Here is a 288,358-nt window from a genome sequence, read left to right as displayed (position 1 = left end):
TTCCTTCAAAATAGTCAAATGGAACAAGTTAATCATACAGAATATTAAGAGTAGTTAATAGTATTTCGTAGCATAATATGAACTCATTTATAAAAGCTTTTTCTTCATATTAGCATTTTATAAGTTTAAATTCGGGTAGTACCTACCCGTTAAGTTCATACTTAGTAGCTAATATACAATTCAACTACTACAATTCTATATGAAAAACTGATTATAATAATATTTCGCGTTCAAACTTTTACACAATATTTTACAAACTTACAATATCGCTTATTTTACATATAGCATGAAATATAGCACACAATAAATTTGATACAAGATGGTTGTGAAGATAATTCTAGCTAGTACACAAGTCGTTCAGCAAAGGCAATAAAGACACGTAATTCATACGTCCAGAAACAAGTCATGCATTCTGGTTTTACTAGGATTACTTCCCATCCTTGGTCTTGTGGAACATAACCGTTATGGCCGTTGATAAGACATCGTGTTGTAACGTCGTCAAAGGGACGAGGGTTACGTAATGTCCAACAGTCCCGTAACAATCTAAAAACCTCATTTCTTACCCCAATTACCAACTCCGTCACTTGTGGGAACGTTTTGTTTAATAGTTGTAGCCCGATGTTCTTGTTCTCACTTTGGTGAGAAGCGAACATTACTAATCCGTAAGCATAACATGCTTCTTTTTGTTGCGTGTTAGCCGCTTTTTCTAAATCACGAAGTCCAATATTCGGATATATTGAGTCAAAATAATTTCTTAACCCATTACGTAAAATAGCATTTGGGTTCCCCGCAATATATGCGTCAAAGTAAACACATCGTAACTTATGGATTTCCCAATGTGATATCCCCCATCTTTCGAACGAAAGCCTTTTATAAACCAAGGCATTCTTGGAACGTTCTTCGAATGTCTTACAAACTGATCTCGCCTTAAATAGTTGTGCCGAAGAAATCTGACCGACTCTAGACAAGATTTCATCAATCATGTCTCCGGGTAGGTCTCTTAAAATATTGGGTTGTCTATCCATTTTGTGTTTTTATACTGTAAAATAGGCAAGAGTTAGATTCATAAAAAAAATACTTATTAATACAAGCAATTTTTACATATATCATAAAGCATAAGCACACTATATTACATATATTACACCACACGAATACAACTATCTTATTCCGACTCGCTTGTTTCTTCTTCTTCGGTTTTGGTTCGTTTTGCCAAGTTTCTAGGGATATATGATGTTCCCCTAATACGAGCCGTAATTTTCCACAATGGTTTAGAAAAACCCGGTGGTTTAGAGGTTCCCCGGTCATTGTTACAACTTAAGGACTTCGGGGGTTGACGATACATATAAAGTTCATCGGGGTTGGAATTAGATTTCTCTATTTTTATGCCCTTTCCCTTATTATTTTCTTTTACCTTTTTAAATTCAGTTGGGGTAATTTCTATAACATCATCGAAATTCTCGTCGGAATCCGATTCATCGGAGAATTGGTAATCCTCCCAATATTTTGCTTCCTTGGCGGAAACACTATTGACCATAATTAACCTTGGTCGGTTGGTTGAGAATTCTCTTTTACTTAACCGTTTTATTATTTCCCCCACCGGTTCTATTTCTTCTTCCGGTTCCGATTCTTCTTCCTGTTCCGATTCTTCTTCCGGTTCCGACTCTTCTTCCGGTTCCTCTTCGGGAACTTGTGAATCAGTCCACGAATCATTCCAATTTACATTTGACTCTTCATTATTATTAGGTGAGTCAATAGGAATTGTTCTAGAGGTAGACATCTATCACATAATATCAAACACATTAAGAGATTAATATATCACATAATATTCATATGTTAAAAATATATAGTTTCCAACAAAAATGTTAAGCAATCATTTTTAAAGAAAACTTGGTCGAAGTCCAGACTCACTAATGCATCCTAACAAACTCGATAAGACACACTAATGCAAATTTTCTGGTTCTCTAAGACCAACGCTCGGATACCAACTGAAATGTCCCGTTCTTATTGATTAAAAACGTTCCATATTAATTGATTTCGTTGCGAGGTTTTGACCTCTATATGAGACGTTTTTCAAAGACTGCATTCATTTTAAAACAAACCATAACCTTTATTTCATCAATAAAGGTTTAAAAAGCTTTACGTAGATTATCAAATAATGATAATCTAAAATATCCTGTTTACACACGACATTTACATAATGGTTTACAATACAAATATGTTACAACAAAATAAGTTTTTTGAATGCAGTTTTTACACAATATCATACAAGCATGGACTCCAAATCTCGTCCTTATTTAAGTATGCGACAGCGGAAGCTCTTAATAATCACCTGATAATAAACATGCTTAAAACGTCAACAAAAATGTTGGTGAGTTATAGGTTTAACCTATATATATCAAATCATAATAATAGACCACAAGATTTCATATTTCAATACACATCCCATACATAGAGATAAAAATCATTCATATGGTGAACACCTGGTAACCGACATTAACAAGATGCATATATAAGAATATCCCCATCATTCCGGGACACCCTTCGGATATGATATAAATTTCGAAGTACTAAAGCATCCGGTACTTTGGATGGGGTTTGTTAGGCCCAATAGATCTATCTTTAGGATTGGCGTCAATTTGGGTGTCTGTTCCATAATTCTTAGATTACCAGACTTAATAAAAAGGGGCATATTCGATTTTGATAATTCAACCATAGAATGTAGTTTCACGTACTTGTGTCTATTTTGTAAATCATTTATAAAACCTGCATGTATTCTCATCCCAAAAATATTAGATTTTAAAAGTGGGACTATAACTCACTTTCACAGATTTTTACTTCGTCGGGAAGTAAGACTTGGCCACTGGTTGATTCACGAACCTATAACAATATATACATATATATCAAAGTATGTTCAAAATATATTTACAACACTTTTAATATATTTTGATGTTTTAAGTTTATTAAGTCAGCTGTCCTCGTTAGTAACCTACAACTAGTTGTCCACAGTTAGATGTACAGAAATAAATCGATAAATATTATCTTGAATCAATCCACGACCCAGTGTATACGTATCTCAGTATTGATCACAACTCAAACTATATATATTTTGGAATCAACCTCAACCCTGTATAGCTAACTCCAACATTCACATATAGAGTGTCTATGGTTGTTCCGAAATATATATAGATGTGTCGACATGATAGGTCGAAACATTGTATACGTGTCTATGGTATCTCAAGATTACATAATATACAATACAAGTTGATTAAGTTATGGTTGGAATAGATTTGTTACCAATTTTCACGTAGCTAAAATGAGAAAAATTATACAATCTTGTTTTACCCATAACTTCTTCATTTTAAATCCGTTTTGAGTGAATCAAATTGCTATGGTTTCATATTGAACTCTATTTTATGAATCTAAACAGAAAAAGTATAGGTTTATAGTCGGAAAAATAAGTTACAAGTTATTTTTGTAAAGGTAGTCATTTCAGTCGAAAGAACGACGTCTAGATGACCATTTTAGAAAACATATTTCCACTTTGAGTTTAACCATAATTTTTGGATATAGTTTCATGTTCATAATAAAAAACATTTTCTCAGAATAACAACTTTTAAATCAAAGTTTATCATAGTTTTTAATTAACTAACCCAAAACAGCCCGCGGTGTTACTAAGACGGCGTAAATCCGGTTTTACGGTGTTTTTTGTGTCTCCAGGTTTTAAATAATTAAGTTAGCATATCATATAGATATAGAACATGTGTTTAGTTGATTTTAAAAGTCAAGTTAGAAGGATTAACTTTTGTTTGCGAACAAGTTTAGAATTAACTAAACTATGTTCTAGTGATTACAAGTTTAAACCTTCGAATAAGATAGCTTTATATGTATGAATCGAATGATGTTATGAACATCATTACTAACTTAAGTTCCTTGGATAAACCTAATGGAAAATAGAAAAATGGATCTAGCTTCAACGGATCCTTGGATGGCTCGAAGTTCTTGAAGCAGAATCATGACACGAAAACAAGTTCAAGTAAGATCATCACTTGAAATAAGATTGTTATAGTTATAGAAATTGAACCAAAGTTTGAATATGATTATTACCTTGTATTAGAATGATAACCTACTGTAAGAAACAAAGATTTCTTGAGGTTGGATGATCACCTTACAAGACTGGAAGTGAGCTAGCAAACTTGAAAGTATTCTTGATTTTATGTAACTAGAACTTGTAGAATATATGAAGAACACTTAGAACTTAAAGATAGAACTTGAGAGAGATCAATTAGATGAATAAAATTGAAGAATGAAAGTGTTTGTAGGTGTTTTTGGTCATTGGTGTATGGATTAGATATAAAGGATATGTAATTTTGTTTTCATGTAAATAAGTCATGAATGATTATTCATATTTTTGTAATTTTATGAGATATTTTATGCTAGTTGCCAAATGATGGTTCCCACATGTGTTAGGTGACTCACATGGGCTGCTAAGAGCTGATCATTGGAGTGTATATACCAATAGTACATACATCTAAAAGCTGTGTATTGTACGAGTACGAATACGGGTGCATACGAGTAGAATTGTTGATGAAACTGAACGAGGATGTAATTGTAAGCATTTTTGTTAAGTAGAAGTATTTTGATAAGTGTATTGAAGTCTTTCAAAAGTGTATAAATACATATTAAAACACTACATGTATATACATTTTAACTGAGTCGTTAAGTCATCGTTAGTCGTTACATGTAAGTGTTGTTTTGAAACCTTTAGGTTAACGATCTTGTTAAATGTTGTTAACCCAATGTTTATAATATCAAATGAGATTTTAAATTATTATATTATCATGATATTATCATGTATGAATATCTCTTAATATAATATATATACATTAAATGTCTTTACAACGATAATCGTTACATATATGTCTCGTTTAAAAATCATTAAATTAGTAGTCTTGTTTTTACATATGTAGTTCATTGTTAATATACTTAATGATATGTTTACTTATCATAGTATCATGTTAACTATATATATATATCCATATATATGTCATCATATAGTTTTTGCAAGTTTTAACGTTTCGTGAATCACCGGTCAACTTGGGTGGTCAATTGTCTATATGAAACATATTTCAATTAATCAAGTCTTAACAAGTTTGATTGCTTAACATGTTGGAAACATTTAATCATGTAAATATCAATATCAATTAATATATATAAACATGGAAAAGTTCGGGTCACTACAGTACTGAAATGTCCCGTTCTAATTGATTAAAAACGTTCCATATTAATTGATTTCGTTGCGAGGTTTTGACCTCTATATGAGACGTTTTTCAAAGACTGCATTCATTTTAAAACAAACCATAACCTTTATTTCATCAATAAAGGTTTAAAAAGCTTTACGTAGATTATCAAATAATGATAATCTAAAATATCCTGTTTACACACGACCATTACATAATGGTTTACAATACAAATATGTTACAACAAAATAAGTTTCTTGAATGCAGTTTTTACACAATATCATACAAGCATGGACTCCAAATCTCGTCCTTATTTAAGTATGCGACAGCGGAAGCTCTTAATAATCACCTGAGAATAAACATGCTTAAAACGTCAACAAAAATGTTGGTGAGTTATAGGTGTAACCTATATATATCAAATCATAATAATAGACCACAAGATTTCATATTTCAATACACATCCCATACATAGAGATAAAAATCATTCATATGGTGAACACCTGGTAACCGACATTAACAAGATGCATATATAAGAATATCCCCATCATTCCGGGACACCCTTCGGATATGATATAAATTTCGAAGTACTAAAGCATCCGGTACTTTGGATGGGGTTTGTTAGGCCCAATAGATCTATCTTTAGGATTCACGTCAATTAGGGTGTCTGTTCCCTAATTCTTAGATTACCAGACTTAATAAAAAGGGGCATATTCGATTTTGATAATTCAACCATAGAATGTAGTTTCACGTACTTGTATCTATTTTGTAAATCATTTATAAAACCTGCATGTATTCTCATCCCAAAAATATTAGATTTTAAAAGTGGGACTATAACTCACTTTCACAGATTTTTACTTCGTCGGGAAGTAAGACTTGGCCACTGGTTGATTCACGAACCTATAACAATATATACATATATATCAAAGTATGTTCAAAATATATTTACAACACTTTTAATATATTTTGATGTTTTAAGTTTATTAAGTCAGCTGTCCTCGTTAGTAACCTACAACTAGTTGTCCACAGTTAGATGTACAGAAATAAATCGATAAATATTATCTTGAATCAATCCACGACCCAGTGTATACGTATCTCAGTATTGATCACAACTCAAACTATATATATTTTGGAATCAACCTCAACCCTGTATAGCTAACTCCAACATTCACATATAGAGTGTCTATGGTTGTTCCGAAATATATATAGATGTGTCGACATGATAGGTCTAAACATTGTATACGTGTCTATTGTATCTCAAGATTACATAATATACAATACAAGTTGATTAAGTTATGGTTGGAATAGATTTGTTACCAATTTTCACGTAGCTAAAATGAAAAAAATTATCCAATCTTGTTTTACCCATAACTTCTTCATTTTAAATCCGTTTTGAGTGAATCAAATTGCTATGGTTTCATATTGAACTCTATTTTATGAATCTAAACAGAAAAAGTATAGGTTTATAGTCGGAAAAATAAGTTACAAGTTATTTTTGTAAAGGTAGTCATTTCAGTCGAAAGAACGACGTCTAGATGACCATTTTAGAAAACATACTTCTACTTTGAGTTTAACCATAATTTTTGGATATAGTTTCATGTTCATAATAAAAATCATTTTCTCAGAATAACAACTTTTAAATCAAAGTTTATCATAGTTTTTAATTAACTAACCCAAAACAGCCCGCGGTGTTACTAAGACGGCGTAAATCCGGTTTTACGGTGTTTTTTGTGTCTCCAGGTTTTAAATCATTAAGTTAGCATATCATATAGATATAGAACATGTGTTTAGTTGATTTTAAAAGTCAAGTTAGAAGGATTAACTTTTGTTTGCGAACAAGTTTAGAATTAACTAAACTATGTTCTAGTGATTACAAGTTTAAACCTTCGAATAAGATAGCTTTATATGTATGAATCGAATGATGTTATGAACATCATTACTACCTTAAGTTCGTTGGATAAACCTACTGGAAAAGAGAAAAATGGATCTAGCTTCAACGGATCCTTGGATGGCTCGAAGTTCTTGAAGCAGAATCATGACACGAAAACAAGTTCAAGTAAGATCATCACTTGAAATAAGATTGTTATAGTTATAGAAATTGAACCAAAGTTTGAATATGATTATTACCTTGTATTAGAATGATAACCTACTATAAGAAACAAAGATTTCTTGAGGTTGGATGATCACCTTACAAGATTGGAAGTGAGCTAGCAAACTTGAAAGTATTCTTGATTTTATGTAACTAGAACTTGTAGAATATATGAAGAACACTTAGAACTTAAAGATAGAACTTGAGAGAGATCAATTAGATGAAGAAAATTGAAGAATGAAAGTGTTTGTAGGTGTTTTTGGTCGTTGGTGTATGGATTAGATATAAAGGATATGTAATTTTGTTTTCATGTAAATAAGTCATGAATGATTACTCATATTTTTGTAATTTTATGAGATATTTCATGCTAGTTGCCAAATGATGGTTCCCACATGTGTTAGGTGACTCACATGGGCTGCTAAGAGCTGATCATTGGAGTGTATATACCAATAGTACATACATCTAAAAGCTGTGTATTGTACGAGTACGAATACGGGTGCATACGAGTAGAATTGTTGATGAAACTGAACGAGGATGTAATTGTAAGCATTTTTGTTAACTAGAAGTATTTTGATAAGTGTATTGAAGTCTTTCAAAAGTGTATAAATACATATTAAAACACTACATGTATATACATTTTAACTGAGTCGTTAAGTCATCGTTAGTCGTTACATGTAAGTGTTGTTTTGAAACCTTTAGGTTAATGATCTTGTTAAATGTTGTTAACCCAATGTTTATAATATCAAATGAGATTTTAAATTATTATATTATCATGATATTATCATGTATGAATATCTCTTAATATGATATATATACATTAAATGTCTTTACAACGATAATCGTTACATATATGTCTCGTTTAAAAATCATTAAGTTAGTAGTCTTGTTTTTACATATGTAGTTCATTGTTAATATACTTAATGATATGTTTACTTATCATAGTATCATGTTAACTATATATATATCCATATATATGTCATCATATAGTTTTTACAAGTTTTAACGTTTCGTGAATCACCGGTCAACTTGGGTGGTCAATTGTCTATATGAAACATATTTCAATTAATCAAGTCTTAACAAGTTTGATTGCTTAACATGTTGGAAACATTTAATCATGTAAATATCAATATCAATTAATATATATAAACATGGAAAAGTTCGGGTCACTACAGTACCTACCCGTTAAATAAATTTCATCCCGAAATTTTAAGCTGTTGAAGGTGTTGACGAATCTTCTGGAAAAAGATGCGGGTATTTCTTCTTCATCTGATCTTCACACTCCCAGGTAAACTCGGGTCCTCTACGAGCATTCTATTGAACCTTAATAATTGGTATCTTGTTTTGCTTAAGTCTTTTAACCTCACGATCCATTATTTCGACGGGTTCTTCGATGAATTGAAGTTTTTCGTTGATTTGGATTTCATCTAACGGAATAGTGAGATCTTCTTTAGCAAAACATTTCTTCAAATTCGAGACATGAAAAGTGTTATGTACAGCCGCGAGTTGTTGAGGTAACTCAAATCGGTAAGCTACTGGTCCGACACGATCAATAATCTTGAATGGTCCAATATACCTTGGATTTAATTTCCCTCGTTTACCAAATCGAATAACGCCTTTCCAAGGTGCAACTTTAAGCATGACCATCTCTCCAATTTCAAATTCTATATCTTTTCTTTTAATGTCAGCGTAGCTCTTTTGTCGACTTTGGGCGGTTTTCAACCGTTGTTGAATTTGGATGATCTTCTCGGTAGTTTCTTGTATAATCTCCGGACCCGTAATCTGTCTATCCCCCACTTCACTCCAACAAATCGGAGACCTGTACTTTCTACCATAAAGTGCTTCAAACGGCGCCATCTCAATGCTTGAATGGTAGCTGTTGTTGTAGGAAAATTCTGCTAACGGTAGATGTCGATCCCAACTGTTTCCGAAATCAATAACACATGCTCGTAGCATGTCTTCAAGCGTTTGTATCGTCCTTTCGCTCTGCCCATCAGTTTGTGGATGATAGGCAGTACTCATGTCTAGACGAGTTCCTAATGCTTGCTGTAATGTCTGCCAGAATCTTGAAATAAATCTACCATCCCTATCAGAGATAATAGAGATTGGTATTCCATGTCTGGAGACGACTTCCTTCAAATACAGTCGTGCTAACTTCTCCATCTTGTCATCTTCTCTTATTGGCAGGAAGTGTGCTGATTTGGTGAGACGATCAACTATTACCCAAATAGTATCAAAACCACTTGCAGTCCTTGGCAATTTAGTGATGAAATCCATGGTAATGTTTTCCCATTTCCATTCCGGGATTTTGGGTTGTTGAAGTAGACCTGATGGTTTCTGATGCTCAGCTTTGACCTTAGAACACGTCAAACATTCTCCTACGTATTTAGCAACATCGGCTTTCATACCCGGCCACCAAAAATGTTTCTTGAGATCCTTGTACATCTTCCCCGTTCCAGGATGTATTGAGTATCTGGTTTTATGAGCTTCTCTAAGTACCATTTCTCTCATATCTCCAAATTTTGGTACCCAAATCCTTTCAGCCCTATACCGGGTTCCGTCTTCCCGAATATTAAGATGCTTCTCCGATCCTTTGGGTATTTCATCCTTTAAATTTCCCTCTTTTAAAACTCCTTGTTGCGCCTCCTTTATTTGAGTAGTAAGGTTATTATGAATCATTATATTCATAGATTTTACTCGAATGGGTTCTCTGTCCTTCCTGCTCAAGGCATCGGCTACCACATTTGCCTTCCCCGGGTGGTAACGAATCTCAAAGTCGTAATCATTTAATAATTCAATCCACCTACGCTGCCTCATATTCAGTTGTTTCTGATTAAATATGTGTTGAAGACTTTTGTGGTCGGTATATATAATACTTTTGACCCCATATAAGTAGTGCCTCCAAGTCTTTAATGCAAAAACAACCGCGCCTAATTCCAAATCATGGGTCGTATAATTTTGTTCGTGAATCTTCAATTGTCTAGACGCATAAGCAATCACCTTCGTTCGTTGCATTAATACACAACCGAGACCTTGCTTTGATGCGTCACAAAAAATCACAAAATCATCATTTCCTTCAGGCAATGACAATATAGGTGCCGTAGTTAGCTTTTTCTTCAATAACTGAAACGCTTTCTCTTGTTCATCATTCCATTCAAATTTCTTCCCTTTATACGTTAATGAAGTCAAGGGTTTTGCTATTCTGGAAAAGTCTTGGATGAACCTTCTGTAGTAACCAGCTAGTCCTAAAAACTGGCGTATGTGTTTCGGAGTTTTCGGGGTTTCCCACTTTTCAACAGTTTCTATCTTTGCCGGATCCACCTTAATACCTTCTTTGTTCACTATGTGACCGAGGAATTGAACTTCTTCCAACCAAAATGCACACTTTGAAAACTTAGCGTACAATTCTTCCTTCCTCAATACTTCTAACACCTTTCTCAAATGTTCACCGTGTTCTTGGTCATTCTTTGAGTAAATAAGTATGTCATCAATGAAAACAATGACAAACTTGTCAAGGTATGGTCCACACACTCGGTTCATAAGGTCCATGAACACAGCTGGTGCATTAGTTAAACCAAACGACATGACCATAAACTCGTAATGACCGTAACGTGTTCTGAAAGCAGTCTTTGGAATATCATCTTCTTTCACCCGCATTTGATGATACCCGGAACGTAAGTCAATCTTTGAATAAACATACGAGCCTTGTAGTTGATCAAATAAGTCGTCGATTCTCGGTAGTGGGTAGCGGTTCTTGATGGTAAGTTTGTTCAACTCTCGGTAGTCGATACACAACCTGAATGTACCATCTTTCTTCTTGACAAACAAAACAGGAGCTCCCCACGGTGATGTGCTTGGTCGAATGAAACCACGCTCTAAAAGTTCTTGTAATTGGCTTTGCAGTTCTTTCATCTCGCTGGGTGCGAGTCTGTAAGGAGCACGAGCTATTGGTGCAGCTCCTGGTACAAGATCTATTTGAAATTCAACGGATCGATGTGGGGGTAATCCCGGTAATTCTTTCGGAAATACATCGGGAAATTCTTTTGCAATGGGAACATCATTGATGCTCTTTTCTTCAGTTTGTACTTTCTCGACGTGTGCTAGAACAGCATAGCAACCTTTTCTTATTAGTTTTTGTGCCTTCAAATTACTAATAAGATGTAGCTTCGTGTTGCCCTTTTCTCCGTACACCATTAAGGGTTTTTCTTTTTCTCGTATAATGCGAATTGCATTTTTGTAACAAACGATCTCTGCTTTCACTTCTTTTAACCAGTCCATACCGATTATCACATCAAAACTCCCTAACTCTACTGGTATCAAATCAATCTTAAATGTTTCACTAACCAGTTTAATTTCTCAATTCCGACATATATTATCTGCTGAAATTAATTTACCATTTGCTAATTCGAGTAAAAATTTACTATCCAAAGGCGTCAATGGACAACTTAATTTAGCACAAAAATCTCTACTCATATAGCTTCTATCCGCACCCGAATCAAATAAAACGTAAGCAGATTTATTGTCAATAAGAAACGTACCCGTAACAAGCTCCGGGTCTTCATGTGCCTCTGCCGCATTAATATTGAAAACTCTTTCGCGGCCTTGTCCATTCGTGTTCTCCTGGTTCAGGCAATTTCTAATAATGTGGCCCGGTTTTCCACATTTATAACAAACTACATTGGCATAACTTGCTCCGACACCACTTGCTCCGCCATTACTCGTTCCGACACCATTTGTTCCTTTCGTTCTATTAACCCCTGGTCCGTAGACCTCACACTTCACCGCGCTATGACCATTTCTTTTACACTTGTTGCAAAATTTGGTGCAGAACCCCGAGTGATACTTTTCACACCTTTGGCATAGCTGCTTCTGATTGTTGTTGCTGTTGCGGTTATTATTGTTGTTGGGATGATTGTTGTAGTTGCTGTTGTTGTTGTTGTTGTTGTTGTTGTTGTTGTTGTTGTTGTTGTTGTTGTTGTTGTTGTTGTTGTTGTTGTTGTTGTTGTTGTTATTGTTGTTGTTGTTGTTGTTGTTGTTGTTGTTGTTGTTGTTGTTGTTGGGTCGTTTGTTGTAGTTGCGATTGATGTTGCGATTGTTGGGATAATTGTTGCGATTATTGTTGTAATTGCTGTTGTTGTTGTATTGGTGATTCTTATCACCGTTTTCCTCCCACTTTCTTTTGACTTGCTTCACATTGGCCTCTTCAGCAGTCTGTTCTTTAATTCTTTCTTCAATCTGGTTCACTAGTTTGTGAGCCATTCTACATGCCTGTTGTATGGAGGTGGGCTCGTGTGAACTTATATCTTCTTGGATTCTTTCCGGTAATCCTTTCACAAACGCGTCGATCTTCTCTTCCTCATCTTCGAATGCTCCCGGACACAATAGGCACAATTCTTTGAATCGTCTTTCGTACGTGGTAATATCAAATCCTTGGGTTCGTAACCCTCTAAGTTCTGTCTTGAGCTTATTGACCTCGATTCTGGGACGGTATTTCTCGTTCATCAAGTGCTTGAATGCTGACCACGGTAGTGCGTACGCATCGTCTTGTCCCACTTACTCTAGATAGGTATTCCACCATGTTAACGCAGAACCTGTAAAGGTATGCGTAGCGTACTTCACTTTGTCCTCTTCAGTACACTTACTTATGGCAAACACCGATTCGACCTTCTCGGTCCACCGTTTCAATCCGATCGGTCCTTCGGTTCCATCAAATTCCAAAGGTTTGCAGGCAGTGAATTCTTTGTAGGTGCATCCTACACGATTTCCTGTACTACTAGATCCAAGGTTATTGTTGGTATGTAGCGCAGCCTGTACTGCGGCTATGTTTGAAGCTAGAAAAGTACGGAATTCCTCTTCATTCATATTCACGGTGTGTCGAGTAGTCGGTGCCATTTCCTTCAAAATAGTCAAATGGAACAAGTTAATCATACAGAATATTAAGAGTAGTTAATAGTATTTCGTAGCATAATATGAACTCATTTATAAAAGCTTTTTCTTCATATTAGCGTTTTATAAGTTTCAATTCGGGTAGTACCTACCCGTTAAGTTCATACTTAGTAGCTAATATACAATTCAACTACTACAATTCTATATGAAAAACTGATTATAATAATATTTCGCGTTCAAACTTTTACACAATATTTTACAAACTTACAATACCGCTTATTTTACATATAGCATGAAATATAGCACACAATAAATTTGATACAAGATGGTTGTGAAGATAATTCTAGCTAGTACACAAGTCGTTCAGCAAAGGCAATAAAGACACGTAATTCATACGTCCAGAAACAAGTCATGCATTCTGGTTTTACTAGGATTACTTCCCATCCTTGGTCTTGTGGAACATAACCGTTATGGCCGTTGATAAGACATCGTGTTGTAACGTCATCAAAGGGACGAGGGTTACGTAATGTCCAACAGTCCCGTAACAATCTAAAAACCTCATTTCTTACCCCAATTACTGACTCCGTCACTTGTGGGAACGTTTTGTTTAATAGTTGTAGCCCGATGTTCTTGTTCTCACTTTGGTGAGAAGCGAACATTACTAATCCGTAAGCATAACATGCTTCTTTATGTTGCATGTTAGCCGCTTTTTCTAAATCACGAAGTCCAATATTCGGATATATTGAGTCAAAATAATTTCTTAACCCATTGCGTAAAATAGCATTTGGGTTCCCCGCAATATATGCGTCAAAGTAAACACATCGTAACTTATGGATTTCCCAATGTGATATCCCCCATCTTTCGAACGAAAGCCTTTTATAAACCAAGGCATTCTTGGAACGTTCTTCGAATGTCTTACAAACTGATCTCGCCTTAAATAGTTGTGCCGAAGAATTCTGACCGAATCTAGACAAGATTTCATCAATCATGTCTCCGGGTAGGTCTCTTAAAATATTGGGTTGTCTATCCATTTTGTGTTTTTATACTGTAAAATAGACAAGAGTTATATTCATAAAAAAAAAATACTTATTAATACAAGCAATTTTTACATATATCATAAAGCATAAGCACACTATATTACATATATTACACCACACGAATACAACTATCTTATTCCGACTCGCTTGTTTCTTCTTCTTCGGTTTTGGTTCGTTTTGCCAAGTTTCTAGGGATATATGATGTTCCCCTAATACGAGCCGTAATTTTCCACATTGGTTTAGAAAAACCCGGTGGTTTAGAGATTCCCGGGTCATTGTTACAACTTAAGGACTTCGGGGGTTGACGATACATATAAAGTTCATCGGGGTTGGAATTAGATTTCTCTATTTTTATGCCCTTTCCCTTATTATTTTCTTTTGCCTTTTTAAATTCAGTTGGGGTAATTTCTATAACATCATCGAAATTCTCGTCGGAATCCGATTCATCGGAGAATTGGTAATCCTCCCAATATTTTGCTTCCTTGGCGGAAACACTATTGACCATAATTAACCTTGGTCGGTTGATTGAGGATTCTCTTTTACTTAACCGTTTTATTATTTCCCCCACCGGTTCCGATTCTTCTTCCGGTTCCGATTCTTCTTCCGGTTCCGATTCTTCTTCCGGTTCCGACTCTTCTTCCGGTTCCTCTTCGGGAACTTGTGAATCAGTCCACGAATCATTCCAATTTACATTTGACTCTTCATTATTATTAGGTGAGTCAATGGGACTTGTTCTAGAGGTAGACATCTATCACATAATATCAAACACATTAAGAGATTAATATATCACATAATATTCATATGTTAAAAATATATAGTTTCCAACAAAAATGTTAAGCAATCATTTTTAAAGAAAACATGGTCGAAGTCCAGACTCACTAATGCATCATAACAAACTCGATAAGACACACTAATGCAAATTTTCTGGTTGTCTAAGACCAACGCTCGGATACCAACTGAAATGTCCCGTTCTTATTGATTAAAAATGTTCCATATTAATTGATTTCGTTGCGAGGTTTTGACCTCTATATGAGACGTTTTTCAAAGACTGCATTCATTTTAAAACAAACCATAACCTTTATTTCATCAATAAAGGTTTAAAAAGCTTTACGTAGATTATCAAATAATGATAATCTAAAATATCCTGTTTACACACGACCATTACATAATGGTTTACAATACAAATATGTTACAACAAAATAAGTTTCTTGAATGCAGTTTTTACACAATATCATACAAGCATGGACTCCAAATCTCGTCCTTATTTAAGTATGCGACAGCGGAAGCTCTTAATAATCACCTGAGAATAAACATGCTTAAAACGTCAACAAAAATGTTGGTGAGTTATAGGTTTAACCTATATATATCAAATCATAATAATAGACCACAAGATTTCATATTTCAATACACATCCCATACATAGAGATAAAAATCATTCATATGGTGAACACCTGGTAACCGACATTAACAAGATGCATATATAAGAATATCCCCATCATTCCGGGACACCCTTCGGATATGATATAAATTTCGAAGTACTAAAGCATCTGGTACTTTGGATGGGGTTTGTTAGGCCCAATAGATCTATATTTAGGATTCGCGTCAATTAGGGTGTCTGTTCCCTAATTCTTAGATTACCAGACTTAATAAAAAGGGGCATATTCGATTTTGATAATTCAACCATAGAATGTAGTTTCACGTACTTGTGTCTATTTTGTAAATCATTTATAAAACCTGCATGTATTCTCATCCCAAAAATATTAGATTTTAAAAGTGGGACTATAACTCACTTTCACAGATTTTTACTTCGTCGGGAAGTAAGACTTGGCCACTGGTTGATTCACGAACCTATAACAATATATACATATATATCAAAGTATGTTCAAAATATATTTACAACACTTTTAATATATTTTGATGTTTTAAGTTTATTAAGTCAGCTGTCCTCGTTAGTAACCTACAACTAGTTGTCCACAGTTAGATGTACAGAAATAAATCGATAAATATTATCTTGAATCAATCCACGACCCAGTGTATACGTATCTCAGTATTGATCACAACTCAAACTATATATATTTTGGAATCAACCTCAACCCTGTATAGCTAACTCCAACATTCACATATAGAGTGTCTATGGTTGTTCCGAAATATATATAGATGTGTCGACATGATAGGTCGAAACATTGTATACGTGTCTATGGTATCTCAAGATTACATAATATACAATACAAGTTGATTAAGTTATGGTTGGAATAGATTTGTTACCAATTTTCACGTAGCTAAAATGAGAAAAATTATCCAATCTTGTTTTACCCATAACTTCTTCATTTTAAATCCGTTTTGAGTGAATCAAATTGCTATGGTTTCATATTGAACTCTATTTTATGAATATAAACAGAAAAAGTATATGTTTATTGTTGGAAAAATAAGTTACAAGTTATTTTTGTAAAGGTAGTCATTTCAGTCGAAAGAACGACGTCTAGATGACCATTTTAGAAAACATACTTCCACTTTGAGTTTAACCATAATTTTTGGATATAGTTTCATGTTCATAATAAAAATCATTTTCTCAGAATAACAACTTTTAAATCAAAGTTTATCATAGTTTTTAATTAACTAACCCAAAACAGCCCGCGGTGTTACTAAGACGGCGTAAATCCGGTTTTACGGTGTTTTTTGTGTCTCTAGGTTTTAAATCATTAAGTTAGCATATCATATAGATATAGAACATGTGTTTAGTTGATTTTAAAAGTCAAGTTAGAAGGATTAACTTTTGTTTGCGAACAAGTTTAGAATTAACTAAACTATGTTCTAGTGATTACAAGTTTAAACCTTCGAATAAGATAGCTTTATATGTATGAATCGAATGATGTTATGAACATCATTACTACCTTAAGTTCCTTGGATAAACCTACTGGAAAAGAGAAAAATGGATCTAGCTTCAACGGATCCTTGGATGGCTCGAAGTTCTTGAAGCAGAATCATGACACGAAAACAAGTTCAAGTAAGATCATCACTTGAAATAAGATTGTTATAGTTATAGAAATTGAACCAAAGTTTGAATATGATTATTACCTTGTATTAGAATGATAACCTACTGTAAGAAACAAAGATTTCTTGAGGTTGGATGATCACCTTACAAGACTGGAAGTGAGCTAGCAAACTTGAAAGTATTCTTGATTTTATGTAACTAGAACTTGTAGAATATATGAAGAACACTTAGAACTTAAAGATAGAACTTGAGAGAGATCAATTAGATGAAGAAAATTGAAGAATGAAAGTATTTGTAGGTGTTTTTGGTCGTTGGTGTATGGATTAGATATAAAGGATATGTAATTTTGTTTTCATGTAAATAAGTCATGAATGATTACTCATATTTTTGTAATTTTATGAGATATTTCATGCTAGTTGCCAAATGATGGTTCTAACATGTGTTAGGTGACTCACATGGGCTGCTAAGAGCTGATCATTGGAGTGTATATACCAATAGTACATACATCTAAAAGCTGTGTATTGTATGAGTACGAATACGGGTGCATACGAGTAGAATTGTTGATGAAACTGAACGAGGATGTAATTGTAAGCATTTTTGTTAAGTAGAAGTATTTTGATAATTGTATTGAAGTCTTTCAAAAGTGTATAAATACATATTAAAACACTACATGTATATACATTTTAACTGAGTCGTTAAGTCATCGTTAGTCGTTACATGTAAGTGTTGTTTTGAAACCTTTAGGTTAACGATCTTGTTAAATGTTGTTAACCCAATGTTTATAATATCAAATGAGATTTTAAATTATTATATTATCATGATATTATCATGTATGAATATCTCTTAATATAATATATATACATTAAATGTCTTTACAACGATAATCGTTACATATATGTCTCGTTTAAAAATCATTAAGTTAGTAGTCTTGTTTTTACATATGTAGTTCATTGTTAATATACTTAATGATATGTTTACTTATCATAGTATCATGTTAACTATATATATATATATCCATATATATGTCATCATATAGTTTTTACAAGTTTTAACGTTTCGTGAATCACCGGTCAACTTGGGTGGTCAATTGTCTATATGAAACATATTTCAATTAATCAAGTCTTAACAAGTTTGATTGCTTAACATGTTGGAAAAATTTAATCATGTAAATATCAATATCAATTAATATATATAAACATGGAAAAGTTCGGGTCACTACACCAACCGGGCTAGTCACTCTAGTATCGTAAACGGTTGCATAGTACTTCATTTTTACTACACTTGGTACAGTGTAGGGAGATTTTATAATAAAGGGAATATGCCACATTAATGGTTAAGTATGGTTACCGAAGCGCTCAACAACTTATATAATACTTTTATACACTTGTGAGTGTACATATATTTATAACTATGAAATCTTGTGGTCTATATTTATATCGATGATAAACCTATATATCTCACCAACCTTTGTGTTGACTGTTTACGCATGTTTATTCTCAGGTCCTTAAGAAAGTCTTCCGCTGTTGCATTATCTGAGCAAGTTGTGCTTGGAGCCTCATACTTTTATTTAAATAAAGTGTTGCATTCAATAAAACCTTTATCATGTATTATATTCGACTGTTACGTCACGTGTGTAGTATTTGGAAACCGATGTATTTTGGGGATTATTTCTTAAATAATCGCCCACTTGTTTAAAACATGCATTATGTATAATAATGGTGTGCTTTTTATGAAACGAATGCAATATTTTTCTAAAACGTATCATATAGAGGTCAAATACCTCGCTATGGGACCAATGAATAACGTACTGCGTTTATAGTAATATGGACGGGTCGTTTCAGTTGGTATCAGAGCGGTGATCTTAGCGAACCATGTCTTGCATTAGTGTGTCTAACGGATAGTTATTAAGATGCATTATGAAATGTCCCGTTCTTATTGATTAAAAACGTTCCATATTAATTGATTTCGTTGCGAGGTTTTGACCTCTATATGAGACGTTTTTCAAAGACTGCATTCATTTTAAAACAAACCATAACCTTTATTTCATCAATAAAGGTTTAAAAAGCTTTACGTAGATTATCAAATAATGATAATATAAAATATCCTGTTTACACACGACCATTACATAATGGTTTACAATACAAATATGTTACAACAAAATAAGTTTCTTGAATGCTGTTTTTACACAATATCATACAAGCATGGACTCCAAATCTCGTCCTTATTTAAGTATGCGACAGCGGAAGCTCTTAATAATCACCTGAGAATAAACATGCTTAAAAACGTCAACAAAAATGTTGGTGAGTTATAGGTTTAACCTATATATATCAAATCATAATAATAGACCACAAGATTTCATATTTCAATACACATCCCATACATAGAGATAAAAGTCATTCATATGGTGAACACCTGGTAACCGACATTAACAAGATGCATATATAAGAATATCCCCATCATTTCGGGACACCCTTCGGATATGATATAAATTTCGAAGTACTAAAGCATCCGGTACTTTGGATGGGGCTTGTTGGGCCCGATAGATCTATCTTTAGGATTCGCGTCAATTAGGGTGTCTGTTCCCTAATTCTTAGATTACCAGACTTAATAAAAAGGGGCATATTCGATTTCGATAATTCAACCATAGAAAGTAGTTTCACGTACTTGTGTCTATTTTGTAAATCATTTATAAAACCTGCATGTATTCTCATCCCAAAAATATTAGATTTTAAAAGTGGGACTATAACTCACTTTCACAGATTTTTACTTCGTCGGGAAGTAAGACTTGGCCACTGGTTGATTCACGAACCTATAACAATATATACATATATATCAAAGTATGTTCAAAATATATTTACAACACTTTTAATATATTTTGATGTTTTAAGTTTATTAAGTCAGCTGTCCTCGTTAGTAACCTACAACTAGTTGTCCACAATTAGATGTACAGAAATAAATCGATAAATATTATCTTGAATCAATTCACGACCCAGTGTATACGTATCTCAGTATTGATCACAACTCAAACTATATATATTTTGGAATCAACCTCAACCCTGTATAGCTAACTCCAACATTCACATATAGAGTGTCTATGGTTGTTCCGAAATATATATAGATGTGTCGACATGATAGGTCGAAACATTGTATACATGTCTATGGTATCTCAAGATTACATAATATACAATACAAGTTGATTAAGTTATGGTTGGAATAGATTTGTTACCAATTTTCACGTAGCTAAAATGAGAAAAATTATCCAATCTTGTTTTACCCATAACTTCTTCATTTTAAATCCGTTTTGAGTGAATCAAATTGCTATGGTTTCATATTGAACTCTATTTTATGAATCTAAACAGAAAAAGTATAGGTTTATAGTCGGAAAAATAAGTTACAGGTCGTTTTTGTAAAGGTAGTCATTTCAGTCGAAAGAACGACGTCTAGATGACCATTTTAGAAAACATACTTCCACTTTGAGTTTAACCATAATTTTTGGATATAGTTTCATGTTCATAATAAAAATCATTTTCTCAGAATAACAACTTTTAAATCAAAGTTTATCATAGTTTTTAATTAACTAACCCAAAACAGCCCGCGGTGTTACTACGACGGCGTAAATCCGGTTTTACGGTGTTTTTCGTGTTTCCAGGTTTTAAATCATTAAGTTAGCATATAATATAGATATAGAACATTTGTTTAGTTGATTTTAAAAGTCAAGTTAGAAGGATTAACTTTTGTTTGCGAACAAGTTTAGAATTAACTAAACTATGTTCTAGTGATTACAAGTTTAAACCTTCGAATAAGATAGCTTTATATGTATGAATCGAATGATGTTATGAACATCATTACTACCTTAAGTTCCTTGGATAAACCTACTGGAAAATAGAAAAATGGATCTAGCTTCAACGGATCCTTGGATGGCTCGAAGTTCTTGAAGCAGAATCATGACACGAAAACAAGTTCAAGTAAGATCATCACTTGAAATAAGATTGTTATAGTTATAGAAATTGAACCAAAGTTTGAATATGATTATTACCTTGTATTAGAATGATAACCTACTGTAAGAAACAAAGATTTCTTGAGGTTGGATGATCACCTTACAAGATTGGAAGTGAGCTAGCAAACTTGAAAGTATTCTTGATTTTATGTAACTAGAACTTGTAAAATATATGAAGAACACTTAGAACTTGAAGATAGAACTTGAGAGAGATCAATTAGATGAAGAAAATTGAAGAATGAAAGTGTTTGTAGGTGTTTTTGGTCGTTGGTGTATGGATTAGATATAAAGGATATGTAATTTTGTTTTCATGTAAATAAGTCATGAATGATTACTCATATTTTTGTAATTTTATGAGATATTTCATGCTAGTTGCCAAATGATGGTTCCCACATGTGTTAGGTGACTCACATGGGCTGCTAAGAGCTGATCATTAGAATTTATATACCAATAGTACATACATCTAAAAGCTGTGTATTGTACGAGTACGAATACGGGTGCATACGAGTAGAATTGTTGATGAAACTGAACGAGGATGTAATTGTAAGCATTTTTGTTAAGTAGAAGTATTTTTATAAGTGTCTTGAAGTCTTTAAAAAGTGTATGAATACATATTAAAACACTACATGTATATACATTTTAACTGAGTTGTTAAGTCATCGTTAGTCGTTACATGTAAATGTTGTTTTGAAACCTTTAGGTTAACGATCTTGTTGAATGTTGTTAACCCATTGTTTATTATAACAAATGAGATGTTAAATTATTATATTATCATGATATTATGATATATAATATATCTTAGTATGATGTATATACAGTTAAATGTCGTTACAACGATAATCGTTACATATATGTCTCGTTTCGAAATCATTAAGTTAGTAGTCTTATTTTTACATATGTATTTAATTGTTAATACACTTAATAATATATTTACTTATCATTTAACATAATTAACCAAGTGTATCAATATCTTAATATGATTCATATGTACCTAGTAAGAGGTTGTTATAACGATAATCGTTATATATATCGTTTTCGAGTTTCTTAAATTAATAGTCTCATTTTTATGTATATAACTCATTGTTAAAATACCTAATGAGATACATACTTATAATAAAAACATGTTAACTTTATATGTAACCATATATATGTCATCGTATAGTTTTTACAAGTTTTAACGTTCGTGAATCACCGGTCAACTTGGGTGGTCAATTGTCTATATGAAACATATTTCAATTAATCAAGTCTTAACAAGTTTGATTGCTTAACATGTTGGAAACATTTAATCATGTAAATATCAATCTCAATTAATATATATAAACATGGAAAAGTTCGGGTCACTACAGTACCTACCCGTTAAATAAATTTCGTCCCGAAATTTTAAGCTGTTGAAGGTGTTGACGAATCTTCTGGAAATAGATGCGGGTATTTCTTCTTCATCTGATCTTCACCCTCCCAGGTGAACTCGGGTCCTCTACGAGCATTCCATCGAACCTTAACAATTGGTATCTTGTTTTGCTTAAGTCTTTTAACCTCACGATCCATTATTTCGACGGGTTCTTCGATGAATTGAAGTTTTTCGTTGATTTGGATTTCATCTAACGGAATAGTGAGATCTTCTTTAGCAAAACATTTCTTCAAATTCGAGACGTGGAAAGTGTTATGTACAGCCGCGAGTTGTTGAGGTAAATCAAGTCGGTAAGCTACTGGTCCGACACGATCAATAATCTTGAATGGTCCAATATACCTTGGATTTAATTTCCCTCGTTTACCAAATCGAACAACGCCTTTCCAAGGTGCAACTTTAAGCATGACCATCTCTCCAATTTCAAATTCTATATCTTTTCTTTTAATGTCAGCGTAGCTCTTTTGTCGACTTTGGGCAGTTTTCAACCGTTGTTGAATTTGGATGATCTTCTCGGTAGTTTCTTGTATAATCTCCGGACCCGTAATCTGTCTATCCCCCACTTCACTCCAACAAATCGGAGACCTGCACTTTCTACGATAAAGTGCTTCAAACATCGCCATCTCAATGCTTGAATGGTAGCTGTTGTTGTAGGAAAATTCTGCTAACGGTAGATGTCGATCCCAACTGTTTCCGAAATCAATAACACATGCTCGTAGCATGTCTTCAAGCGTTTGTATCGTCCTTTCGCTCTGCCCATCAGTTTGTGGATGATAGGCAGTACTCATGTCTAGACGAGTTCCTAATGCTTGCTGTAATGTCTGCCAGAATCTTGAAATAAATCTGCCATCCCTATCAGAGATAATAGAGATTGGTATTCCATGTCTGGAGACGATTTCCTTCAAATACAGTCGTGCTAACTTCTCCATCTTGTCATCTTCTCTTATTGGCAGGAAGTGTGCTGATTTGGTGAGACGATCAACTATTACCCAAATAGTATCAAAACCACTTGCAGTCCTTGGCAATTTAGTGATGAAATCCATGGTAATGTTTTCCCATTTCCATTCCGGGATTTCGGGTTGTTGAAGTAGACCTGATGGTTTCTGATGCTCAGCTTTGACCTTAGAACACGTCAAACATTCTCCTACGTATTTAGCAACATCGGCTTTCATACCCGGCCACCAAAAATGTTTCTTGAGATCCTTGTACATCTTCCCCGTTCCAGGATGTATTGAGTATCTGGTTTTATGAGCTTCTCTAAGTACCATTTCTCTCATATTTCCAAATTTTGGTACCCAAATCCTTTCAGCCCTATACCGGGTTCCGTCTTCCTGAATATTAAGATGCTTCTCCGATCCTTTGGGTATTTCATCCTTTAAATTTCCCTCTTTTAAAACTCCTTGTTGCGCCTCCTTTATTTGAGTAGTAAGGTTATTATGAATCATTATATTCATAGATTTTACTCGAATGGGTTCTCTGTCCTTCCTGCTCAAGGCATCGGCTACTACATTTGCCTTCCCCGGGTGGTAACGAATCTCAAAGTCGTAATCATTCAACAATTCAATCCACCTACGCTGCATCATATTCAGTTGTTTCTGATTAAATATGTGTTGAAGACTTTTGTGGTCGGTATATATAATACTTTTGACCCCATATAAGTAGTGCCTCCAAGTCTTTAATGCAAAAACAACCGCTCCTAATTCCAAATCATGCATCGTATAATTTTGTTCGTGAATCTTCAATTGTCTAGACGCATAAGCAATCACCTTCGTTCGTTGCATTAATATACAACCGAGACCTTGCTTTGATGCATCACAATAAATCACAAAATCATCATTCCCTTCAGGCAATGACAATATAGGTGCCGTAGTTAGCTTTTTCTTCAATAACTGAAACGCTTTCTCTTGTTCATCATTCCATTCAAATTTCTTCCCTTTATGCGTTAATGCAGTCAAGGGTTTTGCTATTCTGGAAAAGTCTTGGATGAACCTTCTGTAGTAACCAGCTAGTCCTAAAAACTGGCGTATGTGTTTCGGAGTTTTCGGGGTTTCCCACTTTTCAACAGTTTCTATCTTTGCCGGATCCACCTTAATACCTTCTTTGTTCACTATGTGACCGAGGAATTGAACTTCTTCCAACCAAAATGCACACTTTGAAAACTTAGCGTACAATTCTTCCTTCCTCAATACTTCTAACACCTTTCTCAAATGTTCACCGTGTTCTTGGTCATTCTTTGAGTAAATAAGTATGTCATCAATGAAAACAATGACAAACTTGTCAAGGTATGGTCCACACACTCGGTTCATAAGATCCATGAACACAGCTGGTTCATTAGTTAAACCAAACGGCATGACCATAAACTCGTAATGACCGTAACGTGTTCTGAAAGCAGTCTTTGGAATATCATCTTCTTTCACCCGCATTTGATGATACCCGGAACGTAAGTCAATCTTTGAATAAACAGACGAGCCTTGTAGTTGATCAAATAAGTCGTCGATTCTCGGTAGTGGGTAGCGGTTCTTGATGGTAAGTTTGTTCAACTCTCGGTAGTCGATACACAACCTGAATGTACCATCTTTCTTCTTGACAAACAAAACATGAGCTCCCCACGGTGATGTGCTTGGTCGAATGAAACCACGCTCTAAAAGTTTTTGTAATTGGCTTTGCAGTTCTTTCATCTCGCTGGGTGCGAGTCTGTAAGGAGCACGAGCTATTGGTGCAGCTCCTGGTACAAGATCTATTTGAAATTCAACAGATCGATGTGGGGGTAATCCCGGTAATTCTTTCGGAAATACATCGGGAAATTCTTTTGCAATGGGAACATCATTGATGCTCTTTTCTTCAGTTTGTACTTTCTTGACGTGTGCTAGAACAGCATAGCAACCTTTTCTTATTAGTTTTTGTGCCTTCAAATTACTAATAAGATGTAGCTTCGTGTTGCCCTTTTCTCCATACACCATTAAGGGTTTTCCTTTTTCTCGTATAATGCGAATTGCATTTTTGTAACAGACGATCTCTGCTTTCACTTCTTTCAACCAGTCCATACCGATTATCACATCAAAACTCCCTAACTCTACTGGTATCAAATCAATCTTAAATCTTTCGCTAACCAGTTTAATTTCTCGATTCCGACATATATTATCTGCTGAAATTAATTTACCATTTGCTAATTCGAGTAAAAATTTACTATCCAAAGGCGTCAATGGACAACTTAATTTAGCACAAAAATCTCTACTCATATAGCTTCTATCCGCACCCGAATCAAATAAAACGTAAGCAGATTTATTGTCAATAAGAAACGTACCCGTAACAAGCTCTGGGTCTTCCTGTGCATCTGCCGCATTAATATTGAAAACTCTTCCGCGGCTTTGTCCATTCGTGTTCTCCTGGTTCGGGCAATTTCTAATAATGTGGCCCGGTTTTCCACATTTATAACAAACTACATTGGCATAACTTGCTCCGACACTACTTGCTCCGCCATTACTCGTTCCGACACCATTTGTTCCTTTCGTTCTATTAACCCCTGGTCCGTAGACCTCACACTTCGCCGCGCTATGACCATTTCTTTTACACTTGTTGCAAAATTTGGTGCAGAACCCCGAGTGATACTTTTCACACCTTTGGCATAGCTGCTTCTGATTGTTGTTGTTGTTGCAGTTATTATTGTTGTTGGGATGATTGTTGTAGTTGCTATTGTTGTTGTTGTTGTTGTTGTTGTTGTTGTTGGGCCGTTTGTTGTAGTTGCGATTGATGTTGCGATTGTTGGGATAATTGTTGCGATTATTGTTGTAATTGCTATTGTTGTTGTATTGGTGATTCTTATCACCGTTTTCCTCCCACTTTCTTTTCACTTGCTTCACATTGGCCTCTTCAGCAGTCTGTTCTTTAATTCTTTCTTCAATCTGGTTCACTAGTTTGTGAGCCATTCTACATGCCTGTTGTATGGAGGCGGGCTCGTGTGAACTTATATCTTCTTGGATTCTTTCCGGTAATCCTTTCACAAATGCGTCGATCTTCTCTTCCTCATCTTCGAATGCTCCCGGACACAATAGGCACAATTCTGTGAATCGTCTTTCGTACGTGGTAATATCAAATCCTTGGGTTCGTAACCCTCTAAGTTCTGTCTTGAGCTTATTGACCTCGGTTCTGGGACGGTACTTCTCGTTCATCAAGTGCTTGAATGCTGACCACGGTAGTGCGTACGCATCGTCTTGTCCCACTTGCTCTAGATAGGTATTCCACCATGTTAACGCAGAACCTGTGAAGGTATGCGTAGCGTACTTCACTTTGTCCTCTTCAGTACACTTACTTATGGCAAACACCGATTCGACCTTCTCGGTCCACCGTTTCAATCCGATCGGTCCTTCGGTTCCATCAAATTCCAAAGGTTTGCAGGCAGTGAATTCTTTATAAGTGCATCCTACACGATTTCCTGTACTGCTAGATCCAAGGTTATTGTTGGTATGTAGCGCAGCCTGTACTGCGGCTATGTTTGAAGCTAGAAAAGTACGGAATTCCTCTTCATTCATATTCACGGTGTGTCGAGTAGTCGGTGCCATTTCCTTTAAAATAGTCAAATGGAACAAGTTAATCATACAGAATATTAAGAGTAGTTAATAGTATTTCGTAGCATAATATGAACTCATTTATAAAAGCTTTTTCTTCATATTAGCGTTTTATAAGTTTAAATTCGGGTAGTACCTACCCGTTAAGTTCATACTTAGTAGCTAATATACAATTCAACTACTACAATTCTATATGAAAAACTGATTATAATAATATTTCGCGTTCAAACTTTTATACAATATTTTTCAAACTTACAATACCGCTTATTTTACATAAAGCATGAAATATAGCACACAATAACTTTGATACAAGATAGTCGTGAAGATAATTCTAGCTAGTACACAAGTCGTTCAGTAAAGGCAATAAAGACACGTAATTCATACGTCCAGAAACAAGTCATGCATTCTGGTTTTACTAGGATTACTTCCCATCCTTGGTCTTGTGGAACATAACCGTTATGGCCGTTGATAAGACAGCGTGTTGTAACGTTGTCAAAGGGACGAGGGTTACGTAATGTCCAACAGTCCCGTAACAATCTAAAAACCTCATTTCTTACCCCAATTACCGACTCCGTCACTTGTGGAAACGTTTTGTTTAATAGTTGTAGCCCGATGTTCTTGTTCTCACTTTGGTGAGAAGCGAACATTACTAATCCGTAAGCATAACATGCTTCTTTATGTTGCATGTTAGCCGCTTTTTCTAAATCACGAAGTCCAATATTCGGATATATTGAGTCAAAATAATTTCTTAACCCGTTGCGTAAAATAGCATTTGGGTTCCCCGCAATATATGCGTCAAAGTAAACACATCGTAACTTATGGGTTTCCCAATGTGATATCCCCCATCTTTCAAACGAAAGTCTCTTATAAACCAAGACATTCTTGGAACGTTCTTCGAATGTCTTACAAACTGATCTCGCCTTAAATAGTTGTGCTGAGGAATTCTGACCGACTCTAGACAAGATTTCATCAATCATGTCTCCGGGTAGGTCTCTTAAAATATTGGGTTGTCTATCCATTTTGTGTTTTTATACTGTAAAATAGACAAGAGTTAGATTCATAAAAAAAATACTTATTAATACAAGCAATTTTTACATATATCATAAAGCATAAGCACACTATATTACATATATTACACCACACGAATACAACTATCTTATTCTGACTCGCTCGTTTCTTCTTATTCGGTTTTGGTTCGTTTTGCCAAGTTTCTAGGGATATATGATGTTCCCCTAATACGAGCCGTCGTTGTCCACATTGGTTTAGAAAAACCTGGTGGTTTAGAGGTTCCCGGGTAATTGTTACAACTTAAGGACTTCGGGGGTTGACGATACATATAAAGTTCATCGGGGCTGGAATTAGATTTCTCTATTTTTATGCCCTTTCCCTTATTATTTTTTTTTTGCCTTTTTAAATTCAGTTGGGGTAATTTCTATAACATCATCGGAATTCTCGTCGGAATCCGATTCATCGGAGAATTGGTAATCCTCCCAATATTTTGCTTCCTTTGCGGAAACACCATTGACCATAATTAACCTTGGTCGGTTGGTTGAGGATTCTCTTTTACTTAACCGTTTTATTATTTCCCCCACCGGTTCTATTTCTTCTTCCGGTTCCGATTCTTCTTCCGGTTCCGATTCTTCTTCCGGTTCCGACTCTTCTTCCGGTTCTTCTTCGGGAACTTGTGAATCAGTCCACGAATCATTCCAATTTACATTTGACTCTTCATTATTATTAGGTGAGTCAATGGGACTTGTTCTAGAGGTAGACATCTATCACATAATATCAAACACGTTAAGAGATTAATATATCACATAATATTCATATGTTAAAAATATATAGTTTCCAACAAAAATGTTAAGCAATCATTTTTAAAGAAAACACGGTCGAAGTCCAGACTCACTAATGCATCCTAACAAACTCGATAAGACACACTAATGAAAATTTTCTGGTTCTCTAAGACCAACGCTCGGATACCAACTGAAATGTCCCGTTCTTATTGATTAAAAACGTTCCATATTAATTGATTTCGTTGCGAGGTTTTGACCTCTATATGAGACGTTTTTCAAAGACTGCATTCATTTTAAAACAAACCATAACCTTTATTTCATCAATAAAGGTTTAAAAAGCTTTACGTAGATTATCAAATAATGATAATATAAAATATCCTGTTTACACACGACCATTACATAATGGTTTACAATACAAATATGTTACAACAAAATAAGTTTCTTGAATGCAGTTTTTACACAATATCATACAAACATGGACTCCAAATCTCGTCCTTATTTAAGTATGCGACAGCAGAAGCTCTTAATAATCACCTGAGAATAAACATGCTTAAAAACGTCAACAAAAATGTTGGTGAGTTATAGGTTTAACCTATATATATCAAATCATAATAATAGACCACAAGATTTCATATTTCAATACACATCCCATACATAGAGATAAAAGTCATTCATATGGTGAACACCTGGTAACCGACATTAACAAGATGCATATATAAGAATATCCCCATCATTCCGGGACATCCTTCGGATATGATATAAATTTCGAAGTACTAAAGCATCCGGTACTTTGGATGGGGCTTGTTGGGCCCGATAGATCTATCTTTAGGATTCGCGTCAATTAGGGTGTCTGTTCCCTAATTCTTAGATTACCAGACTTAATAAAAAGGGGCATATTCGATTTCGATAATTCAACCATAGAATGTAGTTTCACGTACTTGTGTCTATTTTGTAAATCATTTATAAAACCTGCATGTATTCTCATCCCAAAAATATTAGATTTTAAAAGTGGGACTATAACTCACTTTCACAGATTTTTACTTCGTCGGGAAGTAAGACTTGGCCACTGGTTGATTCACGAACCTATAACAATATATACATATATATCAAAGTATGTTCAAAATATATTTACAACACTTTTAATATATTTTGATGTTTTAAGTTTATTAAGTTAGCTGTCCTCGTTAGTAACCTACAACTAGTTGTCCACAATTAGATGTACAGAAATAAATCGATAAATATTATCTTGAATCAATCCACGACCCAGTGTATACGTATCTCAGTATTGATCACAACTCAAACTATATATATTTTGGAATCAACCTCAACCCTGTATAGCTAACTCCAACATTCACATATAGAGTGTCTATGGTTGTTCCGAAATATATATAGATGTGTCGACATGATAGGTCGAAACATTGTATACATGTCTATGGTATCTCAAGATTACATAATATACAATACAAGTTGATTAAGTTATGGTTGGAATAGATTTGTTACCAATTTTCACGTAGCTAAAATGAGAAAAATTATCCAATCTTGTTTTACCCATAACTTCTTCATTTTAAATCCGTTTTGAGTGAATCAAATTGCTATGGTTTCATATTGAACTCTATTTTATGAATCTAAACAGAAAAAGTATAGGTTTATGGTCGGAAAAATAAGTTACAGGTCGTTTTTGTAAAGGTAGTCATTTCAGTCGAAAGAACGACGTCTAGATGACCATTTTAGAAAACATACTTCCACTTTGAGTTTAACCATAATTTTTGAATATAGTTTCATGTTCATAATAAAAATTATTTTCTCAGAATAACAACTTTTAAATCAAAGTTTATCATAGTTTTTAATTAACTAACCCAAAACAGCCCGCGGTGTTACTACGACGGCGTAAATCCGGTTTTACGGTGTTTTTCGTGTTTCCAGGTTTTAAATCATTAAGTTAGCATATAATATAGATATAGAACATTTGTTTAGTTGATTTTAAAAGTCAAGTTAGAAGGATTAACTTTTGTTTGTGAACAAGTTTAGAATTAACTAAACTATGTTCTAGTGATTACAAGTTTAAACCTTCGAATAAGATAGCTTTATATGTATGAATCGAATGATGTTATGAACATCATTACTACCTTAAGTTCCTTGGATAAACCTACTGGAAAAGAGAAAAATGGATCTAGCTTCAACGGATCCTTGGATGGCTCGAAGTTCTTGAAGCAGAATCATGACACGAAAACAAGTTCAAGTAAGATCATCACTTGAAATAAGATTGTTATAGTTATAGAAATTGAACCAAAGTTTGAATATGATTATTACCTTGTATTAGAATGATAACCTACTATAAGAAACAAAGATTTCTTGAGGTTGGATGATCACCTTACAAGATTGGAAGTGAGCTAGCAAACTTGAAAGTATTCTTGATTTTATGTAACTAGAACTTGTAAAATATATGAAGAACACTTACAACTTGAAGATAGAACTTGAGAGAGATCAATTAGATGAAGAAAATTGAAGAATGAAAGTGTTTTTAGGTGTTTTTGGTCATTGGTGTATGGATTAGATATAAAGGATATGTAATTTTGTTTTCGTGTAAATAAGTCATGAATGATTACTCATATTTTTGTAATTTTATGAGATATTTCATGCTAGTTGCCAAATGATGGTTCCCACATGTGTTAGATGACTCACATGGGCTGCTAAGAGCTGATCATTAGAGTGTATATACCAATAGTACATACATCTAAAAGCTGTGTATTGTACGAGTACGAATACGGGTGCATACGAGTAGAATTGTTGATGAAACTGAACGAGGATGTAATTGTAAGCATTTTTGTTAAGTAGAAGTATTTTTATAAGTGTCTTGAAGTCTTTAAAAAGTGTATGAATACATATTAAAACACTACATGTATATACATTTTAACTGAGTTGTTAAGTCATCGTTAGTCGTTACATGTAAATGTTGTTTTGAAACCTTTAGGTTAACGATCTTGTTGAATGTTGTTAACCCATTGTTTATTATAACAAATGAGATGTTAAATTTTTATATTATCATGATATTATGATATATAATATATCTTAGTATGATGTATATACAGTTAAATGTCGTTACAACGATAATCGTTACATATATGTCTCGTTTCGAAATCATTAAGTTAGTAGTCTTATTTTTACATATGTATTTCATTGTTAATACACTTAATAATATATTTACTTATCATTTAACATAATTAACCAAGTGTATCAATATCTTAATATGATTCATATGTACCTAGTAAGACGTTGTTATAACGATAATCGTTATATATATCGTTTTCGAGTTTCTTAAATTAATAGTCTCATTTTTATGTATATAACTCATTGTTAAAATACCTAATGAGATACATACTTATAATAAAAACATGTTAACTATATATGTAACCATATATATGTCATCGTATAGTTTTTACAAGTTTTAACGTTCGTGAATCACCGGTCAACTTGGGTGGTCAATTGTCTATATGAAACATATTTCAATTAATCAAGTCTTAACAAGTTTGATTGCTTAACATGTTGGAAACATTTAATCATGTAAATATCAATCTCAATTAATATATATAAACATGGAAAAGTTCGGGTCACTACACATTAGTGAGTCTGGACTTCGACCTTAACTGCATGTCAAAAGTTTTGCTTATCATTTCTAGTCGGAAATCATCTGCTTATCACCCTTAGAAAATTACATGCTTATCATTCTTAGTCTAGACACATCTTACTGCATTGATTGCATAAATAGTGTATAGACAAAGTTCATATTTTAGCGTATATGCTAATTCATATCTTAGCGTATCTGTTACTGTAAACTTTGCCTAACATATTTCGTAAATTCCTCCGTAATCTATGAAATCTTTTGCTCTCTCTCTCTCTCTCTATATATATATATATATATATATATATATATATATATATATATATATATATATATATATATATATATATATATATATATATATATATATATATATATATATATATAATAGAATACCATCCGATAGCCGGAAATCATTTCATATCGCAAAATCCTTTATTCAATCGTACGAAATGGAACTCTCCACTAGTTCAAGTCCCTCGAATTCCGATATGGAATTTCACTCGAGCTCCGAAAGCAGTGTGACCGGAATGGATCAACCAATTAGCCATCATCTATTTTGGATGAATTGGGGATGGGTTCGTAGTCTACTTAATCATTGGAGCCAAGAAGAAGGTGATCCCTTCCATCCACCACATTGCCCTCTTGGTGAAGAACATGAGGCACTTACCGGCGAACCCGTTCGTAACACCATTTTCTCTCTCCTTTCCAGGATATGCCGCAACGAGTATAATATTACTAATATTATTGAGGCTATCCGACCTTTACTCCGTATCTTGCATGGTGAATTATTTAGTTAAAAAAAAATTTACTGTCATGAAAAGCAAAACTTCATTAGTAAGTGCATCCTACATCATTTCATTCCATTTATAAAGCTCTTGACCTCTCTTTTTATTCAAGAAACTTTAAACATCTTCTTTCACAAAACAAAACAAAACAAATTCTCATCATCTATACTCACATCAAACCACTACCAGCACCAGCACCAGCATTACCAACAACATCACAAGCCTCAACATCGTAAGCCGCATTACGAGCATCAACATCATACGCACCGTAGGCACTGAGGAATACCAACAATAATGAGTGATGAAGTATTAATTCATTATTTCATTTACGTTGAAGAAATATTCCGCGGCGATTATGTAATCTCTAAAGTTTTAGGGATTATTTATTTCTAGTTCCAACTGTAAACCAAATGAGATTAATATAATATTAACTCATTAAATCCGTATTACATCTGAAGAAAATATACATACATATATTTTCATAAAGACTGTAATAAAAATTCTTTTGTACAAAATATTACTTGTGAAATTTTATTTTAACGAGTAGGTAATACCCGAGAAATACTTAAGTTCACATTAATATGTTACACCGTACATTTTCAATGATGTTTCGACAATCGTTAATTATACTCTCTCCTTTCATAGCAATATACATCATTTCACAAAATTCAATACAACCATTTTCCATACCAATTCAATTACATATTCTGATTTTGACAGATCAAAATCCAAGTCAAGATTTAAGAAGTGCAATCAATCTTAAATTCCTACATCCTTCAAAATCATACTTTAAATTCAAACTATACTAGAACATCACTTTCATTCACAGAAATCATAAAGATATTCGTATCATTCAAGATTCACGATGAATTCATTATACGTATATTGACGATGACAACCTGCGTCTAAACCCTTCAAAATTCTTGAAAACATCTCAACTAAGGGACAATCGAGAGAATGAACCAATCACACGATACATACGAAGAATATATGCATATAGATATGCATTCGGAGGACACTTGAACCTAAGCAAAGGTTCAACACGTATCCGTGTCAGATCCTTTATCATTATTATTACCCAAAATAACTTCACAATCCCTTTTCAAAATATCGAATTTTATCACAGCTCCAAAAAGACAACTTCGACTTTTCATCCGGAGTAGCCTTATTATAACCTTGATATATACGTTGTCTTTTCGCCATCGTTATTGGGGAACCTTTTATATTCCACCACATTAGTAGTAAGCTTACCAGTAACTTTATTGCTCTTTGACTTAAATCTCTCTGAAAGATCACTATAAAACCTTGTGATGTACCCATCTACATCTTGTAACAATAATTGTCATACCAATTATCGGGAACCATCAATCATCAATCTCAAATCTCGCAGCATTTTCACTTCAATTATATGTATACATATAATGTGTAACTCCTGGAAATTTTGATCTTCAATTCTGAATTTCTGAAAAGCACCCAGTCTACGAATCAATACCCTGAATTTTGAAAAAGTTAAATGAAGCAGCAGAAACTGTAGACAACTGTAACAGTCAAAAGTTTGATGATACAGAATAGTGTGTTGGCAAAGCTCAGAAAAAGAGAAGATTTGGAATTGAAAAACGGATTGAGCAAACCATGAAGGAGGCTGTGGACAAATCACAAAGACTAAAACTACCTTCAAAGAATCCAAATGATTCAGTGTCTGCTGAAGTCTTTAACGAATACCTTGCTCCTTACTCTCAACTCTTGCTGACAATATTCTTCATCATCCTCTGATCTTAGATATTCTAAGATATCATCATATCTTTCATTATAAATATCTTCGATGTTTTCGAAGATATATTCATAACTATTGTTATCCGAAATCATTTACCTCTTCGCGCTATCTGTGTTACATCATAAAAGAAACTATTTTAGTTTCTAAATTCTGAAACCTTCGAGTTTAAAATATGAATGTTTTTGAAGTAGTGTTGGGAACTGAAGCATGAGTTAGTATAATGACACTTGATCAACGTGATTATATTACAGTAAGTCATGATGAGTTTCTAAATGGAATGTGATGATTCACAGATCATAACGTCATCATGTGCCATGTTACACGACTCTTGCATTCTATTTAACCTCTAAAAAAATATCAAGAAAATATTTTCTTGATGATTCGGTCTTTTCCGGATATTCTGGTAATTTGATAAATCAAATCGTGCTACTACCTTTCCTTTCTACTTTGTATATTATGATAATTCGAAACTCCATACCTACGAATTCTGGACCATTACTTGCGAAAAGAAAATAAAAGCATGAAGCTCCGAAATAGAAAGGGGGTATAAATCGCAGCAAACAGAAAAGACCATTAACCGGAGATGTCAATGATTATGGAAAAATAGGAGCATGGACTCCGAAAAATAAGGAAAGATATAAGGCCCGACGACAATACATAAATTACAAACCGTGTATATCAATATGTATTGCAACGAAAAGACACGGGAGAACTAAAAATACTATAAAAATCAAGAGTATAGTAGAAGTGAATAGATTCTTCTGGCGGCAGATGAAAAAGAAGAATGACAGATATAAATGTTACGAGTATATCAAGGATTAGAATCGGATGGAGCATATTGACGAATGTTTTGGAAGTATGAATTAAGGAATGAAGTATAGAGATATGGAAATAAGGAAACGAAGGGGTTGTTAATTTATAGTGATATATCAGACATAGCAATCGAGGCAGATTACGCACCTAATCGAAGAAAATTCTAATTTCCTTAATTACCGAAGAATCAAATCTTATTAAGATTACAAATATTTTCTTTCATCCGATAATCAACCGTGATGACGTCAAAAGTTAAGAGGAATCTTTACTTTCCTCATTTCACTATTTTGCGATAGCTTCACTCATACACTTCACATAATCGAATTGTTTTATCCATATTACTCACTGATGATAAAACTCTAAATTTTCAACTTATATTCGTCATAATAACATTCTTATTTTTAGTCATGACAACCTCGATCAAATTTCGGGACGAAATTTCTTTAACGGGTAGGTACTGTGACGACCCGAAAATTTCCGACCAAATTTAAACTTAATCTTTGTATAATTAATGTTTCCGACACGATAAGCGAAGTCTATAAAGCTGAATCCCAATATATATATATATATATATATATATATATATATATATATATATATATATATATATATATATATATATATTTTTTTTTTTCTTTTTTGAACTACTTTCATATATTCAATATTGTAATAACCCCGACTTTTCCATGATTATATATTATATGAGATTAATATTTACATGATTAAATGCTTCCAACATGATAAGCAATCAAACTTGAAAAGACTTGATTAATTGAAACGGATTTTATGCAAACGTTTGACCACCCTGTTTGTCCGATGATTCACGAACGTTAAAACTTGTAAAAACGACATGATATATATATATATATATATATATATATATATATATATATATATATATATATATATATATATATATATATATATATATATATATATTTAAAATGATATAATGATAAGTAAGTATCTCATTAAGTATATTAACAAAGTATTATATATATATTTTCATACTACTAATTTAAAGAGTTTTCGAACAATGTATATGTTAATATTTAAACGACGTAATTAACTTATGTTAAAATGTATTTACATACAATGTATTACGAGTGTAAATACATTCTTACAAGTATTGAATACACTTTATGATTTACAAATACATATAAAGGATAGCTATACTTGTATTTCCGTTCATTTTTCTCAAGAAATCTACTCGCATTCATACGACATTTTTACCCGTACTATACACAGCTTCTAGAAGTATTTACTATTGGTATATACCAATAGAAATATGCAATTATTGATGTATTATGTCATGCATGACCTAATGGTTTTTAACTTATATTAGATATTTTTCACAAAATGATAAATTACAACTAGTATATAAAGACACCATTTTTGATCAAATTTTTATCATTCCATTTTCTAATTTTTACTTCAAGTTTACTTACACATACTTACTCTCTTTAGTTCTAGTATCCTTTTCTTTATTCTTCATCTATTTCTAGCAAGTTCAAGCTTAAAAATCAAGGTATTAACCATGCCTAAAATCTTGTTCAATTCATATGTTTATAGCTATCTATATAAGAGTTTATAAACTAAAACATAGTTTAGTTGATTCTAAACTTGTTTGAAAAACTAATCTAATCTTTCTAACTTAACTCTAATAACACTTATTTATATGTATTATTATGTTATATTAAATTAATATAAGAACTTATAACTTTTACATATGAAGAACACCTTGAAACTTAACATATATCGTTTAATCTCCATTCGGTAAAGAGCGGGCTGTTTTGGGTTGGGAATTAAAAACCTATTTTAGGCTTTGATTTCGATGATAAGACTTTGGAAATATGTTAATATATGTAAATAAGACTTCCAGTATTTTTTTCACGATTTTAGACAGAGTGGAAGTATTTTATCAAAAATCATATATTGGGTGGATGCGGGGATTTTTACAAATCTGTCCACCGACACAAAAAGAGAGTAAAGCTCTAAAAATTACTACTTGGGCTGAACTTTTTGAATTGGTTTTGTAAAATTTACTTCTTAAGAAATCCATAGAAATTTGATTCACTTTAAACGGAGTTGTAATGAATATTTGGCGAGCAAAACAAAATCTGCTAAAATTAACGTTGTATGGACAAAATTTATATTATAAAAACCATATTAACCATATCCTTGTTAACTTTTCCTATATCCTATATATATTTGGACATGTTATCAGTAGTATAACAAAATATTATAATCTTAGTTAATTCCGAGATTGTATATATATATAATAATCTTGGTACATTCCATGACAATAAGTATACAATACGTTTTGATAAATCCTAAGACAATACGTACACAATACGTCTTAGTTAATTCTAAGACAATATGTATACAATACGTCTCTGGGTTGATGCAAAGACAATACGTATACAATACGTCGTGGGGTAATTCTAAGATTATATATATATATACACCGATTATTGGACTGTTGGACTTTTCGGAATATTTTGGACTATAACAAAGGAGTACTAACAATGGACTACTAAAATAAAATGTTAAAAATTATTATATAAGTATTCTATGAACTTGCTTTATTTTATTCATATGTCGTATTATTATATGAATCGTTATTATTGTTATAGGTTCGTGAATCCAAGGACGACGGTCATATTTTTAATAAGTTGAAAACTTATTATTAATATACTTTTACTACTGTGAGTATATAGTCCCATTTTTAAACTCTACAAATATTTTGAGATGAGAATACATGCATTTTATGTTTTACACCATAGACACAAGTAATTAAAATATATTCTACGTTGAGTTGTATCACTTTACATATCTTCCCTAATAGCTTGGTAACTAATATTTACATGTTGTAAGAACATGTATACGCGAATCCTATTGATAGATCTATCGGGTTTGACAACCCCAACCGGGTTAGTCGCTATAGTATCGTAAACGGTTGCATAGTACTTTGTTTTTACTACACTTGGTACAGTGTAGGGAGATTTTATAATAAAGGGAATATGCTACATTAATGGTTAAGTATGATTACCGAAGCGCTCAACAACTTATAGAATACTTTTATACACTTGTGAGTGTACATATATTTATAACTATGAAATCTTGTGGTCTATATTTATATCGATGATAAACCTATATATCTCACCAACCTTTGTGTTGACTGTTTACGCATGTTTATTCTCAGATCCTTAAGAAAGTCTTCCGATGTTGCATTATCTGAGCAAGTTGTGCTTGGAGTCTCATACTTTTATTTAAATAAAGTGTTGCATTCAATAAAACCTTTGTCATGTATTATATTCGACTATTACGTCACGTGTGTAGTATTTGGAAACCGATGTATTTTGGGGATTATTTCTTAAATAATCGCCCACTTGTTTAAAACATGCATTATGTATAATAATGGTGTGCTTTTTATGAAACGAATGCAATATTTTTCTAAAACGTATCATATAGAGGTCAAATACCTCGCTATGGGACCAATGAATAACGTACTGCGTTTATAGTAATATGGACGGGTCGTTTCATGAAGATTATGAAAACCATGATCTTGATGAAGATGATGAAAACCATGGTCCTGATCAAGATAATGAATCTCTTGGAACTGATGAAGATGAGGAGAACTGATGTGGTTGCATGATATACATCTTTTATCCTCTAAATTTATATATGATTCAAACACTACAAATAAGCACACACAACTAACGAGCACTTAGAACCCGATTATTATAGCACTTCAATGTAAGTATTCTTATCAAGTTCGTCCCAAGATTGCGGTGTAAGTCGAATATTTGAAACTATTAATTGTCCTAGAGTTTGTTTGATTTGGAGGGGGGGGGGGGTGATTGATTTTGATTAACAACTAAAACTTGCACAATTAAACAAATTTAAACTTAACAAATAAACTAGTAGCAAGTAACAAGTAACGAAGTATTAAAAACTTAAATCAAATTAACTAAGTAGTGTTCACTTATCTAATCCTCTCTATGCTTGGATTGCCCCGTTTTACCCAAATTGATATCACACTAGTTGTTGAACTATTAAATGTTTAACATTACTACCAAGCCTTAATCAAATAACACTCCGCGAATTCACATAAGCATTGCATTCTAAGATCAAGTTAAGCATGATTGGTTATTGAGATTATGCTTGGGTTGAAATCACTTAAAACCCTCCAACTATCGAAATCACTTAAGATAACCGGCACTACTATGTTGACTAAATGCCAATTGAAAACTAACCTAGATTAAGAACATAATCACTTGAAATTCTTAATCTAGTTGTCTAGATCACTCAAGGTGTTAAAGCACACATTGATTCACTTCTCAAATCACTAAGAGAGCTACTCAACATATGTAATCAAAGTAAAGCCCAAAACAAATGCATAGCAATGGATCTTTAGCTAACATAATAACACTTGATCATGTAATTCATTCAAACAACATTATTCAATTGATTTTAGGGTAAACACTTGCATTAGAGATTCATAGATAAGCAAACACAAGAGATTTAGCCAATCATGGCTAAGACTACACTAATAATAAGCATAGAAGCATAAACAAACGTCATCTTAAAGTTATTACAAGCAATATATTCAAAATATGTAAAGAAAAGTAGAGATTACAAACCAAAATACAAAAGATGAAGATCTAGAGTCAATCTATGATGAATCTTGAGCTAGCTTCCTTGAATCCACCTTCAAACACTAATGGATGATGAAATTAGGGTTTTGTAGGTGAAATTCGGACTTAGAATAGCTGCTCCCCAAAGACACACATGAAAAATGACCTAAGCTTGTTCCTTTTATAGTGCTGAAAATCTGGACTGAAACAGCAACAGGAGTGCCGCTTTTGGAGTAGGAGCAAAGCTTTTGGCTTCAGAAAGGAGTGGCGCTTTTGACTTAGGAGCACCGCTTTTGGCTTCTTCAGGGGCGGCACTTTTGTCTGAGGAGCGCCGCTTTTGGCTGGATAGGATCGGCGCTTTTGGCGATAGGAACGACGCTTCTGGCCACTGGTGGAAAATGGAACTAAAACATGCATAAGAACGTCGCTTTTGGAATAGGTGCGGCGTTGCTCCACAGGAGCGGCGCTCTTAGTTGTGTAGCGGCGCTTTTGATGCTGAATTCTACACTTGCCATTTCCTTTGCCACTTTTGATCAAGATTTGGTCAAATTTACACTAAATCAAGTCCTTAGCCCCCAAATTGCCATTTAGCTTATAAGCACACCAAATAGGCTCCATAATCATCGAAAACCGAACAAAGTGAGGGAGATATCGCGAGATAAAACATGTATAAATATAGTGATATCAATAATCATGGTACTGATAATGTGGATGAAAATGAGAAGGACATCGATATTTTAAACATTGAACCTTTTAAAAATGTTGAAACTCTTGATGAATTTGTTAATGATGTGGATATGTTATTAGTAGTATGAAGATGTATGTATTTGACCTTAGTTTGAATGTAATGAACATGAATGTTATTATGTTATTGGAATGAAATCTTAGTATGGTATGTATTTAACTTCTGTTTATAATAGCAGCAATCTAAACTTGAAGTGTGTTATTATGTATTGCACTTTTGTTAACATGGTGATATCGGCCAAAAATTCACGTTTTTACCCCCGATATTACGCCTTAAATCTATAAAAGTTCCAAACTTTATCATAAAAATAATCACTTTGTCAGTTGATTTTGTAGATTAAGTAATTACAAAGGCGATGCAAAAAGAATCAAGTAACACGGAGCTAAAATGAAGAATCTAGAGCAAAAACGGTGAAAGACAAGAAATCAAATTACGATCCAGTGATTTCAGTTGACAAGGTAAGCCAAAAGGCCTGCCAAATGGGCTGCCAAATGGCTTCCCTGTATGGCAAACGGCCTGCCACACGGTCAGCACAAACGGGCACAGCAAATGGTTGATTTGATCAAACGGGCACAGAAAACGGCTTGCCAAACGGCCTGCCAAACGGCCTGCCAGCCGTTTGCTGGCAAAATCCAAGTCTATTTAAAGGGCTCTTTTCATCCATTTCAACACACAGTCAATTTACAATTCATTTTATATTTTCAAGTTTTTAGTTAGTTTTTAGTAGTAGCTAGCTTAGCTTTTATTTTCCAGAGGATATCCTGGCGAGTCCCTGCGATCTTTGGCAGATTTCTTCAGCCTTTTCAGGTTTTTATCCGAAACACTTGTCTTTTGTATTAAACATGTATTCTTACCTTTTATGTTTAATAATGCATTCCGCTATTACCATGTTAGCTTAATTAATCTGTATGTTGCCATGATAGAAGTTTGGGTTAGCGTAATTATGTTAATTTAGTATGGTTACTGTCGTAATGATGAACTAGTGAGTCTGATAGATTTGTATGCTAGCATTTTAAGGATTGACCAACCTAGGTTGTGATCAGGACTTGTCCACCTATATGAACTTAGCTACTTCATAGGATTAAGACCCCTGGTTATACTGTATTTGAAGATTCTATGAACTCGGTGTGGCCGGAGTTCCTGAGAGGCATATAATGCGCTTTTAGGACACGAAACTTAGGAATTGAGACATGAATGACCTAGTATGCCTATTGACTGTTCCAAAGAGACCTCTTAGGAGCTGTTAAGATCTAGTTAGTGCCTTTACTGTATGACCCAAGCCTATTGCATGTTCTTGTTTGATTGTTGCCCTAGGGCTAAGGCATATCAACTGTCTAGGTATCTATTAGGTTTATATCTGCTTTACTTTCAGTATATCAACTGTAATGCTGTATAATGTTTGATTTGATATGATCTCATTAGTATGATGAAATGGTTGTTAGTTTTCATTTAAAGTTTTGCCAACTTAAACCGACGGACTCTCTGTAACGACCCGACTTTTTCGACTTACTTTTGTGCTTGTTACTTTCACGAAACTGCGTATTTGTGCGTACTTTGTTGGTTTATATTCCGGGATATTATTTCATGTTAATTACTTTCGTTAATACCATACAACGTGCTATTAAGTACTTAGTTACTTAACTTGATCCCCGAATGCTTTTATGACCGTTAGTGACACTTGACGTTTAGAACGAGCTATATGTTTTGGTACACGTTTAACTTTTGTCGTAATTGGAATATTACGACTACGTAATACTAATTGTTATTTCCTAATAATAATTACTTGGGTTTTTGGTTGCTTAATTACGCTTAGTAATTTACTTATGCTCACTAGTTAGTCTTGTTGGACTTTCTACCTTGTTGGACTTTAGCCTACCCTACTCTAGCTAATGGACCATTTAATTAGTCCAATTTTAAATGGATTATGACCCATTAAGATGTAGGACAAAAACTCATTTATAAGAGCCAACATGCTAGCATTTTTTTTAACCATTATCACAAATGTTGCATGAGATCCTAACAATAAGCACCACCTTTAGACCACCACTAAGCAAAAAGCAAAAAAGGTGTCCCCTTGTCCCCTCCAAACCCCATGACCACCACCACCCATCACCATTATAAATACCAAGCTATTCTCATCCATTTTACACTTGATCTCATTCTCATTTTACACACACTTACTCTCTAATTTTCTCTCTAGTCTTTCTCACTCTAAACATTGTAAGTTTTGAATTTTCTTCTTCTTCTTCTTCTTCTCTAAATCATGACATCATCATCATCTTTATAAGATCAAGCTTGTTAGCTTTTTGATCTTGTTATATCTTGTAGATTCAAACTTTGATTTGAATCCTTCAAGAACATTAAAGATTCAAGCTTTCTAGCTTTGAATCTGCATTACTTTGATGGATCTAAGCTTTATAGCTTAAGATCACTTTATTTTTGTTAATATATCAAAACTTGTGTTTATGATCTTCATGAAACTTGAAGATCTAGCTTCATGCTTTAAAGATCTTCAAGAACATTCAAGATTCAAGCTTTCTAGCTTTGAATCTTCATTACTTTTGTTGGATCTAAGTTTTCTAACTTATGATCTTTTTTATTTTGATAAAAGATCAAAACTTGTGTTTATGATCTTCATGGAACTTGAAGATCTAGCCTTTTGCTTTGACGATCTTCAAGAACATAAAAGATTCAAGCTTTCTAGCTTTGAAATCTCATAACTTTTGATAAAAGGATCCAAGCTCTCTAGCTTAGGGTTCCATTACATTGTTTGATCAAATTTATGTTCTTACTTGTTTGATTGAATGAAAGTTTGTAGCTTTAGTTGTAGATAGAACTTGTATTTGTGTTAAGACTAAGAACATGATGTATCCTTGGTTCATCATCCTTCTAAAACTCTTAAGTGAGTTGTATTCTTGCTTAGTCTTGACATTATGTGTTGATGGTCGAAACTTGGTCAAAGTGATGCTAAAACATCAAAGAGTTGTACACTTGAAGCTTACACGCATCAAGGATGAGAACCGTGATGAGTATCAAGCACCAAGAAACCCACCGGAGCACTTGTTTGCTGTTTTTCGGGGTCTGATCAGACTCCTAAGACTTCTTCAATTTTCAGATAGTTCATTTCATGTAGATGACTTTTCGTTTAGGACTCGCCTAAATCCGATATACGGTTTAGGATTTATAGCCTTCCGAAAATCACTACGCCTTTGTAACGACGTGCTGAAAATTTTGACCTACTCGCGCTTGAACCATCACCACAGTCAAACGATATAGATTTAGGATATGAAAATTGGATAGTGGTTAGAGGACTCACATACGGAGCCTTGGCCACTGACCACACGTCTTTTCGATTTGTATAGAGGTCGTAGCAGCTGTCCGAAGTCAGCCTTTTGTTTCGATCTCTATTCTTGTTGAAAACTTACTTTAGCTTTTACGAATGATGATGATGATGATAATTAAGACTTAATTTATTCACTTTTAAACTTTTGGAGACAATATACTGACTTAGTGACCTTTGACTTAGGTTGACGACCTTTCGGACCGACTTACTACTTGCATACTTTTCATATCAACTTTTACTGCTTATTCACTGTGAATTATAGCTTCCCTTTTTACCGTAACTATTTTTGGGACTGAGAATACATGTGCTTTTTATGTTTTACATACTAGAAACGAGTACTTAAACTTTATATATGTGTGGGCGACATAACGGCACAAAGATTCCCCTTAGCTCGGTAAAGTTTAGTCATTGGTTTATGAACCGGTGAACGCGAATCTTAGATATGGATCCATAGGGTTTGACATCCCCACTCGGGCTAGTCGCGCTAGCATTCAATAGGTGTTTAATACTTCGTAAATAGGAGGTAATATTACGTTAAGTTAGTTACCGGGTGCCCACGGATAAGCATATACTTTTCATAATGTTTTGAATACGAAATCTCGTGGTCTACATTACATTACTGATTACAAACAAACTTTAGCTCACCCACATTCCTGTTGACCTTTTAAGTGTGTATTTCTCAGGTGCTTAGATGTTGTTGCTTTCGCTGTTAGACTTGCTGTCTTGGTGTTATAGACTTGCTGTTACAGACTCGCTGTGTTAGACTTCCGCTACATTACTTAGAGATGTCTCAATCATGGAACTTTTATTTTGCATTCGCAACTTATGTTATTTTAAATAATGGCTTTGTAACAACCTTTGTGTCACGTTATCTTTTGTAAAATGTTATCCTTTCATGAATGCAAAACTTGTTTTAAAACAGCATATAGTATTATACCGTGTAATGGACCTGTTGTTGATGATCCGTCATGATGGTTTTATACGGGGCGTCATACTCCCTCCGTTTGTGATTAGTGTTCAATCAACACGGCACGTCGTTATTCAGTTAACCAAACTGATAACGAGGGTTAGGATTAGAGCTTAACTCAATGGTAAACCTAGTACTTTACTGAGGATAACCTCCAAGGTATAGTTACCTTTCAATTATACAACCAAGTGACATACTTTTCACTACTCAACGAGAACTCCGAGAGTCTAGAGATAAGTAGGTATGTGTAATTGACTCATCCAACCAGATCTACACCATTGCAAACATAGCCTTAACATGAGCATAATTACCTTTCCCTAACCCAAATCTAATATCTTGGTCAACATTTCCCTGATCTGCATACTCCTGATATCCTTCCACTTTATTTACTTTTCTGCAATTAGGACCATTAGCTTAAACCAACTACTATCCTTTATCTAGGTAATTTAAATAAAATACAATTATCCACTTGATCTTCAATTCGTTAATCCATTCAAAAATACGACCCTAGGTTAACTTACACCTTCTACACCTTAGAAAGTAAAAGTAAATCGCCCCGCACAATATAAATAAACAAAACCACTATATGCTACCTTGATCAACTGAATCTGACGTCCTGCGGCATAACGACACCGCACGAATAAAATCGTTCGTTTCGGCCTTATCTTTGTAGTAATACTCATGGTAATGAACCTAAATGTTATATGAGTTACAATTCTGTTAGTAGCTGCAAGATAGTTTAATACATTAAAATGACTCTACAAAAAGTTGATTCAAAAGAAGGATTCATTACACAAAGTTTCTTCAAAATATACACTCAAAACCTACCATCTACTTAACAACCATTTACAATCAATACCTACCATCATTTTAATTATAATAAACGACAAAATCAGCAGTAGTTCATCTTCCTTACAACGATCTGGACTTTAAATCATAAATCCATAAATCATAAGAACGATCAATAAGCACACCAAGACTTTCACTTCGAACTTCAATTTTGTAACATCTGCTTCCAATCGTTGTTTCTCTAAATTTTAGTAAAAAAAATTAAATTCTTATACCATTGATTAGAAAGCTTAGGATTAACCCATCTGAAGTAATTGCATCATAGTTCTTGCCTGTAATTAGGGTAACTCTTGAATTGACGTGCAGGGTTACGTGATGTCCATGTTGTCCACAACCCTGATTCATCTCCACACCTATATGCTTCTGTTCGATAATTTTCCATTTAGGATTTTGAACGAAAAGGATGAACTTGGGGATTAGGGTTTTGAATGAACGATAAGATAATATTGGGGATTTAAGGTTTACTTCAGGTACTGATGCATATAAATAGAGGGATTACTACATATGCAAACCTAGTAGACTTAAATGAATAACATGGAATTAAAATAAGTACACGATGGTAATTTTTACCTCGATTCGATCGTTTTTTCAAATCATAAACCCTTAAGGGCAAACGAAAAAGTCATATTCCCTTTATCTGAAAAAGTGGCTTTTATGTTTCCTTTTTGGGCAGTTTCCCCTTAAATTTATCACCTTCAACATCTGGTGCATCCCTCTTGAACAATTCCTCTTCGTATCGGTTTCTGAAATCTTCCAACTCAACTTCTAAAGTTTTAATTTCCTTGTCATTTCCAAAAACTAGATCATTAGCTTTATCTACTTCTTCCATATTATACTCTACATGCTCGCCCATCATTCGTAAATATTGAGATGAACCACTGCTTTCTCTTTTTCAGCCTTGTGATCATGGTCATTGCTTCATCTGCAGCTACTGAATATGCGTTTCTTTTTTATTCTAATTCCTTTTGTAATAATTGCAAACATTCTTGATAATAGTTAACTTGTCATCTTAGCTTCTCCAAATCACTTTTATCCTCAATTTTACACACACCACTTGATCATGCAGATTCAAATAACAACCCTCAAATTTTCATGCTTGAAATGACTATTTTACCCTTAGGGTTTCTGCATGCTTATTAAATATAGTAATTATTAAGTTATTACTATACTTAAACGTTGACTAAATATTTATTTTTGGGAAACACATTATGTTAACTAAAGTTTATATTATTTATATAATTAACTTCTGTTAATATTAACAAGTATTAAAATTATTGTGACACATTTATAAAATATAAAACTATATGTAACTAATAATAAATCAAATGATAAAATTTTAATAATTAATTTAATTAATTAATTAAAAATTGAAATTAATACGGTAATAATTATTATTTAAAAATCAGTTATATTAAATTAATAATAAAATGATAATAATTTTTATTATTCTAGAATATTCTAAATTTTATCCATCATTTTGTTTAAAATAAGATTTGTTATTTAAATTCTATCAAAATCATTTAAAGATAAGATTTCTTATTTAAAGGTAAGATTTGTTATTTAAATTCTATCAAAATCATTTAAAGATAAGATTTCTTATTTAAAGATAAGATTTGATATTTTAATTTGAAAAGTAATTTTTATTTGAATTTAACCAAAATAAAGACCAAATACATTTCTTGTTTTCCAATTTCAAATCCTATCTATTTTTTTTTAAATTTTCGGCATTATCTTAATTATTATTATTATAATTATTATTTGTTAACTTCTTTTTCAAGAAAATTTCCTCTATTAATACCAAACTCAAATTCATTATTTTTCAAAAATTCTTGGAAACTCTCTCAAGCTCTAAAAATATTTTGAGGTAATTTTTTTTTAATTTTTTTTATGGTTTATATATTTCATTAAATCCATAAATACGAATTAAATTTATAAAAAAATATTATATTAGTTAAGAACTTTTCTTAATTAATTTTACTGATCAAAAATAATTTTTATAATTATTATATACGAATTTTGATGCGGGTGAGCTGGGCAATGTAACTAGCACCACAACTAATACGAGCTCAAATGATGTTACACCCGAGTCTGGTCAAGCAATGGTTGTGTTACCATCTCTTTCGTATCACCTAAGTGTTTTTGGAGCTGGTTCAAGAGGCTTAGGGGTTACCCTAATTCAGTCCTTAAACTGAAGTAGTTATGTTTTCATGAATAAAGTTTTTGATAGTTGAAGGCAAGCCAGCAACGAAGAAGAACTAGCTAGCCGGACCAGCAAATGCACTTTAGTTCAACCAGCAAATGTCCTTAGTTCAACCAGCAAAGTTTTACTCAGCCGATAAAGCTAGTTCAACCAGCAAGACGAACTTCAGTACAACCAGCAAGATGAACTCTAGTACAACCAGCACGCGACACTTTTTTCATTCTAAAAGGCCAGCTTGCTGATACGATTCAAAGTTTACTTATGCTTTTCAATAAACCGGTCAGGTCATGTACTTAACACGTGCGTGGCTGTTCTAGTAGAATGTTAGCTGTCCAAGGAAGATTCTCATCTATCATTGGATGCTTTTTATCATGGGAGGAGCACTACCAAATGGCAGGGTTCCGCAGATTATGTCCTTTATTCTTATTGGCTAGTTTGTAATTGTTTGTCCTTTTTGTCTCCTTTTCTTTTTTATGTTTTTGTCTTATCTAGAATGTAGATGTGATGCTTCTCCTATAAATAAAGAGCTCTTGTAATTGTAAAACTCGATTGATGATTAAATGGAAAGTTTGATAGAGCTTATCTATTTACAAAATCTCCGTGTCTTTATAAATCTTTGATTCCGGTGGCTAAGAGTGGTTTCTTTATCAGTGTTTATGGTGTTACTTTATCAAACATTGTGGTGAAATCCAAATCTTCATATCTGATATTATAGTTGTGGTGGAATCTTTATCAGCTGTAGTTGAAGATTTGGAGTGTTTCTAGATCTCTAATTGTGGTGGTATCTTTATCAATTAAGGGTTTAGATTCTTTATCCTTTGTGTTCTTATTTCAGAGTTTTATACTCTGTTTGGGGGCTGTTAATGTTACAAATTGGTATATATATATATATATATATATATATATATATATATATATATATATATATATATATATATATATATATATATATATATATATATATATATATATATATATATATATAAAGCTTGTTCTAAATTGCATTTTTAAAAGTCATAATTACGCATCAAAGTGGTATCAGAGCTTAGGTTGCTCAATCGAAGCTTTCTTATCAATTTTATTGTTGTTTCAGTTCATACTTTGTTTTGAGCTGAAAAGCTTATTTCCAGATCTGATATGAAATGGCTGAGATTCCTAGAAATATGACTCTTGAAGAAGCTCACAATCTTAGAAGATATAGAGCTATTGAAGCTCTACAACATCAGATGGAAAGAATGGTTAATTTGTTGGAAGATGGTGTTCCAAGAAGGAATAGAACCAGATCTGAAAATGGAGATACAACTATTGTGTCTTCTAGTAATGAATTTGAAGATGGTAGCCATGGATCTACTGATGGATTTCATTCTTCTTTACAAAGAAGAAGAAGAAGAAGAAGAAGAAGAAGAAGAAGAAGAAGAAGAAGAAGGCATAGAAAAAGAGCTGATGATTTGAAAGATATCATGATAGATCCACCTGATTTTGAAGGATCCTCTAATCCAAAAGATTACTATGAATGGGTTTAGACCATGGATAGAATTATGGAGGTTAAAGGCTATGATGATAAAAAGGCCTTTAAAGTTGCTGTAATCAGATTAAAGAAGTATGCTTCAATGTGATATGATAATCTGAAAAAGGAAAGGCAATATAAAGGAAAGAAGACCATCAAGACCTGATCCAAATTAAAAGAGTGTATGTGGAAAAGATTTGTTCCTCAAGCTTACAAACAAGATCTGTATATACAAATGAATACACTCAAGCAAGGCAACATGAATGTTGTTGATTACATTAGAGAGTTCGAGCAGCTCAAAATTCATACTAATGTCAAAGAAGCTGAAGAACACACTATAGCAAGATTCGTTGGAGGTTTAAATGCTTCTATTGCTGATCAAGTTGAAATGCAGCCTCTATGGACTTTTGAGAGTGCTTGCAAACTGGCTATTCAAGTGGAGAAACAAGCAAAGAAGAAATATAATTTTAAGTATTATTCCAAACCAGCAATGCTGCCTATGAAGGGTCAATCCTCAATGCTGCCTAAGCATAACGAAGCAGTATCCAAAGTCATTAAAGGTAAAGAGCAGGTTGTAGCTGGTCTTAAAGATGATAGAAGGAAATGCTTCAAGTGCCATGGATTTGGGCATTTTCAAGCTCAATGTCTTAACCAACGTGCTCTTACATTAAAGGAGATTGAAGATTTGGAAGGGGGTTTTGAAACTGAACCAGCATATGATGTGTAGTGACCCGAACTTTTCCATGTTTATATATATTAATTGAGATTGATGTTTACATGATTAAATGTTTCCAACATGTTAAGCAATCAAACTTGTTAAGACTTGATTAATTGAAATAGGTTTCATATAGACAATTGACCACCCAAGTTGACCGGTGATTCACGAACGTTAAAACTTGTAAAAAAAACTATATGATGACATATATATGGTTATATATATAGTTAACATGATATTATGATAAGTAAACATATCATTAATTATATTAACAATGAACTACATATGTAAAAACAAGACTACTAACTTAATGATTTTGAAACGAGACATATATGTAACGTTTATCGTTGTAACGACATTTAATGTATATATATCATATTAAGAGATATTCGTACATCATAATATCATGATAATATAATAATTTAAAATCTCTTTTGATATTATAAACATTGGGTTAACAACATTTAACAAGATCGTTAACCTAAAGGTTTCAAAACAACACTTACATGTAACGACTAACGATGACTTAACGACTCAGTTAAAATGTATATACATGTAGTGTTTTAATATGTATTTATACACTTTTGAAAGACTTCAATACACTTATCAAAATACTTCTACTTAACAAAAATACTTACAATTACATTCTCGTTCAGTTTCATCAACAATTCTACTCGTATGCACCCGTATTCGTACTCGTACAATACACAGCTTTTAGATGCATGTACTATTGGTATATACACTCCAATGATCAGCTCTTAGCAGCCCATGTGAGTCACCTAACACATGTGGGAACCATCATTTGGCAACTAGCATGAAATATCTCATAAGATTACAAAAATATGAGTAATCATTCATGACTTATTTACATGAAAACAAAATTACATATCCTTTATATCTAATCCATACACCAACGACCAAAAACACCTACAAACACTTTCATTCTTCAATTTTCTTCATCTAATTGAACTCTCTCAAGTTCTATCTTCAAGTTCTAAGTGTTCTTCATAAATTCCAAAAGTTCTAGTTTCATAAAATCAAGAATACTTTCAAGTTTGCTAGCTCACTTCCAATCTTGTAAGGTGATCATCCAACCTCAAGAAATCTTTGTTTCTTACAGTAGGTTATCATTCTAATACAAGGTAATAATCATATTCAAACTTTGGTTCAATTTCTATAACTATAACAATCTTATTTCAAGTGATGATCTTACTTGAACTTGTTTTCGTGTCATGATTTTGCTTCAAGAACTTTGAGCCATCCAAGGATCCATTGAAGCTAGATCCATTTTTCTCTTTTCCAGTAGGTTCATCCAAGGAACTTAAGGTAGTAATGATGTTCATAACATCATTCGATTCATACATATAAAGCTATCTTATTCGAAGGTTTAAACTTGTAATCACTAGAACATAGTTTAGTTAATTCTAAACTTGTTCGCAAACAAAAGTTAATCCTTCTAACTTGACTTTTAAAATCAACTAAACACATGTTCTATATCTATATGATATGCTAACTTAATGATTTAAAACCTGGAAACACGAAAAACACCGTAAAACCGGATTTACGCCGTCGTAGTAACACCGCGGGCTGTTTTGGGTTAGTTAATTAAAAACTATGAAAAACTTTGATTTAAAAGTTGTTATTCTGAGAAAATGATTTTTATTATGAACATGAAACTATATCCAAAAATTATGGTTAAACTCAAAGTGGAAGTATGTTTTCTAAAATGGTCATCTAGACGTCGTTCTTTCGACTGAAATGACTACCTTTACAAAAACGAATTGTAACTTATTTTTCCGACTAGAAACCTATACTTTTTTTGTTTAGATTCATAAAATAGAGTTCAATATGAAACCATAGCAATTTGATTCACTCAAAACGGATTTAAAATGAAGAAGTTATGGGTAAAACAAGATTGGATAATTTTTCTCATTTTAGCTACGTGAAAATTGGTAACAAATCTATTCCAACCATAACTTAATCAACTTGTATTATATATTATGTAATCTTGAGATACCATAGACACGTATACAATGTTTCGACCTATCATGTCGACACATCTATATATATTTCGGAACAACCATAGACACTCTATATGTGAATGTTGGAGTTAGCTATACAGGGTTGAGGTTGATTCCAAAATATATATAGTTTGAGTTGTGATCAATACTGAGATACGTATACACTGGGTCGTGGATTGATTCAAGATAATATTTATCGATTTATTTCTGTACATCTAACTGTGGACAACTAGTTGTAGGTTACTAACGAGGACAGCTGACTTAATAAACTTAAAACATCAAAATATATTAAAAGTGTTGTAAATATATTTTGAACATACTTTGATATATATGTATATATTGTTATAGGTTCGTGAATCAACCAGTGGCCAAGTCTTACTTCCCGACGAAGTAAAAATCTGTGAAAGTGAGTTATAGTCCCACTTTTAAAATCTAATATTTTTGGGATGAGAATACATGCAGGTTTTATAAATGATTTACAAAATAGACACAAGTACGTGAAACTACATTCTATGGTTGAATTATCGAAATCGAATATGCCCCTTTTTATTAAGTCTGGTAATCTAAGAATTAGGGAACATACACCCTAATTGACGCGAATCCTAAAGATAGATCTATTGGGCCTAACAAACCCCATCCAAAGTACCGGATGCTTTAGTACTTCGAAATTATATCATATCCGAAGGGTGTCCTGGAATGATGGGGATATTCTTATATATGCATCTTGTTATTGTCGGTTACCAGGTGTTCACCATATGAATGATTTTTATCTCTATGTATGGGATGTGTATTGAAATATGAAATCTTGTGGTCTATTATTATGATTTGATATATATAGGTTAAACCTATAACTCACCAACATTTTTGTTGACATTTTAAGCATGTTTATTCTCAGGTGATTATTAAGAGCTTCCGCTGTCGCATACTTAAATTAGGACGAGATTTGGAGTCCATGCTTGTATGATATTGTGTAAAAACTGCATTCAAGAAACTTATTTTGTTGTAACATATTTGTATTGTAAACCATTATGTAATGGTCGTGTGAAAACAGGATATTTTAGATTATCATTATTTGATAATCTACGTAAAGCTTTTTAAACCTTTATTGATGAAATAAAGGTTATGGTTTGTTTTAAAATGAATGCAGTCTTTGAAAAACGTCTCATATAGAGGTCAAAACCTCGCAACGAAATCAATTAATATGGAACGTTTTTAATCAATAAGAACGGGACATTTCAGTTGGTATCAGAGCGTTGGTCTTAGAGAACCAGAAAATTTGCATTAGTGTGTCTTATCGAGTTTGTTAGGATGCATTAGTGAGTCTGGACTTCGACCGTGTTTTCTTTAAAAATGATTGCTTAACATTTTTGTTGAAAACTATATATTTTTAACATATGAATATTATGTTATATATTAATCTCTTAACGTGTTTGATATTATGTGATAGATGTCTACCTCTAGAACAAGTCCCATTGACTCACCTAATAATAATGAAGAGTCAAATGTAAATTGGAATGATTTGTGGACTGATTCACAAGTTCCCGAAGAGGAACCGGAAGAAGAGTCGGAACCGGAAGAAGAATCGGAACCGGAAGAAGAATCGGAACCGGATGAAGAAATAGAACCGGTGGGGGAAATAATAAAACGGTTAAGTAAAAGAAAATCCTCAACCAACCGACCAAAGTTAATTATGGTCAATGGTGTTTCCGCCAAGGAAGCAAAATATTGGGAGGATTACCAATTCTCCGATGAATCGGATTTCGACGAGAATTCCGATGATGTTATAGAAATTACCCCAACTGAATTTAAAAAGGCAAAAGAAAATAATAAGGGAAAGGGCATAAAAATAGAGAAATCTAATTCCAACCCCGATGAACTTTATATGTATCGTCAACCCCCGAAGTCCTTAAGTTGTAACAATGACCCGGGAACCTCTAAACCACCAGGTTTTTCTAAACCAATGTGGACAACGACGGCTCGTATTAGGGGAACATCATATATCCCTAGAAACTTGGCAAAACGAACCAAAACCGAAGAAGAAGAAACGAGCGAGTCGGAATAAGATAGTTGTATTCGTGTGGTGTAATATATGGAATATAGTGTTCTTATGCTTTATGATATATGTAAAAATTGCTTGTATTAATAAGTATTTTTTTTATGAATCTAACTCTTGTCTATTTTACAGTTTAAAAACACAAAATGGATAGACAACCCAATATTTTAAGAGACCTACCCGGAGACATGATTGATGAAATCTTGTCTAGAGTCGGCCAGAATTCTTCGGCACAACTATTTAAGGAGATCAGTTTGTAAGACATTCGAAGAACGTTCCAAGAATGTCTTGGTTTATAAGAGACTTTCGTTTGAAAGATGGGGGATATCACATTGGGAAACCCATAAGTTACGATGTGTTTACTTTGACGCATATATTGCGGGGAACCCAAATGCTATTTTACGCAACGGGTTAAGAAATTATTTTGACTCAATATATTCGAATATTGGACTTCGTGATTTAGAAAAAGCGGCTAACATGCAACATAAAGAAGCATGTTATGCTTACGGATTAGTAATGTTCGCTTCTCACCAAAGTGAGAACAAGAACATCGGGCTACAACTATTAAACAAAACGTTTCCACAAGTGACGGAGTCGGTAATTGGGGTAAGAAATGAGGTTTTTAGATTATTACGGGACTGTTGGACATTACGTAACCCTCGTCCCTTTGATGACGTTACAACACGCTGTCTTATCAATGGCCATAACGGTTATGTTGCACAAGACCAAGGATGGGAAGTAGTCCTAGTAAAACCAGAATGCATGACTTGTTTCTGGACGTATGAATTACGTGTCTTTATTGCCTTTGCCGAACGACTTGTGTACTAGCTAGAATTGTCTTCACAACTATCTTGTATCAAAGTTATTGTGTGCTATATTTCATGCTTTATGTAAAATAAGCGGTATTGTAAGTTGTAAAATATTGTATAAAAGTTTGAACGCGAAATATTATTACAATCAGTTTTTCATATAGAATTGTAGTAGTTGAATTGTATATTAGCTACTAAGTATGAACTTAACGGGTAGGTACTACCCGAATTTAAACTTATAAAACGCTAATATGAAGAAAAAGCTTTTATAAATGAGTTCATATTATGCTACGAAATACTAGTAACTACTCTTAATATTCTGTATGATTAACTTGTTCCATTTAACTATTTTGAAGGAAATGGCACCGACTACTCGACACACCGTGAATATGAATGAAGAGGAATTCCGTACTTTTCTAGCTTCAAACATAGCCGCAGTACAGGCTGCGCTACATACCAACAATAACCTTGGATCTAGCAGTACGGGAAATCGTGTAGGATGCACCTACAAAGAATTCACTGCCTGCAAACCTTTGGAATTTGATGGAACCGAAGGACCGATCGGATTGAAACGGTGGACCGAGAAGGTCGAATCGGTGTTTGCCATAAGTAAGTGTACTGAAGAGGACAAAGTGAAGTACGCTACGCATACCTTCACAGGTTCTGCGTTAACATGGTGGAATACCTATCTAGAGCAAGTGGGACAAGACGATGCGTACGCACTACCGTGGTCAGCATTCAAGCACTTGATGAACGAGAAGTACCGTCCCAGAACCGAGGTCAATAAGCTCAAGACAGAACTTAGAGGGTTACGAACCCAAGGATTTGATATTACCACATACGAAAGACGATTCACAGAATTGTGCCTATTGTGTCCGGGAGCATTCGAAGATGAGGAAGAGAAGATTGACGCGTTTGTGAAAGGATTACCAGAAAGAATCCAAGAAGATATAAGTTCACACGAGCCCGCCTCCATACAACAGGCATGTAGAATGGCTCACAAACTCGTGAACCAAATTGAAGAAAGAATTAAAGAACAGACTGCGGAAGAGGCCAATGTGAAGCAAGTCAAAAGAAAGTGGGAGGAAAACGGTGATAAGAATCACCAATACAACAACAACAGCAATTACAACAATAATCGCAACAATTATCCCAACAATCGCAACATCAATCGCAACTACAACAAACGGCCCAACAACAACAACAACAACAACAACAGCAACTACAACAATCATCCCAACAACAATAATAACCGCAACAACAACAACAATCAGAAGCAGCTATGCCAAAGGTGTGAAAAGAATCACTCGGGGTTCTGCACCAAATTTTGCAACAAGTGTAAAAGAAATGGTCATAGCGCGGCGAAGTGTGAGGTCTACGGACCAGGGGTTAATAGAACGAAAGGAACAAATGGTGTCGGAACGAGTAATGGCGGAGCAAGTAGTGTTGGAGCAAGTTATGCCAATGTAGTTTGTTATAAATGTGGAAAACCGGGCCACATTATTAGAAATTGCCCGAACCAGGAGAACACGAATGGACAAGGCCGTGGAAGAGTTTTCAATATTAATGCGGCAGAGGCACAGGAAGACCCGGAGCTTGTTACGGGTACGTTTCTTATTGACAATAAATCTGCTTACGTTTTATTTGATTCGGGTGCGGATAGAAGCTATATGAGTAGAGATTTTTGTGCTAAATTAAGTTGTCCATTGACGCCTTTGGATAGTAAATTTTTACTCGAATTAGCAAATGGTAAATTAATTTCAGCAGATAATATATGTCGGAATCGAGAAATTAAACTGGTTAGCGAAACCTTTAAGATTGATTTGATACCAGTAGAGTTAGGGAGTTTTGATGTGATAATCGGTATGGACTGGTTGAAAGAAGTGAAAGCGGAGATCGTTTGTTACAAAAATGCAATTCGCATTATACGAGAAAAAGGAAAACCCTTAATGGTGTACGGAGAAAAGGGCAACACGAAGCTACATCTTATTAGTAATTTGAAGGTACAAAAACTAATAAGAAAAGGTTGCTATGCTGTTCTAGCACACGTCGAGAAAGTACAAACTGAAGAAAAGAGCATCAATGATGTTCCCGTCGCAAAAGAATTTCCTGATGTATTTCCGAAAGAATTACCGGGATTACCCCCACATCGATCCGTTGAATTTCAAATAGATCTTGTACCAGGAGCTGCACCAATAGCTCGTGCTCCTTACAGACTCGCACCCAGCGAGATGAAAGAACTACAAAGCCAATTACAAGAACTTTTAGAGCGTGGTTTCATTCGACCAAGCACATCACCGTGGGGAGCTCCTATTTTGTTTGTCAAGAAGAAAGATGGTACATTCAGGTTGTGTATCGACTACCGAGAGTTGAACAAACTTACCATCAAGAACCGCTACCCACTACCGAGAATCGATGACTTATTTGATCAACTACAAGGCTCGTCTGTTTATTCAAAGATTGACTTACGTTCCGGGTATCATCAAATGCGGGTGAAAGAAGATGATATTCCAAAGACTGCTTTCAGAACACGTTACGGTCATTACGAGTTTATGGTCATGCCGTTTGGTTTAACTAATGCACCAGCTGTGTTCATGGACCTTATGAACCGAGTGTGTGGACCATACCTTGACAAGTTTGTCATTGTTTTCATTGATGACATACTTATTTACTCAAAGAATGACCAAGAACACGGTGAACATTTGAGAAAGGTGTTAGAAGTATTGAGGAAGGAAGAATTGTACGCTAAGTTTTCAAAGTGTGCATTTTGGTTGGAAGAAGTTCAATTCCTCGGTCACATAGTGAACAAAGAAGGTATTAAGGTGGATCCGGCAAAGATAGAAACTGTTGAAAAGTGGGAAACCCCGAAAACTCCGAAACACATACGCCAGTTTTTAGGACTAGCTGGTTACTACAGAAGGTTCATCCAAGACTTTTCCAGAATAGCAAAACCCTTGACTGCATTAACGCATAAAGGGAAGAAATTTGAATGGAATGATGAACAAGAGAAAGCGTTTCAGTTATTGAAGAAAAAGCTAACTACGGCACCTATATTGTCATTGCCTGAAGGGAATGATGATTTTGTGATTTATTGTGACGCATCAAAGCAAGGTCTCGGTTGTGTATTAATGCAACGAACGAAGGTGATTGCTTATGCGTCTAGACAATTGAAGATTCACGAACAAAATTATACGACGCATGATTTGGAATTAGGCGCGGTTGTTTTTGCATTAAAGACTTGGAGGCACTACTTATATGGGGTCAAAAGTATTATATATACCGACCACAAAAGTCTTCAACACATATTTAATCAGAAACAACTGAATATGAGGCAGCGTAGGTGGATTGAATTATTGAATGATTACGACTTTGAGATTCGTTACCACCCGGGGAAGGCAAATGTGGTAGCCGATGCCTTGAGCAGGAAGGACAGAGAACCCATTCGAGTAAAATCTATGAATATAATGATTCATAATAACATTACTACTCAAATAAAGGAGGCGCAACAAGGAGTTTTAAAAGAGGGAAATTTAAAGGATGAAATACCCAAAGGATCGGAGAAGCATCTTAATATTCGGGAAGACGGAACCCGGTATAGGTCTGAAAGGATTTGGGTACCAAAATTTGGAGATATGAGAGAAATGGTACTTAGAGAAGCTCATAAAACCAGATACTCAATACATCCTGGAACGGGGAAGATGTACAAGGATCTCAAGAAACATTTTTGGTGGCCGGGTATGAAAGCCGATGTTGCTAAATACGTAGGAGAATGTTTGACGTGTTCTAAGGTCAAAGCTGAGCATCAGAAACCATCAGGTCTACTTCAACAACCCGAAATCCCGGAATGGAAATGGGAAAACATTACCATGGATTTCATCACTAAATTGCCAAGGACTGCAAGTGGTTTTGATACTATTTGGGTAATAGTTGATCGTCTCACCAAATCAGCACACTTCCTACCAATAAGAGAAGATGACAAGATGGAGAAGTTAGCACGACTGTATTTGAAGGAAGTCGTCTCCAGACATGGAATACCAATCTCTATTATCTCTGATAGGGATGGCAGATTTATTTCAAGATTCTGGCAGACATTACAGCAAGCATTAGGAACTCGTCTAGACATGAGTACTGCCTATCATCCACAAACTGATGGGCAGAGCGAAAGGACGATACAAACGCTTGAAGACATGCTACGAGCATGTGTTATTGATTTCGGAAACAGTTGGGATCGACATCTACCGTTAGCAGAATTTTCCTACAACAACAGCTACCATTCAAGCATTGAGATGGCGCCGTTTGAAGCACTTTATGGTAGAAAGTGCAGGTCTCCGATTTGTTGGAGTGAAGTGGGGGATAGACAGATTACGGGTCCGGAGATTATACAAGAAACTACCGAGAAGATCATCCAAATTCAACAACGGTTGAAAACCGCCCAAAGTCGACAAAAGAGCTACGCTGACATTAAAAGAAAAGATATAGAATTTGAAATTGGAGAGATGGTCATGCTTAAAGTTGCACCTTGGAAAGGCGTTGTTCGATTTGGTAAACGAGGGAAATTAAATCCAAGGTATATTGGACCATTCAAGATTATTGATCGTGTCGGACCAGTAGCTTACCGACTTGAGTTACCTCAACAACTCGCGGCTGTACATAACACTTTCCACGTCTCGAATTTGAAGAAATGTTTTGCTAAAGAAGATCTCACTATTCCGTTAGATGAAATCCAAATCAACGAAAAACTCCAATTCATCGAAGAACCCGTCGAAATAATGGATCGTGAGGTTAAAAGACTTAAGCAAAACAAGATACCAATTGTTAAGGTTCGATGGAATGCTCGTAGAGGACTCGAGTTCACCTGGGAGCGTGAAGATCAGATGAAGAAGAAATACCCGCATCTATTTCTAGAAGATTCGTCAACACCTTCAACAGCTTAAAATTTCGGGACGAAATTTATTTAACGGGTAGGTACTGTAGTGACCCGAACTTTTCCATGTTTATATATATTAATTGAGATTGATGTTTACATGATTAAATGTTTCCAACATGTTAAGCAATCAAACTTGTTAAGACTTGATTAATTGAAATAGGTTTCATATAGACAATTGACCACCCAAGTTGACCGGTGATTCACGAACGTTAAAACTTGTAAAAAAACTATATGATGACATATATATGGTTATATATATAGTTAACATGATATTATGATAAGTAAACATATCATTAATTATATTAACAATGAACTACATATGTAAAAACAAGACTACTAACTTAATGATTTTGAAACGAGACATATATGTAACGTTTATCGTTGTAACGACATTTAATGTATATATATCATATTAAGAGATATTCGTACATCATAATATCATGATAATATAATAATTTAAAATCTCTTTTGATATTATAAACATTGGGTTAACAACATTTAACAAGATCGTTAACCTAAAGGTTTCAAAACAACACTTACATGTAACGACTAACGATGACTTAACGACTCAGTTAAAATGTATATACATGTAGTGTTTTAATATGTATTTATACACTTTTGAAAGACTTCAATACACTTATCAAAATACTTCTACTTAACAAAAATACTTACAATTACATTCTCGTTCAGTTTCATCAACAATTCTACTCGTATGCACCCGTATTCGTACTCGTACAATACACAGCTTTTAGATGCATGTACTATTGGTATATACACTCCAATGATCAGCTCTTAGCAGCCCATGTGAGTCACCTAACACATGTGGGAACCATCATTTGGCAACTAGCATGAAATATCTCATAAGATTACAAAAATATGAGTAATCATTCATGACTTATTTACATGAAAACAAAATTACATATCCTTTATATCTAATCCATACACCAACGACCAAAAACACCTACAAACACTTTCATTCTTCAATTTTCTTCATCTAATTGAACTCTCTCAAGTTCTATCTTCAAGTTCTAAGTGTTCTTCATAAATTCCAAAAGTTCTAGTTTCATAAAATCAAGAATACTTTCAAGTTTGCTAGCTCACTTCCAATCTTGTAAGGTGATCATCCAACCTCAAGAAATCTTTGTTTCTTACAGTAGGTTATCATTCTAATACAAGGTAATAATCATATTCAAACTTTGGTTCAATTTCTATAACTATAACAATCTTATTTCAAGTGATGATCTTACTTGAACTTGTTTTCGTGTCATGATTTTGCTTCAAGAACTTTGAGCCATCCAAGGATCCATTGAAGCTAGATCCATTTTTCTCTTTTCCAGTAGGTTCATCCAAGGAACTTAAGGTAGTAATGATGTTCATAACATCATTCGATTCATACATATAAAGCTATCTTATTCGAAGGTTTAAACTTGTAATCACTAGAACATAGTTTAGTTAATTCTAAACTTGTTCGCAAACAAAAGTTAATCCTTCTAACTTGACTTTTAAAATCAACTAAACACATGTTCTATATCTATATGATATGCTAACTTAATGATTTAAAACCTGGAAACACGAAAAACACCGTAAAACCGGATTTACGCCGTCGTAGTAACACCGCGGGCTGTTTTGGGTTAGTTAATTAAAAACTATGAAAAACTTTGATTTAAAAGTTGTTATTCTGAGAAAATGATTTTTATTATGAACATGAAACTATATCCAAAAATTATGGTTAAACTCAAAGTGGAAGTATGTTTTCTAAAATGGTCATCTAGACGTCGTTCTTTCGACTGAAATGACTACCTTTACAAAAACGAATTGTAACTTATTTTTCCGACTAGAAACCTATACTTTTTTTGTTTAGATTCATAAAATAGAGTTCAATATGAAACCATAGCAATTTGATTCACTCAAAACGGATTTAAAATGAAGAAGTTATGGGTAAAACAAGATTGGATAATTTTTCTCATTTTAGCTACGTGAAAATTGGTAACAAATCTATTCCAACCATAACTTAATCAACTTGTATTATATATTATGTAATCTTGAGATACCATAGACACGTATACAATGTTTCGACCTATCATGTCGACACATCTATATATATTTCGGAACAACCATAGACACTCTATATGTGAATGTTGGAGTTAGCTATACAGGGTTGAGGTTGATTCCAAAATATATATAGTTTGAGTTGTGATCAATACTGAGATACGTATACACTGGGTCGTGGATTGATTCAAGATAATATTTATCGATTTATTTCTGTACATCTAACTGTGGACAACTAGTTGTAGGTTACTAACGAGGACAGCTGACTTAATAAACTTAAAACATCAAAATATATTAAAAGTGTTGTAAATATATTTTGAACATACTTTGATATATATGTATATATTGTTATAGGTTCGTGAATCAACCAGTGGCCAAGTCTTACTTCCCGACGAAGTAAAAATCTGTGAAAGTGAGTTATAGTCCCACTTTTAAAATCTAATATTTTTGGGATGAGAATACATGCAGGTTTTATAAATGATTTACAAAATAGACACAAGTACGTGAAACTACATTCTATGGTTGAATTATCGAAATCGAATATGCCCCTTTTTATTAAGTCTGGTAATCTAAGAATTAGGGAACAGACACCCTAATTGACGCGAATCCTAAAGATAGATCTATTGGGCCTAACAAACCCCATCCAAAGTACCGGATGCTTTAGTACTTCGAAATTATATCATATCCGAAGGGTGTCCTGGAATGATGGGGATATTCTTATATATGCATCTTGTTATTGTCGGTTACCAGGTGTTCACCATATGAATGATTTTTATCTCTATGTATGGGATGTGTATTGAAATATGAAATCTTGTGGTCTATTATTATGATTTGATATATATAGGTTAAACCTATAACTCACCAACATTTTTGTTGACATTTTAAGCATGTTTATTCTCAGGTGATTATTAAGAGCTTCCGCTGTCGCATACTTAAATAAGGACGAGATTTGGAGTCCATGCTTGTATGATATTGTGTAAAAACTGCATTCAAGAAACTTATTTTGTTGTAACATATTTGTATTGTAAACCATTATGTAATGGTCGTGTGAAAACAGGATATTTTAGATTATCATTATTTGATAATCTACGTAAAGCTTTTTAAACCTTTATTGATGAAATAAAGGTTATGGTTTGTTTTAAAATGAATGCAGTCTTTGAAAAACGTCTCATATAGAGGTCAAAACCTCGCAACGAAATCAATTAATATGGAACGTTTTTAATCAATAAGAACGGGACATTTCATGATGAGTCTGATAGTGAAGAGTTTGTTGCTGCTGATATTGGAGAGTTTTTAGTGGTTCGAAGAGTAATGCACTCAGCTGAGACTATTGATGATAAGAGCCAGCGTGAAAACATCTTTCGTTCAAGGTGCACAGTCAAAGGCAAAGTATGCAGCTTGATTGTTGATGGAGGCAGCTGTGCAAACGCAGCATCTGCTCACATGGTGGAAAAGCTTGAGCTGGTTACAAAGAAGCATCCTCATCCCTACAAACTTCAATGGCTTAACCAAGGCAGCGAGGTAAAGGCTACTCGCCAAGTTACTATTCCATTTTCAAATGGTACTGTATATCAAGATGAGATTACATGTGATGTTATTCCTATGGATGCTTGTCATTTGCTGCTTGGTAGACCTTGGTTATTTGATAAGTATGTCTATCATAATGGACACCAAAATACTTATTCAATGTATGTTAATGGAAAGAAGATCACTCTCACTTCTTTAAAGCTTAGTGAAATACCTATAACTGACCCTACTGTTAAGGATGATAAAACTTTGTTTATGACTCAAGATGAAGATGATACTGAGTTAAAGGGTGGTACTGGTGCTTACTTGTTGCTGGTTGAAAGCGATGTGTGATGCCCCGTACTAAATCAACATGTACGGACCATCAACAACAGGATCATTACAAGGTTAAGTACTATATGCGATTTTGAAAAGAGTTTGCATTCTTAAATAAAAGGTGACGTCATAACTAACGTCAAATGTTTTGCATCAAAAGTATGCTCCTATGAACCAAAGCATTTAATAAGTGTATGTGACCCCAAATGGTCGTTACAAATCATAGTTCAAAAGTACTAAAGTTTGAATGCAAGATAAAGTAGTTCATGCAGTGACAACTCTAGAGCAGCGGGTGTCTACAGCAAGACTAGTACAACAGCGGAAGCAACCTTAAGCACCTGAGAAAAACATGCTTAAAAACGTCAACACAAAGGTTGGTGAGCTATAGTTTAAGTATAACAGTAATGTAAGGTAGGCCACGAGATTTCAGTGCTACAAAGAGCGTTTCGAAACAGTAATCCAAATAAGTATGTTTAAGTATATGCTCAACCGTGGGCACTCGGTAACTAACTTAACGTTTAATAATATATCACCCCCTAAAAGTAAACTTGGCAAGTTTGTATGTTTACGAAGTATTAAACACTCGTTAAATGCTAGCGTGACTAGCCCGAGTGGGGATGTCAAACCATATGGATCCATATCTAAGATTCGCGTTCACCGGTTTAAAAACCAATGACTAAACGTTACCGAGCTAAAGGGAATGTTTATGCCGTTGTATAACCCACACATATATAAGTTTAAGTACTCGTGCCTAGTATGTAAAACATAAAATCCGCATGTATTCTCAGTTCCCAAAATAAGTTAAAGTAAAAAGGGAATGCTATAACTCACAATGATAAAGTAGCGGTAAAGTACGACTCGGGAAATAAGCAAGTGTGTAGGTCCGGAAGGTCCTCAACCTAAGTCAAATAGTACTAAGTTAGTAAATCTCTCCAATAGGTTTAAAAGTATGTAAATTAGGTCTTAAAGGTCATCATCATTCATCATTAAACAAAAGGTGTAAAGAAAGTTTTGTTCAAGTATAGAGTTTAAAACAAATGCTGAGTTCGGTCAGTCACCACGGCCTCTATACCTACTGAAATAAGGTGAGACCTGTGGACATGGCTCCGTATATGAGTCCTTCAGTTGTGTTAAAAATTACAGAAGAAAACTCGTCTTCATTTGACCGTGGTGACGGTCTAAGTGCGAGTAGGTCAGAATTTTCAGCACAACGTTAAATGGACATAGTGACGATCGGAGGGCCATAAATCCTAAACCGTAACTCGGATTAAGACGAGTCCTATATGAAAAGTTATCTAATCGAATAGAGCTATTTGAAAATCATAATTACAGTAGCCCAGGTCGTACGGGTCAGACACATAAACAGTAAAACAGTAGGTCCGGTAGGTTCTTGGTGTTCGATGCTTATCACGGTTCTCATCCATGATGCATATAGCTTCAAGTGTACAACTCGTTGATGTGTTTGCATCATCTTAACCAAGGTTTCACCATCATAACACTTGTGTAAGTCCAAGACATGTAGCACAACTCATTTAAGTGTTGCAAGTGTTTTGATGAACCAAAGTTACATCAAAGTCTTAGATTTAACACATACATGAACTTTAAAACTAATAATAAGTTACAAACTTGAAAGTGAACTTATGAAATCAAGATCTTAAGTTATAGAACATAGTTCTTAGTTAGATCTTGAAGATCCTAGACCCAAAAGTCTAGATCTAATATAAGTGTACAAAGTTATAGTTAAAGAAAGCTTACTTACATGTTCTTGAACTTTCAAAGTTAACTTTTAGTTCAAGATTAATGAGATCAAAGTTAACTAGTAACACTTGACCAATAACAACCAACAAACATGAAATTAAAGTGCATATGAAGAAATAAACTAAGTAAACAAGTAACTAGTTCATGGGTTGTTCATACTTTAAAGATTCAAACCAAAGTTTGATCTTTAAGAATGTAAACTTTAAAGTTTACAAACATGATTCACAAGTATGATTTTTACAACCATGAACTTACAATCTTTAAAACTTTAAAAGTAGAACATAAACTAGTAAGTTTATGTTCTTGAGTGTTCTTGTAAATACAAGATAAAAGAAGAACAAACTAGTAAGTTTGATCCTTGATAACATGTAAGTAAATAACAACAACTAACAACTACAAATAATTAACAACAAAGAACAAAAGATGATGATGATTAAGGGTTGTTGTTGCTACGGTTTTAAAGGGGAAAAGAAGAGAAGAAAAGTCTCATAATACTTACAAGAGTTAGAGAGAAAAGAGAGAAAGAAATGAGAGAAAAATTGCAAGTGAAAATGTGTATGTGAAATGTGAGAGTGCAAGATGAGAAGTAATAAAAAAAATGAATCATAACCTCCTCCCCATGTGTACTAGGCAACGGTTTTCAAAGGGGGAGGGAGGAGGAAGTTGTCCACTAGGTTAATGCATGTAAAAGTCTTTAAAGGTGGTTACTAGTGTGCATGGTGTTGGAAGAACAAGTAACTAGATTCCAATTACCTTAAACAAACTAGTTATGTTCCAAATGTAATACTTACATGTTAAGTTGGGCTAATAAGTCCACTAAAGAAGTAGGGTGGGCTTCATAAGTCCATAAGCACTAATGAAGGCCCTAGTTCAAGTACCAAACAAGTAAATCCAATAAAAGCCCAAGTAACTAACTAATAGTCTTAGTTAATTAAAATGATTAATAAAATCAATCATGAATGTAAATAATATTCTAAAAATATTATTCGTGAAAGTTTCGTGTGTCACAAAGACGTTTCGGGCATTTAAAGTCAAGTACGGGCATTCATGGCAACTTGTAAATGTAATAACATACATTCGTTTAATCACAAGTATTAATAATATTAATTATTAATAAATAACGTTGGAAAATCCAGGGTCGTTACATTACCCACCTGTTAAAGAAAATTTCGTCCCGAAATTTTAAGGAGTGACCAACAATGGTACCGCATTTAAATAAGAAGGAGCGTATCAAATTTCCGCGAGACTCGTGGTTCAGAAGTGAGTTATTTACCTTGAAAGGTACTTCGGCGTACAAAAGTAAGAATAGGTACATGCCATTAATTAAGTCTCTTGTCCTAAGAGGTCAACAAATTGTTTTCGTTTCTGATTAACGGGAGTATGTCATCTGAATGTATATCCACAAAAGGAAAGATGGTGTGTTTAGCCTTACAGGCATCTTCAGTGAGTTGGATGCGTGAAATGCATCACGAATGATTCTAAGCTCATCTAAAACATTGAGCGTGTATGTCGTAATGCTGACAGGTAGAATGGAAAACATAGTGATTACAACCATGCAATTTGATGTCTGGATAGCGTTAGCCACGGGTTTTACCAACCCCTTGATTTCGGAAGGAGAACATAGGCATAGGGAATCTGATATTTATGAACGTTTCATTCGAGTAAGTGAATCGAAGTTTTAGCTCAAAGTGACCAACCGGACTTGCAAGCCATAATTATTTGTAGTGTCTTCAGGATGGTCGGAACGGAAAATGAAGGATATCACCCATTTTACCACACTGTAGGTGAACTTATCCTTAGATGAAATGAAAGCACAGTTATGTAATGTAACCTCATCCTTTCAGTTACATGTTGAAGTTAGGGTTAACGTTAACTAGAGCAACATACAGTTGCAACCAATGAAGGAAGGAATGTGTAGAGTAACTACATCCGTGTCGTAGATGTTTTAAGTAGTCCCCTCCCAAGGGGTAACAAGATTTATAGGTTCTCAAAGTATCTTATATTACATTTCCGAAAGAAAGTCGCACGAAAGGCATGAGAGTGAACACTTCAAGTGGTTCGTTCTGAATTTATCCTCGTATTTAAGGGGATGTGCGGATGAGAGGATACGTGAACTCTTGGTCCTAACGAATGGTTTACTCCGAGTGAAAAGAATCTCCAAAAATGATTTTTTTTGTGTCTCAACATAATGATTCATAGAGATGAGGTTAACGAGGGTGTTGTGATTAGCCGTGGAACATTGAGAGTAGAAACCCGTCTAGAGCCTTTCCTACGGTTGGGTGACCACTAGGTATACCTCAGAAAACTAATTTATCGGCCCGCGTTTTTGTCATGTCTAGCTTTAAAAGAACATTTTATGGGTGCAAAGATTTTCTAATAAATTTTATAAGACTGCCATCCAAAGTGGCTCAAGAGTTTTTCACAAAAGATCTTAATAGTAAGTTTCATCTCTTAACAGAGGGCGAGAAAAAGTGTGGTCCACACATGGTGTAGTCTGATACGAAAACCTTTAATAAAATCAACTAAGGGAGTTTTGAAAAACAAAACTTTTAAACGTTTGTTGTGACAACATAAACGGAACGAAGTTCCTAGTAAATTTAGAAGTAGGTACAACGTGTACCATTTTGCACAAAACTATTTGACTTAAGTTGAATAACTCGGTAAAGGAGCGGTTTTTAAATAATTTGAAGATATAACTTAGTATCAAAATAAGTAAGTATAATTTATACATATATGATTTTATAAATCGTATAAGGGACAGAAAAGTTTTTTAGTATTTTCATTGTCTGTAAATCTTGTGAGGACCGCACAAATAAACAACGTGTAAAATTTTTGATAAACATAGTTTTTCGTATTTCAAAGGTTATGAGTTGGAAAAGATTGAGTGGAAAAGCTTTGAATCATCGGGTGGCCAGTTACTAGGTAATGAAAACTAATGACATAAATGGTAGTTTTGGTAATTATCAGGACACAAGTCTTTGGGCCAAAATATTCACGTGCAAAGCCGTTGCTAACAAGTGAGTTACGAAGGATAGAGCACAGGGATGAGAAGTTAATCGCTTTCTGAATTTGCAAAGTGCCAAACAGGTTATGACTAGTATTAAAGCCGGAATAATGATGGTATTAATACCACTAAATGAGAATCCCTTGGAATGAGTCAGGACTTAGAGCCATGTAAGAAAGAGCATTGTTCCAACAGGTGTGGTGAAATAAATCCATGGGGTAATGCAATAGTTTTGAATGGTTTGAGTGTTAGCGGATGCCCGAAGGCCTTGCATGACGTGGTAGTCAGTGCCTTTATCACATACACACGAATCTCTCGATTTTGACGGTTATAAAGCCTTTATGATGACTTGGATACGAATAACATGAAAATTTTTATATAATAAGCAACAAAAGTTTTATAGAAATTGTTTACGGTGACAATGTAAGAGAAGAAACGAAGTTCTTAGTAAATTAGGGTTATGTACAACACGTACCGTTCAAAGTATAATATATTTTAAATGAAAGATTTGATTTGTAAAAGTGAAAGTAAAGTTTCATATGTATTTGTCAAAAGTAATCATTTACTTTATTTTATATAACGGGTACGATTTTAAAAATTCGTATGAATGGCAAACAGAATAAATTTATTTTTATAAAGCCTTGAGAGGATAGCACAGTAAAATAAGGTGTTTAAAATTTTGGCAAACAAAATCTTCATATTTCGGATGTTATAAGTTGGAAAAGGTTGATGAGAATCAAGTAAAAGACTTTTAAAAATTTCAAGTGATATTTGAGGTAATAAAAACCATTGAATTTATATGTGTTTGACGACTATTAGTAGGGTATAAGTCCTTAACCAAAAATATTTAAGTGTGAAGTTGTTGCTTATAAGTGAGATACGAATGGGAGAGTATGAGGATGAGAGTTAACCACTCATTGATTTTAGGAAAATTTTGAACTGGTATGACTAATATCGAAGCAAGAAGGATGATGTTGTGGTTATCATCGAATAAGGAATCTCTAGAAATAGGTGAGGGTTTAGAGTCGCTTAAGAATAAGTATCAAATGAGATTCTTGGATAATATTTAATATAGAATTTGAACTGCTGAAGTAACAGAATAGGATTTCCTTTAAGTATCGTTGTGCAAGTTTGTTCATTGTATCGGTTTCCTTCATGGCTAGAAAGTAAGCAGTTTTTGTGAGATGGTCAATAATAACCCAGATGATGTTCTAACCGCCTTACCGTCTTTGGTAGTTTAGTGATGAATTTCTTCCCATTTCCATTGTGGGATTTCGGGTTGTTGTTATGTAACTAATAAGGTTCAGTTTTCGGGCTACCTCTCTTCCCATAATAGTTTCACCATTCTTGCGAGGTATACGAATAAATTTTCCTCATTATAAATAAATTCCGCTTTCATTATTGAAAGTCAATTCGTTCCAACTAATCTTATCATACTGCTATGAAAATTTTATCAATCTTCTCAAATAACATATGCCTGTACGTAGGTAACTAATCCTTTTCAACTACTACATTAAAACTCCTAAGTTTGGTTAATATGAGGTCAGCTCCAAATGACCCACCTGTTAATCTTAAAGTACTACCTTAAATTATTCCTCTATCTCTGCCAGCTTACCATTTGCTGGTCCTATAGAATACTTAACTCTCATGGTTGTTAATGGCTTATTATTCATAACGCTAAGGTGCTTAGATATAAGGTTTCTATCATTCTAGTATTAAACAACTCCGAAACAATAAAACGTTGTGATGAAACGTTCCCTAACTAAAATCAGGATTCATGCGAGTTTCCATAACTGAGATAACGATTGCTCTACCGCAAGTCAGTACAAAGCTTTTCCTATATGAGAACTTTTTCCTTAAATGTCCAGGGTGTCGATATCTATAGCAAATTTTTGGGTTATCAATTCTGCAATCAAGGCCCTTCTTGTACAGTATTTTTGGCTACGTGATTATTCTTTCCCTACCTTTAACAGGCTACAATGTGTATGCTCAAGTGATTCCTGACAAAATTCTCCCTGGATCACCCCATATTCCTCATGTAGTAACATTGGAACTTCTGCATGATCTACTTCAATATAATCATGCTGGCCTGGCGTCACTATATTGTACTAAATCATACGTTCATTCCAATATCATTCCATATGGTCAATGTAACGTGATCACTTCCAATTATACACAATTCCATCCGACGGTGCTTTATCTATGTTATCTCAAAACAAAATCTACATACCTAATCTCATAGTTTCTTGATGTGGGTGCGTAGGTTCCGTAGATCATGCATTAATGCCTAAATGTCTCGAAGTTTCTTCAAAGGTTCGGATTCAGGTACGTTGTTAGGTTCCTTCTAGATATTCAATCCGGGTCTCGCGTCGGGTTGTACGTGTAGCAAGTAGTAATACGATGTGTCTCGAGGCGACTCCCAAGTCTTTGATTATGGTTGAGCATCAATAGAAGACACTACGATCTTGTTAAAGGGAATGCCTTCCTGACTTCTCTAATGTCTAGGAGTGTTAGGGACCTAAGTCCAGAGGTGTCGTTAGATCTTCGAGCAGTGGTGAAGCATGAAAGAGATAAGTGACGGTCATGAAAGTGTACAGGGTATGTGTCAACTAAACAATCTTCTAGATTGCTTGAGGTATTGTTTCGATCTCTGGAACGGTGGAGCAGTAGTAACAGGTGGATTACATTACTAGTTCTTAGGGTTAGACGAGTAGGAAAGTAGTTCAGGAAAACATCTGAACTGGGAAGGATAAGTTCTCCACGTCGGTACAGCGAATAATAGACATGTAGCAAGCGCGTAATCAGGCATAACAACTACAGTAGCCTAGATCGTTTACAACAGAATGTAGCATGGCAATAGTAACAGTACCATACCGAAGTAACATGCTAAAAGCAGGTAGTAGCATGCAGTAGCAAGAGTAAGCAAAAGCATACAACGAGTTTACATAGCAGTAAAAGAAAACGGTAGCATGCAATAAGTTCATACATCAGTAGGAGTAAGCAGTGACTTGCAGTAGTAGTAAATAGTAACATGCAGTAATATAACACAGTAGCATGTAGCAGGTTTCGCAAAAACAAGTAAACTAGAAAGTTGTAGATTAGTCCTATTAGTGAATCCTACTCGGGTCGGTCTTAAACTCACTAATGCAACCTAATTCCCTACAACCAATGCTCTGATACCAAATGTGATACCCCGTACTAAATCAACATGTACGGAGCATCAACAACAGGATCATTACAAGGTTAAGTACTATATGCGATTTTGAAAAGAGTTTGCATTCTTAAATAAAAGGTGACGTCATAACTAACGTCAAATGTTTTACATCAAAAGTATGCTCCTATGAACCGAAGCATTTAATAAGTGTATGTGACCCCAAATGGTCGTTACAAATCATAGTTCAAAAGTGCTAAAGTTTGAATGCAAGATAAAGTAGTTCATGCAGTGACAACTCTAGAGCAGCGGGTGTCTACAGCAAGACTAGTACAACAGCGGAATCAACCTTAAGCACCTGAGAAAAACATGCTTAAAAACGTCAACACAATGGTTGGTGAGCTATAGTTTCAGTATAACAGTAATGTAAGGTAGGCCACGAGATTTCAGTGCTACAAAGAGCGTTTCGAAATAGTAATCCAAATCAGTATGTTTAAGTATATGCTCAACCGTGGGCACTCGGTAACTAACTTAACGTTTAACAATATATCACCCCCTGAAAGTACACTTGGCAAGTGCGTATGTTTACGAAGTATTAAACACTCATTAAATGCTAGCGTGACTAGCCCGAGTGGGGATGTCAAACCCTATGGATCCATATCTAAGATTCGCGTTCACCGGTTCAAAAACCAATGACTAAACGTTACCGAGCTAAAGGGAATGTTTATGCCGTTGTATAACCCACACATATATAAGTTTAAGTACTCGTGCCTAGTATGTAAAACATAAAATCCGCATGTATTCTCAGTTCCCAAAATAAGTTAAAGTAAAAAGGGAATGCTATAACTCACAATGATAAAGTAGCGGTAAAGTACGACTCGGGAAATAAGCAAGTGTGTAGGTCCGGAAGGTCCTCAACCTAAGTCAAATAGTACTAAGTCAGTAAATCTCCCCAGTAGGTTTAAAAGTATGTAAATTAGGTCTTAAAGGTCATCATCATTCATCATTAAACAAAAGGTGTAAAGTAAGTTTCGTTCAAGTATAGAGTTTAAAACAAAGGCTGAGTTCGGTCAGTCACCACGGCCTCTATACCTACTGAAATAAGGTGAGACCAGTGGCCATGACTCCATATATGAGTCCTTCAGTTGTGGTAAAAATTACAGAAGCAAACTCATATTCGTTTGACCGTGGTGACGGTCTAAGTACGAGTAGGTCAGAATTTTCAGCACAACGTTAAATGGACATAGTGACGATTGGAGGGCCATAAATCCTAAACCGTAACTCGGATTAAGATGATTCCTATATGAAAAGTTATCTACTCAAATAGAGATATTTTAAAATCATAATTAAAGTATCCCATGTCGTACGGGTAAGACACAGAAACAGTAAAACAGTAGGTCCGGTGGGTTCTTGGTGTTCGATGCTTAACACGGTTCTCATCCTTGATGCATATAGCTTCAAGTGTACAACTTGTTGATGTGTTTGCATCATCTTAACCAAGGTTTCACCATCATAACACTTGTGCAAGTCCAAGACATGTAGCACAACTCATTTAAGTGTTGCAAGTGTTTTGATGAACCAAAGTTACATCAAAGTCTTAGATTTAACACATACATGAACTTTAAAACTAATAATAAGTTACAAACTTGAAAGTGAACTTATGAAATCAAGATCTTAAGTTGTAGAACATAGTTTTTAGTTAGATCTTGAAGATCCTAGACCCAAAAGTCTAGATCTAACATAAGTGTACAAAGTTATAGTTAAAGAAAGCTTACTTACATGTTCTTGAACTTTCAAAGTTAACTTTTAGTTCAAGATTAATGAGATCAAAGTTAACTAGTAACACTTGACCAATAACAACCAACAAACATGAAATTAAAGTACATATGAAGAAATAAACTAAGTAAACAAGTAACTAGTTCATGGGTTGTTCATACTTTAAAGATTCAAACCAAAGTTTGATCTTTAAGAATGTAAACTTTAAAGTTTACAAACATGATTCACAAGTATGATTTTTTCAACCATGAACTTACAATCTTTAAAACTTTAAAGGTAGAACATAAACTAGTAAGTTTATGTTCTTGAGTGTTCTTGTAAATACAAGATAAAAGAAGAACAAACTAGTAAGTTTGATCCTTGATAACATGTAAGTAAATAACAACAACTAACAACTACAAATAATTAACAACAAAGAACAAAAGATGATGATGATTAAGGGTTGTTGTTGCTACAGTTTTAATGGGGAAAAGAAGAGAAGAAAAGTCTCATAATACTTACAAGAGTTAGAGAGAAAAGAGAGAAAGAAATGAGAGAAAAATTGCAAGTGAAAATGTGTATGTGAAATGTGAGAGTGCAAGATGAGAAGTAATAAAAAAAAATGAATCATAACCTCCTCCCCATGTGTACTAGGCAACGGTTTTCAAAGGGGGAGGGAGGAGGAAGTTATCCACTAGGTTAATGCATGTAAAAGTCTTTAAAGGTGGTTACTAGTGTGCATGGTGTTGGAAGAATAAGTAACTAGATTCCAATTACCTTAAACAAACTAGTTATGTTCCAAATGTAATACTTACATGTTAAGTTGGGCTAATAAGTCTACTAAAGAAGTAGGGTGGGCTTCATAAGTCCATAAGCACTAATGAAGGCCCAAGTTCAAGTAACAAACAAGTAAATCCAATAAAAGCCCAAGTAACTAACTAATTGTCATAGTTAATTAAAATGATTAATAAAATCAATCATGAATGTAAATAATATTCTAAAAATATTATTCGTGAAAGTTTCGTGTGTCACAAAGACGTTTCGGGCATTTAAAGTCAAGTACGGGCATTCATGGCAACTTGTAAATGTAATAACATATATTCGTTTAATCACAAGTATTAATAATATTAATTATTAATAAATAACGTTGGAAAATCCAGGGTCGTTACACGATGAGTTGAACCAGCATGATAAAGTACCAGCTCGGGTAAAGCCATTATTATCCGTATTTGCTGATGTGTTTCCTACTAGTTTGCCACCAATCAGGGGTATTGAACATCAAATTGATCTCGTACCTGGATCTGTTCTTCCTAACAAAGCAGTTTATTGATGTTCTCCTCATGAAGCAGAAGAGTTAGAAAAGCAAGTTAATGAGCTGGTTGCAAAGGGTTATGTTAGAACCAACATGAGTCCTTGTTCAGTACCGGCTTTGCTGGTTCCAAAGAAAGATGGTTCTATGAGAATGTGTGTAGACAACAGAGCTATTAACAACATCACCATCAAGTATAGGTATCCCATACCTAGATTAGATGATATGCAAGATGAGCTGCATGGTTCTTGTGTATTCTCCAAAGTTGATCTTAGAAGTGGGTATAATCAGATTTGTATGAAAGATTTAATGACCCGTCCTAATCCATCTGGACGAATACATTACATTTGGTTACATCGCGAGGTACTTGACCTCTATATGATACATTTTACAAACATTGCATTCGTTTTGAAAAGACAAACTTTCATTATATCGAAAGTTGACGGCATGCATACCATTTCATAATATATCCAACTATAATTGAATTAATAATAATTTTTATGAACTCGACGACTCGAATGCAACGTCTTTTGAAATATGTCATGAATGACTCCAAGTAATATCTCTAATATGAGCAAATGCACAGCGGAAGATTTCTTTCAAACCTGAGAATAAATATGCTTTCAAGTGTCAACCAAAAGGTTGGTGAGTTCATTAGTTTATCATAAACAATCATTTCCATTAATTTAATAGACCACAAGATTTTCATTTCATTTCTCATAAATATCATGCATCTGCATAAAAATCATTCATATGGATTGAACACCTGGTAACCGACCTTAACAGGATGCATATAGAATATCCCCATCATTCCGGGACTCTCATGGGACATGATAAATCAAAGTACTAAAGCATCCGTAACCCGGATGAGGCTTGTTAGGACAAATAGATCTATCTTTAGGATTCGCATCAATTGGTGGCAATTATCATAAACACCAATTCTTAGGCTACCAAACTAAAAAGGGGCTTATTCGGTTCGATAATCCAACCATAGAATGTAGTTTCGATTACTTGTGTCTATTTCGTAAAACATTCATAAAAGCAGCACATGTATTCTCAGTCCCAAAAATATATATTGCAAATGCATTTAAAAAGGGAGAAAATGAAACTCACGATACGATATTTTGTAGTAAAAATATGCATACGACGATACTGAACAATGCAGGGTTGGCCTCGGATTCACGAACCTATATCATTCATATATATATTAACACACATAATCGTAATCGAATAAATCTATATATTATTATTAGTGATGTAGTTGTTATATTTAATAAATTATAAATATCATTATTTATTTATATATTTTCATTCGGTACATAATAATATTAATATAGTTAAGTTATGTATATTAAATATATCTTTATATATAATATTCAATTTTTATACTTATAACCTTAACCATGTCTTTCAAACTTTTATTTTCATAATTATAATTATTTTAATAATAATAATAATATAGATATTACTGATAACAATAATAATGATAGTTTTTAAGGATTACAAAAATATAATTTTAGTAAAAATATGATAATAACTTTTAATAGTAACAATACTAATAATGAAAATTTCATATTAATAATATAAATGATAATATTTATAACAATAATAATAATAATAATAATAATAATAATAATAATAATAATAATAATAATAATAATAATAATAATAATAATAATAATAATAATAATAATAATAATAATAATAATAATAATAATAATAATAATAATAATAATAATAATAATACTTATGTTAGTAATAAAACGATAAGGATTATAATTTAAATGGTGATAATATTAGTAATAAGATTAATAAAAATCATTTTTGTGACTATAACTTTAATAATAATATATGAAAATTTCTATCATAATTCTTATATTAGTAATAATAATATTATTAATTATAATATTAATACTAATAACAATAATAATAATAATAATAATAATAATAATAATAATAATAATACTAATGGTGATACTAATAATAATTATGATATTCATAATACTTAATAATAATAATGCTATTGATAATAATACTAATACTTAATAATAATAATACTACTACTACTACTACTAATAATAATAATAATAATAATAATAATAATAATAATAATAATAATAATAATAATAATAATAATAATAATAATAATAATAATAATAACGACAATAACAATAATAATTATAATTATAATAACAATAATAATAATAATAATAATTATTATAATGATAAGGGAAATGAAATAAAAATATATACCATTTAAAAATGCTTTCCTAAAAAGAATTGCCCACGACGAGGCTCGAACCCGAGACCTCTCGAATACCCACAAACACCTCCCACCACTCCTCCATTTCATATTATCTGATTAATATCTATCCTAAATACATATAAACCGTTCCTTGCAGCATCTATTTCTTCTTCTTCTTCTTCAATTCATAAGTCGATCAGGGATCGAATCAACAACAACAAAAAGTTTAGGATTTATTTTGGTTATGAAAATGCAACATAATCAACCAGTATGTGAATGACTCGTTTTAAAAAAATAAAATAAAAGAACTGCAGTAGCAGTCTGTTCTTCACGAAAAAAAATAAACTCAAAATCAATTCAGTTGGAAACAAATCGAAAACATAACAACTAAATCACGTTTGCTTTAAAATGTATAAACGTTACAGATTACATAGTATTTGATTAGATTAATTAAAATAAAAAAAATAACTCAAACTTAAAAAACACGATATGAACTCAAAGTTGAATCTCGATTTTAAATGTGTTTTAGATTACGATGTCTGAATGAAAAAAATTCTAAATAGTTATTAGAAACTATATGTATCTAAAATTAAACTTAAACGCTCAAAACAAACTCGAATTTAACGATGAACAAATACTTTGACTTTTTGAAAAATAAGTTTGACTTCAAAATTAGTAATCCAATTAAGGAATTAAAAGCTGAGTTTTTACAGATAGTTTAAATAATAGATTCCTAACCTTTCTTCAATTTTAGATTTTCAAAAACGAATCGATTTCGAGCTTTTTGCAAAAAAAAAACGCGTACAGAGTGTTCATCTGTTTTTACTCTTTTTTTTTTTTAAATCGCAGATATCCTAGGTGTAGTATATATAATAGAGCAAGGTTGTTGTGTAGTGATCGAGAATCGACAGTCATATTCGAAACAAACACAAGAATTTAAAAACAGACAACGATGGGTAACAGATTACACTTCTGTGTTTATTTTTCATATTTAATATACTAATAATTAAATAATATAAATATATTAATAATAATACTATTAATAATAACATAAGTAATAATAAAATCATTAATATGTCAAATTACATGTATTAAATTTTATTTATATATATATATACTATTCATAATAGATTTTTAATATTAATAGTTATTTTGATGAAATTAATACTAACCAAAATGATAATTTTTTTTAATAAGTTACAATATTTGTTAATAAAAATGATAATAATAATATTATTAATGATACAAATAATAAATTGTATTATTTTCTAAGAATATTTAATATAATAATAATGATTTTAATGATAATGGTAAGTATAGAACTAATAATCTAAATCAAAATTTTACTACTCAATATAATAGTGATATTAACAATGATAACAATAATACTAATAATAACAAATCAATTAAACCAAATTTCCTAATTTTGTATTATACATAATAATAATAATAATAATAACACTGTTATTCATATTAAATACTTATTCTAATAATAGTAAAGGAAGTAATTATAATAATATTAGTACAGATGACAAATTAAATGCGTTAACTTTTATATCTATATATTATCTATAATAATATAACTAATACAGAGATTAATTATTATTATTAATATTAGTATTAATAATAATAATGAAAGTAATAATAATATTACTATAATAACTATATTTTATCTTGTTATTAATATATTGTTAATTATGTAATATTTTATAATTATATATAATATATTTTATAATAACTTTTGTTGATTCTTTGTTATTTAAAAATCTTATATATATATATATATATATATATATATATATATATATATATATATATATATATATATATATATATATATATTATAATATACATATAATTATACATATAGATCATATATATTTATATATAGATTCATTTTAAATTACACTTAATCATTCTATATCTTATTTTACATATTTAATTCTAATGTTTAAATTATATTTTATAATTTCAAATTATTACATATATATATATATATATATATATATATATATATATATATATATATATATATATATATATATATATATATATATATATACATACATACATACATACATATTTATTTACAAGCAATTGTTCGTGAATCGTCGGGAGTAGTCAAAGGTAAATGAATAGTTTAAAAATATTGAGACTCAACATTACAGACTTTACTTATCGTATTGAAATCATTCAAAGATTAAGTTTAAATTTGGTCGGCAATTTTCGGGTCGTCACAGTACCAACCCGTTAAAGAAATTTCGTCCCGAAATTTGATTGGGATGGTCATGGTTAACAATAAATATGTTTACATGACTCATATGAGTTGAGAATTAGAGTTTTATTATCATTGAGTAATATGGATAAAATAATTCGATTACGAGAAGAGTATAAGTGAAGTTATCACAAAAGAGTGAAATAAATGTAGGTTCGTCTTTACTTGTGACGTAGTCATGGTTGATTTCCAAAATTCAAGGGATTTAGAGAAAATCTTAGTAATAAGATTTTGTTCTTAGGTAATTAAGGAAATTAGAATCCTCTTTGGTTGAATGAGATAATCTGTTTTGATCGCTCTGTCGGATATTTTACTATAAATCTACCATCTTCATTTCCTTTATATTTTGGAGTTCCATACTTTTGTTTTCTCTTCTCGACTTTAAGTCAAGCGAATAATGGTCCAGAATTCATAGGTATGAAGTTTGGAATGAATATAACTAATGTTCTGAGAGAGGGATTGCAATAACACGATCTTGATTGGTTAAATTACCAGAATTCAAGAGAAAAGATAGAACTATTAAGAAAATATGTTCTTGATATGTTTAGAGATTAGATAGAATGTAAGAGTCATGTAACATGTCACATGATAACGTTATGATCTGTGAATCATCATGTTCCATTAGAAACTCAGCATGACTTACTGTAATATAATTACGTTGATCAAGTGTCATTATATTATAATAACTCATGCATCAGTTTCCAACACTACTTCAAAAACATTCATAATTTAAACTTGGATTTTTCAGAAATTTAGAAACTAAAACAGTTTCCTTTATGATGTAATACTGATATCGCGAAGAGATAAATGATTTCAGCTAAGAATAGTTATGAAAATATCTTCGGAAATATGAAGGATATTTATAATGAAAGATATGATGATATCTTAGAATTTCTAATATCGAAGGATGATGAAGAAAATTTGTCCGTAAAGGTGTAGAGTCAGGCACAAGGTATTCGTTAACGACTTCGGCAGGTACTGAATCATTGGATTCTTTGAAGGCAGGTTTAGTCTTTGTGTTTGTCCACAGCCTCCTTCATGATTTGCTCAATCTATTTTTCAGTTCCAACTTTTCTGAGCTTTGCCAACATACTATTCTTTATCATCAAACTTTCGATTATTAAGGTCGTTTACAGTTTCTGCTGCTTCATCAGCAATTTTCAAAATCTATTGATTCGTAGACTGGGTGCTTTTTAGAATTTTAGAATGGAAGATCATAATTCTAAGAAGTAAATGTTATATGTATACATATAACTATTGATGTAGTAACTCTGCGAGATTCAAAATACTGATTGCTAATTCTCGATAATTGGTATGGCAATTCTTGTTATAAGATGTGGATGAGTATATGATAAGGTTTTAATGAACAAATATAATATGGTTCTTCGGAGAGACTTATGTCAATAAGTAGTAAAGTTACTGGTAAGTTTACTGCTAATGTGGTGGAATATAAACGGTTCTTCGGTAACGATGATGAAGGTGTAATCTTTATAATAAGGTTTATTCGAATGAAACATTGAAGTTGATTTACTGGAGCTGTGACAAAATTGGCTAATTTGAAAAGAAATTGCATTGTTATTTTTGGAAATAAAAATGCCAAAGGAGCTAGCCCATATACGTGTTAAACATTTACTCAGGTTCCGAGTGTTTTCAGGTGCATAACTATATGCATCAATCTTTTCTTCCGTAGATGAAGTGCGGTTGGTTTATTCTCCCGATTGAGGTGTTTTCAAGAATCATGAAAGGTTTTAATGCAGATTGTAATCGTCGAGATACAAATGAGGTTTAAGATGAATTCAAGTGGCAAACTTGAAGAAGTATTTAGTTTCATATGTTATAATCGATATTTTAATTCATTTTAATTGTTCAATGTTAATAGTTTATAGTTAGTAGTCCACAGTTAGTATTTTTATAATTCGTATATAATATTCGAATTAATTAATACGTATCGTGACCCATTGTATACATGTCTCAGACTCGATCACAACTCAAAGTATATATATTATTGTAGAATCAACCCCAACCCTGTATAGCTAACTCGAGCATTACTGCATATAGAGTGTCTATGGTTATTCCAAATAATATATATAGATGCGTCGATAGGATATGTCAAAACCTTGTATACGTGTCCCGATATTTAAAGTGTGTAAAATAAATAACAGAAATTAAATGACGATAAATAAAATTGCGAGAATTAAAATTGCGATAATTAAATTGCGATAATTAAATGTAATAAGGAATTAACAGTTAGCTAGGATTTGATTAGCGTGATTTCTTAACAAAATTTCTCATAGTTAATTTGTTTGTTTCTAACAAATTTTATTTTTGTCCAATGTTTTCTTCATTATGCCACTTGTTGGATTCTGGTAAGTCAAAATCCAAATATCAAAATTGAATGAAAATGGTTATTTTGTGGTGAACGGATTCGTATATCTTGTGAATGTAAGTAGGATAGTAAATGACTGTTGAATCAGATTCGAATAATGTACAATGTAAATTATTAATGTGAAATCTAAATATTCCTCGAGTATTACCTACCCGTTAAAATATTTTCACCATTAACAGTTTGTACGAAAGAATTTTTAATTACAATCTTTATGAAAATATACTTACATATATATTTTCTTCAGATGTAATCATAGATTTAATGAGTTAATATAATATTAATCTCATTTGATTTATCGTTAGAACTAGAATACATAATCTCTAAAACATTAGAGATTACATAATCGCCATGAAGAACGAAGATAATTGATGTAGAACGATACGTAGAACGATGATTATAGTCGAGGTACAGAATGAGATGTTGATGAAATGTCCCGTTCTTATTGATTAAAAACGTTCCATATTAATTGATTTCGTTACGAGGTTTTGACCTCTATATGAGACGTTTTTCAAAGACTGCATTCATTTTAAAACAACTATAACCTTTATTTCATCAATAAAGGTTTAAAAAGCTTTACGTAGATTATCAAATAATGATAATCTAAAATACCCTGTTTACACACGACCATTACATAATGGTTTACAATACAAATATGTTACAACAAAATAAGTTTCTTGAATGCAGTTTTTACACAATATCATACAAGCATGGACTCCAAATCTCGTCCTTATTTAAGTATGCGACAGCGGAAGCTCTTAATAATCACCTGAGAATAAACATGCTTAAAACGTCAACAAAAATGTTGGTGAGTTATAGGTTTAACCTATATATATCAAATCATAATAATAGACCACAAGATTTCATATTTCAATACACATCCCATACATAGAGATAAAAATCATTCATATGGTGAACACCTGGTAACCGACATTAACAAAATGAATATATAAGAATATCCCCATCATTCCGGGACACCCTTCGGATATGATATAAATTTCGAAGTACTAAAGCATCCGGTACTTTGGATGGGGTTTGTTAGGCCCAATAGATCTATCTTTAGGATTCTCGTCAATTAGGGTGTCTGTTCCCTAATTCTTAGATTACCAGACTTAATAAAAAGGGGCATATTCGATTTCGATAATTCAACCATAGAATGTAGTTTCACGTACTTGTGTCTATTTTGTAAATCATTTATAAAACCTGCATGTATTCTCATCCCAAAAATATTAGATTTTAAAAGTGGGACTATAACTCACTTTCACAGATTTTTACTTCGCCGGGAAGTAAGACTTGGCAACTGGTTGATTCATGAACCTATAACAATATATACATATATATCAAAGTATGTTCAAAATATATTTACAACACTTTTAATATATTTTGATGTTTTAAGTTTATTAAGTCAGCTGTCCTCGTTAGTAACCTACAACTAGTTGTCCACAGTTAGATGTACAGAAATAAATCGATAAATATTATCTTGAATCAATCCACGACCCAGTGTATACGTATCTCAGTATTGATCACAACTCAAACTATATATATTTTGGAATCAACCTCAACCTTGTATAGCTAACTCCAACATTTACATATAGAGTGTCTATGGTTGTTCCGAAATATATATAGATGTGTCGACATGATAGGTCGAAACATTGTATACGTGTCTTTGGTATCTCAAGATTACATAATATACAATACAAGTTGATTAAGTTATGGTTGGAATAGATTTGTTACCAATTTTCACGTAGCTAAAATGAGAAAAATTATCCAATCTTGTTTTACCCATAACTTCTTCATTTTAAATCCGTTTTGAGTGAATCAAATTTCTATGGTTTCATATTGAACTCTATTTTATGAATCTAAATATAAAAAGTATAGGTTTATAGTTAGAAAAATAATTTACAAGTCATTTTTGTAAAGGTAGTCATTTCAGTCGAAAGAACGACGTCTAGATGACCATTTTAGAAAACATACTTCCACTTTGAGTTTAACCATAATTTTTGGATATAGTTTCATGTTCATAATAAAAATCATTTTCTCAGAATAACAACTTTTAAATCAAAGTTTATCCTAGTTTTTAATTAACTAACCCAAAACAGCCCGCAGTGTTACTACGACGGCGTAAATCCGGTTTTACGGTGTTTTTCGTGTTTTCAGGTTTTAAATCATTAAGTTAGCATATCATATAGATATAGAACATGTGTTTAGTTGATTTTAAAAGTCAAGTTAGAAGGATTAACTTTTGTTTGTGAACAAGTTTAGAATTAACTAAACTATGTTCTAGTGATTACAAGTTTAAACCTTCGAATAAGATAGCTTTATATGTATGAATCGAATGATATTAAGAACATCATTACTACCTTAAGTTCCTTGGATAAACCTACTGGAAAAGATAAAAATGGATCTAGCTTCAACGGATCCTTGGATGGCTCGAAGTTCTTGAAGCAGAATCATGACACGAAAACAAGTTCAAGTAAGATCATCACTTGAAATAAGATTGTTATAGTTATAGAAATTGAACCAAAGTTTGAATATGATTATTACCTTGTATTAAAATGATAACCTACTGTAAGAAACAAAGATTTATTGAGGTTGGATGATCACCTTACAAGATTGGAAGTGAGCTAGCAAACTTGAAAGTATTCTTGATTTTATGTAACTAGAACTTGTAGAATTTATGAAGAACACTTAGAACTTGAGGATAGAACTTGAGAGAGATCAATTAGATGAAGAAAATTGAAGAATGAAAGTGTTTTTAGGTGTTTTTGGTCATTGGTGTATGGATTAGATATAAAGGATATGTAATTTTGTTTTCATGTAAATAAGTCATGAATGATTACTCATATTTTTTGTAATTTTATGAGATATTTCATGCTAGTTGCCAAATGATGGTTCCCACATGTGTTAGGTGACTCACATGGGCTGCTAAGAGCTGATCATTGGAGTGTATATACCAATAGTACATACATCTAAAAGCTGTGTATTGTACGAGTACGAATACGGGTGCATACGAGTAGAATTGTTGATGAAACTGAACGAGGATGTAATTGTAAGCATTTTTGTTAAGTAGAAGTATTTTGATAAGTGTATTGAAGTCTTTCAAAAGTGTATAAATACATATTAAAACACTACATGTATATACATTTTAACTGAGTCGTTAAGTCATCGTTAGTCGTTACATGTAAGTGTTGTTTTGAAACCTTTAGGTTAACGATCTTGTTAAATGTTGTTAACCCAATGTTTATAGTATCAAATGAGATTTTAAATTATTATATTATCATGATATTATCATGTATGAATATCTCTTAATATGATATATATACATTAAATGTCTTTACAACGATAATCGTTACATATATGTCTCGTTTAAAAATCATTAAGTTAGTAGTCTTGTTTTTACAAATGTAGTTCATTGTTAATATACTTAATGATATGTTTACTTATCATAGTATCATGTTAACTATATATATATATATCCATATATATGTCATCATATAGTTTTTACAAGTTTTAACGTTCGTGAATCACCGGTCAACTTGGGTGGTCAATTGTCTATATGAAACATATTTCAATTAATCAATTCTTAACAAGTTTGATTGCTTAACATGTTGGAATCATTTAATCATGTAAATATCAATCTCAATTAATATATATAAACATGGAAAAGTTCGGGTCACTACAGTACCTACCCGTTAAATAAATTTCGTCCCGAAATTTTAAGCTGTTGAAGGTGTTGACGAATCTTCTGGAAATAGATGCGGGTATTTCTTCGTCATCTAATCTTTACGCTCCCAGGTGAACTCGGGTCCTCTACGAGCATTCCATCGAACCTTAACAATTGGTATCTTATTTTGCTTAAGTCTTTTAACCTCACGATCCATTATTTCGACGGGTTCTTCGATGAATTGAAGTTTTTCGTTGATTTGGATTTCATCTAACGGAATAGTGAGATCTTCTTTAGCAAAACATTTCTTCAAATTCGAGACGTGGAAAGTGTTATGTACAGCCGCGAGTTGTTGAGGTAACTCAAGTCGGTAAGCTACTGGTCCGACACGATCAATATTCTTGAATGGTCCAATATACCATGGATTTAATTTCCCTCGTTTACCAAATCGAACAACGCCTTTCCAAGGTGCAACTTTAAGCATGACCATCTCTCCAATTTCAAATTCTATATCTTTTCTTTTAATGTCAGCGTAGCTCTTTTGTCGACTTTGGGCGGTTTTCAACCGTTATTGAATTTGGATGATCTTCTCGGTAGTTTCTTGTATAATCTCCGGACCCGTAATCTGTCTATCCCCCACTTCACTTCAACAAATTGGAGACCTGCACTTTCTACCATAAAGTACTTCAAACGGCGCCATCCCAATGCTTGAATGGTAGCTGTTGTTGTAGGAAAATTCTGCTAACGGTAGATGTCGATCCCAACTATTTCCGAAATCAATAACACATGCTCGTAGCATGTCTTCAAGCGTTTGTATCGTCCTTTCACTCTGCCCATCAGTTTGTGGATGATAGGCAGTACTCATGTCTAGACGAGTTCCTAATGCTTGCTGTAATGTCTGCCAGAATCTTGAAATAAATCTGCCATCCCTATCAGAGATAATAGAGATTGGTATTCCATGTCTGGAGACGACTTCCTTCAAATACAGTCGTGCTAACTTCTCCATCTTGTCATCTTCTCTTATTGGCAGGAAGTGTGCTGATTTGGTGAGACGATCAACTATTACCCAAATAGTATCAAAACCACTTGCAGTCCTTGGCAATTTAGTGATGAAATCCATGGTAATGTTTTCCCATTTCCATTCCGGGATTTCGGGTTGTTGAAGTAGACCTGATGGTTTCTGATGCTCAGCTTTGACCTTAGAACACGTCAAACATTCTCCTACGTATTTAGCAACATCGGCTTTCATACCCGGCTACCAAAAATGTTTCTTGAGATCCTTGTACATCTTCCCCGTTCCAGGATGTATTGAGTATCTGGTTTTATGAGCTTCTCTAAGTACCATTTCTCTCATATCTCCAAATTTTGGTACCCAAATCCTTTCAGCCCTATACCGGGTTCCGTCTTCCCAAATATTAAGATGCTTCTCCGATCCTTTGGGTATTTCATCCTTTAAATTTCCCTTTTTTAAAACTCCTTGTTGCGCCTCCTTTATTTGAGTAGTAAGGTTATTATGAATCATTATATTCATAGATTTTACTTGAATGGGTTCTCTGTCCTTCCTGCTCACATTTGCCTTCCCCGGGTGGTAACGAATCTCAAAGTCGTAATCATTCAATAGTTCAATCCACCTACGCTGCCTCATATTCAGTTGTTTCTGATTAAATATGTGTTGAAGACTTTTGTGGTCGGTATATATAATACTTTTGACCCCATATAAGTAGTGCCTCCAAGTCTTTAATGCAAAAACAACCGCGCCTAATTCCAAATCATGCGTCGTATAATTTTGTTCGTGAATCTTCAATTGTCTAGACGCATAAGCAATCACCTTCGTTCGTTGCATTAATACACAACCGAGACCTTGCTTTGATGCGTCACAATAAATCACAAAATCATCATTCCCTTCAGGCAATGACAATATAGGTGCCGTAGTTAACTTTTTCTTCAATAACTGAAACGCTTTCTCTTGTTCATCATTCCATTCAAATTTCTTCCCTTTATGCGTTAATGCAGTCAAGGGTTTTGCTATTCTGGAAAAGTCTTGGATGAACCTTCTGTAGTAACCAGCTAGTCCTAAAAACTGGCGTATGTGTTTCGGAGTTTTTGGGGTTTCTGAAAGGACCCGTTCATATACATTATAAATGATTCACAATAGTTGATTACATCGCGAGGTATTTGACCTCTATATGATACATTTTACAAACATTGCAATCGTTTTTAAAAGACAAACTTTCTTTACAACAAAAATTGACGGTATGCACACCATTTCATAATACATCCAACTATAATTGACTTAATAATAATCTTGATGAACTCAATGACTTGAATGCAACGTCTTTTAAAATATGCCATGAATGACTCCAAGTAATTTCCTTAAAATGAGCTAATGCACAGCGGAAGATTTCTTTAATACCTGAGAATAAACATGCTTTAAAGTGTCAACCAAAAGGTTGGTGAGTTCATAGGTTTATCATAACAATCATTTCAATATATTAATAGACCACAAGATTTCCGTTTATAAATATATGTACACTCGCAAGTGTATAAAAGTATTCTATAAGTTGTAGGCACCCGGTAACAAGCCTTAACATTCATGTTTTACCCTCTGAAGTACACCAGATCAGGTGTGTTTAAAATAACCTCGAAGTACTAAAGCATCCCATAGTCAGGATGGGGCTTGTCAGACCCAATAGATCTATCTTTAGGATTCGTGCCTACCGTACATAGATAAGTAGTTTAATGTTACCAAGCTAAGGGTATATTTCTGGTTTAAACCCACGTAGAATTAGTTTTAGTACTTGTGCCTATTTCGTAAAACATTTATAAAAACAGCGCATGTATTCTCAGTCCCAAAAATATATTGCAAAAGAAATTAAAAAGGGAGAAAATGAAACTCACAATACTGTATTTTGTAGTAAAAATACATATGACGTCATTGAACAAGTGCAATGTTGGCCTTGGATTCACGAACGTATCAATATTGAGATTCAATATTGCAGGAAAAGTACGTAGACGCAACGGAGATGATAAACACTAGTTTGACTCACGAGCAATACTCCCGAACCATACCCATAACCTCCATAGCTTTAATCCATAATTTCCTTAGCTCTATCCCGCTCGAAAAACAATTTCGAAATCACTCGGACAGCACTCCGTCATAATACTTTATGTATACTTATAATATCTTGAAATAATACGGAGTAAATATATATATGTAAATCGATTGAGAGAGTTTAGAGAAAATATTTTCAAGTTTCTATCAAATAATGAAACCTATTGAATTCTATTTATAATAGATTTTTGAATTATTAAAGTGAATTATTAAAGTATGAATTATTAAAGTGAATTATTAAAGTATGAATTATTAAAGTGAATTATTAAAGTATGAATTATTAAAGTGAATTATTAAAGTATGAATTATTAAATTGAATTATTAAAGTATAAATTATTAAAGTCAATTATTAAAGTATGAATTATTAAAGTGAATTATTAAAGTATGAATTATTAAAGTCAATTATTAAAGTATGAATTATTAAAGTGAATTATTAAAGTATGAATTATTAAAGTTAAGGTAAAGTAAAAATAAAGTAAAGGTAAAGTTTAAGTATAGTAAGAGTATAAAACTATGTATGTATAATACGCGTATAAATATATATAATATTAATTTAAATCGTTATATATATTTAATAAAATAAAATATAAATATCGTTATATATATTTAATAAAATAAAATATAAATATCGTTATCTTTATCATACTGGTTAAGTAATGAGTTGTTAAAAGTGGTTCTAGATATTTATAAAAGTTATATACGTTTTAATAATAAAGTTCTTTTTAAACAGAAAACGTTTTTGTACGTTTGAAACTAAATCAAATAAATATGATAATTTTGTTTTCCAAAACTAAATATATTTAAGAAGCATTTTGTTTAAAGGTTAAAATAATGGAAATCGTTATATCATAAAACGTTTTAGAAAGGTAAAATCATATATTTTCATAATAGGTTTTAAGTTTTTAAATTACAGTCTGTTGGTGAAGCATGCGATAAAGTTCAAAGGTTAAATAAACGTATGAAATAATCTTAATGAAAAATGTCGAGTTACTTAACTTGTCGATATCCAACATCTAAGTTATTTACACTCCACGTTCTTACTTATAAATCACTTTACCATTTTTCGAATGTCGTCAAAAAGAATAGATTTCTTAAATCACAGTGGACCTTATAACATAGACCCGTAATCATATTACAATGTATCTGATAAATCAATCATTTGATATTATCTTCTAATTCCATCGATAAACATATTGAAACAAATACGTTCATGTAAAGTATTATACGTTTAATACTGTATTAATATTTTTAAGTTATAATATATATATATATATATACACATATATATACATATTTATTTATATATAACGGTTCGTGAATCGTCGAAATTTAGTCGAGGTTATAATGAATGTATGAACACAATTTAAAATTCTTGAGATTTAACTTAACAAACTTTGCTTATCGTGTCGGAATAATATAAAGATAAAGTTTAAATTTGGTCGGAAATTTCCGGATCGTCACAGTTTCCCACTTTTCAACAGTTTCTATCTTTGCCGGATCCACCTTAATACCTTCTTTGTTCACTATGTGACCGAGAAATTGAACTTCTTCCAACCAAAATGCACACTTTGAAAACTTAGCGTACAATTCTTCCTTCCTCAATACTTCTAACACCTTTCTCAAATGTTCACCGTGTTCTTGGTCATTCTTTGAGTAAATAAGTATGTCATCAATGAAAACAATGACAAACTTGTCAAGGTATGGTCCACACACTCGGTTCATAAGGTCCATGAACACAGCTGGTGCATTAGTTAAACCAAACGGCATGACCATAAACTCGTAATGACCGTAACGTGTTCTGAAAGCAGTCTTTGGAATATCATCTTCTTTCACCCGCATTTGATGATACCCGGAACGTAAGTCAATCTTTGAATAAACAGACGAGCCTTGTAGTTGATCAAATAAGTCGTCGATTCTCGGTAGTGGGTAGCAGTTCTTGATGGTAAGTTTGTTCAACTCTCGGTAGTCGATACACAACCTGAATGTACCATCTTTCTTCTTGACAAACAAAACAGGAGCTCCCCACGGTGATGTGCTTGGTCGAATGAAACCACGCTCTAAAATTTCTTGTAATTGGCTTTGCAGTTCTTTCATCTCGCTGGGTGCGAGTCTGTAAGGAGCACGAGCTATTGGTGCAGCTCCTGGTACAAGATCTATTTGAAATTCAACGGATCGATGTGGGGGTAATCCCGGTAATTCTTTCAGAAATACATCGGGAAATTCTTTTGCAATGGGAACATCATTGATGCTCTTTTCTTCAGTTTGTACTTTCTCGACGTGTGCTAGAACAGCATAGCAACCTTTTCTTATTAGTTTTTGTGCCTTCAAATTACTAATAAGATGTAGCTTCGTGTTGCCCTTTTCTCCGTACACCATTAAGGGTTTTCCTTTTTCTCGTATAATGCGAATTGCATTTTTATAACAAACGATCTCTGCTTTCACTTCTTTCAACCAGTCCATACCGATTATCACATCAAAACTCCCTAACTCTACTGGTATCAAATCAATCTTAAATGTTTCGCTAACCAGTTTAATTTCTCGATTCTGACATATATTATCTGCTGAAATTAATTTACCATTTGCTAATTCGAGTAAAAATTTACTATCCAAAGGCGTCAATGGACAACTTAATTTAGCACAAAAATCTCTACTCATATAGCTTCTATCTGCACCCGAATCAAATAAAACGTAAGCAGATTTATTGTCAATAAGAAACATACCCGTAACAAGCTCCGGGTCTTCCTGTGCCTCTGCCGCATTAATATTGAAAACTCTTCCGCGGCCTTGTCCATTCGGGTTCTCCTGGTTCGGGCAATTTCTAATAATGTGGCCCGATTTTCCACATTTATAACAAACTACATTGGCATAACTTGCTCCGACACTACTTGCTCCGCCATTACTCGTTCCGAAACCATTTGTTCCTTTCGTTCTATTAACCCCTGGTCCGTAGACCTCACACCTCACCGCGCTATGACCATTTCTTTTACACTTGTTGCAAAATTTGGTGCAGAACCCCGAGTGATACTTTTCACACCTTTGGCATAGCTGCTTCTGATTGTTGTTGTTGTTGCGGTTATTATTGTTGTTGGGATGATTGTTGTAGTTGCTGTTGTTGTTGTTGTTGTTGTTGTTGTTGGGCCATTTGTTGTAGTTGCGATTGATGTTGCGATTGTTGGGATAATTGTTGCGATTATTGTTGTAATTGCTGTTGTTGTTGTATTGGTGATTCTTATCACCGTTTTCCTCCCACTTTCTTTTGACTTGCTTCACATTGGCCTCTTCAGCAGTCTGTTCTTTAATTCTTTCTTCAATCTGGTTCACTAGTTTGTGAGCCATTCTACATGCCTGTTGTATGGAGGCGGGCTCGTGTGAACTTATATCTTCTTGGATTCTTTCCGGTAATCCTTTCACAAATGCGTCGATCTTCTCTTCCTCATCTTCGAATGCTCCCGGACACAATAGGCACAATTCTGTGAATCGTCTTTCGTACGTGGTAATATCAAATCCTTGGGTTCGTAACCCTCTAAGTTCTGTCTTGAGCTTATTGACCACGGTTCTGGGACGGTACTTCTCGTTCATCAAGTGCTTGAATGCTGACCACGGTAGTGCGTACGCATCGTCTTGTCCCACTTGCTCTAGATAGGTATTCCACCATGTTAACGCAGAACCTGTGAAGGTATGCGTAGCATACTTCACTTTGTCCTCTTCAGTACACTTACTTATGGCAAACACCGATTCGACCTTCTCGGTCCACCGTTTCAATCCGATCGGTCCTTCGATTCCATCAAATTCCAAAGGTTTGCAGGCAGTGAATTCTTTGTAGGTGCATCCTACACGATTTCCTGTACTGCTAGATCCAAGGTTATTGTTGGTATGTAGCGCAGCCTGTACTGCGGCTATGTTTGAAGCTAGAAAAGTACGGAATTCCTCTTCAATCATATTCACGGTGTGTCGAGTAGTCGGTGCCATTTCCTTCAAAATAGTCAAATGGAACAAGTTAATCATACAGAATATTAAGAGTAGTTAATAGTATTTCGTAGCATAATATGAACTCATTTATAAAAGCTTTTTCTTCATATTAGCGTTTTATAAGTTTAAATTCGGGTAGTACCTACCCGTTAAGTTCATACTTAGTAGCTAATATACAATTCAACTACTACAATTCTATATGAAAAACTGATTATAATAATATTTCGCGTTCAAACTTTTACACAATATTTTACAAACTTACAATACCGCTTATTTTACATATAGCATGAAATATAGCACACAATAAATTTGATACAAGATGGTTGTGAAGATAATTCTAGCTAGTACACAAGTCGTTCAGCAAAGGCAATAAGGACACGTAATTCATACGTCCAGAAACAAGTCATGCATTCTGGTTTTACTAGGATTACTTCCCATCCTTGGTCTTGTGGAACATAACCGTTATGGCCGTTGATAAGACAGCGTGTTGTAACGTCGTCAAAGGGACGAGGGTTACGTAATGTCCAACAGTCCCGTAACAATCTAAAAACCTCATTTCTTACCCCAATTACCGACTCCGTCACTTGTGGAAACGTTTTGTTTAATAGTTGTAGCCCGATGTTCTTGTTCTCACTTTGGTGAGAAGCGAACATTACTAATCCGTAAGCATAACATGCTTCTTTATGTTGCACGTTAGCCGCTTTTTCTAAATCACGAAGTCCAATATTCGGATATATTGAGTCAAAATAATTTCTTAACCCATTGCGTAAAATAGCATTTGGGTTCCCCGCAATATACGCGTCAAAGTAAACACATCGTAACTTATGGATTTCCCAATGTGATATCCCCCATCTTTCGAACGAAAGCCTTTTATAAACCAAGGCATTCTTGGAACGTTCTTCGAATGTCTTACAAACTGATCTCGCCTTAAATAGTTGTGCCGAAAGCCTTTTATAAACCAAGGCATTCTTGGAATGTTCTTTGAATGTCTTACAAACGTTCTTCGACTCTAGACAAGATTTCATCAATCATGTCTCCGGGTAGGTCTCTTAAAATATTGGGTTGTCTATCCATTTTGTGTTTTTATACTGTAAAATAGACAAGAGTTAGATTCATAAAAAAAATACTTATTAATACAAGCAATTTTTACATATATCATAAAGCATAAGCACACTATATTACATATATTACACCACACGAATACAACTATCTTATTCCGACTCACTTGTTTCTTCTTCTTCGGTTTTGTTTCGTTTTGCCAAGTTTCTAGGGATATATGAAGTTCCCCTAATACGAGCCGTCGTTTTCCACATTGGTTTAGAAAAACCTGGTGGTTTAGAGGTTCCCGGGTCATTATTACAACTTAAGGACTTCGGGGGTTGATGATACATATAAAGTTCATCGGGGTTGGAATTAGATTTCTCTATTTTTATGCCCTTTCCCTTATTATTTTCTTTTGCCTTTTTAAATTCAGTTAGGGTAATTTCTATAACATCATCCGAATTCTCGTCGGAATCCGATTCATAGGAGAATTGGTAATCCTCCCAATATTTTGCTTCCTTGGCGGAAACACCATTGACCATAATTAACCTTGGTCGGTTGGTTGAGGATTTTCTTTTACTTAACTATTTTATTATTTCCCCCACCGGTTCTATTTCTTCATCCGGTTCCGATTCTTCTTCCGGTTCCGATTCTTCTTCCGGTTCCGACTCTTCTTCCGGTTCCTCTTCGGGAACTTGTGAATCAGTCCACGAATCATTCCAATTTACATTTGACTCTTTATTATTATTAGGTGAGTCAATGGGACTTGTTCTAGAGGTAGACATCTATCACATAATATCAAACGCGTTAAGAGATTAATATATCACATAATATTCACATGTTAAAAATATATAGTTTCCAACAAAATTTGTTAAGCAATCATTTTTCAAGTAAACACGGTCGAAGTCCAGACTCACTAATGCATCCTAACAAACTCGATAAGACACACTAATGCAAAATTCTGGTTCTCTAAGACCAACGCTCGGATACCAACTGAAATGTCCCGTTCTTATTGATTAAAAACGTTCCATATTAATTGATTTCGTTGCGAGGTTTTGACCTCTATATGAGACGTTTTTCAAAGACTGCATTCATTTTAAAACAACTATAACCTTTATTTCATCAATAAAGGTTTAAAAAGCTTTACGTAGATTATCAAATAATGATAATCTAAAATACCCTGTTTACACACGACCATTACATAATGGTTTACAATACAAATATGTTACAACAAAATAAGTTTCTTGAATGCAGTTTTTACACAATATCATACAAGCATGGACTCCAAATCGCGTCCTTATTTAAGTATGCGACAGCGGAAGCTCTTAATAATCACCTGAGAATAAACATCCTTAAAACGTCAACAAAAATGTTGGTGAGTTATAGGTTTAACCTATATATATCAAATCATAATAATAGACCACAAGATTTCATATTTCAATACACATCCCATACATAGAGATAAAAATCATTCATATGGTGAACACCTGGTAACCGACATTAACAAGATGCATATATAAGAATATCCCCATCATTCCGGGACACCCTTCGAATATGATATAAATTTCGAAGTACTAAAGCATCCGGTACTTTGGATGGGGTTTGTTAAGCCCAATAGATCTATCTTTAGGATTCGCGTCAATTAGGGTGTCTGTTCCCTAATTCTTAGATTACCAGACTTAATAAAAAGGGGCATATTCGATTTCGATAATTCAACCATAGAATGTAGTTTCACGTACTTGTGTCTATTTTGTAAATCATTTATAAAACCTGCATGTATTCTCATCCCAAAAATATTAGATTTTAAAAGTGGGACTATAACTTACTTTCACAGATTTTTACTTCGTCGGGAAGTAAGACTTGGCCACTGGTTGATTCACGAACCTATAACAATATATACATATATATCAAAGTATGTTCAAAATATATTTACAACACTTTTAATATATTTTGATGTTTTAAGTTTATTAAGTCAGCTGTCCTCGTTAGTAACCTACAACTAGTTGTCCACAGTTAGATGTACAGAAATAAATCGATAAATATTATCTTGAATCAATCCACGACCCAGTGTATACGTATCTCAGTATTGATCACAACTCAAACTATATATATTTTGGAATCAACCTCAACCCTGTATAGCTAACTCCAACATTCACATATAGAGTGTCTATGGTTGTTCCGAAATATATATAGATGTGTCGACATGATAGGTCGAAACATTGTATACGTGTCTATGGTATCTCAAGATTACATAATATACAATTCAAGTTGATTAAGTTATGGTTGGAATAGATTTGTTACCAATTTTCACGTAGCTAAAATGAGAAAAATTATCCAATCTTGTTTTACCCATAATTTCTTCATTTTAAATCCGTTTTGAGTGAATCAAATTGCTATGGTTTCATATTGAACTCTATTTTATGAATCTAAATAGAAAAAGTATAGGTTTATAGTCGGAAAAATAAGTTACAAGTCATTTTTGTAAAGGTAGTCATTTCAGTCGAAAGAACGACGTCTAGATGACCATTTTAGAAAACATACTTCCATTTTGAGTTTAACCATAATTTTTGGATATAGTTTCATGTTCATAATAAAAATTATTTTCTCAGAATAACAACTTTTAAATCAAAGTTTATCATAGTTTTTAATTAACTAACCCAAAACAGCCCGCGGTGTTACTACGACGGCGTAAATCCGGTTTTACGGTGTTTTTCGTGTTTCCAGGTTTTAAATCATTAAGTTAGCATATCATATAGATATAGAACATGTGTTTAGTTGATTTTAAAAGTCAAGTTAGAAGGATTAACTTTTGTTTGCGAACAAGTTTAGAATTAACTAAACTATGTTCTAGTGATTACAAGTTTAAACCTTCGAATAAGATAGCTTTATATGTATGAATCGAATGATGTTATGAACATCATTACTACCTTAAGTTCCTTGGATAAACCTACTGGAAAAGATAAAAATGGATCTAGCTTCAACGGATCCTTGGATGGCTCGAAGTTCTTGAAGCAGAATCATGACACGAAAACAAGTTTAAGTAAGATCATCACTTGAAATAAGATTGTTATAGTTATAGAAATTGAACCAAAGTTTGAATATGACTATTACCTTGTATTAGAATGATAACCTACTGTAAGAAACAAAGATTTCTTGAGGTTGGATGATCACCTTACAAGATTGGAAGTGAGCTAGCAAACTTGAAAGTATTCTTGATTTTATGTAACTAGAACTTGTAGAATTTATGAAGAACACTTAGAACTTGAAGATAGAACTTGAGAGAGATCAATTAGATGAAGAAAATTAAAGAATGAAAGTGTTTGTAGGTGTTTTTGGTCGTTGGTGTATGGATTAGATATAAAGGATATGTAATTTTGTTTTCATGTAAATAAGTCATGAATGATTACTCATATATTTGTAATTTTATGAGATATTTCATGCTAGTTGCCAAATGATGGTTCCCACATGTGTTAGGTGACTCACATGGGCTGCTAAGAGCTGATCATTGGAGTGTATATACCAATAGTACATACATCTAAAAGCTGTGTATTGTACGAGTACGAATACAGGTGCATACGAGTAGAATTGTTGATGAAACTGAACGAGGATGTAATTGTAAGCATTTTTGTTAAGTAGAAGTATTTTGATAAGTTTATTGAAGTCTTTCAAAAGTGTATAAATACATATTAAAACACTACATGTATATACATTTTAACTGAGTCGTTAAGTCATCGTTAGTCGTTACATGTAAGTGTTGTTTTGAAACCTTTAGGTTAACGATCTTGTTAAATGTTGTTAATCCAATGTTTATAGTATCAAATGAGATTTTAAATTATTATATTATCATGATATTATCATGTTTGAATATCTCTTAATATGATATATATACATTAAATGTCTTTACAACGATAATCGTTACATATATGTCTCGTTTAAAAATCATTAAGTTAGTAGTCTTGTTTTTACAAATGTAGTTCATTGTTAATATACTTAATGATATGTTTACTTATCATAGTATCATGTTAACTATATATATATATCCATATATATGTCATCATATAGTTTTTACAAGTTTTAACGTTCGTGAATCACCGGTCAACTTGGGTGGTCAATTGTCTATATGAAACATATTTCAATTAATCAAGTCTTAACAAGTTTGATTGCTTAACATGTTGGAAACATTTAATCATGTAAATATCAATCTCAATTAATATATATAAACATGGAAAAGTTCGGGTCACTACAGTTGAGGCATGGATTGTTGATGGTATGGGTGCTGTTACTGATGATACTATTGGTACCGGTGATGTTGCCGAAGCTGGTATGTTTTGCACCATATTTTCCAAGGCTACAACTCGGGCGCAAAGCTCGTTGACTTCTTCCATTATTCCGGGATGATTGTCGGTCAGAACGAGCGAATGAATAAGGTTTAGAATTTTAGATAGAATATAATCGTGGTGAGATATTCGGGAAATGAGGGTGAAAATGGTGTTTCGGACTGGTTCGACGGTAAGTGCTTCAGGTTCATCGCCAAGAGGTAAATTCGGTTGGTGAAAAGGATCGCCTTCTTCGCGTCTCCATTGATTAAGTCGACTACGAACTCATCCCCAATTCATCCAGAATTGGTGATGACTGATTAGTTGATCCATTCCAGTTACACTGCTTTTGGAGCTCGAGTGGAAATCCATATCGGAATAGCTGTCGGAATCCGAGGAATTTGAACTAGTTGCGAATTCCATCTTGTACGGTTAGATAAAGGGTTTTTGATATGAAATGATTTTTGGATATCAGATGATATTCTAATTACATAGAATACTTATGTATAGTACAGAAGATCTCGTAGATTACGGAGGAATTTTCAGAAGCTATCAGGCAAAGTTTACAGTAATAGATACGCTAAGATACGAATTTATCTATACACTATCTATGCAATAGAGGCAGTAAGACGTGTCTAGACTTTAAGGATGATAAGCAAGTAATTTTTGACACAAAATGATAAGCAAAACTTTTGACATGCAGACACGGTCGAAGTTCAGACCCACTAATGCATCTAAACAACTATCAGTTAGACACACTAATGCAAGACCTGATTCGCTAAGACCACCGCTCTGATACCAACTTTAATGACCCATCCTAATCCATCTGGACGAATACATTACATTTGGTTACATCGCGAGGTACTTGACCTCTATATGATACATTTTACAAACATTGCATTAGTTTTTAAAAGACGAACTTTCATTACATCGAAAGTTGACGGCATGCATACCATTTCATAATATACCCAACTATAATTGACTTAATAATAATCTTGATGAACTCGACGACTCGAATGCAACATCTTTTGAAATATGTCATGAATGACTCCAAGTAATATCTCTAATATGAGCAAATGCACAGCAAAAGATTTCTTTCAAACCTGAAAATAAACATGCTTTCAAGTGTCAACCAAAAGGTTGGTGAGTTCATTAGTGTATCATAAACAATCATTTTCATTAATTTAATAGACCACAAGATTTTCATTTCATTTCTCATAAATATCATGCATCTGCATAAAAATCATTCATATGGATTGAACACATGGTAACCGACCTTAACAGGATGCATATAGAATATCCCCATCATTCCGGGACTCTCATCGGATATGATAAATCGAATTACTAAAGCATCCGTAACTCGGATGAGGCTTGTTGGGCCAAATAGATCTATCTTTAGGATTCACGTCAATTGGTGGCAATTATCATAAACACCAATTCTTAGGCTACCAACCTAAAAAGGGGCTTATTCAGTTCGATAATCCAACCATAGAATGTACTTTTGATTACTTGTGTCTATTTCGTAAAACATTCATAAAAGCAGCGCATGTATTCTCAGTCCCAAAAATATATATTGCAAAAGCATTTAAAAAGGGAGCAAATGAAACTCACGATACGATATTTTGTAGTAAAAATATGCATATGACGATACTGAACAATGCAGGGTTGGCCTCGGATTCACGAAACTATATCATTCATATATATATATATATATATATATATAAACAAACATAATCGTAATCGAATAAATCTATATATTATTATTAGTGATGTAGTTGTTATATTTAATAAATTATAAATATCATTATTTATTTATATATTTTCATTCGGTACATAATAATATTAATATAGTTAAGTTATGTATATTAAATATATCTTTATATATAATATTCAATTTTTATACTTATAACCTTAACCATGTCTTTTAAACTTTTATTTTCATAATTATAATTATTTTAATAAAAATAATATAGATATTACTGATAACAATAATAATGATAGTTTTTAAAGATTACAAAAAGATAATATTAGTAAAAATATGATAATAACTTTTAATAGTAACAATATTAATAATGAAAATTTCATATTAATAATATAAATGATAATATTTATAATAATAATAATAATAATAATAATAATAATAATAATAATAATAATAATAATAATAATAATAATAATAATAATAATAACAATAACAATAATAATAATAATAATAACTATAATAATAATAATAATAATAATAATAATAATAATAATAATAATAATAATAATAATAATAATAATAATAATAATAATAATAATACTTATGTTAGTAATAAAACGATAAAGATTATAATTTAAATGGTGATAATATTAGTAATAACATTAATAAAAATCATTTTTGTGACTATAACTTTAATAATAATATATGAAAATTTCTATCATAATTCTTATATTAGTAATAATAATATTATTAATATAATATTAATACTAATAACAATAATAATAATACTAATGGTGATACTAATAATAATTATGATATTCATAATACTTAATAATAATAATGCTATTAATAATAATACTAATACTTAATAATGATAATACTAATACTAATAATAATAATAATAATAATAATAATAATAATAATAATAATAATAATAATAATAATAATAATAATAACAACAATAACAATAATAATTTTAATAAAAATAATAATAATAATAATAATAATTATAATGATAAGGGAAATGAAATAAAAATATATACCATTTAAAAATGCTTTCTTAAAAAGAATTGCCCAGGACGAGGCTCGAACCCGAGACCGCTCGAATACCCGCAAACACCTCCCACCACTTGTAGTGACCCGAACTTTTCCATGTTTATATATATATTATGAAATTAATATTTACATGATTAAGTGTTTCCAACATATTAAGTAATCAAACTTGTTAAGACTTGATTAATTGAAATAGGTTTCATATTGACAATTGACCACCCAAGTTGACCGGTGATTCACGAAACGTTAAAACTTGTAAAAACTATATGATGACATATATATGGATATATATATATAGTTAACATGATATTATGATAAGTAAACATATCATTAAGTATATTAACAATGAACTACATATGTAAAAACAAGACTACTAACTTAATGATTTTTTAAACGAGACATATATGTAACGATTATCGTTGTAACGACATTTAATGTATATATATATATATCATATTAAGAGATATTCATACATCATAATATCATGATAATATAATAATTTAAAATCTCATTTGATATTATAAACATTGGGTTAACAACATTTAACAAGATCGTTAACCTAAAGGTTTCAAAACAACACTTACATGTAATGACTAACGATGACTTAACGACTCAGTTAAAATGTATATACATGTAGTGTTTTAATATGTATTTATACACTTTTGAAAGACTTCAAGACACTTATCAAAATACTTCTACTTAACAAAAATGCTTACAATTACATCCTCGTTTAGTTTCATCAACAATTCTACTCGTATGCACCCGTATTCGTACTCGTACAATACACAGCTTTTAGATGTATGTACTATTGGTATATACACTCCAATGATCAGCTCTTAGCAGCCTATGTGAGTCACCTAACACATGTAGGAACCATCATTTGGCAACTAGCATGAAATATCTCATAAAATTACAAAAATATGAGTAATCATTCATGACTTATTTACATGAAAACAAAATTACATATCCTTTATATCTAATCCATACACCAATGACCAAAAACACCTACAAACACTTTCATTCTTCAATTTTATTCATCTAATTTATCTCTCTCAAGTTCTATCTTCAAGTTCTAAGTGTTCTTCATAAATTCCAAAAGTTCTAGTTTCATAAAATCAAGAATACTACTAAGATTGCAAGTTTACTTCCAAGTTTTCTAAATCCATTCCAAGTAATCATCCAAGATCAAGAAACCTTTGTTAGTTACAGTAGGTTATCTTTCTAATACAAGGTAATAATCATATTCAAACTTTAATTCAATTTTTATAACTATGACAATCTTATTTCGAGTGGAAATCTTACTTGAAATTGTTTTCGTGTCATGATTCTGCTTCAAGAACTTTCAAGCCATCCAAGGATCCTTTGAAGCTAGATCCATTTTTCTCATTTCCAGTAGGTTTATCCAAGGAACTTGAGGTAGTAATGATGTTCATAACATCATTCGATTCATACATATAAAGTTGTCTTATTCGAAGTTTTAAACTTGTAATCACTAGAACATAGTTTAGTTAATTCTAAACTTATTCGCAAATAAAAGTTAATCCTTCTAACTTAACTTTTAAAATCAACTAAACACATGTTCTATATCTATATGATATGCTAACTTAATGATTTAAAACCTGGAAACACGAAAAATACCGTAAAACTGGATTTACGCCGTCGTAGTAACACCGCGGGCTGTTTTGGGTTAGTTAATTAAAAACTATGATAAAATTTGATTTAAAAGTTGTTATTCTGGGAAAATGATTTTTATTATGAACATGAAACTATATCTAAAAATCATGGTTAAACTCAAAGTGGAAGTATGTTTTCTAAAATGGTCATCTAGACGTCGTTCTTTCAACTGAAATGACTACCTTTACAAAAATTACTTGTAACTTATTTTTCCGACTATAAACCTATACTTTGTCTGTTTAGATTCATAAAATAGAGTTCAATATGAAACCATAACAATTTGATTCACTCAAAACGGATTTAAAATGAAGAAGTTATGGGTAAAACAAGATTGGATAATTTTTCTCATATTAGCTACGTGAAAATTGGTAACAAATCTATTCCAACCATAACTTAATCAACTTGTATTGTATATTATGTAATCTTGAGATACCATAGACACGTATACAATGTTTCGACCTATCATGTCGATACATCTATATATATTTCGGAACAACCATAGACACTCTATATGTGAATGTTGGAGTTAGCTATACAGGGTTGAGGTTGATTCTAAAATATATATAGTTTGAGTTGTGATCAATACTGAGATACGTATACACTGGGTCGTGGATTGATTCAAGATAATATTTATTGATTTATTTCTGTACATCTAACTATGGACAACTAGTTGTAGATTACTAACGAGGACAACTGACTTAATAAACTTAAAACATCAAAATGTATTAAAAGTGTTGTAAATATATTTTGAACATACTTTGATATATATGTATATATTGTTATAGGTTCGTGAATCAACCAGTGGCCAAGTCTTACTTCTCGACGAAGTAAAAATCTGTGAAAGTGAGTTATACTCCCACTTTTAAAATCTAATATTTTTGGGATGAGAATACATGCAGGTTTTATAAATGATTTACAAAATAGACACAAGTACGTGAAACTACATTCTATGGTTGAATTATCGAAATCGAATACGCCCCTTTTTATTAAGTCTGGTAATCTAAGAATTAGGGAACAGACACCCTAATTGACGTGAATCCTAAAGATAGATCTATTGGGCCTAACAAACCCCATCCAAAGTACCGGATGCTTTAGTACTTCGAAATTTATATCATATCCGAAGGGTGTCCCGGAATGATGGGGATATTCTTATATATGCATCTTGTTAATGTCGGTTACCAGGTGTTCACCATATGAATGATTTTTATCTCTATGTATGGGATGTGTATTGAAATATGAAATCTTGTGGTCTATTATTATGATTTGATAATATATAGGTTAAACCTATAACTCACCAACATTTTTTTGTTGACGTTTTAAGCATGTTTATTCTCAGGTGATTATTAAGAGCTTTCGCTGTCGCATACTTAAATAAGGACGAGATTTGGAGTCCATGCTTGTATGATATTGTGTAAAAACTGCATTCAAGAAACTTATTTCGTTGTAACATATTTGTATTGTAAACCATTATGTAATGGTCGTGGGTAAACAGGATATTTTAGATTATCATTATTTGATAATCTACGTAAAGCTTTTTAAACCTTTATTGATGAAATAAAGGTTATGGTTTGTTTTAAAATGAATGCAGTCTTTGAAAAATGTCTCATATAGAGGTCAAAACCTCGCAACGAAATCAATTAATATGGAACGTTTTTAATCAATAAGAACAGGACATTTCAGTTGGTATCCGAGCGTTGGTCTTAGAGAACCAGAAAATTTGCATTAGTGTGTATTATCGAGTTTGTTAGGATGCATTAGTGAGTCTGGACTTCGACCGTGTTTTCTTTAAAAATGATTGCTTAACATTTTTGTTGGAAACTATATATTATTAACATGTATATATTATGTGATATATTAATCTCTTAACATGTTTGATATTGTATGATAGATGTCTACCTCTAGCACAAATCCCATTGACTCACCTAATAATAACGAAGAGTCGAATATATATTGGACTGATTCACAAGTTCCCGAAGAAGAACCGGAAGAAGAATCAGAACCGGAAGAAGAATCAGAACCGGAAGAGGAGGAACCGGAGGAGGAAATAGAACCGGTGGGGGAAATAATAAAACGGTTAAGTAAAAGAAAATCCTCAACCAACCGACCAAGGTTAATTATGGTCAATGGTGTTTCCGCCAAGGAAGCAAAATATTGGGAGGATTACCAATTCTACGATGAATCGAATTCCGACGAGAATTCCGATGATGTTATAGAAATTACCCCAACTGAATTTAAAAAGGCAAAAGAAAATAATAAGGGAAAGGGCATAAAAATAGAGAAATCTAATTCCAACCCCGATGAACTTTATATGTATCGTCAACCCCCGAAGCCCTTAAGTTGTAACAATGACCCGGGAACCTCTAAACCACCAGGTTTTTCTAAACCGTTGTGGAAAACGACAGCTCGTATTAGGGGAACATCATATATCCCTAGAAACTTGGCAAAACGAACCAAAACCGAAGAAGAAGAAACGAGCGAGTCGGAGTAAGATAGTTGTATTCGTGTGGTGTAATATATGTAATATAGTGTGCTTATGCTTTATGATATATGTAAAAATTGCTTGTATTAATAAGTATTTTTTTTTATGAATCTAACTCTTGTCTATTTTACAGTATAAAAACACAAAATGGATAGACAACCCAATATTTTAAGAGACCTACCCGGAGACATGATTGATGAAATCTTGTCTAGAGTCGGTCAGAATTCTTCGGCACAACTATTTACGGTGAAATCAGTTTGTAAGACATTCGAAGAACGTTCCAAGAATGCCTTGGTTTATAAGAGACTTTTGTTTGAAAGATGGGGGATATCACATTGGGAAACCCATAAGTTACGATGTGTTTACTTTGACGCATATATTGCGGGGAACCCAAATGCTATTTTACGCAACGGGTTAAGAAATTATTTTGACTCAATGTATCCGAATATAGGACTTCATGATTTAGAAAAAGCGGCTAACATGCAACATAAAGAAGCATGCTATGCTTACGGGTTAGTAATGTTCACTTCTCACCAAAGTGAGAAAAAGAACATCGGGCTACAACTATTAAACAAAAAGTTCCCACAAGTGACGGAGTCGGTAATTGGGGTAAGAAATGAGGTTTTTAGATTGTTACGGGACTGTTGGACATTACGTAACCCTCATCCCTTCGACGACGTTACAACACGTTGTCTTATCAATGGCCATAACGGTTATGTTCCACAAGACCAAGGATGGGAAGTAGTCCTAGTAAAACCAGAATGCATGACTTGTTTCTGGACGTATGAATTACGTGTCTTTATTGCCTTTGCTGAACGACTTGTGTACTAGCTAGAATTATCTTCACAACTATCTTGTATCAAAGTTATTGTGTGCTATATTTCATGCTTTATTTAAAATAAGCGGTATTGTAAGTTTGTAAAATATTGTATAAAAGTTTGAACGCGAAATATTATTATAATCAGTTTTTCATATAGAATTGTAGTAGTTGAATTGTATATTAGCTACTAAGTATGAACTTAACGGGAAATGGCACCGACTACTCGACACACCGTGAATATGAATGAAGAGGAATTCCGTACTTTTCTAGCTTCAAACATAGCCGCAATACAGGCTGCGCTACATACCAACAATAACCTTGGATCTAGCAGTACAGGGAATCGTGTAGGATGCACCTACAAAGAATTCACTGCCTGCAAACCTTTGGAATTTGATGGAACCGAAGGACCGATCGGATTGAAACGGTGGACCGAGAAGGTCGAATCGGTGTTTTCCATAAGTAAGTGCACTTAAGAGGACAAAGTAAAGTACGCTACGCATACCTTCACAAGTTCTGCATTAACATGGTGGAATACCTATCTAGAGCAAGTGGGACAAGATGATGCGTACGCACTACCGTGGTCAACATTCAAGCACTTGATGAACGAGAAGTACCGTCCCAGAACCGAGGTCAATAAGCTCAAGATAGAACTTAGAGGGTTACGAACCCAAGGATTTGATATTACCACGTACGAAAGACGATTCACAGAATTGTGCCTATTGTGTCCGGGAGCGTTCGAAGATGATGAAGAGAAGATCGACGCGTTTGTGAAAGGATTACCGGAAAGAATCCAAGAAGATATAAGTTCACACGAGCCCGCCTCCATACAATAGGCATGTATAATGGCTCACAAACTAGTGAACCAGATTAAGAAAAGAATTAAAGAACAGACGGCTGAAGAGGCCAATGTGAAGCAAGTCAAAAGAAAGTGGGAGGAAAACGGTGATAAGAATCACCAATACAACAACAACAGCAATTACAACAATAATCGCAACAATTATCCCAACAATCGCAACATCAATCGCAACTACAAGAAATGGCCCAACAACAACAACAACAACAACAACAACAGCAACTACAACAATCATCCCAACAACAATAACAACCGCAACAACAACAACAATCAGAAGCAGCTATGCCAAAGGTGTGAAAAGTATCACTCGGGGTTCTGCACCAAATTTTGCAACAAGTGTAAAAGAAATGGTCATAGCGCGGCGAAGTGTGAGGTCTACGGACCAGGGGTTAACAGAACAAAAGGAACAAACGGTGTCGGAACAAGTAATGGCGGAGCAAGTAGTGTCGGAGCAAGTTATGCCAATGTAGTTTGTTATAAATGTGGAAAACTGGGCCACATTATTAGAAATTTCCCGAACCAGGAGAACACGAATGGACAAGGCCGCGGAAGAGTTTTCAATATTAATGCGGCAGAGGCACAGGAAGACCCGGAGCTTGTTACGGGTACGTTTCTTATTGACAATAAATCTGCTTACGTTTTATTTGATTCGGGTGCGGATAGAAGCTATATGAGTAGAGATTTTTGTGCTAAATTAAGTTGTCCATTGACGCCGTTGGATAGTAAATTTTTACTCGAATTAGCAAACTTTAAATTAATTTCAGCAGATAATATATGCCGGAATCGAGAAATTAAACTGGGTAGCGAAATATTTAAGATTGATTTGATACCAGTAGAGTTGGGGAGTTTTGATGTAATAGTTGGCATGGACTGGCTGAAGAAGGTGAAAGCAGAGATCGTATGTTATAAAAATGCAATTTGCATTGTACGAGAAGAAGGAGAACCCTTAATGGTGTACGGAGAAAAGGGTAACATGAAGCTACATCTTATTAGTAATTTGAAGGCACAAAAACTAATAAGAAAAGGTTGCTATGCTGTTCTAGCACACGTCGAGAAAGTACAAACTGAAGAAAAGAGCATCAATGATGTTCCCGTCGCAAAAGAATTTCCCGATGTATTTCCGAAAGAATTACCGGGACTACCTCCACATCGATCTGTTGAATTTCAAATAGATCTTGTAACAGGAGCTGCACCAATAGCTCGTGCTCCTTATAGACTCGCACCCAGCGAGATGAAAGAACTGCAAAGCCAACTGCAAGAACTATTAGAACGTGGTTTCATTCAACCAAGCACATCACCATGGGGAGCTCCTGTTTTGTTTGTCAAGAAGAAGGATGGTACATTTAGGCTGTGTATTGACTACAGAGAGTTGAACAAACTTACCATCAAAAACCGTTATCCACTGCCGAGAATTGACGACTTATTTGATCAACTACAAGGCTCGTCGGTTTATTCGAAGATCGATTTACATTCTGGATATCATCAAATGTGAGTAAAGGAGGATGATATTCCAAAAACTGCTTTTAGGACGCGTTATGGTCATTACGAGTTTATGGTTATGCCGTTTGGATTGACTAACGCACCAGCTGTGTTCATGGACCTTATGAACCGAGTGTGTGGGCCATATCTTGACAAGTTTGTCATTGTTTTCATCGATGACATACTTATTTACTCAAAGAATGATCAAGAGCACGAAGAACATTTGAGAAAAGTGCTAGAAGTATTGAGGAAAGAAAAACTGTACGCTAAGTTTTTAAAGTGTGCATTTTGGTTGGAAGAAGTTCAATTCCTCGGTCACATAGTGAACAAAGAAGGTATCCAGGTGGACCCGGCAAAGATCGAAACCGTTGAAAAGTGGGAAACCCCAAAAACTCCGAAGCATATACGTCAATTTTTAGGATTGGCTGGTTACTACAGAAGACTCATCCAAGATTTCTCCAAAATAGCAAAACCCTTGACTGCATTAACGCATAAAGGGAAGAAATTTGAATGGAAGGATGAACAAGATAAGGTGTTTCAATTATTTAAGAAAAAGCTAACTACGGCACCTATATTGTCATTGCCTGAAGGGAATGATGATTTTGTGATTTATTGTGACGCATTAAAGCAAGGTCTCGGTTGTGTATTAATGCACCGGACGAAGGTGATTGCTTATGCGTCTAGACAATTGAAGATTCACGAGCAAAATTATACGACACATGATTTGGAATTAGGCGCGGTAGTTTTTGCATTAAAGACTTGGAGGCACTACTTATATGGGGTCAAAAGTATTATATATACCGACCACAAAAGTCTTCAACACATATTTAATCAGAAACAACTGAATATGAGGCAGCGTAGGTGGATTGAATTGTTGAATGATTATGACTTTGAGATTCGTTACCACCCGGGGAAGGCAAATGTGGTAGCCGACGCCTTGAGCAGAAAGGACAGAGAACCCATTCGAGTAAAATCTATGAATATAATGATTCACACTAACCTTACTACTCAAATAAAGGAGGCGCAACAAGGAGTTTTAAAAGAGGGAAATATAAAGGATGAAATACCCAAAGGATCGGAGAAGCATCTTAATATTCGGGAAGACGGAACCCGGTATAGGGCTGAAAGAATTTGGGTACCAAAATTTGGAGATATGAGAGAAATGGTACTTAGAGAAGCTCATAAAACCAGATACTCAATACATCCTAGAACGGGGAAGATGTACAAGGATCTTAAGAAACATTTTTGGTGGCCAGGTATGAAAGCCGATATTGCTAAATATGTAGGAGAATGTTTGACGTGTTCTAAGGTCAAAGCTGAACATCAGAAACCATCAGGTCTACTACAACAACCTGAAATCCCGGAATGGAAATGGGAAAACATTACCATGGATTTCATTACTAAATTGCCAAGGACTGTAAGTGGTTATGATACTATTTGGGTAATAGTTTATCGTCTCACCAAGTCAGCACACTTCCTGTCAATAAGAGAGGATGACAAGATGGAGAAGTTAGAACGACTGTATTTGAAGGAAGTCGTCTCCAGACATGGAATACCAATCTCTATTATCTCTGATAGGGATGGCAGATTTATTTCAAGATTCTGGCAGACATTACAGCAAGCATTGAGAACTCGTCTAGACATGAGTACTGCCTATCATCCACAAACTAATGGGCAGAGCGAAAGGACGATACAAACGCTTGAAGACATGCTACAAGCTTGTGTTATTGATTTCGGAAACAGTTGGGATCGACATCTACCCTTAGCAGAATTTTCCTACAACAACAGCTACCATTCAAGCATTGAGATGGCGCCGTTTGAAGCACTTTATGGTAGAAAGTGCAGGTCTCCGATTTGTTGGAGTGAAGTGGGGGATAGACAGATTACGGGTCCGGAGATAATACAAGAAACTACCGAGAAAATCATCCAAATTCAACAAAGATTGAAAACCGCCCAGAGTTGACAAAAGAGCTACGCGGACAGTAAAAGAAAAGATATAGAGTTTGAAATTGGAGAAATGGTCATACTTAAGGTTTCACCTTGGAAAGGCATTGTTCGATTTGGTAAACGGGAGAAACTAAATCCAAGGTACATTGGACCATTCAAGATTATAGATCGTGTTGGACCAGTAGCTTACCAACTGGAGCTACCTCAACAACTCACGACTGTACATAACACTTTCCACGTCTCAAATTTGAAGAAATGTTTTGCTAAAGAAGATCTCACTATTCCGTTGGACGAAATCCAAATCAATGAAAAACTTCAATTCATTGAAGAACCCGTTGAAATAATGGATAGTGAGGTTAAGAGACTTAAACAAAATAAGATACCGATTGTTAAGGTTCGATGGAATGCACGTAGAGGACCCGAGTTCACCTGGGAACGAGAAGATTAGATGAAGAAGAAATACCCGCACTTATTTCCAGAAGATACGTCAACACCTCCTACTGCTTGAAATTTTGGGACGAAATTTATTTAACGGGTAGGTACTGTAGTGACCCGAACTTTTCCATGTTTATATATATATTATGAAATTAATATTTACATGATTAAGTGTTTCCAACATGTTAAGTAATCAAACTTGTTAAGACTTGATTAATTGAAATAGGTTTCATATAGACAATTGACCACCCAAGTTGACCGGTGATTCACGAAATGTTAAAACTTGTAAAAACTATATGATGACATATATATGGATATATATATAGTTAACATGATATTATGATAAGTAAACATATCATTAAGTATATTAACAATGAACTACATATGTAAAAACAAGAGTACTAACTTAATGATTTTTTAAACGAGACATATATGTAACGATTATCGTTGTAACGACATTTAATGTATATATATCATATTAAGAGATGTTCATACATCATAATATAAACATTGGGTTAACAACATTTAACAAGATCGTTAACCTAAAGGTTTCAAAACAACACTTACATGTAACGACTAACGATGACTTAACGACTCAGTTAAAATGTATATACATGTAGTGTTTTAATATGTATTTATACACTTTTGAAAGACTTCGAGACACTTATAAAAATACTTCTACTTAACAAAAATGCTTACAATTACATCCTCGTTCAGTTTCATCAACAATTCTACTCGTATGCACCCGTATTCGTACTCGTACAATACACAACTTTTAGATGTATGTACTATTGGTATATACACTCCAATGATCAGCTCTTAGCAGCCCATGTGAGTCACCTAACACATGTGGGAACCATCATTTGGCAACTAGCATGAAATATCTCATAAAATTACAAAAATATGAGTAATCATTCATGACTTATTTACATGAAAACAAAATTACATATCCTTTATATATAATCCATACACCAACGACCAAAAACACCTACAAACACTTTAATTCTTTAATTTTATTCATCTAATTAATCTCTCTTAAGTTCTATCTTCAAGTTCTAAGTGTTCTTCATAAATTCCAAAAGTTCTAGTTTCATAAAATCAAGAATACTTCCAAGATTGCAAGTTTACTTCCAAGTTTTCTAAATCCATTCCAAGTAATCATCCAAGATCAAGAAACCTTTGTTACTTACAGTAGGTTATCTTTCTAATACAAGGTAATAATCATATTCAAACTTTAATTCAATTTCTATAAGTATGACAATCTTATTTCGAGTGGAAATCTTACTTGAAATTGTTTTCGTGTCATGATTCTGCTTCAAGAACTTTCAAGCCATCCAAGGATCCTTTGAAGCTAGATCCATTTTTCTCATTTCCAGTAGGTTTATCCAAGGAACTTGAGGTAGTAATAATGTTCATAACATCATTCAATTCATACATATAAAGCTATCTTATTCGAAGGTTTAAACTTGTAATCACTAGAACATAGTTTAGTTAATTCTAAACTTGTTCGCAAATAAAAGTTAATCCTTCTAACTTGACTTTTAAAATCAACTAAACACATGTTCTATATCTATATGATATGCTAACTTAATGATTTAAAACCTGGAAACACGAAGAACACCGTAAAATCGGATTTTCGCCGTCGTAGTAATACCGCGGGCTGTTTTGAGTTAGTTAATTAAAAACTATGATAAACTTTGATTTAAAAGTTGTTATTCTGAGAAAATGATTTTTATTATGAACATGAAACTATATCCAAAAATCATGGTTAAACTCGAAGTGGAAGTATGTTATCTAAAATGGTCATCTAGACGTCGTTCTTTCGACTGAAATGACTACCTTTACAAAAATGACTTGTAACTTATTTTTCTGACTATAAACCTATACTTTTTCTGTTTAGATTCATAAAATAGAGTTCAATATGAAATCATAGCAATTTGATTCACTCAAAACGGATTTAAAATGAAGAAGTTATGGGTAAAACAAGATTGAATAATTTTTCTCATTTTAGCTACGTGAAAATTGGTAACAAATCTATTCCAACCATAACTTAATCAACTTGTATTGTATATTATGTAATCTTGAGATACCATAGACACGTATACAATGTTTCGACCTATCATGTCGACACATCTATATATATTTCGGAACAACCATAGACTCTCTATATGTGAATGTTGGAGTTAGCTATACAGGGTTGAGGTTGATTCCAAAATATATATAGTTTGAGTTGTGATCAATACTGAGATACGTATACACTGGGTCGTGGATTGATTCAAGATAATATTTATCGATTTATTTCTGTAAATCTAACTGTGGACAACTAGTTGTAGATTACTAACGAGGACAACTGACTTAATAAACTTAAAACATCAAAATGTATTAAAAGTGATGTAAATATATTTTGAACGTACTTTGATATATATGTATATATTGTTATAGGTTCGTGAATCAACCAGTGGCCAAGTCTTACTTCCCGACGAAGTAAAAATCTGTGAAAGTGAGTTATAGTCCCACTTTTAAAATCTAATATTTTTGAGATGAGAATACATGCAGGTTTTATAAATAATTTACAAAATAGACACAAGTACGTGAAACTACATTCTATGGTTGAATTATCGAAATCGAATATGCCCCTTTTTATTAAGTCTGGTAATCTAAGAATTAGGGAACAGACACCCTAATTGACGCAAATCCTAAAGATAGATCTATTGGGCCTAATAAACCCCATCCAAAGTACCAGATGCTTTAGTACTTCGAAATTTATATCATATCCGAAAGGTGTCTCGGAATGATGGGGATATTCTTATATATGCATCTTGTTAATGTCGGTTACCAGGTGTTCACCATATGAATGATTTTTATCTCTATGTATGGGATGTGTATTGAAATATGAAATCTTGTGGTCTATTATTATGATTTGATAATATATAGGTTAAACCTATAACTCACCAATATTTTTTTGTTGACGTTTTAAGCATGTTTATTCTCAGGTGATTATTAAGAGCTTCCGCTGTCGCATACTTAAATAAGGACGAGATTTTGAGTCCATGCTTGTATGATATTGTGTAAAAACTGCATTCAAGAAACTTATTTCGTTGTAACATATTTGTATTGTAAACCATTATGTAATGGTAGTGTGTAAACAGGATATTTTAGATTATCATTATTTGATAATCTACGTAAAGCTTTTTAAACCTTTATTGATGAAATAAAGGTTATGGTTTGTTTTAAAATGAATGCAGTCTTTGAAAAACGTCTCATATAGAGGTCAAAACCTCGCAACGAAATCAATTAATATGGAACGTTTTTAATCAATAAGAACGGGACATTTCACCACTCCTCCGTTTCATATTATCTGATTAATATCTATCCTAAATACATATTAACCGTTCCTTAGAGCATCTATTTCTTCTTCTTCTTCAATTCATAAGTCGATCAGGGATCGAATCAATAACAACAAAAAGTTCAGGATTTATTTTGGTTATGAAAATGCAACGTAATCAACCAGTATGTGAATGAATCGTTTTAAAAAAATAAAAGAACTGCAGCACCAGTCTGTTCTTCACGAAAAAAAAATAAACTCAAAATCAATTCAGTTGGAAACAAATCGAAAACATAACAACTAAATCACGTTTGCTTTAAAATGTATAAAGGAAACACTCGTTGGTGGAGGACCGCGAAATTAAGAAGTTGGTGGAGGAAAATGTTGAACTAAGAAAAGAATTAAGGCTATTAAAGTACGAGGAAGAACGCAACACTCGTTGGGAGAAGCAATCACTTGCTCATCTCTAGGAGGATGTTAACTTCCAAATGAAAATGGAGATAAGCCGAGTCGACAAACAACTTGCCTTAAGGGAATACGACACCAATGCCGTTAACAGTCGTGTTACCAACCTTTACGACAATCTCGAATATCTCTATGAAAAGCAAAAAGGGAAGAACGAGCAATATGATAAGTTTATCAAAGAGTCTCTCGACTCTCAAACCGAAAGGCTAGAGAAACTTGTGAAGTATAACATGGAAAAAGTGATGAAGCAGTTTGAGGATGAGAAGAAGAAATATGACGACTATTTCAATCTTAATATTCTTTAGTTATCTTTCCTATTTTTCCATCTATGTAAAGGCTATGCCTTAAAACTATTTCTATTTCCGAATCGTGTAATAAAAAGGCTTATTTAATGCCTCGTTCCTTAATAATATAAAGTGTTTTATATATATCATGTGATATCAATACTTTATCTTATTCCTACTTGTAATTGCTCAACCCTATAATTTGTTAACTTATCCGACTTATGTTCACATATGTAGCGACACCATGGTTCGTCCAGTTGTACCTACTGTTAAAAATATTGTTTTGACTACCGAGCAATTCCAACAACTACTCACTGTCGCACAAGGCAACAATCAAGCTAACAATGTTAATCCTTAACCGAAACCTTGTTCCTACAAGGATTTTTCAAACTGTCACCCTCCTGCGTTCAAAGGAAATGAAGAAGCTGTCAAGCTAGTTCGCTGGTTCGAGAAGATGGAATCTATTTTCTGTATTTGTAACTGTGGAGATGACGATCGAGTAAAGTATGCCACTAGCTCATTAGGTGGTAATGATTTAACTTGGTGGTCAGCTCATGCCAAGTCTGTAGGGATTGACAATGCTAATGCAATTCCATGGGACGAACTCAAAAGCATGATGGTCAGCAAATTTTGCTCAAGGAGTCAAGTTCAGAAACTTGAAGCTGAGTTTTGGGAACTCAAGGTGAAGGGTACTGATATTGAGAACTACACCAATCGTTATTTGGAACTTTCTACTCTATGTCCTGAGATGTTTCCTACCGAAGCTAGAAGAATTGAGCGGTATATTGAAGGTCTTCCTGAGGATGTTCAAGGGAATGTTATAGCTGCCGAGAAGGTTACTCTGGATACTGTGATTCTCATAGCACAAAATCTGATGTTGGCCAAGAGAAGAAGAGTGTCGGCCAATAAGCAAGTTGAAACCAAGGGTAATGATGGTATGAGGAAGTTTGAGCCATCTCAAGGTTCGGCTCAGAATGATAATAAGAAGCCTGCGGATAACACAAGGTCGAATTATAAGGGTACTTATCCCTTCTGTATTTATTGTGAGAGGCATCACCCAGGGAAGTGTACTGCGGTTTGTGTAGTGATCCGAACTTTTCCATGTTTATATATTAAATGAAAACTATATTTGCATGATTAAATGTTTCCAACATGTTAAGCAATCAAACTTGTTAAGACTTGATTAATTGAAATAGGTTTCATATAGACAATTGACCACCCAAGTGACCGGTGATTCACGAACGTTAAAACTTGTAAAAACTATATGATGATATATATATGATTATATATATAGTTAACATGATATTATGATAAGTAAGTATCTCATTAGGTATTTTAACAATGAGTTATATACATAAAATTTAGGTTATTGAATTAAGAAACTCGAAACGGTATATATAACGATTATCGTTATAACAAAGTCTTACTATATACATATGAATCACATTAAGATATTGATACACTATGTTTAATCATGATAAATGATAAGTAAACATGTCATTAAGTGTATTAACAATGAACTACATATGTAAAAACAAGACTACTAACTTAATGATTTCGAAACGAGACATATATGTAACGATTATCGTTGTAACAACATTTAACTGTATATATATCATACTAAGATATATTAATATATCATAATATCATGATAATGTAATAATTTAACATCTCATTAGATATAATAAACATTGGGTTAACAATATTTAACATGATCGTTAACTTAAAGGTTTCAAATCAACATTTACATGTAACGACTAACGATGACTAAACGACTCAGTTAAAATGTATATACATGTAGTGTTTTAATATGTATTCATACATTTTTGAAAGACTTCAATACACTTATCAAAATACTTCTACTTAATAAAAATGCTTACAATTACATCCTCGTTCAGTTTCATCAACAATTCTACTCTTATGCACCCGTATTCGTACTCGTACAATACACAGCTTTTAGATGTATGTACTATTGGTATATACACTCTAATGATAAGCTCTTAGCAGCCCATATGAGTCACCTAACACATGTGGGAACCATCATTTGGAAACTAGCATGAAATATCTCATAAAATTACAAAAATATTAGTAATCATTCATGACTTATTTACATGTAAACAAAATTACACATCCTTTATATCTAATCCATATACCAACGACCAAAAACACCTACAAATACTTTCATTCTTCAATTTTCTTCATCTAATTTATCTCTCTCAAGTTCTATCTTCAAGTTCTAAGTGTTCTTCATAAATTCTATAAGTTCTAGTTTCATAAAATCAAGAATACTTCCAAGTTTGCTAGCTTACTTCCAATCTTGTAAAGTGACCATCCAACCTCAAGAAATCTTTCTTATTTACAGTAAGATATCTTTCTAATACAAAGTAATACTCATATTTAAACTTTGGTTCAATTTCTATAAATATAACAATCTTATTTCGAGTGATGATCTTACTTGAACTTGTTTTCGTGTCATGATTCTGCTTCAAGAACTTTCAAGCCATCCAAGGATCCTTTAAAGCTAGATCCATTTATCTCTTTTCTAGTAGGTTTATCCACAAAACTTGAGATAGTAATGATGTTCATAACATCATTCGATTCATACATATAAAGCTATCTTATTCGAAGGTTTAAACTTGAAATTACTAGAACATAGTTTAGTTAATTCTAAACTTATTCGCAAATAAAAGTTAATCCTTCTTACTTGACTTTTAAAATCAACTAAACACATGTACTATATCTATATGATATGCTAACTTAATGATTTAAAACCTGGAAACACAAAAAACACCGTAAAACCGGACATACGCCGTCGTAGTAACACCGCGGGCTGTTTTGGGTTTGATAATTAAAAACTATGATAAAATTTGATTTAAAATTTGTTCTTCTGGGAAAATTATTTTTCTTATGAACATGAAACTATATCCAAAAATCATGGTTAAACTCAAAGTGGAAGTATGTTTTTCAAAATGGTCATCAAGACGTCGTTCTTTCGACTGAAATGACTACCTCTTACAAAAATGACTTGTAACTTATATTTCTGACTAAAAACCTATAATTTTTCTGTTTATATTCATAAAATAGAGTTCAATATGAAACCATAGCAATTTGATTCACTCAAAACGGATTTAAAACGAAGAACTTATGGGTAAAACAAGATTGGATATTTTTTGATTGTTATAGCTACGGGAAATATTGTAACAATTCTATACAAATCATATCCTAGCTAACTTATGTTGTATTATACATGTATTCTAATATATTATGTAATCTTGGGATACCATAGACACATATGCAAATGTTTTGACATATCATATCGACCCATGTATATATATTATTTGAAAAAACCATAGACACTCTATATGCAGTAATGTTGGAGTTAGCTATACAGGGTTGAGGTTGATTCCAAAAATATATATACTTTGAGTTGTGATCTAGCCTGAGACTTGTGTACACTGGGTCGTGGATTGATTCAAGATAACATATATCGATTTATTTCTGTACATCTAATTGTGGACAACTAGTTGTAGGTTACTAACGAGGACAACTGACTTAATAAACTTAAAACATTAAAACGTATTAAAAATGTTGTAAATATATTTTTAACATACTTTGATATATATGTACATATTTGTTATAGGTTCGTGGATCGACCAGTGGCCAAGTCTTACTTCCCGACGAAGTAAAAATATGTGAAAGTGAGTTATAGTCCCACTTTTAAAATCTAATATTTTGGGATGAGAATACATGCAGTTTTATAAATGTTTTACGAAATAGACACAAGTAAATGAAACTACATTATATGGGTGAATGATCGAAGCCGAATATGCCCCTTTTGCTTGGTAACCTAAGAATTAGTAAACCGATCTACTAATTGACACGAATCCTAAAGATAGATCTATTGGGCCTAACGAACCCCATTCAAAGTACCGGATGCTTTAGTACTTCGATGTTGTTTTTATCATGTCTGAAGGATTTCCCAAAATGATAGGGGATATTCTTATATGCATCTTGTTAATGTCGGTTACCAGGTGTTCACCATATGAATGATTTTTATCTCTATGTATGGGATGTATATTGAAATATGAAATCTTGTGGTCTATTATTATGATTTGATAATATATAGGTTAAACCTATAACTCACCAACATTTTTGTTGACGTTTTAAGCATGTTTATTCTCAGGTGATTATTAAGAGCTTCCGCTGTTGCATACTAAAATAAGGACAAGATTTGGAGTCCATGCTTGTATGATATTATGTAAAAACTGCATTCAAGAAACTTATTTTTGATGTAATATATTCTTATTGTAAACCATTATGTAATGGTCGTGTGTAAACGGTATATTTTAGATTATCATTATTTGATAATCTACGTAATGCTTTTTAAACCTTTATAGATAAAATAAAGGTTATGGTTGTTTTAAAAATGAATGCAATCTTTGAAAAACGTCTCATATAGAGGTCAAAACCTCGCGACGAAATCAATTAATATGGAATGTTTATAATCAATATGAACGGGACATTTCAGTTGGTATCCGAGCATTGGTCTTAGAGAACCAGAAAATTGTATTAGTGTGTCTTACCGAGTTTGTTAGGATGCATTAGTGAGTCTAGACTTCGACCGTGTTTTTCTTCAAAAACGATTGCTTAACATTTTTTTTGTTGGAAACTATATATTATTAGCATGTAAATATTATGTGATATATTAATCTCTTAACGTGTTTGATATTGTGTGATAGATTTCTACCACTAGTACAAATCTCATCGATTCACCTAATAATAATGAAGAGTAGAATATATTTTGGGAAGATTCACAAATTCCCGAAGAGGAACCGGAAGAGGAGGAACCGGAAGAGGAGGAACCGGAAGAGGAGAAACTGGAAGAGGAGGAACCAGAAGAGGAGGAACCGGAAGAAGAAGAGGTTCCGGAGGAAGAAATATTGATACCTATAGTAAATCGATTAAATAAAAGAAAATCCTCAACCAACGAACCAAAGTTAATAATGGTCAATGGTGTTTCCGCCGAGGAAGCAAAATATTAGGAAGATTACCAATTTTCCGATGAATCGGATCCCGATGAGGATTCCAATGATGTTATAGAAATTACCTCGACCCAATTTAATAAAGCGAAAGAAAATAATAAGGGAAAAGGTATAAAAATAGAGAAACCCGATTCCAACCCCGATAAACTTTATATGTATTGACAACATCCGTATTTCCTAAAATGTAACAATGACCATGGAACCTCTAAACCACCAGGTTTCTCTAAACCATTGTGGAAAATGATGGCTCGTATTAGAGGGACATCATATATTCCTAGAAAATTAGGAAAACGAACCAAGTACGAAGAAGAAGAAACCAGTGATTCAGATTAGAGGGTTGTAATCATGTTGTATATTATATGTATTATAGTGTGCTTGTACTTTTATGTTCTATGTAAAAATTGCTTGTATTGTTTGTTAATTATCTTTTACGAATCTAATCCTTGTCTATTTTACAGTATAAAAATAAAATGGACGTTAAGGGTAGACAATCGAATATTTTAGAAGACCTACCAGAGGATATGATTGAGGAAATCTTGTCTAGAGTCGGTCAGAATTCATCAGCACATTTAGTTATGGTGAAATTAACTTGTCAAACATTTGAAAGACTTTCTAGAAATGCCTTAGTTTATAAAAGGCTTTCCTTTGATAGGTGGGGTATATCACATTGGGGAGATAGTAAGTTACGCCGTGTTTTCTTTAAAGCATTAAATGCGGGAACCCAAATGCAATTTTACGCTACGGGTTAAGAAACTATTTTGACTCAACATATCCCAACATAGGATTTCGTGAATTAGAAAGAGCTTCTAACATGCAACATAAAGAAGCATGTTATGCTTACGGGTTAGTGATGTTCGCTTCTTATCAAAGTGAGAAAAAGAACATCGGATTGCAGCTTTTAAATAAGACCTTCCCACAAGTGACGGATTCAGTAGTTGGGGTGAGAAACAAGGTTTTTAGATTATTACGGGGCTGTTGGACATTACGAAACCCTCGTCCTTTTGACGACATTACAACATGCTGCCTAGTCAATGGTCATAACGGTTATTTTCTACAAGACCAAGGATGGGAAGTCGTCTTAGTAAAACCAGAATGCATGACTTGTTTCTGAACTTATGAATTACATGTCTTTATTTCCTTTGCTGAACAACTTGCGTATTAACTAGGTTTATCTTCAAAACTGTCCTGTATCAAAGTGTACTATATTTCATGTTATATATAATATAGCGAAGTTGTAAGTTTGAAGAATATTTGTATGTGATATATTATTATAATCAGTTTTTCATATGGAATTGTAGTAGTTGAATTGTATATTAGCTACTAAGTATGAACTTAACGGGTAGGTAGTACCCGAATTTAAACTTATAAAACGCTAATATGAAGAAAAAGTTTTTATAAATGAGTTCATATTATGCTACGAAATACTATTGACTACTCTTAATATTCTGTATGATTAACTCGATTCAATTGGCTATTTTGAAGGAAATGGCACCGACTACTCGACACACCATGAATATGAGCAAAGAGGAATTTCGTACCTTTCTTGCTGCAAACATAGCCGCATTACAGGCTGCGCTACATGCCAACAATAACTCTGAATCTAGCAATGCAGCTAACGGCTCAAGAAATCGTGTAGGATGCTCCTACAAAGAATTCACTGCCTGCAAACCTTTGGAATTTGATGGAACCGAAGGACTAATTGGATTAAAACGGTGGATCGAGAAAGTAGAATCGGTGTTTGCCATAAGTAAGTGTACTGAAAAAGACAAAGTTAAGTACGCTACGCATACCTTCACAGGTACTGCGTTAACATGGTGGAACACCTATCTTGAACAGGTAGGACAAAATGTTGCTTACGCACTACCATGGTCAGCATTCAAGCAATTGATGAACGAGCAGTACCGTCCTAGAAACGAAGTCAATAAACTCAAGGCAGAACTTAGAGAGTTACGAACACAAGGGTTCGACGTTACCACATATGAACGACGATTCACAGAGTTGTGCCTATTGTGTCCGGGAGCATTCGAAGATAAAGAAGAGAAGATCGACGCTTTTGTAAAAGGGTTACCAGTAAGGATTCAAGAAGATGTGAGTTCACACGAGCCCGCTTCTATACAGAAGGCAAGTCGAATGGCTCATAAACTCATAAATCAGATTGAGGGAAGAATTAAAGAGCAGGCGGCCGAAGAAGCCAACACGAAATAACTCAAGAGGAAGTGGGAGGAAAACGGTGATAAGAGTCACCAGTACAACAACAACAACAACAATTACAACCACAATCGCAACAACTATCCCAACAACCGCAACAACAATCGCAACAATAACCGCAATCCTAACAATAACTACAACAAACATCCCAACAACAACAACAACTACAACAACCATTTCAACAACAATAACAATCCCAACAACAACCTCAATAACAACAACGGCAACAAAAACCAAAAACAGCCATGTCATAGGTGTGAAGAAAATCATCAGGGGTTTTGCACGACATTTTGCAACAGGTGTAAAAGAAATGGTCATAGCGCGACAAAGTGTGAGGTCTACGGACCAAAGTTTAACAGAACTAAAGGAACAAATAATGTCGGAACAAGTAATGCTGAAACAAATAGTGTCGAAGCAAGTAATACCAACCATGTTTGTTATAAATGTGGAAAACCGAGCCACATTATTAGAAATTGCCCGAATCAGGGGAATACTAATGGGCAGGGCCGTGGAAGAGTTTTCAATATTAATGCGGCAGAAGCACAGGAAGACCCAGAGCTTGTACGGGTACGTTTCTTATTGACGATAAATCTGCTTATGTTTTATTTGATTCAGGTGCGGATAGAAGCTATATGAGTAGAGAATTTTGTGCTAAATTAAGTTGCCCATTGACGCCTTTGGATAATAAATTTTTACTCGAATTAGCAAATGGTAAATTAATTTCAGCAGATAATATATGTTGGGATAGAGAAATTAAACTGGTGATGAAATGTTTAAGATTGATTTAATACCAGTCGAGTTAGGGAGTTTTGATGTAATAATTGGCATGGACTGGTTGAAGAAGGTAAGAGCAGAGGTCGTTTGTTACAAAAAAGCGATTCGCATTATGCGGGAAAAAGGAAAACCTTTTATGGTGTACGGAGAAAAGAACAACGCGAAATTAAATCTTATTAGTAGTTTGAAGGTGCAAAAACTAATAAGAAAAGGTTGTTACGTCATTCTAGAACACATCGAGGAAGTTAAATCTGAAGAAAAGAACATCAGTGATGTTCCCGTCACAAAAGAATTTCCCGATGTATTTCCGAAAGAATTACCGGGATTACCCCCACATCGATCCGTTGAATTTCAAATAGACCTTGTACCAGGAGCTGCACCAATAGCTCGTGCTCCATACAGACTCGCACCCAGCGAAATGAAAGAATTACAAAGTCAGTTACAGGAACTTTTAGAGCGTGGTCTCATTCGACCAAGCACATCACCATGGGGAGCTCCTGTTTTGTTTGTCAAGAAGAAAGATGGTACATTCATGTTGTGTATCGACTACCGAGAGTTGAACAAACTTACCATCAAGAACCGCTACCCACTACCAAGAATCGACGACTTATTTGATCAACTACAAGGCTCGTCTATTTATTCGAAGATATATTTACGTTCTGGATATCATCAAATGCGGGTGAAGGAGGATGATATTCCAAAGACTTCTTTTAGGACGCGTTACGGTCATTACGAGTTTATGGTTATGCCGTTTGGATTGACTAACACACCAAATGTGTTCATGGACCTCATGAACCGAGTGTGTGGGCCATATCTTGACAAGTTTGTCATTGTTTTTATCGATGACATACTTATTTACTCGAAGAATGATCAAGAGCACGAAGAACATTTGATAAAAGTGCTAGAGTTGTTGAGAAAAGAAAAACTGTACGCTAAGTTTTCAAAGTGTGCATTTTGGTTGGAAGAAGTTCAATTCCTCGGTCATATAGTGAACAAAGAAGGTATTCAGGTGGATCCAGCAAAGATTGAAACCGTTAAAAAGTGAGAAACCCCGAAAACTCCGAAACATATACGCCAATTTTTAGGGCTACCTGGTTATTACAGGAGATTCATCCAAGATTTTTCTAAAATAGCAAAACCCTTGACTGCATTAACGCATAAAGGGAAGAAATTTGAATGGAAGGATGAACAAGAGAAAGCATTTTAGTTATTGAAGAAAAAGTTAACTACGGCACCTATATTGTCATTACCTGAAGGGAATAATGATTTTGTGATATATTGTGATGCCTCAAAGCAAGGTCTCGGTTGTGTATTAATGCAACGAATGAAAGTAATTGCTTATGCGTCTAGACAATTGAAGATTCACGAACAGAATTATACGATGCATGATTTGGAATTAGGCGTGGTTGTTTTTGTATTAAAGACTTGGAGGCACTACTTATATGGGGTCAAAAGTATTATATATACCGACCACAAAAGTCTTCAACACATATTTAATCAGAAACAACTGAACATGAGGCAGCGCAGATGGATTGAATTGTTGAATGATTACGACTTTGAGATTCGTTACCACCCAGGGAAGGCAAATGTGGTAGCCGACACCTTGAGCAGAAAGGACAGAGAACCCATTCGTTTAAAATCTATGAATATAATGATTCACACTAACCTTACTACTCAAATAAAGGAGGCGCAACAAGGAGTTTTAAAAGAGAGAAACTTAAAGGATGAAATACCTAAAGGATCGGAGAAGCATCTTAATATTCGGGAAGACGGAACCCGGTATAGGGCTGAGAGAATTTGGGTACCAAAATTTGGAGATATGAGAGAAATGGTACTTAGAGAAGCTCATAAAACCAGATACTCAATACATCCTGGAACGAGGAAGATGTACAAAGATCTCAAGAAACATTTTTGGTGGCTAGGTATGAAAGCCGATGTTGCTAAATACGTAGGAGAATGTTTGACGTGTTCTAAGGTCAAAGCTGAGCATCAGAAACCATCAGGTCTACTTCAACAACCCGAAATCCCGGAATGGAAATGGGAAAACATTATCATGGATTTCATCACTAAATTGCCAAGGACTGCAAGTGGTTTTGATACTATTTGGGTAATAGTTGATCGTCTCACCAAATTAGAACACTTCCTGCCAATAAGAGAAGATGACAAGATAGAGAAGTTAGCATGACTGTATTTGAAGGAAGTCATCTCCAGACATGGAATACCAATCTCTATTATCTCTGATAGGGATGGCAGATTTATTTCAAGATTCTGGCAGACATTACAGTAAGCATTAGGAACTCGTCTAGACATAAGTACTACCTATCATCCACAAACTGATGGGCAGAGCGAAAGGATGATACAAACGCTTGAAGACATGCTACGAGCATGTGTTATTGATTTCGAAAACGGTTGGGATCGACATCTACCGTTAGCAGAATTTTCCTACAACAACAGCTACCATTCAAGCAATGAGATGGCGCCGTTTGAAGTACTTTATGATAGAAAGTGAAGGTCTCTAATTTTTTGGAGTGAAGTGGGGGATAGACAGATTACGGGTCCGAAGATAATACAAGAAACTACCGAGAAGATCATCCAAATTCAACAACGATTGAAAAAACCGCCCAAAGTCGACAAAAGAGCTACGCTGACATTAAAAGAAAAGTTATAGAATTTGAATTTAGCGAGATGGTCATGCTTAAAGTTTCACCTTGGAAAGGCGTTGTTCGATTTGGTAAACGAGGGAAACTAAATCCAAGGTATATTGGACCATTCAAGATTATTGAACGTATCGGACCAGTAGCTTACCGACTTGAGTTACCCCAACAACTCGCAACTGTACATAACATTTTTCACGTCTCGAATTTGAAGAAATGTTTTGCTAAAGAAGATCTCACTATTCTGTTAGACAAAATTCAAATCAACGAAAAACTTCAATTCATTGAAGAACCTGTTGAAATAATGGATCGTGAGGTTAAAAGACTTAAGCAAAACAAGATACCAATTGTTAAGGTTCGATGGAATGCTCGTAGAGGACCTGAGTTCACCTGGGAGCATGAAGATCAGATGAAGAAGAAATACCCGCACCTATTTCCAGAAGATACATCAACACCTCCAACAACTTAAAATTTCGGGACGAAATTTATTTAACGGGTAGATACTGTAGGGACCCGAACTTTTCCATGTTTATATATTAAATGAAAACTATATTTGCATGATTAAATGTTTCCAACATGTTCAGCAATTAAACTTGTTAAGACTTGATTAATTGAAATAGGTTTCATATAGACAATTGACCACCCAAGTGACCGGTGATTCACGAACGTTAAAACTTATAAAAACTATATGATGACATATACATGATTATATATATAGTTAACATGATATTATGATAAGTAAGTATCTCATTAGGTATTTTAACAATGAGTTATATACATAAAATTTAGGTTATTGAATTAAGAAACTCGAAACGGTATATATAACGATTATCGTTATAACAAATTCTTACTAAATACATATGAATCATATTAAGATATTGATACACTATGTTTATTCATGATAAATGATAAGTAAACATGTCATTAAGTGTATTAACAATAAACTACATATGTAAAAACAAGACTACTAACTTAATGATTTCGAAACGAGACATATATGTAACGATTATCGTTGTAACAACATTTAACTGTATATATATCATACTAAGATATATTAATATATCATAATATCATGATAATGTAATAATTTAACATCTCATTAGATATAATAAACATTGGGTTAACAACATTTAACATGATCGTTAACTTAAAGGTTTCAAATCAACATTTACATGTAACGACTAACGATGACTTAACGACTCAGTTAAAATGTATATACATGTAGTGTTTTAATATGTATTCATACATTTTTGAAAGACTTCAAGACACTTATCAAAATACTTCTACTTAACAAAAATGCTTACAATTACATCGTCATTCAGTTTCATCAACAATTCTACTCGTATGCACCCGTATTCGTACTCGTACAATACATAGCTTTTAGATGTATGTACTATTGGTATATACACTCTAATGATCAGCTCTTAGCAGCCCATGTGAGTCACCTAATACATGTGGGAACCATCATTTGGCAACTAGCATGAAATATCTCATAAAATTACAAAAATATTAGTAATCATTCATGACTTATTTACATGTAAATAAAATTACACATCCTTTATATCTAATCCATATACCAAAGACTAAAAACACCTAAAAACACTTTAATTCTTCAATTTTCTTCATCTAATTGATCTCTCTCAAGTTCTATCTTCAAGTGCTAAGTGTTCTTCAGAAATTCTATAAGTTCTAGTTTCATAAAATCAAGAATACTTCCAAGTTTGCTAGCTTACTTCCAATCTTGTAAAGTGATCATCCAACCTCAAGAAATCTTTCTTATTTACAGTAAGATATCTTTCTAATACAAGGTAATACTCATATTCAAAATTTGGTTCAATTTCTATAACTATAACAATCTTATTTCGAGTGATGATCTTACTTGAACTTGTTTTCGTGTCATGATTCTGCTTCAAGAACTTTCAAGCCATCCAAGGATCCTTTGAAGCTAGATCCATTTGTCACTTTTCCAGTAGGTTTATCCACAAAACTTGAGGTAGTAATGATGTTCATAACATCATTCGATTCATACATATAAAGCTATCTTATTCGAAGGTTTAAACTTGAAATCACTAGAACATAGTTTAGTTAATTCTAAACTTGTTCGCAAACAAAAGTTAATCTTTCTAACTTGACTTTTAAAATCAACTAAACACACGTACTATATCTATATGATATGCTAACTTAATGATTTAAAACCTGGAAACACGAAAAACACCGTAAAACCGGACATACGCCGTCGTAGTAACACCGCGGGCTATTTTGGGTTTGATAATTAAAAACTATGATAAACTTTGATTTAAAAGTTGTTCTTCTGGGAAAATGATTTTTCTTATGAACATGAAACTATATCCAAAAATTATGGTTAAACTCAAAGTGGAAGTATGTTTTTCAAAATGGTCATCAAGACGTCGTTCTTTCGACTGAAATGACTACCTCTTACAAAAACGACTTGTAACTTATATTTCTGTCTATAAACCTATAATTTTTCTGTATAGATTCATAAAATAGAGTTCAATATGAAACCATAGCAATTTGATTCACTCAAAACGGATTTAAAACGAAGAAGTTATGGGTAAAACAAGATTGGATATTTTTTGATTGTTATAGCTACGGGAAATATTGTAACAATTCTATACAAATCATATCCTAGCTAACTTATATTGTATTATACATGTATTCTAATATATTATTTAATCTTGGGATACAATAGACACGTATGCAAATGTTTTGACATATCATATCGACCCATGTATATATATTATTTGGAACAACCATAGACACTCTATATGCAGTAATGTTGGAGTTAGCTATACAGGGTTGAGGTTGATTCCAAAAATATATATACTTTGAGTTGTGATCTAGCCTGAGACGTGTATACACTGGGTCGTGGATTGATTCAAGATAACATATATCGATTTATTTCTGTACATCTAATTGTGGACAACTAGTTGTAGGTTACTAACGAGGACAGCTGACTTAATAAACTTAAAACATTAAAACGTATTAAAAATGTTGTAAATATATTTTGAACATACTTTGATATATATGTACATATTTGTTATAGGTTCGTGAATCGACCAGTGGTCAAGTCTTACTTCCCGACGAAGTAAAAATCTGTGAAAGTGAGTTATAGTCCCACTTTTAAAATCTAATATTTTGGGATGAGAATACATGCAGTTTTATAAATGTTTTACGAAATAGACACAAGTAAATGAAACTACATTATATGGGTGAATGATCGAAGCCGAATATGCCCCTTTTGCTTGGTAACCTAAGAATTAGTAAACCGATCTACTAATTGACGCGGATCCTAAAGATAGATCTATTGGGCCTAACGAACCCCATCCAAAGTACCGGATGCTTTAGTACTTCAATGTTGTTTTTATCATGTTCGAAGGATTTCCCGGAATGATAGGGGATATTTTTATATGTATCTTGTTAATGTCGGTTACCAGGTGTTCACCATATGAATGATTTTTATCTCTATGTATGGGATGTATATTGAAATATGAAATCTTGTGGTCTATTATTTTGATTTGATAATATATAGGTTAAACCTATAACTCACCAACATTTTTGTTGACGTTTTAAGCATGTTTATTCTCAGGTGATTATTAAGAGCTTCCGCTGTTGCATACTAAAATAAGGACAAGATTTGGAGTCCATGCTTGTATGATATTATGTAAAAACTGCATTCAAGAAACTTATTTTTGATGTAATATATTCTTATTGTAAACCATTATGTAATGGTTGTGTGTAAACTGTATATTTTAGATTATCATGATTTGATAATCTACGTAATGCTTTTTAAACCTTTATAGATAAAATAAAGGTTATGGTTGTTTTAAAAATGAATGCAGTCTTTGAAAAATGTCTCATATAGAGGTCAAAACCTCGCGACAAAATCAATTAATATGGAACGTTTATAATCAATATGAACGGGACATTTCAGTTTGTGCGTTGTGTAAGAAAGTGGGACACGTTGCTAAGACGTGTAAGACTCCTCCAAAGGATAAGGCTATTGTTCCAGCCAAAGCTCCTCCAACCTGCTATCTTGTGGAGAAAAGGGACACATTAGTCCTAATTGTCCTAAGAAGAAGGATAATCCCGCTACTAGAGCTAATACTACTGCTGTGAAGGGTCGTGCATTTGTTATTACTGCTTCTGAAGCTCGAGATGAGGATGAGGTCATCACAGGTATGTATCTTGTCAATAATTGTTATGCAACTATTTTATTCGATACTGGTGCCGACCGAAGTTACGTGTCTAGTGATTTTTGTACCTTATTTACTGAAAAGCCTCAACCTTTAGAAACTAAACGATTAGTAGAAGTAGCCAATGGAAAGATCATGCAAGTCGATAAAATCTATAAAAACTGCAACTTAATCTTAGCCGATAAGGAATTTAAGATAGACCTTTTGCCGGTCGAGCTCAGAAGTTTTGACGTTGTAGTTGGAATGGATTGGTTACGTCCATCACATGCTGCTATCATGTGTTACGATAAAACTGTTCATGTTCCATTGGGAAATGGAGAGACTCTCATCATCCAAGGTGAAAATAGTGGTTCCAATCTCAACATCATCTCCTGTATTAAAACTCGCAAATACCTTATGAAAGGTTATCCAGCTATTCTAGCTCATGTTAAGATGATTGAATCGAAAGAGAAGCATATTGAAGATGTACCAGTGGTTAAAGACTTTCCTGATGTGTTTCCCGAAGATCTTCCTGGTCTTCCACCTCCTCGACAAGTTGAATTTCAAATTGATTTAACTCCCGGTGCTGCTCCTATTGCTAAAGCGCCGTATCGTTTAGCACCCACTGAGATGAAGTAATTATCCAACCAGCTCTAAGAACTATTGGATAAAGGTTTCATTTGTCCTAGCTCGTCCCCATGGGGAGCTCCTATTCTGTTTGTTAAGAAGAAAGATGGTACGTTAAGGATGTGTATTGATTATAGTGAACTTAACAAGCTTACTATCAAGAACCATTATCCATTGCCACGTATTGATGATCTATTTGACCAACTTCAAGGGTCAAGCATCTATTCAAAAATTGATTTAAGATCTGGTTATCATCAACTCTAAGTCAAGGAATTCGATATTCCTAAGACTACTTTTCGTACTCGATATGGACATTATGAATTCTGTGTCATGCCTTTTGGTTTGACTAATGTTCCTGCTATATTCATGGATCTTATGAACCGTGTTTGCAAACCCTATCTCGGTAAATTCATCATTGTATTCATTGATGACATCTTGATCTATTCCAAGAGTGAGGAAGAACATGAACAACATTTGCGCATGATTCTTGAACTCTTAAGAAAGGAACAACTCTATGCTAAATTTTTTAAGTGCAAGTTTTGGCTCAAAACCGTACAATTCCTTAGACATGTTGTTGATAGAGACGGAATACATGTCGATCCAGCTAAGATTGCTGCTATTCGGAACTGGGAGATACCAAAGACTGCGAAGCAAATTAGCCAATTTTTGGGACTTGCCGGTTACTATCGAAGGTTCATAAAAGATTTTTCTCTCATTGCTAAATCTCTTACGAAGCTAACTCAAAAAGGGAAAAAATTTGAGTGGTCCGAAGAACAGGAATCTGCTTTCAAGATTCTGAAGGAGAAATTGACCACAACCCCGATTCTATCTTTACTTGAAGGTACTGACGACTTTGTTGTTTACTGCGATGCTTCGAAGCAAGGCTTTGGTTGTGTTCTAATGCAACGTGAAAAAGTTATTGCCTACGCATCTAGGCAGTTGAAGAAACATGAAGAGAACTATACCACACATGACTTTGAGTTAGGTGCCGTGGTATTTGCATTAAAGATATGGAGACATTATTTGTATGGTACCCATTTTACGGTGTACACTGATCATAAAAGTCTTCGACATATCTTTGATCAAAAACAGCTGAACATGAGGCAAAGCTGATGGCTCGAGTTATTGAACGATTATCATCGTGAGCTGAAATATCATCCTGGCAAGGCGAATGTAGTTGCCGATGCCCTTAGTTGGAAAGACGATGTTAAACGTGTTCGTGCTCTAAACCTGAAAATCAAATCAAATCTTATCTCACGAATCTGTGAAGCTCAATTGGAAGCCATTAAACCGACACTTATCGAAGGTGAAGGACCCATTGGTTTTGAGAACCAACTTCAAGTGAAAGCTAATGGTACACGGTACTTTGGCAACAGAATTTGGGTTCCTCGTTTCGGTAATCTCCGTTAACTAGTCTTGGATGAAGCACATAAGACTAGATATTCTATTCATCCCGGTTCCGGTAAAATGTATCACGATGTGAAGCAATTTTACTGGTGGCCTAACATGAAAGCCGACATTGCTACTTATGTTAGTAAGTGTCTTACTTGTTTGAAGGTCAAGGACGAACATCAAAAGCCTTCTGGTCTGTTGACACAACCTGATATTCTGCAGTGGAAGTGGGAATGTATCACTATGGACTTTGTTACTAAGTTACCTAAGACTGCGAACGGTAACGATACTATTTGGGTCGTAGTTGATCGTCTTACTAAATCTGCACATTTCATACCGATCAAGGAAACTGAAAAGATGGAGAGATTAGCACAGCTTTATATTAAAGAAATCGTCTCACGTCATGGTGTTCCTATTTCAATTATTTCTGATCGCGACAGTCGATTCGTTTCCAGATTATGAAAAACTTTACAATCTGCTCTTGGAACTCAACTCGACATGAGTACAGCCTATCATCCTCAAACTGATGGTCAAAGTGAACGAACTATTCAAACCATGGAAGATATGCTACGTGCTTGTGCAATCGATTTCGGCAAAGGATGGGATAGACATCTACCTTTGGTTGAATTTTCTTACAACAACAGTTATCACTCTAGCATTAAAGCTGCACCTTTTGAAGCTTTGTATGGATGGAAGTGTAGATCCCCTCTGTGTTGGGATAAACTTGAGGACAGGCATTTAATTGGTCCTGAAATCATTCACGAAACTACCGAAAAGATTGTTCAGATTAAGCAACGTTTAGAACCTGCCCGTAGCCGATAAAAGAGCTATGCTGATAGGAAATGAAAAGACATCGAATACCAAGTTGGAGATAAAGTCATGTTGAAAGTATCCCCTTGGAAAGGTGTTGTCTGTTTTGGTAAACGAAGCAAACTCAGTCCATGATATGTTGGACCTTTCACAGTCACTGAAAGAGTCAGTCCCATGGCATACCGATCAGAACTACCAATCGAACTCAGTCAAGTACATGATGTGTTTCATGTCTCAAATTTTAAACTGTGTCTTGCTAATGACACACTCGTTATTCCTCTGGATGATGTTCGCATTAATGATCAAATGCACTTTGTTGAAGAATCTATAGAAATCATGGAAGGAGAGGTCAAACAAACGCGTAAAAGCAACATACCTATCGTTAAAGTCCGGTGGAATTCGCGTAGAGGCCCCAAATATACCTGAGAACGCAAAGACCACATGAAACGGAAATATCCCCATCTCTTATTGATAATGCTAAAAACGAACATATATTTCATAGCATTATTCCTCAAGAAAGACAAGCTTTTAGTTGCAATTGTTCTATTTACAAGTGATATTCGTTTAAATAATAAAAGGTGAAGACAAAAGACAGATTCGACGATTTGAAGACGCAAACGACCAAAAAGCTCAAAAGAACAAAAGACAATCAAAAAGGTTCCAATTATTGATAAGAAACGTCTCGAAATCACAAGAGTACAAGATTCAAAACGCAAAGTACAAGATATTAAATTGTACGCGAGGACGTTCGAAAATCCGGAACCGGGACTAGAGTCAACTCTTAACGCTCGACGCAACGGACTAAAAATTACAAGTTAACTATTTATATAAATATAATATAATATATAATTAATTATATTAATTATATATATATTATATATATATATTAAAAACTGTCGGCAGCCAGAAACTCCAAGGGTGTGAATTGAAAATACCTCTCCGCGACTCGCGGAGTTTGAAGGGCTTTTTGCCGCGAGTCGCGGAGCCCCAAAATTCACTTCTGGCTATAAAGCCAACCGAATTCTGATCGAATTTATCATCATTTTTTCTTCTCATTCATACGAAGTAATATATATTTATATTTATAATTTATATTTTAATTTTAATTATAATTCTAATAATAAGGGTATGTTAGCAAATGTTGTAAGGGTGTAAGTCGAAATTCTGTCCGTGTAACGCTACGCTATTTTTAATCATTGTAAGTTATGTTCAACCTTTTTATATTAATGTCTCGTAGCTAAGTTATTATTATGCTTATTTAAAACGAAGTAATCATGATGTTGGGCTAATTACTAAAATTGGGTAATTGGGCTTTGTACCATAATTGGGGTTTGGACAAAAGAACGACACTTGTGGAAACTAGACTATGGGCTATTAATGGGCTTTATATTTGTTTAACTAAATGAAAGTTTGTTAATGTTAATATAAAGATTTACAATTGGGCGTCCCTATAAATTACCATATACACTTGATCGGACACGATGGGCGGGGTATTTATATGTACGAATAATCGTTCATTTAACCGGACACGGGAATGGATTAATAGCCACTAGAATAATTAAAACAGGGGTGAAATTACATTCAAGGGTAATTGGTGTAATTGTTAACAAAGTAGTAAAACCTTGGTTTACACGCAGTCGATAACCTGGTGTATTCATTAAACAAAGTATTAAAACCTTGTTACAATTCGAATCCCCAATTAGTTGGAATATTTATCTTCGGGTATAATAATAATTTGTCAAGGACACTTGCAATTTATATTTATGACTGATGGACTGTTATGGACAAAAACCAGACGGACATATTGAATAATCCAGGACAAAGGACAATTAACCCATGGGCATAAAACTAAAATCAACACGTCAAACATCATGATTACGGAAGTTTAAATAAGCATAATTCTTTTATTTCATATTTAATTTCCTTTATTTTATATTTAATTGCACTTCTAATTATCGCACTTTTATTTATTTTATTTTATCGTACTTTTAATTATCGTACTTTTTAATTATCGCAATTTAATTTTATCGCATTTTTATTATTCGCAATTTCATTATCGTTATTTACTTTACGCTTTAATTTAAAGTCTTGTATTTATTTTATATTTTACATTAGGTTTTAACTGCGACTAAAGTTTTAAAATCGACAAACCGGTCATTAAACGGTAAAAACCCCCCTTTATAATAATAATATTACCTATATATATATATTTGTATTTTTATAAAAGTTAACTAATATAGCGTTGAGCTTTGTTTAAAGATTTCCCTGTGGAACGAACCGGACTTACTAAAAACTACACTACTGTACGATTAGGTACACTGCCTATAAGTGTTGTAGCAAGGTTTAAGTATATCCATTCTATAAATAAATAAATATCTTGTGTAAAATTGTATCGTATTTAATAGTATTTTCTGCTAAAATTTAATAGTATTTTATACCCCTCTGCTTTGACATCAAGTATTTTTGGCGCCGCTGCCGGGGACTTACATCTTAAAAGCCGGAAGCGCAACGCTAATATAAAAAAAAAAAAAAGATTTTTTTTTAGTTTACTAAAAGTCGTTTTTGTAAAAATACGTTTTAAAAATTCGAAAAACATAAAAAGAAAAAAACAAAAATATAAGTATTTTTAGGATTTTGTTAAATATTTAAGTTTTATAAGTTTCTTTATTTTTATTTTAGTTTATAAAAATATAAGTTTTAATTTTAATATCTTTTAATTATATAAAAAAAACAGAAAACAAAATAAAAAAAAAAAAATAAAGAAAAACGCGTAAAAACAAAACCTGTCAACTGATTTCTGGATCCCCGCGACTCGCGGGGTTTTCTTCTTTATTCGCCGCGACTCGCGGAGGTCTTCTGACACACGGACAAAACCCTAAAGTTGCATTAATTACGGAGTTATAATTTATTATTATTATTATTTAACTTAATTATTATTATTATTATTATTAATTTTAGTTTTATTTTTATTTTTTACTTTATATTTATGTATTTTGTTTAATTAGTTTTATTAAAATTGTAAAATTAGTAGTTTTATTAAATAAATAATATAAAAATAATATTTTTTATAAAAATTGTACTTTTTACAACTTTTTGTATATTTTTATATTTTGTACCTTTTTAATCGTTGTAGCGTAATATTTGTATTTTTAGCTCATATTTAATTTTAAACTTAGTTTTTGCTATAGTTATTTTTACTCTTAGATTTTTAGGCTTTGCCGTAGAATTCCTTAAGTGCCTTTTCTTTATACTAAGATATAGGTGCTTTAGAATTTTGCGACGCCTTTTTAAGTTTTAGTTTCTTTTTAAGTTATTTCCATTTGGGATTTAGTTTTTCCTGTAAGCTTTAATATTTTTAGAGACCTTTTACTATGTACCAATTATCATTCCAATTAGTAATTTCAATTTGTGATTATAATTTTAAGTTAGTTGTAGTAATAAGGTTAGGTTAGTTAAGTATTTTTAAGTATTTTTAAGTTTCTTTTATCCGTCACCTTTTATTTTTTAACCATTTTTCTTTTTCGACCTTTTGCGACGAACTCTTTTTCTCTCTTATTTCTCGCTATTCTAGTTTTTAGGACTTAGAAATTTTTCTACTTCTTATCTAAATTTCTTAAAATTACGAAAATTTATTTTAAGTGGTTAAATTGATAGACATCAAAATTTTCTGGTTCGTAGTAATAGTTGGATTTGTACGTGGACCGGGTTATTGGAGCCAAACAGTCCTCAATTATATTGAGACCAAACGAATCCTGCCCCTCTGCTGCATCTTTTGGCTATTCGAAACGTGGGCAAAATCAGAAAAGTCTATTGATTGGATAACTTATTATAATTTTTCTTTCCTTTTAAAAACTAATAGGATATTCAGTGAATGCACCGAGCAAGACGTTCATCACCTTTTGTACGTTCACCACCTGTAACTAGATCAAGACATCGTTTAACAAATATAACCGCCGTTGATTTTTCTTTAGAATCGTCATCCAGTCGACCAAGTACTTCAGTTCAAATTTCCGATAATCCAGTTTTTGAAACAAACCTCACAATTGAGAATCCAGAAAATATTCAGGAACGGTTCATAGATCCTGAACCACTAAACTTTCCTCCGGAACCACCAATCATTCAAACAGAGATTGTTGAGGAACGAACTATTAAATCAGAATCATCTAGTGATACCGAGTCAACAAATTCAATTATGGAGAATCTGGAACCTTTAAGTATGGAAGACCGAATGAGAGCTAAACGCACTGGCCAAGGTCACGCAATTACTCATCCAGACATTAATGCGCCAGATTATGAAATCAAAGGACAAATTCTACACATGGTGACTAATCAATGCCAATTTAGTGGTGCGCCGAAGGAAGATCCAAATGAACATCTACGTACCTTTAATAGGATCTGCACACTATTTAAAATCCGAGAAGTGGAGGATGAACAGATATATCTCATGTTATTTCCCTGGACTTTAAAGGGAGAAGCCAAAGATTGGTTGGAATCGTTACCTGAAGGGGCGATTAATACATGGGACGTTTTAATTGATAAATTTCTTAAACAATTCTTTCCTGCATCTAAAGCCGTAAGACTTCAAGCAGAAATTGTTACGTTCACACAAAAGCCAAATGAAACTCTATATGAGGCGTGGACAAGATATGGAAAGTTGTTAAGAGGATGTCCGCAACATGGTTTAGACACCTGTCAAATAGTACAAATATTCTACCAAGGATGCGACATCACTACAAGAAAAGACATAGATATAGCAGCTGGTGGTTCTATTATGAAGAAAACCGAAACTGATGCTTACAAAATTATTGATAACACTGCTTCCCACTCACATGAGTGGCACCAAGAAAAAGATATCATTAGATCATCTAAAGCAGCTAGAGCCGATTCTAGCCATGACTTAGATTCCATTTCCGCAAAGATAGATGCTTTCGAGAGACGAATGGAAAAGATGACTAAAGATATTCATGCTATACGAATTAGTTGTGAGCAGTGTGGAGGACCACATTTGACAAAAGATTGTCTCAGTATTGAATTAACAATGGAACAAAGAGAGAATATTTCATACATAAACCAAAGGCCTGGAAATAATTATCAGAATAATTATCAACCGCCAAGACCGATTTACAATCAAAACCAGAATTATAACCGAAATATTCCATACAACAACCAACAAGGTCCTAGCAATCCACAAGTATCCAATAATACTTACAATCAGCAAAGACCAAATTTTCAAAACAAACCACCACAACAAACCGATGATAAAAAGCCGAATTTAGAAGATATGATGACGAAGCTAGTTGAAACTCAAACGCAGTTTTTCACATCTCAAAAACAAACAAATGAACAAAATGCTCAAGCATTTAGAAATCAACAAGCTTCTATTCAAAATCTGGAACAAGAAGTAAGTAACCTAGCAAGGTTAATAGGTGAAAGAAAACCGGGAAGTCTACCAAGTGATACAAATGCTAACCCCCGGAATGAAACAGCTAAAGCTATTACCACAAGAAGTGGTACAACACTTAAAACACCTGAAATACCTGTAACTTCTGATGAAACTATTCCTACTCCACAAGAACCACAACCTGATCAAGATAAGGAAAAAGAACCGGTAGTTGAAAAGGTTAATGAAGATAACACAGTTAAGGCTAAACCTTATGTTAAACCATACCAACCACCTCTTCCTTATCCAAGTAAAATGAAGAAAGAGAAACTTGAAGCCGAGCAATCTAAATTCTTGGATATGTTTAAACAGATAAATGTAAATCTTCCTTTCATTGATGTGATTTCAGGAATGCCAAGGTATGCTAAATTCTTGAAAGATCTAATCACGAATAGAAAGAAAATGGAAGAACTCTCGGCTGTTACTATGAATGCTAATTGTTCAGCAGTGCTGTTGAATAAGATACCAGAAAAACTATCTGATCCAGGAAGTTTCACAATTCCATGTTTTCTGGGTAGTCTTAGTTCAATAGAAGCATTAGCAGATTTAGGTGCTAGTATAAATCTAATGCCGTATTCACTATACGCTAAACTAGACCTTGGAGAATTGAAACCAACCAGAATAAGCATACAACTAGCCGATAGATCAATAAAATATCCTAGAGGGATAATGGAGAACATGCTAGTTAAAGTTGGTACTTTAGTATTTCCAGTAGATTTTGTTGTTTTGGACATGGAAGAAGATTCTCAAGTTCCTCTCATATTAGGAAGACCATTCTTAAACACGGCTAAAGCAATGATAGACGTGTTCGGTAAGAAACTGACCCTAAGTATAGAGGATGAGAGTGTTACCTTTTCAGTTGATAGAGCCATGCAACAACCACAATCTGCAGATGATACATGTTATTATATTAAAACTATAGATGCACATGCAGAATTATTAGAAGAATTTCCAGAATTACAAGGAACAGGAGAATGTTCTTTAGGAGAAAGTAATGAACCAATTGATGAAGCTGAAATGTTAGCTACACTTATAGCTAATGGATATGAACCAACAACAGCAGAAATTCAAATGCTAAAAGAAGAAGACAGATATCGATATAAATCATCGATAGAAGAACCTCCGAAATTAGAGTTAAAGCCACTTCCAAACCATTTGGAATACGCTTATTTACATGGTGAATCTGAATTACCTGTAATAATATCGTCTTCTCTTACTGAAAATGAGAAATCACAGCTCATTTCTGTGTTGAAAGCTCATAAACCAGCCATTGCATGGAAGATTCATGATATTAAAGGAATAAGTCCTTCGTATTGCACACATAAAATCCTTATGGAAGAAGGTCATAAAACGTATGTGCAACGCCAACGAAGACTAAATCCTAATATGCAAGATGTAGTTAAGAAAGAGATTATTAAACTGCTAGATGCAGGTTTGATATATCCAATTTCTGATAGTCCATGGGTAAGCCCAGTTCAATGCGTGCCTAAGAAGGGTGGCATGACTGTCATTACAAATGAGAAAAATGAGCTTATTCCTACTAGGACTGTAACAGGATGGCGTGTATGTATTGATTATAGAAAATTAAATGACGCCACCAGAAAAGATCACTTTCCCTTACCTTTCATAGATCAAATGTTGGAAAGATTAGCCGGAAATAGTTACTATTGTTTTCTAGATGGATTTTCCGGATATTTTCAAATTCCAATAGCACCCGAAGATCAAGAGAAAACCACATTCACGTGCCCTTATGGTACTTTTGCTTACAAAAGAATGCCATTTGGACTTTGTAACGCCCCTGCAACCTTTCAAAGGTGTATGATGGCGATTTTTCATGACATGATAGAAGAATGCATGGAAGTATTCATGGATGACTTTTCAGTCTTCGGTGATACATTTAAATCATGTCTAGTTAATCTGGAACGAATGCTAATTAGATGCGAAAAATCAAATCTAGTACTTAATTGGGAGAAATGCCATTTCATGGTTAAAGAAGGCATCGTTCTTGGACATAAAATTTCAAAAGAAGGAATTGAAGTGGATAGAGCTAAAGTAGATGTAATTGCTAAACTTCCACATCCCACCAATGTTAGAGGAGTTAGGAGTTTTCTAGGGCATGCCGGTTTTTACCGACGTTTCATAAAAGATTTTTCTAAAATTGCCACTCCTATGAATAAACTCCTAGAAAAGGATGCTCCATTCATCTTTTCAGATGAATGTATCAAATCTTTTAATATTCTTAAAGAAAAACTCACTAATGCGCCGATCATGATAACACCAAATTGGAATCTACCATTTGAACTAATGTGCGATGCAAGTGATTTTGCAATGGGAGCCGTTTTAGGACAAAGGATTGAAAAACGATTTCAACCTATATATTATGCTAGTAAGACGTTACAAGGAGCACAAACGAACTATACAACTACTGAAAAAGAACTCCTTGCTATTGTCTTTGCTTTTGACAAATTTCGATCATATCTCGTTCTAGCAAAAACGGTGGTCTATACCGACCATTCTGCTCTTAGATACCTATTTTCAAAACAAGATGCTAAACCAAGATTAATCCGTTGGATCTTACTCTTACAAGAGTTTGATATTGAAATCCGAGATAAAAAAGGAGCAGAAAATCTCGCCGCTGATCATCTTTCTCGTCTTGAAAATCCCGAATTAGAAGTTCTGAATGAATCGGCCATACAAGACAACTTTCCTGATGAATATCTATTAAAGATAGATTATAAAGAAATCCCATGGTTTGCAGACTATGCAAACTACTTAGTTTGTGGATTCCTTGAAAAAGGATTATCGTACCAAAGACGAAAGAAATTTCTCAGTGATATAAAACACTATTTCTGGGAAGATCCACATCTGTTTAAAAGTTGTCCCGATGGAATAATACGCCGATGTGTATTTGGAGATGAAGCTAGTAAAATTTTAAACCATTGTCACACAGGACCAACAGGAGGGCATTATGGGCCTCAACTAACAGCAAGAAAAGTTTATGAAGCTGGATTCTATTGGCCTACAATTTACAAAGACGCACACCTTCTTTGCAAATCCTGTGATGCATGTCAAAGGGCCGGAAAAATAAGTCAACGTGATGAAATGCCACAAAATGTCATCCAAGTATGTGAAGTATTTGACATTTGGGGTATTGACTTTATGGGTCCATTTCCAAAATCTCATAATAATCTATATATACTCGTAGCCATTGATTATGTATCTAAATGGGCGGAAGCACAAGCTCTCCCAACTAACGATGCACGAGTTGTAGTCAACTTTTTAAAACGTCTTTTTGCAAGGTTTGGAACACCGAAAGCTTTAATAAGTGATCGGGGTACTCATTTCTGTAATAATCAACTTGAGAAAGTTCTTAAAAGATATGGAGTAACTCATAAAATCTCCACCGCATATCATCCACAAACAAGTGGACAAGTTGAAAATACCAACCGAGCTTTAAAACGTATTCTAGAGAAAACCGTAGGATCAAATCCGAAGGAATGGTCCATTAAATTGGAGGATGCACTCTGGGCTTTTAGAACAGCCTACAAAACTCCAATTGGAACCACACCTTTTAGACTTGTTTATGGAAAAGCATGTCATCTTCCAGTAGAAATTGAACACAAAGCATTTTGGGCTTTGAAGACATGTAATCTTGATTTACATGAAGCTGGACATCTACGATTAAGTCAACTAAACGAATTAGAAGAATTAAGACATGAAGCATACGAAAATTCGTTAATCTATAAAGAAAGAACGAAGAAATGGCATGATAAAAGAATCAGAAGTTCAAAAGAATTCAAAGAAGGAGACAGAGTTCTTCTTTTCAATTCACGATTCAAGCTATTTCCTGGAAAATTGAAATCAAGATGGTCTGGACCATTCATAGTCAAAAGAGTTTTCCCATACGGAACGATAGAATTAATAAATTCAAATGGGATTGAATTTAAAGTTAATGGTCACAGAGTTAAACATTACATACATGGTCCGATGGAAGTCGACAACGAAGTTAATCACAATTTCAACACCACAGCTAACTAAGTGTGGGGAGAATCAAGTCTTTAAAGGATAATATATATTTCTGTTAGAGTTAGATTGTCTGTTTTCGTGTAGTTCTCGAAAATGGAACACGTATGGTCTTTCCCTAGCAGACCCTAAAGAACTAGTCTTCTCCCCCCATTCTGAATTTTTATTTTTTTTAGGTTTTTACAAAATGAAGACTGCCTGTGAACTAAACCATGGTCTAATGCTACACGCTTTGATCACTAAACGTAATAATGACATACTCCCGAGTGAAATAGTATCAGTAATCAGAGAAAGAATGGACGGAGTTAGAAAAGGATCCAGATGCGAAGATAATAAGTTACAATTTGGTAAAGGAAAATCAAAATCCGCAGCGAAAAGAAGAGCACGACACCTAGAAAAATGTCACAAATGCGGAAAATGGTCACATGGAGGTAAATGTTCAAATAATCAAACCTATTCAAATACAGAATTTGTTACTTTATGCAGAGACGGACCGTTCATATGTTTAGAAGAAAAGACAATGAATGCTCGAGGTTACGCCTATGCAGCCATGGAAAACCAATTAAACCGACTATCTTATGAATATAATAGATCATATAACTAAGAAATCTATTTCACAGGTATGTCTGTACAGTTTTTATTTTTATTTTTATTTTTAACCTTTTGATAATAAACGCTAATTTGTTCGCTAAAAAGTATTAAATTGGTATTAAATAAAATTAGGTTTGGCGACCGAAATTATTGATATCGTTCAAAAATTTATTACATCACTGCGAAATTTAACGTTTATTCTTAAGGTATAAATATCTTTAATCAATCAACCCAAAATATTTCAAAAATTCGTCATGAGTTAAATTAGGTCTTGGAACCGAAATTACTTTACCGAAAAGAGGGGCGCATATTTTTGATAATATTTGATTGATAAAAGTGGGATAAAAAGACAAAAAGATTTTTAAATTTATTTTTACCATATTTTTAAAATTAATATTTAAATCTTAAATTAATATTGTAAACTTTGTAAAAACAATATTTTTAAAAATTGTAAATATTTGAAAAATTAATATAAGTTTGGTATGAATTTATGAATTTTTAAATTAAGTTTGGTGTGAATTTTTAAGTTTTAAAATATGAAATTTTAATTTTATGCATTTCAAATTTTAAGTTTGGTGTGAATTTTGAATTTTTAATATTAATTTTGAATTTTATATTTAAGTTGTGTGAATTTAAAAACAAAAATTTACTTTATCTCATTAAGTTAAGAATATGATTTTTAAAATTCGTCGTAAGTTGAAGACTAGGTCTCTGAACCGAAATTGCTTTACCCGAGGGAGGGACGAGAACTTTTATTATCATTATTTTTAATCTTATTGATTTAAAGTATGCAAAAACATTAAAAAACCCAAAAATCTTAGCTTTTAAAACAATCGCTACAAAAAGACAAATTTTAAAATTTTGTCGAGGGACGGACTAGGACATCGATCCGAAACGACCTCGTCCTAAATAACAAGGGAAACAAAATTTTAAAATTAATTTCTTAATTGTGTTATAAGTTAAGGATTATAAAAAAAAAAAAAAATAAAAAAAAAATAAAAAAAATAAAAAAAAAAAAAAAATAAACTCCGCGACTCGCGGAGTTTGCAGTACAAACCTCCGCGACTCGCGGAGGGACCAAATTACAGAAAAAAAAATAAAACAGCTGCACACGATCTGTACACACCACACACAAAAACACTGCAATTTTAACAGCGAAAAAAAAACCCGAGAAAACCCACGAAAATCATCCCAAAAACTCGATTTTTCACCGTTAATCTTCAAATTTTTCACTACAATCATGTTGAGGAGGATCTTATCTAAGAATTACTCAAGAAAACAGGTACAATTACACCCCAAATCACCTTTAAATCCGAATTTTAGTGTGTTCTTGAGCATATTTTCATAATTTGAATTTTGTTAATTTTTAGTGTAATTAGTGTTAAATTGTTAGTATATTATGCATGTATAACCTAGATTGATGCTTGTTAACATGATTTGAAGCCAAAAACTTCAAAATCTTTAGAATCTAGGGTTTGTGTTCTTGAGCAATTTGGGGCTTTTTGATATAAACAGGTTATGGCCGATTTTTGTCATGAATTGTTGCTAAATTGAGTAGTGTAACATGTCTAGGTAGTTAAAAGATCCAAACTTTGAGCCTAAACATGATTTTGAGAATTAAAGTGGACTTTTTCAAAGTCCAAAATTCATGAACTTGATTTTTGAAAGATAATGCCATTTGAGACTTGTTTATTTGCTAGTAATGATTATTTTGACATGTTATTTGAGTTGAATGCTTATGAACTTGGCGAAAATTTTCATATATGCTTATTTGAAAAAGTGTAGATTTGATAAAAATGTGGAAATAAGCTTAAGTTTGATATAAATTGATAATGTCATTGTAATTATTTTGATTGATGATTTTGCTGACACTAATGCATATTTGGATGCACAAAATTTGTGTTTGATGTGTTTTGCAGAATGAAAGGGGTGAATCTTCATCCCAAGCCCGCCATGCTCCTGCTGAGAACTTGGAACAACAGGAGGTAGATAACTACTACAAGCAGGATGTACCTCATCCAGTCATGACCTTTTCAGATATGCACTTGGAACAGTTGCACCCGAACCTGCGATTTGACAGACTTTGGATAGATTATCCAAAATATCAACGGGGTTTGCATACTCTTCACTCTAAGGTTGTTGAGGTACCGAGGGTCATAGAATGGGGACCCTTGGAAGCTGTAGAATTGGCCGGGCCAATTAGGGAATTACTGGTACAGAGGTATGGTAATTCTTATTTTAATGACTGGATATGTTTATTCACCATACGCAGACCTGTATATAAAGTATGGTGTGAAGAGTTGTTATGTAGTATAGAGTTGAATGATCGGGTAGCTAGTTTAACCGATCGTTCTTTTATTAGATTTTTGTTAGGCGGTTCGATGCGCCACATGTCTTTACTGGACATGGCTCAGGCTTTACGTATATATACGCCTGAGGAATTAGCGTCTGCCGATTGTAGAGGATTGATACTAAACGGTAGGAAAATAGATGAAAATTTTGATACACACGGTGTGTGGAGTCAAATGACAAGCCATCACCGTTTTAAAGGGGGAAACTACTCTTATTTGGATATAGATAGAGCCGAATTAAGAGTAATACATAGGTTTTTAGCTAATTCGATTACACAAAGGGGTAAAAACAAAGAAAAGGTAAATGAACAAGATTTGTTTTACCATATGTGTATTCGAGACCCACACAGCGCTGTAAGTATACCATATTGTGTGGGTTATTATTTATCAGCTATGGTTCGAGGGATGCGTCCACATAGCATAATAGGAGGTGGTATTTTTATTACTTTGATTGGTGAATATCTCGGTGTGGATATAAGTCGGGGGGGATTATTAGTAGAAGAGCCGGAACCCCGCGACACTATAGGTTTAAATGTATACCATGGTGCGAAAGTGTTGAAGCGGCGAAATAACGCCGCAGTACGATACAATGGTAGACATCCACAGGTAGAGAGAAACCAGGAACAAGGTAATGTAGGAGGGGGGAATGAGATGCATAGGTTTATAGCTTCTCAGGAATACGAAAATGCTAGACAGAGAGCATTTGAAGATTGGCAAGTTCATCAGAACCAGATCATAGCGCATTGCCAACATATAGGTAGAAACTATATTCCTACACCGAAGCCCGTCTTCCCTCCTTGGTCGATAGAGATGCAGCCACCATATCCTACGTATGACCCTGCCGAAGCATTCTATAGCACTTATGGTTATGCGTGGAATCCCTATTGGTACCAATATCATCCTTAGTTTACTTATTTTTTTTTATTATTTTGTAATTTGTAATTATTGATACATTTAATATTTTTGTTAATATTGTAATCATTTTTATAATTTCTAACTTTTATTCTTAGATTTTAATAATTTTTGAATGTGGGGTAATAAACCAAACTTCAAAAATATGTATATATGTTTGCAGTTTATCTTATGTACACAACAGGGTAAAACAACGCATTTTCAAAGACTGGCATTAAGTTCAGCAAAAGCAACTAATTTTGACGACAAGATGCAAAATATATGTGAAATAACAACAAGACGGAATGAACAAATGATGTGCACCATTTATCATTCAGCAAACAAACGCCAATATATTTGGAAACTTTGGTAAAAATTTAATCATTTTCACACAAATCACCCTCAATAATTTAAATTGTTACTGATTTCTTGCAAATGAGGGCATTGCAAGATCTTAAGTGTGGGAAGGGGTTAAATTCTTTCGGATTTTAAAAATTTTTTACTTTATACACTTGGTTACCATTAAAATACTAGTAAAGCAGTAGTTGTATTAGAATCTAGTGCTCTCTGATAAAAAAGAACAGCCCTAGTCTTATATACTGACTACCCAATTCTAGTAAAATTTTTCAAAATTTTTAATTAAATGAATTCAAAATCATGTTTATACATATTTATGAACGATAAAACTAGGTTTTAACACCGAAATTATTGTTACCTCGGAAAGGACATAAATTGAGAAACAAACTAAAATGTTAAAATTCATTTAAAATGGAATAGAGGACGATAAAAAGAAAAATAAAAAGCCAAGTGTGGGAAAATTTACCAAGTTATCTTAAACATATGTCACATATATTTGTAACAAATAACTGAAAATACTTTTGCTTTGGACTAAACTAAACTGTTTTACCCGATGAAAGAAAAGAAGAGATGGATCTACACGATGAATCAATTCCATCATTAAAAGGAAGTAAAGTCTTCCGAAAAAGACACGCGCTTCTTGATTTAGGTCATGAAGTTGTCGTTCAGACCAGCTGTAGGTTGACGAAAAATCTAGAAAAGTCATCACTAAAATCAGCAGGAAATCCACGGACCTCAGCATTAAACAGGGTCGCCAAGTGGTCAGATTTATCCTAACCATGAGAAGGATTTATCTCGTACAATGGGGAGGCACCGTGCAAATTAGCTGGATAAGACTGATGAATCAGATCCCCAGAAAGGATAATCTCCTTAAAGATTAAAAATCAGCTTTTAAGACTGATATTACTCAATCCTAGAGATTGACCTTAAAGATTGAGAATTCAAACTCATGGAATTCAATGATATCTAAACTCGAGCTGAAACGAGAAAATATTTTGATCAAAATTATAAACCGATTTGTTTTCTGAAAACCCTATTTTCAATGCGTTCATTACCATTGAACGTAAAATCCTAGGAATTCACCTGGAATTCATTAGGTCACCTGAATCAAATCGGGTGTCAACCGTAAGAACGGTGGTTGCATAGCATGGTCAAAGACAGGACCTTGTGCCAGACCGAAAAATTATAAGGGTGAGCTTTACTATTGCTCCTACCAAGGATAGTAATTGCGTCCGACACGTTATAGACCATAATCAAAAGCATGTCACGGGACATTGCCTTAAATAGTTGCTTGTTCAACGCTTTCCTTTACAACCGGACGGTAGTTTGCCGAAAGGTAATATACGGAACAAGTAAACTGGACGTGTTGCTTTCCAAATACAAGGTTAGCAAGTGGGTGACACAAAACCGCAAGTTTTGAGCTAAAATTTTCAAATCTGAAACCCACCAAACCCACAAAAATATTTTGCAAACACCGGTAAAGGGTTATTCCGGAAAACTTATCTAGGGTAAAAACTAGATTTAATTTTCAAAAGATCAAATGTTTTCATAAAGATCCAATTTCCTTAATGGATCTAAATTTTTATAGTCATGTGGGACTGTAAACCATATCGTTACTACCATTGTTTATACCGCCATATAGAAATCACTGATGTACAAAGTGTGAAGAATAAAAAAGTGATTCTAGTATTTCAAGACGATATTGCTTGAGGACAAGCAACGCTCAAGTGTGGGAATATTTGATAATGCTAAAAACGAACATATATTTCATAGCATTATTCCTCAAGAAAGACAAGCTTTTAGTTGCAATTGTTCTATTTACAAGTGATATTCGTTTAAATAATAAAAGGTGAAGACAAAAGACAGATTCGACGATTTGAAGACGCAAACGACCAAAAAGCTCAAAAGAACAAAAGACAATCAAAAAGGTTCCAATTATTGATAAGAAACGTCTCGAAATCACAAGAGTACAAGATTCAAAACGCAAAGTACAAGATATTAAATTGTACGCGAGGACGTTCGAAAATCCGGAACCGGGACTAGAGTCAACTCTTAACGCTCGACGCAACGGACTAAAAATTACAAGTTAACTATTTATATAAATATAATATAATATATAATTAATTATATTAATTATATATATATTATATATATATATTAAAAACTGTCGGCAGCCAGAAACTCCAAGGGTGTGAATTGAAAATACCTCTCCGCGACTCGCGGAGTTTGAAGGGCTTTTTGCCGCGAGTCGCGGAGCCCCAAAATTCACTTCTGGCTATAAAGCCAACCGAATTCTGATCGAATTTATCATCATTTTTTCTTCTCATTCATACGAAGTAATATATATTTATATTTATAATTTATATTTTAATTTTAATTATAATTCTAATAATAAGGGTATGTTAGCAAATGTTGTAAGGGTGTAAGTCGAAATTCTGTCCGTGTAACGCTACGCTATTTTTAATCATTGTAAGTTATGTTCAACCTTTTTATATTAATGTCTCGTAGCTAAGTTATTATTATGCTTATTTAAAACGAAGTAATCATGATGTTGGGCTAATTACTAAAATTGGGTAATTGGGCTTTGTACCATAATTGGGGTTTGGACAAAAGAACGACACTTGTGGAAACTAGACTATGGGCTATTAATGGGCTTTATATTTGTTTAACTAAATGAAAGTTTGTTAATGTTAATATAAAGATTTACAATTGGGCGTCCCTATAAATTACCATATACACTTGATCGGACACGATGGGCGGGGTATTTATATGTACGAATAATCGTTCATTTAACCGGACACGGGAATGGATTAATAGCCACTAGAATAATTAAAACAGGGGTGAAATTACATTCAAGGGTAATTGGTGTAATTGTTAACAAAGTAGTAAAACCTTGGTTTACACGCAGTCGATAACCTGGTGTATTCATTAAACAAAGTATTAAAACCTTGTTACAATTCGAATCCCCAATTAGTTGGAATATTTATCTTCGGGTATAATAATAATTTGTCAAGGACACTTGCAATTTATATTTATGACTGATGGACTGTTATGGACAAAAACCAGACGGACATATTGAATAATCCAGGACAAAGGACAATTAACCCATGGGCATAAAACTAAAATCAACACGTCAAAAATCATGATTACGGAAGTTTAAATAAGCATAATTCTTTTATTTCATATTTAATTTCCTTTATTTTATATTTAATTGCACTTCTAATTATCGCACTTTTATTTATTTTATTTTATCGTACTTTTAATTATCGTACTTTTTAATTATCGCAATTTAATTTTATCGCATTTTTATTATTCGCAATTTCATTATCGTTATTTACTTTACGCTTTAATTTAAAGTCTTGTATTTATTTTATATTTTACATTAGGTTTTAACTGCGACTAAAGTTTTAAAATCGACAAACCGGTCATTAAACGGTAAAAACCCCCCTTTATAATAATAATATTACCTATATATATATATTTGTATTTTTATAAAAGTTAACTAATATAGCGTTGAGCTTTGTTTAAAGATTTCCCTGTGGAACGAACCGGACTTACTAAAAACTACACTACTGTACGATTAGGTACACTGCCTATAAGTGTTGTAGCAAGGTTTAAGTATATCCATTCTATAAATAAATAAATATCTTGTGTAAAATTGTATCGTATTTAATAGTATTTTCTGCTAAAATTTAATAGTATTTTATACCCCTCTGCTTTGACATCACTTATCAACTGCTGATGCAAACGAGGAATCTACCTAAAAACTTCGGGACGAAGTTTTCAATAACGGGGAAGTAATATAACGACTCTCATTTTTCCATTCTATATTTCTCATTTTTCCATTCTATACTTTTCCTTATTAAATGCCCAACAATATAATTAAACTTAATAATTAAACTTTAATCGATAAAGGTTAAGCGTTAAGAACTATAAAATACGATAATTAACTTTGTACATTAATTGACAAGTTAATAAAAATAATAAGTTAATAAACTTTTGTGAGTAAATAAATAACTATAAAGACTTGTGTATTTAAAATAAATAAACTTAGATAATTAAGGGTTATTAAGCTAAATTAAAGTGCAAGGTTTAAAGTGAAAAATGTTAACCCTAACCCTAAATAACCTAGCCGATTTTAGGGAGGGTAAAATACCCTTTTTGCCCTTAAAATTTCGGTCCTAAGCAACCCTATAACCCCTTCTCCAAGTTAGACTTGTTCCCTAAGTAATTCCTTATAAAACTCTAATTCTAGAATAATCCTAACACTCCTATAAATAGGGACCTAGGCTAAACCATTCCATGTACCAAATCACAAACAAATCCCTCACTCAAAAATCTCTCTCTTTCTCTCTTGATTTCGGCCCCAAAAACCGAAATCCACCACCACCCCATCGAAATCCTTGAGGGTTTCCAAGTAATCTTCAAGTGTTCTTCGCGTTCTTCGTGTTCTTCAAGAATCTTCAAGGTGTTCTTCAAGATATTCAAGGCTTTGATCTTTCATCTTTATCGAGTTTTTCTTTTCTTTGTTAATCTTTTTGGATCTTCAAAGGTATAACATAAAACCCTAAACTATTTCCTTAATTCTTTGATCTTTGTTTTAATCTATATTCATATGAATTCATAAACATATAAACATAAGAACAAACCTAGATCTATACATGTAAAAAAGGATAAATCTATACATATATGTATGTATGTCGACTAGGAAAAAAAAAGGGGAAGGAAACTTTGATCTTTAAAAACCCTAGATACAATTAGGAGATTTGTTAGTGTTAATTAAGGAAAAAAAAATAAACCTACATACATATACATACAAATTGACATATACATATACATATATATATATATATATATATATATACATGTAGAAAATAAATTTTTGTATACATATATATATATATATATATATATATATATATATATATATATATATATATATATATATATATATATATATATATATATACACACACGACATCATATACATATATACACTAAAACCCTAAACCATAATTTAAATTATACTACTTTAATCAAAACCCTAGTTTATTAAAAACCTAATTAATTATTAAACCCTAATTCATTAAACCTAACCCTAATTAATTAAATACCACTTTAATTATTAAAACCTAATCATTACCTAATCATTACTACATTAAATAAAACCCTAAATTACTAAACCCTAATTTATGAAACCCTAGGACATTAATTACTAAACCCTAGTTAATTAAATACTACTTTAAATAACTAACTCTAATTAATGAAACCCTAATACTACTTATACTATTAATTAACATGTATACACTGCTACTATTATTAACACCTATAATCTACTACTTATATTATAATACGTAAAGACATTTTGGAATATGTATTAGAGATGTATAGATCTTCGAACTTTCTTAACGAATGGTTTCTACGAAACTCTAGGCGGAAGGGTTTGGATTTCGGATTTAAAGGGTCCTATAGCTCAAGCCCCTAGACCTGAAATGGCCATTCGAAGAGAAAGGGGTGATTGGAAGCTTATCTAATACGGCAAGTATCCTAAAATGGAAAACACTCTTAAAGTAGAAACTTTCTAGTTATAGAAACTTAGTAAAACAAGCTATACTTAAAACGCTATCATACTTAAACTTAAACATGGGCAAAATACGTAACTACTCTTAAATGTCAATAGGTTGACTTTCCTGCTCACTCGTCCAATAATCTATTCCGAGGAATAACTAGCTCTCTCTACTAAGGTAAATTCATAAGCCTCTTTATTGCTAGCAAACATATTTACTTTTCTTGGGGTGAGACACACGCCGTTTTTACTTTTTACAACTTAGACACAAGTACCAAACTGTTAAACTATGCTATACCCGGCTATGTCCGACTAAGTCCCTACAGTGATATTTTTAATTGCTGCGGCATGCTTAATTATTGGGGGTAGGCCTATCGGGAGTAACGTCCCCGATACATTTGACTAAGTCTTTGTATTACTTGATAATGAAATTAAACCGACAAGGACAGACACAACTTGTCATGGGGCAAACTTAAACGTTTAGTCTAAATATCACGCTTTGGCATAACTTTTTGATCCTGCGGGAGATCAACTTTACAAACTAAATCTTGTGGTCTAAAACAACGGTCAAACTTTTGTTAAACCTATGAACTTCACTCAACCTTTTTGGTTGACACTTTAGCATGTTTTGTCTCAGGTGCTGTTTGATTCAAGCTTACTTATCTACTGCTTATGTGATGCTACTTGGACATAGGATCAAGAGATTATCGCATTTACTACTATTGCATTTAAACAATTACTTTATTCCTTTGTAACGACATTTCATTTTCCGCTGCGTACTCATTGAAGTTAATTTTCTCATTTAGTATTGTTCTCGTTATTATAATATGTTGGTATATTTTGATATTAAGTCACATTTCGCCCAGACCCTAACCGGGGGTGTGATAAATTCTAATGTTTAAATTATATTTTATAATTTTAAATTATTACATATATTTACATTTATATATATATATATATATATATATATATATATATATATATATATATATATATATATACATATTTATTTACAAGCAATTGTTCGTGAATCGTCGGGAGTAGTCAAAGGTAAATGCATAGTTCAAAAATTTTGAGACTCAACATTACAGACTTTGCTTATCGTGTCGAAATCATTCAAAGATTAAGTTTAAATTTGGTCAGAAATTTCCGGGTCGTCACAAAAGAAGGAGATGAATAGAAGACATCTTTCAAGATCAAAGGTGGGTTATTCGAGTGGTTGGTTATGCCTTTTGGATTTTCTAATGCACCCAGTGAAATGTCCCGTTCATATTGATTATAAACGTTCCATATTAATTGATTTCGTTTCGAGGTTTTGACCTCTATATGAGACATTTTTTAAAGACTGCATTCATTTTTAAAACAACCATAACCTTTATTTTATCAATAAAGGTTTTAAAAGCATTACGTAGATTATCAAATAATGATAATCTAAAATATACAGTTTACACATGACCATTACATAATGGTTTACAATAGAAATATATTACATCGACATATGTTTCTTGAATGCAGTTTTTACACAATATCATACAAACATGGACTCCAAATCTTGTCCTTATTTTAGTATGCAACAGCGGAAGCTCTTAGTATTCACCTAAGAATAAACATGCTTTAAACGTCAACAAAAATGTTGGTGAGTTATAGGTTTAACCTATATATATCAAATCGTAACAATAGACCACAAGATTTCATATTTCAATACACATCCCATACATAGAGATAAAAATCATTCATATGGTGAACACCTGGTAACCGACCTTAACAAGATGCATATATAAGAATATCCCCATCATTCCGGGACACCCTTCGGATATGATATAAATTTTGAAGTACTAAAGCATCCGGTACATTGGATGGGGTTTGTTAGGCCCAATAGATCTATCTTTAGGATTCGCGTCAATTAGGGTGTCTGTTCCCTAATTCTTAGATTACCAGACTTAATAAAAAGGGGCATATTCGATTTTGATAATTCAACCATAGAATGTAGTTTCACGTACTTGTGTCTATTTTTGTAAATCATTTATAAAACCTGCATGTATTCTCATCCCAAAAATATTAGATTTTAAAAGTGGGACTATAACTCACTTTCACAGATATTTTCTTCCACGAAAATAAGACTTGGCCACGGATCGATTCACGAACCTATACAAATATGTACATATATATCAAAGTATGATCAAAATATAATTACAACCATTTTTATTATGTTTTAAAGATTTGAGTGTATTAAGTCAGATGTCCTCGTTAATAACCTACAACTAGTTGTTCACAGTTAGATGTACAGAAATAAATCGATATATATTATCTTGAATCAATCCATGACCTAGTGTATACACGTCTCAGGCTAGATCACAACTCAAAGTATATATATTTTTGGAATCAACCTCAACCCTGTATAGCTAACTCCAACATTACTGCATATAGAGTGTCTATGGTTGTTCCAAATAATATATATACATGGGTCGATATGATATGTCAAAACATTTGCATACGTGTCTATGGTATCCCAAGATTACATAATATATTAGAATACATGTATAATACAATATAAATTAGCTAGGATATGATTTGTATAGATTTGTTAAACATTTCCCGTAGCTAAAAAGATCAAAAATATCCAATCTTGTTTTACCCATAACTTCTTCATTTTAAATCCGTTTTGAGTGAATCAAATTGCTATGGTTTCATATTGAACTCTAATTTAAGAATCCAAACAGAAAAAGTATAGGTTTATAGTCAGAAATTTAAGTTACATGTCAATTACTAAAGAGGTAGTCATTTCCGTCGAAAGAACGACATCTTGATGACCATTTTGAAAAACATACTTTCACTTTGAGTTTAACCAAGATTTTTGGATATAGTTTCATGTTCATATAAAAAATCATTTTCTCAGAAGAACAACTTTTAAATCAAAGTTTATCATAGTTTTTAATTATCCAAACCAAAACAGCCACCGGTTTCAATACGACGGTGTATATCCGATTTTATGGTTTTCATCATGTTACCGGGTTTTAAATCATTAAGTTAGCATATTATATAGATATAGAACATATGTTTAGTTGATTTTAAAAGTCAAGTTAGAAGGATTAACTTTTGTTTGCGAACAAGTTTAGAATTAACTAAACTATGTTCTAGTGATTACAAGTTTAAACCTTCGAATAAGATAGCTTTATATGTATGAATCGAATGATGTTATGAAAATCATTACTACCTCAAGTTTTCTGGATAAAACTACTGGAAATGAAAAAAATGGATCTAGCCTCAAAGGATCCTTGGATGGCTTGAAAGTTCTTGAAGCAGAATCATGACACGAAAACAGTTCAAGTAAGATTTTCACTCGAAATAAGATTGTTATAGTTGTAGAAATTGAATCAAAGTTTGAATATGAATATTACCTTGAATTAGAAAGATAACCTACTGTAAATAACAAAGGTTCCTTGATCTTAGATAATTACTTGGAATGGATTAGAAAGCTTGGAAGTAGACTTGCAAACTTGGAAGTATTCTTGATTTTTATGAAACTATACTTATGGAATTTATGAAGAACACTTAGAAATTGAAGATGAAACTTGAGAGAGATCAATTAGATGAAGAAAATTGAAGAATGAAAGTGTTTGTAGGTATTTTTGGTCGTTGGTATATGGATTAGATATAAAGGATATGTAATTTTGTTTTCATGTAAATAAGTCATGAATGATTACTAATATTTTTGTAATTTTATGAGATATTTCATGCTAGTTGCCAAATGATGGTTCCCACATGTGTTAGGTGACTCACATGGGCTGCTAAGAGCTAATAATTGGAGTGTATATATCAATAGTACATACATCTAAAAGCTGTGTATTGTACGAGTACGAATACGGGTGCATACGAGTAGAATTGTTGATGAAACTGAACGAGGATGTAATTGTAAGCATTTTTGTTAAGTAGAAGTACTTTGATATGTGACTTGAAGTCTTTCAAAAGTGTAAGAATACATATCAAAACACAACATGTATATACATTCTAATGGAGTCGTTAAGTCTCCGTTAGTCGTTACATGTAAGTGTTGTTTTGAAACCTTTAAGTTAACGATCTCAATTAATGTTGTTAACCCAATGTTTATTATATCAAATGAGATGTTAAATTATTATGTTATCATGATATTATGATGTATGAATATCTCTTAATATGATATATACATTAAAATATCGTTACAACGATAATCGTTACATATAAGTCTAGTTTCGTAATTCTTGAGTTAGTAGTCTTGTTTTTACATATGTAGTTCATTGTTAACACACTTAATGATATATTTAAATATCATTTTATCATGTTAAATATAGTGTATCAATATCTTAATATGATACATATGTATTTAGTAGACGTTATCATAACGATAATCGTTATATATATCATTTCGAGTTTCTTAACTTAGTAATCTCATTTCTTATGTATATCACACATTGTTAATATACTTAGTGAGATACTTACTCATCATAATCTCATTTCAACCATATATATATATATATATATATATATGTCTATATATACCACAACATGTAGTTTTTACAAATTTGTAACGTTCGTGAATCGCCGGTCAACCTGGTTGATCAATTGTCTATATGAAACTTATTTCATTTAATCAAGTCTTAACAAGTTTGATTGCTTAACACGTTGGAAACATTTAGTCATGTAAATACCAATCTCAATTAATATATATAAACATGGAAAAGTTCGGGTCACTACACCCAGCACATTCATGAGACTTATGAATGAAGTGCTCAGGCCACTTATTGGTCAGTTTGTGGTTATTTACTTTGATGACATTCTAGTGTACTCAAAAACTGTGACGACCCGGAAATTTTTGACCAAATTTAAACTTGATCTTTATATGATTTCGACACGATAAGCAAAGTCTGATAAGTTGAATCTCAAAAAAATCTTAGAACTACATTCATGTAATCAATTACCCTTTGACTGTGCTCGACGATTCACGAACATTTATGTGTATATACATGTTTATAAATAATATATAGTTATATTAATTAAAAACGTTATCAAAGTATTAGATGTATAATACTTTATGTAAACGTATTTGTTTCAATATATGTTTAATATAATTATCGACGGAAGTATATGATAATATCAAATGATTGAATTATCAGATACATTGTGATATGATTACGAGTCTCTGTTGTGAGGTCTATTCTGATTTTAGAAATCTATTCTTTTTAACGGTATTCGAAATAATTGGTAATGTGATTCACAAGTAAGAACTAAGTGCCAATTAACAAGTGTTAGACAAAGGTAGTGGAGATTCCTATACATGTTTTACGATAATTTCCTCGTGACTATTGATAAGTTAATTAGAATGAATGTTTGAGAAGTTAAAATAATGCCAGTACATACATGAACTATATCAATTTAAGTTTTAAAGTGTAAACGTTATTTGATATTATATTTTCTATTATTTAAAAGATTTAGAATTTATATTTTTATAAACTTTAAATATAATTAGTTTTGAAAAACTATAGATCATATCGTTAAATAAAGATTTCGAGTATATATATTTGTTATACAAATTTCTAAACGATAATATGTATATTTTATAAGTGACAAAATATAATATTTATTTAGTTATATAACTAACTGATTATATTTAACTTTCTTATAATAAAGATTTTACATAATATTATTTAATATATTTTAACAAATATCGAGTAGACGATTTATAGAAGCAAATGACCAAAACACTTAAATGGTTAGGTTACACTTGAGAGATATAAGTTATTGGCGAATTAAGCCAAATTGTTGACAAAGGTACGAGCCACGATGAAATGTCCCGTTCTTATTGATTAAAAACGTTCCATATTAATTGATTTCGTTGCGAGGTTTTGACCTCTATATGAGACGTTTTTCAAAGACTGCATTCATTTTTAAACAAACCATAACCTTTATTTCATCAATAAAGGTTTAAAAAGCTTTACGTAGATTATCAAATAATGATAATCTAAAATATCCTGTTTACACACGACCATTACATAATGGTTTACAATACAAATATATTACAACAAAATAAGTTTCTTGAATGCAGTTTTTACACAATATCATACAAGCATGGACTCCAAATCTTGTCCTTATTTAAGTATGCGACAGCGGAAGCTCTTAATAATCACCTGAGAATAAACATGCTTAAAACGTCAACAAAAATGTTGGTGAGTTATAGGTTTAACCTATATATATCAAATCGTAACAATAGACCACAAGATTTCATATTTCAATACACATCCCATACATAGAGATAAAAATCATTCATATGGTGAACACCTGGTAACCGACAATAACAAGATGCATATATAAGAATATCCCCATCATTCCGGGACACCCTTCGGATATGATATAAATTTCGAAGTACTAAAGCATCCGGTACTTTGGATGGGGTTTGTTAGGCCCAATAGATCTATCTTTAGGATTCGCGTCAATTAGGGTGTCTGTTCCCTAATTCTTAGATTACCAGACTTAATAAAAAAGGGCATATTCGATTTCGATAATTCAACCATAGAATGTAGTTTCACATACTTGTGTCTATTTTGTAAATCATTTATAAAACCTGCATGTATTCTCATCCCAAAAATATTAGATTTTAAAAGTGGGACTATAACTCACTTTCACAGATTTTTACTTCGTCGGGAAGTAAGACTTGGCCACTGGTTGATTCACGAACCTATAACAATATATACATATATATCAAAGTATGTTCAAAATATATTTACAACACTTTTAATATATTTTGATGTTTTAAGTTTATTAAGTCAGCTGTCCTCGTTAGTAACCTACAACTAGTTGTCCACAGTTAGATGTACAGAAATAAATCGATAAATATTATCTTGAATCAATCCACGACCCAGTGTATACGTATCTCAGTATTGATCACAACTCAAACTATATATATTTTGGAATCAACCTCAACCCTGTATAGCTAACTCCAACATTCACATATAGAGTGTCTATGGTTGTTCCGAAATATATATAGATGTGTCGACATGATAGGTCGAAACATTGTATACGTGTCTATGGTATCTCAAGATTACATAATATATAATACAAGTTGATTAAGTTATGGTTGGAATAGATTTGTTACCAATTTTCACGTAGCTAAAATGAGAAAAATTATCCAATCTTGTTTTACCCATAACTTCTTCATTTTAAATCCGTTTTGAGTGAATCAAATTGCTATGGTTTCATATTGAACTCTATTTTATGAATCTAAACAAAAAAAGTATAGGTTTCTAGTCGAAAAAATAAGTTACAAGTCGTTTTTGTAAAGGTAGTCATTTCAGTCGAAAGAACGACGTCTAGATGACCAATTTAGAAAACATACTTCCACTTTGAGTTTAACCATAATTTTTGGATATAGTTTCATGTTCATAATAAAAATCATTTTCTCAGAATAACAACTTTTAAATCAAAGTTTATCATAGTTTTTAATTAACTAACCCAAAACAGCCCGCGGTGTTACTACGACGGCGTAAATCCGGTTTTACGGTGTTTTTCGTGTTTCCAGGTTTTAAATCATTAAGTTAGCATATCATATAGATATAGAACATGTGTTTAGTTGATTTTAAAAGTCAAGTTAGAAGGATTAACTTTTGTTTGCGAACAAGTTTAGAATTAACTAAACTATGTTCTAGTGATTACAAGTTTAAATCTTCGAATAAGATAGCTTTATATGTATGAATCGAATGATGTTATGAACATCATTACTACCTTAAGTTCCTTGGATGAACCTACTGGAAAAGAGAAAAATGGATCTAGCTTCAATGGATCCTTGGATGGCTCAAAGTTCTTGAAGCAAAATCATGACACGAAAACAAGTTCAAGTAAGATCATCACTTGAAATAAGATTGTTATAGTTATAGAAATTGAACCAAAGTTTGAATATGATTATTACCTTGTATTAGAATGATAACCTACTGTAAGAAACAAAGATTTCTTGAGGTTGGATGATCACCTTACAAGATTGGAAGTGAGCTAGCAAACTTGAAAGTATTCTTGATTTTATGAAACTAGAACTTTTGGAATTTATGAAGAACACTTAGAACTTGAAGATAGAACTTGAGAGAGTTCAATTAGATGAAGAAAATTGAAGAATGAAAGTGTTTGTAGGTGTTTTTGGTCGTTGGTGTATGGATTAGATATAAAGGATATGTAATTTTGTTTTCATGTAAATAAGTCATGAATGATTACTCATATTTTTGTAATCTTATGAGATATTTCATGCTAGTTGCCAAATGATGGTTCCCACATGTGTTAGGTGACTCACATGGGCTGCTAAGAGCTGATCATTGGAGTGTATATACCAATAGTACATACATCTAAAAGCTGTGTATTGTACGAGTACGAATACGGGTGCATACGAGTAGAATTGTTGATGAAACTGAACGAGAATGTAATTGTAAGCATTTTTGTTAAGTAGAAGTATTTTGATAAGTGTATTGAAGTCTTTCAAAAGTGTATAAATACATATTAAAACACTACATGTATATACATTTTAACTGAGTCGTTAAGTCATCGTTAGTCGTTACATGTAAGTGTTGTTTTGAAACCTTTAGGTTAACGATCTTGTTAAATGTTGTTAACCCAATGTTTATAATATCAAAAGAGATTTTAAATTATTATATTATCATGATATTATGATGTACGAATATCTCTTAATATGATATATATACATTAAATGTCGTTACAACGATAAACGTTACATATATGTCTCGTTTCAAAATCATTAAGTTAGTAGTCTTGTTTTTACATATGTAGTTCATTGTTAATATAATTAATGATATGTTTACTTATCATAATATCATGTTAACTATATATATAACCATATATATGTCATCATATAGTTTTTTTTTTTTACAAGTTTTAACGTTCGTGAATCACCGGTCAACTTGGGTGGTCAATTGTCTATATGAAACCTATTTCAATTAATCAAGTCTTAACAAGTTTGATTGCTTAACATGTTGGAAACATTTAATCATGTAAACATCAATCTCAATTAATATATATAAACATGGAAAAGTTCGGGTCACTACAGTACCTACCCGTTAAATAAATTTCGTCCCGAAATTTTAAGCTGTTGAAGGTGTTGACGAATCTTCTGGAAATAGATGCGGGTATTTCTTCTTCATTTGATCTTCACGCTCCCAGGTGAACTCGGGTCCTCTACGAGCATTCCATCGAACCTTAACAATTGGTATCTTGTTTTGCTTAAGTCTTTTAACCTCACGATCCATTATTTCGACGGGTTCTTCGATGAATTGGAGTTTTTCGTTGATTTGGATTTCATCTAACGGAATAGTGAGATCTTCTTTAGCAAAACATTTCTTCAAATTCGAGACGTGGAAAGTGTTATGTACAGCCGCGAGTTGTTGAGGTAACTCAAGTCGGTAAGCTACTGGTCCGACACGATCAATAATCTTGAATGGTCCAATATACCTTGGATTTAATTTCCCTCGTTTACCAAATCGAACAACGCCTTTCCAAGGTGAAACTTTAAGCATGACCATCTCTCCAATTTCAAATTCTATATCTTTTCTTTTAATGTCAGCGTAGCTCTTTTGTCGACTTTGGGCGGTTTTCAACCGTTGTTGAATTTGGATGATCTTCTCGGTAGTTTCTTGTATAATCTCCGGACCCGTAATCTGTCTATCCCCCACCTCACTCCAACAAATCGGAGACCTGCACTTTCTACCATAAAGTGCTTCAAACGGCGCCATCTCAATGCTTGAATGGTAGCTGTTGTTGTAGGAAAATTCTGCTAACGGTAGATGTCGATCCCAACTATTTCCGAAATCAATAACACATGCTCGTAGCATGTCTTCAAGCGTTTGTATCGTCCTTTCGCTCTGCCCATCAGTTTGTGGATGATAGGCAGTACTCATGTCTAGACGAGTTCCTAATGCTTGCTGTAATGTTTGCCAGAATCTTGAAATAAATCTGCCATCCCTATCAGAGATAATAGAGATTGGTATTCCATGTCTGGAGACGACTTCCTTCAAATACAGTCGTGCTAACTTCTCCATCTTGTCATCTTCTCTTATTGGTAGGAAGTGTGCTGATTTGGTGAGACGATCAACTATTACCCAAATAGTATCAAAACCACTTGCAGTCCTTGGCAATTTAGTGATGAAATCCATGGTAATGTTTTCCCATTTCCATTCCGGGATTTCGGGTTGTTGAAGTAGACCTGATGGTTTCTGATGCTCAGCTTTGACCTTAGAACACGTCAAACATTCTCCTACGTATTTAGCAACATCGGCTTTCATACCCGGCCACCAAAAATGTTTCTTGAGATCCTTGTACATCTTCCCCGTTCCAGGATGTATTGAGTATCTGGTTTTATGAGCTTCTCTAAGTACCATTTCTCTCATATCTCCAAATTTTGGTACCCAAATCCTTTCAGCCCTATACCGGGTTCCGTCTTCCCGAATATTAAGATGCTTCTCCGATCCTTTGGGTATTTCATCCTTTAAATTTCCCTCTTTTAAAACTCCTTGTTGCGCCTCCTTTATTTGAGTAGTAATGTTATTATGAATCATTATATTCATAGATTTTACTCGAATGGGTTCTCTATCCTTCCTGCTCAAGGCATCGGCTACCACATTTGCCTTCCCCGGGTGGTAACGAATCTCAAAATCGTAATCATTCAATAATTCAATCCACCTACGCTGCCTCATATTCAGTTGTTTCTGATTAAATATGTGTTGAAGACTTTTGTGGTCGGTATATATAATACTTTTGACCCCATATAAGTAGTGCCTCCAAGTCTTTAATGCAAAAACAACCGCGCCTAATTCCAAATCATGCGTCGTATAATTTTGTTCGTGAATCTTCAATTGTCTAGACGCATAAGCAATCACCTTCGTTCGTTGCATTAATACACAACCGAGACCTTGCTTTGATGCGTCACAATAAATCACAAAATCATCATTCCCTTCAGGCAATGACAATATAGGTGCCGTAGTTAGCTTTTTCTTCAATAACTGAAACGCTTTCTCTTGTTCATCATTCCATTCAAATTTCTTCCCTTTATGCGTTAATGCAGTCAAGGGTTTTGCTATTCTGGAAAAGTCTTGGATGAACCTTCTGTAGTAACCAGCTAGTCCTAAAAACTGGCGTATGTGTTTCGGAGTTTTCGGGGTTTCCCACTTTTCAACAGTTTCTATCTTTGCCGGATCCACCTTAATACCTTCTTTGTTCACTATGTGACCGAGGAATTGAACTTCTTCCAACCAAAATGCACACTTTGAAAACTTAGCGTACAATTCTTCCTTCCTCAATACTTCTAACACCTTTCTCAAATGTTCACCGTGTTCTTGGTCATTCTTTGAGTAAATAAGTATGTCATCAATGAAAACAATGACAAACTTGTCAAGGTATGGTCCACACACTCGGTTCATAAGGTCCATGAACACAGCTGGTGCATTAGTTAAACCAAACGGCATGACCATAAACTCGTAATGACCGTAACGTGTTCTGAAAGCAGTCTTTGGAATATCATCTTCTTTCACCCGCATTTGATGATACCCGGAACGTAAGTCAATCTTTGAATAAACAGACGAGCCTTGTAGTTGATCAAATAAGTCGTCGATTCTCGGTAGTGGGTAGCGGTTCTTGATGGTAAGTTTGTTCAACTCTCGGTAGTCGATACACAACCTGAATGTACCATCTTTCTTCTTGACAAACAAAACAGGAGCTCCCCACGGTGATGTGCTTGGTCGAATGAAACCACGCTCTAAAAGTTCTTGTAATTGGCTTTGCAGTTCTTTCATCTCGCTGGGTGCGAGTCTGTAAGGAGCACGAGCTATTGGTGCAGCTCCTGGTACAAGATCTATTTGAAATTCAACGGATCGATGTGGGGGTAATCCCGGTAATTCTTTCGGAAATACATCGGGAAATTCTTTTGCAATGGGAACATCATTGATGCTCTTTTCTTCAGTTTGTACTTTCTCGACGTGTGCTAGAACAGCATAGCAACCTTTTCTTATTAGTTTTTGTGCCTTCAAATTACTAATAAGATGTAGCTTCGTGTTGCCCTTTTCTCCGTACACCATTAAGGGTTTTCCTTTTTCTCGTATAATGCGAATTGCATTTTTGTAACAAACGATCTCCGCTTTCACTTCTTTCAACCAGTCCATACCGATTATCACATCAAAACTCCCTAACTCTACTGGTATCAAATCAATCTTAAATGTTTCGCTAACCAGTTTAATTTCTCGATTCCGACATATATTATCTGCTGAAATTAATTTACCATTTGCTAATTCGAGTAAAAATTTACTATCCAAAGGCGTCAATGGACAATTTAATTTAGCACAAAAATCTCTACTCATATAGCTTCTATCCGCACCCGAATCAAATAAAACGTAAGCAGATTTATTGTCAATAAGAAACGTACCCGTAACAAGCTCCGGGTCTTCCTGTGCCTCTACCGCATTAATATTGAAAACTCTTCCACGGCCTTGTCCATTCGTGTTCTCCTGGTTCGGGCAATTTCTAATAATGTGGCCTGGTTTTCCACATTTATAACAAACTACATTGGCATAACTTGCTCCGACACTACTTGCTCCGCCATTACTCGTTCCGACACCATTTGTTCCTTTCGTTCTATTAACCCCTGGTCCGTAGACCTCACACTTCGCCGCGCTATGACCATTTCTTTTACACTTGTTGCAAAATTTGGTGCAGAACCCCGAGTGATTCTTTTCACACCTTTGGCATAGTTGCTTCTGATTGTTGTTGTTGTTGCGGTTATTATTGTTGTTGGGATTATTGTTGTAGTTGCTGTTGTTGTTGTTGTTATTGTTGTTGGGCCGTTTGTTGTAGTTGCGATTGATGTTGCGATTGTTGGGATAATTGTTGCGATTATTGTTGTAATTGCTGTTGTTGTTGTATTGGTGATTCTTATCACCGTTTTCCTCCCACTTTCTTTTGACTTGCTTCACATTGGCCTCTTCAGCAGTCTGTTCTTTAATTCTTTCTTCAATCTGGTTCACTAGTTTGTGAGCCATTCTACATGCCTGTTGTATGGAGGCGGGCTCGTGTGAACTTATATCTTCTTGGATTCTTTCCGGTAATCCTTTCACAAACGCGTCGATCTTCTCTTCCTCATCTTCGAATGCTCCCGGACACAATAGGCACAATTCTGTGAATCGTCTTTCGTACGTGGTAATATCAAATCCTTGGGTTCGTAACCCTCTAAGTTCTGTCTTGAGCTTATTGACCTCGGTTCTGGGACGGTACTTCTCGTTCATCAAGTGCTTGAATGCTGACCACGGTAGTGCGTACGCATCATCTTGTCCCACTTGCTCTAGATAGGTATTCCACCATGTTAACGCAGAACCTGTGAAGGTATGCGTAGCGTACTTCACTTTGTCCTCTTCAGTACACTTACTTATGGCAAACACCGATTCAACCTTCTCGGTCCACCGTTTCAATCCGATCGGTCCTTCGGTTCCATCAAATTCCAAAGGTTTGCAGGCAGTGAATTCTTTGTAGGTGCATCCTACACGATTTCCTGTACTGCTAGATCCAAGGTTATTGTTGGTATGTAGCGCAGCCTGTACTGCGGCTATGTTTGAAGCTAGAAAAGTACGGAATTCCTCTTCATTCATATTCACGGTGTGTCGAGTAGTCGGTGCCATTTCCTTCAAAATAGTTAAATGGAACAAGTTAATCATACAGAATATTAAGAGTAGTTAATAGTATTTCGTAGCATAATATGAACTCATTTATAAAAGCTTTTTCTTCATATTAGCGTTTTATAAGTTTAAATTCGGGTAGTACCTACCCGTTAAGTTCATACTTAGTAGCTAATATACAATTCAACTACTACAATTCTATATGAAAAACTGCTTATAATAATATTTCGCGTTCAAACTTTTATACAATATTTTACAAACTTACAATACCGCTTATTTTACATAAAGCATGAAATATAGCACACAATAACTTTGATACAAGATAGTTGTGAAGACAATTCTAGCTAGTACACAAGTCGTTCAGCAAAGGCAATAAAGACACGTAATTCATACGTCCAGAAACAAGTCATGCATTCTGGTTTTACTAGGACTACTTCCCATCCTTGGTCTTGTGCAACATAACCGTTATGGCCGTTGATAAGACAGCGTGTTGTAACGTCATCAAAGGGACGAGGGTTACGTAATGTCCAACAGTCCCGTAATAATCTAAAAACCTCATTTCTTACCCCAATTACCGACTCCGTCACTTGTGGAAACGTTTTGTTTAATAGTTGTAGCCCGATGTTCTTGTTCTCACTTTGGTGAGAAGCGAACATTACTAATCCGTAAGCATAACATGCTTCTTTATGTTGCATGTTAGCCGCTTTTTCTAAATCACGAAGTCCAATATTCGGATATATTGAGTCAAAATAATTTCTTAACCCGTTGCGTAAAATAGCATTTGGGTTCCCCGCAATATATGCGTCAAAGTAAACACATCGTAACTTATGGGTTTCCCAATGTGATATCCCCCATCTTTCAAACGAAAGTCTCTTATAAACCAAGACATTCTTGGAACGTTCTTCGAATGTCTTACAAACTGATCTCGCCTTAAATAGTTGTGCCGAAGAATTCTGGCCGACTCTAGACAAGATTTCATCAATCATGTCTCCGGGTAGGTCTCTTAAAATATTGGGTTGTCTATCCATTTTGTGTTTTTAAACTGTAAAATAGACAAGAGTTAGATTCATAAAAAAAAAATACTTATTAATACAAGCAATTTTTACATATATCATAAAGCATAAGAACACTATATTCCATATATTACACCACACGAATACAACTATCTTATTCCGACTCGCTCGTTTCTTCTTCTTCGGTTTTGGTTCGTTTTGCCAAGTTTCTAGGGATATATGATGTTCCCCTAATACGAGCCGTCGTTGTCCACATTGGTTTAGAAAAACCTGGTGGTTTAGAGGTTCCCGGGTCATTGTTACAACTTAAGGACTTCGGGGGTTGACGATACATATAAAGTTCATCGGGGTTGGAATTAGATTTCTCTATTTTTATGCCCTTTCCCTTATTATTTTCTTTTGCCTTTTTGAATTCAGTTGGGGTAATTTCTATAACATCATCGGAATTCTCGTCGAAATCCGATTCATCGGAGAATTGGTAATCCTCCCAATATTTTGCTTCCTTGGCGGAAACACCATTGACCATAATTAACTTTGGTCGGTTGGTTGAGGATTTTCTTTTACTTAACCGTTTTATTATTTCCCCCACCGGTTCTATTTCTTCATCCGGTTCCGATTCTTCTTCCGGTTCCGATTCTTCTTCCGGTTCCGACTCTTCTTCTGGTTCCTCTTCGGGAACTTGTGAATCAGTCCACAAATCATTCCAATTTACATTTGACTCTTCATTATTATTAGGTGAGTCAATGGGACTTGTTCTAGAGGTAGACATCTATCACATAATATCAAACACGTTAAGAGATTAATATATCACATAATATTCATATGTTAAAAATATATAGTTTCCAACAAAAATGTTAAGCAATCATTTTTAAAGAAAACACGGTCGAAGTCCAGACTCACTAATGCATCCTAACAAACTCGATAAGACACACTAATGCAAATTTTCTGGTTCTCTAAGACCAACGCTCTGATACCAACTGAAATGTCCCGTTCTTATTGATTAAAAACGTTCCATATTAATTGATTTCGTTGCGAGGTTTTGACCTCTATATGAGACGTTTTTCAAAGACTGCATTCATTTTTAAACAAACCATAACCTTTATTTCATCAATAAAGGTTTAAAAAGCTTTACGTAGATTATCAAATAATGATAATCTAAAATATCCTGTTTACACACGACCATTACATAATGGTTTACAATACAAATATATTACAACAAAATAAGTTTCTTGAATGCAGTTTTTACACAATATCATACAAGCATGGACTCCAAATCTTGTCCTTATTTAAGTATGCGACAGCGGAAGCTCTTAATAATCACCTGAGAATAAACATGCTTAAAACGTCAACAAAAATGTTGGTGAGTTATAGGTTTAACCTATATATATCAAATCGTAACAATAGACCACAAGATTTCATATTTCAATACACATCCCATACATAGAGATAAAAATCATTCATATGGTGAACACCTGGTAACCGACAATAACAAGATGCATATATAAGAATATCCCCATCATTCCGGGACACCCTTCGGATATGATATAAATTTCGAAGTACTAAAGCATCCGGTACTTTGGATGGGGTTTGTTAGGCCCAATAGATCTATCTTTAGGATTCGCGTCAATTAGGGTGTCTGTTCCCTAATTCTTAGATTACCAGACTTAATAAAAAAGGGCATATTCGATTTCGATAATTCAACCATAGAATGTAGTTTCACATACTTGTGTCTATTTTGTAAATCATTTATAAAACCTGCATGTATTCTCATCCCAAAAATATTAGATTTTAAAAGTGGGACTATAACTCACTTTCACAGATTTTTACTTCGTCGGGAAGTAAGACTTGGCCACTGGTTGATTCACGAACCTATAACAATATATACATATATATCAAAGTATGTTCAAAATATATTTACAACACTTTTAATATATTTTGATGTTTTAAGTTTATTAAGTCAGCTGTCCTCGTTAGTAACCTACAACTAGTTGTCCACAGTTAGATGTACAGAAATAAATCGATAAATATTATCTTGAATCAATCCACGACCCAGTGTATACGTATCTCAGTATTGATCACAACTCAAACTATATATATTTTGGAATCAACCTCAACCCTGTATAGCTAACTCCAACATTCACATATAGAGTGTCTATGGTTGTTCCGAAATATATATAGATGTGTCGACATGATAGGTCGAAACATTGTATACGTGTCTATGGTATCTCAAGATTACATAATATATAATACAAGTTGATTAAGTTATGGTTGGAATAGATTTGTTACCAATTTTCACGTAGCTAAAATGAGAAAAATTATCCAATCTTGTTTTACCCATAACTTCTTCATTTTAAATCCGTTTTGAGTGAATCAAATTGCTATGGTTTCATATTGAACTCTATTTTATGAATCTAAACAAAAAAAGTATAGGTTTCTAGTCAAAAAAATAAGTTACAAGTCGTTTTTGTAAAGGTAGTCATTTCAGTCGAAAGAACGACGTCTAGATGACCAATTTAGAAAACATACTTCCACTTTGAGTTTAACCATAATTTTTGGATATAGTTTCATGTTCATAATAAAAATCATTTTCTCAGAATAACAACTTTTAAATCAAAGTTTATCATAGTTTTTAATTAACTAACCCAAAACAGCCCGCGGTGTTACTACGACGGCGTAAATCCGGTTTTACGGTGTTTTTCGTGTTTCCAGGTTTTAAATCATTAAGTTAGCATATCATATAGATATAGAACATGTGTTTAGTTGATTTTAAAAGTCAAGTTAGAAGGATTAACTTTTGTTTGCGAACAAGTTTAGAATTAACTAAACTATGTTCTAGTGATTACAAGTTTAAATCTTCGAATAAGATAGCTTTATATGTATGAATCGAATGATGTTATGAACATCATTACTACCTTAAGTTCCTTGGATGAACCTACTGGAAAAGAGAAAAATGGATCTAGCTTCAATGGATCCTTGGATGGCTCAAAGTTCTTGAAGCAAAATCATGACACGAAAACAAGTTCAAGTAAGATCATCACTTGAAATAAGATTGTTATAGTTATAGAAATTGAACCAAAGTTTGAATATGATTATTACCTTGTATTAGAATGATAACCTACTGTAAGAAACAAAGATTTCTTGAGGTTGGATGATCACCTTACAAGATTGGAAGTGAGCTAGCAAACTTGAAAGTATTCTTGATTTTATGAAACTAGAACTTTTGGAATTTATGAAGAACACTTAGAACTTGAAGATAGAACTTGAGAGAGTTCAATTAGATGAAGAAAATTGAAGAATGAAAGTGTTTGTAGGTGTTTTTGGTCGTTGGTGTATGGATTAGATATAAAGGATATGTAATTTTGTTTTCATGTAAATAAGTCATGAATGATTACTCATATTTTTGTAATCTTATGAGATATTTCATGCTAGTTGCCAAATGATGGTTCCCACATGTGTTAGGTGACTCACATGGGCTGCTAAGAGCTGATCATTGGAGTGTATATACCAATAGTACATACATCTAAAAGCTGTGTATTGTACGAGTACGAATACGGGTGCATACGAGTAGAATTGTTGATGAAACTGAACGAGAATGTAATTGTAAGCATTTTTGTTAAGTAGAAGTATTTTGATAAGTGTATTGAAGTCTTTCAAAAGTGTATAAATACATATTAAAACACTACATGTATATACATTTTAACTGAGTCGTTAAGTCATCGTTAGTCGTTACATGTAAGTGTTGTTTTGAAACCTTTAGGTTAACGATCTTGTTAAATGTTGTTAACCCAATGTTTATAATATCAAAAGAGATTTTAAATTATTATATTATCATGATATTATGATGTACGAATATCTCTTAATATGATATATATACATTAAATGTCGTTACAACGATAAACGTTACATATATGTCTCGTTTCAAAATCATTAAGTTAGTAGTCTTGTTTTTACATATGTAGTTCATTGTTAATATAATTAATGATATGTTTACTTATCATAATATCATGTTAACTATATATATAACCATATATATGTCATCATATAGTTTTTTTTTTTTACAAGTTTTAACGTTCGTGAATCACCGGTCAACTTGGGTGGTCAATTGTCTATATGAAACCTATTTCAATTAATCAAGTCTTAACAAGTTTGATTGCTTAACATGTTGGAAACATTTAATCATGTAAACATCAATCTCAATTAATATATATAAACATGGAAAAGTTCGGGTCACTACACACGAGATGTAATGTGCTAGTTTTCTAAGCGTACGAAACATTGTTCGAAAAACCAGAATCAAGACATTAGTCGAGTGACATCGTACAAATCATCGGAACAAAATTTACAAGTTAACTATGTACGTAAATAAAATATAATATATATTTATTTATATAAATTATATATATATATATATATATATATATATATATATATATATATATATATATATATATATATATATATATATATATATATATATATATATATATATATATATATATATTAAAATATAGTAAAAACTGTCGGCAGCCCACGAGAAAAATGGGATTGAGCTGGAGCAGTCTGCTCCGCGATCGTGACATAAACACCCTCACAAACTCCGTGATCATAGAGGTTTGTTTTTGTCTGGTAATCGAGCACCATGAGATCGCATGGTTACAAAGCATAAACCTCATGCGATCGTATGGGGGTTAGGTGCAACTCACTTCTATAAATCGAGCGAATTTTCTCATTCTGGTTCATTCATTCTCACTTCCTCCATATATATTATTATTTATATTATTATTAATATTAAGATTATTAATATAAATCTTATTAGCATTATATTATTATTAGTATTATACATAAAATACTACGACAGGGTTCTGCTCAAATGTTTTCAAAACGGGTTTAAGCTTTGAAATTATGGGTTATAGCTAAGGAGGTTATGGGTATGATGATATTATCGAGTTGATGGCGATGAGATTAGGATGGTATAACTCTCGTCACTTTTATTATTATTATTATTATTACTATCGTTGTTGTTGTTATCGCTATTATTATTATTATCTAATTATTATTATTATTATTATTAGCATTATCGTTATAAGTATTATCATTAGAATTGTTATTGTTATTATTTTTACTATCGTTATTATCACTAAGGTTATTATTAATATTATCATTATTATTATCACTATTATTATTATTATTATTATTATTATTATTATTATTATTATTATTATTATTATTATTATTATTATTATAATTATTATTAGTATTACCTTTGGTATTATTAAAATTATTATTATTATTAATATCATTATCATTAAAACTAATATTAGTATCATGACTATCACTATCGTTACTAGAATTATCATTAATTTTAATATTACTATTAAAAATAATTATTATAATTATTATCATTGATATTATTATTGAAATTATCATTATTATTAAAAGTTAAAATTTTTATCAAAACAATTTTTTTTATTTTTTATTTATCATTTTATTTTATTAAACGTATCATTAGTATTAAAATTATTACTTTTATTAAAATTATCATTTCTAACATTTTATTGCAAAATATTATTATTATTATCATATTAGAATTATTATTATTAAAAATTATCATTTTGATAAAATTATTATTTTATAAAATATTATTATTATTATTCTTATTATGATAATTATTTTTATTGTTATTAATAATTATTATTACTAAGATAATTTATATTATTTCTAATATTAAAATATTTATTAAAAGTATCATTATTATTTTTATATATATAAATTATCATTTTATGATCATTATTATTAGTATTATTAATATCATCATTATTATTACCATTGTTATTTATATTAAAATACTTTTAATAACATTATCTTTATTATTATTATTATCATTATTATTATTATTATTATTACTAAAATGTTTGTTATTATTATTTTACAAAATAATACAACTTTTGTTCATTATTATTATTATTATTGAAATTATTTTTATCGAATAAATATTTGATACAAAAATATATTTACTACATAAATACAATTATATTAATATTACTTATCACTATATTTTTATCATTTAAACTATATTAATTAAACTATATATAAATTATATTACTTAAAGCTATACATATATATTTATTGTGTATAAACTTTAATATAAAATTATTATTATTAATATATTATATCAACTTATAAATAAATGATTAAGTTATTTTAAAAGGTATTTACAACATTTATAGTAATAAATAATTTTAAAAATATATATTAACTACTTAAAATATATAGAATAAATATAACTCATTATTAATACAACACATTGGTTATTAATATAAAAGTATATTAATAATAGATATATATATATATATATATATATATATATATATATATATATATATATATATATATATATATATATATATATATATATATATATGCTTGTTAAATAATTATGTGTGTTAATATATATATATATATATATATATATATATATATATATATATATATATATATATATATATATATATATATATATATATATATATATATATATATATATATATATGATATATGTTCGTGAATCCGAGGCCAACCCTGCGTTGTTCAATTTCGTCGTATGAATATTTTTACTACAAAATATTGTATCGTGAGTTTCATTTGCTCCCTTTTTTATAGGCTTTTGCAATATATATTTTTGAGACTGAGAATACATGCGCTGTTTTTATAACTGTTTTACGAAATAGACACAAGTACTTGAAACTACATTATATGATTGGATTATTATACCGAATATCACCCTTTTTAGTCTGGTAATCTAAGAATTAGGGAACATAAATCCTAATTGACGCGAATCCTAAGGATAGATCTATTGGGCCTAACAAACCCTATCCGGGTTACAGATGCTTTAGTACTTCGATTTTATCATGTCCGATGAGAGTCCTGGAATGATGGGGATATTCTAGATGCATTTTGTTAATGTTGGTTACCAGGTATTCACCATATGAATGATTTTTATACACAGGTTATGTGTATCATGTTTTGTACACGGGTTACGTGTGCGGTTAAATATTTGAAATCTTGTGGTCTATTAAAATGTTAAAATTATTATTATGATAAACCTATGAACTCACCAACCTTTTGGTTAACACTTTTAAGCATGTTTATTCTCCAGTACGAAAGAAATCTTCCGCTGTGCGTTTTCTCATTTTAAAGATATTACTTGGAGTCATTCATGGCATATTTCAAAAGACGTTGCATTCAAATCATTTGAGTCCAAAAAGATCATTAATAGATGAATGACAAATTAGTCAATTATATTTGGGAAACATGATAATATCATTGGTATGCATATTTGTAAACTTTCGTTAAAATGAAAGTTTGTCTTTTAAAAAGAATGCGATGTTTGTAAAACGTATCATATAGAGGTCAGTACCTCGCAATGTAATCAACTATTGTGAATCGTTTATAATCGATATTAACGGGTCCTTTCAGTTGGTATCAGAGCGGTGGTCTTAGCGAACTAGGTCTTGCAGTAGTGTGTCTAACTGATAGATATTAAGATGCATTAATGAGTCCGGACTTCGACCGTGTCTGCTTGTCAAAAAGTTTTGCTTATCATTTCTTGTCAGAAATTACCTGTTTATCATCTTAAGCCTAAATGCATCTTACTACATTCATAGCATAGATAGTGTATAGATAAATTTCATATCTTAGCATATCTATTACAATAAACTCTGTCTGATATCTTCCGAAAGTTCCTCCGTAACTTATGGGATTTTGGTATTATATACATATGAAAATTATGTATTGAAGAATACCAATCTAAGTCCTATAATCTATCAAATTTCATTTCCCTGATTGTACGAGATGGATCCCTCAACAAGTTCGAGTTCTTCGGATTCTGAAAACTCTTCCGATATGGATTTCCACTCGAGCTCCGAAAGCAGTGTAACCGGAATGGATCAACCAAACGGCCATCATCAATTCTGTATGAATTGGAGATAGATTCATAGTCGACTTAATCAATGGAGATAAGAAGAAGGTGATCCTTTCCACCAACCAAAATTCCCTCTAGGCGAAGAACCTAAAGCACTTACCGGTGAACCAGTCCGAAACACCATTTTCACCCTCATTTCTAGAGTATCCCGCCACGATTATATATTATCTAAACTTCTTGATCTTATTCATCTGCTCGTTCCTACCGCCAATCGTCCCGGTGTACTAGAAGAAGTTAACGAGCTTCGCGCTCGAGTAGCGGCTTTGGAAAATATGATGCATAACTTGCAAGCATCACAAACCCCCCAAACACCAACAGCACCATCAACACCATCACCACCATCACCACCAGTAACACCATCAACAACAACCACATCCTGAGCCTCAACACCTCAACCTGCACCACGAGCATCGACATCCTATGCACCATAGATACCAAAGAGTACCAACAACAATAACTGATGAAGTATTGATTCATAACTTTATTGGAGAAATATTCTACGGCAATTATGTAATCTCTAAAGTTTTAGAGATTACTTATTATAATTCTAATCGTAAGCCAGATGAGTGAACAAAAAGAAGGTAGAGCAAAAACCCTGATAGGAATGCTGCGTGATTTACAAACTAGACTTGTTATACAAGCACCACCAGTAGTACCGTCAGCATCACCGACACAGCGGCACCTGCAGCATCACAAGCTTCGTAAACTCCATAATCACCGCGGACATCATCACGAATTAACAACGAGTATATTGTATCAACGAGTTATGAAGTATTAACTCATTCCCTCTGAAGAATTTATATGTATATATATATAAATTTTGAAACCATAATAAATCTTTTCGTACTAAGCTATTGTGTGTGAATCTTTAACTAGTATGTACCACTCGGTTAATTCACATTACTAATATGCTATGATATACATCCTTTGTTAATGACTTGATAATCGTTAACTATAATCTTCGCTTCAACTCAATAGATCCCATTTCATATTAAATCAAGTGTACTATTTAAATACAGGTTTGATTTTACACTTTCATTTTCGCTGTAACCAAAACTTTCTAGAAAACATCATTCGTGCCTTGCGAAGTTCACAAGAATTCAACGAACACCTACATCATTCACCGAAGCAATATTAATAGATATGAATAATGAAGTATTGATTCATAATTTCATTTATGTTGAAGAAATACTCTGCAAAAATTATGTAATCTCTAAAGTTTTAGGAATTATTCATTTCTAATTCCAACCGAAAATCAAATGAGTTTAATATTATATTAACTCATTAAATCTATGTTACATATGCAGAAAATATACATATATATATTTTCATCAAGACTGTAATAAAAATTCTCTTGTACAAAGTATTACTTGTGAAATTTTAACGGGTAGGTAATACCCGAGGAATGTTAAAGTTCACAATTAATATGTTACACTGTACATTCTTCAATTCTAATTCAATAATCATTAACTCTACTCACTACTTTCACATTGATATACATTCTTTCATAAACATCAGAATAACCATTCTCATTCAAATTCGAGTACATATTCTGATTTTGACAGATCAGAATCCAAGTCAAGATTTAACAGGTGATATCACTCCTAGATTCCTACGTCTTTCAAAATCATAATCCGAATTCAAAATATACTAGAACATCACTTTTATTCATAAAACTCAGAAAGATATTCGTAGCATTCAAGATTCACGATGATTTCATCATACGGATATTGAAGATGACAACTTGCATCTAAACTCTTCAAAATTCTTGAAAACACCTCAACTAAGGAACAATCGAGAGAATGAACCAATTACACGATACATACGAAGAATATATGCATATAGTTATGCACCTGGAAAACTCTCGAAATCTAAGTAATAGTTTAAAACATATCTGTGTCAGATCCTTTGGCATTTATTACCAAAAAATAATTTTGCGATCCCTTTTCAAAGTAGCCAATTCTGTCACACCTCCATTAGGCCAAATTTAACTGTCATCCAGAGTAATCTTATTATAACCCTGATATATACGATTACCCTTTTCGTCACTTTGGTTTTCGATTAGGACTAGAATATATAATCTCTAAAACTTTAGATATTACTTAATCGCCGTAGAATATTTCTTCAATGAAGTTATGAATTAATACTTCATTGTTTGTTGTTGTTGGTATTCCTTGATATCTACAGGGCGTATGACATTGATGCTCTAGGTACAGATTGTGATGTTGAGGCATGTGATGCGGACGTTGTTGTTGGTGATAATGGTACTGTCGGTGTAGATGATGGTGGTACTGTTGATGTCGGTGTTGCTGCTGGTTTTCGTAACCTTTGCACCATATTCTCTAAAGCCAATAGTCGAGCGTAAAGCTTACTGACTTCTTCTATTACACCAGGGTGATTGTAGGTTCGGACGAGCGGATGAATAAGATCTAGAATTTGAGATAGTATATAATCGTGACGAGATACTCGGGAAATGAGAGAGAAAATGGTATTACGAACAGGTTCGCCGGTAAGTGCTTCAGGTTCTTCGCCAAAAGGGAAATGTGGTGGATGGAAGGGATCACCTTCTTCTTGTCTCCAATGATTAAGTAGGCTATGAACCCATCCCCAATTCATCCAGAATAGATGATGGCTAATTGGTTGCTCCATTCCGGTCACACTGCTTTCAGAGCTCGAGGAGTTCGAGGAATCAAGTGAGAAATCCATATTATATGATCGAATAAAGGGTTTTCGATATGAAATGAGTGTTGAATACTGAATGATATCTTCATCTCCTTGAATACGTATATACCAAAAAGATTCCGTAATTTACGGAGGAAATTTAGGAAAAGTGTCAGACAAAGTCTGCTGAGATAAATATGATAAGATATGATTTGTCTATACTTTCATTTATGCAATAATTGCAGTAAGACATGTCTAGATTAAAGAATGATAAGCAAGTAATTTCCGATAATAAATGGTAAGCAAAACTCGGTAAAAACAGATACGGTCATAGTCCAGACTCACTAATGCATCCTAACAATTACCAGTTAAATACACTAATGCAAATTCTGGTTCCCTATGACCTCAAGCTCTGATACCAACTTTGATGACCCGTCCAAATCCACTTGGACGAATACATCATTCATTGATTTCATAGTGAGGTTTTGACCTCTATATGATACGTTTTGTAAACATTGCATTCTTTTGAAAAGGCACACCATAAATGAATATATAAATCCAAGGTTTTAGACGTCTGATGATTTCTTCATATAGACAATCACCGTAAATAATAGTTCACAATACTACATCCATTGACAATGCAGTCAAAATAAGATACATGGTGATGATTTTGTGAATGCAAAGTTTACTCGAATAAAGCATGTATGACTCCATGCACATAGCTTGTATAATGTATAAGCAAATAGCGGAAGACCTCTAGGAACCTGAGAATAAACATGCTTAAAAGTGTCAACACAAAGGTTGGTGAGTTCATAGTTTTAATGTTGCGCATAATCGGTATATAAAGGTGGATCACAAGATTTTAGTTGTTTCATCCAGAAACGTTTATCAAAATATTCTACAAGATTGAGCACCCTGGTAACTAAACTTTAACGTCTATATAATAAGTACCCATGTTTTAACATACATGCAACCAACATATACAATACACGCAGACCAACGTGTACTAATCTCAAATAGCATACGTCTGTTTTATAGTTCAGGCTAGGGTTTCTATACCTGGAATAGACAGGGATGTTAAGCCCTATGGATCCATATATAACTACTCACGCCCACCAGTTCTTATAACCGGCAGTTACTAGTTACCAAAGCTAAGGGATTTTCGGCTCAAACTCGGTATAGAATTTAGTATGTACTTGTATCCATTGCGTTTAAAATAAAGTGCATGTATTCTCAGCCCAAAAGTATAGATTGCAAAATCAATTAAAAAGGGAGCAAATGAAACTCACCTTAGCAGCACATAAGGTCATTCACCGAAATGTGACCGAAACTCAGAATGCAAATTAACCGTAGATCTCAACCTAGAGAACATATGTTGGTCAATACATGTCTGGTAAGCTAGGTCGGGTCATAGTGTATCACAATCCTAATGCTCGAGACCGACATGCAAAAGTTAACAAAAGTCATCTCAAAAGTTAACCTGACCCAATATGATCTTTAAATTTATACATGTTTATTATCATAGTATAAGTCTTGATAATTGAACGAATTTATAGTTTATCAAACTCAAAATATTATTTATTTCAGAAGCTATATTATATTTGAATTATCATGGCAATCGAAAATATTTTATTATTTTACATAGCTTTCCAATACTTGTAAAATCAGATTATAGTGTTTATAAAGCTTTAAAACATGATAAGACAATCAACTTTGACAATTGTTCAACAAAACGAGACGTGCATTATATAGAAATTTATTTACTCGATTAGTAATATTAAAAAATATAATTTATCAATCTCATACACAAGTTGTTTACAGTTTCAAACACAATCTCAATTAACGTCAAACATAATTCAGTTGACCATATCTTTTAATTCGTTCATCGAAATCACGCGATTTCTAAATGAAAAGTTAATAATTTTTCGCCAGCTTTTCAAAAACATGCATATCATATACTTTACATCAGTAGCATATGTATCAAATTTGTGATTCATCATAAACTATCTAATGACAAAATTAATACATACAAGCATGCATAAACATATATACTCGAGCACGAGACATGGATACACTATTAATATATAAAAGATAAGATATGAATGCCCATGTATCAATAGTGTGATTCAATATTGTAGAAAAGTACGTAGACGCAACGGAGATGATAAATACTAGTTTGTCTTGCGAACAAAACCCCTGAATAATATCCATCACCTCCATAGTTATAACCCATAATTTCCTTAGCTCTATCCCACTCACAAAACTCGTTTGAAATAATTCGCTCATGACCTCGTCGTAGTATTTTATGTAAATACTTAATAATAATAATAATACTACTAATTATAATAATACGATTAATGATAATAATAATAATCTTAATAATAATAATAATAATAATAATAATAATAATAATAATAATAATAATAATAATAATAATAATAATAATAATAATATTAATATATTTACATATAGAGCAGAGAGATTGAGAGGAAATGAATTATGAGTGAATGAAAAATGAATTCGATCGAGATTTATAGCACCTGACCTCTCCCATCTTCCCATGCGATCGCATGAGCTTGTGGGCATTTTTCCATACGATCGCATGGCATCTTGTTCCAGCTCACACATGTTTTGTTGTTTTGCTTGTCGACATAATTAAATTAATATATAATATATATATAATTTTATTAATTAATTATATATTATATTATATTCTCGTGCCTAGTTAACTTGAAATTTTGGTTCCGATGTCTTGTACGTTTACGTTCCACTTATGTCCCGGTTCCAGTTTTTCAAACATCCTTTTGTACGTTTAGAAAACTTGTACTTTACGTTTCGTGATTCGTACCTTTGTCAAAATATAGTCTTAAATTATCAATAAACTATATTACTCAAAGTGTATCTTGAACTTTCGAGTGTTTTGGTCATTTGCTTCTTTAAATCATTTTCTCGTTATTTATCAAAGTATATTTAATAGTATTCTTTTTAACTCCAAACGTTTTATGACCAAGTTAATATTATATTTTATCACTTTGTAAAATATATATTCAAATTACGTTATTTAAACAAAAACATTTTAATTATTAAATTCTATCGTATCGAAAAACGTTTTCGCACGTTTGGGGCTAAATCAATAGAATATTATGAAATTTAGTTCTTCACTAACTTTTGTCTAAATCTCATTATTTGACACTTTGTTCTCACTCGTAGATTACTTTACCATTTATTCCGTATACCGTTAAAATGAAATGATTTCTTAAATTAACGTGAACAGAGGCTCGTAATCATATCACAATGTATCTGATAATTCAATCATTTGATATTATCTTTTAATTCCTTCGATAAATATGTTAAACATAAATTGAAACAAATACGTTCATGTAAAGTATTATACATCAAACACTTTGTTAACGTTTTCAATTAATATAACTATATTTTAGACATACATATCTATATGCACATAAATGTTCGTGAATCGTCGAGCACAGTAAAAAGGGTAATTTTTTATATGAATAAAATTCCAAAACCTTTTTGAGACTCAATATTACAGACTTTGCTTATCGTGTCGGAAACATATAAAAATTAAGTTTAAATTTGGTCAGAAATTTCCGGGTCGTCACAGTACCTACCCGTTAAATAAATTTCGTCCCGAAATTTGAGTGAGGTCGTCATGGCGAACAATAAAAATGTTTTTATGACGAATATGAGTGGATAAATAGAGTTTTATCATTATTGACTAATATAGATAAAATGATTTGATTATGTGAAGCGTACGAGTGAAGCTGTCACAAAAGGTTGAGATAGAGATTTAACTTTGGACGTAGTCACGGTGGATTCTCGGATTTTAAGGGATTTAGAGGAAAATCTTCGTAATAAGATTTGATTCTTCGGTAGTTAAGGAGATAGGATCTTCTTTGGTTAAATGCGATAATCTGTTTTGATTGCTCTGTCGGATATTTCACTATAAATCCACCCTCTTTATTTCCTTATTTTCCACAGCTCATACCTTCTATTCTTTCTCCCTTAATTCATATTTTAAAGCATTCGTCAATCCAGTTCTGCTTCTTAATATACTCCTAACTTTCATATCTGTCATTCTTCTTTTTCATCTCCCGCCGGAAGAATCTTTTTACTTCTACTATACTCTTGGTTTTATAGTGTTTTTAGTTCTCCCATGTCTTTATATTGCTATATGCATCGATATATACGGTTTGTAATTTCTGGGTTGTTGTTGGGTTTTATATCTTCCCTTATATTTCGATGTTTTTGCTTCTGTCTTTCTATAATCATTGACATCCACAGTTAATGCAGTCTCTCCTATTTGCTGCGATTTATACTTCCATTTCTATTTCGGAGCTTCATGCTTTTGTTTTCTTCTTCTCGACTTCAAGTCAAGCGAATAATGGTCCAGAATTCGTAGGTATGGAGTTTCGAATGATCATAATATACAAAGCAGAAAGGAAAGGTAATAGCACGATTTGAGTTGTCAAATTACTAGAATATCCGAAAAAGACCGAATCATCAATAAAAATATTTTCTTGATATGTTTAGAGGTTAAATAGAATGAAAGAGTTATGTAACATGGTTCTTGATGAGGGTATGATCTGTGAACCTTTATCACGTTCCATTAGAAACTCAGCATGACTTACTGTAATATAATCACGTTGATCAAGTGTCATTATATTATACTAACTCATGCTTCAGTTCCCAGCACTACTTCAATAACATTCATATTTTAATTTCGAATTTTTCAGAATTTAGAAACTAAAACAGTTCCCTTTTGATGTAACACTGATATCGCGAAAAGATAAATGATTTTAGATAAGAAGAGTTATGAAAATATCTTCAGAAATATCTAAGATATTTATAATGAAAGATATGATGATATCTTAGAATATCTAAAATCAGAGGATGATGAAGAATATTGTCCACATGGGTTTAGAGTCAGGAGAAAGGTATTCGTTAATGACTTCAGCAGACACTGAACCATTTGGATTCTTTGAAGGCAAGTTTAGTCTTTGTGATTTGTCCACAGCCTCCTTCATGGTTTGCTCAATCCATTTTTCATTTCCAAACCTTCTCTTCCTCTGAGCTTTGCCAACGCAATATTCTTTATCATCAAACTTTTGACTGTTAAGGTCGTTTATAGTTTTTGCTGCTTCATCAGCACTTTTCAAAATTTCGAGAACTAGTTCGCAGTTTAGGGTGTTTTTCAGAAATTTCACAATTGAAGTACGTAAGTCTAAGAGATAGATGTTATATGTACACATATAACTGTTGGCGTAGAATTGCTGTGATATTTGAGAATAATGTTTGAAGCTTTTTGGTATGACAATTACCGTTACAAGATGCAGATGAGTACATGATAGGGTTTCAATTAATATAATGATTTTTCGGATAGTCAAAGATCAATGATGTTGTTGATAGTTTTACTGCTAATGTGGTGGGATATAAACGGTTCCCCGGTAACGATGACGAAGGGAAAACTTATATATCAAAGTTATAATAAGGCTTATTCGAATGGAAGGTCGATGTTGATTTGCTGGAGATGTGATAAAACTGGCTAATTTTGAAAAGGGATTGCAAGGCTATTTTCGGTAATAACAACGCCAATGGACCACACATTCGTGTTAAACTTCTATTTAGGTTCCGGGAGTTTTTCAAGTGCATGAATATATGAATAAGTCTTTCCTTTCGTAGGTAACGTGTGGTTGAATCATCCTCTCTGTTGTTTCTTAATTGAGATGTTTTCAAGAATTATGCACGGTTTGAACGCAGATTGTAATCGTCATATGATGTTCTAGAATTTTGAATAACATAATTATTTTTCTGGGTTTTATGAATAGGAGTGATGTTCTAGCACAGTTTTGAAATTAAAGTACAGCTTTGAAAGATGTAGGGATCTAAGAGTGATGATATCGATTATATCTCGACTTGGATTCTGATATGTTAAAATCAAAATATGTAATTGAATTTGAATGAGTATGGTTGTTTTGATTTCTATGAAAGAATATATCGTGTTGTGAAAGTAGTGAGTATAGTTGATGATTTGTTGAATCGGAATCGAAGAATGTAACATATTAATTGTGAATTTATTTATCTCTCGGGTATTACCTACCCGTTAAAATATTTTCACCATTAACAGTTTGTACAAAAGAATTTTTAATTACAATCTTTATGAAAATATACCTACATATATATTTTCGTTAAATGTAATCATGGATTTAATGAGTTAACATAATATTAATCTCATCTGGTTTTCGATTAGGACTAGAATATATAATCTCTAAAACTTTAGATATTACTTAATCGCCGTAGAATATTTCTTCAATGAAATATTGAATTAATACTTCATCGTTTGTTGTTGGTATTCCTTGATATCTACAGGGCGTATGACGTTGATGCTCGAGGTACAGATTGTGATGTTGAGGCATGTGATGCAGACGTTGTTGTTGGTGGTAATGGTACTGTCGGTGTAGATGATGGTGGTACTGTTGATGCCGGTGTTGCTGCTGGTGCTTGTAACGTTTGCACCATATTCTCTAAAACCACTAGTCGAGCGCGAAGCTTATTGACTTCTTCTATTACACCGGGGTGATTGTTGGTTCGGACGAACGGATGAATAAGATCTAGAATTTGAGATAGTATATAATCGTGACGAGATACTCGGGAAATGAGAGAGAAAATGGCATTATGAACAGGTTCGCCGGTAAGTGCTTCAGGTTCTTCGCCAAGAGGGAAATGTGGTGGATGGAAGGGATCACCTTCTTCTTGTCTCCAATGATTAAGTAGGCTACGAACCCATCCCAAATTCACCCAGAATAGATGATGGCTAATTGGTTGCTCCATTCTGATCACACTGCTTTCGGAGCTCGAGGAGTTCAAGGAATCAAGTGAGAAATCCATATTATATGATTGGATAAAGGGTTTTCGATATGATATGAGTGTTAAATACTGAATGATATCTTCGTCTCCTTGAATACGTATATATAGCAAAAAGATTCAGTAATTTACGGAGGAAATTTAGGAAAAGTGTCAGACAAAGTCTGCTGAGATAAATATGATAAGATATGATTTGTCTATACTTTCATTTATGCAATAATTGCGGTAAGACGTGTCTAGATTAAAGAATGATAAGCAAGTAATTTCTGACAATAAATGGTAAGCAAAACTCGGTAAAAACAGATACGGTCATAGTCCAGACTCACTAACGCATCCTAACAATTACCAGTTAAACACACTAATGCAAATTCTGGTTTCCTATGACCTCAAGCTCTGATACCAACTTTGATGACCCATCCAAATCCACTTGGACAAATACATCATTCATTGATTTCATAGTGAGGTTTTGACCTCTATATGATACGTTTTGTAAACATTGCATTCTTTTGAAAAGGCACACCATAAATGAATATATAAATCCAAGGTTTTAGACGTCTGATGATTTCTTCATATAGACAATCACCGTAAATAATAGTTAACAATACTACATCCATTGACAATGCAGTCAAAATAAGATACATGGTGATGATTTTGTGAATGCAAAGTTTACTTGAATAAAGCATGTATGACTCCATGCACATAGCTTGTATAACGTATAAGCAAACAGTAGAAGACCTCTAGGAACCTGAGAATAAACATGCTTAAAAGTGTCAACACAAAGGTTGGTGAGTTCATAGTTTTAATGTTGCGCATAATCGGTATATAAAGGTGGATCACAAGATTTTAGTTGTTTCATCCAGAAACGTTTATCAAAATATTCTACAAGATTGAGCACCCTGGTAACTAAACTTTAACGTCTATATAATAAGTACCCCTGTTTTAACATACATGCAACCAACATGTACAATACACGTAAACCAACGTGTACTAACCTCAAATAGCATACGTCTATTTTATAGTTCAGGCTAGGGTTTCTATACCTGGAACAGACGGGGATGTCAAGCCCTATGGATCCATATATAACTACTCATGCCCACCAGTTCTTATAACCGGCAGTCACTAGTTACCAAAGCTAAGGGATTTTTGGTTCAAACTCGGTGTAGAATTTAGTATGTACTTGTATCCATTGCGTTTAAAATAAAGTGCATGTATTCTCAGCCCAAAAGTATAGATTGCAAAAGCAATTAAAAAGGGAGCATATGAAACTCACCTTAGCAGCACATAAGGTCATTTACCGAAATGTGACCGAAACTCGGAATGCAAAATAACCGTAGATCTCAACCTAGAGAACATATGTTGGTCAATACATGTCTGGTAAGCTAGGTCGGGTCATAGTGTATCACAATCCTAATGTTCGAGACCGACATTCAAAAGTTAACAAAAGTTATCTCAAAAGTTAACCTGACCCAATATGATCTTTAAATCTATACATGTTTATTATCATAGTATAAGTCTTGATAATTGAACGAATTTATAGTTTATCAAACTCAAAATATTATTTATTTCAGGAGCTATATTATATTTGAATTATCATGGCAATCGAAAATATTTTATTATTTCACATAGCTTTCCAATACTTGTAAAATTAGATTATACTGTTTATAAAGCTTTAAAACATGATAAGACAGTCAACTTTGACAATTGTTCAACAAAACGAGACGTGCATTATATAGAAATTTATTTACTCGATTAGTAATATTAAGAAATCCAATTTATCAATCTCATGGACAAGTTGTTTACAGTTTCAAACACAATCTCAATTAACGTCAAACATAATTCAGTTGACCATATCTTTTAATCCGTTCATCGAAATCACGCGATTTCTAAATGAAAAGTTAATAATTTTTCGCCAGCTTCCCAAGAACATGCATATCATATACTTTATATCAGTAGCATATGTATCAAATTTGTGATTCATCATAAACTATCTAATGACAAAATTAAAGCATACAAGCATGCATAAACATATATACTCGAGCACTAGACATGGATACACTATTAATATATAAAAGATAAGATATGAATGCTCACGTATCAATATTGTGATTCAATATTGTAGAAAAGTACGTAGACGCAACGGAGATGATAAACACTAGTTTGTCTTGCGAACAATACCCCTAAATAATATCCATCACCTCCATAGTTATAACCCATAATTTCCTTAGCTCTATCCCGCTCACAAAACCCGTTTAAAATAATTCGCTCATGACCTCGTCGTAGTATTTTATGTAAATACTTAATAATAATAATAATAATAATACTAATTATAATAAATACGATTAATGATAATAATATTAATCTTAATAATAATAATAATAATAATAATAATAATAATAATAATAATAATAATAATAATAATAATAATAATATTAATATTAATATATTTATATAGAGAGCAGAGAGATTGAGAGGAAATGAATTGTGAGTGAATGAAAAATGAATTCAATCGAGATTTATAGCACCTCACCTCTCCTATCTTCCCATGTGATCGCATGAGCTTGTGGTCATTTTTCCATGCGATCGCATGGCATCTTGTTCCAGCTCACACATGTTTTGTTGTTTTGCTTGTTGACATAATTAAATTAATATATAATATATATAATTTTATTAGTTAATTATATATTATATTATATTCTCGTGCCTAGTTAACTTGAAATTTTGGTTCCGATGTCTTGTACGTTTACGTTCGACTTATGTCCCGATTCTAGTTTTTTGAACGTCCTTTTGTACGTTTAGAAAATTTGTACTTTACATTTCGTGATTCGTACCTTTGTCAAAATATAGTCTTAAATTATCAATAAACTATATTACTCAAAGTGTATCTTAAACTTTCGAGTGTTTTGGTCATTTGCTTCTTTAAATCATTTTCTCGTTATTTATCAAAGTATATTTAATAATATTATTTTTAAATCAAAACGTTTTATGACCAAATTAATATTATATTTTATCACTTTGTAAAATATATATTCAAATTACGTTATTTAAACAAAAACATTTTAATAATTAAATTATATCGTATCAAAAAACATTTTCACACGTTTGGAGCTAAATCAATAGAATATTATGAAATTTAGTTCTTCACTAACTTTTGTCTAAATCTCGTTATTCGACACTTTGTTCTCAATCGTAGATTACTTTACCATTTATTCAATATACCGTTAAAATGAAAAAATTTCTTAAATCAACGTGGACCTCACAACAGAGGCTCGTAATCTTATCACAATGTATCTGATAATTCAATCATTTGATATTATCTTCTAATTCCTTCGATAAATATGTTAAACATAAATTGAAACAAATACGTTCATGTAAAGTATTATACATCAAACACTTTGTTAACTTTTTCAATTAATATAACTATATTTTATATATACATATCTATATGCACATAAATGTTCGTGAATCGTCGAGCACAGTAAAAGGGTAATTGTTTACATGAATAAAATTCCAAAACCTTTTTGAGACTCAATATTACAGACTTTGCTTATCGTGTCGGAAACATATAAAGATTAAGTTTAAATTTGGTCAGAAATTTCCGGGTCGTCACAGTACCTACCCGTTAAATAAATTTCGTCCCGAAATTTGAGTGAGGTCGTCAAGGCGAACAATAAAAATGTTTTTATGACGAATATGAGTGGATAAATAGAGTTTTATCATTATTGACTAATATAGATAAAACAATTTGATTATGTTCAAACGACCCGTCCTAATCCATAAGGACGAATACATTATAATTGGTTACATCGCGAGGTACTGGACCTCTATATGATACATTTTGCAAACAATTCATTCGTTTTTAAAAGACAAACTTTCATTACATTGAAAGTTGATGGCATGCATACCATTTCATAATATATTCAACTATAACTGACTTAATAATAATCTTGATGAACTCAACGACTCGAATGCAACATCTTTTGAAATATGTCATGAACGACTCCAAGTAATATCTCTAACATGAGCAAATGCACAGCGGAAGATTTCTTTCATACCTGAGAATAAACATGCTTTAAAGTGTCAAATAAAAGGTTGGTGAGTTCATTTGTTTATCGTAATCAATCATTTCCATAATTTTAATAGACCACAAGATTTCATTTTTCAAAATTAACATTACACTCGCAAGTGTATAAAAATTATTCGTATGATGAACACCTGGTAACTGACATTAACATAATGCATATAGAATATCCCCCGCATACTCACAAGTATGCCATAATATTGGCAATCGTAATCACCATTTAAATCGAAGTACTAAAGCATTCCAATATCCAGAATGGGGTTTGTTAGGCCCATAGATCTATCTTTAGGATTCGCGTCAATTAGGGGCCATTTCCCTAATTCTTAGGTTACCAGACTTGAAGGGGCAATATTCGGTATTGTAATCCAACCATACAATGTAGTTTCAAGTACTTGTGTCTATTTCGTCAAACATTTATAAAAGCAGTGCATGTATTCTCAGCCCAAAAATATATATTGCAAAAGCATTTAAAAATGGATCAAATGAAACTCACAATACGATATTTTGTAGTAAAAATATGCATACGACGGAACTGAACAAATGCAAGGTTGGCCTTGGATTCACGAACCTATATCATTTATATATATATATATATATATATATATATATATATATATATATATATATATATATATATATATATATATATATATATATATATATATATATATATATATTAACACATATAATTGTAATCGAAAAAATTTATATATTAATATTAGTGATATAATTGTTATGTTTAATATTTTATAGGTTTCATTAATAATTAAGTTAGATATATTTACTTTATTTACTTTAGATAGATAATTATTATAAAAATACTAATAGAGTTATGTTATATGTATTAAATATATTTTGATATAATTAATATTTATTTGTTATAATAGGAATAATATAATGATACTTATAATAATAATAATGGTAATACTTATAAAAATGTTAATATTGATAAAAATGATAATAATAATAATAATAATAAAATTTATGAAATTTTTAATAATGATAGTAATAATAGTAATAATAATAATAATAATAATAATAACAATAATAATAATAATAATAATAATAATAATAATAATAATAATAATAATAATAATAATAATATAAATGTAAATTTTAAAAATGATAATTTTAATAAAGATAACAACCTTACTAAAAAAGTTAAGTTTTAATAAAAATTATAGTTTTAATAAAAATGATAACTTTGATAAATGTAGTTATAATGATACTTTTAATAGAAATGATAATAATAATAATAATTCTAATAATAATAATAAAAATAAAAATGATAATTTTTGTAAAAGTGATAATAATGATAATAATTCTTAATAATAACAATACTCATTAATGATAATCATATTAATAATAGTAATGGTATTATCAATAATAATACTTATGTTAATCATAATAATAATAATGATAATAATATTTATAAAAATGATAGTAGTCCTACTACTAATGATAATAATAATCATGTTAATAAAAGTAATAATAATACTAATAATAATAAAAGAGTACAACCTTTGAAGAAAGGAGCTTTAAAAATAAAACGTCACTGCCCAGGCTCGAACCCCAGACCTCTCAATTCACAACCCAAACGCCCAACCATCTGCTCTCCTTCTCATTTCAGTTTTAAATTCATACCCCACATCTATATATGTATATTCGGCCCAACAACATTAAATAGTCTAGTAGCAATTTGATAAGTTCAATAAGGAAGTTGATTCACAAGCCCAATATAAACCGATTCAAGTTATAGCCCAACCGAATAAAATCATAACTCTCGACCCAAAACAATTTAACAAGACTTGATCTTGGCCCTGTATACGGCCCAGGAGAAAAAAATGGATCGGTCTAGTTTATGAAGAAAAAAAATCGGATTGCGTGGATGTATTTGTTTGATTGTATGATATCTAATAAAAAAATATCCTTCTCGTGCCTTTAGCTTTCCTTGTCCCACACCCCATTATCAACAAAACATTGTCTCCTTCTTTAACCTACACGTTCTTTGATGGAGATATAACCTATACCATATAATTTAATACAAATTCTATACGTGGCCAAGGTGCATGGCGATTTGCATTTGTCCAGGTAAGCAAAGATTCCCTGGAAATGCAACAAACCAACCTAAGCCTATTTGAATATTATGGCATCTTAAACAAATGGGTCCATCAAGAATTTTTAGTAAAAAAAATACGATGCTCAAAATATGGAATTTCGGTAGTTATTGAGTCGACATAGATGAGAATGGTGAAGGTGAAGTGGTGGTGATGAGGTTGTCTTTGGTAATGGTGGCTGTAAATCACAAAACAAAAAAACAGACTAGATAGATGGTTTCGGTGGTGGGTTGTTCGATGGCCATGGTGTCGTGGTGACTATGTTGTTGGAGGTTGAAGATAGTGATTGTGGTGTACGGTGGTGCCTTCTCGCTAGTGATGGTGGCAGGAGGTGGTGAAGTGGTTGTAGAGTAGTTCAAAAAGAAACTAAATACAAACTGTTGTGGGTTTATTCGAACTGATGATATTCGAACGCAAGTAGACAAAGATATAGAAGAAGATGGTCATAGAGAATTTTAGATTTGGTGGTTTGATGGTGATTAAAATGGAGAATAAGATAAATGAAAGAAGTTGTCTGTGAGTATGCATGTTGATATGCATATATATTTTAACACAGTGCATGGTTTATGAATCAACAACTTTCAAAATGTTTACAGCTCACATATATTATAATATTAATTCATATTAATAACGTGCAAGTAAGAAAAATATCAGTCATCTCCTTTTGTCAATTTCTACCGACAGATTTCAGGGACTGTGTATCGTGCACTATTTAAAATCAGTGGCGGATAAAAGTCTTCGGAATAATCCCAAATTTTTAGATTAACTATATTTACTTATTTTGGTCATTATGGTATAAAATTCGATCCTTAATTTGTTATATAAAAATTACATCAACTGTCCCTCTCATTTCTGGGTAAAATATGAAAAGTGCTAAAACTTAACAATTAGTTCCTAAATACATTTTTAATAAGCCTAAAATTTATAGAACTCATTTTTGTGTCACCGTTTATTTTAAAATAACATAAGTTTGAATTTAACTTGCTTAATATCAATCGGAACATCAAACGAGTATTACAATCATTTAATATTTATTTTTAATATATTTTATTTATATATAGATATGTTTTAAATAATAATTATTGTAATATTCTATTTTTATTTTATTAATTTTTAATAACAACAACATATAATACATCAAATTATATTTTGAATTATTATTTATACATACATACACACATATCTATTTACAATTAATTGTTCGTGAATCGTCGGGAACAGTCGACGGGTAATTGCATACATGAACACAGTTCAAATTTTTGAGACTCAACCTAACAGACTTTGATTATCGTGTCGAAACCATATAAAGATTAAGTTTAAATTTGATCGGAAATTTTCGGGTCGTCACAGTACATACCCGTTAAAGAAATTCCGTCTCGAAATTTGAGTGGAATGGTCATGGATGACAATAAGTATGTTTTCATGACTCATACAAGCTGAAAATTAGAGTTTTATCATCATCAAGTAATATAGATAAAACAATTTGATTTTTGTGAAGAGTACGAGTGATGCTATCACAAAAGAAGGAAATGAGTAAATGAAGGTTCGACTTAAACGGTGACATAGTCACGGTTGATTTCCGAAATTTAAGGGATTTGAAGAAAATCTTTGAAATCTGAATAAGATCTGATTTCCTCGGGATTAAGGAAATTAGGATCTCTCTAATTAAATGCAGAAATCTGGCTTGATTTCTTTATCAGTTATTTCACTATAAATTAACTTCTTCCATTCCATTATTTTTACCACTCCTATACTAAATTCCCAAATTCAAAAGATTGTGAAAATGCTTAATCCAATTCTCATTCTTGTCCTTATCCTTACTATCTCAACAATCATTCTCCTTTTCCAACTACCACCGGAGGAATCTGTTTTCTTCTACTTCGCCCTTGGGGTTATAATATTTTTAATTCTCCTGTGTCTTTATGTTGCAATAAACATTGATATACATGGTTTGTAATTTATGTGTTGTTATCGGGCTTTATATTCTCCCTTATATTTCGTAGCTCTTTGCCTTTTTATTCTCTTCTCGACTCTAATTACAACAAGTAATGGTCCAGAATTCGTAGGTATGGTGTTTCGAATGAACATGGCTAATGTTCTAAGAAAGAAATTGTATTAGCACGATCTGATTTGTTAAATTACTAAATATCACGGAAAAGATAGAACTATCAAGAAAATATGTCCTTGATATGTTTATAGATTAGATAGAATGTAAGAGTCATGTAACATGGCACATGATGACGTTATGATCTGTGAGTCATCATGTTTCATTAGATACTCAGTATGACTTACTGTAGTATAATCACGTTGATCAAGTGTCATTATATTATACTACCTCATGCTTCAGTTCCCAACACTACTTCAAAATCATTCATGAATTAAACTCGAATTTTTACAAAATATAGAAACTAACAGTTTCTTATATGATGTAATACTGATAGTGCGAAGAGATAAATGATTTCAGATAAGAATAGTTTTGAAAATATCTTCAGAAATATCGAGGATATTTATAATGAAAGATACGATGATATCTTAGAATTTCTAATATCGATGAATGATGATGAAGATTTGTCCGTAAGGATTTAGAGTCAGGAGCAAGGTATTTGCTAAAGATTTCGTCAGATACTGAATCATAGACTGGGTGCTTTTCAGACTTTCGGAATGGAAGATCATAATTTTAAGAGATAATTGTTATATGCACACATATAACTGTTGATGTAGAAACGCTGCGAGATTCAAAATACTGATTGCTAAATTCTCGGTAATTGGTATGGTAATTCTCGTTATAAGATGTGGATGAGTATATGATAAGGCTTTAATGAACAAATATAAGGGTTCTTTGGAGAGACTTAAGCCAATGAGTAATGAAGTTGCTGGTAAGTTTACTGTTATTGTGGTGGAACATAAACGGTTCCCCGGTAACGAAGGCGAAAAGACAACGTATATATCAAGGTTACAGTAAGGTTGTTTCGAACGAAAAGTCGAAGTTGACTTGTTGGAGCTGTGACAAAATTGGCTAATTTGGAAAGAGATTGCAAAGTTATTTTCGATAATAGTAATGCTAAACGAATTAGCACAGCTACGCGTTAAACGTTTACTCAGTTTTCGAGAGTTTTTCAGGTGCAATACTATATGCATAAATCTTTCCTTCCGTAGATGAAGTGCGGTTTGTTCATCCTCTCGATTGAGGTGTTTTCAAGAATCATGAAAGGTTTGAACGCGGATTGTAATCGTCAAGATACAAATGAGGTTTAAGATGAAATCAAGTGGCAAACTTGAAGAAATGTTTAGTTTCATATGTTATAATCAATATTTTAATTCATTTTAATTGTCCAATGTTATTTGTCCACGGTCGATAGTCCACAGTTAACAGTCCAATAATTCATATATAGTTTAATATATAATATTCGAATTAATTAATACGTATCGTGACCCATTGTATATATGTCTCAGACTCGATCACAACTCAAAGTATATATATTATTATAGAATCAACCTCAACCCTGTATAGCTAACTCGATCATTACTGCATATAGTGTGTCTATGGTTATTCAAAATAATATATATAGATGCGTCGATATGATATGTTAAAACCTTGTATACGTGTCGCGATATTTAAAGTGCGTAAAATAAATAACAGAAATTAAATGACGATAAATAAAATTGCGAGAATATAAAGTGCGATAAATAAATTGCGATAAATAAAATGTAATCAGTTAGCTAGGAACAGTTAGCTAGGAACAGTTAGCGTGGATTCTTAACAAAAATTTTCTCATAGTTAATTTTTTTATTTCTAACAAATTTTATTTTGTCCAATGTTTTCTTCATTATGCCACTTGTTGGATTCTTATAGGTCAAAATCCAAATATGAAATTGAATGAAAATGGTTATTCTGTGATGAACAGATTCGTACTTCTGTGGTTGTAAGTAGGATAGTAAATGACTATTGAATAAGATTCGAAGAATGTACAGTGTAACTTATTAATGTGAAATCTAAATATTTCTAGGGTATTACCTACCCGTTAAAATATTTTCACCATTAACAGTTTGTACAAAAGAATTTTTAATTACAATCTTTATGAAAATATACTTACATATATATTTTCCTCAGATGTAATCATGGATTTGATGAGTTAATATAATATTAACTTATTTTGATTTACGGTTAGAACTAGAGCAAATAATATCTAAAACATTAGAGATTACATAATCATCATGTCGAACGAAGATAAATAATGTAGAACGTCACGTAGAACGATGATTATACTCGAGGTATAGAATGAGATGTTGAGGCATGGGATGCGGATGTTGCTGTTGATGGTAGTGATGGTACTGTTGGTGTTGCTGATGGTGGTACTGTTTATGCTACTGGTGCTGCTGCTGGTGTTTGTAACCTTTGCACCATATTCTCCAAAGCCACCACCCGAGCGCGAAGCTCGTTGACTTCTTCTATTACACCGGGATGATTGTCGGTTCGGACGAGTGGATGAATAAGATCTAGAATATGAGATAGTATATAATCGTGATGGGATACTCTGGAAATGAGAGAGAAAATGGTATTACGAACAGGTTTGCCGGTAAGTGCTTCAGGTTCATTGCCAAGTGGGCAATATGGTGGATGGAAGGGATCACCTTCTTCTTGTCTCCAATGATTAAGTAGGCTACGAACCCATCCCCAATTTATCCAGAATTGGTGATGACTGATTGGTTGATCCATTCCAGTTACACTGCTTTCGGAGCTCGAGTAGAAATCCATATCGAAATAGCTATTGGAATCTGAGGGACTAGAACTGGTTGAGGGATTCATCTCGTACGATCAGATGAAGTATTTTCGATAAGAAATAGATTATAGGATGTAGATTAGTACCTTGCAATACATAATTTACATATGCATATATAATACTAAAATCTCATAAGTTACGGAGGAATCTACGGAATCTGTCAGGCAAAGGTAACAATAACAGATACGCTAAGATATGAATTAGCAGATACGCTAAGATATGAATTTTTGTCTATACACTATTCATGCAATCATTGCAGTATGATGTGTCTAGACTAAAAATGATAAGCAGGTAATTTTTCGACAAAAATGATAAGCAAAACTTTTGACATGCAGACACGGTCGAAGTCCAGACTCACTAATGCATCCTAACGACTATCAGTTAGACACACTAATGCAGACATGGTTCGCTAAGACTACCGCTCTGATACCAACTCTAACGACCCGTCCTAATCTATAAGGATGAATACATTACAATTGTTTACATCGCGAGGTACTCGACCTCTATATGATACATTTTACAAACATTGCATTCGTTTTTAAAAGACAAACTTTCATTACATTGAAAGTTGACGGCACGCATACCATTTCATAATATATTCAACTATAATTGACTTAATAATAATCTTGATGAACTCAACGACTCGAATGCAACGTCTTTTGAATTATGTCATGAATGACTCCAAGTAATATCTCTAACATGAGCAAATGCACAATAGAAGATTTCTTTCATACCTGATAATAAACATGCTTTAAAGTGTCAACCAAAAGGTTGGTGAGTTCATTAGTTTATCGTAATCAATCATTTCCATAATTTTAATAGACCACAAGATTTCATTTTTCACAATTAACATTACACTCGCAAGTTTATAAAAATCATTCGTATGATGAACACCTGGTAACCGACATTAACATAATGCATATAGAATATCCCCCGCATACTCGCAAGTATGCCATAATATTGGCAATCGCAATCACCATTTAAATCGAAGTACTAAAGCATTCCAAATTCCAAAATGGGGTTTGTTGGGCCCATAGATCTATCTTTAGGATTCGCGTCAATTAGGGGCCATTTCCCTAATTCTTAGGTTACCAGACTTGAAGGGGCGATATTCGGTATTGTAATCTAACCATACAATGTAGTTTCAAGTACTTGTGTCTATTTCGTCAAACATTTATAAAAGCAGTGCATGTTTTCTCAGCCCAAAAATATATATTGCAAAAGCATTTAAAAAGGGAGCAAATGAAACTCACAATACGATATTTTGTAGTAAAAAATATGCATACGACGGAACTGAACAAATGCAAGGTTGGCCTTGGATTCACGAACCTATATCATTTATATATATATATTAACACATATAATTGTAATCGAACAAATTTATATATTAATATTAGTGATATAATTGTTATGTTTAATATTTTATAGGTTTCATTAATAATTAAGTTAGATATATTTACTTTATTTACTTTAGATAGATAATTATTATAAAAATACTAATAGAGTTATGTTATATGTATTAAATATATTTTGATATAATTAATATTTATTTATTATAATAGGAATAATATAATGATACTTATAATAATAATAATGGTAATACTTATAAAAATGTTAATATTGATAAAAATGATAATAATAATAATAAAATATATGAAATTTTTAATAATGATATTAATAATAGTAATAATAATAATAATAATAATAATAATAATAATAATATAAATGTAAATTTTAAAAATGATAATTTTAATAAAGATAACAACCTTACTAAAAAAGTTAAGTTTTAATAAAACTTATAGTTTTAATAAAAATGATAACTTTGATAAATGTAGTTATAATGATACTTTTAATAGAAATGATAATAATAATAATAATTCTAATAATAATAATAATAATAATAAAAATGATAATTTTTGTAAAAGTGATAATAATGATAATAATTCTTAATAATAACAATACTCATTAATGATAATCATATTAATACTAGTAATGGTATTATCGATAATAATAGTTATGTTAATCATAATAATAATAATGATAATAATATTTATAAAATGATAGTAGTCCTACTACTAATGATAATAATAATCATGTTAATAAAAGTAATAATAATAATAATACTAATAATAATAAAAGAGTACAACCTTTGAAGAAAGGAGCTTTAAAAATAAAACATCACTGCCCAGGCTCGAACCCCAGACCTCTCATTTCACAACTCAAACGCCCAACCATCTGCTCTCCTTCTCATTTCAGTTTTAAATTCATACCCCACGTCTATATATGTGTATTCGGCCCAACAACATTAAATAGTCTAGTAGCAATTTGATAAGTTCAATAAGGAAGTTGATTCACAAGCCCAATATAAACCGATTCAAGTTATAGCCTAACCGAATAAAATCATAACTCTCAACCCAAAACAATTTAACAAGACTTGATCTTGGCCCAGTATACGGCCCAGGAGGAAAAAAATGGATCGGTCTAGTTTATGAAAAAAAAAAAAAGGATTACGTGGATGTGGTTGTTGGATTGTATGATATCAAATAAAAAAAATATCCTTCTTGTGCCTTTAGATTTCCTTGTCCTACACCCCATTATCAACAAAACATTGTCTCCTTCTTTAACCTACACATTCTTTGATGAAGATATAACCTATACCATATTATTTAATACAAATTCTATACGTGGCTAAGGTGCATGGCGATTTGCATTTGTCCATGTAAGCAAAGATTCCCTGGAAATGCAACAAACCAACCTAACCCTATTTGAATATTATGGCATCTTAAACAAATGGGTCCATCGAGAATTTTTAGTAAAAAAAAAATACGCTGCTCAAAATATGGAATTTCGGTGGTTATTGAGTCGACATAGATGAGAATGGTGAAGGTGAAGTGGTGGTGATGAGGTTGTCTTTGGTAATGGTGGTTGTAAATCACAAAACAGAAAAATAGACTAGATAGATGGTTTCGGTGGTGGGTTGTTCGATGGCCATGGTGTCGTGGTGACTATGTTGTTGGAGGTTGAAGATGGTGATTGTGGTGTACGGTGGTGGCTTCTCGATAGTGATGGTGGCAGGAGGTGGTGAAGTGGTGGTAGAGTAGTTCGAAAAGAAACTAAATACAAACCATTGTGGGTTTGTTCGAACTGATATAATCATATGATGGGTGAAGCTTCGGTTAATATCAACACAAGGAAAGTTTCGTCTTGATGATATTCGAACGCAAGTAGAAAAAGATATAGAAGAAGATGGTCATCGAGAATTTTAGATTTGGTGATTTGATGGTGATTAAAATGGAGAATAAGATAAATGAAAGAAGTTGTCTGTGAGTATGCATGTTGTTATGCATATATATTTTAACACAGTGTACGGTTTATGAATCAACAACTTTCAAAATGTTTACAGCTCACATATATATAATAATATAATATTAATTAATATTAATAACGTGCAAGGAAGAAAAATATCAGTCATCTCCTTTTGTCAATTTCTACCGACAGATTTCAGGGACTGTGTCGTGCACTATTTAAAATCAGTGGCGGATAAAAGTCTTCGGAATAATCCCAAATTTTTAGATTAACTATATTTATTTATTTTGGTCATTATGGTATAAAATTCGATCCTTAATTTGTTAAATAAAAATTACATCAACTGTCCATATCATTTCTGGGTAAAATATGAAAAGTGCTAAAACTTAACAATTAGTTCCTAAATACATTTTTAATAAGCCTAAAATTTATAGAACTCATTTTCGTATCACCGTTTATTTTAAAATTACATAAGTTTGAATTTAACTTGTTTAATATCAATCGAAACATCAAACGAGTATTACAATCATTTAATATTTATTTTTAATATACTTTATTTATATATAGATATGTTTTAAATAATAATTATTGTAATATTCTATTTTTATTCTATTAATTTTTAATAACAACAACATATAATACATCAAATTATATTTTGAATTATTATTTATATATACATACACACATATCTATTTACAATTAATTGTTCGTGAATCATCGGGAACCGTCGAAGGGTAATTGCATACATGAATACAGTTCAAATATTTGAGACTCAACCTAACAGACTTTGATTATCGTGTCGAAACCATATAAAGATTAAGTTTAAATTTGATCAGAAATTTTCGGGTCGTCACATATGTGAAGCGTACGAGTGAAGCTGTCACAAAAGGTTGAGATAGAGATTTAACTTTGGATGTAGTCACGGTGGATTCCCGAATTTCAAGAGATTTAGAGGAAAATCTTCGTAATAAGATTTGATTCTTCAGTAGTTAAGGAGATAGGATCTTCTTTGGTAGATAATCTGTTTTGATTGCTCTATCAGATTTTTCACTATAAATCCACCCTCTTCATTTTCTTATTTTCCACAGCTCATACCTTCTATTCTTTCTCCCTCAATTCATATTTTAAAGCATTCGTCAATCCAGTTCTGCTTCTTGATATACTCCTAACTTTCATATCTGTCATTCTTCTTTTTCATCTCCCGCCGGAAGAATCTATTTACTTCTACTATACTCTTGGTTTTATAGTGTTTTTAGTTCTCCCATGTCTTTATATTGTTATATGCATCGATATATACGGTTTGTAATTTCTAGGTTGTTGTTGGGTTTTATATCTTCCCTTATATTTCGATGTTTCTGCTTCTGTCTTTCTATAATCATTGACATCCACAGTTAATGCTCTCTCCTATTTGCTGCAATTTATACTCCCATTTCTATTTCGGAGCTTCATGCTTTTGTTTTCTTCTTCCCGACTTCAAGTCAAGCGAATAATGGTCCAGAATTCGTAGGTATGGAGTTTCGAATGATCATAATATACAAAGCAGAAAGGAAAGGTAATAGCACGATTTGATTTGTCAAATTACCAGAATATCCAGAAAAGACCGAATCATCAAGAAAAATATTTTCTTGATATGTTTAGAGATTAAATAGAATGAAAGAGTTATGTAACATGGTTCATGATGAGGGTATGATCTGTGAACCTTTATCACGTTCCATTAGAAACTCAGCATGACTTACTGTAATATAATCACGTTGATCAAGTGTCATTATATTATACTAACTCATGCTTCAGTTCCCAACACTACTTCAATAACATTCATATTTTAAGTTCGAATTTTTCAGAATTTAGAAACTAAAACGGTTCCCTTTTGATGTAACACTGATATCGCGAAAAGATAAATGATTTCAGATAAGAAGAGTTATGAAAATATCTTCAGAAATATCTAAGATATTTATAATGAAAGATATGATGATATCTTAGAATATCTAAGATCAGAGGATGATGAAGAATATTGTTCGCAAGGGTTTAGAGTCAGGAGCAAGGTATTCGTTAATGACTTTAGCAGACACTGAATCATTTGGATTCTTTGAAGGCAAGTTTAGTCTTTGTGATTTGTCCACAGCCTCCTTCATGGTTTGCTCAATCCATTTTTCAGTTCCAAACCTTCTCTTCCTCTGAGCTTTGCCAACGCAATATTCTTTATCATCAAACTTTTGACTGTTAAGGTCGTTTACAGTTTTTGCTGCTTCATCAGCACTTTTCAAAATTTTGAGAACTAGTTCGCAGTTTAGGGTGTTTTTCAGAAATTTCACAATTGAAGTACGTAAGTCTAGGAGATAGATGTTATATGTACACATATAACTGTTGGCGTAGAATTGATGTGACATTTGAGAATAATGTTTGAAGTTTTTTGGTATGACAATTACCGTTACAAGATGCAGATGAGTACATGATAGGGTTTCAATTAATATAATGATTTTTAGAACAGTCAAAGATCAATGATGTTGTTGATAGTTTTACTGCTAATGTGGTGGGATATAAACGGTTCCTCGGTAACGATGACGAAGGGCAAACTTATATATCAAAGTTATAATAAGGCTTATTCGAATGGAAGGTCGATGTTGATTTGCTGGAGATGTGATAAAACTGGCTAATTTTGAAAAGGGATTGCAAGGCAATTTTCGGTAATAACAACGCCAATGGATCACAGATTTGTGTTAAACTTCTACTTAGGTTCCGGGAGTTTTCCAGGTGCATGAATATATGCGTAAGTCTTTCCTTTCGTAGGTAACGTTTGGTTGAATCATCCTCTCAGTTGTTTCTTAATTGAGATGTTTTCAAGAATTATGCAGGGTTTGAACTCAGATTGTAATCGTCATATGATGTTCTAGAATTTTGAATAACATAATTATTTTTCTGGGTTTTATGAATAGGAGTGATGTTCTAGCACAGTTTTGAAATTAAAGTACAGCTTTGAAAGATGTAGGGATGTAAGAGTGATGATATCGATTATATCTCGACTTGGATTCTGATATGTTAAAATCAAAATATGTAATTGAATTTGAATGAGTATAGTTGTTTTGATTTCTATGAAAGAATATATCTTGTTGTGAAAGTAGTGAGTATAGTTGATGATTTGTTGAATCAGAATCGAAGAATGTAACATATTAATTGTGAATTTATTTATCTCTCGGGTATTACCTACCCGTTAAAATATTCTCACCATTAACAGTTTGTACAAAAGAATTTTTAATTACAATCTTTATGAAAATATACCTACAAATATATTTTCGTTAAATGCAATCATGGATTTAATGAGTTAACATAATATTAATCTCATCTGGTTTTTGATTAGGACTAGAATATATAATCTCTAAAACTTTAGATATTACTTAATCACCGTAGAATATTTCTTCAATGAAGTTATGAATTAATACTTCATCGTTTGTTGTTGTTGGTATTCCTTGATATCTACAGGGCGTATGACGTTGATGCTCGAGGTACAGATTGTGATGTTGAGGCATGTGATGTGGACTTTGTTGTTGGTGGTAATGGTACTGTCTGTGTAGATGATGGTGGTACTGTTGATGCCGGTGTTGTTGCTGGTGCTTGTAACCTTTGCACCATATTCTCCAAAGCCACTAGTCGAGCGCGAAGCTTATTGACTTCTTCTATTACACCGGGGTGATTGTCAGTTCGGACGAGCAGATGAATAAGATCTAGAATTGAAAATAGTATATAATCGTGACGAGATACTCAGGAAATGAGAGAGAAAATGGTATTACGAACAGGTTCGCCGGTAAGTGCTTCAGGTTCTTCGCCAAGAGGGAAATGTGGTGGATGGAAGGGATCACCTTCTTCTTGTCTCCAATTATTAAGTAGGCTAAGAACCCATCCCTAATTCATTTAGAATAGATGATGGCTAATTAGTTGCTCCATTCTGGTCACACTGCTTTCGGAGCTCGAGGAGTTCGAGGAATCAAGTGAGAAATCCATATTATATGATCGGATAAAGGGTTTTCGATATGAGATGAGTGTTGAATACTGAATGATATTTTCGTCTCCTTAAATACGTATATATAGCAAAAAGATTCCGTAATTTACGGAGGAAATTTAGGAAAAGTGTCAGACTAAGTCTGCTGAGATAAATATGATAAGATATGATTTGTCTATACTTTCATTTATACAATAATTGCAGTAAGACGTGTCTAGATTAAAGAATGATAAGCAAGTAATTTCCGACAATAAATGGTAAGCAAAACTCAGTAAAAACAGATACGGTCATAGTCCAGACTCACTAATGCATCCTAACAATTACCAGTTAAACACACTAATGCAAATTCTGGTTCCCTATGACCTCAAGCTCTGATACCAACTTTGATGACCCGTCCAAATCCACTTGGACGAATACATCATTCATTGATTTCATAGTGAGGTTTTGACCTCTATATGATAGGTTTTGTAAACATTGCATTCTTTTGAAAAGGCACACCATAAATGAATATATAAATCCAAGGTTTTAGACGTCTGATGATTTCTTCATATAGACAATCATCGTAAATAATAGTTCACAATACTACATCCGTTGACAATGCAATCAAAATAAGATACATGGTGATGATTTTGTGAATGCAAAGTTTACTCGAATAAAGCATGTATGACTCCATGCACATAGCTTGTATAACGTATAAGCAAACAGCGGAAGACTTCTAGGAACCTGAGAATAAACATGTTTAAAAGTGTCAACACAAAGGTTGGTGAGTTCATAGTTTTAATATTGCGTATAATCGATATATAAAGGTGGTTTACAAGATTTTAGTTGTTTCATCCAGAAACATTTTTCAAAATATTCTACAAGATTGAGCACCCTGGTAACTAAACTTTAACATCTATATAATAAGTACCCCTATTTTAACATACATGCAACCAACATGTACAATACACGCAAACCAACGTGTACTAACCTCAAATAGCATACGTCTGTTTTATAGTTCAGGCTAGGGTTTCTATACCTAGAACAGACGGGGATGTCAAGCCCTATGGATCCATATATAACTACTCGTGCCCACCAGTTCTTATAACCGGCAGTTACTAGTTACCAAAGCTAAGGGATTTTCGGTTCAAACTCGGTGTAGAATTTAGTATGTACTTGTATCCATTGCGTTTAAAATAAAGTGCATGTATTCTCAGTCCAAAAGTATAGATTGCAAAAGTAATTAAAAAGGGTGCAAATGAAACTTACCTTAGCAGCACATAAGGTCATTCACCGAAATGTGACCGAAACTCAGAATGCAAAATAACCGTAGATCTCAACCTAGAGAACATATGTTGGTCAATACATGTTTGGTAAGCTAGGTCTGGTCATAGTGTATCACAATCCTAATGCTCGAGAACGACATGCAAAAGTTAACAAAAGTCATCTCAAAAGTTAACCTGACCCAATATGATCTTTAAATCTATACATGTTTATTATCATAGTATAAGTCTTGATAATTGAACGAATATATAGTTTATCAACCTCAAAATATTATTTATTTCAGGAGCTATATTATATGTGAATTATCATGGCAATCGAAAATATTTTATTATTTCACATAGCTTTCCAATACTTGTAAAATCTGATTATAGTGTTTATAAAGCTTTAAACATGATAAGACAGTCAACTTTGACAATTGTTCAACAAAACTAGACGTGCCTTATATAGAAATTTATTTACTCGATTAGTAATATTAAAAATCCAATTTATCATTCTCATAGACAAGTTATTTACAGTTTCAAACACAATCTCAATTAACGTCAAACATAATTCAGTTGACCATATCTTTTAATCAGTTCATCGAAATCACGAGATTTCTAAATGAAAAGTTAATAATTTTTCGCCAGCTTTCTAAAAACATGCATATCATATACTTTATATCAGTAGCATATGTATCAAATTTGTGATTCATCATAAACTATCTAATGACAAAATTAAAGCATACAAGCATGCATAAACATATATACTCGAGCACTAGACATGGATACTGTCACGACCCTACTTTTTCCGTTATCTTTTTCAGTTAATTATTTAACGACCGTTAACTGTTAGTGTGCCACGTCATTTCAATGACCTATATTATTATTATTTGTAATAATATGTATATATTAATTATTATGTGTTATGTGAATATTTGTATTCATATTTTAATTTATACGTTTCTACGTCTCGCGAATTTCCATCCGGCGAATCTTTTCGGTTTTCAAACCAACGGACGCGTTTTCAGGATTTTTAAATCCTAAATATTTTAAATATGATATTTTAAGATCATATTATTATATAGTGTATTTATATTTATTTTTCGTCGCGCGTTTGTTATCTTTCCGGATTTTAAATCGCGTAAGTGCGTTTTCGCGTTTCGGGACTCGTTCGGGCTTTTGGGCCACAAGGAATATACATTTAAGTGAGATGGACCAAGTGGGGCCCACCCCACTGAAAATCTCGGCTGAATGGGGGAGGGAGGGAGTAATACTCCCATTTTCTCATTATTTTCCTCATTTAATTTTCACATTCTATTTTTCTCTTAACCTAAATTATTTTTTTTTGTGCTCTCCTCTTCCCCTTGCCTCCTTGGCCGTCGCCATTCATCATCACAACATCATCATCATCAACCAAAATTAAAGCTTGGATCATCAATTGATTAACACCAACACGTTCCTCTCTTCATTCTCTACGCGATAACATCAATCGTTTCTCGATTAGGGTATAAACCCTAACCCTAGAACTTTCAATTTTTCAATTATTTTCTGTATTTTGATATTTATTTAGTAGTATGATGTTTGTGGATTATTCTAATGGTGTTTGTATGCATAGATGTACTCATAATTGCATGTTTTCGGTTTATAAAATTCTGGACAGCAGCTATTTCATGTATTCTGGGTTTGTGACTGACATAAAAGTTAAAATAAACTATCTAGATGAGTTCCTCTCATCAAGACATTAATTTTAGACTCCGGATTCATGTCGTTTCGATTCCCGGAGCCCTAGTTATGATCAAATTACTATTTTGTTAAAATTGAATTGTGGATTGACATGAAACAGGTTTGGTCCGACTTTGTGACCTTACTTGGTGTCTTTAGGGTGTGTTAGTGTGTTAGGACTGATGGTGGGACGAACTTTCATGTTCAGGTCACCTAAATCCGAGCCACGGTTCACCCGTTACGTCTAAAAACACGTTTTTGATTGAATTAAAGTTCCAAGTAGTGTATTGGCTGTATATCACGACTTGTGTGCTGTTCTTGGTGTGTTCTTGAGTGTACCAAAGTGTCGGGTGGTTTGCTTAGGCGGGGATATATGTAAGGCTCGCCGAAAACCGACACCCGGGGCTCAAGATACGACCCGATGAACTTTTGATTAAAACTTATGGTTAAATATTAAAACTTATGAGAAAAATAATGATTTTCATTATTGATTAATTACTTATGATATAAGAAGTAATTATTATTATGATATATATTTATTATATCATTTAATTATGACTTATGATTTAATTAACATTTTAATTAAACTTATGATTAATAATACTTTTATTATTAATGAAAAATACTTATGATAAGTATTAAACTTATATTATGAGATTATTATTATTATAGGACTTATAATAAGGATTAAATAATTATTTAATTATTATAAGACTTAGTTATTATTTAATTATTAAATACTTATGATTTAATAAGTATAATTAGAAATTTATGATATGATTAATAATTCATTATTAATTAATAATACTTATGATATGGTTTAAAATTTATTATTAATTAATAATACTTATATTATGACTAATATTTAATTAATTAATTAAATACTTATGTTATGTTAATTATATCATTTAAACTTATCTAAACTTTAATAATTCATTTTTATTTAATTAAACTTATGTTAAGACATAATTATACACTTTTGACTTTAATAAAGATTATAACCTATGTTATTATTATAACTTACACTTTTCAAATTAATGTTGACTATGTTTGACCAAGGTTGACTTTTGAGTTGACTTTTGGTTGACTTTGACTTTTAGTTGACTTCTGTTGACTTTCTAAATAAGGAAACTTTCCTAACTTCAAAACTTTCTAAAAATAGAACTTTCTAAATTTGGAAACTTTCCAAAAATAGAAACTTTCCAAAAATAGAAACTTTCCAAAAATAGAAACTTTCCTAAAATAGAAAACTTTCCAAAAATGGAAACCTGCTAAAAATAGAAACTTTCTAAAAATAGAAAGTGTGTGTCCGTATGCTGTTCCAGTCAAACCGATGCTTGCCGAGTGTTATTCTATGTCTACTTGCAACATGTACAATAGCTATCATACTAAGACTTGACCTAAGTTAGTTATTTATATCGGCCTGCTTTATTTATAGGTCGGCGTTGTGATCTTTCTTGATCACTTTACTTTATTTGCTGTTCGCTTGTTTGTGAGATTTCTTCAGTTGCTATTAAGGTGAGTTATAGTCCCATTTTTCTATTTTAAAGCTTTTGGGATGAGAATACATGCAATTTATTTTATACTTTGAACACATGTGGAAGTTGGTTTAAATTATTCATTGTGAGTTGAACAAAAATATTCCCTAGTCTGGTAACTGTAATCACTGGTTTCTACTGGTGAACGCGAATCCTATGGATAGATCTATCGGGTTTGACAACCCCATTTCGAGCTAGTCGCGCTAGCAATTTGTTATCGGAATGTTTAGTACTTCGTATTTTGTTGTAGATACACTTGTTCGGTGTATATTATTTATTGTGTTTGGCAAGGGTAAATAAAGGGTTAAGTGGTTACCAGGTGGCTCACGGAAAATGGAATAATGTTTTATTATATGTTTTCTAGCATATAATTTGGTGGTTTAAAAAGGACTTTTATGTTTTCAAACATAAATTTTTATTGTTTAAATTAAATATTGTTGGCAATATTAAACCTATAATTCACTCAACATTTTTGTTGACAGTTACTCGCATGTTTTATTCTCAGGTTCATGATTGATTGCTTCCGCTGTGCTTAGAGAGTCTGCATATTTATGATGGCAGCTTTTGTTAAACATTAACTTGCATTCTATTTTGTTACATTAAAAAGTGGTTGTTTGTTGACTTTATTTTGGTCAACTTTTGGTTAAAGTATTATTGTGTAGTTTTTCTAAACTTATACATTTTAGTAGATTTCCTTTATAGGAAATCATTTTTAAATAAAGAATGCAAGGTTGTTTTATTAAATTCATATAGATTTTCGATCAAGCTGTGGGACCAAGTGACGGAGCCGTTAAGTGTTTTGACGGAGTCGCCACAGTTGGTATCAGAGCCCTGGTTGTAGGGAATTAGGCTGCATTGATGTCGTTACCCGGGTCAATAGGGTGCATTAGTGAGTCTAGTCTACAGCCCGGCCTATTATATATTATTATATGTGATTATTTGTGTCGTGTTAGTATGTATATTGTTATCATACATACATTTCTATTATGTTCTGAATCCGGGAGGAACTCCCATTCCGATTTAAACGTATTCTCCGACTCATGCGAGTTCATCTTTTAAAGGAACACCTCGGTTAGTGAAACCGAGGGGGTGTCATTCTTGACTTCTGGAATTCTCGACATTTCTATGTCATAATTAGTGTTTATTGATATAACGTTTAAGTTACATTACGTGTTCTAGAATTCTCGGCATTTCTATGTCATCTATTATGGTTATGTATATAACGTTTGAGTTATATTACGCGAGATGTCATTCTTGACTTCTAAATGCTCGGCATTTCAATGTCAGCTATTATGTTTAGGTATATAACATTTTTGTTATATTACGTGCATTTATGCCGTTGTGCCTATGTGCTTTGGTTGTTGAAACGGAAAACGTCATTCTTACTTTTAGAGATTCTTGGTACCTCGAAGATATTTTTATGTCATCGTTACTCCTATTCATTACTTTCGATGTCTTTGTCTCTTATGCTATCCTTAGCACATTGTTAAGAAATTGTTTTAGGGAAATTGTGTTGAAATTCGAGGTTGACCACGTGTCCTGACCTTATGTAGTGATATTGGAATGGAACTATGAGTTAGTGAAATATAATGGCGTCAGGCCAACGTGATTATATTACTTTAATTCATAAAAAGTCCCAATATTGTGACATGAGGAATAGAAAGCGAGTCAAAGAAAATTTGTACACCACTCATTCGGAAATTCTAACGTTATTACATGAGTAAGGAAGATACTCATTATCTTATTTGTTGATATGCGAGAGACTCATCTTAACCGAACTACCTACCCCATGTTTTATCATTTATAACTCGCTTGTTAGTGACAGCTTCGCACGTGAATAGTTTTAACCCAAGGACTTGTGTTCTGATAAAAGTCAAGACATTATTTAACTCATTGGTTTTCATGACCTCGTAGCATTTATTGAAGAGATGTCGCAAGACGATTCAAATCCATCACCCGAGCTTTAACGATCTTACTTCAACTCGTAACCTCTGTGATGCGGATACCCTGCTTTGCATTAAAAATTTTACACATTTGTGTAATTGGGCGGTTCTCACGAGATTTATGGGCGAATAGAAGTAATGAAATACTTCGTCATGTATACTATTTATAAAATCATATATGTACGTATGAATTCAAATGGACAAATTTACCCTTACCTATTTTGGCTAGTATACACTAATTTATACCTTCAAAATTATTTTAAAAACCACTCTTATTGAGTTGTCTAGTTAACTCAAATTGATTTACGTAAAAGGGTACACGTTGTACATACTTCTAAATTTACTAAGAGCTTCGTTCCATTTATGGGGTTACATTAGACGTTTAAAGCTTTTTCAAAACTTCTTTGATTGATTACATTAGAATTTTCGCATTACTCTACAGAGTGTTTGGATCACATTTCTTCTCATCCTCCGTTTAAGGATGAAAATTTACCATTAAGTCCATTGATAGAAATTCTTACACCAGTTTGGATGCCGGTTTTATAAAATTTGTTGGAAAGTCTTTGCGCTCATAGAATTTTCCCTCTTATGGTTGGACATGGCCGAAACGCAGACCGATAAATCAAGTTTCTGGGGTACACTCGATGGTCACCTTATTGAAGAAAAGGCGCTAGGTGGGTTTCTACCCCAACTGTTGTTATAATGGGTATCATGGATATATATTACTCTAGACCGTTTGAGGAGTTTCTACTCTCAATTTTCGCTGTCAACCGCAACACCCTCGTAAACATCAATCCTAGGATTCGATACTTTAGGGTGCACGAAATTATTTTTGGAGATTCATCTCACCTGGAGTCGGCCATTCTTTATAACCCATGATTCGCGTTCTTTTCATCCGCACATAAATTTAAGAATATGGATGAATCCTAGACTTCCTCGCTCATTGTACAAGGAAGTTCACTCTCGTTGAATTATCACACCTTTCATACGTCTTCCTTTCGGAAATATAATGAAAATTTACTTTGGAGTCCATGATCCTCGTTAACTCCTTTGAGAGAATTGCCTTAAATATCTATGCCACCGATGTGACTACTCCATATTTATTTCTTCCTTCATTATTGCAACTTTATTTCATCCGTCCCAGTTCGTCCCCTTGGGGAGCTCCCGTTTTGTTCGTTGAGAAGAAAGATGGTTCATTTCGTTTGTGTATTGATTATCGTGAATTGAACGAGCTTACTGTTAAAAACCGTTACCCTCTTCCGAGAATTGATGATCTGTTCGATCAACTTCAAGGTTCGTCCGTTTATTATAAGATTGATCTTCGTTCCGGTTATCACCAATTACGCGCTAAAGAAACTGATATTCTGAAAACCGCTTTCTGTACCCGTTATAGTCACTTTGATGTTATGCCGTTCAGATTGACAAATGCACCTGTTGTGTTCATGGACCTCATGAACCGTGTGTGTAGACCCTATCTGGACAAATTCGTTACTGTTTTCATCGACCACATCCTTATTTATTCTAAGAGTGATGAAGGGCGAAGAACATTTGAAGTTAGTGCTTGATCTGTTGAGGAAAGAAGAGTTGTACGCTAAGTTCTCTAAGTGTGCTTTCTGGTTAAGAGAAGTTCAATTTCCTCGGACATATTGTTAGTAAATAGGGAATACAAGTTGATTCTGCTAAGATTGAGGCGATTGAAAAGTGGGAAGTTCCGAAAACTCCTACTCAGATTCGCCAGTTTCTAGGATTAGCAGGCTATTATAGAAGGTTCATTCAAGATTTTTCACGAGTAGTGAAACCTCTGACTGCTTTAACGCATAAGGGGAAGAAGTACGAGTGGAAGAGTGAACAAGAGTCTGCTTTCCAAACTCTGAAGAAGAAGTTAACTTCTGCACCGATATTATCACTACCTGAGGGTAATGATGATTTTGTTATCTATTGTGATGCTTCGTGTCAAGACTTTGGTTGTGTTTTGATGCAACGAAAGAAAGTTATTGCGTACGCGTCACGTCAGTTGAAGATTCACGAGCAGAATTACGTAACCCATGATTTAGAGTTGAGAGCTGTTGTGTTTGCGCTTAAGATTTGCAGACATTATCTATATGGGGTCAAAGGTACATTGTACACTGATCACAAAAGTCTTCAACATATTCTTGATCAGAAACAGTTAAATATGAGGCAACGAAGATGGGTTAAGACGTTAAATGATTATGATTGCGAACTTTTATATCATCCGGGAAAGGCCAATGATGTGGCTGATGCATTAAGTCGTAAAGAAAGGGGCTGAACCTCGCAGGTTTAGGGCCTTGAATATGACAATTCAAACAAACCTCGCTAGGCAGATCCTTGAGGCACAATAAGAAGCCTTGAAGGAGGAAAATTTTGTAACGGGAAGGTTCGAGGATTGAGTAAACAGTTAGAGGTACAAACCGATGGTACTCGGTATTTTGCGGGATGCCTTTGGGTTCCGAAGTTTGGTGATCTACGAAAACTTGTTTTAGATGAGGCTCATAAGTCTAGGTACTCTATTCATCCTGGTTCAGGAAAGATGTATCATGATCTTAAGGAGCTGTATTGGTGGCCTAATTTGAAAGCTGATGTGGCTACGTATGTGGCTAAGTGTTTGACCTGCGCTAAGGTTAAAGCTGAACATCAAAAACCGTCTGGACTTTTGGTGCAACCTGAAATTCCCGAGTGGAAGTGGGAAGGTATTAAGATGGACTTTATTACGAAGTTACCGGGAGTTGTGGGTGGTTATGATACCATTTGGGTGATTGTTACCGACTCGCTAAGTCAACTCTTTTCTTGCCAATTAAGGAAACATATTCAATGAAGAAGTTTACTCGTTTGTATTTGAAGGAGATTATTTCGAGACATGGTGTTCCCGTATCGATTATGTTGGACTGAGGCAGTCCTAACAAGGTGCTCTAGGAACTAAATTGGATATGAGCACCGCTTATCATCCACAGACGGATGGTCAGAGTGAAAGGACCATTCAAACGTAGAAAACATGTTAAGAGCGTGTGTTATTGATTTTGGAAATGGGTGGGATAAATATTTGCCGCTGGATGAGTTTTCTTATAACAGCAGTTATCATGCAAGTATTAAAGCCGCACCATTTGAAGCTCTGTATGGTAGAAAGTGTAGGTCTCCTGTCTGTTGGAATGAGGTTGGGGATGCTCAACTCACATGACCAGAGATCATTCACGAGACTACCGAGAAGATTGCACAGATTAAGGAAAGATTGAGAACTGCCAGGAGTAGGCAAAAGAGTTATGCTGATAAGAGAAGGAACGATATCGACTTTCAGGTCGGTGATCGTGTTATGTTGAAAGTTTCACCTTGGAAGGGTGTGGTACGTTTTGGTAAAAGGGGAAAGTTGAATCCTCGATTTGTTGGACCTTTTGGGATTATTGAGAGAGTTGGACCAGTGGCTTATCGTTTGAAGTTGCCACAAGAACTCAGTGCTGTTCACGATGTTTTCCATATTTCGAATTTAAAGAAGTGCTTGGCCGAATTTGATCAGACTAATTCCTTTGGAGGAACTTCAAGTTGATAAGCAATTGCATTTTATTTAGGAGCCTGTTGAAATCATGGACCGAGAGGTTAAGACTCTTAAACAGAGCAGAATTCCTATTGTTCGGGTCAGATGGAACGCTAGACGCGGTCCCGAGTTCACTTGGGAGCGTGAAGACCAGATGAAGCAGAAATACCCGCATTTGTTCTCAGATGCCGAGTCAACCCCTGCGCCTGCTTAAATTTCGGGACGAAATTTCCGTAACGGGAAGGTACTGTCACGACCCTACTTTTTCCGTTATCTTTTTCAGTTAATTATTTAACGACCGTTAACTGTTAGTGTGCCACGTCATTTCAATGACCTATATTATTATTATTTGTAATAATATGTATATATTAATTATTATGTGTTATGTGAATATTTGTATTCATATTTTAATTTATACGTTTCTACGTCTCGCGAATTTCCATCCGGCGAATCTTTTCGGTTTTCAAACCAACGGACGCGTTTTCGGGATTTTTAAATCCTAAATATTTTAAATATGATATTTTAAGATCATATTATTATATAGTGTATTTATATTTATTTTTCGTCGCGCGTTTGTTATCTTTCCGGATTTTAAATCGCGTAAGTGCGTTTTCGCGTTTCGGGACTCGTTCGGGCTTTTGGGCCACAAGGAATATACATTTAAGTGAGATGGACCAAGTGGGGCCCACCCCACTGAAAATCTCGGCTGAATGGGGGAGGGAGGGAGTAATACTCCCATTTTCTCATTATTTTCCTCATTTAATTTTCACATTCTATTTTTCTCTTAACCTAAATTATTTTTTTTTGTGCTCTCCTCTTCCCCTTGCCTCCTTGGCCGTCGCCATTCATCATCACAACATCATCATCATCAACCAAAATTAAAGCTTGGATCATCAATTGATTAACACCAACACGTTCCTCTCTTCATTCTCTACGCGATAACATCAATCGTTTCTCGATTAGGGTATAAACCCTAACCCTAGAACTTTCAATTTTTCAATTATTTTCTGTATTTTGATATTTATTTAGTAGTATGATGTTTGTGGATTATTCTAATGGTGTTTGTATGCATAGATGTACTCATAATTGCATGTTTTCGGTTTATAAAATTCTGGACAGCAGCTATTTCATGTATTCTGGGTTTGTGACTGACATAAAAGTTAAAATAAACTATCTAGATGAGTTCCTCTCATCAAGACATTAATTTTAGACTCCGGATTCATGTCGTTTCGATTCCCGGAGCCCTAGTTATGATCAAATTACTATTTTGTTAAAATTGAATTGTGGATTGACATGAAACAGGTTTGGTCCGACTTTGTGACCTTACTTGGTGTCTTTAGGGTGTGTTAGTGTGTTAGGACTGATGGTGGGACGAACTTTCATGTTCGGGTCACCTAAATCCGAGCCACGGTTCACCCGTTACGTCTAAAAACACGTTTTTGATTGAATTAAAGTTCCAAGTAGTGTATTGGCTGTATATCACGACTTGTGTGCTGTTCTTGGTGTGTTCTTGAGTGTACCAAAGTGTCGGGTGGTTTGCTTAGGCGGGGATATATGTAAGGCTCGCCGAAAACCGACACCCGGGGCTCAAGATACGACCCGATGAACTTTTGATTAAAACTTATGGTTAAATATTAAAACTTATGAGAAAAATAATGATTTTCATTATTGATTAATTACTTATGATATAAGAAGTAATTATTATTATGATATATATTTATTATATCATTTAATTATGACTTATGATTTAATTAACATTTTAATTAAACTTATGATTAATAATACTTTTATTATTAATGAAAAATACTTATGATAAGTATTAAACTTATATTATGAGATTATTATTATTATAGGATTTATAATAAGGATTAAATAATTATTTAATTATTATAAGACTTAGTTATTATTTAATTATTAAATACTTATGATTTAATAAGTATAATTAGAAATTTATGATATGATTAATAATTCATTATTAATTAATAATACTTATGATATGGTTTAAAATTTATTATTAATTAATAATACTTATATTATGACTAATATTTAATTAATTAATTAAATACTTATGTTATGTTAATTATATCATTTAAACTTATCTAAACTTTAATAATTCATTTTTATTTAATTAAACTTATGTTAAGACATAATTATACACTTTTGACTTTAATAAAGATTATAACCTATGTTATTATTATAACTTACACTTTTCAAATTAATGTTGACTATGTTTGACCAAGGTTGACTTTTGAGTTGACTTTCGGTTGACTTTGACTTTTAGTTGACTTCTGTTGACTTTCTAAATAAGGAAACTTTCCTAACTTCAAAACTTTCTAAAAATAGAACTTTCTAAATTTGGAAACTTTCCAAAAATAGAAACTTTCCAAAAATAGAAACTTTCCAAAAATAGAAACTTTCCTAAAATAGAAAACTTTCCAAAAATGGAAACCTGCTAAAAATAGAAACTTTCTAAAAATAGAAAGTGTGTGTCCGTATGCTGTTCCAGTCAAACCGATGCTTGCCGAGTGTTATTCTATGTCTACTTGCAACATGTACAATAGCTATCATACTAAGACTTGACCTAAGTTAGTTATTTATATCGGCCTGCTTTATTTATAGGTCGGCGTTGTGATCTTTCTTGATCACTTTACTTTATTTGCTGTTCGCTTGTTTGTGAGATTTCTTCAGTTGCTATTAAGGTGAGTTATAGTCCCATTTTTCTATTTTAAAGCTTTTGGGATGAGAATACATGCAATTTATTTTATACTTTGAACACATGTGGAAGTTGGTTTAAATTATTCATTGTGAGTTGACCAAAAATATTCCCTAGTCTGGTAACTGTAATCACTGGTTTCTACTGGTGAACGCGAATCCTATGGATAGATCTATCGGGTTTGACAACCCCATTTCGAGCTAGTCGCGCTAGCAATTTGTTATCGGAATGTTTAGTACTTCGTATTTTGTTGTAGATACACTTGTTCGGTGTATATTATTTATTGTGTTTGGCAAGGGTAAATAAAGGGTTAAGTGGTTACCAGGTGGCTCACGGAAAATGGAATAATGTTTTATTATATGTTTTCTAGCATATAATTTGGTGGTTTAAAAAGGACTTTTATGTTTTCAAACATAAATTTTTATTGTTTAAATTAAATATTGTTGGCAATATTAAACCTATAATTCACTCAACATTTTTGTTGACAGTTACTCGCATGTTTTATTCTCAGGTTCACGATTGATTGCTTCCGCTGTGCTTAGAGAGTCTGCATATTTATGATGGCAGCTTTTGTTAAACATTAACTTGCATTCTATTTTGTTACATTAAAAAGTGGTTGTTTGTTGACTTTATTTTGGTCAACTTTTGGTTAAATTATTATTGTGTAGTTTTTCTAAACTTATACATTTTAGTAGATTTCCTTTATAGGAAATCATTTTTAAATAAAGAATGCAAGGTTGTTTTATTAAATTCATATAGATTTTCGATCAAGCTGTGGGACCAAGTGACGGAGCCGTTAAGTGTTTTGACGGAGTCGCCACAGATACACTATTAATATATAAAAGATAAGATATGAATGCTCACGTATCAATATTGTGATTCAATATTGTAGGAAAGTACGTCGACGCTACGGAGATGATAAACACTAGTTTGTCTTGCGAACAATACCCCTGAATAATATCCATCACCTCCATAGTTATAACCCATAATTTTCTTAGCTATATCCCGCTCACAAAACCCGTTTGAAATAATTCGCTCATGACCTCGTCGTAGTATTTTATGTAAATACTTAATAATAATAATAATAATAATAATAATAATAATAATAATAATAATAATAATAATAATAATAATAATAATAATACTAATTATAATAATATAATTAATGATAACAATATTAATCTTAATAATAATAATAATAATATTAATATATTTATATATAGAGCAGAGAGATTGAGAGGAAAAGAATTGTGAGTGAATGAAAAATGAATTCGATCGAGATTTATAGCACCTGACCTCTCCCATCTTCCCATGCGATCGCATGAGCTTGTGGCCATTTTGCCATGCGATCGCATGGCATCTTGTTCCAGCTCACACATGTTTTGTTGTTTTGCTTGTCGACATAATTAAATTAATATATAATATATATAATTTTATTAATTAATTATATATTATATTATATTCTCGTGCCTAGTTAACTTGAAATTTTGGTTCTGATGTCTTGTACGTTTACGTTCAACTTATGTCCCGATTCCGATTTTTTGAACGTCCTTTCGTACGTTTAGAAAAATTGTACTTTACGTTTCGTGATTCGTACCTTTGTCAAAATATAGTCTTAAATTATCAATAAACTATATTACTCAAAGTGTATCTTGAATTTTCGAGTGTTTTGGTCATTTGCTTCTTTAAATCATTTTCTCGTTATTTATCAAAGTATATTTAATAATATTGTTTTTAAATCAAAATGTTTTATGACCAAGTTAATATTATATTTTATCACTTTGTAAAATATATATTCAAATCACGTTATTTAAACAAAAACATTTTAATAATTAAATTCTATCGTATCGAAAAGCGTTTTCGCACATTTGGAGCTAAATCAATAGAATATTATGAAATTTAGTTCTTCACTAACTTTTGTCTAAATCTCGTTATTTGACACTTTGTTCTCACTCGTAGATTACTTTACCATTTATTCCATATACCATTAAAATGAAACGATTTCTTAAATCAACGTGGATCTCACAACAGAGGCTCGTAATCATATCACAATGTATCTGATAATTCAATCATTTGATATTATCTTTTAATTCCTTCGATAAATATGTTAAACATAAATTGAAACAAATACGTTCATGTAAAGTATTATACATCAAACACTTTGTTAACGTTTTCAATTAATATAACTATATTTTATATATACATATCTATATGCACATAAATGTTCGTGAATCGTCGAGCATAGTAAAAAGGGTAATTGTTTACATGAATAAAATTTCAAAACCTTTTGAGACTCAATATTACAGACTTTGCTTATCGTGTCGGAAACATATAAAGATTAAGTTTAAATTTGGTCAGAAATTTTCGGGTCGTCACACATTTAACCAAAGAGGATCCTAATTTTCTTAATTTCCGAAGAATCAAATCTTATTACAAAGATTTCCTCTAAATCCCTTGAATTCCAGAAATCAACCGTGACTACGTCACCGGTTAAGACAAACCCGCATTTACTCATTTCACTCTTTTGTGATAACTTCACTCGTACTCTTCACATAACGAATTGTTTTATTCATATTACTCACTGATAATAAAACTCTAATTTTCAACTCGTATTCGTCATGAAAACATACTTATTGTCAACCATGACGATCCTAATCAAATTTTGGGACGAAATTTCTTTAACGGGTAGGTACTGTGATGACCAGGAAATTTCTGACCAAATTTAAACTTAATCTTTATATGATTTCGACACGATAAGCAAAGTATGATAAGTTGAATCTCCAAAAAAATTTAGAACTACATTCATGTAATCAATTACCCTTTGACTTTGCTCGACGATTCACGAACATTTATGTGTATATAGACATGTATATATATAATATATAGTTATATTAATTAAAATGTTATCAAAGTATTAGATGTATAATACTTTACGTAAACGTATTTGTTTCAATATATGTTCAATATAATTATCGACGGAAGTATATGTGTTAGGTCCCCGAAGTTGTATAGTGTTAATGTGAAATAAGCTTAAATGAAGGTTCCTTAGAAGAGGGCTATATAAGGAACCTAAGTAGTCCTAATTAGAAAGCCATTGCATTGTAACCGAGTTCTAGAAGCTGTGGAATGTAATTTTACCGATTCTCTCTAATACCGAGTCTCATTCTTACATACCGAATCTCTCTTTATCTTATCATTTCTCTCAATCTCAACATGATCTGACCTATCATTTGGTATCAGAGCTTCCAGGAAGTGATTCTACATCACTATATCGATCCAGAGATTGTAGATTACAGAATCTGAATACTCTCGGTATTTTGAATCACATTCGGTATTATTGAATTTGATAATCTGACGTTCAGATTCTTGTGATAAGTTCAGTGAAGGTGCATTAGGTCTTTTAGAAAGAGTTTCGATCATCATTACAGCTTTTTAACTTCAATTATGGAGAATCAAGTTAATTTTTAGAGTTTGTGGCTAAAACTCTCGGTATTGCTTAATTCAAGCTTGATTCTGGATTTTTGTGAAGATTTAAGGATTCATTGTGTTCGTGAGGTGTTAAATCATATTTCTGACGGTTCAATTTCTTCAATTCATCAAGTTTTGAAGATTTGATCAACACTCGGTATCGTAACTGTCATACCGAGTCTGCTTCATTACTTTAATTCATCTTAAGTGTTGCAGATTGTGGTGTGATCGTGATTCTATCACATTCGGTTTGATTATATGCAGCTAATTGGTGTGGTTTGAGAAAGGATTCTGTCATTTTTCTTAGTTTTAAACTTAGACTCTGTATTGTCAATTGCTACAGTTGACATTTGGTATCCTATACTTTCGGTATCTTTGATATTTTGTGTGATACTAACTTGTTTCCTTGTGCAGCAAGGTTACAGAATCTAATTCATAAGGATTGAATTGAGTTTGAACTTCAAATTCATACAGAATCTGACTACCGAGTCAGATACAGAATCTGAGTTTCTGTATCACTTAATCCATTGTTTTAAGTGGTTATAGGCTACAATTCTTGTGATTACCGAATCTATACTGAATCTGGGTGTGTCACTTGTATTTCTGATCAGTTTCTTATACAGAATCTGATATACATAATCTTTACCGAATCTGCTACAGTACCCAATCTGATACAGAATCTGACATTCTGATCAGATTGTTGTGATTTTTCATCTTAGATTTGTGTAATACAGAATCTTTACCGAATCTACCTCAATGTTAAGATGTCTACTCAAGATACCTTGATCATTGGATCAGATTCTCGTCCTCCAGTGTTGTTTGATGGCAAGTACACTCAGTGGCTTCACCGTATCACTCAGTACATAGACTATAAGGGTGAGAAAGCAAAGTACATTTGGGCTTCTCTGAGAGATGGTCCAGTTGTTGATTATCATCTGGATACTGGTATGCCAATTTCAGTCTATGAAATTTCTGGTGATAAGCGTGAGAGAGCTCAGGGTGACATAGAGGCAAAGAATATTATTATGCAAGCTATCCCGTATGAATTGTTTGAAAATGTTGATAGCAACACAACAGCAAAAGATATATGGAATGAGATCAAACGACAGCAAGAAGGTTATGACATGTCAGACGTTACTAAATTGAATAAGGCTCTGGGATTCTATGAAGATTTCAAGCAGGAAACTGATGAACCACTCAAGGATACCTATCGTCGTTTCAATGGTGTTCTCAATGAGTTGAAAAGATGCAAAATCATAAAAGTAAATGCTGAAGTCAACATGAAGTTTCTCAAAAAGCTCAATGCTGATTGGCTTCCTTATGGAACCATTGTTCGATCTACTAAAGAGATTGACAAGTTGACTATTCATGAGCTTGTTGGAGTTCTTATGCATTACCAACCTGAAGTGTCTAAACTTCAAGAAGGAAGGAAAGAGTCTTCTCTGGGCGATCCACTTGCCCTAATTGCCAAAAAGAAGAGCAAATCATTGACGTCTTCCAAAAGCTTGTCCAAGAAAGTGCTTGTAGAAGAATCAACTGATTCAGAAGATTTGAATCTTTCTGATGTTGATGATTCTCACCTTGAATTAGTCAAGATGGCAGCCATGTTCACAAAAGCCTTGAACAAACACAAGTTTAAAGGCAAATCAAGCAATCAACGCAAAAACTCGTCATCTTCCTCGTACTACAAGAAAGCTGATCAATCTAAACAACAACATACTGATGATTCCAAGAAGGAAGATTCAATTTGTTTCAATTGTGGCAAAGCTGGTCATTATTCTCGTGAGTGCAAGATGTCTAAGAAGAAGGACGCAGCTTACTACAAGAAGAAAATGTTGATGGCTAAGATTGTAGAAACTGGGGGAGAGCTAAAACCGGTTGATGATACTTGGTTTAACTGGAATGACGATTCAGATTCAGAGGTGGAACATGAAAATGTTTGCAAGGTGACAAAGCTCATCAAAGCTAAGGAAGCAATGGAGAATTATGACTCAACATCCGATGATGATGAGGTACAATCAACTGAATTCTCACCTGATTTTATAAAAATGCAAAATGACTTGATGAAGAATCTGGTCTCAATGTTAAAAGAAGTCAAAGGCTTAAAATCTGAAAACAAGGTTTTAAAAGATAAAATCAAAATGAATGAGACCAGACCTTCCTCATCCAAATTGCAAACGGATGTGCAACGATTGACTCTCCAACTCAACTCTACGGAAACTGAGTTGGAAGATCTGAAAAAGACAATTCATCCGATTAAAGTTGAAAGAACTGATTATCATTTAAAATCGGAACGACTTGCAGAAAAAGTTCAATTTTTAGAAAAAGATCTTTCTGATTTGAAAAACCAACATGAACCCACACTTTCAAAACTAAACAAGAAAATCGTTCAATTGGAAAACACCATAATTGAAAAGAACACTGAAATTTCTTTATTGTCAAAAGAATCTTTTCAAATGAAAGCACAACTTGCTCGATATGAGGAAAAACTCTATCGAACAGAGCAATCCAAAGCTATCATGGATATGGAACTTTCAAAACAAACGATTTTCATGAATAGACCAAAAACGATTCATGGTGAAAAGTAGGGGTTGGGTTATGAAGATCCGAAAATTTTGGAAGATGCTTCCAAAAAGATTCCAGGATTATATCATTCTGATTATTTTCAAGCTGATTTACCATCACATTTTGTACATGCTTCTGATGCTGATTTTGATGATATTATTGTGAATCGTAAATCTAGGAAATACCATCAAATTAGCTTAATGTATGAAAAAATCAATGCTAAGATAGGTAAATCGAATCCTGATTTCTTGAAAAATCTTGTTGAAACTGAAAAGAACATGCAACGTGAAGATTATGTGCCTAAGCGTAGACTGGTTTATATCCCAACACTCATGCTAGAGAAATACATTTTAATGCTTGAGAATGAAGTGTTTAACAAACCTAGTTCTAGCATTACTGTAATAGATGAGGTGTTTGATGAACCAATTTTTGATGTGAAACCAATTCTACCAACTTTACCTGCATGTCCAGATGATGTTTTCTGTGAAGACCTAGCACATGAACTAACTGTCTTCTTTGAGAAAGATTCTCTAGGTCAAAATTCTTTAGATGAAAAAGTAGAACCTCAGAATGAACCGAACATTGAACCTTTGATAGATTTTGAAAGTTAACTTGATCCTTTGCATGATTATTACTTGCATTTGCCTGCTGTACGTGATTTGAATCGTATAGTAGCTCAACTTGAATAGGAAAATATTGACTTGCAACTTAAGTGCCAATCATTAGAACAAATGCTTGCTTTGTGTGATAAATTGCCTTCACTGCCTAAGAAAGAATGTACTTATGCTTTTAAGGAGGGTGAAGCGATAGTTTCTGCTAAAGAATTATGTCTTGAGATTAAAAGCTTAAAACAAAAGATAATTCAACTGAAACAGGCTAACACACTTAAGCAAACGTCTAATGTTGCAACCAATGTGCTTGAATGTACTGGTGGGATTACTAAGAAGGGGAATGGAACAACAACATCTAAGGATGTAAAACCCAATACTATTCTTAAAAATCCTCTACGTTCTCAATTTGGCAATCATGGTTCGAAAGTTGTTTCTATAACTCAGTATATTGTTAAAAAGGTTCATTCTCCAAATGGTTCTGTGTTAACTGAAAAGATTCCTATGATTCCTATGACAAAAACTTCAAAAGCGAGTCTTTTAAAGAAATCAGTTAAGTCCACAACACACACAAGTTCTAAACCTGATTTAAGTGAGTATGATGCAAAAGAACGTACAATCAAATTGGAAATTCTGCAAAATCAGTCATCTCATGTGTCAACTGAAAAGTTTGGACGTCTAACTAACAAAGGTGTTTTTCGTGTCACAGGTCATAATCCAAACTTGAATTACAAATCTGTATGGGTTCCTAAGTCCACGACTAAGAAAGTACAACCAAACCAAAGCAATCTGCTAGTCGGCCTAGGAAATCATCTCATGTTTTTCAATTTTTGTCTGTGAACAAAACATCTACTTGGAATAAATTATGTGTTAAGACTTCTGATAACGATGTAAAGATTGATATTGCGTATGATGCTTCATGTAATGTGGTTTTAAATGATGCTTTATTGTCTAAACTGCATGATGCTTTACGTGATTATTTCATCATTGATACAAAGTTTGTTGTTAATCCAAAATTTATTGCTGGTACTAGCCGAAAAGGACCCAAGAAACTTTAGGTACCTAAACTCTAGGAAATTCACATTTACAGGGTTTCGATGTCTGTGTTTGGTTTATCGATTCCGGTTATTCTAGACACATGACGGGCGATAAATCCTTGATTGTCAACTTCATTGACAAATTCCTAGGAACGGTTACATTCGGGAATGATGAGATTGCAGCAATAACGGGTTACGGAGATTTTGTGCAAAATGTCATAACAATCAAATGGGTTTCATATGTTGAGGGTTTGGGGTGCAGTTTATTTAGTGTGAGCCAATTCTGCGATGGAGATCTCAAAGTTTTGTTTGAACGTCGACAATGCTCGGTGCAATCCACCGAAAGGAATGATCTTCTTGTTGGTAAACGTTGTGCTTCACTATATACTATTGACCTCAATGATGCACCATCACATGCAACCATGTGTTTGGCCACTCGTTCTACCAAAGAAAATTCATGGTTATGGCATCATCGGATGACACACCTGAATTACAAGGGTATCAATCGACTAGTCTCTAAAGATTTAGTTGATGGTATTCCAACCTTTCAATATGATAAGCATCATGTGTGTCCATCATGTGCGATGGGTAAGCTGAAACGGACCAATCATCCGCTTAAGCAAAACCCCAGTACTTCATCGTCTTTGCAATTATTGCATATGGACTTATGTGGACCCATGCGTATTTCTAGCCTCGGTGGCAAGAAACATGTGCTTGTCATTGTTGATGACTATACCCGATTTACATGGATTTTTCTTTTGCGAACTAAGTCAGAAACCCCTGCCATTATCATTGAGTTCATTAAAAAGATTCAACGCTCTTTTAACAAACATGTTAAGAGCATCAGAACTGATAATGGGACGGAATTTAAGAATGACCCGCTTGATAGTTATGTGAAATACCAAGGCATTGAACATCAGTTCTCTGCTGCTCGGACCCCCTAACAAAATGGAGTAGTCGAACGACGTAATCGTACGTTGTGCGAAGCAGCACGAACGATGCTTTCCTACTCCAAATTACCTCCAAAAATGTGGGGGGGGGGGGCATTTCAACTGCATGCTATACCCAAAATCATTGTATTGTAAACAAACGTTTTGATAAAACTCTATATGAGTTATTATATGGTAGACGCCCGAATGTCAAATATTTTCGTGTTTTTGGTTGTATATGCTATGTGCTTAACGATTTTTATAGCCTCGGAAAGTTTGATCCTCATGGCGATCAGGCCATATTTCTTGGTTATTCCTCGAACAAAGTTGCTTATCGTGTTTATCATAAGCGGACAAAGATGATTAAAGAGAGCATTAACGTCAAGTTCGATGAATTTTCGGGAATGGCTTTTGAACAACTCAGTTCAAAACCCGATCCTAACCTGGCTACTACTTCTTCCGTGCAAAACTCAATTTTCTCGAAGAAGGGTGTTCCTACGGTTACATCAGAGGAACTGGATATCTTGTTTGATAGTCTTTATACTCCTCAACGGGATTCAAATGTTCAAGCCGTACTGGTTACACCATCACAGTCAACTACTGTGGAGACTCTTCAAAGTCTTTTTGATGAAGATTCAACACCAACTGATTCACCTGTTGCTTCTTCATCCTCCCTCCAACCTCCTGTTACTGATAATCTTGAACAAGATCAAGATTCATCATTTGATACAACTCCAGCTGTTTCTCCAGATACTCTATTGAATCCATTAGATAATGTTACATCAGATCAAGCAGATCAAGGCTCAACGTCAACAACGGTTGATGTTCCGATGGATACAATTGATGTTCAACCTCTTCCCTACACCCGATGGACTAAAAGTCATCCAATAGATCTTATTATTGGTGACGCATCTGCTCCAGTTTCAACTCGAAGGGCTATTCAGAATATGTGTCTATTCATAGCCTTTCTTAGTAAGATTGAACCAACAACGGTTGCTCAAGCTTTACTAGATCCATACTGGGTAGTTGCAATGCAAGACGAGATCAATCAATTTGAACGATTGAAAGTATGGCGATTAGTTCCAAGACCAACGGGTCAACGACCAATAGGGGTTAAGTGGATTTTCAAGAACAAGAAGGATTCTGATGGAATTGTGGTTCGAAATAAGGCACGTCTTGTGGCCAAAGGATATCGACAACAAGAGGGCATTGATTATGACGAAACGTTTGCTCTGGTTGCTAGGATTGAGGCAATTCGTCTTTTCCTTGCATTTGCTTCTCATATGAAGTTCACGGTGTTTCAAATGGATGTCAAAACTGCTTTTCTGAATGGTTATCTTCAAGAGGAAGTCTATGTTGATCAACCAGAAGGCTTTGTCGATCCCATTCATCCAAACCACGTTTACTACTTGGAGAAAGCTTTATACGGTCTGAAGCAAGCACCGCGTGCATAGTACGAGACCTTAACAAAGTATTTGCTGGACAATGAATTCTCTCGTGGAACGATTGATACAACGCTATTCATCCGTAAAAACCACGATCACATTCTCTTGGTTCAAATTTACGTTGATGATATTATTTTTGGTTCCACGTCCCCGGCCTTATGCAAAGAATTTGGTGACCTTATGGCCAGCAAATTCGAAATGAGCATGCTTGACCAGTTAACTTTCTTCTTGGGGTTACAAGTAAAACAATTACCAAATGGGATTTTTATCAGTCAAACAAAGTATATCAATGATATGCTAAAATGTTTTAAAATGACTGCTTTAAAACCAATGACAACCCCAATGAGGACTTTACTGGATGCTGATACTAATGGGGAACCCTTTGATATTACGCTTTATCGAAGCATGGTTGGTTCTTTAATGTATCTGACTGCAAGTCGACCAGACATTACACTTGCCGTAACTGTCTGTGCCCGCTTTCAGTCCAACCCTAAGAAATCTCACTCCAAAGCGGTTGTTAGGATTTTTCAATACCTTAAAGGTACACCTAACCTTGGGATCTGGTATCCTCATGGATCCGATTTCAATCTCACTACTTATACTAATGCGGATCATGGTGGTTGCCATGTTGATAGAAAGAGCACATCTGGATCAATTCAGATGTTGGGGAATAGGCTAGTTGGTTGGTCATCCAAAAAGCATAACTGTGTGTCTTTATCAACAGCTGAGTCTGAGTACATTGCTGCAGCTCACTGTTGTTCACAAGTTTTGTGGATTCAAACTCAACTCTTGGACTATGGCTTTAACATTTCTAAGACCCCGATCTATTGTGATTCACAAAGTGCTATTGCAATAACAAGCAACCCGGTTCAGCATTCTAAAACTAAACACATAGATATTCGTTATCATTTCATTAAGGACCATGTAGAGAAAGGGGAAGTAGATTTATACATTGTGCCTACTAAAGTGCAATTAGCTGACATGTTCACTAAACCTTTAGATGAACTTAGGCTAAAATTCTTGATCAAAGAGATTGGCATGGTAGAGTATAGTGCTTGATATTCCTTAGATCTATTGAGACTTATTTTTGGGATCTTGTGTTTAGGGGGAGTAGATACTTTCTAGGGGGAGCAACTAAGTTTCAGTGCTTTAGATAATTTTTCTTTAAGGGACTGCCTTTAGATTAATGATAACTTCCTAGATATATTTGTTCAATGGTTACGCAAGGGGGAGGTAACTCATTGATATCCTATTTCAAGGGGGAGTTAATTCATTTTCTTGGGAACATAATCAAAATGCTGATTTACTTTCTTGTGTATCACATTTTGAGGGGAGAAAAAGGGAGAAAATGAGAAAATTATTCAAAAATATTGTTTTTCAAAAGTGAATTCAAAATTTCTTTGTTTTTATCTGAAATAATTCACTATGGCTTGTATACATCTCAGTATGCAACCCGTGTCAACAATTGGTATCACTGAAGATTTGTACTTTGTATAAAATTCAAAGTTCTTTTAAGTACAAATCTTATTTTGAAAAATTCATAAAAATTGGAAAAGATAAAATCCAAAAAAATATTTAAATTTTACTGAATAAATGCTATTTTTAGCATTTTACCGAGTCTGACAACCAACAGTACAGATTCGGTAAGTTCAAAGTTTTCAAAAATTGTCTCAGAATTGTTTTTCATGAAAAGATTGAAATGGATTTCAAGAGGAAAATTCAATTTGTCAAGATTTGGAGTTAAATTGTTAAAGTTTTGAAAAATTGGACTGTATTCGGTATATTAGGCCCATTCTGTAAAGCCCATTCGGTATTTTACCTTCGGTATCTATAAAAGGAGAGTCAAAGTCAAACATTACTCTCTTACTGTTATTAATTACCTAGCGAGTCTGTTGATTATACCGAATCTGCCTAATTCTACCGAGTCCATCATTCTTTTTCTTCAAATCCTTGGTAATTGTTCATTTTAATCAATGTTTAAGATATATAATTGTAGATCTGAGATAATTAAGTTTTTATCAACCAGAAAAGATCAAAAATAACTGGATTATGACCTTTAATTTTTGAAATCTTGTTGATTATACCGAGTCTGAGTAGATTTCAATTAATCTTTGATTAAACTCAATTGATTTGGAAAATCAACATGAAATCTTGTCTAATCTGAGTTAAATTGACTAATCTATCATTTGACTGAGCCTGATTACATGTTTAATTGCTTATTTGATGAATTATGTATCTACCGAATGTGTTCTTATCCTGATACTGAGTTTGTTCATACAATTAACATGTTAATATGCTTGTAATTGAATGGTTAATCATGGTTGTGAAATTACATGATATGTGATAGAATATGCATGTTTGAGTGACTTTCTGTTAATTGTTGAAGATACCGAATCTGGTTTTCTTTCTTGATACCGAGTCTGAAATTTGGTACCTTGAAATTTTCTGATTTTTATCTTCAAACACTTAACATGTTTATTCTATATCTTTCTGATATGAAAATTCAAGCTTATTTGGTTACAGAATCTAAAGTTTTCATAAATACCGAATCTGCTTGAATTGTGCTGAAAATTGACTAAGTGTTGTTCTGATTCCTTGTGTTATATAATTGACTTTGCATGATGATTTTGTACTAAGATGAATATCATATGAATGTCATGGTTGTTAATTATTTGTTCATATTTGGAATAAATGATTTTTATATCTTAGAAAAGTCATAAAAATTATAAAATTTGAAAAATATAAAAAGGATTTCAAAGGAAATAAGAATAGAGAAATGTGCTTTATGATAACATTTTGTGGTCTTCTATTTCTTATGTATACAGCTAAATGGCGAATAATCACTTTATCAATTCTGAAACCAATATTCCCTGCAATTATTGAACTGTAATTCTAGAGAGGCATACTTTATGGCCTGCTCTAAGCTCCACAGTTAGTGTGCCAGAAACAGACTTGGATATTCTTAACAGATCAATCAGATTTGTGGAGGCCACACAACCAAATGCTACTAATCCACAGGGTGAACCAGCCAGATTTGAATTTAGGCTGAGGGGAGTACAAGGATTCAGGAGTATCACAAAAGCAGACTTCAGCAGGATATTCAGACTTCCTCTTGTACAGAATGCTCCTGCTTTTCCTTCCACACAGCAGATGATGTCTTAAATCTTTTCTCTTGGATATGTTGGAGCAACTAATGTTCCACCTGCTAAGTTTCAAAAGAAGTATCTGCACTCCATGTGGTATGTGATATTCTCAATCATCAACAGATGCTTATTGATGACAAGAAGTGGATCTGATAGCTTAACTGTGTCGATGCTCAAACTTTTCTACTCATTCACAAGAGTAGAGAATCCTGATTATGCAGAACTTATATGGGATTTGGTTCAGGCACAGGTTGAAAAGCCAAGGGGTGCTTATATCCCTTGCGAAAGGTTTTTCAGTATCTTTATCCATGATGCTATAAATGCTTGCAGAAATGCAAATATATTTGTACCAGGTACACATGGATTACAGATGAAAAGGTTTGGAGAGCTAAGATGAACACCCCTATGGTGTCTGATAATCAATTCACTGCGCCAATTCCAAATTGGCTAGTGAGGCTAGCTGAACCCCAAGACGCTCGTATGCGTTCTTATTTTCAGGTTGTAGGAATACCTCTTCCGAACCCGGTACAACAAGAACAAGTTGAACCTGCCGTGGTTTCAGCCCCAGAGGTTGTAGAGGAACCTGTAGTTCAACCACCCGGGCCAGCTAATCCTCCACTTAGGGTGAACCTCAAACGATCTAGGGTAGCACACCAAGCTCAACCCGTGAGGATCAGGGAACCTAGTTCAACTAGGATTGAACCAACCCTTTCCACAACACCCGAAGTAAGCAGTGACACTTCAGCAACAGCATCTGAATCATCTCCTGAACATTCTCCTAAGAGAACTCGATACATGCCTGATGAGATGATTCAGACTCCGCCAACCTAACGAGTAACTAGATCTAGGACTTCGACACCCATCATCCGCCAAACAGTTACTCCAACAACTGGTGATATGGACCAAGACCTAGAGCCAATTAGGTCACCTTCACCCATCTCCGTATCACATCCAAGAATAACAGTAAGCCCTACACTAAATGAAGCGCAAGCTTCGGTAGGCAAGAGATCTAAACGCACGGATGGTAAAAAGACCACTAAGCCCATCCAATCTAAACAGGACTTAAGAATAAATCCCACAAAGTAAGATGCTTCGGCATCTAAGGAAGTAAAGTCTTCCTCTGCAGTAAAGTCTGCGTTGACTTAATCGATTAAGGACACTCAATCATTGAAGTCCAGAACGGCCGAAGGGGAGCCAAAAAATCTTGAAAAGGCACCCTGCGTATCGGCTGGAAATCCTCCTGTGCCTCAACGTACAATAGGGTCTCGAGGTCCGGCTTATCTTGATGAGGAAGATCTGCCGCATCCCATGGAAACGAGTCAACATGACAATCCTTCAGGATATTTATCAGACTTCCAGCAAACTGTTCCCTTGGTTCATGAAAGTGATCCATTGGTTCAAACCACTCCCCTTTCGGATTCTGAATCTCAGGGTCTGGAGGAAGAGTCTTTAACTGAAAGAGATGTGCTACCTCATGGTATATCAATGATTTTAGGAGTCGGGGATAGCAATATCTCTACGAGAACTAACAGACGGGTAGTTCTACTACTCTGTCAGAGTCCCATGAGACCAAAGTCATGGAGGCAGATGCTTCGAAAGAAACTTCACCGGTGACAACTCCGGTTGTTACCCAACCTCCATCAGAAGGGGATATCACGAATCTCACTAGTAGTATGTATAGCCCTACATATAAGAATAATACCGCACAATCATCCTTACCTGCCCTCACGGCAACTTAAACACTTCCACCGACATCGCCTTCAACAGTTGCTGCTGATGCTGCTTTTGTTCATGGTTACACTATTGTTTCACCAACTGGGTTACCTTCTCGAAGTTCAAATAGATATGGATTACAGTATATCTCTGACAATGAGGTGGAGGAGCTCTATCTTGCTGAGTTTGCTAAACGAACTGATCTTGATGAAGTTCGCGAAACTATGATGATTTATCTTGAGCAAGCAAGGATAGTGTATCCTTTATCTCCATGCAAGTTACCTGGACCAATTCACATGCCTGATCATGATGATTTCGATTCCGACAATCTTCATGAGGGGGAGAATAGACAAGGTGGTTATCGGTCCAGTGTTTTTCAAAGATCAACGTATGAAGCTGGTACATCTAGTCAAAAGAAGGATAAATATGTTGTTGATATATCTGATTCCAGTGATGAAATTGAAGAAATTCAGTGTGAAAGTTTTCTAGATGAATCGGAAAGTCAGAGAGAGGGTGACTCAGGGATGTTAATGATTATGGATTCAGCTGATCAATCAGAGAAAAAGTTAACTCAAGAGGACAATCAAAACTTTGACAACATTGAAGATATTTTGAAGGGGTCATCGAGTGTCACCAATGAATTCAATGATCATCAATTTGTTAATTTGACATCTCCAACTGATGAATTTGAAATACACTTCGAAAAGGAGATTTTCTCTAATGGCAAAGAAGATACCACGACTCCTCCCGATTTGAATGTTCCTTTTCAAATTGCAGAGATTGTTCTTGAACGTGATACTAATTACCAACTGAGTGAGGATGAAGAGAAAGATATTCTTCGTTCACCATTCATTGAACAACAAGCTTATAGAATTTATGGTGATTCTGATCTCGTCCTTTCTGCATCAATGAGTGTTCTGGGTGCATGGAAATATCATAAGAAACCAGAATATCTCAAAGCTTATCTGAGTGTTCGTGACAAATTCAAATTGAAGAATGAAGAGAAACTTCAAATTCAGCGGAGTTCAGAGATTAAAAGCATAAATAAGGTTTTGATGATTAACAAGTATGGAGTGAAGATGCCATTGTTTCAAGTTACAAGAATGGATGATGAGGATTACCAATTCTCAGAAGCGGATTTTGATAAACTGAAGATGGATGACATTATTTTCATTTACAACTATCTGATTAACTTGAATGAATATGCAGCAATTTATCATGCTACTGCAATGAAGGCAGTCTACAGATTTATTCTTGATTCGATGAGATGGATGTCAGTTCATGATTTTCAGTTGGGATTGGAATCTGGACACAAAAAGCTCGGAATCAAACTAGCAAATCAAGTGATTGAAGAGCTAAGATACATGTCCTTACTTGAAGTGAGCGACTGTCCATATGGGTTTGTATTTGCCAATTCTCACTATACAAAGATCTTCATCAGAGTCTCAGATTTCAAAAGATACTCAGACGGAACATTGATGTATGCTTTCAAGTACATAAGATAGAGATTGATCAATAACTGCTATTCAACTGAAGATATTGAGATTGTCAAATACATTCTCACAAGATTAAAAAATCATCTCAAAACAAGAGTGAACATACGAAGATATGAGAATCTCAAGGGTTTCAAATCCAAAGTTCACTTCAGAGGAACAAAGTTCCTTTAGATGTTTTAAATAGGATTATGTTGTAAAGTTCCCATTTAACACTAAGGGGGAGATTGTTAGGACCCCGAAGTTGTATAGTGTTAATGTGAAATAAGCTTAAATGAAGGTTCCTTAGAAGAGGGCTATATAAGGAACCTAAGTAGTCCTAATTAGATAGCCATTGCATTGTAACCGAGTTCTAGAAACTGTGGAATGTAATTTTACCGATTCTCTCTAATACCGAGTCTCATTCTTACATACCGAATCTCTCTTTATCTTATCATTTCTCTCAATCTCAACATGATCTGACCTATCAATATGATAATATCAAATGATTGAATTATCAGATACATTGTGATATGATTACGGGTTTCTATTGTGAGGTCCATTATGATTTAAGAAATCTATTCTTTTTAACGGTATTCGAAATAATTGGTAATGTGATTCACAAGTAAGAACAAAGTGCTAATTAACGAGTGTTAGACAAAAGTTAGTGGAGATTCCTGTACATGTTTTACGATAATTTCCTCGTGACTATTGATAAGTTAATTAGAATGTTTGAGAAGTTAAAATAACGCCAGTACATACATGAACTATATCAATTTAATTTTTAAAGTGTAAACGTTATTTGATATTATATTTTCTATTGTTTAAAAGATTTAGAATTTATATTTTTATAAACTTTAAATATAGTTAGTTTTGAAAAACTATAGATCATATCGTTAAATAAAGATTTCGAGTATATATATATTTGTTATACAAATTTCTAAACGATAATATGTATATTTTATAAGTGACAAAATATAATATTTATTTAGTTATATAACTAACTGATTATATTTATCTTTCTTATAATAAAGATTTTAAATAATATAATTTAAGATATTTTAACAAATATCGAGTAGACGATTTATAGAAGCAAATGATCAAAACACTTAAATGATTAGGTTACACTTGAGAGATATAAGTTATTGGCGAATTAAGCCTAATTGTTGACAAAGGTACAAGTCACGAGATGTAATGTGCTAGTTTTCTAAGCGTACGAAACATTGTTCAAAAAACCAGAATCAAGACATTAGTCGAGTGACATCGTACAAATCATTGGAACAAAATTTACAAGTTAACTATGCACGTAAATAAAATATAATATATATTTATTTATATAAATTAAATATATGTATTAAAATATATTAAAAACTGTCGGCAGTCCACGAGAAAAATGGGAGTGAGCTGAAGCAGTCTGCTCCGCGATCACGACACAAACACCCTCACAAACTCCGCGATTGCGGAGGTTTGTTTTTGTATGGTAATTAGGAACCATGCGATCGCATGGTTACAAATCATAAACCCCATGCGATCGCATGGGGGTTAGGTGCAGCTCACTTCTATAAATCGAGCGAATTTTCTCATTCTGGTTCATTCATTCTCACTTCCTCCGTATTTATTATTATTTATATTATTATTATTAATATTAAGATTATTAATATAAATCTTATTAGCATTATATTATTTTTAGTATTATACAAAAAATACTACGACGGGGTTCTGCTCAAATGTTTTCAAAACGGGTTTAAGCTTTGAAATTATGGGTTATAGCTAAGGAGGTTATGGGTATGATGATATTATCGAGTCGATGGCGATGAGATTAGGATGGTATAACTCTCATTACTTTTATTATTATTATTATTATTATTATTATTATTATTATTATTATTATTATTATTATTATTATTATTATTATTATTATTATTATTATTATTATTATTATTATTATTATTATTATTATTATTATTATTATTATTACTATCGTTGTTGTTGTTATCGTTATTATTATTATTATCTAATAATTATTATTATTATTAGCATTATCATTATAAGTATTATCATTAGAATTGTTATTGTTATTATTATTACTATCGTTATTATCACTAAGGTTATTATTAATATTATCATTATTATTATCACTATTATTATTATTATTATTATTATTATTATTATTATTATTATTATTATTATTATTATTATTATTATTATTATTATTATTATTAGTATTACCTTTAGTATTATTAAAATTGTTATTATTGTTAATATCATTATCATTAAAACTAATATTAGTATCATGACTGTCATTATCGTTATTAGAATTATCATTAATTTTAGTATTACTATTAAAAATAATTATTATAATTATTATCATTGATATTATTGCTAAAATTATCATTATTATTAAAAGTTAACATTTTTATAAAAACTATTATTTTTATTATTTTTTTATTTATCATTTTATTTTATTAAAAGTATCATTAATATTAAAATTATCACTTTTATTAAAAATATCATTTCTAACAGAAATATTATTTTATTGCAAAATATTATTATTATTATCATATTAGGATTATTATTATTAAAAACTATCATTTTGATAGAATTATTATTTTATAAAATATTATTATTATTATTCTTATTATGATAATTATTATTATTGTTATTTATAATTATTATTATTGTTGTAAATTTAGTAGTTTAATATGGATGGTAATTAGTCAAATATGGATAGTAAAATTTGTACTATATATATGTGCATAATGTAAGTTACAAAAATACACATATACATTAAATACATCACACCTCTTCAACCTCTTTCTCTCCTATATCTTCTACAACACATCTCTCTTTTATTGGTTCTTTCAATTTGAATATATTGAACCAGGCCACTAAAGGTAGTTATAAGCCTACTGAAATATAACACGTTATCAGCACGAAGTGCTCCGTATAATCAAGGTTTATCTAAGCAAGCACACGTCACTAATCAAGGTAAGAAATTATCTAACTTTTATTAACTTCACTAACATTTATATTTATGTTATTTAAGTTATATATGGTCGGTTATACCGCCTGAATTATATTTCTGTAATCTAACTTTTATTAACTTCACTAACATTTATATTTATGTTATTTAAGTTATATATGGTCGGTTATACCGCCTGAATTATATTTTCTGTAATCTAACTCTTATTAACTTCACTAACATTTATATTTATGTTAATAAGAAGTCATGATTGTACGCAACACGTCATTTGACAACACGGTACTTTATGTACGCAACACGTCATTTGACAACACGGTACCATGGGTCGAGATTAATTCCGATCAATACGAATACGATGGGGTCTTTATATGTTATCTAACATTTATGATTACTTATGCAATTAATCATTATTTATTTCATGCATACTAATGTTTATTCTTAAAAGTAAATCTTAAAAGTTAAAATAAGAAAAGTAGTTTGTATTTTTATTAAAAGTAAATCTTAAAAGTTAAAATAAGAAAAAGTAGTTTGTATTTTTATTAAAAGTAAATCTTAAAAGTTAAAATAAAAAAAAGTAGTTTGTATTTTTATTAAAAGTAAATCTTAAAAGTTAAAATAAGAAAAGTAGTTTGTATTTTTATTAAAAGTAAATCTTAAAAGTTAAAATAAGAAAAAGTAGTGTGTATTTTTATTAAAAGTAAATCTTAAAAGTTAAAATAAGAAGAAAAAAAATCTTGTCCTTTATATTACTCATACGCGTTTTGATATAGTGACTTTATTCGTTAACGTCAACTAACGACGTTACAACGGTCATATATACATAACGGTTGTTAACGTCAACTGACGACGTTACAACAACTATATTTTTCAAATATAAAATAAACATCTCCGTTTTCACATTTTCACAAATCAATCTTCATTTTTCAGATTACTACTCTCAAAAAGTTTTTGTAAAAATGATTCACACAAGGATGATTTTTCCTATTGTATTGGTCATATTAACTATCATCATTGTTGCTAATATAACACCGGGTGAACCTATATTCTATCCTGCCCTTGTGGTTTTATTATTTGTAATCATACCATTATTCTGTTGTTTGCTACTTATGAATTTAAAATGATTCTAATTTCATTTTATTATTTGTCTATGAATAGAAGTTGATTATGATTATGATTTATGTTATTCATCTTTTTGATAATAGAAAATGTCGAATTTGAAAAGGCTTAAATTTGCTCATTTAGAACAAGTGGGAACAACTACTTAACATGGGTTATGAATGTAGAAAAACATCTCGAATCAAACGGTATTTTAGAAACCCTGAATGAAAATAACAATTATTCCGAACAAGAGAAAGCAATAGTAAGTATTTTTCTTAGCAAACATATTGACGAGTCCTTAGAATCTACATATTATATGATCGAAAATCTAAGTGTATTATGGAAAATACTCAAAGATAGATACGATATTAATTATCAAAAAAAAAAATAATAATAATAATAACGGTGATCCATGAAAGAATAAAATTAAAGATATTAGTAGACGCTCTTATAAGAATTCCGGAGATTCTTATTAATGATCTGCTAACGTGGATCATCAGTCTAGTATTTCTTGAATACATGAACATCTTGTTTCGCTCTACATATAAGTCCCAAAAGAAAAGAAAACGAGAGTGAATCTGTTGACAAATCTTGATTAAATTAACCCTGAGCTACATTGAGACTTGAATGGTTTGAATTTTCTAAGATGCCTAGTTTTTTTTTTATGTATCACTCATAAATAAATGGTTTTAGACCATAACGCATATGTTTTATTAAGTGTTATCTTTTATGTACTTCAGATTATAACTTATTTGCAGGTAATATAATTTGATTATCTTGCTGAAATATAACTCATTATTTGCTTATCTTATTTGAAGTTTTAGTATGAATCCTGCTGAAATACAACATCAATTAAATGGTAAAGACCTATGTATTGCAGATAGTAGTAACATACACACTATAATCAAATCTAAGAAATATTTCATTGATTTAAATCAAATGAAGGAATTATAAATACTATATCAGCTCTTGTAAACTTGATATAAGGAACGAAAAAGGCAAAATTTCATATTACCAAATGGTACGAATTTTTTGGTAAACAATGTCTTGTTTTCTCCCAAATCAAAGAGAAATTTGTTAAGTTTCTCTGATATATATCATAATGGATATGATTATCAGTCAATGATAATCGAAAATGAGAAATATCTATGTAGCACCGAAAAGCGCAGCGCAAGGATTAAAAGCGCATATGATAAAAAGCGCATATGATGAAAAGCGCAGCACATATGATTAAAAGTGCATATGATAAAAAACGCATATGATGAAAAGCGCAGCGCATATAATTAAAAGCGCATATAATGAAAAGTGCATATGACGAAAAGTGCAGCACATATGATTAAAAGCGCATATGGTGAAAATGAGATATGATGAAAAGCACATATGGTGATTAATGAAAAGCACATATAGTGATTAATGAAAAAGCACATATAGTGATTAACGAAAAACACATATGGTGATTAATGAAAAGCACATATGGAGATTAATGAAAAGCACATTGAGAAATAATCACCAATGTTTCTTGAAAGAATTCAAGGGTATATATATGGACCAATTCATCCATCATGTGGACCATTTTTCTAATAGACGCATCTAACGCATGGTCTCATGTTTGTGTGTTATCAAGCCGTAATATGGCATTTGCAAAGTTTCTTGCACAAATTATTAAATTAAGAACACATTATTCTGATTACACCATTAAAAGGATGAGACTTGATAATGCTGGTGAGTTAACATCTCAAGCTTTTAATGATTATTATATGTCTACAAGGATTGTTGTTGAACATCCAGTTGCTCATGTGCATACACAAAATTGGTTTAGCTGAATCAATAGATAAACGCTTACAGCTAAAAACAAGACAATTAGAAATGAGTACAAAACTCTCAATATTTATATGAGGACATGTAAATTTACATGATGTGACATTAATTCGCATTAAATCAAGTGCAAGTTATAAATATTCTCCATTACCAACTTAATTTTGGTGGAGACCGAATATTTTCCATCTTAGAACATTTGGTTGTGCAGTGTATTTTTAATTGAACAATCATAACAAATGGTTCCTCAAAGAAGGATTGAAATATATGTTAGATATGAAACATCTTCAATCATAAGATATATTGAACCCATGACGGGTGATGTTTTTACAGCAAGTTTTGTCGATTGTCACTTTAATGAAACATTGTTCCCTATATTAGGGGAGAAATGAAATATAAATAAAATGATGTTTCATGGTGTGAACATCAATTAAGGAATATTGATCATCGCACAAAAGAATGCGAAAAGAAAGTTCAAATATAATGCATATGCAAGAACTTGCAAATTAATTACTTTATGCATTTAAAGATACAAAAAATAAGTGACTAAATCATATATACCAGCAGTAAATGCTTCAGCTAGAATTGAAATTACAAAAGCTGGCAATAATGTCACTTATGAGTCTTTGCTACAGCAGAAATGTGGGAGACCAATTGGTTCCAAAGATAAAAATGCTCGAAAAAGAAAATCAGCTGATAATGAGGTAAAAGAAAGTGTTCAAGAAGAACCACAAATCAATACTCCTTCTGCAGAGGATATTGATAAATGTAAATACATAAATTGCAATAAATTATGCAATATTATGAAACTGAAATGAAATGAAAAATCTTGATGAGATATTTTCATATAATGTTACAATGACATCATGAATAAAGATGATGATCTGGAACCAAAATCTGTCATTGAATATCAAAATAGACGTGATTGAACTCAACGGAAAGGGGCAATACGAGCTGAATTAGAATCGCTCAATAAAAGAAAAGTTTTTGGATCAATCGTTATCACTTTTAAAGATATGAAACAATGGGATACAAATGAATTTTTATCCGAAAAGAAATGTGCAAATGAAGTTACAAGGCAAAACTTGACTTGTAACTCAAGATTTCCCACAAAGACCAGAAATGAATTAGGAGAAAAACTTATCCTCCTATAATGAATACAAATACTTATTAGATACTTAATCAACCTGGTAGTTATTTAAATGCATCTCATGGATGTTGTTACTACTTATCTGTATGGATCACTTAATAATGATATATATATATATATATATATATATATATATATATATATATATATATATATATATATATATATATATATATATATATATATATATATATATATATATATATATATATATATATATATATATATATGTGTGTGTGTGTGTGTGTGTGTGTGTGTGTGTGTGTGTGTGTGAATATACCTGAAGGGTTAAGGTATCATAAGCATCTAATGCAAAACTCAATGGAATATATTCCATTAAATCACAAAGATTTCTAAATGGGTTTATACAATCGGGACGTATGTGGTATAATCGATTAAATTACTACTTGATAAGAAAAGGGTATACATATAAACTTATTTGCATGTGTGTTTTATAAAAATAATGTTCGGATATGTGATCATAGCTGTTTATATCAATTATCTTAAATAAATAAATCTATGAAGCCATTCAACTTCTAAAGAAAGATTTTAAAATAAAAAAAAATCAAGTATTACGTTGATTTACATATTGAGCATATAACTAATGACTTACTTATACATCAAACAACTTATACCGAAAAGATTTTAAAATATTTTAATATGGACAAGATAAAAACCATTAAGTACTCATATGGTTGTTAGATCTTAATATTGATACTAATCCATTTCATCCTCTAGAAGATCATGAAGATCTTCTTGGTTCAGAAGTTCCATATTTTAGTGCAATTGGGGCTCTTATGTATCTTACAAATTATACAAGATCTGACATTTCTTTTGCAGTTAATTTGTTGACAAGGTTCAGCTCAGCCCCTACCAAAAGACATTGGAATGGGATCAAACAAATAGTTTGATACCTTCGGGGAACTACTGATTTATAATTATTTTATTCTAACAACTCGAAACAAGATTTGTTTGGTTATACAGATGCAGATGATTTATCTGATCTACATAAAGCTAAATCTCAAACTGGATATGTATTCCTAAATGGAGGCACCGCAATATCATGACGTTCTCAAAACAAACACTTGTTGCAACATCATCAAATCATGCCGAAGTGATTGCGTTACATGAAGCTACTCGGGAATGATTTTAGTTAAGATCAATGATACAAATCATTATTGATTCTTGTGGACTAGAACGCTATAAAAGCCCAACAACTATCTATGAAGATAATACAGCTTACATAGTACAAATGAAAGAAGAGTATCAAAAATGACAGAACAAAACATAAATGCTGACGAGACGCTAAAGCTATAAACGGTCTTAACGGTCATAAGTTTGATGGAAAAGAATGGTATATTGGTAAGGCTCAGAAAAAGACTGAAAGGGAATAGGAATTGAAACAACAGTTTGAGCAAACCATGAAGGAGACTGTAGACAAATCACATGGGTCAAACTTGTACATAAAAGATTTAGATGATACAGTTTCAGATGAAAACCTCAGATTCTTCTCATATACTCAAGATTTCGTAAAAGACAACCAGATTAAAATGAGATATGTTCAATCAACAACTCTACTGATCTTTATACCAAAGCACTGTCAATCGCTGTTTTCAAAACATACGTTCACAATATTGGCATGATGCAAGTTCAAAAGATATGACGACTCAGCATTGTCTACTTGAGGGGGAGTCAACTCTATGCTTCACTCTTTTTCCCTTAGCTAAAGTTTTATCCCACTGGGTTTTCTTTAGCAAGGTTTTTAACGAGGCAGTATTAATTGCTCTTTAAAAAAATTACATCCAAGGGGGAGTGTTGTAAATTTAGTAGTTAAATATGGATGGTAATTAGTCAAATATGGATAGTAAAATTTGTACTATATATATGTGCATAATGTAAGTTACAAAAACACATATATACATTAAATACATCACACCTCTTCAACCTCTTTCTCTCCTATATCTTCTACAACACATCTCTCTTTTATTGGTTCTTTCAATTTGAATATATTGAACCAGGCCACTAAAGGTAGTTATAAGCCTACTGAAATATAACAATTATTAAGATAATTTATATTATTGCCAATATTAAAATATTTATTAAAAGTATCGTTATTATTTTTATATATATAAATTATCATTTTATGATCATTATTATTAGTATTATTAATATCATCATTATTATTACAATTGTTATTTGTATTAAAATACTTTTAATAACATTATATTTATTATTATTATCATTATTGTTATTACTAAAATGTTTGTTATTATTATTTTACAAAATAATACAACTTTTGTTCAATATTATTATTATTATTGAAATTATTTTTATCAAATAAATATTTGATACAAAAATATATTTACTACATATAATACAATTATATTAATATTACTTATCACTATATTTTTATCATTTAAACTATATTAATTAAACTATATATAAATTATATTACTTAAAGCTATACATATATATTTATTGTGTATAAACTTTAATATAAAATTATTATTATTCATATATATTATATCAAATTATAAATAAATGATTAAGTTATTTTAAAAGGTATTTACTACATTTATAGTAATAAATAATTTTGAAAATATATATTAACTACTTAAAATATATAGAATAAATATAACTCATTATTAATACAACACATAGGTTATTAATATAAAAGTATATATATATATATATATATATATATATATATATATATATATATATATATATATATATATATATATATATATATATATATATATATATATATATATGCTTGTTATATAATTATGTGTGTTAATATATTTATAGAAGACTTATCAAAGACTTCTCCATAATTGTTGCTCCAATTACTGAGTGTTTGAAGAAAGGGGTATTTGAATGGTCCAGTTCTGCTCAGTCAGCATTTGAATCATTGAAGGAAAAGCTAAGTTCAGCACCTATACTTGCTTTACCTAATTTTGATATGCTGTTTGAACTTGAATGTGATGCTAGTGGTGTTGGCATTGGAGCTGTGTTAGTGCAAGGCAAAAGACCAGTAGCTTATTTCAGTGAAAAGCTAAATGGGTCCAAGCTAAATTATAGCACTTATGATAAAGAGTTTTATGCCATCATTCGAGCTGTTGATCACTGGTCTCATTATTTGAAGCCAAGGCAGTTTGTTCTCTTTTCTGATCATGAAGCATTGAAATACATTAATGGTCAGTACAAATTAAATCCAAGGCATGCAAAATGGGTTGAATTCTTGCTGATGTACTCCTTTGTGTCCAAGCACAAGGCTGGTACTTCTAATGTTGTTGATGATGCTCTATCAAGGAGATATTCTTTGTTGTCAATTCTTGAAGCTAGAGTTCTTGGATTCTCATTTGTTAAGGAGTTATATGAAGCTGATCCAGACTTTGCTCCAATTTTAAATTATTCATCTACTGAGTTCAAAAGAGATTATGTTGAACATGATAGTTTTCTATTCAAGGGTAGCAGATTGTGCATCCAAAAGATTCAATAAGGGAGTTGCTGATTAGAGAAGCACATGGAGGTGGTTTAGCTGGTCATTTTGGGATTAAGAAAACATTGGATATCCTAATTGAACACTTCTACTGGCCATGTAATGGATAAAGATGTGAAAGCTGTGATTAATCGTTGTGCCACATGCTTTCAATCTAAGTCAGTATTTCACAAGAGTTTGTATACTCCTCTTTCTGTTCTCAACCAGCCATGGGAAGATTTAGCATGGACTTCATTGTTGCATTGCCAAGAACTCGGCGAGGCAAAGATTCTTTTATGGTTATTGTTGACAGGTTTTCAAAGATGGCTCATTTCATAACCTGCAACAAAACCAACGATGCTACTATTGTTGCCGCTTTATTCTTCAAAGAGATTGTTTGTCTTCATGGAGTGCCAAAAACCATTGTGTTTGATCGAGATACAAAGTTCTTAAGTTGATTTTGGAAGACATTATGGAAGCTGCTTGGTACTAAGCTTTTGTTCAGCACTTCTCACCATCCCCAAACTGATGGCCAAACTAAAGTTAATAATAGAACTGTGGAAATGCTGCTAAGAACACTTGTGAAGAAAAGTTTGAAGGAGTGGGATTTGAAGCTTGCACATGCTGAATTTACTTTCAACAGAGCACCTAATTACTCCACTGAAAAATCACCATTTGAAATCTTCTATGGTGCAAATCCACTCACACCCATTGATTTGATTCCTTTTGTAATTGAGCTTAAGGCAAGTATTGAGGCAGTAGCAAAGGCCAAAGAAATGAAGAAGCTGTATGAACAAGTGAGGGCCAAAATTGAGAAGACCAACCAGCAATACAAGGCTAAAGCTAACCAGCACAGAAAGCAGCCCACTTTTACACCTGGTGATCTTGTTTGGATTCATCTAAGAAAGGAAAGATTCCCAGCAAAAAGAAAGAACAAGCTGATGCCAAGAGCTGATGGTCCATTCAAAGTGTTGGAAAAAGTTGGTGATAATGCTTACAAAGTCGAGCTGCCTGGTGATACTGCTGTTTCTAGCACTTTTAATGTAGGTGATTTGATGCCATATTTGGAAGATGACAACCTCGAGAATTTGAGGTCAAGTTCTTTTTTAGATGGGGAGGATGATGCGGGTGAGCTGGGCAATGTAACCAGCAAAACAACCAGCACGAGCTCAAATGATGTTACACCCGAGTCTGGTCAAGCAATGGTTGTGTTACCATATTTTTCATATTTTTCAAACACATCGATGATTTTAATTGTTTCTTTATATATTCTTTGTATTTACATCTTTTTCTCATACTCCGTATCCTTTTATTTTAATGACTTTCAAACTCTCTTAGCATTATTGTTTAACTTTTTGTTTTTACATTATATTTTATGCAGATCGTTATAATCTGAGGGTAAACCGCATATCTGAAGTCATCATCTTTATTTTATACAAAGACGATTTGTTTTATTCCAGATCTGAGTGGTAGTGGTGGTTGTAGACAGTGGTTGTTGGTCGAAGTTGGTGTCGACATTGGATTGTTGACGGAAGCGTGGTTGTTGACGGTGTTTTGTGTTGGAAGTTGCTGTTGACGGTGGCTCTTAATGGTGGTTTGTTTTCAGAAGTGGATTTCGGTGGTTGGCTATGGTGGTCATTTAGGTTGTTTTTAAGTTTTGTTAATTTGTTGATATATTTTTGTTTGATAAAAATGTTTGTAGGTACAACGTTGTAAGCATATAGTACAAATTTGAAAATGTGAGAAGACAAACTTGTCACATTGGGTTTTACTATATGTATAGAAGACAAAACAATATTCCCTATATACTAATTCCCATAGTTGGGTACTATTCCCTTACTATTCAAGTTTCCATGCTTTATCGACTTGTACATCGTGCATAACCCATTGTACTCACAATGGGTAGTAGTGATCTACAGTAACTTTTTTTTTCCTCTCATTCTTCCCTACAAATTATACTAAATGCCTGCACAATACCTTTGGCCCAATTTTTTAAAGCTAATTTTCCTCAAAAAAACGTTACGATTAATTCTTATTTTGTTATTTTTACCCTTCTTTTTCCCTACAATTTTCCATAAACTTTCGCCAACAATAGCAAACAACTCTTGAATCCATGACATTGCCCAAAAATGTCTACACGAAAGATTTCATACTTTACCGAGTTGTACATCGCGCATAAATCGTTGTACCCACAAGGGGTAGTACTAATCTACAGTAACTTTTTTCCTTTTTTTTCCCTTAATTGCCCCTCTCATTCTCCCCTATAAATTTTATTAAAGAACTGCACAAACCGTAGGCCCGATAGTTTTTTAAACTAATTTTCCTCAAAAAAAAAATGTTACGGCTAATTCTTATTTTGTTATTTTATCCTTTCTTTTTTCCTACAATTCTTCCTAAACTTTCACCAACAATGGAAAACAACTCGTGAAGACTCCATGACATTGCCCAAAAATATCTACACGATGGCGCGGCAACGCGCGCCCCCTATTACTAGTTTTAGCTAATAGACAAAACTGCTAATAGCATGCTGACATCATCATAACATCAACAATCTTGATATTGTTCATTCGTGTTCGGCTGTTATATTTATACTAAAGTTATAAATATTAATATAAATATATATATTTCAAAATCTTGACAGTATAAAAGGGATCAATTTAAAATTGTACGGAGTATATTATTAGAAATATTTTATGATATTTATTTATTAGATCATTCAATAATCGATGACATTATCTGAAATGTCCCGTTCATATTGATTATAAACGTTCCATATTAATTAATTTCGTCTATAGGTTTTGACCTCTATATGAGCCGTTTTTCAAAGACTGCATTCTTTTTTAAAACAACCATAACCTTTATTTTATCTATAAAGGTTTAAAAATCATTACGTAGATTATCAAATAATGATAATCTAAAATATACCGTTTACACATGACCATTACATAATGGTTTACAATAAGAATATATTACATCAAAAATAAGTTTCTTGAATGCAGTTTTTACATAATATCATACAAGCATGGTGTAAGACCCGAATAATTGTAGTGTACATGTGTGTATATAAGTTACTCAAGTTTTGGGGTTTTGGTTGCACATAATTAAAAAGAGAAAAGATGCTGAACTGGGAGGTCGCGCGCCGCGCGGCTAGGTGGCGCGCCGCGCCATCTGTCTGCGACAGATTCTCCTCTTCTTTTAAAATAGATATTTTGAGGGAATTTTGGTCAAAACACATTGGAGCCCGAATTTAATACCTTGGATCAGTTTTGGAGATTCATTCACTCCATTCCCAACAACCTTATCTTCTCCAATTAAACTCTAGAGAGAGAGTGCAATCCTTGAGAGAGAAAGCTCCATTAAAGGGTGAAAGAGGTTGAATCGGGTCTTGGTGCAAGTTTTAAAGTTGTTCATCTAGTCGATAGCTACGTGGTGATTGTGTTGGTAAGTTATAAACCCAATTTCTTACTTTAATTGCTTTAAGGGTTAGGATTTAGGCTAGTGATGAACCAAAGACCCATTTTGTTAGTATTTTGGGGATTTTGGGTGAATATGGGTTATGAAGGCTCATTGATGACTAACCTAGGGTTTGAATGTATTAATTGGACTTTTGAGTCTTAAATTTGGTTAGTTAGTTGCTAGAACACTTTAATAGTATGTAAGTGGGTGTTATTGGGTATGGATGACCCAAATGAGTGTGTTGACCTTGAAATGGGTCAATTGAGTCTTTAATGACCTAAGTGGCCTAGCAAGTATGAAAACGAGTTAGCCTTGTGACCTAAATGTGTTTTAAACCCATCTTGACGAATGATTAGAGTTTTGGTGTGTGTTGACCCAATTTAGGGTTAAGGGTGCAAATGGGTTGAAATTGCACCTTGGGTCAAAATGGCTTAGAATGGTGAAAAGGGTTTGGTTGACCGACTTGAGTTTGCGTTTGATGATGTGTATTATATGATAGGTACGTTACTTTGAGGTCTTGCAAGATCGGGTATCTTTTCACAAGACTTTGAGGTGAGTGGAATAATTATATGCGTATGTATATAATGTATCTATTTGTTGTAGCGTGAAATGTGTAGTGTCGAGGTGCTAAGACACCATGATTCACATGAAGAGTGTAGCATCGAGGTGTTAAGATGCCACTCGGGTGTAGCATCGAGGTGTTAAGATGCCACCTAGGAGTGTAGTGTCGAGGTGTTAAGACGCCACTCCATAAATTAATGAGTGATGCATCGAGGTGTTAAGATGCCACTCAGGGTGATGTGCCGAGGTGTTAAGGTGCCACCCTAGGGGTTAGTGGTGCGAGGTGTTAAGTGCCCTAACGGATGTTGTGAACACCGATGGCATTTTCGCGAGCGTCGTTCCCTTGTACTATTGGTTAACCATGGTTATTTGTGTTATAAGCATATTATATTATTCGAGTTATATTCATATGCGGTTGTTATGCTAGCTTGTGGTATTGGAGATTTATAGCTTGTTATTGTGACGATAAGCTAAATGTGTATGCTAGCGTGTTTGCGGTTTGGTGTGTAAGTGTATGCAAGTAGGTATAATTATATATGTATTCGTATAATTATTGCATTCACTAAGCTTTGCTTACCCTCTCGTTGTTTACCATTTTATAGGTTCGGTTTTGGACAAGGGTAAGGGCATCGTTTTGGACTAGAGATCCCGCTTGATGCTAGGGGACGCTTTTGGCTTTAGTAGCTCTTGGAGTTTGACCGATAGTTGGGTAGTTTAATCCCAAACGCCATGCTCATTGTGTAGTTTGGAACTTAAACTTTTTGGTGGTCGAAACTCTTAACTTGTACTAAACTTGTAATTTGGGTCGTGTGGGCCCCGCTTGTAAAACATTGATTTTATGTTTGAAACGGGTTAGTTTTACATATTTGAATGTATGGTAAAAAGCGTTTCGTCTAAAAGTGTCAGGAACTAGTCAATCTTTTTCGCATTTAAACACTTTCCGGACAGTCCACTTTGGCGCGGCGCGCCCCTACCTGGCGCGCCGCGCGGGTATGCTGCACAGATATTTTTTTTATTTTCACGTGGTTTGGTCGAGGGTTGGTTTGGGTTGTTACAAGTGGTATCAGAGCATGGTCTAAGGGATTTAGGTGACTTGAGATAGGCGCCTAGACTTAGACTTTTTGTGTGTGCGCTATGCGGGACTTGTAGGACTTTGGGTCGGATCGGGATTAGTTTGTGTATAGGTTTATGTAAACTAATCATGCGCTATTTGTTATGTATGTTTAGCGAGCATCGAGCGAGATGGACGTTGTACTAGCAAGTTAATGCGACGTGCTCGCGTAACAATGATTAGCTACCATTGTTACGGGCGCAAATCGTGTCAAACCAGTAATGTACGACGATTTTTGAGCGAGATGGAGTAGTGTGGCGTATGTGTATGTATATATATGTAATTTGTCCTTCCGTTTGGTGGTTTAACCTAATTCGTTTTATAGAATGAAGACGAGAAACGGTCCCGAACATGATAACGGAAGTACAAGCGGGGACGCCGAGTTCTCAACCAAGGTCGAGGCCGTCTTTAAGAAGTTAAAAGCGGATTTTCTTGCGGACATTCGAAAGGTCTTTCAAGATTCGGTTGATGAGCAAATAACCGATCTAATTAATGAACGAATGAAGGCCACTATCGAAGAGGCCCTTGACGCAAGGAATATCTATCCTCGCGGTGAAGGAGGTGAAGGAAGGCGGGACTTCCACTACAAGAACTTCAAGGATGCTCAACCCGCGATATTTAATGGGGTGCGGGATCCTTTAAAAAGTACATGTTGGATCTTCGATATTGAGGGAGCTTTCCCTACCGCGGAATGTCCTCCCGAAAAGAAGACGAGGTATGGTTCTAGCATATTACGCGAAGAAGCTAAGTTGTGGTGGGACGATAAAATCAACTTGTATGGTGAAGAACAGTGTATGGGCTTGACATGGGAGGAGTTCAAGAAAGAATTTTTCAGAGAATACCGAACTTCATCCGATCTCGATAGAATCCGGGACGAGTTGCACCATTTGCAACAAGGGTCAATGGACTTGGTTACACTCAAGTCTACATTCTTGGCAAAGACTCGTTTTTGCCCGGAATATGTGGGTGATGATCATAAGCTCATGAAGGATTTCTACCGTACTTTGAATGATGAGTACAAGGGGAAGATTAGTCGGGGTATGGCTAAGTCTTTTGATGAATTGTTCGAGTTGGCTCGGGGTTTTGAGCCGGAGGTTCCAAGAAAGAGTGATTTCATGTTTTCCAAAAGAAAATTTGAAGGTTTTAGTTACTCTAACGCCTCAAGCAAGAAGAGCAAGAGCAAGAGGGGGGCCGAAAGTGTCAATAGTGCAAAGAAGGGCACTACCGACGGGTTTTCTTATACGTGCTACAATTGTGGGCAACCGGGTCATATGGCTCGTGAGTGTCCGAAACCATCTTTCGGAAACAAAGTCACTTGTTTTAATTGCGGCAAAGAGGGGCATAAGAAGCCGGAGTGTCCCGATTTGCGAAATGATAATGTTAAGCGGTTAGAGAAGGCGGCAGGTACGGCAAGGGGTCGAAATTATTTGATGACCAATGATGAAGCCAAGCAATCAAACGAAGTTGTCTCGGGTACTTTCGTGGTTAATTCTAATCCGGCAAGAATTCATTTTGATAGCGGTGCAAATTTGTCATTTGTGTCTCCTAGATTTGTGCCTAAACTTGATAGACCGTTAGCTAAGTCGTCCGATAGAAGTCGAAATAGCGAACGGCATGACGGTGCTAGTGGTCGATGTTTGTGAAAATTGTGATGTTGTTTTTGGAGCCGAAACCTTTAAAATTGATCTTATTCCAATGACCTTGGGCGACTTTGATATTGCCGTTGGTATGGATTGGCTCGATCATTATAGAGCCGATATTGCATGCCATGATAAGTTTATTAGTGTGAAGACCCCAAGTGGGGGAGAGTTGGTTATTCATGGTGATAAGCGAAGGAGACCGGTGCCGATATGCACTTTTGCACGGGCACTTCATTTTGTTGTTAGTGGTGGCATGGCTTTCCTTGCTCATGTGGTCAATACTCGTAATGAGCCGCCACCCATTCGTGAAATTTCAGTTGTTAGTGATTTTGAAGACGTTTTTCCGGACGAATTACCGGGTGTTCCGGTGGAAAGACAAGTTGAATTTCGCATCGAGTTGGTTCCGGGGGCTACCCCCATTGCTAAAAATCCTTAGCATTTAGCGCCAACGGAGATGCAAGAGTTGTTAAATCAAATTCAAGAATTGCTCGAGAAGGGTTTTATTCGACCGAGTGCTTCACCGTGGGGCGCTCCGGTGTTATTTGTGAAGAAGAAAGATGGTAGTATGCGTATGTGCATTGATTACCGTGAGTTGAATAAAGTGACGATCAAGAATCATTATCCATTACCTAGGATTGACGATTTATTTGATCAACTTCAAGGTGCAACGTATTTCTCTAAGATCGACCTACGGTCCGGCTATCACCAAATGCGGGTCCGTGAGGAAGACATTGAGAAAACGGCATTTAGAACGCGGTATGGGCATTTTGAGTTTGTGGTGATGTCTTTGGGTCTTACGAATGCACCGGCGGCATTCATGGATCTTATGAACCGAGTGTGCCAACCTATACTGGACAAGTCGGTAATAGTGTTCATCGACGACATACTAGTCTATTCGAAAAGTATGAACGAACATGAACGTCATTTGCGTGAAGTATTGAAGACCTTACGAAAGGAGAAGTTGTATGCTAAGTTCTCCAAATGTGAATTTTGGCTAAGGGAAGTCCAATTCCTTGGTCATATTGTGAACAAAGACGGTATTCAAGTAGATCCGGGGAAGATAGAGACGGTGAAGAGTTGGGGACGACCGACTACGCCTACGGAAATTCGAAGTTTCCTCGAATTGGCCGGTTATTATGGTCGGTTTATCCAAGACTTTTATAAGATCGCTTCTCCATTAACGAAGTTGACGAGAAAGAATGCTAAGTTTAATTGGGAGAACGAGCAAGAAATTGCTTTTCAATTGCTAAAAGGGAAGTTGTGTCAAGCTCCGGTGTTAGTATTACCAGAAGGTGTGGAAGATATGACGGTTTATTGTGATGCTTCGCTGAATGGGCTCGGGTGTGTTCTGATGCAAAGAGGTAAAGTCATCGCTTATGCCTCTCGACAATTAAAGGAACACGAAACGAGATATCCAACTCATGATCTTGAGTTGGCGGCGGTTGTGCATGCGTTGAAAATTTGGCGCCATTACTTGTATGGTGTCAAGTGTACGATTTATTCGGATCATAAGAGTTTGAAACATCTCTTTAATCAACGAGATTTGAATTATCGCCAACGTAGGTGGATGGATGTGGTGAAAGACTACGATTGTGAAATACTTTATCATCTGGGTAAGGCGAATGTTGTTGCAGATGCGTTGAGTCAAAAGAGTCAACATCCGACGATAAAAGTGGGGTCGTTACGTTTGATTATTTCCAACGATTTTCTTGAGAAGCTTGGCGAGATTCAAATAGAGGCTTACGTTCACAATAAGCATGTGGAACGAATCGTGGGCCAATCAGAGTTCATTACTATGGGCCCGCGTGGTTTGTTGTCTTTTCAAGGAAGGGTGTGGGTGCCTAAGATGGGTGATTACCGACGGGTGCTACTTGATGAAGCAAATAAGTCAAAATATTCCATTCATCCGGGCGCGACGAAAATGTATCATGACTTGAAGAAAGATTATTGGTGGCCGGGCATGAAACGTGATGTAGTGAAGTATGTTGAGCAATGTGTCACGTGTTTACAAGTAAAATCCGAACACCAAAAGCCGTATGGTAAGTTGCAACCGTTAGAAATCCCAAAATGGAAATGGGAGCACATTACCATGGATTTCATTACAAAGTTACCTAAAACGGCGAGAACCCAATTCGATTCGATTTGGGTTATAGTTGACCGATTGACAAAAAGCGCTTTGTTTCTTCCCATTAAAGAAGCGATATCGTCAGAGGCCTTGGCTAAGTTGTTTATCAAGGAAGTGGTCTCGTGACATGGAGTTCCTATATCTATTATTTCGGATCGAGATACCCGTTTTACATCTCGGTTTTGGGAAAAGTTTCATGAAGATATGGGTACGCAATTGAAGTTGAGCACGGCATATCATCCTCAAACGGACGGTCAAACCGAACGTACGAATCAAACTTTGGGAGATATGCTACGGGCGTGCATCATTGACTTCGGTGGTAGTTGGGATGAGCATTTGCCTTTGGTGGAATTCTCGTACAATAATAGTTATCATACTAGTATCGGGATGCCACCTTACAAAATGCTTTATGGGCGTAGGTGTCGAACTCCCGTTTGTTGGGGAGAAGTGGGTCAAAGAGAGATCGGGGGTACCGATTTGGTTTTAGATACAAATAGCAAGATCGATTTGATTCGGGAACATTTGAAGAAGGCTCAAGATAGGCAAAAGTCGTATGCCGATAGACGTAGGCGATTGATTGAGTTCCAAGAAGGCGATATGGTGATGCTTAAGGTTTCGCCATGGAAGGGTATTATTCGATTTCGAAAACGGGGAAAGTTAGCTCCTCGGTTTATTGGGCCGTTCAAGGTTTTAGCTCGTGTTGGTGAAGTTGCATATCGATTGGAATTACCCGAAGAGCTTGCGGGGATCCATAATACATTTCATGTTTCCCACCTCCGTAAGTGTCTTGCGGATGATTCCTCATGGATGCCTTTAGACGAGATCGAGCTAAACAACAAGTTAGAATATTGATAATGCTAAAAACGAACATATATTTCATAGCATTATTCCTCAAGAAAAGACAAGCTTTTAGTTGCAATTGTTCTATTTAAAAGTGATATTCGTTTAAATAATAAAAGGTGAAGACAAAAGACAGATTCGACGAATTGAAGACGCAAACGACCAAAAAGCTCAAAAGTACAAAAGACAATCAAAAAGGTTCCAATTATTGATAAGAAACGTCTCGAAATTACAAGAGTACAAGATTCAAAACGCAAAGTACAAGATATTAAATTGTACGCAAGGACGTTCGAAAATCTAGAACCGGGAAATGAGTCAACTCTCAACGCTCGACGCAACGGACTAAAAATTACAAGTCAACTATGCACATAAATATAATATAATATTTAAATAATTCTTATAATTATTTAATATATTATATTTATTTAAAACCGTCGGTAAACAAAGAGCCAAACTCCTCTGAGCTGTAAAAGCAAACTCCGCGACTCGCGGAGTTTGAAGGCCAAAAAGGCCGCGAGTCGCGGAGCCCCAAAAGTCAAAAATCCCTATAAAAGCAAACGAATTCTGATCGCAAAAACCACCAAAAATCCATCCATCTCTCTATCTATATCGTATATATTTATATTTATATTTATATTTTAATTTTAATTTTAATTTTAATTTTAATCCTAATAATAAGGGTATGTTAGCGAATGTTATAAGGGTGTAAGTCGAAATTCTGTCCGTGTAACGCTACGCTATTTTTAATCATTGTAAGTTATGTTCAACCTTTTTACATTAATGTCTCGTAGCTAAGTTATTATTATGCTTATTTAAAACGAAGTAATCATGATGTTGGGCTAATTACTAAAATTGGGTAATTGGGCTTTGTACCATAATTGGGGTTTGGACAAAAGAACGACACTTGTGGAAATTAGACTATGGGCTATTAATGGGCTTTATATTTGTTTAACTAAATGATAGTTTGTTAATGTTAATATAAAGATTTACAATTGGGCGTCCCTATAAATTACCATATACACTCAATCGGACACGATGGGCGGGGTATTTATATGTACGAATAATCGTTCATTTAACCGGACACGGGAATGGATTAATAGCCACTAGAATAATTAAAACAGGGGTGCAATTATGTACAAGGACACTTGGTATAATTGATAACAAAATATTAAAACCTTGGGTTACACTCAGTCGACATCCTGATGTAATTATTAAACAAAGTATTAAAATCTTGTTACAGTTTAAGTCCCCAATTAGTTGGAATATTTAACTTCGGGTATAAGAATAATTTGACGAAGACACTCGCACTTTATATTTATGACTGATGGACTGTTATGGACAAAAACCAGACGGACATATTAAATAATCCAGGACAAAGGACAATTAACCCATGGGCATAAAACTAAAATCAATACGTCAAACATCATGATTACGGAAGTTTAAATAAGCATAATTCTTTTATTTCATATTTAATTTCCTTTATTTAATTGCACTTCTAATTATCGCATTTTTATTGTTATTTTATTTAATTGTACTTTTAATTATCGTACTTTTTAATTATCGCAAGTTTATTTTATCGCACTTTTATTATTCGCAATTTCATTATCGTTATTTACTTTATGCTTTAATTTAAAGTCTTGTATTTATTTGGTTTTAACTGCGACTAAAGTTTTAAAATCGACAAACCGGTCATTAAACGGTAAAAACCCCCCTTTATAATAATAATATTACTTATATATATATAATTGTATTTTTATAAAAGTAAACTAATATAGCGTTGAGCTTTGTTTAAAAAAAAGATTCCCTGTGGAACGAACCGGACTTACTAAAAACTACACTACTGTACGATTAGGTACACTGCCTATAAGTGTTGTACCAAGGTTTAAGTATATCCATTCTCTAAATAAATAAATATCTTGTGTAAAATTGTATCGTATTTAATAGTATTTTCCTCCTAAATTTAATAGTATTTTATACCCCTTAGCTTTGACATCAAGTATTTTTGGCGCCGCTGCCGGGGAATCTCTTAAAAGCCGGAATCGCAACGCTAATATAAAAAGAAAAAAAAAATTTAGTTTACTTCTATTAAAAGTCGCTTTTGTAAAAATACGTTTTAAATATTCGAAAATATAAAAAGAAAAACAAAAATATAAGTATTTTTAAGATTTTGTTAAATATTTAAGTTTTATAAAGTTTCTTTAGTTTGTAAAAATATAAGTTTTATTTAATTTATTTTATAAATATATTTTATAAATATAAAAACCGAAAAAAAAAATTATATTTATATATATATAAATCTATTTTTAAGATATTTTTAAATTTATAAAGAAGTTCTATTTTTATTTTAGTTTTTAAATATAAGTTTTTATTATATATAAATTTTAGATTATAAAACAGAAAAATTTAAATCAGAAAATAAAATATATAAAAAAAAAAAACTGGTAAAATTTAAACTGTTCCAGGGTTGAAATTTGGAACCCCGCGACTCGCGGGGTTTGCTGTTTGAAATACCGCGACTCGCGGAGGTATTCTGACACGCGACAGAAGCCCTAATCAGGCATTAATCACGGTGTAATTATTATTATTATTATTATTTAATTAAAAACCCTAAATAGGTTTTATTTATTTATTAATTAGTTTAGTTTATTAATTTAATTTGTTTTATTTGTTAAATTAGTTTAATTAAATTATAAAATTAGTAGTTTTATTAAATAAATAATATAAAAATAATATTTTTATAAAAATTGTACTTTTTACAACTTTTTATATATTTTTATATTTTGTCCCTTTTTAATTGTTTTAGCGTAATATTTGTATTTTTCGCTCATATTTAGTTTTAATTCATAGTTTTTGCCATAATTATTTCTACTTCTAGATTTTTAGGCTTTGCCGTAGAATTCTTTAAGTGCTTTTTATTAAGACTAAGATTTAGGTGCTTTAGAATTTTGCGACGCCTTTTTTAAGTTTTAGTTTCTTTTTAAGTTATTTCCATTTGGGATATAGTTTTTCCTGTAAGCTTTAATATTTTTAGACACCTTTTACTATGTACCAATTATCATTCCAATTAGTTATCTCAATTTGCGATTATAATTTTAAGTTAGTTGTAGTAATAAGGTTAGGTTAGTCAAGTATTTTTAATTTTTATAAGTTTCTTTTATTTTTCCGTCACCTTTTATTTTTCAACCATTTTTTTTCTTTTTCGACCTTTTTCGGCGAACTCTTTTTCTTTCTTATTTCTCGCTATTCTAGTTTTAGGACATAGATTTTTATTCTACTTCTTATCTAAATTTCTTAAAATTACGAAAATTTATTTTAAGTGGTTAAATTGATAGACATCAAAATTTTCTGGTTCGTAGTAATAGTTGGATTTGTACGTGGACCGGGTTATTGGAGCCAAACAGTCCTCAATTATATTGAGACCAAACGAATCCTGCCCCTCTGCTGCATCTTTTGGCTATTCGAAACGTGGGCAAAATCAAAAAAGTCTATTGATTGGATAACTTATTATAATTTTTCTTTCCTTTTAAAAACTAATAGGATATTCAGTGAATGCACCGAGCAAGACGATCACCGCCTTTTGTACGTTCACCACCTGTAATTAGATCAAGACATTTAGCAAATATAACCGCCGTTGATTTTTCTTTAGAATCGTCATCCAGTCGACCAAGTACTTCAGTTCAAATTTCCGATAATCCATTTTTTGAACCCGACCTCACAATTGAGAATCCGGAGAATATTCAGGAACGGTTTGTAGATCCTGAACCACTAAACTTTCCTTCGGAACCACCAATCATTCAAACAGAGATTGTTGAGGAACGAACCATTAAATCAGAATCATCTAGTGATACCGATTCAACAAATTCAATTATGGAGAATCTGGAACCTTTAAGTATGGAAGACCGAATGAGAGCTAAACGCACTGGCCAAGGTCACGCAATTACTCATCCAGACATTAATGCGCCAGATTATGAAATCAAAGGACAAATTCTACACATGGTGACTAATCAATGCCAATTTAGTGGTGCGCCGAAGGAAGATCCAAATGAACATCTACGTACCTTTAATAGGATCTGCACACTATTTAAAATAAGAGAAGTGGAGGATGAACAGATATATCTCATGTTATTTCCCTGGACTTTAAAGGGAGAAGCCAAAGATTGGTTGGAATCGTTACCTGAAGGGGCGATCGATACATGGGACATTTTAGTTGAAAAATTTCTTAAACAATTCTTTCCTGCATCTAAAGCCGTAAGACTTCAAGCAGAAATTGTTACGTTCACACAGAAACCGAATGAAACTCTATATGAGACGTGGACAAGATATGGAAAGTTATTAAGAGGATGTCCGCAACATGGTTTAGACACCTGTCAAATAGTACAAATATTCTACCAAGGATGCGACATCACTACAAGAAAAGACATAGATATAGCAGCTGGTGGTTCTATTATGAAGAAAACCGAAACTGATGCTTACAAAATAATTGATAACACTACTTCCCACTCACATGAGTGGCACCAAGAAAAAGATATCGTTAGATCATCTAAAGCAGCTAGAGCCGATTCTAGCCATGACTTAGATTCCATTTCCGCAAAGATAGATGCTGTCGAGAGACGAATGGAAAAGATGACTAAAGATATTCACTCAATACGAATTAGTTGTGAGCAGTGTGGAGGACCACATTTGACAAAAGATTGTCTCAGTATTGAATTAACAATGGAACAAAGAGAGAATATTTCATACATAAACCAAAGGCCTGGAAATAATTATCAGAATAATTATCAACCGCCAAGACCGATTTACAATCAAAACTAGAATTATAACAGAAATATTCCATACAACAACCAACAAGGTCCTAGTAATCAACAAGTATCCAATAATAATTACAATCAGCAAAGACCTAATTTTCAAAATAAACCACCACAACAAACCGATGATAAAAAGCCGAATTTAGAAGATATGATGACGAAGCTAGTTGAAACTCAAACGCAGTTTTTCACATCTCAGAAACAAACCAATGAACAAAATGCTCAAGCATTTAGAAATCAACAAGCTTCTATTCAAAATCTAGAACAAGAAGTAAGTAACCTAGCAAGGTTAATAGGTGAAAGAAAACCGGGAAGTTTACCTAGTGATACAAATGCTAACCCCCAGAATGAAACAGCTAAAGCCATTATCACAAGAAGTGGTACAACATTTAAACCACCTGAAATACCTGTAACTTCTGATGAAACTATTCCTACTCCACAAGAACCACAACCTGATCAAGATAAGGAAAAAGAACCGGTAGTTGAAAAGGTTAATGAAGATAACATAGTTAAGGATAAACCTTATGTTAAACCATACCAACCACCACTTCCTTACCCGAGTAAAATGAAGAAAGAGAAACTTGAAGCCAAGCAATCCAAATTCTTGGATATGTTTAAACAAATAAATGTAAATCTTCCTTTCATTGATGTGATTTCAGGAATGCCTAGATATGCTAAATTCTTGAAAGATCTAATCTCAAATAGAAAGAAAATGGAAGAACTCTCGGCTGTTACTATGAATGCTAATTGTTCAGCAGTGCTGTTGAATAAGATACCAGAAAAACTATCTGATCCAGGAAGTTTCACAATTCCATGTTTTCTGGGTAGTCTTAGTTCAATAGAAGCATTGGCAGATTTAGGTGCTAGTATAAATCTAATGCCGTATTCACTATATGCTAAACTAGACCTTGGAGAATTGAAACCAACCAGAATAAGCATACAACTAGCCGATAGATCAATAAAATATCCTAGAGGGATAATGGAGAACATGCTAGTTAAAGTTGGTACTTTAGTATTTCCAGTAGATTTTGTTGTTTTGGACATGGAAGAAGATTCTCAAGTTCCTCTCATATTAGGAAGACCATTCTTAAACACGGCTAAAGCAATGATAGACGTGTTCGGTAAGAAATTGACCCTAATTATAGAGGATGAGAGTGTTACCTTTTCAGTTGATAGAGCAATGCAACAACCACAATCTGCAGATGATACATGTTATTATATTCAAACTATAGATGCACATGCAGAATTATTAGAAGAATTTCCAGAATTACAAGGAACAGGAGAATGTTCTTTAGGAGAAGGTAATGAACCAATTGATGAAGCTGAAATGTTAGCTACACTTATAGCTAATGGATATGAACCAACAACGGAAGAAATTCAAATGCTAAAAGAAGAAGATAGATATCGATACAAATCATCGATAGAAGAACCTCCGAAATTAGAGTTAAAGCCACTTCCAAACCATTTGGAATACGCTTATTTACATGGTGAATCTGAATTACCTGTAATAATATCGTCTTCTCTTACTAAAAATGAGAAATCACAACTCATTTCTGTGTTGAAAGCTCATAAACCAGCCATTGCATGGAAGATTCATGATATTAAAGGAATAAGTCCTTCGTATTGCACACATAAAATCCTTATGGAAGAAGGTCATAAAACGTATGTGCAACGCCAACGAAGACTAAATCCTAATATGCAAGATGTAGTTAAGAAAGAGATTATTAAACTGCTAGACGCAGGTCTAATTTATCCAATCTCTGATAGTCCATGGGTAAGCCCAGTTCAATGCGTGCCTAAGAAGGGTGGCATGACTATCATTACAAATGAGAAAAATGAGCTTATTCCTACTAGGACTGTAACAGGATGGCGTGTATGTATTGATTATAGAAAATTAAATGACGCCACCAGAAAAGATCACTTTCCCTTACCTTTCATTGATCAAATGTTGGAAAGATTAGCCGGAAATAGTTACTATTGTTTTCTAGATGGATTTTCCGGATATTTTCAAATTCCAATAGCACCCGAAGATCAAGAGAAAACCACATTCACGTGCCCTTATGGTACTTTTGCTTACAAACGCATGCCATTTGTACTTTGTAACGCCCCTGCAACCTTTCAAAGGTGTATGATGGCGATTTTTCACGACATGATAGAAGAATGCATGGAAGTATTCATGGATGACTTTTCAGTCTTCGGTGATACATTTGAATCATGTCTAGTTAATCTGGAACGAATGCTTCTTAGATGCGAACAATCAAATCTAGTACTTAATTGGGAGAAATGCCATTTCATGGTTAAAGAAGGCATCGTTCTTGGACATAAAATTTCAAAAGAAGGAATTGAAGTGGATAGAGCTAAAGTAGATGTAATTGCTAAACTTCCACATCCCACCAATGTTAGAGGAGTTAGGAGTTTTCTAGGGCATGCCGGTTTTTACCGACGTTTCATAAAAGATTTTTCAAAAATTGCCACTCCTATGAATAAACTCCTAGAAAAGGATGCTCCATTCATCTTTTCAGATGAGTGTATCAAATCTTTTAATATTCTTAAAGAAAAACTCACTAATGCGCCGATCATGATAACACTAAATTGGAATCTACCATTTGAACTAATGTGCGATGCAAGTGATTTTGCAATGGGAGCCGTTTTAGGACAAAGGATTGAAAAACGATTTCAACCTATATATTATGCTAGTAAGACGTTACAAGGAGCATAAACAAACTATACAACTACTGAAAAAGAACTCCTTGCTATTGTCTTTGCTTTTGACAAATTTCGATCATATCTCGTTCTAGCAAAAACGGTGGTCTATACCGACCATTCTGCTCTTAGATACTTATTTTCAAAACAAGATGCTAAACCAAGATTAATCCGTTGGATCTTACTCTTACAAGAGTTTGATATTGAAATCCGAGATAAAAGAGGAGCAGAAAATCTCGCCGCTGATCATCTTTCTCGTCTTGAAAATCCTGAGTTAGAAGTTCTAAATGAATCGGCCATACAAGACAACTTTCCTGATGAATATCTATTAAAGATAGATTATAAAGAAATTCCATGGTTTGCAGACTATGCAAACTACTTAGTTTGTGGATTCCTTGAAAAAGGATTATCGTACCAAAAACGAAAGAAATTCTTCAGTGATATAAAACACTATTTTTGGGAAGATCCACATTTGTTTAAAAGTTGTCCCGATGGAATAATACGCCGATGTGTATTTGGAGATGAAGCTAGTAAAATTTTAAACCATTGTCACACAGGACCAACAGGAGGGCATTATGGGCCTCAACTAACAGCAAGAAAAGTCTATGATGCTGGATTCTATTGGCCTACAATTTACAAAGATGCACACCTTCTTTGCAAATCCTGTGATGCTTGTCAAAGGGCCGGAAAAATAAGTCAACGTGATGAAATGCCACAAAATGTCATCCAAGTATGTGAAGTATTTGACATTTGGGGTATTGACTTTATGGGTCCATTTCCAAAATCTCATAATAATCTATATATACTCGTAGCCATTGATTATGTATCTAAATGGGCGGAAGCACAAGCTCTTCCAACTAACGATGCACGAGTTGTAGTCAACTTTTTAAAACGTCTTTTTGCAAGGTTTGGAACACCGAAAGCTTTAATAAGTGATCGGGGTACTCATTTCTGTAATAATCAACTTGAGAAAGTTCTTAAAAGATATGGAGTAACTCATAAAATCTCCACCGCATATCATCCACAAACAAGTGGACAAGTTGAAAATACCAACCGAGCTTTAAAACGTATTCTAGAGAAAACCATAGGATCAAATCCGAAGGAATGGTCCATTAAATTGGAGGATGCACTCTGGGCTTTTAGAACAGCCTACAAAACTCCAATTGGAACCACATCTTTTAGACTTGTTTATGGAAAAGCATGTCATCTTCCAGTAGAAATTGAACAGAAAGCATTTTGGGCTTTGAAAACATGTAATCTTGATTTACATGAAGCCGGACGTCTACGATTAAGTCAACTAAACGAATTAGAAGAATTAAGACATGAAGCATAGGAAAATTCGTTAATCTATAAAGAAAGAACGAAGAAATGGCATGATAAAAGAATCAGAAGTTCAAAAGAATTTAAAGAAGGAGACAGAGTTCTTCTTTTCAATTCACGATTCAAGCTATTTCCTGGAAAATTGAAATCAAGATGGTCTGGACCATTCATAGTCAAAAGAGTTTTCCCATACGGAACGATAGAATTGATAAATTCAAATGGGATTGAATTTAAAGTTAATGGTCACAGAGTTAAACATTACATACATGGTCCGATGGAAGTTGACAATGAAGTTAATCACAATTTCGACACCACAGCTAACTAAGTGTGGGGAGAATCAAGTCTTTAAAGGATAATATGTATTTCTGTTAGAGTTAGATTGTCTGTTTTCGTGTAGTTCTCGAAAATGGAACTCGAATGGTCTTTCCCTAGCAGACCCTAAAGAACTAGTCTTCTCCCCCCATTCTGAATTTTTATTTTTTTTAGGAAATGAAGACTGCCTGTGAACTAAACCATGGTCTAATGCTACACGCTTTGATCACTAAACGTAATAATGACATACTACCGAGTGAATTAGTATCAGTAATCAGAGAAAGAATGGACGGAGTTAGAAAAGAATCCAGATGCGAAGATAATAAGTTACAATTTGGTAAAGGAAAATCAAAATCCGCAGCGAAAAGAAGAGAACGACACCTAGAAAGATGTCACAAATGCGGAAAATGGTCACATGGAGGTAAATGTTCAAATAATCAAACCTATTCAAATACAGAATTTGTTACTTTATGCAGAGACGGACCGTTCATATGTTTAGAAGAAAAGACACTAAATGCTCGAGGTTACGCCTATGTAGCCATGAAAAACCAATTAAACCGACTATCTTATGAATGGGATAGATCATATAACTAAGAAATCTATTTCATAGGTATGTCTGTACAGTTTTTATTTTTATTTTTATTTTTAACCTTTTGATAATAAACGCTAATTTGTTCGCTAAAAAGTATTAAATTGGTATTGAATAAAATTAGGTTTGGCGACCGAAATTATTGATATCATTCAAAAATTTATTACATCACTGCGAAATTTAACGTTTATTCTTAAGGTATAAATATCTTTAATCAATCAACCCAAAATATTTCAAAAATTCGTCATGAGTTAAATTAGGTCTTGGAACCGAAATTACTTTACCGAAAAGAGGGGCGCATATTTTTGATAATATTTGATTGATTAAAGTGGGATAAAAAGCCAAAAAGATTTTTAATTTTATTTTTACCATGTTTTTAAAATTAATATTTAAATCTTAAATTAATATTGTAAACTTTGTAAAAACAATATATTTAAAATTGTAAATATTTGAAAAATTAATATAAGTTTGATATGAATTTATAAATTTTTAAATTAAGTTTGGTGTGAATTTTTAATTTTTAAAATATGAAATTTTAATTTTATGCATTTCAAATTTTAAGTTTGGTGTGAATTTTTAATATTAATTTTGAATTTTATATTTAAATTGTGTGAATTTAAAAACAAAAATTTACTTTATCTCATTAAGTTAAAAATATAATTTTTAAAATTCGTCGTAAGTTGAAGACTAGGTCTTTGAACCGAAATTGCTTTACCCGAGGGAGGGACGAGAACTTTTAATATCATTATTTTTAATCTTATTGAATTAAAGTATGCCAAAAACATTAAAAAACCCAAAAATCTTAGCTTTTAAAACAATCGCTACAAAAAGACAAATTTTAAAATTTTGTCGAGGGACGGACTAGGACATCGATCCGAAACAACCTCGTCCTAAATAACAAAGGAAACAAAATTTTAAAATTAATTAATTAATTGTTTTAATAAGTTAAAGATTATAAAAAAAAAATAAAAAAATTAACCAAACTCCGCGACTCGCGGAGTTTGGAGCTTTAATCTCCGCGACTCGCGGAGGGGTCGGATTACAGAAAAAAAATAAGAGCTGAAACAGCTCAGTCCACAAAACCCACAGAAAAAAAACTGCGAACATACTCCACAAAAACCCGAAAAATACACCCCAAATTCACAATTTTTAACCGTTAATCACCAATTTTTTTTACTAAAATCATGTTGAGAAGGATGCTATCTAGGAATTACTCAAGAAAAACGGTAAATTTCTACACCTAAACACCATTTAATCCGAAATTTGGTGTTCTTGAGCAATTTTTTCCCCAATTTGATTTTGATGTTTTTTAGTGTAATTAGGCTTAAATTGTTTATGTATTATGCTTGTATAACCTAGATTGATGCTGTTTAACAAGATTAGAAGCCTTAAACTTCAAATTTTGAGTAATCTAGGGTTTGTGTTCTTGAGCAAATTTGGGGCTTTTTGATATAAACAGGTTATGGCCGATTTTTGTCATGAATTGTTGCTAAATTAAGTGGTGTAACATGTTTAGGTAGTTAAATGATCCAAACTTTGAGCCTAAACATGATTTTGAGAATTAAAGTGGACTTTTTCAAGTCTAAAAATTCATGAACTTGATTTTTGAAAGATAATGCCATTTGAGACTTGTTTAATTGCTAGTAATGATTATTTTGACATGTTATTTGAGTTGAATGCTTATGAACTTGGCGAACATTTTCGTATATGCTTATTTGAAAAAGTGTAGATTTGATGAAAATATGAAAATGAGCTTAAGTTTGATATAAATTGATCATGTCATTGTAATTATTTTGATTGATGATTTTGCTGACACTAATGCATATTTGGATGCACAAAAATTGTGTTTGATGTGTTTTGCAGACTGAAAGGGGTGAATCTTCATCCCAAGCCCGCAATGCTCCTGCTGAGAATGCGGAACAATAGGAGGTGGATAACTACTACAAGCAGGATATACCTCATCCAGTCATGACTTTTTCTGATATGCACTTGGAAGAGTTGCACCCGAACCTGAGATTTGACAGACTTTGGATAGATTATCCAAAATACCAAAGGGTTTTGCATACTCTTCATTCTAAGGTTGTTGAGGTACCTAGGGTCATAGAATGGGGACCCTTAGAAGCTGTAGAATTGGCCGGGCCAATTAGGGAATTACTTGTACAGAGGTATGGTAATTCTACTTTTAATGACTGGGTACATTTATTCACCATGCGTAGACCTGTATATAAAGTATGGTGTGAAGAATTGTTGTGTAGTATAGAGTTGAATGATCGGGTAGCTAGTTTAACCGATCGTTCTTTTATTAGATTTTTGTTAGGCGGTTCGATGCGCCACATGTCTTTACTGGACATGGCTCAGGCTTTACGTATATATACGCCTGAGGAGTTAGCATCTGCTGATTGTAGAGGGTTGATACTAAACGGTAGAAAGATAGATGAAAATTTGATACACACGGTGTGTGGAGTCAAATGACAAGCCATCACCATTTCAAAGGGGGAAATTACTCTTATTTGGATACAGATAAAGCCGAATTAAGAGTAATTCATAGGTTTTTAGCTAATTCGATTACACAAAGGGGTAAGAACAAGGAAAAAGTAAATGAACAGGATTTGTTTTACCATATGTGTATTCGAGACCCACAAAGCGCTGTAAGTATACCGTATTGTGTGGGTTATTATTTATCAGCTATGGTTCGGGGGATGCGACCGCATAGCATAATAGGAGGTGGTATTTTTATTACTTTGATTGGTGAATATCTCGGTGTGGATATAAGTCGGGGGGATTATTAGTAGAAGAACCAGAACCCCGCGATACTATAGGTTTAAATGTATACCATGGTGCGAAAGTTTTGAAGAGGCGAAATAACGCCGCAGTACCATACCATGGTAGACATCCACAGGTTGAGAGAAACCAACAGCAAGGTAATGTAGGAGGGGGAAATGAGATGCAAGAAATGCAAAGGTTTATAGCTTCACAGGAGTACAAAAATGCTAGACAGAGAGCATTTGAAGATTGGCAAGTTCATCAGAACCAAATCATAGCTCATTGCCAATATATAGGTAGAAACTATATTCCTACACCGAAACCCATCTTCCCTCCCTGGACTATAGAGATGCAACCACCGTATCCTACGTATAACCCTGCCGAAGCATTCTATAGCACCTATGGTTATGCCTGGAACCCCTATTGGTATCAATATCATCCCTAGTCTACTTATATATTTTTTTTTTTATTTTGTAATTTGTAATGATTGATACGTTTAATACTTTTGTTAATATTGTAATAGTTTTTATAATTGTCTAAGTTTTATTCTTAGATTTTAATAATTTTTGAATGTGGGGTAATATACCAAACTTCAAAAATATGTATATATGTTTGCAGTTTATCTTATGTACACAACAGGATAAAACAACGTATTTTCAAAGACTGGCATTAAGTTCAGCAAAAGCAACTAATTTTGACGACAAGATGCAAAATATATGTGAAATAACAACAAGACGGAATGAACAAATGATGTGCACCATTTATCATTCAGCAAACAAACGCCAATATATTTGGAAACTTTGGTAAAAATTTAATCATTTTCATACAAATCACCCTCAATAATTTAAATTATTACTGATTTCTTGCAAATGAGGGCATTGCAAGATCTTAAGTGTGGGAAGGGGTTAAATTCTTTCAGATTTTAAAATTTTTATCTTAAACACTTGGTTACCATTAAAAATACTAGTAAAGCAGTAGTTGTATTAGAATCTAGTGCTCTCTGATAATAAAGAACAGCCCTAGTCTTATATACTGACTACCCAATTCTAGTAAAATTTTTCAAAATTTTCAATTAAATGAACTCAAAATCATGTTTATACATATTTATGAACGATAAAACTAGGTTTTAACACCGAAATTATTGTAACCTCGGAAAGGACATAAATTGAGAAACAAACCAAAATGTTAAAATTCATTTCAAATGGAATAGAGGACGATAAAAAGGAAAATAAAAGCCAAGTGTGGGAAAATTCTCCAAGTTATTCAAAACATATGTCACATATATCTGTAACAAATAACTGAAAATACTTTTGCTTTCGACTAAACTAAACTGTTTTACCCGATGAAAGAAAAGAAGAGATGGATCTACACGATAAATCAATTCCATCATTAAAAGGAAGTAAAGTCTTCCGAAAAAGAAACGCGCTTCTTGATTTAGGTCATGAAGTTGTCGTCCAGACCAGCTGTAGGTTGACGAAAAATCTAGAAAAGTCATCACTAAAATCAGCAGGAAATCCACGAACCTCAACATTAAACAGGGTTGCCAAGTGGTCAGATTTATCCTAACCATGAGAAGGACTTATCTCGTACAATGGGGGGCACCAAGCAAATTAGGTGGATAAGACTAATGAATCAGATCCCCAGAAAGGATAATCTCCTTAAAGATTAAAAATCAGCTTTTAAGACTGATATTACTCAATCCTAGAGATTGACCTTAAAGATTGAGAATTCAAACTCATGGAATTCAATGATATCTAAACTCGAGCTTGAACGAGAAAATATTTTGATCAAAAATTACAAACCGATTTGTTTTCTGAAAACCCTATTTTCAATGCGTTCATTACCATTGAACGTAAAATCCTAGGAATTCACCTGGAATTCATTAGGTCACCTGAACCAAATCGGGTGTCAATCGTAAGAACGGTGGTTGTATAGTGGTCAAAGACAGGACCTTGTGCCATACCGAAAAATTATAAGGGTGAGCTTTACTATTGCTCCTACCAAGGATAGTAATTGCATCCGACACGTTATAGACCATAATTAAAAGCATGTCAGGGGACATTGCCTTAACAGTTGCTTGTTCAACGCTTTCCTTTACAACCGGACGGTAGTTTACCGAAAGGTAATATACGGGACAAGTGAACTGAACGTGTTGCTTTCCAAATACAAGGTTAGCAAGTGGGTGACACAAAACCATAAGTTTTGAGCTAAAATTTTCAAATCTGAAACCCACCAAACCCACAAAAATATTTTGCAACACCGGTAAAGGGTTATTCTGGAAAACTTATCTAGGGTAAAAACTAGATTTAATTTTCAAAAGATCAAATGTTTTCATAAAGATCCAATTTCCTTAATGTATTTAAATTTTTATAGTCATGTGGGACTGTAAACCATATCGTTACTACCATTGTTTATACCGCCGTATAGAAAATCACTGATGTACAAAGTGTGAAGAATAAAGAAGTGATTCTAGTATTTCAAGACGATATTGCTTGAGGACAAGCAACGCTCAAGTGTGGGAATATTTGATAATGCTAAAAACGAACATATATTTCATAGCATTATTCCTCAAAAAAGACAAGCTTTTAGTTGCAATTGTTCTATTTAAAAGTGATATTCGTTTAAATAATAAAAGGTGAAGACAAAAGACAGATTCGACGAATTGAAGACGCAAATGACCAAAAAGCTCAAAAGTACAAAAGACAATCAAAAAGGTTCCAATTATTGATAAGAAACGTCTCGAAATTACAAGAGTACAAGATTCAAAACACAAAGTACAAGATATTAAATTGTACGCAAGGACGTTCGAAAATCCGGAACCGGGACATGAGTCAACTCTCAACGCTCGACGCAACGGACTAAAAATTACAAGTCAACTATGCACATAAATATAATATAATATTTAAATAATTCTTATAATTATTTAATATATTATATTTATTTAAAACCGTCGGTAAACAAAGAGCCAAACTCCTCTGAGCTGTAAAAGCAAACTCCACGACTCGCGAAGTTTGAAGGCCAAAAAGGCCGCGAGTCGCGGAGCCCCAAAAGTCGAAAATCCCTATAAAAGCAAACAAATTCTGATCGCAAAAACCACCAAAAATCCATCCATCTCTCTATCTATATCGTATATATTTATATTTATATTTTAATTTTAATTTTAATTTTAATCCTAATAATAAGGGTATGTTAGCGAATGTTATAAGGGTGTAAGTCGAAATTCTGTCCGTGTAACGCTACGCTATTTTTAATCATTGTAAGTTATGTTCAACCTTTTTACATTAATGTCTCGTAGCTAAGTTATTATTATGCTTATTTAAAACGAAGTAATCATGATGTTGGGCTAATTACTAAAATTGGGTAATTGGGCTTTGTACCATAATTGGGGTTTGGACAAAAGAACGACACTTGTGGAAATTAGACTATGGGCTATTAATGGGCTTTATATTTGTTTAACTAAATGATAGTTTGTTAATGTTAATATAAAGATTTACAATTGGGCGTCCCTATAAATTACCATATACACTCAATCGAACACGATGGACGGGGTATTTATATGTACGAATAATCGTTCATTTAACCGGACACGGGAATGGATTAATAGCCACTAGAATAATTAAAACAGGGGTGAAATTATGTACAAGGACACTTGGTATAATTGATAACAAAATATTAAAACCTTGGGTTACACTCAGTCGACATCCTGATGTAATTATTAAACAAAGTATTAAAATCTTGTTACAGTTTAAGTCCCCAATTAGTTGGAATATTTAACTTCGGGTATAAGAATAATTTGACGAGGACACTCGCACTTTATATTTATGACTGATGGACTGTTATGGACAAAAACCAGACGGACATATTAAATAATCCAGGACAAAGGACAATTAACCCATGGGCATAAAACTAAAATCAATACGTCAAACATCATGATTACGGAAGTTTAAATAAGCATAATTCTTTTATTTCATATTTAATTTCCTTTATTTAATTGCACTTCTAATTATCGCATTTTTATTGTTATTTTATTTAATTGTACTTTTAATTATCGTACTTTTTAATTATCGCAAGTTTATTTTATCGCACTTTTATTATTCGCAATTTCATTATCGTTATTTACTTTATGCTTTAATTTAAAGTCTTGTATTTATTTGGTTTTAACTGCGACTAAAGTTTTAAAATCGACAAACCGGTCATTAAACGGTAAAAACCCCCCTTTATAATAATAATATTACTTATATATATATAATTGTATTTTTATAAAAGTAAACTAATATAGCGTTGAGCTTTGTTTAAAAAAAAGATTCTCTGTGGAACGAACCGGACTTACTAAAAACTACACTACTGTACGATTAGGTACACTGCCTATAAGTGTTGTAGCAAGGTTTAAGTATATCCATTCTCTAAATAAATAAATATCTTGTGTAAAATTGTATCGTATTTAATAGTATTTTCCTGCTAAATTTAATAGTATTTTATACCCCTTAGCTTTGACATCAAATATGTCGAAGAACCGATTGTTATCCTTGATGAGAAGGTGAAAATGTTGAGGAATAAAGAGGTGAGGTCCTTTAAGGTTCAATAGCGACGAAGTAAAGGTTCCGAGTTCACTTGGGAGCCCGAAGAGTTCGTGTTAGTTTATCTTCCCTCGTGTCATGCGGCTTGGATTGCGAGGACGCAATCCGAATAAGTGGGGGAGAGTTGTAAGACCCGAATAATTGTAGTGTACATGTGTGTATATAAGTTACTCAAGTTTTGGGATTTTGGTTGCACATAATTAAAAAGAGAAAAGATGCTGAACTGGGAGGTCGCGCGCCGCGAGGCTAGGTTGCGCGCCGCACCATCTGTCTATGACAGATTCTCCTCTTCTTTTAAAATAGATATTTTGAGGGAATTTTGGTCAAAACACATTGGAGCCCGAATTTAATACCTTGGATCAGTTTTGGAGCTTCATTCACTCCATTCCCAACAACCTTATCTTCTCCAATTAATCTCTAGAGAGAGAGTGCAATTCTTGAGAGAGAAAGCTCCATTAAAGGGTGAAAGAGGTTGAATCGGGTCTTGGTGCAAGTTTTAAAGTCGTTCATCTAGTCGATAGCTACGTGCTGATTGTGTTGGTAAGTTATAAACCCAATTTCTTACTTTAATTGCTTTAAGGGTTAGGGTTTGGGCTAGTGATGAACCAAAGACCCATTTTGTTAGTATTTTGGGGATTTTGGGTGAATATGGGTTATGAAGGCTCATTGATGACTAACCTAGGGTTTGAATGTATTAATTGGACTTTTGAGTCTTAAATTTGGTTAGTTAGTTGCTAGAACACTTTAATAGTATGTAAGTGGGTGTTATTGGGTATGGATGACCCAAATGGGTGTGTTGACCTTGAAATGGGTCAAATGAGTCTTTAATGACCTAAGTGGCCTAGCAAGTATGAAAACGAGTTAGCCTTGTGACCTAAATGTGTTTTAAACCCATCTTGACGAATGATTAGGGTTTTGGTGTGTGTTGACCCAATTTAGGGTTAAGGGTGCAAATGGGTTGAAATTGCACCTTGGGTCAAAATGGCTTAGAATGGTGAAAAGGGTTTGGTTGACCGACTTGAGTTTGCGTTTGATGATGTGTATTATATGATAGGTACGTTACTTTGAGGTCTTGCAAGCTCGGGTATCTTTTCACAAGACTTTGAGGTGAGTGGAATAATTATATGCGTATGTATATAATGTATCTATTTGTTGTAGCGTGAAATGTGTAGTGTCGAGGTGCTAAGACACCATGTTTCACGTGAAGAGTGTAGCATCGAGGTGTTAAGATGCCACTCGAGTGTAGCATCGAGGTGTTAAGATGCCACCTAGGAGTGTAGTGTCGAGGTGTTAAGACGCCACTCCGTAAATTAATGAGTGATGCATCGAGGTGTTAAGATGCCACTCGGGGTGATGTGCTGAGGTGTTAAGGTGCCACCCTAGGGGTTAGTGGTGCAAGGTGTTAAGTGCCCTAACGGATGTTGCGAACACCGAAGGCGTTTTCGCGAGCGTCGTTCCCTTGTACTATTGGTTAACCATGGTTATTTGTGTTGTAAGCATATTATATTATTCGAGTTATATTCATATGCGGTTGTTATGCTAGCTTGTGGTATTGGAGATTTATAGCTTGTTATTGTGACGATAAGCTAAATGTGTATGCTAGCGTGTTTGCGGTTTGGTGTGTAAGTGTATGCAAGTAGGTATAATTATATATGTATTCGTATAATTATTGCATTCACTAAGCTTTGCTTACCCTCTTGTTATTTACCATTTTATAGGTTCGGTTTTGGACAAGAGTAAGGGCATCGTTTTGGACTAGAGATCCCGCTTGATTCTAGGGGACGCTTTTGGCTTTAGTAGCTCTTGGAGTTTGACCGATAGTTGGGTAATTTAATCCCAAACGCCATGCTCATTGTGTAGTTTGGAACTTAAACTTTTTGGTGGTCGAAACTCTTAACTTGTACTAAACTTGTAATTTGGGTCGTGTGGGCCCCGCTTGTAAAACATTGATTTTATGTTTGAAACGGGTTAGTTTTACATATTTGAATGTATGGTAAAAAGCGTTTCGTCTAAAAGTGTCGGGAACTAGTCAATCTTTTTCGCATTTAAACACTTTCCGGACAGTCCACTTTGGCGCGCCGCGTCCCTACCTGGCGCACCGCGCGGGTATGCTGCACAGATATTTTTTTTTTTTATTTTCGCGTGGTTTGGTCGAGGGTTGGTTTGGGTTGTTACACATGGACTCCAAATCTTGTCCTTATTTTAGTATGCAACCGTGGAAACTCTTAATAATCACCTGAGAATAAACATGCTTAAAACGTCAACAAAAAATGTTGGTGAGTTATAGGTTTAACCTATATATTATCAAATCATAATAATAGACCACAAGATTTCATATTTCAATATACATCCCATACATAGAGATAAAAAATCATTCATATGGTGAACACCTGGTAACCGACATTAACAAGATGCATATAAGAATATCACCTATCATTCCGGGAAATCCTTCGGACATGATAAAAACAAATTCGAAGTACTAAAGCATTCGGTACTTTGGATGGGGTTCGTTAGGCCTAATAGATCTATCTATAGGAATCACGTCAATTAGTATATCGGTTTACTAATTCTTAGGTTACCAAGCAAAAGGGGCATATTCGGCTTCGATCATTCACCCATATAATGTAGTTTCATTTACTTGTGTCTATTTCGTAAAACATTTATAAAACTGCATGTATTCTCATCCCAAAATATTAGATTTTAAAAGTGGGACTATAACTCACTTTCACAGATTTTTACTTCGTCGGGAAGTAAGACTTGACCACTGGTAGATTCATGAACCTATAATAAATATATACATATATATCAAAGTATGTTCAAAAATATATTTTCAACATTTTTAATACGTTTTAATATTTTAAGTTTATTAAGTCAGCTGTCCTCATTAGTAACCTACAACTAATTGTCCACAGTTAGATGAACAGAAATAAATCGATATATATTATCTTGAATCAATCAACGACCCAGTGTATACACGTCTTAGGCTAGATCACAACTCAAAGTACATATAGTTTTAGAATCAACCTCAACCCTGTATAGCTAACTCCAACATTACTGCATATAGAGTGTCTATGGTTGTTCCAAATAATATATATAGATGGGTCGATATGATATGTTAAAACATTTGCATACGTGTCTATGGTATCCCAAGAGTACATAATATATTAGAATACATGTATAATACAATATAAGTTAGCTAGGATATGATTTGTATAGAATTGTTACAATATTTCCCGTAGCTACAATAATCAAAAAAAAATATCCAATCTTGTTTTACCCATAACTTCTTCGTTTTAAATCCGTTTTGAGTGAATCAAATTGCTAAGGTTTCATATTGAACTCTATTTTATGAATCTAAACAGAAAATTATAGGTTTATAGTAGGAAATATAAGTTACAAGTCGTTTTTGTAAGAGGTAGTCATTTCAGTCGAAAGAACGACGTCTTGATGACCATTTTGAAAAACATACTTCCACTTTGAGTTTAACTGTAACATCCCGCCTTTTTCCGTTTACTTTTCCGTTTAATTATTTAAAGTCCGTTATATGACTATAACATCTCCCGTTAATACGCGTTTTAAATTATCTCGTTTAGGTAATTCACGCACCCGAACGAAAGTTGAGGGACTAAACTTGACAAGGGATCAAACCCTTGACCTAGGTCAAAGGGTCAAACCCCTTTCATCCATTCATTTTCATCCTCATCTTTTACTACTTCCAAATCCTCTCAACATTCAATCCTTAATTCATCATCTAAATCCGATTTTGGAGGCTAACATCAAAACAAATTACATATTTGGAATCCTCTCTTCATTCTCTACGTTTTGATACTAATTTTATCTCGATTGGGTAACTTTCTAAAAACTCTAAATTTCATAATTTTAGTGTTCTTGACTTAAAGGTGTGTTAATTAGTGTCTATGGCTCATTGTGATGTCGTATATGTAATTTGTATGCTCGATCTTGTGAATTGACATAACTAGCATGAACTTGAAAAAGAGCTTGCTAAATCTTTGATTTTGGATGATGAAATGTGTTTAGATGTTAATGGTTGTGTGTTCAAAGTGTTAGTTACTTCATTAGCTTCGTTTTGGTGTGTTGATTGACATGAAAACCTTACATTAACATGATTATTGGTTTTGAGATTTTGGTTAGGGTTTGATAAGCTTTATATGTACTTTTGATGTATCAAATGCTATGAAATATTGTTGATAAGTGTTTTGTTGCAATATGTGTTTGATTACCTTCGAAACGGCATATCATACATGTAAATTGGTTGCCCGAATCATGAAATGCGGTTTTAGAACTTGAACCTTTGATTATGAACGTTTAATGCGGTTTTGGGTTGTTGTAAGTGTTGAATAACTCGTTGAAATGTGTCTATTCATTTTCCTCGTCAAAATACCTTTCCGATGATATAAGATACATGTTTTGGTTGTTTGCGGATCATAAAATGTGTTAGTTTGGTTTTTGGTTCGTGCACTTAGGAGTTTTCTGCATCAGACTAGAATACGGACCTGGACGCCGTCCAGATCCTTGGACGCCGTCCCAGTTTTCAAAGCTGGACGCCGTCCAGATCTTTGGACGCCGTCTCAGCCTTCAAAGCTGGACGCCGTCCAGACAATCTGGACGCCGTCCAGATACACTGGCAGGCTTCTGTCTTCGCTGGACATTTTACAGAAAATGTTTGCTATACTATGGACCTCCGATTCACATGTAACTTGTTCTAACATGCTCACATATGATTAAAAACCTCAGAAAAATAGTTCGGGACCCGACCCGAATGTGTTGACTTTTTCGTTGACTTTGACCCGACCTAAGTTGACTTTTAATCAAACTTAACCAAATGTTTGTGCAATCGTTCTAACATGCTTTTATACTTGTACCTTGCATGAAACATGACAATTTGATTCACATGCTATTATGATCGAGTCTTAACGAGCCATAGGACTAATTGAACATCTTTGACCAATCGTGACTGTCGTTATTGATACAACCTATTTGTTTAGGTCAAGACTAGCATTGTTCTTTGCACACGTTACTCGTCAAAGTACTTATTTGCTCTTGCGCTCAAGGTGAGATCATAGTCCCATTTTTACTCTTTTACACTTACATTTGGGATGAGAAAACATAAACGTTTCTTTTTACTAAGTGAACACAAGTACAGGAAAACAAACATTCTACATACGAGTTTGAACAAAAATCCTCAATTCGGTTATCATTAGTTACACTTGCCGGGTGTAAGCGAGAACTTATGTTATATAGCCATATGGGTTTGACAAACCCTCATTCAAATGGTTCGCTACCGTTTACGAATGAAATATATTTTCGAGAAACAGTGTATGTTCTAACACTATTGTGATGGGGTTCTATGGAAGGAATGTTAAGCATTGATAATTGGGTGCTCGTGAAACAAACTTTTGGAATGTATTACTATTATATCATTGTTGCAAATCTTGTGGTTCACTTGTACTTACTTACTTAAACCTATGATTTCACCAACGTTTTCGTTGACAGATTTCTATGTTTTTCTCAGGTCCTTGAATGTTTTGTGATACATGCTTCCGATCATTACTGTTGATACTTGCTTGGATGTCGAGTATACATGCATACGTGGAGCGTCTTTTGGCTACTTTTAAATTGTGTCGCATATGTTTCAATTGTACTTTAAACTTTGTTATGTAACTAGTTGTCGAACTACTTTGGAAACCCCGAAACATCTTTACCTTTGAAATGAATGCGATATACTTTTGGTCAAACGTTGTTTTAAAGACTTATGACCACGTAACAGGACCTAAGTAGATGGCGCCGTCAATGACGATTTTGTCGGGTCACTACAGATGGTATCAGAGCGTTGGTTGTAGGGATTTAGAGTTCATTGGTGTCAACCCCGAGTCATAGGGTACATTAGTGAGTCTAGACTACAACTGGCATATAGACTTGAAGTAGGAATTACTTGACTACTTGTGCATTATACTCGAACGTTTCTACTCATATCTACTTTTATTTCATCTTAATCTCACGTTGTTTAATTTGATTGACGCGCCACCTTGACTTAGTGAAGTAATGTCGAATGCACATATGAATTAGGGTAATATAATTTCCGGGATTATATTACGGTGACTCATATGAACGTTCCGACATTATGACACAAAGAATTTAAGGCGAGTCAAGGAAAATTTTTCTCTCTATCCTATTTCCATATCATGATTAGTATTATTGAAAATACTAATCAACGGTATTCTCGTGTTTTGAAGGAACAATGCCTCCTCGTCGTGTGCCACACCATGAGACTCCCGAACAAGCTCTACAACGAATGATAGCCACCGCCGTGGAAGCGGCCATGGCCGATCACTCCTCCAACAATAACAACAACCACAACAACAACAATCAAGGGGCCGGTAACTCAAGCGAAGGGTGCTCCTACAAAACCTTCATGGGGTGCAAACTTCACACTTTTGATGGAACCGGGGGACCGGTTGTACTCACTCGATGGTTCGAACAAACGGAAGCCGTTTTTAGCATACGCGGTTGTCGAGACCAAGATAAAGTCAAATATTCCACCCACATCTTTGCCGGTATCGCCCTCACGTGGTGGAACACCTATGTACAATCGGTGGGTACCGATGAAGCTCACGCCCTCTCTTGGGCCGACTTGAGGGAAAAGATGATTGTCGAATATTTCCCTCGTGAAGAAACCCGAAGGCTCGAACAAGAGCTAAGAACTTTAAAGGCGGTCGAAAATGATCTCAAGGCTTATAATCAACGATTTTCCGAACTAGCCTTGATGTGCCCAAATCTTGTGAACCCCAAAGCTTTAAGAGTTGAACTTTACATGGATGGTCTTCCAAAGAGCATCAAACACGGAGTAATGTCATCCAAACCCACTAATCATCAAGAAGCTTTGAACATGGCCCGTAAATTGATAGAAACGGTGGACGAAATTGTAGTGCCGGCACCTAAAGCCTAGGATAAGTCGGGTAACAACAAAAGAAAATGGGAAGCCCCCTAAACAAGCAACAACAACTTTGCTAAGAAGCCTTACACCTCCGACTGCAAGAAGGGTTATGCCGAAAACCTACCTCTTTGCAACAAATGCAACAAAACATCACTTTGGTGAATGTGGCAAGTTAATTTGCCACCGGTGCCAAGGAGTTGGTCATAAGGCCAATGAGTGTAAAAGTGTTGCCCTCATCGCTCGAAAGGGGCCCAATGCACCAAAAACGGGCACTTGTTATGAATGTGGTCAAACGGGCCATTATAGAAATGCATGCCCGAAGAGAAAAGATAACCCCAATACGCGCGGCCGAGCTTTCAACATCATCACCGAGGAAGCCCGAGATGACAATGAATTAGTCACGGGTACGTTTCTTCTCAACAACACTTATGTTACTTGTTTATTCGATTCGGGTGCCGATAAATGCTTTGTATCCAAGACTTTGATTCATTCTTTTAGCACTCCACCACTCCCACTAGATACCACTTATACCATTGAAGTGGCCAACGGGAAACTATTGAGTGCCGACACATATTACCGGAGGTGTACGTTAAACATTTTGGGTAAAGAGTTTGAAATTGACTTGATACCCATGGAACTAGGAAGCTTCGATGTAATAATCGGTATGAATTGGTTAGCCAAAACAAAATCTCACATCCTTTGTGATCTTAACGCAATACGGATTCCTAACGAGAATGGTGAACCCTCGATTGTTTATGGCGATAAGAGTTGCACCGGACTCAACCTCGTTTCATGCATTAAAGTTAGAAAACTACTCTGTAAGGGTTGTTTTGCGATCCTTGTTCACGTTAAGAAAGTCGAGTCCGATGAGAAGCACATCGATGATGTGCCAATTGTTAGTGACTATTCCGGATGAGAAGCACATCGATGATGTGCCAATTGTTAGTGACTATTCCGATGTATTTCCCGACGAATTACCGGGTCTTCCACCTCATCGACCAGTTGAATTCCAAATCGATCTTATTCTGGGAGCCGTACCCGTAGCACGTGCACCTATTAGACTCGCTCCATCCGAAATGCAAGAATTGCAAAGTCAAATCCAAGAACTACTTGATCGTGGTTTTATCCAACCTAGCCATTCACCTTGGGGCGCTCCGATTTTTTTTGTTAAAAAGAAAGACGGATCCCTACGAATGTGCATTGATTATCGTGAACTAAACAAATTGACGGTTAAGAACCGATATCCTCTTCCTCGCATCGATGACCTCTTTGATCAATTACAAGGGTCTTGTGTATATTCAAAAATCGATCTCCGTTCGGGTTATCATCAACTAAGGGTTAAGGAGGAAGACATCTCCAAAACCGCTTTCCGGACTCGTTATGGTAGTTATGAATTCCTTGTCATGCCATTTGGTCTCACTAATGCACCGGCAGTGTTCATGGATCTTATGAACCGCGTGTGCAAACCGTACCTTGACAAATTCGTTATCGTGTTCATCGATGATATTTTGGTTTATTCCAAAAGCGAAGAAGAACACGAGGAACATCTCCGACTTGTGCTTGAACTCTTGAGACAAGAATGACTCTATGCCAAATTCTCCAAGTGTGAATTTTGGTTGAAGGAAGTTCAGTTTCTTGGTCATGTTGTAAGTGATCAAGGTATTAAAGTAGATCCATCAAAAATCGAAGCCATTAGTAAATGGGAGACTCCTACTACTCCTACTCACATTCGTCAATTCTTGGGTCTCGCCGGATACTTTCGTAGATTCATCAAAGATTTCTCTTTGGTCGCTCGTCCTCTAACCGCGTTAACTCATAAGGGAAGAAAATTCGTTTGGGCAACCGAACAGGAATCCGCATTTCAAATCTTGAAAACGAAGCTAACCACCGCTCCTATCTTGTCACTTCCGGAAGGTAACGATGATTTTGTTGTGTATTGCGAAGCCTCGAAACATGGTTTTGGGTGTGTGTTGATGCAACGAACGAAAGTCATTTCTTATGCTTCTCGACAACTCAAAATTCATGAACGAAACTATACGACACATGATCTCGAACTCGGAGCCGTTGTCTTTGCACTTAAAATGTGAAGACACTATCTTTATGGAACCAAGAGTACTATCTTCACCGATCACAAAAGCCTCCAACACATCTTTGATCAAAAGCAACTAAACATGAGACAACAAAGGTGGATTGAAACCTTAAACGATTACGATTGCGAGCTTCGTTACCATCCCGGAAAGGCAAATGTAGTAGCCGATGCCTTAAGTCGAAAAGAAAGAGCGGTGCCTCTTCGTGTCCGAGCTTTAAACATCACCATCCACACCAACCTTAATAACCAAATTCGAGTAGCCCAAGACGAGGCTCTCAAGGATGAAAACATCTCTTTCGAACACTTGAACGTCCTCACCTCTCGATTCGAAGTTAAAGAAACCGGACTCCGATATTTCGCCGGGAGGATTTGGGTGCCTAGTTATGGGGACCTACGAAGCCTTATATTAGAAGAAGCACATAAGTCACGATACTCGATTCACCCCGGTGCCAATAAGATGTACCACGACCTTAAACAACAATATTGGTGGCCGAACATCAAAAGGGACGTAGCTACTTATGTTGCCAAGTGTTTGACATGTTCCAAGGTCAAAGCCGAACAACAAAGACCGTCCGGACTACTTCAACAACCCGAGATCCCGCAATGGAAGTGGGAAAGGATAACGATGGATTTTATCACCAAACTCCTAAAAACGACGGGCGGTTATGATACCATTTGGGTTATTGTTGACCGTCTCACCAAATCCGCACATTTTCTTTCCATGAAAGAAACGGACAAAATGGAGAAACTTGCACAACTTTACATCAAGGAGATCGTAGCCCGACACGGTGTACCTTTATCGATTATCTCCGACCGAGATGGCCGATTTGTTTCTAGATTTTGGCGTACTTTACAAGAAGCGTTAGGAACGCGTTTAGACATGAGCACCGCATATCATCCTCAAACTGATGGACAAAGCGAACGTACAATTCAAACCTTGGAGGACATGTTACGAGCTTGCGTGGTTGATTTTGGAAAAGCTTGGGACAAGCACTTACCTCACGCCGAGTTCTCTTACAACAATAGTTATCACGCGAGTATTAACGCCGCACCATTTGAAGCTTTATATGGCCGAAAATGTCGTTCACCTCTTTGTTGGGCCGAAGTAGGCGACACACAAATCACTGGACTCGAACTCATTCATGAAACAACCGAGAAGATCGTTCAAATCCGAGATAGGCTTAGGACAGCCCGAAGTCGTCAAAAGAGCTATACCGACAAACGACGCAACGACCTTGAATTTCAAGTTGGTGACCGCGTAATGTTGAAAGTCGCGCCTTGGAAAGGTGTAATTCGTTTCGGGAAACGCGGGAAGCTAAATCCACGGTATATTGGTCCTTTCGAAATCTTGGAGTGTGTCGGAACCGTTGCTTATCGTTTAGAACTTCCGCCTCAATTGAGCTCCGTTCATCCTACTTTCCATGTGTCCAACTTGAAAAAGTGCCTTGCCTAACCCGATATTGTCATTCCTCTCGAGGAGCTTACCATTGATGACAAACTTCATTTCGTGGAGGAACCGGTTGAAATTGTGGACACCTCCGTCAAAACGTTAAAACAAAGCCGAATTCCAATTGTCAAAGTCCGTTGGAACGCTAAAAGGGGACCCGAGTTTACTTGGGAAAGACAAGATCAAATGCAAAGGAAATATCCTCATCTATTCGCAAACTCGGAAACGCAAGATCCCGAGAAAGAAACAACGACTGCTACGCCTACTTAAATTTCAGGACGAAATTTCTTTTAAGGAGTAGGTAATGTAACATCCTGCCTTTTTCCGTTTACTTTTCCGTTTAATTATTTAAAGTCCGTTATATGACTATAACATCTCCCGTTAATACGCGTTTTAAATTATCTCGTTTAGCTAATTCACGCACCCGAACGAAAGTTGAGGGACTAAACTTGACAAGGGATCAAACCCTTGACTAGGTCAAAGGGTCAAACCCCTTTCATCCATTCATTTTCATCCTCATCTTTTACTACTTCCAAATCCTCTCAACATTCAATCCTTAATTCATCATCTAAATCCGATTTTGGAGGCTAACATCAAAACAAATTACATATTTGGAATCCTCTCTTCATTCTCTACGTTTTGATACTAATTTCATCTCGATTGGGTAACTTTCTAAAAACTCTAAATTTCATAATTTTAGTGTTCTTGACTTAAAGGTGTGTTAATTAGTGTCTATGGCTCATTGTGATGTCGTATATGTAATTTGTATGCTCGATCTTGTAAATTGACATAACTAGCATGAACTTGAAAAAGAGCTTGCTAAATCTTTGATTTTGGATGATGAAATGTGTTTAGATGTTAATGGTTGTGTGTTCAAAGTGTTAGTTACTTCATTAGCTTCGTTTTGGTGTGTTGATTGACATGAAAACCTTACATTAACATGATTATTGGTTTTGAGATTTTGGTTAGGGTTTGATAAGCTTTATATGAACTTTTGATGTATCAAATGCTATGAAATATTGTTGATAAGTGTTTTGTTGCAATGTGTGTTTGATTACCTTCGAAACGGCATATCATACATGTAAATTGGTTGCCCGAATCATGAAATGCGTTTTTAGAACTTGAACCTTTGATTATGAACGTTTAATGCAGTTTTGGGTTGTTGTAAGTGTTGAATTACTCGTTGAAATGTGTCTATTCGTTTTCCTCGTCAAAATACCTTTCCGATTATATAAGATACATGTTTTGGTTGTTTGCGGATCATAAAATGTGTTAGTTTGGTTTTTGGTTCGTGCACTTAGGAGTTTTCTGCATCAGACTTGAATACGGACCTGGACGCCGTCCAGATCCTTGGACGCCGTCCCAGTTTTCAAAGCTGGACGCTGTCCAGATCTTTGGACGCCATCTCAGCCTTCAAACCTGGACGCCGTCCAGACAATCTGGACGCCGTCCAGATACACTGGCAGGCTTCTGTCTTCGCTGGTCATTTTACGGAAAATGTTTGCTATACTATGGACCTCCGATTCACATGTAACTTGTTCTAACATGCTCACATATGATTAAAAACCTCAGAAAAATAGTTCGGGACCCGACCCGAACGTGTTGACTTTTTTGTTGACTTTGACCCGACCTAAGTTGACTTTTAATCAAACTTAAAAAAATGTTTGTGCAATCGTTCTAACATGCTTTTATACTTGTACCTTGCATGAAACATGACAATTTGATTCACATGCTATTATGATCGAGTCTTAACGAGCCATAGGACTAATTGAACATCTTTGACCAATCGTGACTATCGTTATTGATACAACCTATTTGTTTAGGTCAAGACTAGCATTGTTCTTTGCACACGTTACTCGTCGAAGTACTTATTTGCTCTTGCGCTCAAGGTGAGATCATAGTCCCATTTTTACTCTTTTACACTTACATTAGGGATGAGAAAACATAAACGTTTCTTTTTACTAAGTGAACATAAGTACAGGAAAACAAACATTCTACATACGAGTTTGAACAAAAATCCTCAATTCGATTATCATTAGTTACACTTGCCGGGTGTAAGCGAGAACTTATGTTATATGGCCATATGGGTTTGACAAACCCTCATTCAAACGGTTCGCTACCGTTTACGAATGAAATATATTTTCGAGAAACTGTGTATGTTCTAACACTATTGTGATGGGGTTCTATGGAAGGAATGTTAAGCATTGATAATTGGGTGCTCGTGAAATAAACTTTTGGAATGTATTACTATTATATCATTGTTGCAAATCTTGTGGTTCACTTGTACTTACTTACTTAAACCTATGATTTCACCAACATTTTCGTTGACAGATTTCTATGTTTTTCTCAGGTCCTTGAATGTTTTGTGATACATGCTTCCGCTCATTACTTTTGATACTTGCTTGGATGTCGAGTATACATGCATACGTGGAGCGTCTTTTGGCTACTTTTAAATTGTGTCGCATATGTTTCAATTGTACTTTAAACTTTGTTATGTAACTAGTTTTCGAACTACTTTGGAAACCCCGAAACATCTTTACCTTTGAAATGAATGCGATATACTTTTGGTCAAACGTTGTTTTAAAGACTTATGACCACGTAACGGGACCTAAGTAGACGGCGCCGTCAATAACGATTTTGTCGGGTCGCTACATTAACCATGATTTTTGGATATAGTTTCATGTTCATAAGAAAAATCATTTTCTCAGAAGAACAACTTTATCAAAGTTTATCATAGTTTTTAATTATCAAACCCAAAACAGCCCGCGGTGTTACTACAACGGCGTATGTCCGGTTTTACTGTGTTTTTTGTGTTTCCAGGTTTTAAATCATTAAGTTAGCATATCATATAGATATAGAACATGTGTTTAGTTGATTTTAAAAGTCAAGTTAGAAGGATTAACTTTTGTTTGCGAACAAGTTTAGAATTAACTAAACTATGTTCTAGTGATTTCAAGTTTAAACCTTCGAATAAGGTAGTTTTATATATATGAATCGAATGATGTTATGAACATCATTACTACCTCAGGTTTTGTGGATAGACCTACTAGAAATGAGAAAAATAGATCTAGCTTCAAAGGATCCTTGGATGACTTGAAAGTTCTTGAAGCAGAATCATGACACGAAAATAAGTTCAAGTAAGATTTCCACTAGAAATAAGATTGTTATATTTATAGAAATTGAATCAAAGTTTGAATATGAGTATTACCTTGTATTAGAAATATATCTTACTGTAAATAAGAAAGATTTCTTGAGGTTGGATGATTACTTTACAAGATTGGAAGTAAGCTAGCAAACTTGGAAGTATTCTTCATTTATGAAACTAGAACTTATAGAATTTATGAAGAACACTTAGAACTTGAAGATAGAACTTGAGAGAGATCAATTAGATAAATAAAATTGAAGAATGAAAGTGTTTGTAGGTGTTTTTGGTCGTTGGTATATGGATTAGATATAAAGGATGTGTAATTTTGTTTACATGTAAATAAGTCATGAATGATTACTAATATTTTATTAATTTTATGAGATATTTCATGCTAGTTGCCAAATGATGGTTTCCACATGTGTTAGGTGACTCACATGGGCTACTAAGATCTGATCATTGGAGTGTATATACCAATAGTACATACATCTAAAAGCTGTGTATTGTACGAGTATGAATACGGGTGCATACGAGTTGAATTGTTGATGAAACTGAACGAGGATGTAATTGTAAGCATTTTTGTTAAGTAGAAGTATTTTGATAAGTGTCTTGAAGTCTTTTAAAAGTGTATGAATACATATTAAAACACTACATGTATATACATTTTAACTGAGTCGTTAAGTCATCGTTAGTCGTTACATGTAAATGTTGATTTGAAACCTTTAAGTTAACGATCATGTTAAATGATGTTAACCCAATGTTTATTATATCTAATGAGATGTTAAATTATTATATTATCATGATATTATGATATATTAATATATCTTAGTATAATATATATACAGTTAAATGTTGTTACAATGATAATCGTTACATATATGTCTCGTTTCGAAATTATTAAGTTAGTAGTCTTGTTTTTACATATGTAGTTCATTGTTAATACACTTAATGACATGTTTACTTATAATTTATCATGATTAAACATAGTGTATCAATATCTTAATATGATTCATATGTATTTAGTAAGACGTTGTTATAACGATAATCGTTATATATATATCGTTTCGAGTATCTTAATTCAATAAACTAAATTTTATGTATATAACTCATTGTTAAAATACCTAATGAGATACTTACTTATCATAATATCATGTTAACTATATATATAATCATATATATGTCATCATATAGTTTTTACAAGTTTTAACGTTGGTGAATCCCCGGTCAACTTGGGTGGTCAATTGTCTATATGAAACCTATTTCAATTAATCAAGTCTTAACAAGTTTGATTGCTTAACATGTTGGAAACACTTAATAATGTAAATAACAATTTCATAATATATATATATATATATATATATATATATATATATATATATATATATATATATATATATATAAACATGGAAAAGTTCGGGTCACTACAGTACCTACCCGTTAAATAAATTTCGTCCCAAAATTTTAAGTAGTTGGAGGTGTTGACGTATCTTCTGGAAATAAGTGCGGGTATTTCTTCTTCATCTGATCTTCTCGTTCCCAGGTGAACTCGGGTCCTCTACGAGCATTCCATCGAACTTTAACAATTGGTATCTTGTTTTGATTAAGTCTTTTAACCTCACGATCCATTATTTCGACGGGTTCTTCGACGAATTGAAGTTTTTCGTTGATTTAGATTTCGTCTAACGGAATAGTGAGATCTTCTTTAGCAAAACATTTCTTCAAATTTGAGACGTGGAAAGTGTTATGTACAGATGCGAGTTGTTGTGGTAATTCAAGTCGGTAAGCTACTGGTCTGACAAGATCAATAATCTTGAATGGTCCTATATACCTTGGATTTAATTTCCCTCGTTTACCAAATTGAGCAACGCCTTTCCAAGGTACAACCTTAAGCATGACCATCTCTCCAATTTCAAATTCTATTTCTTTTCTTTTAATGTCGGCGTAGCTCTTTTGTCGACTTTGGGCGGTTTTCAACCGTTGTTGAATTTGGATGATCTTCTCGGTAGTTTCTTGTATTATCTCCGGACCTGTAATCTGTCTATCCCCCACTTCACTCCAACAAATAGGAGACTTGCACTTTCTACCATAAAGTACTTCAAACGGCGCCATCTCAATGCTTGAATGGTAGCTGTTGTTGTAGGAAAATTCTGCTAACGGTAGATGTCGATCCCAACTGTTTCCGAAATCAATAACACATGCTCGTAGCATGTCTTCAAGCATTTGTATCATCCTTTTTGCTCTGCCCATCAGTTTGTAGATGATAGGCAGTACTCATGTCTAGACGAGTTCCTAATGCTTGCTGTAATGTCTGCCAGAATCTTGAAATAAATCTGCCATCCCTATCAGAGATAATAGAGATTGGTATTCCATGTCTGGAGACGACTTCCTTCAAATACAGTCGTGCTAACTTCTCCATCTTGTCATCTTCTCTTATTGGCAGGAAGTGTGCTGATTTGGTGAGACGATCAACTATTACCCAAATAGTATCAAAACCACTTGCAGTCCTTGGCAATTTAGTGATGAAATCCATTGTAATGTTTTCCCATTTCCATTTCGGGATTTTGGGTTGTTGAAGTAGACCTGATAGTTTCTGATGCTCAGCTTTGACCTTAGAACATGTCAAACATTCTCCTACGTATTTAACAACATCAGCTTTCATACCCGGCCACTAAAAATGTTTCTTGAGATCCTTGTACATCTTCCCCGTTCCAGGATGTATTGAGTATCTGGTTTTATGAGCTTCTCTAAGTACCATTTCTCTCATATCTCCAAATTTTGGTACCCAAATCCTTTCAGCCCTATACCGGGTTCCGTCTTCCCGAATATTAAGATGCTTCTCCGATCCTTTGGGTATTTCATCCTTTAAATTTCCCTCTTTTAAAAATCCTTGTTGCGCCTCCTTTATTTGAGTAGTAAGGTTAGTGTGAATCATTATATTCATAGCTTTTACTCGAATGGGTTCTCTGTCCTTTCTGCTCAAGGCGTCGGCTACCACATTTGCCTTCCCCGGGTGATAACGAATCTCAAAGTCGTAATCATTCAACAATTCAATCCATCTGCGCTGCCTCATGTTCAGTTGTTTCTGATTAAATATGTGTTGAAGACTTTTGTGGTCGGTATATATAATACTTTTGACCCCATATAAGTAGTGTCTCCAAGTCTTTAATGCAAAAACAACCGCGCCTAATTCCAAATCATGCGTTGTATAATTCTGTTCGTGAATCTTCAATTGTCTAGACGCATAAGCAATTACTTTTGTTTGTTGCATTAATACACAACCGAGACCTTGCTTTGAGGCGTCACAATATATCACAAAATCATCATTCCCTTCAGGTAATGACAATATAGGTGCCGTAGTTAACTTTTTCTTCAACAATTGAAACGCTTTTTCTTGTTCATCCTTCCATTCAAATTTCCTCCCTTTATGCGTTAATGCAGTCAAGGGTTTTGCTATTTTGGAAAAATCTTGGATGAATCTTCTGTAATAACCAGCTAGCCCTAAAAATTGGCGTATGTGTTTTGGAGTTTTTGGTGTTTCCCACTTTTCAACGGTTTCAATCTTTGCTGGATCCACCAGAATACCTTCTTTGTTCACTATATGACCGAGGAATTGAACTTCTTCCAACCAAAATGCACACTTTGAAAACTTAGCGTACAGTTTTTCTTTTCTCAGCAACTCTAGCACTTTTCTCAAATGTTATTCGTGCTTTTGATCATTCTTCGATTAAATAAGTATGTCATCGATGAAAACAATGACAAACTTGTCAAGATATGGCCCACACACTCGGTTCATGAGGTCCATGAACACAGCTGGTGCGTTAGTCAATTCAAACGGCATAACCATAAACTCGTAATGACCGTAACACGTCTTAAAAGTAGTCTTTGGGATATCATCCTCCTTCACCCGCATTTGATGATATCCAGAACGTAAATCGATCTTCGAATAAATAGACGAGCCTTGTAGTTGATCAAATAAGTCGTCGATTCTCGGTAGTGGGTAGCGGTTCTTGATGGTAAGTTTGTTCAACTCTCAATAGTCGATACACAACCTGAATGTACCATCTTTCTTCTTGACAAACAAAACAGGAGCTCCCCATGGTGATGTGCTTGGTCGAATGAAACCACACTCTAAAAGTTCTTGTAACTGACTTTGTAATTCTTTTATTTCGCTGGGTGCGAGTCTGTATGGAGCACGAGCTATTGGTGCAGCTCCTGTTACAAGGTCTATTTGAAATTCAACGGATCGATGTGGGGGTAATCCCGGTAATTCTTTCGAAAATACATCGGGAAATTCTTTTGTGACGGGAACATCACTGATGTTCTTTTCTTCAGGTTTAACTTCCTCGATGTGTGCTAGAATGATGTAACAACCTTTTCTTATTAGTTTTTGCGCCTTCAAACTACTAATAAGATTTAATTTCGCATTGTTCTTTTCTCCGTACACCATTAAAGGTTTTCCTTTTTCACGCATAATGCGAATCGCATTTTTGTAACAAACAACCTCTGCTCTTACCTTCTTCAACCAGTCCATGCCAATTATTACATCAAAACTCCCTAACTCGACTGGTATTAAATCAATCTTAAATGTTTCATTACCCAGTTTAATTTCTCTATCCCGACATATATTATCTGCTAAAATTAATTTACCATTTGCTAATTTGAGTAAAAATTTATTATCCAAAGGCATCAATGGGAAGCTTAATTTAGCACAAAATTCTCTACTCATATAGCTTCTATCCGTACCCGAATCAAATAAAACATAAGCAGATTTATCGTCAATAAGAAACGTACCCGTAACAAGCTACGGGTCTTCCTGTGCTTCTGCCGCATTAATATTGAAAACTCTTCCACGACCCTGCCCATTAGTATTCCCCTGATTCGGGCAATTTCTAATAATGTGGCCCGGTTTTCCACATTTATAACAAACAGCGTTGGTATTACTTGCTCCGACACTATTCGTTTCGGCATTACTTGTTCCGACATTATTTGTTCCTTTAGTTCTGTTAAACTTTGGTTCGTAGACCTCACACTTTGTCGCGCTATGACCATTTCTTTTACACCTATTGCAAAATGTCGTGCAAAACCCCTGATGATTTTCTTCACACCTATGACATGGCTGTTTTTGGTTTTTGTTGCCGTTGTTGTTATTGAGGTTGTTGTTGGGGTTGTTAATGTTGTTGAAACAGTTGTTGTAGTTGTTGTTGTTGGGATATTTGTTGTAGTTATTGTTAGGATTTCGGTTATTGTTGCAATTGTTGTTGCGGTTGTTGGGATAGTTGTTGCGATTGTGGTTGTAATTGTTGTTGTTGTACTGGTGACTCTTGTCACCGTTTTCCTCCCACTTCCTCTTGAGTTGTTTCATGTTGGCTTCTTCAGCCGCCTGCTCTTTAATTCTTCCCTCAATCTGATTTATGAGTTTATGAGCCATTCGACTTGCCTTCTGTATAGAAGCGGGCTCGTGTGAACTCACATCTTCTTGAATCCTTACTAGTAATCCTTTTACAAATGCGTCGATCTTCTCTTCTTCATCTTCGAATGCTCCCGGACACAATAGGCACAATTCTGTGAATCGTCATTAATATGTGGTAACGTCGAACTCTTGTGTTCGTAACTCTCTAAGTTCTGCCTTGAGTTTATTGACTTCGTTTCTAGGACGGTACTGCTCGTTCATCAATTGCTTGAATGCCAACAACGGTAGTGCGTAAGCAGCATTTTTTCCTACCTGTTCAAGATAGGTGTTCCACCAC

The 288,358-nt window shown here is 33.4% G+C and overlaps 1 protein-coding gene across 1 annotated transcript; it reads left to right on the top strand.

The window, feature by feature from the left end:
* Positions 1-64,497: 64,497 nt before the first annotated feature.
* LOC139840677 (uncharacterized) lies at positions 64,498-242,197 on the top strand. Its single transcript, XM_071830928.1, has 3 exons — positions 64,498-64,667; positions 241,504-241,718; positions 241,875-242,197. Exons 1-3 carry the CDS (start codon positions 64,498-64,500, stop codon positions 242,195-242,197), a joined length of 708 nt encoding a protein of 235 aa, XP_071687029.1.
* The last annotated feature ends 46,161 nt before the right edge of the window (positions 242,198-288,358 follow it).

This window comes from Rutidosis leptorrhynchoides, chromosome 4, assembly GCF_046630445.1.
Source record: "Rutidosis leptorrhynchoides isolate AG116_Rl617_1_P2 chromosome 4, CSIRO_AGI_Rlap_v1, whole genome shotgun sequence".
Lineage (NCBI taxonomy): Eukaryota > Viridiplantae > Streptophyta > Magnoliopsida > Asterales > Asteraceae > Rutidosis > Rutidosis leptorrhynchoides.
This window is presented reverse-complemented; position numbering and strand designations above follow the sequence as displayed.

What these genes read in the sequence shown, in the direction of transcription:
- LOC139840677 (XM_071830928.1), top strand. Translation starts at nt 64,498, where the DNA reads ATGTATGTTAATGGAAAGAAGATCACTCTCACTTCTTTAAAGCTTAGT. An exon ending in TTGCTGGTTGAAAGCGATGT is followed by an intron (nt 64,668 to 241,503) that starts GTGATGCCCCGT and finishes ATATATTTATAG; the next exon opens with AAGACTTATCAAAGACTTCT. An exon ending in TGGAGCTGTGTTAGTGCAAG is followed by an intron (nt 241,719 to 241,874) that starts GCAAAAGACCAG and finishes CTGATCATGAAG; the next exon opens with CATTGAAATACATTAATGGT.